The sequence below is a fragment of the Erithacus rubecula genome, assembly GCF_903797595.1.
Source record: "Erithacus rubecula genome assembly, chromosome: 8".
Classification (NCBI taxonomy): Eukaryota; Metazoa; Chordata; class Aves; order Passeriformes; family Muscicapidae; genus Erithacus; species Erithacus rubecula.
The window spans coordinates 28350382-28568977 of NC_136659.1; the positions used below are offsets into that span (position 1 = coordinate 28350382).

General features: G+C 41.7%; 11 protein-coding genes across 17 annotated transcripts; 4 read left to right on the forward strand and 7 right to left on the reverse strand.

Annotated features, from left to right (window-relative positions):
- Positions 1–7536: 7536 nt before the first annotated feature.
- On the forward strand, positions 7537–19666 carry LOC306804159 (glycerol-3-phosphate dehydrogenase [NAD(+)], cytoplasmic-like). The gene is made up of 8 exons (XM_079310422.1): positions 7537–7650; positions 11291–11468; positions 13312–13452; positions 14651–14789; positions 16408–16520; positions 17524–17757; positions 17905–18011; positions 19422–19666. The coding sequence occupies exons 1-8, from the start codon at positions 7610–7612 to the stop codon at positions 19516–19518; spliced, it is 1050 nt and encodes a 349-aa protein (XP_079166548.1). The 5' UTR covers positions 7537–7609; the 3' UTR covers positions 19519–19666.
- A 1951-nt stretch (positions 19667–21617) lies between these two features.
- LMLN (leishmanolysin like peptidase) lies at positions 21618–37052 on the reverse strand. Its single transcript, XM_079310419.1, has 18 exons — positions 36860–37052; positions 36244–36341; positions 36115–36145; positions 35551–35633; positions 34999–35116; positions 33974–34152; positions 33232–33337; positions 32890–32984; positions 32034–32151; positions 31176–31283; positions 30376–30452; positions 29661–29771; positions 28824–28956; positions 28085–28244; positions 27202–27332; positions 26352–26562; positions 23804–25786; positions 21618–23754 (listed from the first exon to the last, which is right to left on the reverse strand). The coding sequence occupies exons 1-17, from the start codon at positions 37013–37015 to the stop codon at positions 25692–25694; spliced, it is 2010 nt and encodes a 669-aa protein (XP_079166545.1). The 5' UTR covers positions 37016–37052; the 3' UTR covers positions 21618–23754; positions 23804–25691.
- A 1465-nt stretch (positions 37053–38517) lies between these two features.
- PARP14 (poly(ADP-ribose) polymerase family member 14) lies at positions 38518–75620 on the reverse strand. Its single transcript, XM_079311272.1, has 37 exons — positions 75302–75620; positions 75094–75200; positions 74979–75012; positions 74016–74090; positions 73142–73339; positions 72697–72981; positions 72012–72248; positions 68911–71150; positions 67803–68036; positions 67298–67519; positions 66258–66339; positions 65196–65345; positions 64490–64552; positions 63284–63451; positions 62224–62442; positions 61538–62125; positions 60941–61086; positions 60232–60406; positions 59723–60008; positions 58501–58657; positions 56773–57055; positions 55122–55261; positions 55003–55036; positions 53714–53950; positions 52929–53165; positions 49601–51858; positions 49076–49306; positions 48620–48841; positions 48086–48149; positions 46928–47077; positions 46202–46264; positions 44402–44569; positions 44075–44281; positions 43380–43988; positions 42706–42851; positions 41206–41380; positions 38518–39721 (listed from the first exon to the last, which is right to left on the reverse strand). The coding sequence occupies exons 1-37, from the start codon at positions 75615–75617 to the stop codon at positions 39435–39437; spliced, it is 11493 nt and encodes a 3830-aa protein (XP_079167398.1). The 5' UTR covers positions 75618–75620; the 3' UTR covers positions 38518–39434.
- A 2429-nt stretch (positions 75621–78049) lies between these two features.
- Positions 78050–85563, reverse strand: DTX3L (deltex E3 ubiquitin ligase 3L; the record flags this gene model as incomplete). Its single annotated transcript, XM_079310831.1, is given in 6 exon segments — positions 78050–78429; positions 79708–79925; positions 80595–82130; positions 83998–84221; positions 85256–85443; positions 85445–85563. Coding segments are annotated over 6 exon segments (2355 nt in total). The 3' UTR covers positions 78050–78359.
- Positions 85250–94839, forward strand: PARP9 (poly(ADP-ribose) polymerase family member 9). Its single transcript, XM_079310826.1, has 10 exons — positions 85250–85576; positions 85923–85962; positions 86675–87507; positions 88788–89012; positions 89093–89305; positions 90071–90131; positions 90554–90928; positions 91781–91926; positions 92692–92857; positions 94046–94839. The coding sequence occupies exons 1-10, from the start codon at positions 85562–85564 to the stop codon at positions 94351–94353; spliced, it is 2382 nt and encodes a 793-aa protein (XP_079166952.1). The 5' UTR covers positions 85250–85561; the 3' UTR covers positions 94354–94839.
- A 501-nt stretch (positions 94840–95340) lies between these two features.
- On the reverse strand, positions 95341–102283 carry FAIM (Fas apoptotic inhibitory molecule). The gene is made up of 5 exons (XM_079310837.1): positions 102237–102283; positions 100003–100138; positions 99412–99640; positions 97999–98048; positions 95341–96609 (listed from the first exon to the last, which is right to left on the reverse strand). The coding sequence occupies exons 2-5, from the start codon at positions 100111–100113 to the stop codon at positions 96460–96462; spliced, it is 540 nt and encodes a 179-aa protein (XP_079166963.1). The 5' UTR covers positions 100114–100138; positions 102237–102283; the 3' UTR covers positions 95341–96459.
- A 133-nt stretch (positions 102284–102416) lies between these two features.
- Positions 102417–113322, forward strand: CEP70 (centrosomal protein 70). 5 transcript variants are annotated; one of them, XM_079310963.1, is made up of 16 exons: positions 102417–102559; positions 102989–103091; positions 103234–103357; positions 103675–103855; positions 104161–104330; positions 105404–105463; positions 106120–106219; positions 106607–106695; positions 106998–107072; positions 108096–108198; positions 108823–108993; positions 109597–109743; positions 110247–110415; positions 111645–111759; positions 112680–112759; positions 113115–113322. In XM_079310963.1, exons 1-16 carry the CDS (start codon positions 102551–102553, stop codon positions 113180–113182), a joined length of 1764 nt encoding a protein of 587 aa, XP_079167089.1. In that variant the 5' UTR covers positions 102417–102550; the 3' UTR covers positions 113183–113322. The 5 variants fall into 5 exon arrangements, with proteins under 5 accessions (XP_079167089.1, XP_079167091.1, XP_079167092.1 ...); XM_079310964.1 differs by having other exon boundaries at positions 102496–102559; positions 102992–103091; XM_079310965.1 differs by lacking the exon at positions 105404–105463.
- Positions 113323–113781: 459 nt separating this feature from the next.
- Positions 113782–144059, reverse strand: ESYT3 (extended synaptotagmin 3). Its single transcript, XM_079310962.1, has 24 exons — positions 144032–144059; positions 143690–143978; positions 137938–137979; positions 136990–137124; positions 136440–136516; positions 132252–132318; positions 131572–131661; positions 130519–130574; positions 128001–128121; positions 126868–127041; positions 126285–126367; positions 125836–125884; positions 125121–125210; positions 124201–124263; positions 124038–124106; positions 122759–122824; positions 121370–121456; positions 120389–120538; positions 119446–119882; positions 118315–118404; positions 117665–117796; positions 116118–116223; positions 115491–115540; positions 113782–114600 (listed from the first exon to the last, which is right to left on the reverse strand). Exons 2-24 carry the CDS (start codon positions 143957–143959, stop codon positions 114564–114566), a joined length of 2541 nt encoding a protein of 846 aa, XP_079167088.1. The 5' UTR covers positions 143960–143978; positions 144032–144059; the 3' UTR covers positions 113782–114563.
- Positions 144060–161507: 17448 nt separating this feature from the next.
- CFAP221 (cilia and flagella associated protein 221) lies at positions 161508–182575 on the reverse strand. The gene is made up of 25 exons (XM_079311667.1): positions 181816–182575; positions 180112–180293; positions 179570–179670; positions 178554–178640; positions 178353–178448; positions 177385–177485; positions 175218–175321; positions 174143–174302; positions 173600–173720; positions 173402–173513; positions 173087–173195; positions 172263–172350; positions 171091–171180; positions 170130–170225; positions 168842–168932; positions 167646–167773; positions 167120–167200; positions 166588–166695; positions 166315–166470; positions 164904–165062; positions 164416–164510; positions 163806–163895; positions 163495–163605; positions 162564–162593; positions 161508–161968 (listed from the first exon to the last, which is right to left on the reverse strand). The coding sequence occupies exons 2-25, from the start codon at positions 180245–180247 to the stop codon at positions 161845–161847; spliced, it is 2574 nt and encodes an 857-aa protein (XP_079167793.1). The 5' UTR covers positions 180248–180293; positions 181816–182575; the 3' UTR covers positions 161508–161844.
- A 3613-nt stretch (positions 182576–186188) lies between these two features.
- SCTR (secretin receptor) lies at positions 186189–206492 on the forward strand. 3 transcript variants are annotated; one of them, XM_079311199.1, is made up of 13 exons: positions 186189–186384; positions 189836–189962; positions 193997–194107; positions 197981–198084; positions 198366–198463; positions 199446–199578; positions 200389–200542; positions 200631–200691; positions 201203–201272; positions 203920–204011; positions 204105–204243; positions 204421–204462; positions 205416–206492. In XM_079311199.1, exons 1-13 carry the CDS (start codon positions 186343–186345, stop codon positions 205590–205592), a joined length of 1350 nt encoding a protein of 449 aa, XP_079167325.1. In that variant the 5' UTR covers positions 186189–186342; the 3' UTR covers positions 205593–206492. The 3 variants fall into 3 exon arrangements, with proteins under 3 accessions (XP_079167325.1, XP_079167323.1, XP_079167324.1); XM_079311197.1 differs by lacking the exon at positions 205416–206492 and having other exon boundaries at positions 186221–186384; positions 204421–204850; XM_079311198.1 differs by lacking the exons at positions 186189–186384; positions 205416–206492 and adding an exon at positions 189368–189486 and having other exon boundaries at positions 204421–204850.
- A 5313-nt stretch (positions 206493–211805) lies between these two features.
- Positions 211806–214327, reverse strand: TMEM37 (transmembrane protein 37). Its single transcript, XM_079311200.1, has 2 exons — positions 214126–214327; positions 211806–213339 (listed from the first exon to the last, which is right to left on the reverse strand). Exons 1-2 carry the CDS (start codon positions 214144–214146, stop codon positions 212767–212769), a joined length of 594 nt encoding a protein of 197 aa, XP_079167326.1. The 5' UTR covers positions 214147–214327; the 3' UTR covers positions 211806–212766.
- Between the last annotated feature and the right edge of the window lie 4269 nt (positions 214328–218596).

Below are 218596 nucleotides of genomic sequence, written 5' to 3' on the forward strand. Positions count from 1 at the left end.
GGAAGGAAATTTGCTTAAAATAAGAAGCCTTTCTTCTTCAACACATTGAGCACATAGCTGTATTCTCATGACTGTAAGTGAAAATGGCTGGTAAGGTCAGGTAAATGTAACACAAACTATTTCACCCACCAGAGTACTTCTCAATGTGAATGTATTTTGACAGAATATCTTAATTTTGGAGCTTTAGGGGCATGACTGAGTCCCCAAGTCTCTGGTTTTGCTATTTAACATGTATGAAGCACTGATTACTGCTTTGAACAATTATTCATCAGACCTTCTCTAGTCTTAAGGAGTCAAAGTCTTTCTTCAATCACTGTCAGTCATCCCTTAATTTCCTTGCTCTTCTCTATCAGTCCCTATGTGTCATATCCTGCTGTAGTTCAGGTCCAGCTGAAAGCAGCACACTCACAGATGACAGCAGCTGACACTGCTTACAAAATCCCATTGCTGTCCACAGCCCACTCACGTTCTTCACACTCCCATTTGGCTCCATTTAGAGCAGCACACAGTGTGACTTTGCACTGAGTCATGCTCTGGGGTCCAGCATTACCTCAACACTACACAATCCTGACGTGGAAATGAAAATGGGGCAGCAGCAAAGGCTCAGTCTGGCTGAAGCTGGGATTATAATCACATAGCTTTCCCTCTGAGAGACATCCTCTAAGGAAAGGGTTGTGCCCTCAAAACTCAGTGAAGAGCAGGACTGAAGGCATCTGCCTCCAGAGAGGCTCCTTGGGAGTCCACCTGTGTAATTTTTCTTTAAAGCTTCTGTATGCAGAGCATCTTGCCATAGCTTGGAGCTGTCATCCTCATCATGCAACCACGGAGCTGCAAAAGTGTCAGAAGCAACTCTGCTCTGCAGCCACACACAAGAGGGAAGCCCACACCACCCCATCCCACTCCACACCAGCAAATTGCAATCAGCACACTCACATTGCCTTTTATCTTTTAGATCCCCACAGCTGCTGGTTCTGCCCACCACCCAGCCCCACCACCTGGAATCCTCAAAGCCTTTACCTTGTCCTGGAGGACTTCCAACTCCCTCCACACACTAAATCTTGTCCTAGAGATGCAGTTCAGCAGCAGCAGCAGGAGACAACTGTGTTATGATCAGAGTGAGACATTTCCACAGCCACACCATTGATGAGCCCCACGTTTCAATCCCTTTTTTTGCCCTTGCATCACTTCCCAGCATGCATGGCTTTAATCTGGCCGTGTGGTGGAGCTGCTGCTGACAGCTGGATGTGTGTCCTGGGTCTTTTCCAAGTGCCAACCCTCTGCTTGCTCAAGCCACACAGGGATTCCTCCCTGCCCTTTTCTCTCCAAATTATGAGCAGGAAGGGAGCTTGGGGTGTTGCCTCAGATGCCACTGTGGCTGAGTGCAGGCTGTTCTAGCACAAAGTGCAGCAGCTGGACCCTGTCACCTCTGCCTGGTCCTTCTGCACCATGGCAGGATTTCCCTTTTGCCTTGCCTCAACAGCCTCTGGGTGACTCCACTCCCTGAGCTCAAGGAGATCTTTTGTGCCATGTCACTCACCCCAACAGAGTAAAGTAGGAGCTTCCTCCAGATATTCCCCTACTCTAGCTCTTTGTGTGGGGAATTCTGGAATCCAAAAATACACATTTGTCTGCTTAGGGCATGGTTTCTTCAAGAAATGTAGCCACGTGTGAGTCCATCACAGAGGAGCCAGCCCTGCAGCACTGTGGGAGCACCCAAGGGGTTCTGTGCAGGGGAGAGTTTGCAGGTTCCAAATGAGCCAGGCTGGGTCACCCTCCATGGACTTGCTGCTGGGAGAGCAGTGCAAGGAATGCATGGGACCTTATCACTCCCCTGGGTCCCAGGGTGCTCAGAGGGCACAGGGGGACACATGCTGGGCTTGGGGTCTTCCCAGCTTTTTCATCCATCTCATGGCCATCTCCAACCTTTTTCTGCCCCACACTATGGCACAACATGGCACCGCTGCCTTCAGTTGTGCTGCAGCCTCACTGTTAGGACTCCATTCCTCTGTGATTCTCTATATGCTGAAAAACAACTGTTTTTATTAATGTGTCATTTAACCTTAAGAGCTGCTGAGTAAGTTCAGCTCTTCAGCCCTTTCTCCCAGATGCTTTTCTGTGCCATGCTTTACTCCTACACACTTTTCCTGCTGGTTTCTATGACAACACGTGTTTCTCTCCTTGCTGTAGATCTCCATTATAATGTTTAGATGCTTGTTATCCCAGTCTCAAGTGCCATTTCCAGGTATGTCATGTTAACAAGTTCAGTTTGGAAACCAAACCAAAGCACTTGGTAATTTTTTGTAGGTAAATTCACATAGTCAATAATTTGACTGCTGTGTTTCCATGTAAGTTCTGTTTGAGGGATACTGATACTGAACTGTTCTCATCACCAGATCTCCTACCTGCACACTCTAGCTGATTCTGATTTACTCCTTAATTTCCAAATTATATCCTTCCTTTTTGTTGCAGCCTGCTGCCCACAGAGTGGGTATATTTGGATTCTGAAAAGTCTTTGTTGGTCTGTTACCTGAGGTTTTGTATCTGTTTTATAGAAAATTAAACTACCAATACTGTTTCTCTTCTGTCAAATGCATTTTTCAGTTCTGCTATGGTCCTATTTCTTGTCCTGAAAGCTTTTTGTGTTGAATTACAGAAAGCCCTGAAGAGTACAGATGGTTTACAATTGGCCTCTCAGTCTGTTCTGCTTGAATTCCTTAAATTGCTTGGAATTATGTAGATTTCTTTACAGCTAAAATCCAGTCTAATTTTCCACTAAGTACCTTGTTGGAGAACTAACTTAAGTGTGAAAAAAAGTTCTTCCTATATAATCTGATCAGAACCTGCAGCAGAAAATTCAACTAAATGAAATGAGTAGAGTCAAAGCTTCACTGTTGATTTGTTTTCTAGTGAGTGAAAATAGGCTGCAAGAAGTCCATGTGGAAACTGTAAAACTGTAAGCAATTTGGGCTGTCAGCTTTTAGGGATGCAAGCTGACGTTGCTTATTTGTACCTAATATCCTTTAAGAGTCTTTTTGGGATATTATATGCTACCTCAGTATAAATGGCTATTATTTGCTACCTATAATTAAAAGTAATTAAGCATAATAATTTAGGTTTTTTATATGCATTTAAAACCATGCAAATCTTCTGTTTAGGATGTAATTCAGGGAGAGCTTATGTGCAAAATCTTTTCTAGAGGAACATGAAGAGGCCCATGATATCTGAGTAATTCCAGAGCCAGTGCAGTCCACCAGGGTGTCCAATGTAGGGTAAAGGTCGGGCACTGCACTTGCATTTTGGGTAGAGCTGAAGCTGTAGATTTTTAATGGCCTGCAGACCTCATCTAGGGGGAGATTTCTCTGGACACTCACAACAGGTGGGCTCCTCTCACATACCAAGGCTGACATTGGGAACTCTCATTCTAACCTCCAGACCTACTCCAAACTTAGCTCTACCTACAGATTCACAGGTAAGAACACTGAATGTGTGAATCCTACTGACATCAGCCCACAAAACTTGGAAAAATACAAAAACATACCTCAATTTTCAGGTCCTCTTTCCCTAATCTCCAAAGCCTGCATTCTTTAAGATGCTGAGGAGCAACACTATCTGATCATCACCCCAGGGAATGCAAAATTCATATTCTGCTTTGCTTTCAAAGCAGAAGAGATCCTTGAATCTTACTTCTCCCCAAAGAGATCAGACAAAATAAGGCTGAATATTACCAGTAGCTCCAGATGCCTGCATAGGAGGGGAACAGTGATGTAAACAGTGCAGGGCATCTCAGGAATATGCAGAAAGTCTAGTGAAAAAAAAGGAGAAGGAAGTGATATGCAGAGAGAATTGTCATTTAAACACCCACAATTAAAGGTACTACTCAAAATCAAAACAAACCAGACCTGCACAGGGAAGGAAAACAAGGACATACAGGATTTACTGCATGATTGCAAATGAAATGAAGCAAAGCACTGACCACAATCGTAGCAGGGAAGCTGCTTTTCTAAGAGCTAGAGGAAGATATTGCTTCAGACTCCATAAGAAAAAAAATGTAACTAACCCCAGAGAGCAGAGGCAGCACACTTAAGAGGCTAAAGGGCATGGCTATGGAAATTATTGTGTAACTCAGCCACAAAGCTTGGGGGCTCCTTACCCTTCACTTCTGAATGCTGAATAATCTCCATCAATGACATCTTCAGGGTTTTTAGAGGAAGTATTAGCCATGAGTGATGAAATACATGAATTGAAGCAGAAAAGGGGTTAAAGTGTAGGTTAGGCACATTATAGGTAGACCAGCTCAAATGTCTTTCTGTGATAAGATAATGGCATACCAGAACAAAGGAAAAGTAATAAATCTTATCAACCTGAACTTTGGTAAAGCATTTGATTTGGTATTACCTAGATAATTATTAGTTAAACTTGAGAAGATCAGGATTAACATAATCATTATAAAATTATGAAGGAATAGAATTGGGAGTGAAAACTCAGTTGATGGGGCTGAGAGCAAAATTATGGGACTGGAGTAGTCAGTAAGTCTGAATTTCATTAGTTAGGTTGATGCAAAAAATTATGAGTGAGCTAATTAAATTTGCTAACAACAAGTTTAGGAGATATTTTCAACAGAGGCAAAATCCTAGAGGAAGAATTATATAATTATAATGCCCTAATAACAGACATGGGAAGAAATGTAATAGCAATGTAATGCCAGGAGAGATTGGTAACACTTCTGCCATAAATTAGAATTTATCTACTATGAACAACAGAAGAGAAAGAATCGTGTGTGGTGTAGTTATTAGAAAGATAAATGGAGTCTTACATGTAACAAGCCCTATATTTTCAGGAACAATAAACAAATAGATACAAAACATTCAGCTGAAATTTTTGGGCATCATTCAGGTTATTGGTGTTCAGCAAGCCTGAATTCATCCTGGAACAGGTACAAAGAAGTGACATCCAGATAATCAGAGGAATAGCTAAGACAGCATGTCTTGCTGAGCTTGGCAAAATGAATGGTGAGATGGGATCTGATTCCTCTCTGTAAATACATTTGAGGTTTTAGTGAGACAGAGAGGGAGAATAAGTGTCAGGGGAAAAGAATCATTCACATTTATAGACAGCACTCATGCTAGAGCAGATGGGCATAAGTTGGATATGAGACAGGAAGAAGAGCTCTCACTGTGAGAGCAGTAATGGTCTCAAATAGCTTCTCAGTAGGAGAAGAGGGGGCAAAACCTCTAACCAGTCTTAAGAGGTTGGTATTTTTCTGGTATTTCTCAGTCACTCTTTTTGGCATGTAAAAGACTGCATATTGTCACCATAGGAAGAGCCACACCAGGCTTAGCAAAATCTCCTGTCTCTGCCCTGGCTTTGCTGCACTGATGGGGAGGTTTTTCTGTTTGCAGGGGAAAATGGTTCACCTGTGTAATCTCTGGGCCATGTGCATGACCCATTAGGTGTGGAAGATCAGGTGAAATTGGGTGGGAGTGGCCTTGAGAGAGTTGTTTTTAGCCTCTCTTTATGGCAACTGAGCTTTTATGTCTGTTATGTCCCGATGACTCACACATCCGAGCGAGCTCTCCTGGGCTTATGTGAAAAACAAACATGGAGCCTGCATGGGAAAGAGCAGATCCTTCCCATTGCCTGATAAAACAACAGTCGTCAGCACCCGCCAGTGTGTGCTCTGGGGCTCTGGAATCAAACAAAGGAGCCATTTTTCAGGGCCTCACACAACACTGCCACTGAGATAACCTTGGCATCAGAACCTGCCATCTCAAACTGCCTGCAGACCACCTGAAACCGGCCTTGGGGAGTGAATGCTTCCCTATCCATCTCCACAGAGCAGTAAGCACACAAATCCAGAGGAGAGCTCAGCAGCAGCACAAGTTATACACTTCCACAGCCAATTAGTGTCACAGATGGATAAGCTAATGTGTGCACTCACGATCCCAGGCTGTGTCCCCTGCTCTTCACAAGTGCTGCTGTATCCATCTGCCTGCCCGTCCCCTGCCAGCTCATTTGCACCCACCAAATGGTCATTGTAATCATGATGTGGAGGCCACATAAACCAGTCCAGAGGCCACCAAACTGTTACAGTTATCCTTTGTAATGAAAAGAATCCACATTAATTTTGGGGAAAAAAAAAACCCACTACGCAGTTTGCAATACTCAGGGATGTATTCTGTGGCATGTATTATTGCAGAAGCCTGTGCTTCAGTGAGGATGTCCCCTCCTTGGGGCCTGGGTACTCAGCAGGACAGAAGAGCTTGCAGCAAGCAGAGGAATAGGGCAAAAAGGATGATGGCTACTCTTCACCCCCACTTTAGATCTTCTTCTCAAGGGGAAGGTGAGTTAAAGGGAGAAGAGAATGAAGGAACACACAGGAAGAAGCAAATCATGGTGAACAAGCAGGATACTGCAAATGTACCTGGAACCACAGAAAGGCTCTTGTGCCTGTGCTCAAACTTTGCTTGCAACTAATGCATCTTCTTGCAGAATCCTCACCAGGCTTCACATGTGCCATAGGTCCCAGCTACACCTTCCTTTTCATCAACCTGTCCTGGTTATTTTCTCAAAATGTTATTTTCCAGGATTTTTCCCTAGTCTTTTTTTAAGTCCACAAACAATCATCACCATCAGGATGCACCAAATAATTGAGCCAATGGAGCTGACAGCAGGCGAGATGAACATATGTGTACCTCCAGAAACACCCACAGGCTCCTCCAGCGCTGGCAGCCAGCCTCCCTCTATGAATCACAGGGTCAGGTGTCCACATCCCACAGAGCCAGGAGCCCACCGAGCCAAACTCTGGGGTGAGGGCAGCAGATGTGATCACTGCCACAGCCCCCTGACAGGGATGAGAGCCTGGACACGGCAAGACGAGGGGAAGCAGAAGGGCAAGAGCAGGAAAGGTGGCAAATGCAGTCCTTTGGCTCAAAAATGAGAGAAGGATGCTTTGAAGAGGAGACAGGGTGTACTAGAGAGATGAGAGTTAAAATGTGGTCATTTGTAGGGTGTTATGCATGATTAAACAATGTAGGATAAAAGGACAAGCACTCCTTTTTGTTCTTCCTTGCAGACAACTTACATTTGATGTCCCATATTAAGATCTATGATATAGTTCAGGATTTATCAGCTGAATTTGGCTCTGCTAATGCACTCATAGCCTTTTCTTGGTGTGTTCATAATGTCACTGAAGGATTTAAACCATTCCTCTTTATGGGGCAGGGCAGGTGGGACATTGAGATGTCTCTCACTGTCCCGAAGTTTGTACCGAACCCTTCAGTGCTGCCGGTGGGCAGGAAGGTCCCACCCCACGACAAGTGCAGGGTTTCCCTCTGTCCCCCCGCTTTCCTTATCCCCGTACATTTGGGAGAAGGCACCATTTTCCCCATTGCCCCTCTCGGGGCACTGAATCGCCCCGCTCGCAGCCGGCGCTCAGGGCAGCCGCGGGCGCAGGGACCGGCCGGGCAGAGCCGCCCGGGGCCGCCGCCCGCTGCCGGCCGTCCCTCCCATGGCCGGGGGCCGGGCCGGCGGCAGGGGCGGCGCTGGGGGCGGGCAGGGACCGAGCCCGCCGAGCCCGGCCGAGCCCCGCGGGCGGCACCGAACCCGCAGCATGTCGCCGCTCCGCGTCTGTATCGTCGGCTCGGGGAACTGGTGAGTGCCGCAGCGCGGCGGGCCTCTCCTTTTGCCCTCTTTCCCTTTTTTTCATTTTCCTCCTCCTTCTCCTGTTCCTTCCTCGGTTTTATCTCCTTCCGCGGCGGGCGGGGGCTTCGCAACAGGTGCGGTGCGGGGAGCGTCTCCATGGTCCTGAAAGCGCGACCCCGGCGCGGTCCTGCCGCGGTTCTGGGCTCCTGGGCGGGGAGCGTCGGCCCCGAGCTGCGCCAGTCAATGAGACCTGCAGAAGCGTGAGGCTCCCGCATCTCCCCAGGTGTGCGGCTTGAGCCTGGCGACAGAATGCAGAGAGGCCCGAGCTGCAGCTATGGCTGTGTGTGCCTGCGGCAGGGCCCCGGCACTTCAGATTGAAGCGTTCGGCGGTGAGAAGGGTGGTGATGCTGCTTGTGTTCCTCTGAAGGAACCGCGGCACTGGGCTTCACTTAAAGCCACAATGTATTGGCACCTTTCATTTCCATCCTCCTCAGCATGTCTTTTTGCATCTTGGTTTGGACACAGCGTGGTGTTCAGGTTTCCCATTTATCCTCATTCTTAAGAATATGCTTGCTACTGCTCAGTCCTTTCCAGCCTGGACAAAAGCACGGGTCTCCTGAGCTCCTTGAGTCTGACAGACCCCAGTAAGATCAGTAAATCCATGTCACAGGACTTATCATCTTACTTTTCTTATGCCTTCGTACACTGAGCACAAACAAACAGACCAACATGCATGTGCATGCATTTGGGATTAGCAAGTCCAGCCTCCAGGTAGTTCTGGTGATTGTTTTTGTACAAGAACAGCTAGCTCCTTAAGATTTTAAAAATATCTGACAGCTAGGTGGAAGTAATGCCAGAAGAGTCAGTAAGTGAGGGAGTGGTTGCTTATGAGCTGATGAGAACACAGCAGAGTTAAAGCACAGCTCTCTGCCTTCCTGCCTTGTAAAAACAGTCCACTGCCCTCAAAGCATTCCCTTTGTGTGTGACATCTCGCAGATACAGCCTTTCCCATGGAACTGCACAGCCAACTCTTCTGGACCTCATTGTCACACTTCTGCCTTTCTCTAGACCCATCACTTGTTTCCTCAACTGCTGCTTTCACATGTTTTTTCAGGGAAACTGTTCCTCTCCCTGCCACTTTCTCTTTCCTCACCTGCCTGTGCAGGCAGCTCATTGTCTCTTCCAAGCCCTCAACAGCCATGACTGCATATTTGGAAGGCAAAATTTTTTACCTTTGGTCAGCCCACAGTCACAAACTTCATCCTTCTCTTGCTGCATTCTCAAGCAGGGACCTGTTTTTCCCAGGCTGTCCCCTTCCCACAAGACATCATTTAAAGTCACTTAGTTGTTTTGAGATCTGTACTCGAGGAAGTTCTCTGTTTTTCCACCTGTACCTACAAACTTGAAAAGAGCTATTCTACAGAGATACTGAGACCTCAGCCCATTGAATACCATCTACTTACCCATACTGCCTGCCTGGGCCCATCTCTTGCTTCCTACCAGAAATATATATATATATATTTATATATATATATATATATTTCTCAACTCTAAAATCCACAGGGAGGACATAAACATTGTCCTCTGATGTAAGAATAACATCTATTCATAGCCTTGGTGGCAGAACAGGTTGTTTTAGTGCTACAGAGAAATACAATGTTTACCTTTGGCAAACATTTTTTTTTTTCTTATGTTCCCCATAAATATTTGGGCAGCAGTTCAGATCCATGCTCTTGAGGCTTTCCTGCAGCTCAGAATTGTGGCTGACACGTGACACAGCAACGTTGCAAAAGCTCATGTCAGCTGCAGAAGTTCAGCAGGTCACGGGGACTTGCTAAGTCAACACTGCCAGGAGGCTCATGAGTGATATGGTTGAGCGAAGCAAGTGCTGCACTGCATTTTGTGGTTACCAGTAGGTGCAGGAGGGTTTGTGTTTATCTACTGAGTCCCATTCAGGATTTCAGGGATTAGAGCTGGAGGCTGCATCTTTCAACAGAAAATTGCTTGTTCTTTCTACTTAGGTAAAAAAGTTATTTTTATGGGTAGGCTTGATGTCTAAGTTCATCATCCATGGACAACCAGGACAATGAATTTATATCATCTCAAACCTTTAACTTGTTAACACACATTTCTTGTGTGGAGCCAAAATTCATCTTCAGCTCAAGCTTTGAACGTGACCTCTGTTGACAGCAGGGCAAGAGAACCAGAATATATGCAATTTTATAAATAATGTGAATGTATGATATAACTGCATTTTCTTTCAAAACAGCAGAAGTCTTACAGTAAATGCTCACACTTAAAGCACTTCCCTAAATATTGTAAAGAACCAAACCAAATCATTCCTTACAAAATAAAACAAACCCCCAAAACAAAAACCACAAACCAACCAAAAAAAGCCTCAAACTAAATACTAAATTAAAAAGGAACTAGAGCAGCTCAGAATATAGCATATAATCAACACTGAGCAAAGTGAAACCTGATTTCTTTATCACTAAAGATTAAGACCTTAAGTACGTATTAAGACCTTATTAGTTATTGAGCAATTTAATGTTATGCAAATCTGTTACAAGAAAAATACAGGTGAACCAAGGAGGGTTAGTTACAATGTGGGTTCCCTTTGAATCATTGACAGCACAGACCTACCTGGACTTTGATATCCCCAAGAACTTTATCAGTCCCAGAACACACACCACAGCTAAATCCTGTCCATGCTACTTGCTACAAGTGGGTCAGAGGACAAGAGTGCTGCAACTGGAGCTTCTCTTTAATTGTGTTAATAATGTGGCCAATACTGGAGGGATTAAAGTAGCATTAAAATGGAGAGAAGGAAGAGAGGAGTAAAAATAATCACCCCTCTTCCCCAGACAATTTCAAGTTCATTAAACAATGCTTCCAATATTTTGTGTGAGGTTTCTCATTCTCCCTTGCCGTGTGAGTGTTTGCAAGGCTGCAGTGATGATGGGGGAATAAAATTATTGTCTGACCTGAAATTTAAAATGCTCAGTATGACTCAAGATGAGTAAACTGGATGGTTAAAATATCCTCAGGCTGCAAGTATTACAGGTCCTGTTACAATCATAATTAGAAAACAGTAAGTAAAGAGAAACCACCAGGTTGAAGGGTTGTTTTGGTTGTTTCTGAACATTTAACTTTTATGTGAAATCCTTCTTGTAACTGTTTGGTTTTGGATAGGAAAGTGGGATGCATCTATTTTACATGAGATGCACAAAGATTGTCACAGCAAGACTGCTCAGTTATTTTGCTTATTGCTTATTTATCACCTGGACTGTTTTACATTTATTGATCTTGACAAAAACCAGAGTTACGTGAGGACCATGAGAGATTTTAATCTCATATAATGTATTTTTAGTGCTGTTGATGTTACATCACACTCTGCTCTATAACCTTTGATACAACTTCAGTTCTATTATTGCAGTTGTATTTTCCCCTTGTTCTATTTTCTCTGTTTTCAGACTTAAGGGGCTCATGATAGAGGGTAGTGAATAAAGCTTTCTGATAAATGTTATAAGAACCTAGACAGCTTTATAGGACAGGCTTTTTATGAGTTTTAATGTTTAAAGTAACTCATGTTTCCAATTCACAATAAAAGTACTTTCCCCCTTCTAGTTACTTTTATTTTATCTTAAAGGGGATCAGCCATAGCAAGAATCATTGGCAAAAATGTCCAGAAGTCCAACAGATTTGATCCCACAGTCAAGATGTGGGTGTTTGAAGAGATGATTAATGGAAGAAAACTCTCAGAAATCATCAACCAGGAACATGAAAATGTTAAATATCTGCCTGGATACAAGATACCCCACAATGTGGTAAGTTGAAAAAAAAATTAAATTACTGAATTTGTTTGGATTTGGGTTTTTTTTGTGGTTTCTTGTTTTTTGTTTTTTTTTTTTTTAATAAGGGAGGCAGCATCTGAAAAAACAATTGGGAAGCAATTCACTGCTTTGTTCTGGTTTGCCACCTAATTCACTCCATCACACTGTGATTTCTGCTTGTCCTGTATGTCACGCACAACTTCAAACACCAACTGTGTCTGTGCTGGTATCACACCATCCTCCTCCCTGGCAGAGATCAGCACAACTCCAGAAATGGCAGGCAGAGATCTGTCTACACAGAGCTATTTCAAACCCAAAGCATCTTCTGGAAAAAAAAGGCAAAGCCACTGTTCTTTCTCCAGAAAAATAAATCAAAAGCAGAGGCTGTGGCTTACAAGGAAATGAATAATGAGCTATCAGCTCATGGGTGATTTCAAGACAGCTGTAATTAATAAAGATCTAAATTCCATCAAAAATTATAAGGTACTTATTTTCATGGACATTTAAAATACCAAGTTACACATCTCAAATTAATCACCTTAGATAATTTACTGCTACCAAAGCAAGTGAGGTGAGGGGGTTGTGAGTAGAGCCACATTTTTGGAACAGTTGCAGTTGTAAAGGGAAGTTAAAATGCTGCAGGTGGCAGGTCTCCTTGCTTGGGAAGTGGTTATATTTAGTATTCAATTTTGTGCTGTGATTGCATATTTGCACTCCTGGTGTTTGAACTTGGCACATAATTCTCCTGGGTTACAACTGACTTGTCACTGTTATTTTTACAACAATCTAGCAGATCAACAGGCTTGTCATCATCCCTTGAGGCCAGCCTCACCCTCTTCAGAGCAAAGCCTGAGACTTTACCAGCAAAAATCAGCTGGCTGTGGTCTGAGGGTCCCTCTACTATCTCCAGCTGAGAAAACAAAAAGAAAATCAAACAAGCTGAGCTTTTCCTTGCAGTGCTCTGCAGCATTTTGGAGAGACAGAAGCACAGCCTTTGCAGCACTGCCAGCCTCTGCCCTGTTCCCACTTCACTGTTTTCCCAGAGAAGCAGCCTGGCTGGAAGCAGCTCTGTTTTTTTTGCTGGGAATCCTACTTGCTTAGGGCTGCATGCTCCAAGGCTGCATCCAACTGTGATGTTTTCTCCTGCTGTAAACTGCTTTTAGCAGGCTCAAATTCACCTGCTGTTGCCTCTGTAGCCTGGCTTGAATTGTTGTTCTGAGAAATGGCAGAATTTGGAGGAAGATACATCTAGGTAGTTTTAAATCATGTTGTACAGGTTTTTGTAACTCTTGGGAAAATTAATGTATATTTAAAACAAAAACACATACCCACCCAAAGATTATGATAATCTCTGCCTTTTGATACAGTTTATTCCTCAGTAACTTAGCTGGTGATCTATTGAAACTAAAGATTTCCAGAAGAGCCTCTGTCCCACCATCCCATTTTCCTCCTGTGCTCCCCAGTGCTACCACCCATTCCAGAAGAATTATATAGGGTTGGTCAGCTATCTTCAGAAACCAGATCAAGAAGCTGAACTAGCAAAGGGGCTTCCCAGCACACCACAAATTTATGAAATATATCATCTTCCCAGATTATCCACACAGGGTTAAATTATTTTAAAAATAATAATAAAAAAATATGCAGCCCCAAAACAGTTCAGCTGCTTTGGATATTACAGAACAGATCTGTAGCTGCTTGTGTGGAGAACTGGCAGCCATGCCACAGGACCAGTTAAAATTAAGGATATTTGCACTGCAAATGGCTTTGGCATGACAGTGTCTTGCAAGGACTGAGGATTTTTACCTGGGGCTGATTTTGTTTGTCCCTCTTGTCCCAGGTGGCTGTACCAGATGTGGCTGAAGCAGCAAATGGGGCAGATATTTTAGTGTTTGTTCTGCCACATCAATTTATTGGACGAATCTGTGAGCAGATTGCAGGACAGATAAAACCTGGGACATTTGGGATTTCCCTGATCAAGGTAAGTTGTTGTATCCACAGTACCCAGTCAATATGGAGCAAATAAACAGCTCCAACTTAAGGGCAGGAGCTGCAGCCCTCAGCTGCATCCTCTGCATAAACACCAGCATTTCTTTCTGCAAGAGTTAAAGCTTGCCCAGCTCTGCCTGCCCTTCTGCTGCTCTTGTGACTGTGGAAAGGGCAGGATGGGGCAACCTATCCAGGCTAAGAGTATCTCTCTTTGCTAGTCATGTTTAGGCTGGATCAGTACTCCCTTGGACCAGCATGGAGGTGAAAATGGGCAGAGAAAGGGATGCATAAAGCTGGCACTGCTGCCAGAAAAATACTCTGAGACTACAGCCTCAGTTAACTCCTAACTGAGAGCTCCAAGTCAAAGTGCCTCTTCCAAGTACATGCTAAAGCTGTTCTTGGCAGCATTAAAATGGCATAATAACACTAATGATTTTGCAAAACTGAAGCAATTTCAATCTGGCATGAATTGAGGAATCTCTTTTTAAGGTTAGAGAGGTACCAGATTAACGTAATCTTAAAAGGAATTAATATTTTAAGAGAATGTCAAATTAAAAGCCAGAGGCAAAGCATAGGAATGTAGTCTTACCATTTCTTCTTTTGATTGCATTGCAGGAAATATCCCACTTAAAAATGTAATTAAAGAAATGGAATTCAAGTTTTTGGAAGTCAATACCAGCACTTCCCCTCTATAGAAATTACCTCATAAGCAGCAGTAAGGAGAAGAGAGGAAGGTGGGAGAGGAAGGTTAAGAAACCCAAGATAGTTCAGTATACTCCTTAACACCCAAAACCCACTCTGATTAATACTTAGATCTTGCAAAAAAAAAAAAAGCCATTTCTTATAGACCTCATTTTAAACATATGATCCTGAACTACAGAAATTTAACTGAAAGGAAAAATACAACATCAAAGAAAGCAAGCCTCAAGATAGCAGCACAGGCAGTGAGGCCTCTTGCAGGATTACTTTGACTGTCACCCCTTCTCCCTATGCTTGCCTTGAACTTGTAGCTACCAAAGTACAAGCCCAGAACATTTGTATTAATGGCCTGCACTAGTGATTGTAAGACCTGCTTTTTTCCCAATTAAAACCAGAGAACTGCAGGCAATAGAACACCTTCTTATTCACCAGTGCTCTAGTGCTGTCCTTTTCCTATTCCAATACCCTGGCTTTAACTGTCTTCTTTTCAGGGGATAGATGAGGGTCCTGATGGCCTGAAGCTCATCTCTGACCTCATTCGAGAGCAACTGAAAATAGAGATCAGTGTGCTGATGGGGGCCAACATAGCCAAAGAAGTGGCTGATGAGAAGTTCTGTGAAACCACCATTGGTAACTATTACAAAGAGCCTATTAGACCTGGGGTTAAAAGTCACCTGTGCCAGGATAACCTCTGGAAGCAGCAGGGGGATGTGACTGGTCCCAAGTGGCTCCTGAGTGGAGCTCCTGAGCTGCTGAGTTCCTTCAGGGAACCAGGATTATTTCCAGAGAGTTCAGTGCTGAAAGAATCAAACTGACAGTGGGTTTTGGTGCTGAGAGCTAATTTAATCCATTGAAGATATCACATCTTAATCCTGTTTCTGTAGGAGTTGGCAAGAGCCACCTTTTGTGTCTATAGAGCTCAGCATGAAGTATCTCAGCAGTGGATACACAATACAGTCTAGATAAAGAAGTGTAATCAGAAGCTGCTATGTGCTCACACTCCCAGAGGTGTATTTCTTCATCTTATAATTTCTTGTTTGGAAAAGATAACCTAGTAACATTCTGTTCCTCTCTCCCACTTGGACTGCTTGCCAAGGCCTCAGATCCTTCCAAGACTGATTTGGAAAGTTCATCCAGTAGTTTTTAAAACTCAGAGATTTTTTTTAAGTCAGTCAAAATTAAAACTACATCTCTCCATAGCTAGGAAAGGCAAAAGAAAAACAAATTGTGTTGCAATAATGTTCCTTTGCCTTGCAAATATTACAGTAATGGTGCAAACTGTACCAGCTGGGCATTTGTTACTGAAAGAGCAACTAGGCACAAATAGGACTAGACATGATTAGGAGAGTTGGGCTATATTAATTCTCCTGGGGGAATTTAACTTCTGCTGGCCTGATTTGAAGCCATGATGTGATGATGACTGTACAAAGAGCTTTGCCCCTCACTTTTGTCCTCATGGTAAGCCATGCAGTCCAGAAACAGCCACCTCAAAGAGAACTGGCATTGTGAAGAACAAGAAGGAAACCTTAAGTTTCTCACGAGATGGTGAGAAACCTCCCAGCTACCAGAGAGTGGTGCCCCAGGCTAGTAAAACTGACAGCTGAGCTCCCCCTGAAGGAAACCAAGCTACCTTGTACAAAACTCTAGTGAAACTATTCAAAGCTCTTTGCCCAGCTGGCCATGGGCTCTCTGGGTCAAGGCAAACCTCAGTTCCTTTAGCACCAAGGGCTCTCCTTGGCTGAGCACTGGAACAACATGATGCATGACCTCTGTAGAATTGATAGGAAAAGGGTTTTAGCAGAGCCAACCTTCAATTTCATCATGTGGATGGATCCCCCTGTAACTGGGCAATAGACATTTGTGTCCCATCATAGTTCTTAGCAGTGAGACAGGTTTACATTTTCAAAGCAGAAATTATACCACTGTCTTGCAGGAAACGGTTTGTAAATAGTTTGTCTTTTGTAAGGTCTGTGGTTGTACAAGCTTTCTCAAGCAGAAAGACCCATTAGGGGTTATCTACTTTTAGGCTCTTTAAAGTGTCATTAAGCAATGTTGATCAATGCCCTGGAGTTGCCTACACTTAACACTGGCATCCAGCAGCAGAAACTGCTGTTGCACAAATCTCTGGTTTAGCAGCACCTTGGAACTGGGATCACAAAAGCTGAAGTAGTCCCTAGAACCTTATTTCATGTTACTGTGAGCACTGTGAAACATTGTAAAAGTATTATTTTATCCTTTCTTCCCACAGGATGCAAAAATGAAACACAAGGCGAAATCTTTAAAGAATTAATGCAGACCCCCAATTTCAGGATTACTGTGGTGCTTGACTCTGATACAGTGGAGCTTTGTGGAGCCTTAAAAGTGAGTGTTTTCAAACCAATATGTTTTATTAGGGTTAAATCCTAACCTCAACTGAGTCATTTATACTTTAATAATTCACCTTTCCATGGTGGATGACTGATGAGGAAAGAATTGGTCGTGTTTAACTTGACATACAAAAATAAAGTTTCTTGACATACAAAACTAAACACTGCAGATTTAGCTTTTGGCCACAGAGCAGAAATGGGGCAGGAACAGATGGAAGAAAGGTTTTTTTCTGTTTTGTGATAAATGATTGCACTTCCTGAAATAATTGGTTTGGTTTTGCTTCTGTTTAAAAAACCTAAAAAATTAAGCATGTGCACTGGGGTACATACATATCTGGAACAAGCATGCCAATGGTAGTACTAGGTGGCATATTACTCATATACACTGAACTAGATTTATTTAGGGACTTATTTAGGAGTTGGGAATCGGAAGGTGGGAAGGGAAGCATGCTGAGCAATGGTAAAGAATTATGAAGATGTTTAGGATCCTGAGAGAATTGTTTAGAGCTGTAGACAAGTTCTACTGATATTTGTAGGTAAGCCCAAAATTTGACCTACTGTAGCATTTTCACAGAATCTATGCCTGCTCAAATCAGACACCCACAAAGAAAACCTAGAAAGGTATGACTCTGTGTGGGATATTTTAAATAGTTGAACAGAAAGGTCAGTGAAATCCAACTCAGAAGTAACAGAAAAACGAAACACTAATTGCATACATGGTATGTGATTGCAATATTAGTATATAAAACATTACTTTGGTTTTTCCTATGGGAGCAACAGTAGGTACTTAATACAAATCTTCTGAAAGTTCAGTGACTTCAGCTCAACATTATCTGACCTGTTTCTCCACAAGACAAACTCATGGCCATTGGAAATTGACCCTTGTTCTGATGAAGACAGGTTCATGGGGTTTCCCTGGAGCTCAGGGGACGCTGATGAGCTGCACACCCTGGCTGATCATTTCCTTCCCTCCCTGTATTTCCATGGCCCATTTTCAGAACATCGTGGCGGTGGGCGCGGGGTTCTGCGATGGGCTGAGTTTCGGGGACAACACCAAGGCAGCAGTGATACGCCTGGGCCTCATGGAGATGGTGGCCTTTGCCAAGATGTTCTGCAAGGGACCAGTGTCAACAGCCACCTTTTTGGAAAGCTGTGGGGTTGCTGATCTCATCACCACCTGCTACGGGGGACGCAACAGAAAAGTAGCGGAAGCCTTTGCGCGCACAGGAAAAGTAAGGATTTTGAAATATTTTACACTAATGCAGGAAGAAGTCCTTCTGTGTTTTACAAAGGCATCATTCATTGTTTACCTTCTTGATAATTGCTGGTATCACAGCAGTATCCCCTCTGACCCAAGTAATCATTCTTCTCTCTTCTAGTCCATTGAGGAGCTGGAAAATGAGATGCTGAATGGACAAAAGCTGCAAGGTCCTCAGACCTCAGCCGAAGTCTACAAAATTCTGAAACAGAAGAATATGCTCCATAAGTAAGTGCTTTGATTTTAAGAAAACAACAAAATCAACAACAAATTATGAGTGGTTCATAATCTCCTTAACTGTACTTGTGTTTAATTACCTAATTAATTTCTGCAACAACAGCTTTCTACATCTTGGGCCACTGCTAGAGCCTGGCTTGACTCCTCATTGTCAGGGTCAATTGCTTGGGATAAGGGCTGAGCAATGTAAGAAAAAACAAGTCACAGACAGAGAGTGAATTTAGGGGATACTGTTAGTGCCCAATAGAAGACAAAGTAATGTGAGATCACAAATTGGAACAGCAGTGAAAACAATCATAGAATATTCTGAGCTGGAAATGACTCACAGAGTCATCACCAACTCTTAAGTGAATGGCAGATACACAGGAAAGAAGCCTCCCAGACATCCCCATCCCTCAAATAAGATTTAAGGCATTACACAGAATCATCTTGCAGACATGACTTATGGGCCAAAGAGTCGCTTGTTCTCAGTATAGAACCATTGAAGCTTGCAGCAGTTCTACTCTCAGTGCAAACCTGAACTTGGTTATCTCAGTAAAAATGCAGGGATCATATTCCTAATCAAAGATTTTCACATGCACTGAACAGGTAATGTGTGCTGATATCAATGCTTTAGTGCCACAAATACTGCTGAGGTAAAAAGTACCTCTAGTTCCTTGGGATGATGTAAGATTATATATAATTTGAAACCTCTACTTCAATTTATGCAACAGAAAAGCTAAGCTCCTCTCCATCCCATTTCTCCTCATACATCAGCAGTACTGAGAAGTCAAACACTGCTAAATGAATTCTTAAAAACTTACTAGAATTGGAACAGTTACAGAAGATTCAAGTGGCATTATCTTTCAAAAATGAGAGAGAAAAGGAAAGTTCATTTTGACAGCAGCTTTAAATCACAGTCTGATCTAATAATTATCCTATAATTGCACTTTGTTACATGCTCAGCTCCAAGTCATTCAGTGGACTCATTTTTTACCACATAATGACAAAGGCAGTTTGTAAAAGCAAAAGAACCCTTTAAGCCATGAAAAGAAAATCATTAGATGTTTTCATTCTTTTTAGTCCTTTGGATACCAGTAATGACTGCAAATGATATATCCATTTTGCACACAGCAGGAAAACAGGATATACAATTCAAAATTGTTTTTAAATAAAAAATACTAGATAGGTATTTTGTCTCCAAAACAGCTTTTCTCTGCTGTCACTCTCATGATTTGCCCCTCTTTAGCTTCTCTTCACCCAGTAGTCTTCCAGTAAAGGCAGCCCCAAGCTAAAATTATATTGTAAATAGACAAAATGTTTCCACTTTCAACAGAACAAAAACATTCTTTCCATTAAAATGGAATAGAAATGTTCATGTGAACTTTAAAAACTACTTTAAATCCTTCATGCTTCTTTCAGGTTTCCATTATTTACCACCATCTACAAGATCTGCTACGAGGGTCGATCTATCCAGGAGTTCATCATGTGCCTGCAGAACCACCCAGAGCACATGTAGAGATCCCTTCTCCTCACCTGGCTGAATTCTCACCTTCCTGGGATTTCTGTCCACTCCATGGCAATTGAAGTAGAGAAACAGGTTGTGTGACACTTGCTGTAAAAGCAGCAAAGAATGTATTTCATTCTCCTTGTCCTGGGGGTAAAAACATCTGCCTTTAATTTCAACGTTATACTTAAGGAATAGGAAACAAATTTAAAACTTAACAGTCTTTCATTTGAATTAGTAACATGGGTATTCCCCTATAATTATTTTCTTGTTGACTGAAAATATTTCCCCTTGCAATTTCTACAACAGAGCTAAATAGCTCACATAAAACTCAACATTTCACCTAGTTACTTACAGAATGGTACAAAACATAGAACAACCAAATAAATCAAACAGATAAATTATAGTTTAAAAAAATTCCAAGAGCTGTTAGATGCAATTGCACAGGCAAATGCTGGATTTCTGCAATTCTCCTCAAACACAACATTTTGTATTTTGGAACATTTAGGCATTCCTTGATTTTGTTTTCCAGTACAAGCATCTTTGAAAAAATAGGTACTGTGCTCAGACACACATGAATGTTCATCATACATTCAAATGTATAAATAAAGCAGTTCAAGGGCTGGGGAAAAGGAGAAGGGGTTTGGGATGGGTGTGTTGTTTGTTTCAAATCTGGGATGCTAGGAATCTTCACTAGTAATCTGACCTTGATTAAATTTATTCTATTCCTTTAAAATACAGGGAAAAAAAATATCTGGAATTACCAAAGACAATTTTGTTAGCATCACATTTACTCAACAAGTCCTCATCATTAATTGGTACCAGCTGAGAGGGGAGAAGGGGAGGCTGACAGGGAGATGTACCCAGGGCTCAGCTTGCAGGTATTTTGAGGGGGCAACAAGTAACAGTGCCAAACCCTCTGTGATACTTGACTTTTTATACTTGTATGGAAACCGCTCTAGACGCACAGAACTCCTGTAAACTGGCATTTCACTCCAGGCTGCATTTGGTCCCCTGGGCTGCCACCAGTGCAGCTCCCAGGCTGCAGAGCTGTGTCCTGATCCTGCTCAAGCAGCACATCTTACACTCCAGCAGAGAGATCTCCATCTGCTTCTGAATTTTAAACACAAACTGGGTTCACAGGCCAGGGTTTTTTTATTGTGCTACCAGTGGCGTAAATTTTAGAAACATTGAAGTTTTTAAATCTTATAGCTGTACTTGGGTAACTTTACATACTTAATGTTTTTCAGAGTTAAAACCATCTACAAAATGAACAGTGGCACATTTTATAAGCTTTAATCCCCTTTTGAAATACTCCTATTTTGAGAGAAGGCAAACAAAAAGGAAGAGTAACCTACTTTTGCTGTGCTTAATCAGATTTTCTGAAATAGCAGAGAGGAAGGCAAGTTTTTTAGATCTATGTACTTGCTGTCATATTGCTTAGAGGAAAAAATGAGTTAATTATAAAATAACTTCAACTAATTTTAGAGAAATTATAGGTCTTTCACATTTACCAGAGTAATATATATAAAATAATGTATTGTAATTACAAATATATTGTAAAAATCTCAGTCTCACAGCTAGCAAAGCTAGCTCAGATACCAAAACCAGTGGCTGCAGCATCCTTGATCCTGCTGAACAGCAGCAAGGGTAGCTCAGCTTCTCCTGCTCAGACTCCAGACACAGCCAACAGCTCAGGGCTCTGCAGAGCAACACCCAACATTCCTGCCACTGAAATGGGAATCATGTGGCCAAATCCTTCACACAAAGCAGGGAAATTATGATCTTCAATCTAAGTGGAAAAATACTTACACATTGAACAGTTTTGAAGTATCAAATACATGAGGATGGGATAGAGAATTCAGGAACCTCCTTCCTTCACCATCAGGCTGAATTTCTGATAAGTCATGTATGAGATAATAATAACATAGAATATTTTACATTCAAAGTGTATCAAATAGCAGTTTAATAAAGTGATCAATATGCAGACTTGATGTAATTTCATTTTTCAACATTCTCACAAAATAAATGACTGTTGTAATAGTGGTCCTGTATTGCACTTATTCTTGCAGTTAATCATAGTAAGTTCTCAAAGAAAAGGACAAGAAGAATTAATATTCTACAGATTTTATTGAAGAACAGTTTTTTCTTCTGTTGCATGTCATACCTTTTTTAAACAGTAAAATAAGGAAAATTTTACTCCATAAATAACACAAATTAGCCCTTTTATTTCAATCCAGCTAAAATCTGTGTAAAATAGTTAGTTCTGTATTTACATTCTGTACCAAAATAGGAAACACATGTTCAAAGTCAGCCAGTTCTCTTAAAACACTTGTTTTATCTCCAAGGTAAGTTTCACATTAAAAAGGCAACATTTGCATTTTGGAAGTCTGGTTGCTTAAGATCACATTACTCAGTGCACAAACAGCCCCAGATCCTGAAGAGCAGTACATACATGCAAGCAGGCATCCACACATCCAGACAAGCTAAAAACAGGGGTTCAGTCTTGCAGGGAAAATACCTTGAGCTGCTCAGCTGGCTGAAAATCACTTCTTGGAAATTCAGGGGAAGGAAGAATGTACACCTCCCTCTCTACTGAATATCATCAAGCAGAAAAATTTGCAGGACAGGAAGATTAAAAAGCAACTGGCTCTCACAAGGGATTATGGATATGTCTGGTCTCTCCAGTTTATTATCTCAGCAGAAAGAATGAGCTGTGTTGGACTGACAGTCAATTAATGGGGGATATAATACTCCTTCAGTAATTAACCTGCATCAAGGGCTGTGACAGTATCCCAAGACCTCAACTCATTTCAGGAGGAATGAATTGCTGCTTTTCAATGTGATTTTATTTGCTGCATTCTCCAGGCAAAAGCTATCCTTCCTCCTTATAATTGCAACACTAGAAAAAATGTGTTCCTAAAATATGACTTGCTTCAACTTCTAATTGAAATTATTTGAACTACTGGGATCAAATAGACTGCAAGAGTAATTTACTTCCTAAAGCAAAAATGGAATATTTTTAAAAAATTATTAAGTTAAAACTGTGGACACTATACACTGAAAATGTTTCTGTTACAGATGAGCAAACTCATGCATCTTAGCACAACTTCCAGGGCTCCTGCTGCCTAGTCTTCTCTGGGCACACAAAGTCTTCTCTAGTGGAAACACAAAGGCTTAAATGGGCTGTATTTCCAAGTTTTCACACTTAAGAGATGCAATAGAAGGGACTGGTCATGTGTGGTCAGGACACCTAACACAGCACACTTTGTATTTACTTAAAAGAATTCTGAATTTTACTGCAGAAACTACACTTAAGGCTACATAACTGATCTGCTTAAGCTACAATTTTAGCTGTGCTCAATACTAAAAAATGGCTTGTGCTTCCTACTGTAGTAATTTTACTCTTAAAAACCTGAGACATGATTTTACTTAATTCCTGTTAAGATCTGGAAGTTCACAGCAGGCTAAAAGCTGAACACAAAGACAAACAGAACTGAGGTAGTCAGCTTTACTCAAATATTGTGTATGACAGCTACCAATTCATTGCCACTTTAAGTTGACACATTCCTTGGCAGTTCCCACAAGGCTACAGCTGCTAACCCACAGGTGGGATAGAAGATGTTGCATTTTTCTGACTGAAGTACCTTCTGTACCCAACCCCCCAAAGTCCAGTTCTGCAGTTCACAAGCAGCTGAAGGGCTGCACAACAAAGGAATTACAACTGAAATCTCAGATTATTAAGGCAGTAGCAGTTTTACTTCACTGGATTCACTGATGCAGCTACTTAGCAGGTACTGGTGAACCTGACCACAACAGGCAGATAGATTTTTCCCTGTCAGTACAATTAATTCTTTAATTAATGCATTAATTCAGGAGTAGGTTAGCATCAACTTTCCAAGCAGTCTTTCAGTTAATTCTCAGGAAGAGAGATTAAAAGAAAAGCCCTCAAGACAAACAACTGTGTAGAAGATAAAAATATTCAATTAAATATGACAAATCTCACACTTAGACAGGAGACCAGCATATCAAATACTGAGCACAATAAATAAACACCAGTTAAAAAGTTTAACAGTTATAAAGTTAACCAGAAAATTCAGACAGTGCAAACATTTCACAGTAAGAAAAAATAACCAGTAATTTCTTTTCAAGTATCAAAAGCATTGTTGTTGAGTGATACCATTTCAACTGTATTATTGCACAAGAGACAAAAAATACAATATCAACCTCTGGGACTTCACCTCAAACCTTTATATTTTTTAAGTACCTAACCTCAAACCTTTATGTATTGTCAAACCTTTATGTTTTCCAGCTACCAGTTTACATTGACTGTTTTGTGGATATATTAAAATAATTCATGTTCACCTATCAATCTGAGTGTTTCATAATTCGGTTTGTACAATTTTAAAGCATTTGAGTCCTGACTTGTATTGCTTCTCCAAGACACTGATTTAAGGCTAACCTTGTGTAATTCACAGCAAGCTTAATCTGCAGTTAAGAAGAACTAGCCCAGTGCAAGGTGCTCTCAACTCTGATGTCTTCACACAGTTTAAGGTTGCACCTTACTTGCCTCAGCAGTGTCATAAGAGTTTCCTTAAATTAAAAAAAAAAAACCAAACGAAATCAAGTCCAGTAGGCACAAAGAATTTCCTACAATCATGATTATGATGGAAGTCCTATTATTACAGTATAATTGTAGCTAAAGTTACTCCATCTCCCTACTTTCCATTTAGCAAAGGGATCCAGTCATTGACAATCATAATATCACAGAACATTTTAAGAAGCATCTTTCTCCCTATATCTGCATTTTTCAGTGCACTGAGCATGTCTGCTCCCTTAAATTTAACACTTTTCCAGGAGTGAAAACTGTCCCAAAAGGCCAGACAGTAGAGAGAACCACAAAGAGTTCTTTACCTCTGAACAGGATTATTTGCTACACATTATAGTCAGAAATAAATAAAAACATCATTACAAAGATCCTATAGAGCAGCTGTCCTTAACAGATTTTACTCATTTCCTTCCTCTTATGTATTTTGTCATCAAGTGATTAATTTTGTAGCAAGGTGTGCCCTCATGTGGCTCAAGCCATCTAATCCTCAACTTACTACAAATACTCAAATAATCCATATTTACATGTCCAAAAAATAGTAGAGGGAAGAAAAAAAAAAGAAGAAAACAGATTAGGCTTTCCTTCACATTCAATGTAGTTTTTGGTCTAGAGACATCAGCATGATCCTGTAAGATTATAGCTGCCATTGCTACCGGTTTGCTCTTGAACAAGAAGTGAGAACATCTGCAGTAACATTCATTCTAGTTTTGAAACAATAATGCCATTATTCGAGAAACAAACCAACAAAATAAAAAACAATCATAAATCCTATCCCAAATTTACAGTCTGAATATCAGTACTGAAATGCATTTTCCTAGCAAACTCCAGAGAATATTCAAATGTGATGTATTTCACAGTAGAACTGGCACATGATAATGGGATTTCTAGACAGTTGTGCTGGTTACCAGACTGAAATTCTGTTTTGTGCATGTAGGAAGATGCAATGAACCCCAGGAATTAGTTGTTTTACCTTTTATGAATTCTGAGGGGGCTCAAAGCTGCAGAATAGTTGTGGAGGCAGCTGCCAACCACTGATCTATCCCAATACATTTTTTCCTCCCCCATAAATTGTAAGAATTAGCAAAACAAACCAATAAATTACCAGCCTCTTTAGGCCTTGGTTATCAGCAGTGATGAAAACTGATTTTTACATGGCTTTTGACTAAACCACTGAGGTATATTTCCAGTCTGAGGATGCTGTGCTACCAATCACACAACAGACAAAAAAAACCACAAGCTCTCAGTTCTATTACAGAAGAGTTCTCATTTCAAATCTTGACTGAGCTGCCAGGTTGTCTAAGACAGTTGGCAAAGTGGATCTTGTTACTGCATCAAAAAAAACACAGGTTGGAATTCAGGAAAATACTGGCACTTTTTGAGACAACAAGGTAAATCTTCTCCTCTCAAAACTCTGCCTGCTTTTGTCAGCATCTCCCTGACTACTGCATGCAGTGATACCTGCCAGGGGAGATGAGGTTCAGCAGGAGAGAGCTGCCTGTAGAGAAAAAAGCCCCTGTGCTCCACAGGTGCAGCAGGATGGGTATTCTCAGAACTTCTTCTTGCCCCAAGCTCAAGACTATGTGCAGAGAAACAATCCTGTTAGCAGGGGAACTAAGTTGGCCACCAACAGCCAAAGGGTTACAACCAGGCTGGATGAGCAGGAGCATAAGTCTAAAATTAAAATAAAATAAAAATAAATTTTACATTTCAAGACAAGATAGGAGAACACTAAAAAGCACTAAAGAGTTAAAACAAACTTCTTGACAAAACATTAACTGGTATTTAATGAATTAAGCTTTTTACCTTCCTCAAAAAGAAAAGTGACTCTGATCTTTCTGCATTACATCATGAACATCATCAATAGGAGGCTATACAAGTGAGAAGTCACTTTCCATCAAGATGATAATTTTTAAAAACATAATAACGATATGGCTTTCAAAACACAGGTCTGATTTCCTGGTTCCCAGGTTAAATAGATTTCTGGGATGATTACCAGAAGCAGACATGAAAGGAAGGCATTATGTTTCAGACACATTTCTCCTGTGTTAGTCACTATTCTGCACGACTGCACAGCAAAAAGCAGGGCACCTTTGCTATTTGCCTTTACCTCCTACACCTGGGATCTTAAAATAGCCACAGCCTTCCTTTTCTGCTCCTGACAGTCAGAACTGACAAATCTTTGACGTTTTCAAATATTTAATACTGAAGTTTCACTTCAGCAAAAAAGGCAACCTACCAATGGGTGCAGCTCTTGTTAAGTTAGAATCTGGAGGATCCCTCTCTGGGGGACAGGAGTCACAGAAGTCTGAACAGGCTGGGCAAATCAGATTGCCCACGTGGATCCAGCCATTCATCTGAATGCTGACAGTCAGCACCTGGCCTGAGCGGCTGCACAAGTACACAGTGTCCTTGACCCACACATGCAGCCCTTGTGGAGAACAAGAAACCTTAAAACAAAATAAGAGAGTCAAGTCTGTATTATGATTTATCAGAAGCACAGATTAACTGCAAGTATTTTTATGCAATGTGAGAAACTGAGATTCAGGAATGCTTTAAAGCACCGACTATACTCTTTTTATGCAATTATGCAGATCACCTGAGAATGAGTAAAACTTGTCTCCTGCAAATGACTACATTTGTAGAGTTGTACAGTTACTGAATGTGACACCCTTAGTGACATAGTTCCAAAGAAAATGAGGATAATGAGAAATAAGTGACATGAGCACTGTGCTTTCCACCTCTGAAAAATCAGTGACTAATTAATATTAAGCTTCAACAACAGAATATTTCATGGCAGTATTCCTTCTTAGCTGAGGATAAAGTGTCATAGGGTAAGACAGATGATATCCCTAGTGAGACTGGAAGTCATCCCAACAGTCACACACTCAACATATCTAAACTACAGGCCTATGGTTGGAAGATTGTTTCAAAGTATGTTATATGATCTGAAGATTACAATGTCCAGTGTACAGGTACAAAGTTCTAACAGTCACAACCTACATTTTAAGCCTGATTTTACCCTTTAGGGTTATTAAAAAAAAAAAACAAACAAAACACACCAAAAACCTTATCACCAAAATACTTACTTGATAACATCCACTACCCCAGTCAGGGTAACTGAGTTTCCTCCTGCATTGTTCCATGACAAATGCAGATTTCTGAATAAGACATACAGAGTTTGGTCCATATTTCTCTGCACCATAGTTTTTGGTAGGATCTAAGGTAGAAGGAATATACTGAATTACAACTTAATCAGTGGAACAGACAGCCCACACCAATTTTAAAATGTCCCCACATGCAATTCAAGGTTTACTTTTGGAATATTTCAGGCCTTGAATTATTATCAATTTGGGAATTATACAGTCTTGAAAATAACGTGGGAAGAAACACAAGATTTAAGAAACAAACAAAATAATCAACTAACTACAAAAAAAAAAACCCCAAATCCCAACGAGCAAGCACTTTCAATCAAAACCATGTGGTTATGTTTGCCCACAGATGTGATTGCTGGCTTGAGTTGTTTTTCAAACAACTGCACAGACAGCTAATTTCCTACAGCACTGAGGAACTCTGCAATACTGAATCCATGCATTACACTAGGAGACAAGCCCATGTTCTGGTAACTTGCAAAGATCCTGGCCTTAAACGAAAAACCTACAAAGGTGAAAAGTTATTATGTTTCAGAGACTCAATAAACAACCCTGCTCCCCCCATCCTCTGTCTTGGATCATTTGGGGTAAGTATCTGCTCATTCTTATGCAATTCCTGCATTGGATATGTTAGTTTGCCTCAGGTGCACAGAATAGTTGTGCTATGATTGTCACCACAGCACAGTGTTCACACAGCTGGTGGTGTGAAACTTCATGAGTGAAAAAAATTCACATGCAATTAATTTGAATATGCAGAAAGTCCATTCCAAATTAACAAATGCAATCTCTGCAATACCACCCTGAAGTCCTGAATACTGACCTGGCTGGTTTTCAATTATTCTACAGTCTGAACTGCGTTGAAATTCACCACTTAAATGCCAGCTGAATTCCTGACTAAAGGGACAATAATCAGCAATTTCTACTGAGCCACCATAGTAAGGCAATTCTTCTGCTGGTACTCCATTAAGATTGTCAAAGTACTGCAAAACAAAATATAGTAGTGAAGCAGTTTGTGCAAAGGCAAGTGTACAGCTGTTTTTTAAATAGACCAAATCATTACAGCTACAAGAACATCAGCTGTTACTACTCAGGAATGCTATTAACAGCACCTTACAATACCCATGAACCAGATAAGCCAGAAATATTTAGGAATATGCAAATAATGCAGAAATTCATATCTGCCAACTTCTGCCCCTGATTCCCCTCTTTGTAATAATTTCATTCTTTGGGATGTAAACAAAGATTTCTTAGTGTGCAGTGACAAAGGGCAAAAAAAAAATTCCTCAAACAAGATATTTTGGGGGATTTCTGTTACACAGCAACATTTCTATCTGGTATTTGGCCAGCTAGCCAAGCAACATAATTTTTTCTTTATTAAGATCACAAGGGGTTTTTATCAGACTTCAGACTCCTTGTAATTATCTAGGTAGCCATTTTTCACAGTATCTACTGTCATTTGACAGTTCAGGGGAAAAAAACCTGAAACAAATATAATGATCAGGCTGCAAAGCTCAGCAATGAAAACACTTCAGTTCTTTGTAAAGCAGGATCCATTATACCTGGTATTCCTGAGGTAATTGCTTTGGAAACTTCTGCAAGTTGCACACTGCTACTGCTCTTTGGTCCTGTCTGCAGGTTAACTGCAAAGGATTACTCCTCAAAGTGTCGCAGTATGGACTGATTAATTGCTTCCTCAAAAACAAAAAGCAAACAAAACCAGAATAAAAATCACATCTGATCAATTAAACTGCTTTACATAAGCAGCCTGTCAAGACTGTTTGTTCCCATTGTCCCCTAGACTTGGTCAATCACACAAAGAAGCACTGACCTCTTCTCTGAAGGATAGTTTTTCTTATTTGTCTAGCTATGACCTGTCTGATTTAAAGAATATCAAGCCAGCAAACAAAGTTACATCATGTTCACCTATTTACTTTTAATGACACTGCTTTGCAAACTTTAAAGAAAAAAGCATACAAGCAAAACAGGCCCACTATGCACTGTGTCCTAGAAATGCATGAGGACTGTAAAGAACAAATAAGGTTGTAAGGAACCAACAAGGCAGGCTGTGTTTTGAAGATGGTTATTACCTCCTTTGGTTGCTTTCGGTATAGAACAGTAATGCAAAATAACACAGGCTGCATTCCCAATTAAAAGGGACAAAATAAGAAAGCAAACACTTTTAGAGTAAATCCTACCTGTCCTCTCTAGAGCACAGCCTTCTCATAGTGTAAATGCATTCTACACTGTTTGCCTCTGTACTCACAGTAATTGGGTGGGATGCATCCCCTTTTCAGCTCTACTGACCTCTACCTCTTTTTATTACATTTGAAGGACAAATGTAAACAGGCATCAGGATTTCCTCTTTATTTTTATTTTTTTTTAAAGACTGTTCTTACTTTTGTCTCTTTTGGTCAATCCAGAATTTGCAGCTCTTCATTACAAAGTCACAGCCTTTATTACGTCCCCAGTCTAATTTCTCTGCCATGCTGTAATTTGCTTTATACCACCTGTAAAGATATTTTGAAATGAGAATACAGTTACTTCAAAAATTACTGTTCTGATTAATAAAACAGCAGTTCAAAGAATTTCATATTATGCCTTAAGGTTTTCAAATTAAGAAAAAGGGAAAGTGCACTCCCTTCTGCCTATAAGAAAATACATTATAATTTTGCTATTTTTCAAGTCACAATGAGCAAGAAGAAAATTCTGTGATCTGCAAAGGAACAGAGCATACAGAAAGATGAAACCTTAGGAAATTTCTGCTTTCTATCTGCAAGAAGAGCTGAAAAGAAAAACGAATATGTATTGCATGCAATTGAAAGAAAAAGTAAAAAAAAATTAAAAGAAAAAGTAAATAGATGCTACAAACAGCACTTTGCATTGCAATGCCTGTCTTTTTAAGGCTAGATTAAGAATGGGTTTTAAAACACATGAAAAAAGTAACATACAAAGTATGACTCCTGGAAAAGAAGTCATGTAAAGCTAATTATGTTGATCATCTACTCTGCTGCAGAGGAATAAGTGCAAGTGCATCAATTTGAAAAAAAAGCAAGTACAATGAAAATCAAACACAAATGAATCAAAATCCACCTTCCCAACCTTAATTCTTACCCTGTGTCTTCCATTAATGCTAAGGTGATCCTGGAAAAGACTCGATTCTGAGTGTGGGATCCAGTCATTGCTTCATTCTGAAAGTTACCAGTTACAATTGGTAAGCCACTCAAATTCATTATTTTAAGAAAATGCTTCTTTTCTTACAATTAAAAAAAAACATTTTATTTCTAGTTTCTTTTTACTATTGACAATCAAATCCCATAATCCTTCACAAAATGACTGCCATGAAGTATTTCCCTTCTTATTTACCTCACTGCATAAAACAATGACTAGACAATGTATCTCTGCCAAAAATACCACACAGGGCTAAGTCACAAATAAAAATTAGCTTAAATGTTAAGAGAGAAAGAAGTGTTTCCTTGATCAAGCCAGGTTCTGGAGGAGGCACAGCAAAAAGCTAAAGCCAGGGCAAGTGAATAAAGATGAAGTCAAGGTAATAAACAGAATCATGAAGTATTTAAGAGGCAGAGGGCAACAAAACTCAGTTGACTCAAAGGAATATCCCCTTTGCCATAAAATGGGAGCAAACCTTCTCAAAAGGGTAAATGGTAGACAGGAGTGAGGAGTTTTAGTAACACTTGATCTCATACTCTGAGACTTAGCAGGAAGGCTAAAAGGCTTCTAGAAATTGGACATTTAAATATTTAAGTATCAAGTACTATTTGTGATGTATTTCAATGAGGTTTGACACTCCTGCATTTTCAAGGCACCAGTAGGTACCACAATAAACCTAAAAATCAAGGCATAGGGAACAGATGTTGCCACATCCCCTTCCATTTCTTAGTATCAGCACAAACCTCCAACAACCTCTTCTCCCAGTGATTGAGCTCAGTACCCATGCCACCTTGATTTTCAAGCTCCATTCCCTCTAGAATTGGACAATTAAAATGTTTTCGGGCTTCTTCCTAAAAAGAAAACATTGCAACACAACTCTCAAAATACTGAGATGGACACCCATATACAGACCTAGTGCTCTAGAATTATCTATTAAAAGTACTTTAGCATTTCTTTTTCTACCATTTGGTTTTCTACTCAGAGGCTGACTAAGCAAGCACCCCAACAGCAAGCCTATCACATTGTCTACTCATCTTGAAATAAATGAGCAAAACCAGAGGTAATTAATCCATGTTTTCTCTATATACTGTCTTAGATTTAAAACAAAAAGATTATTTGTGGCCAAATGTGATTAACACTAAGACTTCTTTCCAAATCCAATTTGTTACACTTCAGCATATGTTCAGTTGGGGGCACAAAGAGAGAATCTGAGGCGTGGGAAGCAAGAGAGATTTCCAAAAAAGCCTTGAGGAATTTCTTTTTAAACATGACAAAATATTAATATTGAAGGGGCAGGAGGTGTTTTAAGTTTTTAGGAAAACATCTAAAGAGTAGGATTAAGGAATTTCTTCAATATAGTTTTGCTTAACCTTATATAATTTACCTTCCAGTCTCATTACCATGTCAATTTATTTATTTCATACTGTTGCCCATTTTCTACTTTACTTTAGCTACACCCTCTAATTACACAATGTTGATAGCACAGACTTTGGGCCATACTTTCAGAAAAGGGCATTCCCTGAAATACCAAGGAATATTTATGACTCAGGAATGTCCTGGCAACCTTGGCACACAGAGCTTGAAAGGCAATGCACACTTACGACCACGCGAGGTGTCACCAGAAGATGAACAGCATGGCGCAGCATTTTGCCACCACGTATGTCCCACAGCCTCACTGCTTTGTGAACAACTTTACTGCTCCACTGATACAAACCTAGGCTGTAAGCAGGAGGTTTGGTTACAAATCCTTCCCACAAAGACAAGTTACTGTGCAAAGATCTATCAGCATGAGAAACAGAATCATGGATAATCTCTACACACCCTCATGCTTTCTAAATTTAAAAATGTTGTCATGCAGCACTTCTCCTTTTTAATGTGTTTATAATAAACACAACTGATTTAACAAGGCAATGTAAGATATTTATCAAGGCAGATTTTCTATAGTTACCAAAAATAAAAGAAATTAAATAAAACCTCTCAGTATTGATATTACAAAAAAAAAAAAAAAAAAGCTGTCTACCTTTCCATCTCCTAGAAGGATAACTACAATACCAGTTAAAAAAAGAAAAAAAACGAATGCAAACTTCTCATTCTACAAATCAGAAAATTCCCACAGCAGATTACAAACATCATAACCATAAATCTTGACTGATTAAATCTTCAAAATGAACTGTACTGACATCAGACAGCATGGATAAGTGTAAAGCTTAACTTCCAGCCTTCTGATAAGTGAAATCCTGTCTTAGTTTATAGTACATGTGGATAATATAAATGCTTAATGGCAATGTAAAGAAAGACTAGAGGGTCATCACACACTGCTGTTTGAGCATTATAAAGGAAAGTCACTCTAATAAGGGAATGAATTTGAAATTTCAACATGCAAGAATATATCCTAAAAAAGCAACATGAAAACATCCTTGAGAGGGAGTACCAAGAGGTCCAAAGAACATGTAATACCTTTCATTAAAAGGAGGAAGGCCATCTGCATATCTTGGTGTCAAAGGCTTTCCATCATCATCACGATAAAATGCAAACAGTCCAGCAGAGAAACCCTTCAAGTCAAAAAACAAGCACATGGAAACTTTTGGTAAGACATTAATAAACAAAGTCAAACACCATGAAAGAGTACCCACTCCCACAAGAGACACACTGCAAGTACAACACTTCAAGGCAATTAACACAAATTGAAGGAGGCAAAGCAAGAGCTTTCCTCCACCAAACATCATTCTCTTGGCAAAAAGCTGGAGGCATGTGAGCAAGCAGGCACCCATTTCAGGGTAACATTTTATCAACCCTTACCAGTGCATGGATTATCTCATGTTTCACTGTAGACAACATGCCAACAAATTCCTGAGCTTGTGTTGAAATCATGTTAGGGCACAAGTTAGCATATCCTGCTATTGGCCTGGAAGACAGTTTTAAAGTTAAATGTCTTTTTGTAAAATACTACGAAATTGAAATCATTATTCACTTGAAGCAGCAGAAGATTTAAAGAAAATAGAGACTAAAGTAAAAATATGTCCTTCCCAATCATTGATAAATATCTTTTACCAACACAGTGAGTAGTTTACAGTTGGGATCAGGAGGGGTGGGATGGTGTCAATCAATCTCTATATTCAGTATTCTGCAGAGGTGCCAGTGACAACAGTGCAAGGGACCTGAATTTTAGGTAAGATCCTAGGGAGATACAAAGTCTGTGACAGTGACTACAACTGAAATGGAAACAAAAGAGATATAAGTAGAAACTTGCATTCTTTAAGTTTGTGAAATCATGACATTCACCTCAACAGAAACAGGACCTTGACATAAAGTTTAAGCATGAACAGTGGAGGATCAGCTCTGAGTCCTGTGCCTTAACTCTGCAAGTTAAGCACTATTTGATGGGTTTGTGGTTTTACATAAATGCAGTGCTTGCCTATCTCAATAATGAGTCCTCCTTTGCTAAACAACAAAGGCAAACAATCAAATTCCACATCTGAACAATCAAAAAACTTGGAAGTTTTTAATTAAAAAGACAGTTTGCAACAGAGGAAATACTTGCCTGTCCATTTCAGCTTCCAGTTGGCAGTAGGCTGCATATGCAATGATATTTTCATGGCCACACCTGTCAGTAGTGAGGGCACTAACGTAGAGCACAAAGTCAGCATCTCGAACCCCGTCCTGCTCAGGTGAGCCCGTGGGCCTGCGGTGCCAGTCACTGTCATTGTACACCCTGCATTGCTTTAAAACGTTCAAAAGGAACTATTAAAATACTTATGACACAATTTTTGCATTACACAATTCAATTAGCTTGAAGCCAAGAATAAATCTTTCTGTAAGACAGCAGAACATAAGAAAACGCCCTGTGAAGAACAGGAAACAAAACCAGAGCCAAGGAATAACTTTCAAATGACTAGCTCTTTTGATTTATTAGATACAAGGAAGGTGGCAGGTTTAAAAAAACAAACAAATAAAAAGCCTGCCAAGCTTCCCAGAATTAGCACCCTGTATTTCCTATAAATTAAAAAAAATATATCTTGGCTCACAAAACTAGTATATATAAGTAGCAACAACATTTTTCATGCAATCACCCTTTTAATGATACAGTTGAAACTTCCAAGTTAATGAAAGAAAACAGAAATCTACTGATCACATACTGTAGTTGAATCAAGAAAACAAGTCTGAAGCTGTTCTTGCACCATGCCCCTGAGTCAGTGGATAACCTCTTCAAACAAGGTATTCAAAAATCAACTATTAACTCTGTGAAATTCCAACTCAGTGAGCAAAGTGAATTAAAAAGTGACTAGTGGCAAATTAGCAAGCTCCAAATGTCATCCTCTCTATACAGGCTGTAAGAACACAGGCTTAGAAGATAGTGACCAGTTCCAGTTTTTTATTTGAGTTTTGATTCAACAACATAAACTACAGAAACTCACACTAATTTTAGTTTTTCTATTCTTTCACTCAGACTTAGTGATCTCCAGCGAACACGTCACTTATGCACAATTACCAATATTCACTTTTTCATTAGTTACCATAAACAGTAATATTTCAAAGATTAGGAAACACCTGGACAGCTGAGCTTACCTGGAGGTGTTGCTCAGGAACTATAACTGGCCCACACCTTGTATGGTCTGCACAGGCTTTTTGGCAATATCTGTGAGGGTCAGCTTTCCTCCTTAAATATTGGTTTGTCACACATTGCCTTCAATGAAAGATGAGACAGTCAATTCTTTTATTATTAAAGGAGAATTACAGAATAAAACTACAGCACTATGTTGATACTTAATATAAATTTCACTGTGAAAATTGTTAACTGCCTTACCAGGGAAGACATAATGCTTCCAGTTGTTAATGGAGTACCCACAGGTTCAAAGAGAGATTAGGATCAAGTTCATAAATGGGGATACACATAGAAAAAAACTGGCAGCTTTGAATACCTCTGCTACAACAAATGCTGGTTTTGCTTGTGGAAGATTGGCAGATTTGTAAACGACCATTTGCCACTGCCACTGGATCAGATGGGTCACTGATCTGATTCAGCAGGGCATTTCTTACATCCTAATCTTCTTTAAAAGCTATGCAGCACAGCATTAAATATCAAATATAGCAATTGCTTTTCAACAGACTTTCACACACCTGCTCAGCAATATAGCACCGGCAGATTTGCGCACTTGAAATGTCTTCTCCAAATAAGATATAGCTTGTGGGAAGAGTTTGTTCTGAAAAGAACAAAAATCAGAGTCACCCAGAGTGCAGACACAACTCACCCTAAAGGCATCAATTACCAAGTTACAGCAAACTTGCTAGATATTGTGGTATAGCAGAATAGGGGAAAGCCTGACTACCTAAGAAGTTCAATTATTATCAACATATTTAGGAAATACTTTGCTTCACCATTCCCATACGTTGTTACTGGAATGAGAAAATGGGAAGGAAACCAGTATTAATTAGAATGTACAGTTTCAAATAAGCTTTTACAAACTATATACACATTATAACAAACACCTGTCAAACAACATGCAGCAGAACTCTGCAATTATTTGCTATGGAGGTATAATCTACACACAAAGCTTTGGTTTCCTGGACTAGAGGAATACTAAATTGCTGGCATTCAAGGTTTTAGTTAAACTGGCCTTAAACTTAATTTCATCCATGTAATAAACTACATACAAACAAAAAGGGGAAGCAAATATAACATACCTTTATAAGGTGTCTTTTCTCAGGCAGCAAACTACATTGAAAAAAACAAGACAAATGAGCTTTAGTTAACAAGGTTTCTTTCCATTCTCAGCCACGGAAAAAAATAATCTGCTGCAGCATTATACTCACTCCTCAACGCTTCTGTCATATACAATCTTAATTCTGAGCTGTTGATCCACGTTTCTCTTCGAGACGTGATTTTCCTTTAGAGGAACTTGATAGAGAACCTGGCAGGGAGAGAGATGCGCTGGATGAGGCAGCTCGGGCGGGCAGACACAGCACCGGCGGCCGCGGGCCCTCGGCAGCTCCGCTCCGTGCCGGCCGCTTCCCTCCAGCCCTTCCCGGCCCTTCGCCCGGCAGCTCCGCTCCGTGCCGGCCGCTTCCCTCCAGCCCTTCCCGGCCCTTCGCCCGGCAGCTCCGCTCCGTGCCGGCCGCTTCCCTCCAGCCCTTCCCGGCCCTTCGCCCGGCAGCTCCGCTCCGTGCCGGCCGCTTCCCTCCAGCCCTTCCCGGCCCTTCGCCCGGCAGCTCCGCTCCGTGCCGGCCGCTTCCCTCCAGCCCTTCCCAACCCTGCCCTCAGCAGGGCTCCGCGCCCGCCCGCCGTCCTTCGCGCCCGCAGCCGCGGCGGCGAGGCCAGACTCGGCACGGCAACGAGAAGGGACGGATCCAACAGCGGGAACGGCCAACACGGGAACCTCTGCCCCACAACAGCCCTCGCAGCCGCCTGAAGACACTCTGGCCACCCCACCTGGTCGCGGCTAGGTAGGCGGTGGTCGCAGGAGGAGGAGGCGGAGGTGGAGGGAGGCAGCGGCAGGAGCAGCAGGAGGCCGGCGGCCAAGGCGGCGAGCGACGGGCGGCAGCAGCTGGTGGGCCGGGCGCGCCCGCCGCCGGGCTCGGTGGCCATCTTGGACTGCCCGTGTGGCGCGTCGCCATGGAGGCAGCGCCGGGGGAGCGGCCCCGGCCAATGGGCGGGCGGAGTAGGCGGGGCGGGAGCGGCGGGCGCTCCCGATTGGGCGCGGCGGCGTGAGGGGCGGGGCCGGGAGCTGAGGGGAGGTGGCGCGAAGGGCGGACCGAGCTCCCTCATGGCCTAGCGGTGCCAGGGCCGCCGCTAAACGCTGGTGTGTGCACGGTTTGTGAACGCTTCCACCGACTCCCTGGGCAGCCCGTTCCAATGCTCGACCACCCCTTCTGTGAAGCGCTTTTCCTAATGTTCAACCCAAACCCTTAAGGCTGTTTCTTCTTATCCTATCACTTGTAACCTGGGAGAAGAATTCGGCCCTCGCCCAGCTACAGCGTCCTGTCAGGGCATTGTAGAGAGTAAGGTGCACCCCGAGCCTACTATTCTCCAGGGTGAGCCTCCCCAGCTTTGTTCCCTTCTCTGGATGCACTCCAGCACCTAAATGCCTTTATAGTCGTGATGGGCTCAAAAATAAGGATAAAAATAAGCACAAGGCTTGAGATGCTTGTCCTGGTTGTATGGCCACACTATCGCTGATATAAGCCAGGACGTCACTGACCATCTGGCCATGGGCTGGTTCATATCCAGCCATCTGTCAAAACAGCACACCCAATTGCTTTTGTGCCTGGGATTTTATTTATCATACACAACACTGCCTTTTCCCAGCTTCTCAGTCCCCAAACACTGCACAACAGAGTATCCCCCAGTTCTGGTATTGAAATGTCTGAAGAAACTTTTACCACCATCACCAGTGATAAAAGTTATCTGGGCTTTTGCAGTGCTTTATCTTGCAGCTCTGGCTGCTTTCCAAGAAAAAAAAAAAGAGTATAAAAAAGGCCACACAAATAGAAAGTGGTGTGAACTGGCTCTCCAAGCAGTGGGAGAAGCCAGTGGATGCCTGGTGCTTCCAGCTAAATCAAGTTGCTCTGGCTGCTGAAGTGTTTCCATGACACAGAAAAGTAACCAAAAAAGCAGAGAAAGAAAAAAAGCATTCTCACCTTTTCACAGGGAGCAAAATCTATTAAAGTGGGAATGGGTAAAATCTGCTTTGTTTTAAATGGGAATTTATCCAGGACATTCATCTGAAGTGCTGCATGAGCACCTGCTGTGAAAAGCAGCAATTTTTTATATTGCAAATTGCAGACACTGGAAACCCTTTTCCTCTTTGCAGGCAGTGAGAACATCATGGTGATATTTTAATACACCATGACAGCTGTTTGCAGCACAGGTATTTCTTCAACTAAGGAAGTATAATTTCACCTGGAATTTGTATGCACAGTCATGTCACTCAGGCAATACAAAAAACCAACATTTTGTCTTCAAAGTCTTTATTGCATCACTGTAACATAAATGTGAAGCAACAATTCTAAGTGAAATGTGTTTCTGTTGCAGCTCAGCAATCCAATGTAGCTGCTTGAAATTGCTTTTATTAAACCCCTGTATATGGCTTTTGGTTGGCAGTTTCACGATTATGATGTGATTAAAAGCACGGCTTGTAAAAGTGTAAAAATACCATTATTTACCTCTTTTAGAGAACTTTAAAAAATTTAAAATTGTTTCATCATGTGAACTGAGTTATGCCTCTGTAGCTGACTCTGAAAATTGGTGATTCTACAGAAGAGTTAATGCTTCAGAATTGCAAACAAAAAATTAAAAGTCAACAGTCTTGAAAGTTACAAAAGCCATGACTTTGTGGAAGTAATGAGGGGGGGACTACAAAATAACCATGAATACAGTAATATATACCTAAGTAATAACCAAAGTATGCCAGGTTAACAGCCATAAGGTAAGGGGGCTGAAACAATAAATGCAAATTGCATGTTCATACTGGAATTCTTTTTCTTCCAGACTTTCAGCACCAACAAGGCTGAGTGGATACCTAAGAATGACTGAAAACTCTGCTGCTGGCTGAGGTTAGAATCATAGCACTGCTTTGATTGTCAAAGAACTTTTCAGATTCCCTCAGCACAGAAGATTTTAAATAAATCCTCACAAGAAGGTGCTTTATGGTGGCTGCTGGAAACAGGAACATGCAGAGATGCTTCACACCTCTTACTGCTGGCCACAGGTAAAGCAGAGCAGCCATCTCTCCTACCACTCCCCTCTGCCTTGCCTAGGAAGAAGTCAGAGCTGTTCTCACAGCTCTTGCCCACATCTCTGCATAACTGAACTTGAAATGTGAGTACTAAAATAGCATGCTCTAAAATATTTGCTTATGTTAGTCCTAGATAATTTGAAGACATTTTTCAACACATGGATAGATCAATAAAGAAGAAACCTAGATGTAAAAAGAGTTTTAAAATTGCCCTATAAATTGTTACATGTAAAAGGCACTAAAATTTTCTAGGCTGTTAAGACCATTCTATTAGTTGAAAGTAATAAGGTATTGTGGATACGCCTGAATGTCATTAAATATGACAAACATGGTTGGATTTGACTCATTATCAACCACACTGTCATACAGGTCAGTAGGATCTGCTGGGCTCCTTGGTGGTGGAGCATTTATTCCTTTTCTCCCAGCACAGTACTTCCCAGTAAGGACACGAGCCAAGTACATGTGTTTTTTGCCATTCCCATCTGGAACAGAGTAAGTGTCCCGAGCAGAGTAACGTGCATTAACAGCAAAGTAGGTTCCATTTCCAATGGCTGCAGCTGTTAGGAAACACAACATTTTCAAATATAGTTAGTGTTCTTATTCTCCTAAGAATCTCTGAAACTCTTTTTTTTTTTTTTTTTTTTTTCTAATTCTGAATAAGCTATAAATGTAGTTAGAGTTCAAACACAAAATTCTCATACTAATCCTTTGTATCAGAATCAAATATGAACCCACATAGATACAAGGTATCAACACCCAGGTTTTTGTCTTCACTTTCCTATGGAGAAAAGTGCTTCTCTTTTTAGCATGGTTTAGCCTGCAATCCATCAAATTGCAATATATAATTGTAATTACAGTTTTCCAGTCACACTTTCCAGCAAGTTAGAGGAATCATATGTTTTTGTTCAAGACATTTCCTTTTTTTTGACATTGGTAAAAAGCAGTTCAAGCCAGACAGGTCCTTCCTAGCTGGCTGCCCTAATCTTTGGATACTTTTGCTTGGTTACCCAGCTGACAGAAGCTAAGTGTGCCTTCCCAATCATTAATCACAGCTGAGATAAAAACATGGATGTCAATACCCACAAGCAGAGACAGAACATGGGGATCTAGAGCTTTTGCTTCCTGAGTAAATCCAACCTCTTGATACTACCAAAGAGCAGGAAAGCAAAACTGCATCTCCTCTGGCCATGTTTTAAAAATAAGTGGTGGCTGCCATTCCTACCTGTGCACAACCTGATGTATTTTATGCATGCTGGGCTTCATTTGTTCAAGAAAATCTCAGAGTAAGTACTTCCAAAGGATCCAGACAGAGAAAGGTCTACTTTTGGATCCACACTGAAGTGCCAACTAGATCTGATTAAGGACTTTTGAAGTGAGGTTACATGGCCACTAAAAACAACTAGTACCTCAATTCAGTGCACATTCCACTTCTTTGGATCCTGTCCTTCATCTTAGAATGCTACCAAATCATACACATGACTGTCCTAAAGGAAGTAGACAAAACAAGCTTTGAACTAATTCAGAATATCTTTATGCTAAATATTTAGGTTGTCTCTAACAACTATTAAAGGCTAGGAGTTAACAAATGGATCTCATAGATTTTGTGAGCATAAAATTGGTTTTGGATGTGTGATCTTATGCTGTCCTAATCTTTGGAGGCAACATAAATATCTGCACTTTTACTTTGCTACCTGTCTTTGTCTGAGAGAGATACCATCAGCTAGTAGCTGTTACCTCAGCTGAGGATGTTCCTTGTTCCTTTCTCTAGGTAAATGATACAAAACAATTCCCAGAAGCTGCCCAGGCTTCATTTCAGAGTAGGTGAACTCTTTTGGATACCCTTTACATGGTGGCATCCAGCAACAAGTGATTAACAGACCAGGATAATTCCTCTGTCCATATAGATTAATCTCAGGAGTTGTTTATTATTATGTTCTCTCATTTCATTCAGGTTTCATGCTGTGCTAACAACACTGTAATGTTGACATCCTGTAGCACTCATGTATGCCTAGGAAATTAAGTGATTTGGATAATGACTCACCATTCTTTCCAGCAAACCCACGATTAAATCCATAGGAATTAATCAACCTCAATGAGGATGCAGCTGTCCCATGAAAGAGCAACTTCTCATTATTTTGATTTTTGTTCTTTTCACAGATAGATTTTTTTTTTAATTGGTATGTCTGCCAGAGGATGCGATTTTGTATTCTTTCAATCTGCAAAATTACAAAATTAACTATATTTATACTAGGCATAAATAGGGTAGGGATGAATATTTATCAGGACAAGAAAGCACTAAAATTAAATCAAAGTGAAACAATTACAGCAATTTTCATTATGTCCTGTTAGCATGAGATTTGGGTAGAGGAACTGAATATGTAGGCCTCCTGAAAAATCACAAACCAAAGCAGCTTATAAAAGACTTTCAAGCTCAGTAATTTTGGGTATACATTTGTCTTACCTAGTATAGCATGTACCCAGCAGTCATGGTAGCTGTGCATTGTTATTTCTAGAAACATGCTGCTGCACCACTGCTAGGGGAAATGATGTAAGATGACTTCTATACATCCTAATCATCTTTACTGATTATTTTCTCACTAAGGGACAGACTGTAGCCATAGCATTATGTTGAGTTTAAGTTTCTCTTCTAGGTCTAAACTTGCAAGTCAAAATTGCTTCCTCTAATGTGTAGCTTAGCAACCCATAAGAAACTACTATATAAAAATCACTTAGTGGGAGGATGGATGTTGCTGGCTTCCTATGCCAAAAAAGTGAATACAGTTTAAGGAGAAGCAGTGTCTCTGCATCAAGTATAACCTTAAAGGTATTTCTGTAACAGCTTTCCATTTTTAACAGAAAAAGACATAATGTCATTACTTGATTTTTTTTTTTGTAGTACACAAATATTTTGTTCTCTTTGTGTGTTTTCATGACCATGCTCATTGAAGCTCATAATAGAAGAAAAAATTTTAAACACATTATTCTCACTCCTAATTTGACTGTATTTTCTACTGTTTATCTCTTCTCTTGATTCTGAACAATTCCATCTTCTCCCTGGCAATTAAATCTCTGTGCATTGTGTTGCAGACTTCTAAATAAGCAGGATCAAATACTGATGCTGGTTAAAAGTGACAGCCAAGCCTGAAAGGCTCTGGGATGACAGGGGAGAAGTTGTAAATTAGTCCAAATTGTGTCAGTCTGCAAGGATTATGTATTTTAATTTGTATTCTGAATGCATTTGCTCATGCCTCCATTTCAATATAGACTTTCCTAATTGGAAATACTGTATTAACTAGAGAGTAGCACATTAATTGAACAAGGAGTCAGCCTGAAGACTGACAGTCACTGGTTTTGTACCATTAGATGGCAGCAATGGCAGAACTGCTCTTAGGAAACTTGCTTTGATTTATATTCACCCTGAACAGTGCTGGGGTGACTGACATATAAAAGACAAATTGGGTTGCTTATAAGCAAATATTTAGGAAGTATATTGTTTCTTACCCAAGCATTGACATTTCCCCCTCCCCACCCCATATATCACCTTCTCTATGGTACAGTCAGCACATGTTTTCTTAAACATCTTCTCAACTGTTTTATACTCAGGATTCGATGGCTTGAGCTCCACCACTTTGACCCGTTCATTGTGTGTATCTGTCCATTCCTTAGGGACCTCTATGGACTGCATATCTGCAAAACACAGATTGCATTATTATGACAGACAACTAGCTCAGCTCCATAGGGACATCTTACAAACCAAACCACCTGCATTGAGAGGACCAAGAGGACTGCACCTTCTGCAATACTTTATTCAACTAGTATTCTTGCTCTTCCAAACATCACTGTCTCTGTAATACAGTGTAAAGGCTTTATATTTTGTCTAATTATCTAGTATTATATTATTGGTAAGATACCAATATCTAACTAAAACAAGCTTTAAAACCCCAGAAGAATTTAATGTATTCTTCATATACTACTTCCTTTGTCAGACTTAAGCATGAAATCTATGTTCACCAGTCACATATATGCAGATAATATTTGCACTTAAAATTGATGTTCTGATTTCACTCATACTTCCCATTGATTATGAAACTCAAAACTGCAGGAAGAAAGCTAAGGAATATCTTACTTCTTTGGGATACCTGAGCTTGCATTTATCTGAATCATCATTCAATAATAACTATCCAAGTTTTTTTATATAACAAAAGTGTAATTTACCTTCATCCTTTCTCACACGTTGAAGGTTTATAGTTTTTCCTTGGTTATCAGTAGCCTCTAGAGTATGCAGATCCACCTTGTAGTTCTTGTTTTCAATTTTGACATTCAGATTTAGTTTTTTAGATATTTTGGCATGCTCCAGCTGCATATTTGTCAGTTTATCAAAAGAAACAAAGCTATCATTGCTTCCTTGATACCTCCATTCTACCAGGTTACAAAGAAGTTCTGCCTTGGATTGCTCTTCTTCACAAGACTTAATTTGTTGGATCATTTCTTGAACTTTTTGAGAAACGGAACAGACATCCCTGCTAATACCAGAAATTGTAATTTGAGGGGGAGAAAGGTTGTTTTTAAACTGCACGGTGACTTGCATTCTTCTCTGGAGATCTTCCAAAATGTCAATTTGTGTCTCATCAAAACTTTCAATTACCTCATCTGAAATAGTGTTTTCAAACTGTTCCTTTAAAATTAAATCCTTTATCCAGGACTCAGTTTCATCCACCTTTTTTCGGCTTTCTCCACAAATTTGAAATGTGACTAAATTAACTTTCTTCTCCAAATTTATGACCTTTTTCTTCTCAGAAGGTTGTTTTCTGCCCCAAAAAAAGGCTGTGGACAAATATGTCAATTATTAATTGTAAATAAAAGAACTTTAGCTTTACTTGCCCGCACACAGAAAAAACACACCAACTTACATTTAAGCATAGAGAACCATGATTCTGTTGTGGATGAATCTGAATCTTCTCTTTTCTTCATGCTTTCATAAAAGTCTCTGAGCATATTTGTCTGGAAGATCACAATCTTAATTGTCTGTAAATGCTGTACTGATTTTTGTCTTGCAAATTCTACTACAGCATCCAGCATTTCATCAGCTACCTTGGCTGAACTCAGTCCTGCTTGACCTAAACAAAAATAAAAGGCACATATCAGTGAACAGTTTTTGTGCAAGTCTAGTATTACCCATATTAAGTCTCTGTTTCTGAATTACCCCCATCACATATTGCTTTCCAAAGAACACAAACCTGTTCCAATAGCTGGGAAGGCAACAGATTTGTACATCCTTTGTTCACACTCATGAAGCACTTTAGAAACCTGACTCTTCACCTGGTTATCAGAAATCAAATGGATGATTTTACTGCACAACAGGTTCCCACCTTGTGTAGTAATAAAGCCACTTTGATACTGTCCAGCTGGAAGAGAGAAGATAAAGAAGGAGACATAATATTTACAAAGTGGCAATCCCTTTTGTTATATTGGTGCTACAAGAGAAGTGGAAAAAGTGGAAAGAAATCCAGAGTGAGCTATTTTATTGTGGATTTACTTGATTCTGGTTTTCTTTGTAAGTAGTCTGCAGAGTTTCTCTGAGAAATTAATTCAAGTAAATGTATGTTTTCTAATTTCCTAAAATCTCTGTTACAAAGTATTTTCCTTTTAAGTACAATATAAGAATTCATGATGAGTTTGAATACATGTCACCTCTATTTAAAAGCACACCAAATTAATTTATATGTGAAAACCTTTCTAATGCCACTTATTCCTTAAAACCCCCAATTCTTACTCTGCAGAAGAGCTGAGTGGTTAAAATAATATCATTAAGATATGACCAACTGATCCAAGAATGGTATGGATTTTTTAAAAAGATGTTTGTGATTTCTCAGAGCACTCATGTTTGCATACAAAATTGAGTCATGTTGTGAGGATGAATGGACTGATGAGCAGAGTTCCAGTCCACCTCACAGATCATGATGACCATGACTGTAACATGCTCTGCAAGCACTGAGATCAGACTTAGTAAATTTACTATGAGAAAAAGGTTTATCTGCCAGGTGATTTTCTTATGACTTCTCAAGATTTTCTGAAGAATATTTTGTACATTAAGTTGAAATATAATTTGAAACATTGTAATGAGCATGTAAGTTCCTGCAAATGTTGTCATTTCTTTGCTTAGTCCATTCCAGCAAAAAAAGTAAAACTGCACTGGCACTAAGAGTTTTATTTTAAGTTGAAGGAAGGAGTATTTCATAGTAGAATATTGATAAGGCCTTGCTCTGTGGAGGAGTTTCCTTGGGAAAGGAGCAGGGTGTAGCTCTGCATGGGAATGCAGATGTGAGCACATTTACCAAACAAGTTGGAGCAAATATTTTGTCTTGTCCCCTACAGAGTAGTTTGAAAATCAGAAAGACATAAAAACAGCTCTTTGAAATGAAAGAAAAAAAAAAAAAAAAAAAAGGAAAATAAATGTAATAGTTCTAAGAACAGAGACATTTGCCTCATTTCAAATTAATGGTATGTGTTTGTTTGTACAAATGTTCTACAGAGACAAAGGCTGGGAAAAAAAATCCAGGAAACTCCATCTTGAAAGTTAGTTTCCAGACTAAGAGCAGGAACATCATTTTGGTTATGCATCTAAAATGTCCCTTTTTATGTTTATAGAGGCTACAGTAAGCTGGAATTTTACTGCTCCACTGGTCTGGGAGAATGCAGACCATGGAGGAACTTATGATCAGGGCTGTCCTGATTTCAGCTGGGATAGAGTTAATTTTCCTCTTAGTAGCCAGTACAGGGCTGTGGTTTGGATCCAGTATGAGAATGAAGTGTGTAACTTATTGATGGTTTAGCTGTTGCTAAACAACTATGAAAAGAAAAATTCTCAAGGTACATGTCAAAAACAGAAAGAGACTTTTACTAGAAGTGAAAGCTGGGTTATTCAGATAATATAATTATGTTATCAGAGTAGAGAATTATAAAGCAACTTTAAGTTTTCAGAGAGAATGACAACAACATAAAAAGAATTATCAAATAAATAATATGCTTTAACATACCATGTTGAGCACATTCGTCTGCTACCTGGGAACCAGCAGCATCCATAATTGCTTTGAAGACCCCTTAAATCACACAACAAAAGCATACACACTCATTAAATCTCCTTAACTATCTCTACTCAAAACTCTACCCAACTTCTGTGCTCTACACATACCTAAAGTCCTGTATGGCAAGACACCACAAAGTTCAAAGCCTTGAGAGTTTCCCTAAGTACTGCCTGTGACACATTGCACTGGCTTCAGAGAGAATTTTCCTTCACTGCTGATTAGAAGCCATTAAAACCAATTCCTATTTCATTGTTTCACTCACCAAACCCATATGCCCTTCACCAATGTTCCAATAACTTTGAAATATATCACCACTACTAAATTACAATTCACTATGTCAAAACCCTCTCCTTCTTACAGGGCAATTTATTTAACCAGGGCTTTGTCTTATTTGAAACATTTTAGGATAAGAGCATTTATTCTTATTATACTTAATCTAAAAATTCTGTTTAAACATTTTTTGTTTTAAGCAAAAAAATTATTGTCAGATGCCTTCTATTTGGAAACTAAATCAAATATTCAGGATGTGTAAAAAACCTGTTTAAGATATATTTATTCACAACTCTTCATCTCTCATCTGAAAAATGAAAGTTTCCCTTGTGGACAAGTCTCTCCTCTACCCCCTTCTAAAAACTAGCCCAGATTTATTGCAAAGGAAGTAGATATTCAGTATAATACCTGTTTTGGCATCAAATGATGTATTTGATATGTTTACAATAACCTCTGTATCTTGCTTGGTAATATCTCCACTAATTACTTGGAGTGTGATGGAACCAATCTTCATTTCATGAACACCCAATAGTTCAGAAGAAACAGGCCTAATGAAACCTGCAAGGGAAAGAAAAATACATTAAACATTAAAACACTTCTCCTTTAGTTTGGCGTGTTATTCTATTCCACTGATTGAAATTTCTACTTATCCTTGTAAGGAATATGCTCTAAATGAGTTCAATAGATGTAGAGTGCCTTTTTCTCTTTATTCTATTTCTGAAAGCTGGGAGGCACAGTATTCTTCCTGTTTAAATGCTGTGAAAGTGAAACCATTTCTATTCCTGTAAATTTATGCAATATTCAGAAAATGGCTTCAGGGCTTACCTGACCTGACCAGCTCTGCAACAGAGTTCCCTGAATTAATTCTTACAAGATGTGGAGCATCCAGCTTAAGTGTTGCCAATAACAGAGATCAGATCATATCCCTTTTGTAAGTTATTTCATATTTACCTTCATGGATATAAAACTGTACCTTTTTTCTAGTCTAAACTTATTTAACTCATATTTTATCTGTGCACTCTAAGCTTCATCTCTCTGATACTCAGCAACTGAGGAGGAAGCCTTACAAATAAGCCTCTGCCCTTGATGCAGTACACTCATGTTTTAGCTATTGTGCCCCACTATTGTCAATTAATAAATGGAAAGGAAATTATCCACTCTGTATATATAAATATACATATATTAATATATATTATTATGAATAAATTAAATATAAGATAAATATTCTATTTATATATAAAAATAAAATATGTAGGAGATTAAAGCTAGAGAAATACATGTCATTTATGGCTTGTTTGGCCATGTGATTGCAAGTTCATATAATTCTTTGAGCAGGACAAACTACTGTGTCTCCTATTGTTTTGATAAGACTGGCCCCACTGAGAGTGGAGCATGCCCTCAACAAAAGAAATTTCTCCCTAAGAATTTTGCAAATGACATTTAAGAATGCAAGTGTATTAGGAAGGAAAAATATATCCTATGCCCTGATGATTTTTCTTCTGTTTCCTGATACGCACAGAATCACTTAATAGTATTTAAATTCTGTCCCAGCCCTACACTACTTACCTGGCTGTGCTGCTGCAGCATTGCAACTTATATCTGCCCTAAGTTTTAGTTCAGTGGTAAAAGCCTAAGAAGAGAAAAAAAGTAGACAAGATAGTATTTCACAGTATGTACACTGAATGTTCTGTAATGAATATTAACAGTCATGTGGCTCTTGCTGAGGCACCTCACACATTTATAATCATATCTAAGTGTTAATAACAGTGCAAGACCCAGTGTGGACAGTATGATAAGAGACAGTTCTGCATTGCTGAAACTCCTCTGTCAAAAGATGAGGGAGCATCTACAGGCATTTACAGTGCCAACAGCAAGGCAAATTTTGTCTGCGGCTTCTGCTTGCTGAGAGTTTGCATTTCAGAGACACTGGAAAGACATCCCATTGTCACAAGACATCCCATTGTCACAAGACATCCCATGGCCCACAGCAGTAAGGAAGTGCCAAATGATTCCCTTAGGAAGGAGTAAAAGTAAAACAGATTATCAAGGGGTAACTAGAGCAGTATGTTACAAAGACAGCTTTGTCCTGAGAAGAACTACCTGAATGTTATCAATATCTTTTGGGCTCAAGAGAAAATGAACTTCCTGGAGGTTCTTCCAAGCTTGGCTACTACTGAACTTGAATACCACATCAAACATTAACTTAGAAACAATGAATTTAGGAAATCCAAATCCTCCAGTCCCAATAGCTGGGAAAGTGATCGATTTCAGTCCAAGTTCTTCAGTTTTCTCCAAGCAGAAATTGATTACATCTCCTAGGACCTGTAAAACACAACAAAGGTACTTTATTTTCCAAAAGACATAATTTATTATTAGTTCCAAAGAAACTGGTATGACAAGCAGCTCTGAGTGCATCAAGGCATCTTTAAGGTCATTCCAGCGGAAGAAAATGGAGTCAAGTCATCTAAATTAACAACGTTTAAACCTGTAATTTCAGAAGAGATCCCAAATAAATTTGTAGCTGGGAGAGATGGGGGCATAATAATAAAACTATACCTTCTCTGTGTGTACTCCACCCCACACGGGTAGTATGGCATGAAACACAAACTTGCAGGCCATAGCACATGCGCTGGTGCAGACCACTATCCCAGGACCTGTAGCCTGACTTTTTACTGCGCTGTCAAACTCATCCTGGAGACCTGGTCCAGCTCTTCCCAGCAAGGCATTGCAAAGAGGCCCCGCACCAAACTTCAGATCTGTGCCAACACTGTTGACAACAACATCCGTCTGCAACGAGATTACAACGAAAATACCAAAATATGCACCAAGATTTAAAGCCCTACTAATGCAACACACAGTGAAAGAAACAAGATGCCAGTGGATACCCAAAACAGCAGGCCAGACAGGTACCTATTTTGCCTAATATCCAACCAAGATAGCTACTTTTACAAAATACTTCAGTATTTCCCCTTTAGGAAAACAAACAAACTCTTTTTGTAAAACCTAACGTCTTTCCTTTTCCATTCAAGTTCAAAGATCTTGCTATCAAATTAGAAAGGAGTCAGAAAAGTAAAGACTTACCACAGCTTCCTGAACATTTTTCTTCTCCACTCGGATGCAAAGTCCTTCATTTGTTGTAACCATCTTCAGATCCCCTTTACTTTTCTCTCTCTGGCTTTTTTTCGCCATCAGCCATCTTGGGGAGAATGATTTAGCTGAAAATACTTTTTTCACTGTCTCACTCAGAACCTGAACAATTTCTTCTGAATTACTCACAAGATGAACCTCCTTCAAGCTGCTGCCCTCCATTAATTCTTCCAAGGTCTCCTTGACGGAGGACACAATTGAATCCGCACACACCTGTGGTGGAAAGCCAAAAACCCCTCCACTTATAGCAGGCAGAGCTATGGAACAATGGTTGTATATATCAGCTAGCTGCAGACATTTTTTCACTGTCAGTTTTAGCAACCACGTGCACTTCTGTGAATCCTTCTCGTTCCACCTGGGCCCAACGGCGTGAATGACGTTCTTGCAGGGCAGGTTCCCGGCGCCCGTGATCACTGCGCAGCCGGGCTGCAGATTCCCGTGCTTCCTCACCAGCTCATCACACTCCTGCTGCAGTGCTGGGCCAGCTGCTCGGGACAGGGCATCAGCAAGGCCACCAATGTGTCTTAGGTCTTCATTAGATGCATTCACCACAACATCAACAGGGTAGTCACACAAGTTGCTTTTATACACTCCTACCACAATTCCACCTGGCAGGTTTTTTTCACAGTAGACCTTTCTTTTCACTTTATCACTAACTTTTCCACCCTTTTCTTTTTGTTGTTGTTGTTGTTTTTCTTCTTCCTTAATCCCAATTAAACAGCTAAATTTCTGTTTTGCTTCTAAAATACATAAATCTTTCCTCTCCATGAAGAACTCCTTTGCCCCTGGTTTATCAACTGGCACATCTTTTGAGTAAAGGGATGAGACAATTTTTTCAAACATGATGAATGCTTCTGGCACTTCTGCTCTTGGTCCCCTCAGAGAAATGCATGGTGTCTTGGTGTCAAAATGTACTGTCACACCTTTCTTCTTCAATTCTTCACAAACACCAGACTTCTCATTTGCTACAAACTGCACATTCACCACTGAAGTAGCTGGGATTACTTTTTCAATGACTGTGTTTCTGTCTACAAAATCATTAAGTCTCTGATAAACCTTTGTTACAGCCTTAGAAAACCCAGCAATGATCATTTTATTTTCTTTTCCAACAGACTGCCAAGTGATAACCATTTCCTGGGAAGAATTATGTGCCTCGAGCAAGGAGAGAAGAAGACTCTTCCACAGATCCTTTTTAATGACTTCACCATCCCCCACATTGATGCACTTGTATTCTAAGCCTGTTTTTATTCGTTTTTCTGCTTCTATAAGATCTTTGGGAGCATCTCCATATAGCAACACAGTATCATCCTGAAGTTCATAAAAAGTGTTAATTTTTTCCCTAATGAATAACAAATCAGATGTTTTTTTATTATCTACACACCGTAGATAGTGGAAGACATTGGGATCAATGGTAACTGATGTACATGGCATACTCATTACCTTTTCCAGTAAGTCAGCTTTGATTTTATATACTTCTGAAGGCAATCCACACAACTGAACAGTCTTTTTTTTGTCATCATAGAAGAGCTTTAGGCATGGATATTCCTTCTGAATATTCTCTTCTAACCCAGCATTGTGCAGCACAGCATACTTCCCTGGGATCACTGGCACAGAAATTTCTATGCTCTGCTTTTCCCTTTCACTTTGCTTCATGCATTCCCTCACTTCTTTCTCTGCACTGTCCACTGCTGCTCTGTTGCCTGCAATCACCACCATCTCCTCAGAAACATCAGTTATGATCAGAGCATCATCTTGCAACAACCTTTTTTTCACATCTTCCCAACCTGATGAATTGACTTCACATTTTATAGCTATGTAACGTGCCATGATACGTGAGAACTCAGTGGAAGCATCTTGATGCCATGTCTTCAGCAACTTAATCATTGGCTTTTTCTGCTTGCAGAGAGATGGTGATGGGCACAACATAACTTCTGGGTTTGCACAGTCTGCCTGGGGCCATTGGAGCTCAGAATGGCAAACTGCCATTTCCTGGTTTATTTCTTGGGTCAGATTGGCCTGCCTTTGTAAAAACTGCCATACATACGGGTCTAGTGGCACCCCAATGGGGTCTGGCATCTTGACAGCTGGTCTTTCTTCTCCATAGAGAGCTGTTCCCAGCGAGTGGTAATATGGATACACAGAAATCAGCGTCTCATCCAGTAAATGTTGCTTTTCCAAGACCATGGTTAGATCTAGAAGTTAGTGCACATATGTACAAACAAACATATATCAGTAATTTGAAATCAGGGAAATGTCTTTGTTCTTAGAACTATTACATTGATTTTCCTTTTTTCTTTCATTTCAAAGAGCTGTTTTTATGTCTTTCTGATTTTCAAACTACTCTGTAGGGGACAAGATAAAATACTTTGCTCCAACTTGTTTGGTAAATGTGCTCACATCTGCATTCCCATGCAGAGCTACACCCTGCTCCTTTCCCAAGGAAACTCCTCCACAGAGCAAGGCCTTATCAATATTCTACTATGAAATACTCCTTACCTTCAACTTAAAATAAAACTCTTAGTGCCAGTGCAGTTTTGCTTTTTTGTTGGAATGGACTAAGCAAAGAAATTATAACATTTGCAGAAACTTATATGTTCATTACAATGTTTCAAATTACATTTCAACTTAATGTACAAAATATTCTTCAGAAAATCTTGAGAAGTCATAAGAAAATCACCTGGCAGATAAACTGTTTTCTCAAAGTGAATTTACTAAGCCAGGAGTCTCCTAATGGATATTCACCAGAAGTTGCACTGGCACAAAAACTGGATAATGATTCAAGCAATGCAGGAAGTAGTAACAAGATTGTTCTTTAGCTCTGTTCTCCCCGATAATGAAGATATTCCACTCATTGAGGATATTTGACTGCATTTAGTTTCTGCAAGTTAACTGTGCAAGCTGAAGTCGTTGACAGATTCTGCTCTCTCCCTCTACTGTAAGTACAATTAATTTTATATTGCACATAAAAATCCTCTGCAAATGGAGAAAAAATAGCAGTGAAAAAAACCCATGCACAAGGCAGGTATTAAAAGAAATATCTGGTAACAAAAACCAAAACAAACAAACAAGTGAATCCCCATTAGACACTGAAGCCCTAGACATGCAGCAGCATTTCTACATCCAGAGCACTTGCTAGGAACAGGACAGTGTACACTGACTTCAGCAACACAAAGCCAGGCTTTTCCTAATGCCTGCATTTGCAGTAATTTTCTTGCAGGCCATCTGCCTGTGAGTACCTTGGTCAGGCAAAGGACAGTGTTACCTTTGTGGTCACAGAAATTAATGATGGCAGAGTTCTCCTCAGGGAAGAGCTGGACATCTGACACGGGCCCCCCTCCGTTCCGGGCATTCTCAAAGTACACTGTGAGGTAGTCTGTGGAAATGCTGTCTGGCAGGTTTTCAGCCTTGATGGCCTGTGTTGATTCAAGAAGCCTGACAGTCAGTTTGAATTCTCTGACTCTCTTGTGTTCTGAACATTTTTTGACAAATTCCTTAGTATCTGTAAACAGAAGAGCAGTATGAAGTGACTGTGTTTTCCTGTATCATTATGAGCCCTGGCCATCCCTTCAAGGCAGAGAAATGAGCAGTTCACTCCCTGTATTTGGAACAAAATTGTGTCTGCTGCCAAATAACTCTGTATTGCAATAAAAAAGGGGGAAAGCACACAACCATGTTACTCTCTGCTATTCATTACCACTATGTCTCTGTTCACATCTCATAAGTATACTGCCTTCTCTAAAGGAAACTTTATATAATTCCCATACTCAGTGCACTTTTAATTCTTCTTCATCTAGTCAAAAATAAGAAAGAAATGACAAAACATTCTTACTCAATTTCAATTAATAAAGATGCCACAATTTTCTTTTTTCATTGTAATATTTGGATCACAGGCACTTTTTTGGAGCTGTATATAAGACATTTCTCTTGAGAGACCCAGTCCAGGTACTTTTTTAAAACAGTCCAGATCTCTAATGAGAGAGGAATCAAGCTCTGAAAGTTATTGCTCATACTAATACAGAAATTTATAATGGTGTCATCCTGTCTTACCAATACTTTTTATAAAGGTAGCTACAGCAACATTTATTTCAGGTATCAGTTCAACAGTAAAGTCAGCATCTCCATCCAGGCCACTGATGCTCTCCAACAGCATTTGTAAGAGTTTTAGACCACATCTCTCTATGTTCTCAAATACCACTGAAGGTGAGGCCTCTGGAGAGTCAACCTCCTCCTGGAGTTCACTGTTTGGAACAAAACTCTCTGCTTTCTTCACGGTTTTTGTATCATCTGCAGCAGAAAGATAAGCCACATAAGATGTTGGTGCACATTTCCCAGAATAAAGAGATTCTTTTTATCCTTTCTCTCCTTTCCTTTTCCAAGAAAAGAGATTGTTAACCAAAAATAATACTGCAGATTACCACTGCACATTTTGAGATCCAAAACAGCCCAGATGCAACATTATGCACTGCTGCAGGCAGTTTGTTTGGTGGCACATAAAAAAACCTGAGTAAACATGCCCAAGGTCACTGGTATGTCTCTGAGTCAGAGATTAACTAAACTCAAATCCATTGAGATAATAGCCACAGTTGCCCAGATGTTGGTAAAGGATGGGAGAGATCCTGCAGCCTCTGCATCTGTTTCTTAGCCCACATGCAGACAAAACAAGCCTGAACATGGCTCAGGACATCCACAGGCACCATAGGCCACAAGTAGCTTTGAGTGACTTCATGTGAAACCACCTGATGACCACTATGCCCTGCCATCAGTGCAGTATGGCAGCACTGGAGGGCCCATGTGCACAAAGGGCTGACAGGGATGCAACATTTTGCAAACAGAAAATATAACAGAGGTGCCCACTGGGTGTTCCAGAAGTCCAGTGTCTGCCAGAGGCAAGCACGTCTCCAGCTTTGCAGATAGATGAGGGCAGAGGTGTGAGAGAACCTCCAAAGTGAGTGACCAACAGGCTGGCTCTGGCTGCTCACCAAGGTACAAAAAACTACAAACCTGTAACATTTCTAGAATACAGCTGCCTTTGAAGGCCTACCCCCATAAACAAGAAGTAAACTAAAGAAATAAGAAGCAACAGCTCTTCAGATGCTAGTTACTAATTTCTAAACTGCTGAAGGAGTCATCTCCTCCACTCTGTTCAATGAAGAAAACACCAAAAAGCCAAAACTGAAAGCCAGGCTGACCCAATGAAGCAATTGAGAGCAGCGTCTGAAGATTTCCAGGCTGCTCTCAGATGACAATTTGGTGAACTGCAACCCATATGTGGAGAAAAGCACCAACATTTTTGTTTTACAGAAAATCTGCACACAGAGTGATGGATAGCATTTTACCTTTTGTTTGAAGGCTGCTCATGTCATCCAAAACCTACAATAAAATGAAAGCCAAATATCAGATTAGACACTCTCATCGCTATTTCAAGGCTCTGGTTAGGATTACAATTTTTACTCACCTTTGTGGGAACTGATTTTTCTTCCAATCTCTCCCCTTTAGTAGCTAGTGCTGTTTCAGGGTCTGTGACAATCAACCTCAAATTTTCTTTTCCTCCCAAATGCAGCTGATGAGACTGTCTCTCAAGAACTCGCTGCTTGACTGAATAAAACAAAAAAAACCCTGTGAAAATCTGAATGGAAACTCAGCTTTACATCGCATGTCACTTTCTCACCATTACGACACTGTCGCGGTGTTAGCAAGAGTATTCTGCAATTTATTGTTCCCACCGAACCACGCCAGAGCTCGCTGCTCGCTCACTTCCCTTTCCCCCTCCTTCCCCTCTCCCCCCGCCGTGGCAGCACGGAAATAATTAAAGGCACAGAAACGTTAAGGGTTACAGAACGAGATGAGAACAATAGACTACAAACAACAATGAAGTCAGAAAAACGAGCAGGGACAACACTGATACTGATCACAGAGTGGACATGATAGGTGAACGATTCATGCGCAGCTGTTCCCCTGACCGAGCACTGGCAAAACCCGGATAAATCCCTCCCTTTCCGTGCCCGCAGCGTATGGCTACGGTGGGACCAAACAGGGAGCTGCCTGTGCCCCTCCCGGCTCCAGGAAAAGTTGGCCTCGCCTTGACCGCAGCAAGGATATACAGATACACTGCCCCGCAAAAGGAAAGAGCTAAACTCATAACACTGACGCAGTATACACAAGGCTTTCTTCCTAAAAAATCCTGGAAAAACAGCAGACGACATTACTCCTGCGAAAAACCGTCAGAGATGCTAAACTCGGCTCTGACACGGGTTTCATGGTCGTAGCCGGAGAGTCCCATTACCTGCCCGCCAAGCTTTGAAATTCCTGTACCAAAAAGTGCCGAAATGGTTTGGGGCTGAATGTCCTGAACTTACCAGCCGGGAGAGCCAGCAACTGGGAAACATGTTAAGGCAAGAAAAGGAAAAATGTATATAGGTATATAGGTATGTGTATAGGAATCTGTGTGTTTCCGCACGTATATTCACGTCTATGTATACATTTAACTCAACTGCAGCTAAATCCTTTCCATCTTGCATTATAAAAATATGTGCATGCTACAGATGTCATATTATATATATATATATATGTAATTAATCTAATTGTTATATTAACATAAGATTTACTTTTCCGAGTACAGATTAGAGAATACTACTGCGCATCAAGATGAGCATGTATGTATACATTTCTCCTTGGATATATTTATTCGCTTACAGTCTTTATGCCAAGCACAATCCCTAAGTTAATACTAAGCACCAAATCTAAGCATATATATAAGTAAATACTATACTCTGAGTTAGAAGGGACCCACAAAGGTCATCGAGTCCGACTCTTGGACCTGCGCAAGACATCCGCAAGAATCACACCATGTTTACACACCGTCAACTCTGTATTGCACAGTAGGGGATGTATCGACATGTTGTATATTACAGATACTGCACATCACGAACCAGACGAGATATATTATTACATCGCGTGCAACAACTAAGTTAGTATGTATCTTTTAACCTGAAGAAAGTTTAGACTTGTGAGTTACGACCCCAACAGCTTCGCAGGGAGCCCCGGCACTAATCCACGTCCCCTCGCCGGGTCCCCCCACCCCGATCCGTCCCGGCGCGGCCGCTCACCCTCGGGGCGGGCGAAGCAGACCATGATGTGCCCGGCCCCGGTTCCGGTCTGCAGCTCGCACTCGCCGCCGCCCGAGCGCTTCTGGCTCTGGAAGTAGCAGAGCAGCTTCTTCCTGAGCGCGGGGGGCGGCTCGGCGGGGCCCCAGTCCCCCCGCACCAGCAGCGGGAAGGCGCACGGCCGCTGCCCCTCCATGGCCGCCGGCTCTGCTCTGCTCTCCCCTTCCCGCCGCTTTCGGTTTCCCTTTTCGCTTACAGGGCGCGGCATTTCCCGGCAAGCATGTGCCTACGGTGCCTCCGCTGTCGCCTCCTCGGCACCCCCAGGCACAACCGCACACCTGCGCTTTACTCTCCTCTCCTCCCAGAACATCCAAAGAGCCCCCCGCTCCACCAGAGCATCCAAAACATCGCCCCAGAACATCCCATGCGCCCCCTCCGAACATCCCAAGCACACCCCTCGCCTTACCAAATGTCCTGCTCGCCCCTCTGCCGGGAGCTGGCAGCCCCTCTCGCTGCTCTCCCAAGAGAAGTTCTTCCACCCGCTGTGCAAAGCGCCAATCCACACAAAGAGCTGAGGCATTTGATACATCCACAGCTCTGCACAGAGAGGGGGGCTGGGTGGCAAATCCACAAAACCAGCATGGCACTACCAAAACTTTTCATTCGTTGTACATTTTCGCAAAAAAAAAAAAAAAAACAAAACAAAACAAAAAAAAAAGGCATTAATGTTCATTGGGCGCAAGTTACTTAGTTCTCTTACTAATAAATTTTCTATCATCTATTGGTTAATGATTCTCTTGCTTATGCTAATTAGTTGCCATGCTCAGTCATTCTCTTCTGTTGGGTCAGTGGGTTTCTTTACTCAGTGGGCTGTGAGTTGGTGGTCACAATCTCCCCTTGCTGGAATTACCTAAACCCAGTAAGAACTGATTCAGCACACTTGTTGGGTTGTCTTTATTATTTTCTTCCTTATCTTGGGCCTTCTGACAAATGTCCTTGTTGCCTGTAAATTCTGCACTCTTTGTGCCCACTACCAGTGATAAATCTTTCTTCCCAAGCTTTTTTAAACTCCTCCTAATTCTCAAATCGCTGAAACGTGCTGAGTCCTAAAACTTTAACAGGGCAATTCTTCTAACAAGTAATTTGTTTTACTAACACCTGCACATCAGTTAGAGCTTACTTGCTAGCTACCTGTTTCTTGGATGAAATCTCCTGTCTTGTTGATTAAACTTGAAAGTGTACAAAGATCAAACACCAAAAAAAAAAAGTTCCTTAAGAAAGTTTTTACATATACCACATTTTGCATCATTGCTGCCACAGAAACAAGATCAGGGTGGAAAAGTTGTGCCAGGGCAGATTTAGGTTGGATGTCAGGAAAAAGCTCTTCACTCAGAGGGCTGGTTGTGCACTGGAACAGGCTCCCCAGGGAAGTGGTCATAGCAGCAAGTCTGACAGCATTCATAAAGCATTTGGACAATGCTCTCAAGCACAGGGTGTGACTCTGGAGGATGTCCTGTGCAGGCCAGGAGCTGCTCGATGATCCAATTCAGGCTATTCAGTGATTATCAGTCACTTTGTACACTCCTGCCTCTGGCCTTTGCCTGTTAGAATAAACCCATTTGGAAAAGCAGCATCTGTCCCTCATGGCCTGCACAAAGCCCAGGGTGACAGGTTTCTGCTCCAGGCTTGATGCCCTAGGCACCTGTAATACAAGCACTGCTGAAAAAACACCTTGGTGTCCTCTGCAGCTTCTTGTGGCACTGGGGAAGCTGGGACCCGGTGCAGTACTGGCTCCTGGAGAGAACAGTCAGCCTGGTACCAGTGACCCATCAGCAGCAATGAAGCACCTGGAACCATCTCCTCTGGTTCCTGGCACACCGATAAACCACTGGCCACAGACATTTGTTATGGGGATTTAATAAGTTTATTCACTGTACAAGCAAAACTTAAGACTTTTGGCCCCCATAACAGTACTTTGCTTTCCAGCTCTAGTTTAAATTGATTTCAACACACTTGATTTCAACAGGCAACAATTTTCAGTGGTTAGAAAACTAGTAAAAAGCATAGTAAAAAGCAAAAAAGCCCAAAGGATCAGGTTCCAGCACTGTCATAGAAGGAGTGATGGGATGGGTGCAAATGCACAGCCTGAGGTTTTTAGCTCTACTGAGACACTTGACTTGCAGATTCATGTTATTTCACATCATCTTCCCTAGAAAAGGCTTCCCTTAGCTGCAGTTACCCTACAGTACTTGCTCATATGGACACACCAACCCATGGTTAAATTTAAACAGTAACCTAACGCTGTAAAGGAAGAATTGGAAGATTTTTTTTTGTTAATCATATAACCAAGTAAATCAAAATCCAATATATTCAGAGGAGACAAGGGCTTTTCAAAGTTGGGGGTGCTGCAAAGCAGCAGGGTTATTGTATTAAAAACAAGTCAATCCATGTCTGTAATATCAAGTTTATTGAAGCTCACTTGTTAAAAACGAATGCTAAATGTTCAAACATTGTGTTCACAAACACAAGTCGTTAAACACAACTGGTTCTTTTATTGAAAACTACATAATTCCATATGAGATCGTCACAGAGTATAAGAAGGCATCAGAAATGCAATACTAAAAGGTCCATGGCTGCATTATCCCTTCCAATTCCCCACCAGCACTTACAAAGGCCCCAAGATTGGGTGGAAAAGCTGATACAGTAAAAAGACTAACTATGTAATCTAAAAGAGGATTGCAGTACAATATTGTGCTTGAGTGTTAATACATTTAGCTGTTCCAAGTGTAAACAAGCTTCAGTGGGATCATAAATTTCCAGAGATTGCTTACATCAAGTCAGAATTTAATTTGACACAATTATTTATTATTTTTGTTACGTGTTTTGTTACAGGTGTTTCTATCATACATAAAGCTGAAACACAAATAATTGTGGCTGCAATCAAAATACTTACCTAGTGAAAGTGATAAGGTATGCTGGGTAAGCTTGAATGTCATTAAAAATTATGAACATGGATGGCTGGTTCACGTTATCAGTTGAACTATCAAACAGATCTACAGAATTGCTAGCATTTTTTTGTGCTGGAGTAATTGATCCTTTTTTCCCCAGAGAATATTCTCCAACAAGGACTTGGGCCATGTACATGTACTTCTTCCCATTCACGTCTGGTTTAGAGTAGATGTCCTGGGCAGAATAGCTGGCGTTAACAGCAAAGTACGTTCCGTTTCCAAAGTTTGCAGCTGTAGTCAGAAAAGCAAAGGTTTGTGAGTGCTTCAGTAGCAGCAATTCCTTATCTGCCACCTTCAGAGCCTGTGAATCTCTGAACAGCTCTGCTCTGTATATGCAATAGGGAGATGCAACAAAATAATTAATTTTGCACACAAGGTAGCTCTATACTTGGCATGGCAAATCAGTCCTAGCCCTATAGAGGAAAAGGAGAGTTATTTTTGAAAGTTACATTACCGTGCATTCCAGCATAACTCCGGTTAAATCCACGGTCATTAATTAAGGCTAATGACTCCTGACTCGTCCCATGAAACAGAAACTTCTCGTTATTTCTTTTACCATTTTTTTTATCCATTTCACATTTTTTTATTTGGTAGTTTTTCCATAAGTATCGGTTCTGTACCCTTTCAATCTGTGAAGTTTGAAAGTAAAACAGCAAGAAAGAAAGTAGTTTGCTGTCATGAGAAAAATCAACATATCAATCATTCAATCTGCATTCAAGATTCCCCTCCTAGCTCCAATGCACATATACCAGATGATGAAATAAGTTAGCCAAATCCTTACAAACTTTGGCATGGCAGATAGCAGAACCAAGCCCAAACCATGAGACAAACACTTCTTGGGAAACAACACAGGAACTTTTCACAGGTTTCCAGGCCAGAGATGCCTGCTGGGCCTGTACAGCAAATGTGGCTTATGTGGGCAAAAGATGTGCTCTGCTACAGAAGAAAACATTCCCTGGAGCTTAAGAAGTGACTGCTTAAGAGCTGTTCCAAATATCTCATCTGCAGCATTAAACTGACTAAACCTGAATAAAGTTAGTGACAGCCAGAAAGACTTGTCCAGCTTTAGAAATCCCAGGGGAATTTCTTTATTTGTGGTTATCAGTATCCTTCATCATTTGCCATCAAGTTAGTTATGCTCAGAAATGATGACTTGCTTTTACCTTTTCAATTTTCAATGACTGACAGGTCTGCAGAAACCTTTCTTGCACATCTTTATACTCTCTTGAGTCTGGTTTTAGTTCCACTATTTTGACTCGCTCATTATCCACAGGGTCCCACGTTGCAGGGAGCACTATTGATTTTTGATCTGCAGAAGAAACACAATCAATCAGATTCACCCAAATCCCCTACTTAAAATTAAACATGATCTGCTTCAAATCCTTCTAGAAATCCATACATCTTGCTTATGGATGACTCAGAAAGAGATATCTCCTTCTATTGCAAAGGTCCAGTAGTAAATGGAAGAGTGTATGGCTCAAAACCAGAAGTGAGCCGAGATCTAGAATGACAATTCCTACAAGAAAATGATAGTAAACCTGTTAAGAACATCAGAATGCATTACTCTCTTTCCAAAATACTTTAAATAGCTGCAAGGTTCTTTTATTTCCCAATTCGGTTCCTTTCTACATTCTCCAGAAAAGCACTTGCACAAAGCTCCTAACATATATTTCAAATATTCTCCTCATTCCCTTCTCCTTTCTCTCACTGGATGTAACCAGGTTTTCACATGGGAACATGTGAAAGATGCTTTTATTTACCTTCAGATTTGTCAATACGTCTAATGGGTATCTGTCCTCCTTGGGCATCCACAGCAGTCTTACGATCCATATCCACTGTGTATATTCTCTCATCAATGGTGACTTCAACAGTTTTCTGCCCTCCCTGGTAAGCATTTTCCAAATCCATATTTGTGAGACTGTTGAAGGGCAAATAAGAATCCTTTTCAAAATATTTCCATTCAATTACATTTTGTAAATGTTTTGCCTCAGTCTCTTTAGCAGTTTTTACCCTGAGGATCATTTTATGAACATCTACAGAAGCCTGGCAGACATCTTTTGTAATCCCTGAAATTTCAATAGAGGTACTCTTCAAATCAAGATTAATTCTAAATTTCTTTCGTAGGTAATCCAGTTCTTCCTCCTCTTCTTCACCAAAATGAGAGATAGACTCATGTACAATTTCTGTTTGAGACTGTTCTTTTAAAATTATACTTCTCAGCCACTTTTCAGCTTCTTCCACATTTTTTTTATCTTCACCACAAATCTGCACAACAGCCAAGTCGATTTTGTTTTCCATAACCCTTTTGTTTTTTTCTTTTGGAGAATGTTTCTCAGAGTTCCAGAGTGCTACATTGAAATACATAAATATTGTCATTAATATTAATCCTTATTAGCTGGTTCTAAACAGATTGGTCTATAACTGTGCTTAAGTGATATCTACTTACATTTACTCATTTCAAGTGCCTTGGAAACGAATGCTTTGAATCCTGTTGCATTAGACTTTTCTCTTTTCCGCATGCTTGCTTGGAACACATCCACCAGATGTGGCTGAAATATGACAACTTTAACAGTTTTCACAGATGTAGCAGGATTTTTTTTTGCAAAGTCAGTTACTGCACCTATCATGTTGTCAGCTACTTCAGCTGGATCGCGGCGTGCCTCTCCTGAAAAAAGTTGCAGATATTTTGCTCTAAAAAATGCTAGTAACTGTTACAGATTATTAAAACATCTTTAAAAGAACAGATATCCACAATCACCGGCATCTCTGGTTGAGAATAAGGTCAGGCTGGCAATTAAGAAACATTTGTATGTATCAGGGAAAGAAAGTTGGGCACCACCTTTCCAGCAAGGGAGAAATGGAAATTTCCTTTTGTTGGTTTGGCAACCAAACAGGTTATGATGCAGATGGTATGGCTTGGGTAACTAACAGGCCACTGCAGCTCAGTGGCCCAGTAGTCCATTCCTTGCCCAAAATGCAAGCCTAGTTTTATTAATGAAAGAGGTTCCCATGCACATGGGGTGCAGTTCTGGATTCTCTGACTCCAGGGATTTCTACCAAACTAACTGAAAATAGCAAGAGAAGAAAAAGAGACAATCTGGGGTTTTTTACAGGTTTGTGTTCCATCTGTATAAACCCTACTTGTGCAGCTGCTGGCTGTTCCATTATCCACTGATTTCAGCAGTGGAGAAGTAGGTCCCTGGCTATTCTCTGATGAGTTGCCCACACACACCAGGCTGTAGCTTCTTCAGCAAGCACAGACATACCTTTGAATCCTTGTTAGTAAGGAAGTGCTGGCTTTAGAAAACTCATGCTCTTTATGTACTAGATCACTGTAAGGAGTGAAGCTTTCTAGCTTTTATAAGCCTCTAATAAGATTTTTAATGACTGCATATTTCCAAATATATTTTCACCAAATAATAACCTCACCAGTTAAATCAAACTAATCACTTGAGATCAGCAGAATCACATGCACTGAACCTTTTTCAGAAAAGGGAGACACAGACCTGTTCCAATTGCTGGGAAGGCAACAGAGGTGTACTGCTGCAGCTCACACTCCTGGAGCACCTGGGAAACCAGGGACTTGATATCCTCTTGGGCAACAACATGAATTATATTTTTGCATGGCAGGTTTCCTGCCTGGGTGATGATGTATTTGTTGTTAGTTTGCTGGGCTGAAACATAAATAGGAGAAAATGATCAACAATTATCCCCATTATAGATGTGCACCAGTCCTCATTAGGAAGTAAGAAATGGTGACAAATATGCCCCAGGATAAGCTTTGTGTCTCCTTCCATAAACTGAGCAATGCCTTCACTCAGTTTTCAATTTTCACTTCCAAGGCACAAGAACTCAGTTTCTTTCTGAAAAATATTCGCCTCCTTTGGCAAATTTAGTGTGTGCCTTTAGTTGTCAGGTTTGCTCAGTAAACTTGGAGAACTTCATGCAGACTGGCACTCTGGTCTTCACACACACAAACAAATGTGCCCTCTACCTGCAGACCACCTAGCCCACATTACCTATTGGCCTGTGCAAGAGAAGCTTGTTTGCCTTGTATCTCTTCCACATAATTATCTTCCTTTGGTTGGTTTTCTAAACTGACCTCCATACCTGCATATTTCCCTTATCTTCTGGTGTTTTAAACCACATGCTCATCCAACTTTTCTCCTCTTTCATTACAGTTCTGTCCAACAGCTGTATCTGGCCTACAAATAAATGCCTCTTCTGAGGCAGGAACCCAGCTTCACACTATTGAAAAGCAGTCACCCAGAGGATGTGGTACAGAGCTACTAGTTAGGCCAACAGCAAACACCTTCTCACTGAGAAATAACAAAAAGAGTTGCAGCTACACAGTTGTTTCCAGTGAGAAATGATTTCTCTATTAACATTTTTGCCAGCATCTCCCCTTGCTCATGGCTCTGTTCAATGTTGATTCTGTTTTTATCATGAAATCTTTACTGGAATAAGAGGAAGCAATAACTAATAGATTTGGATCTACATGTATACTTAGAAGCTGTTTCCACTTGAAGATTTTTCTTTTCCTTCCCTCATTAGATGTTTTACAAATATCACGTTAACTGATTAAAAACAAATTGCTGTAACATAGTGCATAATATAGATGGAACTACAGTAGTCAGTACTGAGAAAGTATTCCAAGAGATTCCCTGCCATACATTAACACTTTTGGAAAGGTCAGAAATGTTGTACCATACCTAGTACACCACATTCATCTTCAACTGCTTTTCCAGCACCATTCAGAATTGCACTGGAGACACCTTAAATGAGAAGAGCAACATGAATCCACAATTACTGCTGTTAAAGTTCTATCTGAGGCAGAACTCTATGCCTCACCACATATAAAACATCTCAATTCTGATAACATTATATATTATAAATGAAAAACACAGTAGCCAAAATTTTAGCCTTATATGCTTTTCAATTCAAATTGACCTTTTCAGTATCTAACAAGTTTCACTAAGGTCAAAACCTCACTGCAGTTTGTCTCCTCCTTTAGTCTGTGAGGTGTTCTGTACAAAGATTATATAAATACATATAAAAAATATTAGTTTCCCTTTCTGCAACAGTCTTAAACATGCGGTCTTGTAACATAGATTAACAAGTGAATAAAGTTTCAGATACTTCCTTGTTGAACTTTTGTACACTAAGAGCAAAACTGAAACTACACTGTCAAAAATTTAAAGGTTTAAAGCATTGAAGAAAAATAGATTAATAAGTAACATAGATTAACAAGTGAATAAAGTTTCAGACACTTCCTTGTTTAACTTTTGTACACTAAGAGCAAAACTGAAACTACACTGTCAAACAGGTTTGAAGCATTGAAGAAAAATACTTGCTGCTCTTCTTTCCCAACCCTTCCAAACACACATACTTTTCCACACATAATATCAATTAAAATACCTCTTTTCAGGTTGAAGGTTAGGTTTGTTACATTTACAATGGCATCTCCCTCCTCCTTGGTAATATCACCTTCTGCCACCCGGAACACGAGGGAGCCAATTGTCACCTCAAGCACATTTTGTGCTGAGGTTGAAGAGACAGCAGAAAAAGCTGCAGGGAAAGAAACACAGACCCTGAGCAGAAGGGAGTGATGATGTAAAAGATAAGGCACTTTTATTTGGGTACAGTGCCTACAGAGACCACAGTTTGGCTACAGCCAGCCTGTGCAAAGGATTGCCTGCCATGCTAAATGAAAATTATTCCTTCTTACAGGAGTCACAACCTGCAATCATTCCCATCATTTCTGTCATGGCAGGATGGCAGGGAAAATGTGACACTTGGTATGCAGACACTACTTAGTTACATTTCACCATTGCAAAACTCCAATGTAAGAGAGCAGCAAACTTTCCAAGTCTCACTCCCTTGCTCCTGTGTTTCACAGAGTTTCCAGGCAGGTTCTCTACTTCTTGAGAAGGTGGAACTTTTTACCCATGTGTTATTTGTAAAATCATAATTAAGTTTTCAACATGTACCTAATTTTTCTACAGGCTGCAGCTCCATTCAGATGGATAATGCCAAAAACATTTCAGTTTGGTTTTGCTATTGACCTGAACACGTAAAAGATTTAAGAGTATTTCAAAGAGACCACTTCAACATACATAAGCAGGATCTCACCTGCCTTCTCAGGACAGAGGAAGACACTGACTCGTTCACAGTTTAATCTACTGCTGTAGCAATAAAAGAAAAAGCACTGCTTATGCCCTTGACATTTTAGAGCTTCTGCTGTTCCAATTTGCAGGGGTGCTATCCAGATAAGGAATCACAGGAACACTTTTTTTCTGCATCCCTATCACTATTTCAGACATAACAAACACTTGGACTGGAAATACTGCCTTTACAGCAGCCACTCAGGGAATGGCATACTTATCAGGCAAATACCTAAATATCCATAATGAATGAATTCCCTGGAACACTTGGGGAAAAAGAATCAGTAGGCACACAGCTTCTGTGAATAAACCTTACCCAGGCTTTGGCTAGCATCATTTGAAGAAGGCTTCTGCCCTTCAACAGCCACAGACCTGTTTTCTAGCTCATCTGAAAATTCCTAGAGAATGAAATTACAATCAATCCCTATAAAATCTTCACACAGTAGAAATAAAGATTTGAAAAGCAAAGCTAAAAAACATTTTAAAAGAGCTAAATGCAAATTACTTCACATCATCTGGCAAGTCCTGACAGATGTTGTTCTCAGAGAGCAAGGCACACAAGAATCACAAACATCTGAGTCAAAGTCCTAGTTAGCATTCCACAGGGATACAGCAGCAGAAGGCATCCTTACAGTGAGTGAGCAGCTCACACTAGCTCAGCTCTTACAGGTAATGCCACCCTTCTCTATGCACAACAGCTTGGGCTTTGACAGAGTCGCCTTCAAGTTTAGCCTTCTAAAATGTAATAGCTCTTGCACAAAGTACAGAAGGCAATAGATGTAGAAACATTTATCTGGACATCAATTCACAGTGTGACTGCTCTTTTGATGTGAAATGAGTAACTTGAGTATGGATATAGAAAATTTATGCTAATGGGACACTGAAGAGAGGCAGATGGAGAACACTTATATGTTCCTACTGCAGAAGTTTACCAGCACAGCAATCCTAGCACAGTAATTCCTCCTAGAAAGACACCAGCACTCCATTAAAAGCACACCTTTTTTCCAAGGGTGCAGGCACTGAAGCAGGAGTTACAGCAAACTTATCTGACCTACAGGCTGAAGAATTAAGTGAGTTCATTAGATAAAGAGTAATTACACTTTTGTATCTATCACTCAGACAGAAAAGGATAGGAAGGGAGCAGGACTGTTCTCAGTATGTGGGTAACCATGGGCAGGGGGGTAGAATCAAAAAAAGAACTTTCAGTACAGATGAGAGAGACTGTCAGCGAACATTTTCTTTAGCATAAGAACAAGTGCCTTGTGGCATCTCTGAGGATCATCAGATAGCCAAGTATCATGAGAGACAGACTCAGATATCCCATAATAATAGAGAGAGAAAATCACAGTAACTCACCTGAATATTATCTGTGTCTTTTGTGTGCAACAGAAAGTGAACTTCTTCAAGAGAATTTACCCTGTTTCCACTACTGAATTCAAATACTTTGTCAAACAATAATTTAGCAACAACAGATCTTGGAAATCCCAAATTCCCTGTCCCAATTGCTGGAAAAGTAATTGATTTCAAAGACAGTTCTTCAGCAATCTCCAGGCATTTTGTAATTATGTCACCCAACACCTGTAAAGCACAATTATTCTTTCAGTTATTGGAGGTAATTTTTTCCCATTATGTCTAATGTAACATTTTCCCTTTCCACTATCTCTTGGCATTAAAATACAATTAATTCCATACACAAGGAATTAATGAGGAATTTATTAGTCAACAAGGGATCAGCCCACAGTTAAAAAAGAACAAGTCAAACTTTCATCTTCTATGACACTGTCCCCCATTTCAAAGGAAAAGTGAACTTTGAACACACTATAAGTCCCAGAAAAATTAAGGCAAATAAAAACCCTTTTACCTTTGCAGGTCTGTTTTCCTGGGACCACCCAGGTACCACAGCATGAAGCACAACATTGCAAGCCAGATTGTAGCCTTTAGTTTTCAATACAGATCCTTCCTCAGCTGTCCTTCCTCCACCTTCTTTTTGCAAGCCTGTCTGAAGCATTGGCCCTGCCTTGCTTAGCAAAGCTTTACCAAGTGGCCCTTTGTCAAGCTGGAGATCTTTGCCAACGCTGACGACAACAATGGATGTCTGAAAAACACACAAGGAAAAACTCTAGCTTGTAAGTATCAAATTTAAATTTTGCATTGGATAATCAAATACAACCTGCCTGATGGTTTACAAAGCAAATTTTTGGGACAGCAACCAGAGCGAGCAAAGTTTTGGAAAAAAGCAGAAATTACGCTCAATTCTAATAAACGAACCTGCCCAAAGAAACACAAAACTGAGTTAACAATGAAATTAATTTCAACCTAATGAGAGAAAAATACCAATTCTGCATTCATTGCTTATTCTTTATACACTGGAAAAACATTTGTGCAAGTTTGTTCTCAAAGAGAGGCTTGGAGATCAAAATCTGAGTTCACTGAGGTAGGCAGAGCCTCCCAAGCATGGCTGGTTTAGGCGGACAAGCAGATGCTGAAGACAAACAAGACTAGGGGTAATCCAAGGAGAAAGAAGTGAAAAAAGCAGTAACTTAAGAATGAGAGAAATATAAAGGACACTGACCATCATGTCAAACCCTATGTTTAGCTCCTCAGGAAGGGCCCCTATACACATTTTAACATATATTCTGCCCTGGCCAGCTGGAGGACTGCATGTACAAGCTGTGGGAGGCATCCACTCCTCAGAGGTTTTGCAGGCCCCTTTCAGGAAGCATCCTGCACCAAATTGCTTCCAGTATTGGTGAAGCCAGTAAAGTGTCTATCAGGCAGCTAACAGAAATTCAGTGCAGAAGGCAACAAGAAATCAATTAATGACACTGGTTCTCCACAGGAAGAGCAACACCAACTGCGTATTTCATGCCAGGGTTCACCAATGACATTGTTTTCGTGTTTATTAGTTTTAAAAAAGACACAAAATAACCCACTTGATATTTCAATGGGAGAAAATTTAGAACACTTACTGTAGCTTCTTGAATGTTTCCTGTTCGCAGCACGATGTCAAGGCCTTCCTGAGTTGTTATGATTGGGAAGTTCTTAACGCGCTTCTTCCGACTAGGATGAGGAACATGATGAGATGGCTTGCAGGAAGGTAAAGAACCTGGAAACACTTTTCTAAATGCCCATCTGAAAGCCCGAATGTTATCCTTTGCAAAACCCACAAGATGAACCTCCTTCAATCTGCTGTTCCCCTTGAATTCTTCCAAGGTCTCCTTGACGGAGGACACAATCGAGTAAGTGCACACTTCCAATGGGAAGCCAAAAACCCCTCCACTTATAGCAGGCAGAGCTATGGAACAATGGTTGTGTGCTTCAGCTAGTTGCAGACATTTTTTCACTGTCTTTTTTAGCAACCACGTGCACTTCTGTGAATCCTTCTCGTTCCACCTGGGCCCAACGGCGTGAATGACGTTCTTGCAGGGCAGGTTCCCGGCGCCCGTGATCACTGCGCAGCCGGGCTGCAGATTCCCGTGCTTCCTCACCAGCTCATCACACTCCTGCTGCAGTGCTGGGCCAGCTGCTCGGGACAGGGCATCAGCAAGGCCACCAATGTGTCTTAGGTCTTCATTAGATGCATTCACCACAACATCAACAGGATGAGTGCACAAGTCGGCTTCATAAAGGGCTACTACAGTTTTACCCACGGTCACCTGCATACAGATCTTGCCTCTGTTACTGCATACTTTCTGTTCTTCCACCTGCTTTTCTGGCTCCTCTTCCAGTAGGACTAAACACTTGAACACTTGTTTTATATGGGAATCCAAAAAGTGTGCTTGTTCTTTTATATATGCCTTGGCTCCTGGCAAGTCAAATACCAAACGCTTAAAATGCAGGACAGACAAAATTTGCTCAACTAAGCTGACTCCCTCCAGAACTTTTGTTTTTGGCCCACTCAATGATATAGCGTCATAGATTTTCTGTGTGCTAAAGTCAACTTTCACACCTTTTTCTTGTAAGGGAGCCCAAACATCAACCTTCTCTTTCTCAAAGAACTTTATGAGTGCCATTGGCTTTCCTTCAATGACCCTTTGCACCTGTGTGTTTTCATCTATAAAGTTGGAAAGTTCCTGAAAGGCTTTTGCTACTGCTTCAGAAAGACCAGCAATCACAATCTGAGTCTCTGCCTGAGAGACAGCTACAGCTCCATTAGAGCAGGTTGCCTTGGCTAGCATCTGCCATTCCTCCTTCTGGAGGACTGACTCATCGTCCAAAGTAATACTTTTGTGGGCCAGTTCTTTCTTCATTTCTTCCTCTGCTTTTAGGAGATCTTCAGGATCACTCGCTTTCAGGATGATGTGTCCTGCACTAAGCTCATAAAAGGCACTGATTTGTTTTGATACAAACAGGCTCTGTGACAGGGTTTCATTATCAATATGCTCTAAAAACTGAAGAATGTAAGGGTGGATATTAATTGTTTTCTTTGCCATTTTGTGTACATGATCAAGTATTTCTCCCTTTACTTTATAAACTTCCTCACGCACTCCAGATAGGTTAATGCACTTCTGCAAGTAATCATAACTTATTTGCAGGTCTGGGAACTCTGTATGAAATTTTTCTTCAAGACCAATAATCTGTAAAATTACATATTCCCCTAGATTCACCATATTGACTTTCTGTTCAGTTCTTTGCTTTTCTCTTTCAATTTCTCTGGTGGCCTTTTGGATCAGAAGCTTCAGTTCTTGTTCAACCTTCTTCACAACTTCTTTTTCACCTACTAGAACATGTAAATCCTCAGAAATATATGGGATCATCAGAACTTCGTCATGGGGAAAGGTGTTCCCAATGGCTTCCCACACCTCTGTGCTTACTTGACATTGAATTGCTTCATATTTTGATATGCTGTGTGAAAATGCTGTGGAAACATTTTCTTTCCATGTCTTGACCAATTGAGATACTGATCTCTTCCGCTCAGAAAAAATAGCTGAAGGATTCAAAGTAACTTTAGGATCTGCACAGAGGGGGTCAGGCCACGTTGGCACACAATTACACTTTTTCATTTCATCATCTATTGCCTCAATTAAGCTACTATTTCCTTGCAAATAATTCCAGATATAGGGATCCAGAGGCAATATAATTGGATCTGGCTTCTTTATCTGTGGCCCTTCCTTTCCATATAGAGCTGTTTTCAGTGAGGTGTAGTAAGGATAGACAAAGATTGGTGTTTTGTTGAGTGAATGCTTCTTTGCCAGGATATTTGTTACATCTAAAACAAACAAACAAACAACCCCCCAAGTTATAAATGTCAGCACTTAAAATTTTCTCTTTTAATTTTTTTTGTCACTGTTTGGGTTTTTTAAACTATATTTTCTATGTAATAATGTTTGCTATTTTTAAGAACATTTTAGATTAATTTGCTCCCCTTCCTATAGAGAAAAAATTCCAAATTTTATAATAATTATTTATTTTAAATGCCAGAAACTAAGTGGAAGAGAGACAGTCAAGCACAACAGCATCCACCTCTGGGAGGAGCATGCATAATCTCTTAGATGCTGTATCTGAAGTGCTCAGCTCCACAGCTGTTTGGGCTATTACTCAGCAGTTCAAACCACAGCTCCTCTGTTTCCCCCCAAAATACCATCTCTTTCCTTCAACTCCCCTTCATCTCTTCCCTTCACTGCAATGTCTCCAGCTTCTCCCTTGTCCTACACTTTTCACAGTCACTCATCTTTCTGCCACTGACTGGACAACCCATAGTACCTGCTCTCCAGCCAAAAAGCTGCCCAATAAATTGTCCTGAGATGAGCCAGACAGGACATGTTGCCATGGGCAGCTGGTGGTCAAGACAGCAGGTGGGGGGAAGTCCCCTGTGCCTGCAGGACTGTGAACTCAAACTGCAACCTGAACTCTGTAAGGACCAAGGCCTGGGTGAATTAAACTGTCTAGAAAATAAAAAATTCTAAGCCTTATGCCCAGCTGGTCCAAAACTGTTAACACAAGACCTGTGGGCAAAGCATCAGATCTTTTACAAAGGCAAAGGAGGCATTTCTCTAGAAAATCCACATTTTCTTTAAATCTTTAAATGAGAGGTTCTCAAAGAAGTGAGGGCTCTGCATTTCTGCATTACCTTTTGGGTTACCAAATGTAATGACAGCTGCATCTTCATCAGGCAGCAGCCGAACATCCACTGTCTGTGCACCCCCGTACTTCTCATTCTCAAAGTAAACAGCTATGTAGTGGCTGGGAGTGTTGGGTGGGATGTTTTCAGCCCTAACACTTCTTGTTTGCTCAAGGCACCGTGCAGTAATGTTTTGTTTCCTTGCTCTGGGGTTTTGATTCAGCTTTTTAGCAAATTCCTTTGCATCTAGAAAGAGAAAGCAGAAGTAAAAAGAAAAGATCAAACTGGGAGCTGGTTTTCCTACCATGTTATCAGCAGAATTATCACTGTGTGCACTGATCAAGGCAGAAAAACCTACATATTCCCTGAAGGACAGCTTTTGGCAAGGACAGCTTTTACTATCAATCTGTTCTCACACCAAGTACATCCTTCATTGCTTGTTTTAAGTTATAGTTTGGTTTTAGTCCTTCCTGATGTGTTTGCTATCTAAACAAGAGCTACTCTCTTTCTCACTTGCACTGGGTCTCTATACCTCACAGATAAAGGTTATGGCATTCTTCATAGAGTAAATCCTCCTCTAAAAGGACATGATATCAGATCAAACCTTAAAAAATATGAAGCTTAATCTTACTCACATACACCCATTCAAACATGCAGCTAATAAGAAAGAACTTCAACCCTGACTCCTTCTTACCAGTATTTCCAGTAAAAGTAACTACACCAGCACATAACTCAGGTATCATTTCCAGACTGAAGTCACCATCATCCTCTGACAAGCCACTGACATTCTCTACCAGCAGAATTAACACGCCATCTTTTATTGTCTCCTTCACATTTTCCAGCACAACTGCAGTGGGAAGCAGGGATCCTTCAGTGTTCTCCACTTGGCACAACTCCTGGGAAGTCTCCACTTGCCACGGTCTCACAACCAGATCAATATTTTTCAAGTGATGCTTTCTTTGCAAAACTTCTTGGGCATCTAGTCCCACAGAAAAACAGAGGTGTCACAGCAGAGTAGCATGTTAAACAATACAAATAATACACCATTTCTGCTTGGAGCAATGCCCATAAAGAGATCCTGCACCAGCAGAGGCCTATTTTTAAAAGGGAGCTTAAGCAGTGCAATTCCCATAACATGCCTTGCTCATCCTGAAAGGTGATGATCACTTGCTCATCCTTTTTGACGTAAGACTCAATGCTTCCTCCGCCAGACCTCCTTTTATTTTCAAAGTACATTTCCAAAATCTCATCTTCTATTTCCTCCCCAAAGGCAGTGGTTACTACTACAGTAGAATTCCTAGAGGTTGCTTTCTCTGCTTCCAATTTCTCACACGATTCTGAAATAAAAGATCATACACTAATGCCTTAGGAAAAAGTTAAGAAAAAAACCCAAGCTTCCCATCTTCCAAGCTTTCCTGCTCACAGATCACAAGGTCAGGGAGAAGAACAGGGTAAGAATCCCAAACAAGTGAAGCATATCACAAGTGGGAGTTGATGTATCAGCACATAGGGAAGAAATGTTTGAGTTCATCACCAGGCAAGGACAGCAGAAGTAAAAGGCAAAAAAGTTTCTCCACCAGCACACAATGGGGGGAACCAGTGCTCCAGACCTGCTGTGGGTCACCTGGGGTCTGTAGCTGCTGGCTGTGCCCGACTGCTCAGGTGTACCTGGGGCACACAGCTCCCAATGCTCTGGCACAGGGCTGCCCCAGCAAGGCTGGCAGCAGCTGGGAAGGTCTGGGTAAGGACAGGCTGAGCCAGAAGGACAGCATCTGCTGCTGTCCCCTAAGGAACTGACCTGTCTGAGGCAGCCAGTGAACTGGGGGCTCTGAAGGGACTCACAGAAAGGAAAAAATACATTTATTTATTTTAGCCTGGGATCACAACTGCTACACTACATTAGACAAACAACACAAGCCATGAGTGTGACCAGGGCACTGCTGCAGCAGAGGGGTCCAAGAAACCAAAGGAACAAGAATACAATGGTCACCACTGGATAAGTGACACACTTACCTGTCTTCTTCTGCTGAGTACATACAGGAGTTTCCTTATTCTGGCAGATGGGAAGAGACACCTGGGATTCATTAACTAGAGATAAATGACAATGGTTTCTCAGTTGCTGGGTACTTCAAGAAGAAAATGGACACATTAATGTACACCCAGGAGGTAACACAGCTTGACTTAAATTTCATTTGACACTATCAGAATCACAGACCTCCACAGATTCCTCTTTTTAAACCACATGCTGAATTGGTTATAGAAACACTCTGAGCTCAAGAAGCCTTGGGTATAATGTTAACACACAGTCACGGTGCATGAACCACCATGAGCAGGCCCTGCCATGCACTGTGGCACTTTGCTCGTGCAGCTTTTTAGCTGCTCTGACCGTGAGAAGTGCTGAGGGCGTCCACCCTTGGCAGGGAAGTGCCTTTGAAAACTGCACCTTTGGAAGAGCCTCTGTCAGGATGCATTTGACTCGGCATGACTCAAACTCAACTTCCTAGTTTGGAATAAGAGGAAGTGCAGCTACATTAGAAAACGGAAGACAACAGTAAGATTGACCAAACTGCTGTTTCAGCCTGCGCCCTCAGCCTCACTGTGCAATTACCCCGCTGGCACAAGGAGGGACTTGGAAAGCAGAGCCCAGCGAGCTGTGTGCATTAACCCATGTATAAGGATTACTTCTGTGTGTACTGATCGTCACATATTGACTAGCTGTGCATTGGCAGCGTGTGTGTCGCTCTGTCCGGTGCCTGGGATGTGGCTCGGGGCTGCACCTTAGAATCACATCGTGTTTGGGATTAGCAAAGTGAAGGGGAGCGCTGGGGTGGAGAACCGAAGCGCTCCAGCGCCGATCGCCCCGCCCGGCCGGCCGAGCAGGCGGCTCCGCCCGCTTCCCCGCCCGCTCCCCGCGGGGCTCCGGGGCCGGTGCCTGGCCAGCCCCGGAGCCCCCCCGCCCTCCTGCCCAGCTCCTACCTGGCGCCTGGGTCCCGGCGGCCGCTCCCGCCTCCTGCACGGGAACGAGAGGAGAGCGGTCACCGCGGTGCCTCCCCAGCCCGACCCGCGCCCGCCTCACCTGCGCCCGCCTCACCTGCGCGGGGTCGCCGTCCGCGGGCACCGCGGCGACCCGCAGCGACAGCCGCTCTCCGGACCCCCACACGAGCTCGTGGACCGGCTGGCGCAGCACCCGCTCCCTCACTGCCAACACAACAGGCACGGTCAGGGCGGTGCGGCCGCCCCCGCCCGCCTGAGCCGCGGGCATCGCCCCCAGCGCCCCTCGCCCCGGCGCGGCCGCTCACCCTCGGGGCGGGCGAAGCAGACCATGATGTGCCCGGCCCCGGTTCCGGTCTGCAGCTCGCACTCGCCGCCGCCCGAGCGCTTCTGGCTCTGGAAGTAGCAGAGCAGCTTCTTCCTGAGCGCGGGGGGCGGCTCGGCGGGGCCCCAGTCCCCCCGCACCAGCAGCGGGAAGGCGCACGGCCGCTGCCCCTCCATGGCTGCCCCGCTCTGCTCTGCTCTCCCCTTCCCGCCGCTTTCGGTTTCGCTTCTCGGCGGCAAAACTAGCGGTGCCTGGGGCTCCGCCCCGTGCCGGGACCTGGCCGCCTCCTCCGGCTCCATCGGGACGGCCGGAGCCCCGGGCCCCGCCGCGCCTCCCCACGGCGGCAGGACGGGCTCACCGCCCCGGAGCGCGCCGGGCTGCGCTGAGCCCTGTGCCTCCAGAGCCGGACAACAACCGAGTGTCTCGGTCTTTTCAGACTCTGAACGTACCATGGTTAACCACTGGTTAACACTCGCTTTCTCTGCCTTACCCTTTCCAATGAAGTCATGATGCAAAGTAAAATTACCATTTTCATCATTCTGTGCCAGAGATGCTTCCACAACTGTGGAAGGTTGCAATGGGAGTTTACTTCAGACCAACTTGTCAGCTAGCTGAGAAGTTTTCAACTGAGTGCTCAGAACTTTCCCTTGCAAAGGTTAGTTTTCAGTTGTGCTGTGTATATTTTACCATTGTGGCCATTAAAATAGCAGGTAAATTAAATTTCCCCCCCTAACTTCACTGAATGTTCATTGAAGAAATGCATAAATAACCAAATGTCATTAAAAATTATAAGCTAAGCCTACATATCATCAGACACTGCTGAGTAATCTATGGGAATGCCTTTGCTTCTTGGTGAGCAACTAATTTATCCGTTATTTCCTAATGCACTGTCTTCCCCACAATCAGCCCAGGTACATGCTCTCCTCCCTTGATGTAACCCTGGAAAAAATCCTGACTGTGACTGTAAATTCAGTAGTTTTAATCCTAACTTGTACAACTATGATTAGAAAATAAAGGTCTGTACAGTTGGTTAAAGGATAAAAGCTTCAAGAGCTTTCCATGACAGCTACCAGGACTCTGCTGCACAATTCAGCCTGCAAACTTTGGCACAGACAAAATAGGAGCTGGTGATTTACCCAAAAGGGGTCTGACAGTGAAGTGGTTTACAGGAAGAGAAAGTGAAAGGAGAGGCCAAAAGTAAACTGAGAAGATTTGATCCTCACATCTGTCTTGGTCTGGGATAGACTTAATTTTCTTCTCAGTAGCTGATACAGGGCTGTGTCATGGATTTGGTATGAGAACAATGTTGACAACACACTGACTGTTTAGCTGTTGCTAAGGAGGGTTTACCCCAAGGACTTTCCAGTTTCCCATGCACTGCCAGCAATCAGATGCACAGGAATCTGGGAAGCAGCATGGCCAGGACAGGTGACCCAAAGTGACCAAAGGGATATTCCACACCACAGAGCATCATGCTCAGAACAGAAACTGGGGGCAGTCAGCTGAGGGGATGATTGCCACCAAGTGGGTGAACAAACATACTGTGTGTCACTTGTTTCTTATGGGTTTTGTTCTCCCATCTCTACTTCTCATTACAACTATCAGTAATAGTATATTTAATTTTGTTTTAATTAATCAGCTGTTCTTATTTGAATGCACAAGGCTTACTTTTCCATTTCTCTGCCTGCCAGGGTTGGGAGGTGAGCGAGTGGCTGTGTGGTGTGCAGCTGCTGGCTGGGGTTGAAGCACAGCTTGTTCCCATATGCAGAAAAGCTCAGGCACTTAGACACAACTGGAGTGTTGGTGTTTTACTGCATGGAAAAGGGAGGGGGGACATGGAATAGTGTAAAATATTAAAACAAATACAGTGACACAAAATCAGGGCTGGAAAGACATCCCAACCCACACAGAAACCAAACAGCACCCACTACTACTAAACCTGGAGGTCAAGGTGGCAAAGTTGCCTATTCACAATGCGACAATCTTAAATTTAAAAAAAATATACATTTTAAAAAAGGGAAGTGGCATGGAGTCCAAAGTGCCCCAAAACATGGTGATGTAGGGAAGCTCCTAAACTTAAAAAATATATACAGCTATATCTATTGCATAAAGGAGGAAAAACCTGTACTGAAGAATGCAGAAACACAAGTGGTATTTTAATATTTGTTTTATTAATTGTACTCAATAGCCTTAGAGAAATTATTCAACTTACTAAAAATGATGTCTGTGTGTGTGACATACGACCACACAGGTAATGAGCAGGTTATTTAGGCACTGCAAAGTAGTTCTATGATACAATTTAAACCTGTACTCGATGCAATTGAAATAATACAGTTTTATAGTTGAAAAACCAATTTAAAAGTCGTATTTAAGTTTAAGCACAATGGCAAGCACAGAACCAGGAGCCCACTAGCAGATATGGCCACAGACACTGTTACCTCCTGTTTGGTCCAACACAGCTCTCTGCTTTCAGCACTTCTGCAGAGCTAAAAACACAGAAGCATACAAGTACCTACTTGTATGTGATCCACGGCTAATTTCACATACAGAACTCAAATCACTAAGGCCATTTCTACCATGTAAAGAAGCAAAACTCCATAGCCTTATCACTGTCATAGCTGCATAAACATTTTCCATTAGATGAGTTGCATGATGCTAGCCATGCTGACAGACATCATAATGCAAAGCTAAGAGAAGTGTTTCATCTAATAAAAGCCAGTAGTGGATCTAAGGGTTTTGGATATCAGATTGGAGAGCTGGTGGAAGCACAGATCAGATTTGCCAGTAAAGCAAAATCTACAAAGTGCAAACAGTACTGATACTATATTCAAAAGAACCAAATTCTGTAAAGACTATGTATGTAGGGAAGTAAATTATTTTGTTTGATCATAAAAGATTACTTTTCTTAGCTAACTATGAAATACAAACAGTTTAAACAAATCATTTAAATCAGTTAAACAAAGTAACTTCCCTAAGAGCTTAAACATTAACTGCTGCATGTTCAGTTATTACACTCAAGAGCTGAGAGTTGATAGACTTCCTTATTCAATTCCTTTTGCTTTCAATTCTGATCGAACACGCTGCAGATAAGTAGCATCCGGGTAACCAAACCTAGGAGAAGAAGAGAAGAATTGTTTGGGCTATTTCAGCAATGAAGCACTTGACAATTCTAGAGAACTATCTCATCAAAACCTTTTTAGAAATCTCTTTACAAATTTTATGCAGTTCTTGCCCTAAAGAGAAAACAGACCCATACTGTGAGTCACAGAAGGGATACAGACAGCTTAAAACTACAAACTTTAGGAGTGACTACCTTTTGCTATCCAAACTGACACTAAGAACTAAGAACTTTATTTTCAAAGCTGCCTAGGGTCTCACTTCAAAATGATAGGGTGTTTGGGTATAAGTCTTTTTAAAAAGAAAATCAGACCTGAAGCATACCCAAGTGAGCATTCAAATTAGAAATATAATGCCACCTCTGGACTTGAGCTAGTGCAACACCAGAACTGTGTATGAAGCAAGTGATAAACAAGAAAGAATTTGCAAAGTGGAGGATAAAGTAAAACTGATACTTTTTGCTCTTTTAATGATCCTAGCCCAGTTAGGAGGATCTGGACACAAGGACACAAGCCTTTAGAGCTTGCAGGACACCACTCACTCCTTAGAGGCTGCAACAAGCTTGGAAGGACTCGTCCAGGATTCCCTCCTCCCTCTCTCCAAGTCTCTGCTGCAGGCAGCTCACACTCAGTACTGGTGATTGCTCCTTTCATTTAAGTGCAGCAAGTCCTCAAGAAATACTGGATAGGGCTGTCATCTACTCAGAAAATCCTCTGACAGCTTGAACAGCCAAAATGGGGCAACCTTTTTTACAGATGGGGCTGGTACTGTATCCTGTGCTCTGACCCACTAAGGGCTGCACAGCTCATGGTTCCTAGCATCTAAGAGGGCATGACCATGTTGGTACTACAATCTCACTTCCTGCTGTTAGCTCTGTTAAGTAGAGTTTCAAGTCATGTTTTACAAAGTCTGAGTGCTATCTTCCCTGGGATCATAATGGACGAGCAGGTACCAGGAGAGGCACAGATCACGAGTCCAACCTTAGGTGTCATCAAGAGCTTGTTGTCCTGTAGGTTTTAATCAAAACAGTTATTAACTAAGTGCCTTACAAACTCTGGTGAATGAGTAGCCTGAGGGACAGCAGAACACTAAGCTCATTCCTGTTCCAACTGTCCAAATAGGGGAGGGTGATTAACGTCTGGATCCATAGGGCATTCCAGAATCACTCTGCCAGTGACAAAATCTGAAAGCTCTAAATGTGGAATATATTCAAGGCAGCCTTCCTGACAAATCTGAGTAACAACAGTATTGCATAAGAAGAAGACTACTTACCGGATAGGTCCTCCCATTATGGCAGTTTTGTGGTGAATATCATTCCATGTGATAACACCTTGTGCACCTGTAGTACGTGACTGCCCCACTGTGAAAATCAATTTTTGTTTAAAGGCCCTTTTGAGGAGCTGCAGAATTTCTCGTCCCTCCTTATTGTCAGGTAAATACGCTGTTCGGTGAACTGGCTCGTAACGCTGCCCTGGGTTTGGATGGCTCTTCTGTTTTGTAGAAAAACAAAACCAAACCACACTGTGTATCATAAATCATTCAGAAGGACACAGCATGACTGATAACTGATGCTGAGTTTTTTTCTCTTTAGATACTTTCTTTCATACAAATTTCATTCACACTTTCTTCCCATCACTCATGCATCCATTGTTATTTTTAAATTTGTTTTTCCCTTATTTCTCCCCCAAATGTACAGTGCTGCACCCATGACTTTTTAATCTACTCCATTCTCAGTCCTAGTCACAAATCCAAGCATATAACATAAGGAGATTTCCCACCTGGAAAGTTCTCACCAAGCCAGCCCACTATTTATTTTTGTCCATTGGTGTCCACAGAAATGCTTGTTATACTTGCAAAATTTTGCTTATATGATATCACTGCATAGATTTCAGTTCAGTTATTCCCAATGTACAAATTAAAGACAGGTACCTGTGCCCTGGTGCATATAAAATGGAGACTGACCATCTGATAATTTCATTCCTACTGTATTTACTTAATTGCACCCAAAAACATTGAAGTAAACATTTGCATGTTTGTACAAAACAAAGAAATATATTGCCTGAACATGCATTAAAACAACTGGAAAATAGCTAATTTTATATTCAGTACTGGTTTTGTTGTGAGAAAAATATCTTTAAGAAATATTTAAGTATACTTACAGTTTGAATACCACCGTTCATATCATAGTCAATTTGAATAGTGCCACAACTGGGATAACCAGGAAGAGAGAAACTGAGTGTTGTAGATGACATTGTCCCCTCTGGTTGGTCTCCTGTCAGGACTCCACAGACACAATTACAAACAGGACAAGCTTGTTTGTAACTCATGGCTTTGTCAATGCAAGCTTTGCAAAATGCATGTTTGCACTTTTCTAGCGTTTCTTTATCTGTAATTCTGTCCATGCAAATTGGACACGTATCTTCTTCCTTCTCTTCTGCCTTTGCCTGAGTTTGTCCTCCAGAAGAAAGATTATTCTTTCGCCTAACACTGGACTTCTTAGATGCTCCTGTAGCTTCCTGAGAGCTGAGATTAGAGAACAGTGGTGCCCTATTTTTAGTTTGTGTTGAGTCTTCAATGTTAAAAAGGCCCTTCATGTACTTTTCAGCAGCACAAAGATTGTCTGGTAAACCACTTATGATTAACTTATCTTCATTCTTCCAAAGTTTTACATTAAGATCTTCCAATTTCTTAGCATTAAGTAGCTTATTTAAATTTTTCTTCTGACGTTCTGAAAGGTTCATGCTGATGATTTTTCTTCTTACCATTGCAGAAGCACTCTGAAATGCATTGATGAAATTTTCAGTAGCATGTGATGACATATCAGAAGTTATGGCTTTAGGCCCAAATATGACAACCATGTGGCCACATGAATCCTCTTTCATTTCTACCACGGTATCAAATTTGCGATTTATGTTGTCAATTTCTTCGTTTAATGTGGTTTTCAACAATTTAAACACAGAAGCATCAACTTCAATTCCATTCCTGTATTTGTACCCTTCAGACGATATTTTCATATTCTTCTCAGCTTGGCTGATCTCACCTTTCTCTGCTAGGAATTTTTGGGCAGCTAAAATCTCACTCCCTGGACCACGGAGTAGCAACTGATTCCCTTCCTCTTTAGCAAAAAGATTTCTAAACCTTTCATTTAATTTCATTATTGTCTCTTTTAATGTCTTACTGTCTCTTATGGGAACTTTTTCCTGTGTCAGATCTTTTGTAGTTTCCTGAAAAGTTTTGATAAAAAACTCACTAGCTGCTTGTAACATTGTAGGACTTTTATCAGAAGATATGTATATTAAAGTGTTATTCTCATCATAACCTTTAATTCTTAGATACGCTCCAAACCTTTCGTGTAGTTCTTTGATTTCTTCTTTGCGGGTATGACTAAAATACTCATAGAGAGCTGTCACAACTGTAAACTCAGGCATTTCTTCAGCATTCAGGCCATTTTCATCTTTCAAACCATTCTTACATTCAGAATGTGAAAAATCATGGTTTGGGTCTTTGCCTGCAAGGATAGCCTCAAAGTAGTGATAAACTTTTTCAATATCTGTAAAATCTCCTGTCAATTTCTCAGAGCCATCCATGCCAGGGTTTTCTTCTCTCTTTAAGTTTGGACACATAATGCTAATTTTCTCCCTTTGGTCTTCAGTGAACATACTGGTATTCAAAGTAGCAGATACTGTAAGAAATATCTAAAGAAAATACAAAAATGCATCAACATTAGTTTTCTCTAAGGTTCTCTGCTTGCTACCTCTGTATTTTCAGCAAGGAAAAGCTCTGTCCATCCCCAGTAGTGCCAGATTATGACAAACAAGTTTACACACAGTATTTCTTTTATGTCATGTACACTAACAGTACAAACAGGCAAGTGACACAATCTGCTTCTAAGTCAGCAGCAAAAATGAAATGTCTTAATGTCACCAGAAGTGCAGGAGGAAAGACAGTAACTCTGCTACTTAAGTTGAGACTGTGATCAGCACTCTCTGCCCCCTAATATGTTATGCTAACCTCTGACAACAGGATTTAGCATAACTAAAGGCAGACAGCCTCTGAGCTCATTGCCCTTTTCCATCATTATCAGGGCCTAAAAGTCCTGCCCACCAAGCAGACAAAGCAAAGAGATTTTTTTATTTCCCTCCCCACCATCCTCAAGGTTTCTAGGCACCAGGCTGACTGGTGCCCTCCTTACTGGCCTTGAGGTCCCAGGTACTCTGCCAACCTGGTGCTGTTGACCCCAGCACAGAGCAGGCAGATTTACTAGCACTGCCTACAAGATCAACCAGTCACAAGTGCTAACTGGGAATTTGGACCACAACTGTGGCTGGCCAGTGAAACCCATGGGACCCCTTGGTGGCCAGGGAGATCCCCACTGCCCTCTGCTTCCTTTGAGGACTGACTGGACAACACAAGGTTTTATGTGTTTTCAGGTCTAGATTGTGATTGTTCTATCAATACAGCAACCCAAGTATTAAGATTTGACATGATTTGCAGAGGGTCCAAGTGACTGGAAACCATAAGCTAAGCTATGCTATCAAACACAGTGCTACACTATTTATAAAACTGTCCTACACTGATTCTGCTTGTAGAAATCCTGTGGTAATCTGATCATTAACTCTATGCTACACTAATGATAAAACCCTTTTAAAAAAGCTTTAATTGTAACTACATCTTAGTGCCATCATTATCCTGCCAAGGATCCCCAGAAGAATCTGCCTCTTAGAGCCAGTTTACACAGATACGTGTTTTAACACATCCTAATTTCATTGTTCTTATTAACATTAGACTTTCTAGTTTACACATATTATCTTTCTTTAAAACTTTCCCAAAAGTAATGTTTTAATAACTCCAAGAGTTAGGGCAGAAAAAAAGATTCTGAAAAATAATAACAAACCTGTTCACTTCCCTACTTTACAGAGACATAAGGATTTGCAATATAGATGCCAGGTAAGCATTACATTAGCACATGCTATACCTCAAAAGCTACACCTATGTTACCACAAGAAACAGGGTAAAACCCTCTGAGCCAGATATCAGTGTCTTGGTAGAGCCACATCCACATCACGCAGCCCTATCCCATGTTCCTAAACACAGCTGATCTTTACTGTGTAATTTCTAGTACCAAGTGTCTGAAATCATGGTTACAGTGCTACATCACATCACAGCAGACTTTTTTTAATGCTAAAGTAAGGGATGGAGATACTTAGGATTGATTCAAGGTGCAAACCATGTTGAAAGTGTCAGAGGTCTGTGTAGGTGGAAGGGATCCAAATCTCATACAATTCTTCTACCTTTGGGGAGCAACCCTTGGTGCATACTACCCCCTGAAACCTGCCAGAGTGCTCCTTTGGGGAACAGTGGTTGGCACGTGCCAGAATCAGGCTGGAAAACACGCTGCCAGTAAACATGTACAGATTGACTTGTAAACATGTACAGATTGACTCTAGTCCGGCACTCAAATGTCACTCCCTGCCCCCATTTTATTGAAATATTGAAGTGCAACATAAAGGACTCATGGAACCACAAGCAGGGCAGGTGGTGACGCTGCTGTTGCAGATGTACCTTGTTGGTAAGGTGCTCCCCGGCCGTGGCCGCAGCGGCCCCGCGGTCCCGCAGCCGCTGCTGGGGCAGGGCGGGGCCGGCAGCGGTGCCGCCGGGGCTGGCAGAGCCCGGCGCTGGCACCTGGCTCCTGCCCGGCCCCCCTGCTCCCGGCACGATCACGATCTCCAGGCATTCTGCACCCAGCTCCAAGGTGTGTTTCGGACGGGATTCCACGCTCTTCCTGTCTGTGGTAATTTCAAAAGGACAGAATTACAGAACTGTTATGGCTGGAAGGAACCTCTGGAGATCATCCCGCCCAATCCCAGTGTGATAATTGATAAAAGATTCGTGTTAATCATAAATGTACCGAGGTTTGTATAAACCAGAATACTTAAGTCTGAAATGAAGCATGACACTAAAAAAAGGAAAATATATTATTAAATAATTTTGCTTTAAATCCCTCTGCTATGAATATTATGTTTTCTAAACAAGTTGCATCTACAGACAGCTTGCAAGACGAGGCTTTCATACAGCCCAACAGATTCTGCACAATTAGGTTTCCTGCCTTTGTGTAATCAATTGCAGCCCATCCCTAAGACCAGACTTCCTGACTTCTGCCATTCCTTATCTACCAAGACCAGATGGTTATCTATGGGACTTGACAAATTGTCTAGATTCACGTCGTCCAGCGATCCCACGGACCACCACTGCTTACCTGGCAAAATTATGACCAAAAAAAACGATTATTGATGACTACAAGGAAACGATGCTATAAAAGGGAGCTACAAACCAAAGTTCGGTGGAGCATGGAGTGGGCAGTGCCCCCATGTATCCCCAGAGCGCTGCTCGCTCTGTCTGCATAAAATAAAGTAATCTAAATGTTGCTGAATATCGAGACTTGTTTCTCATTTATAACACCAGTGCCAAGGCAGGGTCACCTGGAGAGTCTCCAGAGACCGAGACTCCACGACCTTCCCGGGTAGTCTGTTCCACTGCTCTGCCACCCTCGATGTAAAGAAATTTTTCCTCGTGTTAAGGTGAAACTTCTTGTGTTGTAGTTTATGCCCTCTGCTCCTTGTCCTGTCGCTGGCTGCCAAAAAAGTCTGGCACGCCTTTGAGATATTTACACGCACTAATGAGATCCCCTCTGGATTTGGACAAAGGCACATAAAGCTGATGGAGTCACCCGAAAACGCGGTGGCTACCAGCGGCCCGGACCGCCGCTGGCGCCTCGGCCGCCATTTCCCGCCCCGTCACAGCCCCTCCGCCCGTCCCGTACCTTGCTCCTTGGAGAAGTGCACCCAGAAGGTGCCGGGCTCGGGGCCGGCGCGCAGATTGCACTCGCCGCCCCCCGAGCGCCTCGCCGACTGGAAGTACGCGTGGAGTTTGAGGATCGCCTTGTCGCCGGCGGGCGCGGGGCTGACCCGCACCAGCAGCGGCGCGGCCGCCATCATCCCGCGCCGCCGCTTTCGCTTTCGCTCCCGCTCCGCCGCCCGCTTTCGCTTTCGTTTCCCGCTCGGCCCGCGGCTCCCCGGCTCGGACCCCGCTCCAGCTGCGGGCGCTGAGAGCCCGCCCCAGCCGCCTCATGGGGATCGTACAGGTACGGGAGCGGGGGGCAGGGGCGGCGGCAGCTCGGGGGCTCCGGCGGGGTTGAGGGGAGCAAAAGAGAACAAAACAGTGCCGTGCTCGGGCCTGGCGCTCGGGAGGGGCTCTGCCCGGCCTCTCCCTCCTGCGAGCTGGCCGGAGCCAGAGCACGCTGTGGGTAACTTCACCCGCGGCTCCGAGCAGCATTTTAAAAACTAGAAAAGTTCGTGCAGGTGTTTGAAAAGCTGATGCTGCCGGTTTGATTTGCAACAGAATTTCTCTCGTAGGAAGGCAGCCCACGTATTTTGTTGCTTGTAACATTTACTTTCTCGTTTTCCTTTTCTCTCTTTTTATTACGATAGAGTTTATTATCGAGTTTCTTCGGAAGGGAACCCGCTTTAGGTAAGCCTCTCACTTAGCCGTCTGCGAAGTATGGACTCGTAAGCTGAAAACTGCCAGCAAACTGGAAAACAAAAGTAAAAAGAAACCTGGAATTCATAATTAATGTAAAATACACACGGTTATGAATCAACATTATTATTAATTACTTAAACAGAACTTGCTTGCATTTCTCTTTTAAAAGCAAGAGCTCAGAAGTGTTTTGACGAGTCAGCATGCATACTTCATAAGTGCAAAACGTCAGACTTTTTACAAGCAGGTAGCAAGGCCTGGAGGAAAGTTCAGCTAAACTCAGAGGAATTTATTTAAACTAATTAACATAACTGCTGCATTGTAGTACTGCTGACATCTGCCAGGAGAGGGCTGTATAGCCTAGTAATAATGTAAAAACCGTTCCTTAAAAAAAAAGTGGTTAAAAAAGCCTTTCTGAGTTCACACAAAGTTCCATACAAAGAAAGAACTTGCCTGTGGGCTTTAAATGCAGACCGAATGAGAGTCACGGGATTAAAACTCACTATAAGATCTCTGTGGCACAGTTAAATGAACCTTCTTGGGTTTTCTAAACCTCTGAAAAGGGGAAAGAAAAGATTAACATGTGTAAAAAAATATTGTTTACCAATGACAGTAGGATAAAATAGGGAGCTGTAAACCACACTTCTAAACAAAATGTTTTGATAGTAATAACTTCTATTTCACTTTATATTCTGTATCCTAGGGTCAAGCATGGTAATGGATGAGGTCAATTTGATGGTCCCCATCAGTAAAGATGCCTATGAAGCTCTTAAGAAAAGAGACAACTGTCTAAATTATCTTGTTTCCGAAAAGTTTGCTTGTACATTGGCCTTCAGAAAAGCAACAAAAAGCGCTGTTGAAGTATACAGGAAAAAAGTAAGGTTGGACATTGACATTTGTGTTTATAAGGATGATCTCACAAGACACAAGGTCGATGCTGTGGTGAATGCAGCCAATGAGTATCTTGACCATGGGGGAGGTCTTGCTCTTGCCCTTGTAAAAACTGGAGGGCCAGAAATAACACAGCAAAGCAAGATTTTTATTCAAAGGAATGGAAAAGTCGAAGTTGGCAATATAGCAGTGACAGGTGCAGGGAAGCTTCCTTGTAAGGAAATTATTCATGCAGTTGGTCCAAGGTGGAATCTTAGTGAAAAGGAAAGATGTTGTTATCTACTTGAGGAAGCTATTTGGAATGTTCTGCGATATGTTAGTGCTCCAGAAAAAGCTTTACAGTCTGTGGCTATACCAGCAGTGAGTTCAGGTATCTATGCCTTCCCAATTGACTTGTGTTCTCAAGTGATTGTAATGGCTGTAAGGGGATTTGTTGAGCGAAGTCCACCGAGCCATCTCAGGGAAATCCGCCTGGTGAACATTGAGGAGTCTACAGTTGCAGAAATAAAGAAGGCCTGTGAAAAGTTTCTGGGTGATACCAGTTCACTTGATGACAGCAAGTCAGCTTCACCAAGCCAGCTCCCAACTCACTTCATGTATAGGAGCGTTCGCTTGCGCATCGTACAGCACCCTGAAAATCTGATGGTGAGTCTGTCCTGTAATTTGTGGAATGTGGTGTTGCCTCCATTGGAGTTCAGAACACATTTTGTATCAGTCCACTAAATGGTTTTCTTCTCAGTTTGATGAGAATTTACACAAGGTAATTAAATCATAGTAGCAAGGGGTTGGTTTTTGTCTACATAGGTATTGAACTTTAGAATGTTTTAATTTCATTTTTGTATACATGCTGTTATAATAGGAAGCAGCTGAAGACTGAATTATGTAATAATAAATTTCTGTGTTAAGGTTTATCCTCATATTATGTCAGAATTCACACTTTATCCTGCACTCCATAGAAATATTCTCTTATTTTCTGCCTTGCTTTTTTTTCCTATAATTTGTGTTCTCATAACTCCATTACTGGAATTATTCAGCAAACACTGACACAGCAGAAAATAACTTCCACAGATGTGCACCTTACCTTTAAATAGGGCATTACTTAGATTGATTACTTCTTAGCTAGAAAATCTGATGCAAAATATATAGGATTAGTCATAGGAATTCAACAGAGGTCTTAGACTGCAAGGTACATCACAGGAATGGCATTTACTTTTAGCAAATACTGTATCGTAAAATTAAAAAAAAAAAATTATTTTAAAGAAGTATCATAATTGAAAAGGAAGTTTGTTTTTTCGGTATAAGAACAAAGGATTGCAAAGTTGACCTTGCAGGGAATTTTATTCACTAATTGTACAGCACTGAACGATGCACATGTCCTCAAGACTGTGAGGAAAGCGTGTTCTTGTGTCTTTAGATAATATTCAGCTATTAAGGTTAGAACAATTACTGCTGTTATCAGCATCCTGTAAACAAGTTGTGTTCTCCACATTTGAAATACAGGTCACCTATTATAGGAATCTGCATTTTCCACTGTTGGAAACAATCATAGCTTTGCAGTTCTTGTGTGTACTGACACTGCTATTTTGGTCTTTGCTGCCCTAAGGTGGAATGACAGCCACATCCACAGTTCTCTCCTGCTCATAATTGGCATGTGGGTCACTTAGATAGTGAGAGTAATAATTCTGTTCAATACACTCTTGATGACTGGGACAGCTTTGTGCATGTTTTGTTTTCTGAACTGCCACTGCAAGGTGCATCCTTTGATGTATTCCAGTGCTGTAGTAGTAAATAGTAGGGAAATTCAATCAGCTGATCTGTGGCATTCAAGCCTTTGTACAGGAATTGTGCTTAGAAAGAATGCTCTCTATAATAGCAAAGCTTGCAAATAGTCAGTTTGAAGTACACTGAATTTTGCACTCTTGCAGAATACAGCCATTGTTAACCCCCTGAATGCAAAGGGTGAGCCTTCCTCTCAATTTTCAAGACGACTGCTGGAAGAAGAGGGTCCAGCTTTTCAGAAGGAACTTCAGCGTCATCTTAGATATCCAGCACGTTACAAGGACCCCATAGTAATCAAGAGGCGCGAGGTCCCCCCTACGTTTGTGCTGCACGTCGTGTTGAAGTGCCACCATCCGGTGTTACAGTGTGAGGTGATGATCACTTACTGTGGATTTTAATGGATTTTCATGTTGGGTGATGTGAGGACTGAAAAGTTTTGTTTTTCCTGCAGGAACTGAAGGATGCAGTGAAAAGATGTCTGGGTTATTTTCAGGACCCCTCACCCCCCTCAGTTTCTTTTCCAGTAAATTGGTCACCAATGCTGCCTGTTGACATAGCAGTAGAGACCATGATTGAAGCAGTTTTAAGTTTTGCCAGGGAACATCCTACAAAGAAGAGAGAAGTGCAGTTTATCATTTGCCCAGATGACGTTCATGCCCGTGAGGTAACAAATTTGTTGTTAACTACTCATAAGGAAAACACAAAACTGTAAAATATTTCCACAGATGACTAAAAATTAAGATAGTTTCATAAAGGGACCTGCTGCTCACAATTGTTGTTAGTATAGAATAGACTATTACTCTTATTAATAGATACTCAATCTTAGCAAATACTTATTTTCTCTTCACTAAACTAGATGTCTTCAGACTATAGTCTGATAAAATGGGGAGAATACTTAAAAAGTCTCATGCCTGTCAGTGAATGTATAAGAAATAGTGTACTCTTAACTCATAAAGGAACAAATTTTTCTCCTCAGGAAATATTTTCAGTCAGTTTTGTTTTTTTGTATGGAGCTCCTAAGGCAAAACATTATCAACAGATTATATGAGCTAACATAATAGAACAATTTCAAGTAGACAGGCAGAAGAGTAGTCTGGATTTTAAAACTGAGTAAGGATGCATCAGAATTAAACTGCAAGTAATGAACACCTTTATCTTATGTGATTGCATGACATAATGCCACAATCACAAAGAATTGGTAAAGATGCCACTCAGTGTGTAAGATATGTTACCTTAGGAGATGCAGAAGAACAGGAATGTGTTTGATATTTTCAGGAGTAACATTTTGGGAAAAGCTGACTAATGCCGGTATTAACAATTCCAGAATCGGGGATGGGGGTGTAAACTGCTTGTCTAACAGAATTTTAAAAATATTAATTGCATATTTGGTAAGAGATTGCAAACTGCTCCTAAACTTTTATATTTCAAGGTTGTCCTGAGAAAATGTTATTCAGCAATACGGAAATTGGAAAACAGAAGTGATCCTTTGAGTAAGTAATGAACAGAAGAGGCATTTCCAGTAAAGAAGTATTCCCAGTTTGAGAATCTGTAATCACATTCCTTTAAAATAGGGAACTTGGTAATTACGTATGTGTCTTCAGGAGAGGAGGAAGCAAAAACTCGTGAGCACTTTGCATTTTTATATTTATAGGAGTGGAACTGTGCAGTCCCTATTAAGACTTAAACCCCATTGTTATTGCCTAACTTGTTGGAAGTCTGTGAAAGGCAGATAAGTTCTCCATATGTGTGTGTGTATCCTGGGAACCTTACCTCCTGTAGCTAATCTCTTTTTTTGAGCATACCATGTGTTCCTTGCACTGTACAGCTGGGATTATAAGTAGGAATTTGCATCAGTCCTTGAAAGCTCCTCACTCTTCCAATGCACTTGTATTAAAAAAAATGTATCTTTCAGGTACAGAGTCAGGCAGTCAGATTGCAAAAGTGACTGCAAGCAGTGCACCTGTGATTGAACTTAGAGGGCGCACACCCACAGCACTGGAAGCAGCAAAATCGTGGCTCCAAAATATAATACAGATTCAGGAAGGTCATCATGCTGTTATTGAAAACAACTACATTTTTTGCCTTGGTAAAGAGGAGTTTGCAAAACTCTCTCTCAAGCAGCCTTCTAGTGTATGTGTGTCAGAAGAAGTGAGGGATGGACAAGCAAAACTGAAATTTCAGGGGCCTCCTGATGTTTTGATTGATGTGGTGCTCGCAACTGAAGAATTACTGCTTCATATGCAAGAGAAGACTATAGCTGAACAAAAGAAACTGCTCCACTCAATGTGTACGTAAAGTAAATAGTGCCTAAACACTAATTAAGCAAATAAGTCCCTACACAAGGTCAAGTATGAAGTAACACGTATCTCGTATTGCTGAGAGTGGACAGACATACATTCAGTTCACACACACCATACTGAGTATTGCTTTAGTTACTGATTAAACTGTACTTTTATCATGTGAGCCCCTGGAACACCATTTGTTAGCTGTGGTCACTCACTTGGCAGTGTTCCCAGCAGGGCACAGTTTATACAGGGGCTGGCCATGATGTATATTCAGCTGTAGTGAGCTCCCTCCAGGATGCCTTCACTTTAAAGCCTGGCCACTGGAGATTTACAAAATGTGCTCTTAATTAACACTCACCTTTGCTGAGCTCTTGCTGGCTACAGCTGGACCACTGTTGCAGGACTCAGCAGTGGACTTGTTCTGAAGAGTCCTTGGCTGTCCTGAAAAATTGATAAAACCAGTGGCATTACAGAAAGCTACTGAGTGATCAATTTTAATTCATGTTTGGATAGTTATTCAATATAGACACCTTTATATGAAAGCTCAGCTGTGGAGAGTTGCAATGGAGAACATAAATTGCTTTTCTTTGGTTTCTTCTCTCCCTGGTTTCTTTATAATAAATGCAGAAAAATATCATACATTTAAATATATATATATATATATATATATATATATATATATGTATCATATACACACTAGTCCCTCTCAATATTAGCCTCTGTCATTATTTCAGAGACTATGTAACATTCTTTGTTCTTAACTAAACCACTGACTAAAGTAGTAGATCTGCCTCCCTTGCCTTTGCTTCAGACAGGATGATATATGAAAATTTTACTCCCTTTTTCATATCCAGGCCAACCAGAAGCAGATGAGCTTTCAGGAGACTTTGACATGATAAGTATTGCTGACTACATCTGCATTTCACCAGTAGAATGTGACCTCCAGGAGTTTAAATTCAGACAGAAAGAGTTTGAAAAAGCTGGACTTCGTGTTCTCAGGGTAAAGAGGATATTCATGGAAAAATTGAATCTCAGCTCATGTATTTGAACTAGCATATTTAATGTTAAAAAATAACATACGTAATAAATAAGCTTAAAAAATTCAGATGAACTATTTCAATGCATTGCTTTAAAAAATTAAGATCAAATCAACCTCATCCTTAAAACAGATCAAGTCTTTAATCCTAATGAAAAACATTTTAAAAGTAACACAAATAATCACTCAGAAAGTGATTAAATTCTGAGAAGTCTTTTTAATTGTACTGTACGTTCTCCCTCGTACTTCATGCTTCAAATGCCCTTTTAGAGGATATATATGTAGAAATAAAAGATTGCTAGGGTAAATTAAGTACAATATTCCAGGACACTTACTCAGCTTTCTTACTCTGTTTTCTTTTTGTGAGCTTAGCACCAAAAATTACCACCTGAATTTGCCAGAGTTGTGATCTGATTAAGTGTTAAAGCTGGAATCATACTTGGGTATCACTGTTTTACTGAACAGGAGGTGGGCTCAATCTCTTCAGCACAACTCAAGTACTGGAAGACAGGAAATATTCCCAGTGATTTCAATGGGAAGCATGGGATAGCAGTATGGTTCTTTGCTTTGGATCAGTTGCACGTTTCAGATACCCTGTCCACTATGTGGTCAATGCATCAAGGCTAAAGCAAAAGTTCTTGTATTGAAGAACATAGCCTGAATAAAAGCACTTATGGATTTCATAATGGGTCTCCATCTGCTTATGCTACACTGTTATTTATGTTACAGATTGAAAAGATACATAATGAATTTCTATCTGCTGCATTCCAAAAAATGACAAAAGAAGTAGATGGTAGCTCCAAACTAACTCACAGGTTGTACCAGGAAGTTCCTGCCGAGTTCTGTTCCTCAGTTTGCCAAGTTGGATTTCACAGGATGTATTCTCCACCAAAAGGTAATAACTTCCTTTGGCATCTTTAATCAAAATAAATAGTGACTGACTACTAAACTCAGGTTTAAATTAGAAAACATGGCATTCCTAAACAAGAACTCTTTCTTGTATTTAGATATATATGAGCTTACTTTATTATATACAGTGAGGTTTCCCTTCTTGATACTGTAGAGCCAGCAAGGCTCTAGGAAGATGAGCCTGAATTCAAGCCTAGCCCAAACACTGGACAGAATTACTAGTATACACATAATCCCATGTCCAAGTTTTATTTTGTTGCATCACTGTAAAGGAAGTCATTGTCCTTATGTAGCTGCTGTAAACATGCATTCAGCAGCTTGGTAGTCTAAAGCATGTTCAAGGGCATCACAGAACACTGAGGCTGGGAGGGGCTTCTGAGGCCTCTGCTCAGATCAGGTGTGGTTAGAGACAGCAGAAAATCTCATTGCTTGGGCTGTCATTTGGAGTAAAGTACACTTGGAGGGAAGTTGTGAATACATTAAATACTGTAGTAGACAGTGTAGTAGACAGATGCTTTGAGAAAGGGAAAGAATAAGCATTTAGTGCTTCATCCTGCAGTAGATGAAGTGTATGATATTTTGCATGTCAATTGCAGAATGGTATTTCAGACAATAAACTGTTTCAGGGATTTCAAACAATAAACTTCAAAAGGTGAAGATTAGCCTTTCTTTTTCTATGCAATGTACATGGCAGATTTCCACACTTTAAAAGCAATAAGATGATGGTCTAATTTCTTTGCACTTTTCCATTTGATATTGTAACAGCACATCATGTGACCCTTTTCATATAAATCTCAAAGCTTTGTTTTGTAGTTTGCATTATTAAGATTTTGCTGCCTTTGTTGTTTGTCAGAGTCCCTCATACACGATAAGTGAAGTGTGAATCATATATTTATTTTATAAAAATTCTTTAGACCTCGATGATTCAATGTGATTAACAGATAAATCTGAACAGTTAATTGGAATGACCATCAGCTGTCATTGCTCGTGGTTTCAGTGGGATGTCAGTGCAAGCATCAGAGCCACTCCATGAAAATTAACTTCCAGAAGGATGGCATGCACTGAGCAGTCACATCACTTGTAACCCTGAATCAAGCAGCAATCTCTTGGAATTAACACCCTGAAAGAACCAATTGCAAAGTGCTGTCTTCTGAAATTATTTTTTTCTTTCCAGAACAAAAATACGGAGCTGGCATCTACTTTACAAAGAACCTGAGGTACCTGACCAAGGATAAAGCTACATGGGAAACAGATTCTAAAATCTATGTGTTTGAGGCAGAGGTAGTAACTGGCACATGCACTACAGGCAAGCCATATTGTATTATGCCACCAGCAGTGGACAGGAATGCCTTTACATTCTTTGACAGTTTAGTAGATAATGTGTACTATCCTGAGACCTTTGTCATTTTCAATGGTTTTGCAGCCCTTCCACAGTATTTGCTGACTTGTATCCCAGTGACTGAGAGGTATGTAGCTCCTTGAGGAAACAAGCAGGACCCTCAGTGGGAATAAAGCAGAACTGTAGCTATGGTGAAGACCCTCTGAGAACAAAGTCTAGTGCTTAGATTTAAGAGGATGCTTTGCTTAGTAGTATGCTATGTCACAGTGTAACATTTAACATTAACATTTAACATACCTGGTAATTTACTTTATTCCTTAAAGTGGTCCCAATTTGTGACTATATGCTTGATGCTTGTGTAGGCTGTCATTATTCCACTGCATTTACTTAATCTGATGTATTCCAGGTGTCAAGGAAACACAGTGCCTTTAAGAGTCTTTTCTTTTGACTTAAGATAGGAGAATGTAATACGTGAGAGCTGTTTTCTATTTAGGGACATGCTATTATATACAGTTTTGACAGACCCAAGACAGTACTTCATATTTTCATACAGTGGTTGCTCTGCAGTTTTTATTAGTTACTTCAAGCATTGTAGATACACATAATCAAAATAAAAAGTATGAATATCACTATCTGTTAACTTGTGTTTTTCTGTAATCTTAACAATGTGACTCGTACTGTACATGAACTTCAGATTTCTCAGCAACATTCAATTTCTTTGAAAGGCTACAAAATAGTAGAGAACTGGTTCAAGCTACAGCTTGAAATTATTTTTCAATTAGTCTCCCTTTACCAACATCTTTTAAAGATTACAGTGTCAGCCTTGTAGTCAGGTATCCCCACATTGCTTCTGCAGTGACTTGAAGCAAATACACAGAAAAAGCCTGAGGGCTGTTACAGTAATTCCAGTGTAAAAGGGGATTCAGTCCAGCACTTGGGTACATGGAAACTTCCTCTAGTAAAGCCTGCTGATGGGGAGCAGTCTGATCTCTAAAACACAGATGAAATTAGCATTTAATAATTTTTTTTTCAAAATAATTTGTTAATGGATTCCCAGGATGCTTGTACTGCACCTGCAACTCCTGAGCTGTAGTTGTAGTGCTAGGAACCACTCACAAGTCCAAAAGAAATTAAGTTGTAAATGTTTAATTTTGAGGTTACAAGTGGAAAATTTTTTAACCTTTACAAAAGAAAATTTTAGATTAATATATTAATATTTTGAGATTTTAAAAATTATTTTTAAGATTAGCTATGCTTGCTCTTGCAAAGAGTAGTTTTGTAGTGGGTCTCTAACACAAGAGTTTGTTCTCAAGAAATCCAAAGATTGCTCTTAGAAATTATGCTGCAATTCTGAAAACAGAATTAGTCTATTCCTATTTTAACTATTCAATTAAAGTAATCAATTGTTTTCCATTTCTGTCCCCTGTTTCCTCATATTTCTTGATTCACACATTACTGCCATGAAAACACATAGTTGTAGATTTAAGATTTGTTAGCACTGAACAAAGGTAAGTTCTTATATCAGCATGCTTCAAGAGATGTCATTTTTAAAGAGGTTTCATGGCAGGAATTTCTTTTCCTCCTGTTTCTTTTTAGAAAAAACTCAGTAAAGAGTTTCTGAACGACAGTATCAGTTTTCAGAACACCTAAAGGAATGTTATTTTTGGCACAATGTAACATCTTGCTCCTAGTGGGAATAAAGAACAGCTTTCCTGACTCAGTATTAATTTAATACTGTAACACAAATATTGGTAACTATGTATTTCATTATTAACTTTTTTATTAACTGTGTCACTCCCCTTAACTGCATGTGAAAAGGTATCTAGTCAGTTTAATAGAAAAAAACAATTATAGAGAAAGCTTTTAACATCTTACTCCTGTGCCCAGTACAGGCTTTCTCTTCCCTCCACATATACCTACAGCTAAGAATTCAGTGTTACTGAATATTTATCTTTCATTTTATTATAGCATAATTTTTTTCCTGATGTATAATTTCTATTTCACCAGTGTTCTCCACACATAGTGATATGCTATATATTCTAGATATATATATAGCTTTTTTAAAAAACTGGTAATGTAAGAAGTTGTACATAATTATTTTCATCTGGTCCTCAAAAAGAATAATTTCGTATACAGAAACTAGAAAATAACCCAGCACAAACTAGATGTACCAAGTAGTACATATTAAAATAATTACCACAGTAATTGAAAATTCTTGATCTTAGTCCTACTATAAAGTTAACTAGAGGCTATTCCACAGCCTCTGGGATTTCTCTGTTATCCACAATAAGGGTATGAATAATTCCTTCCTTTCGTTTCCCACTGCTGACAGCCTTAATGCAACAGCTGTGATCAGCAACAGTGAAGTGAGTTTCAGTCCCATCTTCCACAAATTCACCCTGGGAGAAAGGAGACAAGAAAAAAAACAGACAGGTGATATTTTAATAAATGAAAAAATAAATGAGTGCATCAATGTCAAGATCACTTGCAGTTCCCACAGTTAAAGCAGCTTTAGGTACCTGTGACAAATACTGCCTGAAAGCTGAACAAAGCTGCTGAATCTCAGGCAGGCTCTGTCAGGGTGCCCAGTTAAAGATTTGTGGGGATCAGATGACTATGAAAATTTCACATAATCAGAAATGGTAAAGTTGGAGTTTGTGAGTCAATATTATTGATTCATGTCAGTAAAGAAAAGCAGAAAAGGCAGCATCCTGCCAAGTTGTGCTGCACAGCCTGTAGGTGCCACACAAACCTATGCTCAAGTGGCAGTGAAAAGTGAAGTATTTAGGAGACTTTCTACAGCAGATCCCTAAATCAAGTACAACAATTGTGTATCTGGGATACACATCTCCTGCTGCAGTTCTGTAATTTCCTGCTACAGATTTTGCCAGCAGGTGTTTGTGACAGCAGAACAATCTCTGCACTGCTCTAATGGAAGCACAGTTTGGCACTAAACCTGCACTCACTGCAAGGACAGCTCTGAGTGCTTTCAGTACATTACAGAAAAAGCTGAGCCATCAGGAGCAGAAGTCCTGATTTACTGAGAGAGGAGGTTTCTTCCACTGATTACTAAGCAAACATTTGGTGAATCTTTTCATCCTACTCTCAGGTATAGCAGAACTATTGATTTTACAATCTGTACTCATCCAGGGGCTTCCTTGTGGCAGCAGTAACAACTTTGACATTCCCCTGGTGAGAAAGCACATCCTTCAAGGATGGGGAAGCCTACCTGGTGTGCATGTTTAGAGCCATCATAAGCAGAAAGACACCAAACAGGTTAAACCACCTAAGTGTCAGCCTGCTCTAAAAATTAATGCAGATGTGATCAAGATAAAAGATTTGACTTGTTTCAATGAAGTTTTTAAGCCCTAAGTATTCAGAACATCTCTAGATGGAAAAAAGCATGAGTCAGACTACATGTGTTCAGCTTTCAGTGACAAGCAGGTTTGGATGCAGTGGCTCTACACTCTGCATCAAACTCAAATCCTTCCCAATCCCCAGAAAGTTTTCTCCCTAAAAATCCTGCACAACTGAATCACATTTCTTTCATTTGTCTAAAAAGGGTAAAGAAAAGCATAATTTATCCTTTAAAAAGCAGATGTTTGGCATCTGAACTGAAATACTGCCCATTATAAAATTCAGTGAAGGTTATTTGGAGTAGACCAGGATCATCCTGGCTGCTTCAGCCTCTTTGTAGAGGGAGATGATGTGCCCCTCTGGGGCTTATTCTGCCAAGCTTTGGTTACATATCCATAGCCTGGGAAGAGCCTTTGGAAAGAATCACATACCGCTGTTTCCATTTTTTCACCATTGCACCACACATCCATAGTGTCCTTTTCTGTGAAGGAAAAGGAAAACAAGGTAGAACAAAGTATTTTTTTCTCCCTACAAACAAGGATCTAGGGATTTTAAAAATCTACTGTTGAATTTTACTTTCAATTCCCAAAAAAAAAAAAGTTCCTAAGTAGCCATAGTATTTGAGCTACAGGGTTTGTTCTGACATGGGAGACAGAGAAGGCTCTGTCATCAACTTTTGCTTTGAAGATACATTTTTACCCCTCCCTAACATTGGCTATTAACAGTGTTCTTCTGAATAGTGCCAGAGATACTCTGACAGTCTTAAACTGAAAAAATTAATTATTTGAGTGCTGTTTTTTCAGTAAAGCTCTAACTCTTTTTCTGGGTCAATTTAATTCAAAAGCAGCATTATTTAACATCCATCAAACTGTTTGTATTCTTTACATCTGGAAAGCACCAAATACCACTTTAAATATCAATCTTAGATTTTTTTTTTTTTGCATTTGAAACAGAATATTCTTTTACTTCTCCCAGCACATCCTCCTTAGATTACTTTGCTCTAGAACTCCCTTTACTGACACTGTGATTCACACATCAGCAGAGAGCTGAATCCTGCTTGCCTTTCCAGTAAGCATAGGGAGATTAAAATTCTATGAAGAGACTTATCTGTTTCTGGCACTAAAACTGTCTTTCTTCATTGCTCCCCTTCATCTTAGGGCAGTTCATGCTGTCCTGAGGTTTAAGAAGAAATCATAGTTTGAGATCTCTTGTCTCCAGCTCTAACCATACAGCAATGCCCAAGAGGAAATTTTCTCAGTAGATGCCATGGACAAATTCCTCAAGGGATCCCTTCCTCCCACCTGCTTGTAATGTAACTGGGAAAGAGGGGGGCAGAAGAGAAGCAATGTATTGCCTTGCTATTAAGAAAGTGAAAGAACATCACTGGAAGGTTTTACTTTAAGTTTGTAGATAAGAAGTGATGCAGAAAAAAAGGATGCTCATCAATCTATCAAAAATGTGGAATAACATTATTGCACTTCAGATGAAAACTTCTTGACCATGGCTGATGATTTTTGAAAGGAAGACCTGGTTACCTGCTGAATGAACTTAGACACACATGAGGTTTGATCACAAAGCAGATAAAACTTCTGTAAGAGGCTTCATCTGGAGAACTGCCTTGCTAGGGCAGCAGTAATGCCTCCCGACTTTCCCCCCCCTTAAATCTAGACCATGCTGCTATAGGCTCACATTAGTAACAAGACCATTATTTTTCAGACTGTTTTTGGCATCTCATTCCAAACTTTCATATCCCCCAGGACTGTGCTTTCTCTTAATTACCAGTTTTTAAATGCACACAAGTTTATTCAAAGGCAGCAACATGTAGTCACTCAATGTTTACTTACCTAGAACAATTCTATAGTCTGTACCTCCCAAGTTCAATATCCAAGTATTGGTTGTTTTTAACCTGTTCTCTATATACTGCTTGAGACTCTTTCCATTGATCTCCAAAGTATATTCATATGCAAAGCCACTGACTGCATCAATGTTAATGGCAGCTTTAGTTTTAGTAGCTCCAACAGTGAATGTTTCTTTACCCACTAACTTAAACATCCATTCTCTTCTTATTTCTTCCTGTCAAATAAAACAAAGACAGTGGGTATTAATTGAAAAATATGAGCACATGTTTTAATATAAAAAAGATTGAACTGGAACTCAGGAGACAGCTCAGAACTGAACTATTCTTTAGGAATGAATGCATACAGAGTGTTTTCTTTGTGTGCAGTGCCTCTGCCTAAGGATAGCAAAGCACTTCATGAATACCCACACCTTAACTGGAACTGAAAAAAAGAATGAAGCAGTTTATTAGATTAGGTAATTAACTGAATATACCTCACTCGCATTTATTAGTCTTTTGTTTGTTGTGATGTGTGTTGCATGGAAGTGCACTCATATAATCTGTATCACAGTGAATTTTGAGCACATAGCAATTTCACCTTTCCATCAACATAGACAACACGCTTTCCTGAAGTGGTCCCATGTTCAAATTCAATCTTATGAACACCATCACTCAAAGCTACTTCCCAAACAGCCACCAAATCTGTCATCTTCTCTAAGTGGCTGTACCGAGACCTAAGGAGAAACCAACAAAGTAAATTAATTGTCATTGAAAGTTCAAGTCCTGATGTCTGTAGTTCAAAGCTTTACTGCTTCTGGGCAAGTCACTTTTTACAAATAAAAAATGAGACTTGAAAGAATAAGCTTACAGAACAGCTTATATTTTCATGTTTTTCTGACATTCAAATATGACAAAACACCACAAAATACAAACAATTAAACAGACTCACTTTGCCAAAAAGTACAGACACAGCATCTACCCATCTAACCTGTAAAACTCCCATTTCAGGTGACAATAGGTAACAAAATTATATTTAGTTTTAACATACTCTTAGACAGTTCTGCTATTTCTTAGTAAGCATTAAAATATATTATTTGATTGGTCTCAAAGACAGTATTTCAGCTTTTTAGACTTGTAAAAACAGTATGACTAGTTTAGCTATTTGCTGTGTTAACAGATTTGTCTGTAATCTCATAAACACTGCCTACATCATTTGGATATGCAACTGCACACACAGACACAGGGGAAGGGATCTGGCAAGATATCCTTTTATTTAAGTAATTTTTAAAGTTTGGATACAGTCATTGAACTGCTGATATCTTTCCAAATCTGTTCATACCACAGTTCTGATTTTTTACCTTACTTCATCGTCACTGACAGTAATCTCCTCATCGGATGCCATAGAAGCCAAAAGAGCTTTTAATCCAATTAGCAGCAAGAAAAAATAGAAAAGCAGAATAGTAGCAGAGAAGCACTGAGGTCTAAACTTCCATCATTTTCTCCAGCTAAGATAAAGGACATTTTTAAAAGCATCATGAACTAACATGCAGTGCTGTTGTATATATGATGAAATAAAAACAGTTCAGATACAACCATTTTTCTCTAGGACAGAAAGGCAAGCGTATTTTTAAAATATTATATTTTACAAAGCCGAGTAAGTGCAGTTTGCCCTAAATTTACTAGCTCCTCATAACTTTGACAGTTACTGGATGGAAAAATGGGCTGTCTGATTTGTGAGACAAAGCTTCGAAATTAACAACTTGACCAAAGCAAGAACCCAATCCAGAGCTGCCCATCTCAGTCCCAGACCGTAATGCATTTGGAATTGGGAAATAGCACAGGCAGTAATTTCATCTCCCCTTTTCTAAACTACTGTAGCAGCTTTCAACAGGCATATTAGTAAATTTGACCTGGCTATTCAGTCACAAAATATATGTGTGCCACAAGGAGCTAAGGTCTTACTTAAGAGGATTTTAGACCTTAAGTGTTTTACAACCACTGGTTTTTAATGTGTGATTTTCACTCACTAATTTCATCATCATCTGCCTTGTCTGTGCCTATCAATAAACAGATAACAAAACGTGCTAATAAATGCCGATGAGATTGTTTTGGCCGTTCCTGGAATTTCTGGCTCCAGGGTGGGGGCCGGGCAGGGAATGTTTCCCCCCTCTGCTCCAAGGAGCAGGCTGGGCACAGCCCCGCGTGTCCCGGGCAGGGACAGCGCAGGGAGCGGCTCGGGCACACAGGAGATGCCAGAGGGGAGTCCCAGAGAGCCCCGAGCAGGCCGCAATCCGCGGCGAGGAGTCTGGGCATCCTTTAGGATCAATGCTGAAAGGGTTAGGAAGCATCCCAGAACACACAGAGATTATTTAATTTTTTTCCCCCTCAGATCATGGTGATGAGGCAACACGCATTTATTTTAGCCCAGAGGCGAAGGCAGATCTAGGCGGGGTGCTCGCTGCAGGCCAGCCGAGCCCCCGCGTCCTGAGGGAAAGCCGAGCGCTGCTCCGAGCCGGGGACTCGCGTCAGCGCTGCGCCCGCCGCCTCCACTCACCCATCAGCCCGGCTGCACAGGCGATGCTCACTCCGTTACTGGAGGGCTCCTTCTGAACACCAGGCTGCGATTACGGCTCCCACACCATCCACCTAATCCCGGCAGCGCTCATCGGGGGCGGCGTACCGGGAAGCGCATGAGCTCCGAGGACGGCAGATCTGCCCCCCACCGTTACCACCAGCAACGAACTTTATTTTTTCCTTTTCCCCGGTTTTTGGTTTTTTTGTTTTGTTTTGTTTTTATTAGCCCCGCAGCTCCCGCCGTGGCCCTGCTCCTACCTCCGCCCGGTCTCCTCCCCTCGCCTCCCGCACCGCAAGATGGCGGCGCCCGCCCCGCCCCGAGCCCCCGCCAGCGCGCTCCCGCCTCTGCGCTCCGCTGCGCTCCCGCCCGCGCGCTCCCGCCGCTCCGCTGCGCTCCCGCCGCTCCGCTGCGCTCCCGCCGCTCCGCTGCGCTCCCGCCCGCGCGCTCCCGCCGCTCCGCTGCGCTCCCGCCCGCGCGCTCCCGCCCGCGCGCTCCCGCCGCTCCGCTGCGCTCCCGCCCGCGCGGCTCCGCGGCCTGAGCAGCGGCCCGCTCCTGCCCCGCGGCCCTCGCCATGACCGAGGTACTCTGCTGGCCCCGGCTGGCGCCGCGGGGTGGTGGGAGCGGGGCAGAGCGCGGTGGGACGGTCCGTGAACCCCCAGAGCCGCCGCCGCCTCCCTGAGGGCTCCGCTCGCGGCGGGGCCGCTGCGCCCCGGGTGCGTTGGAGGGGCCCGAGGGCCGGTGCTTTGGGTTTCCCGAAGAGGCGAATTTAACTGAATGCGCGTGTTTTGCTTTCGAAAGGGATCGCGAAAACTGATCGTGCTGTGTGTTGTTAAGCACGCTTTTCCCAATGCGCGTTGCAGATCCTATTGGGGCTTCTCACAAGCCTTCCTGTAGTGGTCACTGGTAGTCTCTTGGTTTGCTTTAATTTGTGGGCATTTGTTACCTTCTGCTGCACAGCTGATGTGAAGAACTCAGGTTTCTGTCTCTTTTTCCCTTTCTCCCAACGCAGCAGGAGAAGGCGGAGTGGGAAAACCTAAACAAAGTATTAGTGCGTCATGGCTTGAAACCCGTGAGTCTTGCTGCCCCCCAAAGCTGCTGCAGAGATAGATCAGGTAAGGAAATGTAATTTCTGTATTCAGAAAAACTTCATAAGGCATCTCCAAAGCTGTCACTTCCAAGTGGCAGCAGACAGGCAATCTTCTTTGGCTGTTAAAACCCTTTCATTGTGACTTGGCTTATGTTTTGTATCTCCAGATATGTTTGTCCTAGACTGTCAGTCTTCTCTAGGAATAAGACTTGCAATAAAAACACTGGTGGAAGACACTGAGCGACAGCAGAGGGTGATGCAGGGACTTATGGAGGCAAATCGATGTCTTAGGTAAGACACAGTGGGAAGAATTTACCTGCAGGGTAAAAGTATTATCAGTGTGCATCTCCAGTCTGGTGGAGATTTTATCTCACCGTTGGCCTAAGACCTTTTTCCTGAGGTTATTGTTCAATATGCAGCTATGTTGTCCCAGTTCCTTTCAAGTTCTTCTGTTGTTTCATCTGCTGGTTCTTCTCATGTCACTGTATTTCCCTTATCTGCTGCCACAGGATGTTATCAAAGGTCACATAATGTCAGGTGTGTGCTTCCTGCACTGTCTATAGTGAAGTGAGCTTAATTTAAAATCAAGGATTTCTTTCTTTTTTCAGAGATGTGGTACGACTGGAACAAGGTCGGGCATCTCGGCAAGAGGAGCGGGCTAATGATTTGGAAAATGTGGTGAAAAGCATTAAGGCCAAAATTTGTCAGCTGGAAGATGAAACAATAGCTAAAGCATGCCAGCAACAGAACCAAGTCAAGGAGCTTCAAAAAGAGCAACAGGCTTCACAGGTAATTCAGATGGTATTGCCTGAGGATTCAAATTTTTGACTTATAAAAGGTCTCAGAATGTTTACAGTGATTCTAAATAAACATGAGTCTTGGGTCATAGGGTTAGTACACTATTCATAGCTAAGTTTTTTCAAACTATGCAGAATTTTCTCAAAATAATTTAGAAAAATATCTGTATCTCTCTTTCACTATCTCTCAAACACAGCTAAAACCTAAGAGCTCATCTTCTTTGGGACCAAGTATGTACAGTATGGTCAGCTTGTGGGTCAGAACAATTCAATAATGCTCCCGTTGCCTGTTCACAGGTAAAATACCAACAGCAGCAGGAAAAGCTGCAACAGCAGGAAGAGACTATTGCCCGCTTGCAGAAGGAGCTGAGCAGAGCTGGGAGGGAGGAGCAGCAGAGAGTTGCCACTCAAAACAAAATGTTTTGTCAGTTTTGCAAAAGAGTTCCCAAGTCTCTCCTGGATCACCGGTAAGTGATTCTCTTCTGCTGCTGAACCACTTGTAACATTAAATGGAGACACAGATTTTAAAGTAATGCTTCTTGATATTTATATGTGAAAAAATACTAGTCTGCAGATTTTAGGATTACAAAATGAAATATGAATTCTTGAGAAGGTACCTTAGTGCAATGATATTTTTCTTTTGTAAAATTGTAAGAGAGAGAAATCCATGGCAGAAGTTTAAAAATTGCCACCCACTGCCCACACTAGATGTCAGCAAAGGGAAGGGAATGATTCACTCTGCTCTGTAGCTGCAGTGTTGGCTAGGATGATCTCATCCTGGGATTCTAACATTTTAAAATGTATGTTAAAAATAAACAAACACCCCCCGCCCCCCAAACAACAAACACCATCCTTAGCCCCTCAAAAAAGAACCTTTCCAGTTTTGGGAAGTGATGTTTGCAACTGCTGACTGCAGGCTTTCTGTGAACTTGCAAGTCCTTTTAGGTGAGTTCCCAAAGTATCACAAGGCTATGTCTCTTGCTAGTAGGATTTCCACAGCTCTGCTACAACCAGACATTTGCCAATTCCTAGGCCTCAGGTAGCCATTGCTTTATTGTGCTGATATCACCTGGCTTCCTAGGCCTGGGCAGCAATGTTTACCTGGGAAGCTTTTAAGAGGGATTGTGTGTGCTCAGCTTTTTCCTTGAGTCATCACTGTATCAGAGGAAATATCACTGAATTTGGTTCCCTGTCCTCTCTCATCTGTCTCTCCAAACCAGACAATTCAGAGTGCTCAAGACACTTTACTTTGACTGTGTCTCTCTGTTTTCTTGCTGGGTAACCACAAACATAAGATGAGGAGGCTGGTGGGCAGATTTTAACTTTTTTTCTCCTCTTAATATTTTGCTACATCTAAACTAGTACAGATTCAATGTGTCTACTTTTCCTGTTTGTCTAGTATAAGAGTAACTCCACTGTTTGGAGCAGCCACTTCCAAAGTGCAGTGCAGGTGTGTAAGCTGACCTGTTCCTTTGGGTTGGTCACAGTATGAGTTTTGTGAGAAACTGAAATTCAAAATTAACATTTTTCCTTTCTTCAGGTACCTTTGTCTAATTGATTATTATGAATCTCAGATTAGTCAGATTAAAAAGGAGCTGAGGTAGGTCTAATTGAATGCCTTGTGGTTCTACTGTTCAAGATTTTCTTAGCCCTTACTGTTCTTAAATCTTATAGTGGTAAATATTCTGTACTCCAGGTATCACTAGCATGTAAGAAACAGCAAAGGGTTTTAATGGTTTTTCCAGAGAATAAATGGCAATCAGACTAAGCAGCTTCTCAGTCAGGATAGTTGGGAGGTTTGAGGTATTCATTTACTTGAACCATAAGTCTTTCATTCTTTTTTTTTCCTTCCCCCTTCCCTTTCTCTTTTACTGTGGTTCACAGGCAGAATTACTGCATTAGCTGTGCTCAGTTGATTGATCTCCAAAAACTAAAGGTTTTCAGCTCTGTCCCAGTGCCTGCATGGCACAAAGCAACAAACAGACCCCCAAGACATTCCTGTAGCTTGAGATTACTATTGAGAAAACCAAAATGGGATTTGTTTGTACTGGTGTTTCTCTTGTGGATAAGTGCACTTCATTAGCATATGAAACAGCTTTCCCAGAAATTAGAGCATGGATCTTAGGGCAGAATTTCTATTATTTTTACTTTGTAGTTTGTGGAAACATTATCATACATAACTGCTAACTAAACCAACTTAAAATTTTTGAGCTAATTGAACTGCAGTGAGCTGAACCAACTTATTTTTCCCTATAGGAAATATAAAAAAGATGAAGACGAGGTGCAGAGAGAAGTGAAAAACAAGGAAGAGTTCTTAAATCTAGATGCTACTCCTAATTACAAAGCACTGCTCATGGTATGGAACTGCCAAGAATAAGTCAGTGGAGATCTCTCAATGGTAACCCTTCAAGAGCCACACAGAAACATAGACATGTTTGATTTCTGTCCCTTGTTCTTGCCATGTCTTCTGAACTTGTAACCTCTGTGGGCAGAGTTCTCTGTCCTTGTGCAAAGATTCAGCAAAATGTTGTGAGTCTGCTGAGGATTGCATAGATCTCTTCATTCACAGTGCTCCACCTGGAGTCTAATGCACCAGGCTCTTGGTCTCAATCATCTGATTCCTCATCTGTGCTGTTTTGCTGTCCAGGAAATTTGGAACCTTTCTTAAATTGTACATAAATTGTTGAAGCTTGTTCATTATGAAAGGAGTGCAGTAAAAGAAATAACCCAGTCTATGTTGCAGTCTTTCCAGAAGCAGCTTACTGAATCAAAAGCCAAGAACAAACAGCTTTTGCTTGAAAATACAAGTCTCAAGAAAGACTTGGAAATAAGGTGAGAAAGGATAAGTATCATCCTTTGTAAGGCCATTTCAGTAGACTTTGCTTTACAAAGCAGCTGTAAAAGTGAAGTGTAAATCTGTGATCAGAGAAATGAGATATGGCAGCAACAGCTACACTGGTCTCCTGACACTGTTAATAATGGCTGCTAATGGTTAGTTTGCTCTTTATTGCTGTTGTCATGTAGAAATGTAGCAGGATGGCACTGGCAAAGCTTTCTTACTTTTTTGCTTGGATTAATTTTATAGATACCTTCCAATACAAGACATATTACATGGTAGTTTTTCTTTCTAACAGGCCAACTGCACAGGATTTAAAATTTTACAAACACCAAGTGAAGAAACTACAGAAAACTTTAAAGAAAACTACCCAGTAAGCATATTCTTTCAGAGACTTTAATGAATCCTCTGGACTTCTGAAGGCAACCTATAGTGTAGAGTAGCTTATAGAGCATGTGCCTTATCAGCATTCTTTGGAGCCTGGTTATGGGCAGCAAGTGCTGCTGGACCTCTAAAGCCCTCTGTGTTTCTGAAATGATGGCAGGGTCTCCAAATGGAGGCACAGCAGTGTGGGGAATTTTATTTCATTTTGTATTTCTGGATTTGATTTGAGTTCTTTTGCTGGCAATATGTACAGGCCCATCCGTGGTGTTTGCTGCTTCCATAAACTGTAAAGGAAGCTACTGGTTTCATTATGGATTAGGAATCTGAAAGTGTGAGTTGGCAAAATGTGCAGCTATTGAAGTTATGTCCTTATTAATAATAGAAATTAACTGTTTTTTTTCTGAAATATTGCTAAGAAAATACATGGAAGATATAAAAATCCAGTTCTAGCAAAGTGTTTTTTATCTGTAATTTCACTTAGTCATTTGTCCATGCATATACTGAATGCTAAATATTTTATAGCCTGAAAAAAACATCACTTAAACTTTAAAATAAATATACATGTTGTGTATATTTAAATGGTCTATTCTCTGGTGCAGTGGGTATCATTTAGATGAAGAAGCTTTGTATAATAAGCCAGGAAAGATGTTCCAGCAGAAGTGGACAACAACTGACTTTGGAATTTGAACCTTTAGAGTAAAATTCTGTATTTTAAGTCTTCAGCCATAGTAGAACTCTGGCAACAGAAAAGCTGATGGTGTCCCTTCTGAATCAGCAAGCAGTCTGGCATAGCCTCAGCCTGGAGACTTGAGATAAATTAATGAAGTTTTCATTAGGTATGGTGATGTCAGTCTGTGCTACTTGGTCTGATGGAATTCTATTGGCCAGCATCATAACATGGATATTTACTTTGTATGTTTATGTGCTACACTCCTGGTTCTTCCATCAAGTTTAAAGGTAGCATCTCCTGTTAAGGCTGCTTGTGTGACCCACTGTGTGTATTTTTGTGCAGATTTTCAGGGAGCAGGACCAGAGAAGAAGGAAAAGAAAAGAAAGACTCTGGCAGAATTGCAGAGGTGGATGAGCTGCAGGCTGCTTGTCAGCAATACTTGCAGGTACTCAAATTATATCTGTTCTGCATGCTTCTAACAGTGTTACAATGAAATATTATTCTTGTTCTGTTTAGCTGTGTCAACTGGAGCGTGCTGATCTGAGGCTAAGAATGCCTATCAAATCCTCTATGCAAGATGAGTCATGTTCTGGATTTGGCAGTCAGTGTAGGCTGATTCTTGTCTGTCTCAGTGTAAACTACCTGAAAACACAGCAAGGCAGCAGACACTAGGCTGGTAAATATGACTTAGCTGAAGTCTATTCAGGACAGAGTATTTGTTCAAGATATTGGGCAATAGCGGCTTTTATTTTTCTTTTAATTAAAAAGCCTAAATATAATGAAACTTAGCAAAATGTAAACTGTGGAAGATACAATGCCTTGAGTGGATAAATGTTAACTGTCCCTCAAAGGGAGCTATATACTTGCATTACTTCTACATATCTTTTAGCTGGTATATGTTTAAATCTTTGAGTCTATTCCATGTTGAATGCATGTGTAAAATTCATCAATAGTAATATTGGAGCTGTTTATTACTTAATCTTAGGCAATCGTGGCTGTGACAGAGAAGGATTTTATTACAAAACATCACACATATTTGAGCAATAACATTTGTTATTTGTTGTTGAAGGTTTTGTCCCATATTGATTCTATTTTGCGAAGCCCAAGAACTCCTCCGTTAATATTCCAGTCCAGCAAAGGACCAGTGCAAAATTGCATTAAAAAGAATGGACAGAGATGTGGATTTGAGCACCTTCCACTCACTATAGAAATGTGGGCAGATCAGCTCATAGCCCTAAAGGTAACAACACATTGTTGTGCTCTGCTTCTTGGCCTTTCATCTGCTCTCCATCCTCCTTCTCTCCCTCTGTGTAGTTGTGAGGGCTTTTGTGTGTAGCTTTTGTTATTGCCTGACTTGGTGATAAATTTTACATATAATCTGCTGTCCATGTGAAATATGTACCAGAGATACTTCTCTGTGTAAATCTTTCAGGTCATTTTATTAACTGAGTCCCTGAAAAGAAACTTAAGCTTTAGAGTCTGGACTTCACACATTTATGATGATGCATTCTCTTCCTTCTTTTTGTCTGACCAGAACAGAATAGTGACTTTTTGATCCAAATACAAGTGAAATAGTTTTGTTTAAAGCCAAACTCTTTTTGACCAATACTTCCTATTTTACTGAAACTGTAATACATAGCAAATGTAATATTTTTTACTCTGTTCTTTTCAAATCAAAGAATGTCAGCAAGACACTGTCCTTAAATTCATAAAAATTAAAACCTTAACCTCTCAGTGCTGGAATCTTACTGCATATGAGAAACAGAAAGATGCCTGTTTCTAAAATAAAAACGACTTTAAGCAGTTTCTAAAATAAATTGGCTCCCCTCCCTTCTTTTAAAAGGATTTGCATAGGTCCCTGGGAAAACTGTCTCTGGAACTGCTGCCTGGGAACACTAAAGATCCACAGTATAATAGAGAATCCTTTCGAGTTGAAGACCTCCAGCTGATAGTAGATTCAATTTTGGAAGAATTAGAACATAAGAAAAAGGTAATTTTTATCAGAAGTTTATAATCACAAGTTACTGTAGAATTCTTAAATGCATTTTTCACACAGTGATTAGATCAGTGCATCTGAAAGGCTTGCAGCATTTAAGAAATACCTGTTTGAAGACATTCAATAGCCAAAGGTTGTTTTAACATAATGGATAAATTCACCTTGGGGAAGACTGCTTTAATCAAAGGCACTTGACCAGCAGTGAATTTGCATTGGCCTGTAGTCTCAGGAATTATCCTGTTCTGTCTCTCAGGGCTGAGAATACATAAATGCTTCTCTCAGCAACAGATTTTCAAAATAGTATTTTGAGTTTGGTGTATATTTATGCTTGAAAACTACTAAAGCTATGTCTTCAGATTTAAAAATATTTGAAACCCTAAGATTTCATAAGGGAAGATACACCTGTTCTCCAGACTGGTTTTAAGAATGTTTCACAGCTAAAAGCACCCTTGCCTTGTGAAGCAGTACCATTGATGAGTTCTTCCTGCTTGCTCCAGAACAGCCAGACACAGTCCTTGCAAACCCTGTCTGCCATAGTCTCTCACTTCCAGAAGTTGTTTGATGTGAATTCTCTGAGTGGTGTTTATCCACGGATGAATGAGGTTTACACAAAGCTGGGAGAAATGACCAATGCCATGAGGAATCTCCAGGAGCTCCTGGAACTAGGTAAAGACTTACCCACCTGCTGCTTGTTCACACCATTCCAAAGAAAGGAAACAAGTGAAAAGCTGTCTTCCTTCATAGAAAATAATGTTGAGTTACTGAGAAATTAATTAACTAGGTGTTTATTTTACTGGGAAGATAAAAATACATTCCTGTCAATTTACAGTTCAAATAGCAAATTCCCATTATTTGTAAGCCTTTAGCAGTTGCTAAGAAGTTACAGGAAGGCAGAAGAAGGGAGTAACAGGGGGAAATAGAGTTTTTATTTTTTTCCATAAAACATTTTCTTTGGTGAGCTGACTTTGTAATTGTTGTTCATTCTCCACTTGAAAGATAACAAGTTTAAGGAGGAAAATAACTTAGCCTCAGATTTCTACTCAGTAATTCATTCAAGCATAATTGGGTCCACTCCTCAGAAAGTTCTATGTTATGTTGCTAAACTTAAAAACCAGACCAACTTGTTGAATGTCAAATACTGTCAGTACTCAGAGGTATAGTTGGTTATTTCTCTTCTGGGGGGAACTTCTGTAGAACAGCAGCTGCTGCTGCTCCTGGGTGAAAAGGTTGGATTGGGCTGTAGGATGTCCAGCCCCAGAGCAAGGCTCCTGGGCTGCTGAGCCTCATTCAAGGAGGGGAGCAGTGCTCCTGTCTGCAGCCAGCATGGGAGATGAGGAAGCCTCACCTGCCTCTAATGACTGCAGCTCAGAGGATGCCTTGTCCCAGCCTAGTTCTTCTGCAGTTGAAGGAGGAAAGGACAAGGAGGCTGCTACCTTCAGTCACAGCACTACAGACACGTTAAAATTCAACACCAAAACAAGTTCTGGGTGTTAACAAAATGTTTGTTAAGCAGGTTCCTTATTGGCCTAGCACCTACAGTGTGTCTGCTGTGTCACAAAAACCTAATGAATAAGCCCTTCTCTATATTTATAATTTCAGCTGGCTGATTTCCACTGACATTGAAAGGGTGCACTTTAGTACACTTTCTGCTGTGAACACACAGCTCTACCAAAATTTTTTGCACTACTAAAGGATTAGTGAGAGAATCCCCATTCCTAGCTAACATTTGTTTATTTCTGACCACAGGCACTCTGTTTTCTCTGGATGATTGAATGTGTATGTCTAGATCTATGAAAACCAGATAAAATTTGTGCACCTGCAAGAATTCAATTGTGTCTAAAACACTTCCCTGTTATTACTGTTAGAAGAATCATGAGGTGTTTGTTTTTCCACAGACAGTTCAGCTCCACCCACTGTGGTAGTGGATACTGTTGGGAAACTGTGTGACATCATTAATAAGAATGTGACTGAGCAGGTACAGCAGCTTCTGGGCACCCAAGACATCCACAGGTATGTGGGGCTGTTCCACTGCTGACCATTCTTCAAACATCAAGTGTAGTAATTAACAACTGGCAAAAACTGATGCTGAAAGAAACTTTCATCATTTGCTACGAAGTCAGGGAGCTGTGACAGCACAGCTGTTTCTTGAATCCTATCAAAAGGATAAAGCTGACAGAGGGTAAAATTGAGGCCAGAAGGCTCCAAAATACCCTCTGGTTTGCATGGATAATGTGACCAAACAAGCCTTAATGGAATACATGTTTCATCAGGAGACAAATCCTGCACTGGGTGGGGAGGAGAAAGTGATGCAAGTTTCAGATGTAATACTGAAGTGTTCTAGTTGCTAAGGCAGGGTTTGCCTCAAGCTGTCTATGAATACTTTGGAAACTGGACAAATCCAGTTATATGTTCAACAGATGACAGCCACATCTAGGTGGTAGCAGACCCTAAGGGCTTGCATTTGGCATGTGCTTCACAGACTAAAAAGGGAGCAGGCAGCAAGTCTGACACATGCTGAGTTAACAATACTCACTCCCTCAGCCTTTCTGCACTCATTTCTCAGTTTTAACTGGAGAACAGCTGCTTATACAGCATTTCTTGCTCCACCTCCAAGGCAGTTACACCAGCCACCCCCAGGCAGTATATTTAGCATACACAGACAAATGTTCCAGGTGCCAGACTACCTCGTGCCATGGGAGGGGGAAAGGAAGGATGTGTATACAGCATTAGTAGTGAAATCAGAGATTCTCATGGCAGCTCCCTTGATGGCTGCAGGGTTCAGAACTGGAGAACAGAACACTGGTGTCCATGGTTTTATATACTATGTAGCAGTATTTTCACAAAGTCATGGCACTGACCAACAAAATGGCCAAGGGGATGAACTTGCCATGTCCTTGCACATCTTACCTGATAGTCTCTTTCCATTCCAGTATCATCAATAAGCTTGAAGAACACGACTGCTTCTTTCCACCCTTTCAAGCTCTCATTCAAGATTTGCTGTGTCTTCTAGGTAATATTTGCAACAGTAATTATCTTCCTAGAACTTTAAACAGTTAACAAGTGTTTTGTTTACTCCTGCTGTGCTAAAACAGAAGGGGAGTGTGAGGGAAGGTACTGCCTTTTGTCTCACTTTCCTCCTTTCCACCTTTCCTCAAGAAGTAACCAAAACACTTTCTTTTCATTGAACATGGGGTTGCATTTTCTTAAGCATATTACTTATAAGCCCAATTGATTTTTTTTCCAAAAGCATTAATAGGTCTGAGGAGTTTATTTAATTCACCAGCTGTTTAAGTTGGAATTTGGGTTGAACTCAAAGGTATTCTGAGTTCATAAGCCTAATCCTTTTGCATTCCATTCTGTTGCAGAGGTCAGTAAGGTGGATGATATTTTACCAGCAGTGCAAAACCTGAAATGGGAAGCTGGTTATGGGTGACTCTGCTCAAGAATCAAGATTTCTCTTACCTGTGAAAGTACCTGCTGATGCACATTACATTGCAGCTACCTCCAAGCACTGTCATCCTAAGCAACAATTCCAGATTTTTTAACATAAATAAAAGTTGCTACATTTTTTAAGTGGTTTTTTTTTAATTCTTGGTCAATTTAAGAAAAATTTTGATTGCTATCAGCTGGTCTACTCAGTGCCAGAGAGAGAACCAATATACTCTGTGTCAGTCCAGGAAGCTGAACCCAGCACACCACCAGGCAAACTCTAACCACTGATCATTTTTAGTGTTTACCTCCCACAGTAAGTAGGAGGTACAGATGCCCTTACTGCCATAGCCATCACACTTAGACAGATTCTCAGTCTTGGTTTTCTGAAGAGCCTCTTTAAAAATGTTCTTCACATTTCCAGACCAGTTTGGGATGGGAACACATTTTTACTCAGTGAGCATTCTCTCTGATTATGGACTGAGTCACACTGGATTCATGTAATCTAGGCCAAAAATACCTGAAATTTGCTTCAGGTGATTGTTTGAAATCACCATCATTGTATTTCAAAAGTCAGTTTTAGAAAGGAATAGACCAAGTCTCTTATGCAAGACAATTAGAAGTTTATTGTACAGAAACAAGTACACCAAGCTTCCAAAAATATTTTGCCTCAATATTATTAAGGCTTAGTTTACAAAACTTTGCTGTTCCTCAGACAGAATCTGGGTTTACAAGATTTTGAAATGTACTGTAACAAAGGACAAAACCAGTTAAGGTGTCACAAACTAAAACCTTAATGACATCTTAGTGAATTCATCTCCCTGCTTTTGGAAGCTCATTATTTACATACCTGCAGCCACAGTCTGCTAAGGTACTGCTGAACAGTGGACTACCAACTTCTTAGTTTCTCCAAAAAAAAAACAGCTATTAAAGAGTTTCTATTTTAACAGGTTCTGTAGCCCTATAGCTGAAGAATACTGTTTCATAATGTATTATTTTAAAAGTACACCACTTCCATGTTAAAACAACATGAACAAGCTCCTAGGGCCATCAGACTGCCAAGCAAAGTAATGATACTTGGCTGACAGTCTAAAATCTCCCCAGGTACAACCCCCTTCTTTAAGAGAGGTTTCATACTTAGAGGTCTTTTGAGGGGGGATTTGCCAGAAATAGCAAAAATAAAGGACTTATTCTTTAAGGACAAATTATTCCCTGTGTGGGGGAAAATATGTTTAACTTCAGTGAGAACTAATCCCCGAATAGGATCATTAAATTTGCATGTCCTGAGCTGGAGCCTGCTTTAAATTTGCAATGACTGTGCAAAACAAGAGATATGTACATTCATATAAAGTTGAAAATTAGTAACTTATGTACATGAGAAGAAATCAGTTTTTCTTGCGTCTGCCCCTTGTCAGCTCATACCTGCAAGACAGACAATAAGTAATTACAGTAGTTGAAAACCTTATTTAAAGTTTTAACTGGCACAGTAGAGAGAACTTGGGCTGCTTTATTGCTTGTGCTTCACAGGCAGCACAGCAAAGGAGGCTCCAGAGATGGCCTCAAACTTCAGCTCTTCACCAGGAGCTTTGGCTGTGTCCTTTTTTCCTCTTCCCATAATTGCCCTGAGACACACACACACACCAGCTGGCCAGGGAAATGTGATTTTCCTATTGGAATATTGGCTCACTGCCTGTGCAGATGGCAAGCTCCTGGACAACCCACACTACATTCCTTGGGCTCCACTGAAGGAGAAAGAAGGAAGAACTCCTGCCATTAACTAAAGATACAGAAGTGAAAAAGAACACCCAAGCCTGGTTCTCTGTTCTGCCTCAGACCAGGAACATACAAACCTCAGAACCACAATGAACGTACAGGCAAAACTCTTAAGTGGCTTATTATAATAGTTTCTGTAAATGCTTTGTAATTAAAGTTTTATCATACATATATATTGCTGATCAGAGTGTTTAGTTGAGATCTTTATTCAAGTTAAAATTTGTTGCAAGGTTACTTTAATAAACAAAATTATTTTGCTTATGTGCCCCTGTGGCTTTTATGGCAACTGAAAATATGCTGAAGACTATAATTGACACAGGCATCTCATTAAAGCTGTCTCACAGGGCAGGCATTGCACAGCCAATGGATTAACACACAACTTAGATAGAACTACCAGATTAACTCAAGTTAGTCCTGCCTTTGCAGGTCAAATGAACACCCAAACACAGCCCAGTTACCAGCACTCACTCCCACAGCAGTCAGGCAAGCTCCCAGCAAAGCAGTGGGCAGGGTTTGGAAGTATGGAGATGAGTACTTACCATTGTGCAAAACCTTTTATTAAATCCTCCTGGGACAAGTCAATGTGCACCTTTAAAAAGCAAATTTTATTTGTTTGCAGCATATAAATTGATTAGCTAAGCTACCACTCCTCCCAAGTCAGACCCACTTTCCAGCTGTGGAGCTGCAGCTCAGGCTTGAGGAGAAATGGAGCTTCCCACATTCCCAGGATGGTGCAGGCATGAACCAGCTCAGTTTCCTACAGTATTGGAAATTTATCTGTCACTGAAGAAGCAATTGCAGTTTACTTTTCACAGAATCAAAACTGTTCACAGAAAGCTCAAAGCACTGTTGGCAAGTTGTGGGGTTTAGTCCCAGGCCTTCCTCAGCTCTGTGTTTGTGCTCTTGGAGCCATTCCCTATACAGCCAGCACCAGGGCCCAGGAACCAGGGCTTCATTCAGGAGAACCCTTCTGAAATGAGACCACACAGCTTCCACATGGATACAGCCTCATTTCAGATGAAAATCTGGCAGGAAAAAGTTGTTTCCAGATTGCCAGTCCTATTACTGAGAATCAGTTACACATCAGGAGCCACATTTCAGGATTTTAGGAATAGCCCAGAGTGTTCAACCCTGTTATATCTGTAGTGGAGATTATTTAAACTTACTTTCCCCAGCTCCTTCCTCTCCTGTGAAATGAATGGCCTGCTGTTTTTCACTGCAATGTCCAGTGTCCTCTTCTTAACATTTTCCAAAGATTCGAAAAATTCAAACCTTGAAATAAAGTTTAAAAAGAAGAGACTTGAGGCAAAAAGTAAAATCCTGTGAGCACCAGTGGGCAGGATATAGTGACAGAGTACAGCATCAATGGCCAGGACTTTAACAGGGAAGGAACACACAGAAAAGGCAATTCTAGAGTGAGGTTTTATTCACATTGCAGGAAATCTGTTCCAGACCTTATAAAAGATGACAACACTGTGTTCAGACTGTCCACTGTGCCAGGGGAGGGAGGAAAACATGCATCCATGATGAAATGCCATTTAACATCATTTTCCCCCCTCCATGGAAGATCAGCATGTTTTCCATGCAATGTTCATTACTCAAGAGGAAATAATCATGAGCCAACCCCCACAGAGCAGAGCAGCCTTGCACCACACCAAGAACAGACAAAGGCTGAAACCTCTGGCAATTAAATTCTTAATGGCTCTGACTCAAGCCTCTGGCACACATGGCTAATGTCAAGTGAGTTTTGTCCATGCTAAATCACTCCAGTTCTGCCCACCTGAATAGCTTTTCTTCAAGTCAGAGCTGTGAAACAGGTAACATGTTTTGGAACTAAGCATTATCCTTAATTGAGGATGTACAGGATACGTCAGTACTGAGGATGAGGAAAAGGAGATGCTGTTCCCAACTGCTGGGATGGCACTAAATCAGTGCAGTTATTTAAGAATAGACATAAGCAAAATCCTCAGCTTTAGAGTATTAAGAAGGAATATTTAAAAATCTCTTCTTCATTTCTGACTTACATAGAAAAGACACAACACAGGGAAAATATAAGCCACCCAGGATCACCCAATATTCACATATTTTCATGTGTACCTTCCTCTAATTATGGGATTAAAACCACCTCTCAAAAGAGCTCTACTTCTAAGTGTTACTGTGTTTGGGTTTATGCAAAACACATTCCATTTCAATGGCAGAGCTGTGACACTGCCAGCAAAGAGGTGGGAGCATTTTATCCTGCCCTCACCAGGCCTTGATGACAACATCCACCTGTGTGCCCAAAGGATGGTCCAGTCTCAAAAGGCTCTGTACTTCTGCCTTGGACCTTTGGAAAGATGTCAGAATAAGCATCAGGCAAAGCAGCAGAACAGAGCAGTAGCTCTGCAAATGCCTGAATGGGCAGATTGCCTCTGCTGTGACAGGGAGTTAAACACGGTGGGAGAATGTCAGTTTGCAAAGGCAGGGAAGGTGTACCCTTCTTCTGGGGGACTTGCAACACCACAGGCAGAGCAAGGCCAGCCCCAAGTATTTGTAAATCACAGTCAAAGTGCCATTTGTTTCAACATAGCTGCAAGTGGCTTTTTGCAAAAGCAAAAGCTGCAAAAGCTCCTAAGGACTCTCTTGTCCTTAGAACCTAGAGCAGTACATCTTGGGAAGCCCTGTCATTACACAGAGATCATAACTATTCCAACCATAATTTACATTTTCTTACTTCTCATCATATTGGGGGTTCAGAGTTTTTTTCTTAACAGAAGTCTTCTTTCTGCTTGTCCATCTTCTGTCTGGAAGCAGGTATATACGAACATATGGATCGACTCCACGATTGGAAGAGGGTACCAAGTTTCTGTTAAAAGAAATACAGACAAGCAAGGCAGGTTTTCCCTTGTGTGTTTTAATACCTTGGCTCTCTTGGCATTAGACAACCCTTCACAGGCCAAAAACATTCATCTCAGGAGTCGGAACATAAGTAAATAAAACTTAAGGTTGTTTAGTTAAAATTTTTACTCCTGAGGGTGTGGCTGCTCACTGGGGTTCATAAATTAACAATTACATATTCAGTAATAGGGATCAGTCCTTGTCAGGATGCCTATCCCAATACCCCAACACTAACACTGTTAGTGCTGTTCAGAGGAAATTTTGGGTGGATGACAGTTAAAGTATTTACTACAGTGAGCACAACTCGCTGGGTTCTCTCCCTGACCTGCTGCTGGCGCTGACCAGAGCTGGGCACAGAAAGGCTGCACAGTTGGAAGCCAGCCAGTGCTAAGGCATCTCCTGCTGCACGTGGCTCTGCTCCAGCTTTGCTGGATGACTGACACAGCTCAGAGAGCTCTTCCCCCTGTGAGCCACCACAAGCATTACCTGCAGCCGTTGACCAGCACGACGAGGCTCTGCCGAATGGACGCGTAACGCACCGTCAGCTGGATCTCCCCCAGAGGCACCTCAGCCCCGCTGCAAGACATGGCACAGGCAGGGCTTTGAAATATCAACAGCTCACAGGCAGACTAAAACAGCTTTCAGGGCACCATCCTTCTTCCTGGCATCCTAAGGATTGCTGTCCAGGAAGCAGCTGGACCACAGATGTTCCACAGCAGCCCCGTCCCTGCCTTCTCTGCAGGTACCTGATTTCAGTCCCTCAACACAAACTGCCAAAAAAGCCCCTGCATGGCCCACTGTAGATGGAGCAGCAAAGTACAGATTACTGTGTCACACATGGAATGTCTGTATATGCAAAACGGGACCTTTTTCATATTTCATTCTTCATGTTATTACAATGGCTTTAAATCCAAAGTATTGCTTAAAAATAGCTCAGAACAGTTTATAAATTAAGCCCTATTAAGAGCTAGAAAATTCACCAGTCACCAATTCACCAAACTGCAGCTGGAGCTGACTTTGATGTTCAAGTTTGTGACTACTCTGATAGTCTCTTCAGTGAGGTGGATTCTTTGGAACCTCTATTCATAAAGGATTCTATAAGCTCCATTCTTGTGCCCCAGGAGGGACAAATCCTTCATTCCATCCTGCTTGATAGAGCAGCCTCATACTGAGCACTTTGGGAAGGACACACACAAGTACACCTATCCACAAAAACTTTGTTCACAGCATTACCAGCCTTAAAATGTGTTGGATAAATGCATTCAAAGCTTTAAGCAGCCAGAGGTGCCTATCAAGTGTTTAAATTATTACAGAAGTGAGATGTTGGGACTTCCAATATCCTGTTGCTAAATGAGTATTGGGAAGCTCCTTAACAATATAAAGCCAAAACATGCAGCACTCTTAGGAGAGCCATAGAGTCAATGTTTTCCTTTACACCTGCTCTGACAGTGCCCTGTAATTTACTTTGCTATTGACTGGAATACATAGGTCAATTCTTTTTAAGGTGACTTGAGACCCAAGACCCCAAATGACTTAGCAGCCTTGAATTCACCTCTGTGAAACAGTAACACCTAAACTTTCCCAAGAGAAGAACAATTCAGCTGGAAGAAAACCTACTTATGAATGTCCAGGTTGCTGCTACTTAATTCAAAGCAGGAAGAAGGCAGGGACCCCAGTGAAGTGACACTGGGTGCCACCCTCATTTCCTGCAGGACAGGCAGTGTGGGCACGGCCACTGCTCCACTGGGCAATGCTGATGGTGGGCCATGCTCTGGATTTTGCTTGCCCTCTGCTTCATTAAGCCCAGGCACAGTTTCACTTGGTACAGGGGCTTCTGAACTGACTTTAGTGTCCAGGTCTTCTCCACCGTCCTTTTTTGGCAGAGACTCAAGTGCTGCAGTGTCTTTGCTCATGGGAGGTACTTTTGAGACTTGTGGTGGAGAAGCAAACTTCTGCTGGTTTCCAGCCTTTTCTGTGACATGCACAGGACCTGGCTTTGAGGCATTGACACCAGTCTTGACTCTTTGTGGATCAGGTTCTTCAACATTCAGTGCCTAAAAATCACAAGGGAAGAGAGTGAGTGCTGCTCCCATAACACTGGGGTGAATGCCAGCATTACCACCCAGAAGGAAATTTCACCACAAAACTGTAACAGCAGGAATTTGCCATTAGAGATGAAAGGGCCCCCTGGGATCCACTGTGGTGTTCTCTCCTCTTGTCCTACTGTGTTTGTACTCAGCAGTGTATAAACACTGATCCAGAACACGGTGAGGAAACAAGTAAGCCTCAGTGCTGACTTCCCCAGCTTAGATTTCCTCACTCTTTATTGTTGTGAGAAAATTTTCAGCCATAGCACTGTACTAAGTTTTAGGAAGCCTCAGGGATATCTCTCAACTCTACTATACACTCCTAATTTCACTTAAATACCTTGTCACACTTCTACTTTCTACTCAACTGTGAAGCAAAGCTGCCTTTCTCCACACCCACCTTTCATCTCTTTCCTGGTTACAGCTGGATGCTTCTGCAGGGGAAACAGAGTGTATGGGAAAGAACAACTCACCCGCAATACAAGTTTCATCTTAATGAAGCTGTCTGAACTGGAATGGTCCAGCTGGAATCTCTGATCCAGAGTCATGTTTGGGTCCTTAAGTAAGTGGGAGAGACACACCACTGAAGTTCCCAGGGCACTGTCCCGCTCCTTGTCTTTTATCTGGAGGACAGAAGAAAACAAAAGTTTTTATTAGCTGGCAAACTGGGAAGCATGTCAGTGGGAACAGCAAAGCAAGAAGGTATTACAGACAGAAATCAAAATTATTTTATTTGCTTCAGTATGGTTACATCCAAATGGGTGATGCCATTATTACAGGAGTCTAACAAGTTAGTACATTTGGAGAAAAAAATCCCACCTCTAACTATGCAGAAAAATAACTGATTTAGCAGAAAAAACATGCTCTGAGATTTACTTGATTTTCCTTAGTTGCTCTGGGGACAGTGTCCTAAGCAGCTGAGATGGCAAGTGGTCTAAATCTTTACATGTATTTTAAGTAATAGCTTGCTTAGCCTATTTAACCTCAATAGACCTTCCAAGTTCAATTCTGTTCTGTATCCAAATCACCAGACTCAGAACTGGCTGTGGCTGCAATGCTACTAATGAGAGACAGGGTTGCTTAAGGAGCCAGAACACAGAGGTGAAGAGGTAGGGCTCTGGTTGAAAATCATGAAGGCTGCAACTTCTGACAGCAAAATATTTGTGTCTTTACTACACACATGAAACATTCTTTGCACTTTGCAGCCAGAAACATCCCACATTTAGAACTAAGATACTGCACATTACATGCTGCTAGAACCAAGGTAGATACCAAAAAAAGGGAGACAACACCACCTAATACAGAATTGTCTGCAACAGGTGCTTCTTCCACCTTTAGTAGGAGGAACCCAGTATGTGACAATCCCATACAGAAACAACCAGCAGTGAGCTCTATAGAAGAGGTTTCTCCTTACAGATGTGCATTTGATCTCAAAGAAAAGGCTTTTCTCTCACCTCAATGTGGAGTGACTGGGAATGAGCACTGTGGACAAAGAAGGTGAAAGCCTGGCCCCACTTGGGATCTTTACTGAAATTGCAGGTCTGCAACAAGAACATACATTAGCTTAGTCTCTGAGAAGAATCCACTCCAAGACATTGAACACCTGAGAGGGCCATGGTGACCCTCAGTGATGCTACAGCTGTATAGAGAGAGTGGAAATTGCAGGTCAGAAACATATGGAAGCGAAGTCTCTGGCAAAACCAGAACAAGTTCTTTGGGGTGTGGAAATGCCAAAGAACAAGTCTGGTGAGCTGCAGTTGTCCCCACCAGCACTGCCTGGACCAGCAGCCTGCCTCACCTGCAGCAAGGCACCGCTCCCTCCCTCCCACCTTCCCACCCAGGGAGAGCCAGAGCACTGCTTCCAGCCTGCAGCACTCTGAGCCAGCTCCCAAAGCTGCAGTGAGCTGACAGGAAGAGCAGGAAAGCTGGAGGGGCAGTTTCAGGGGTGTAGAACTCATGGGAAGTGTAGGAGGGCACAGCTTCAGCACCATCCACTTCAGAGATGAAAGAGCACAGAAAGCACCCACAGGGACTGTGGCTACTCTGCAAACCAGCTGTCCCTGCCAGGCCATGAGTGCTGGCAGCAAGTGGAAAGGAGCAGGGAAAGCCTGGAAGCCTAACCTAGCTTAGGAGAGGCAGGTGATGTGGTAGGGAAAGGGAACATCACAAAAGGTAAAAATGCAAGCAGAACCCAATTACTGAGTGGAGCAGGTGGAAGAAACAAAGGAAAATTGATGCCAGTTCTGTATGCTCATGTGTAGCCAACAGTATTCAGTCCTATTTGCTGGGAATCCAAAAGAACAAAGGGCACCTCCAGCTGCAGGACAGTGAACATGTCACATACCAGGAGAACAGAGTTCAACTGCTGCTCATATACATGAGGCAAAAGTAATTTTTAAATAATGAAAAATGAACTGAAAGTGAAGTGGGGGAGATGAAGATCTATATTGTCTGGGTTTAAAACAAAACAAAACACAAAACAAAACAGTAGAACTGTGATACACAGGAGCCAGAAAATACTCTGAGGAAGGAATAAAGGCCAGCTTGATGCAAATGACATCCTGCTCTGAGAAACCTTGAGCTGGATTGGAGATTTACAGAACTAGTGTCTGGGCCAACATGGATTCTTGGACACAGGCATGGAATAACACATGTACAGCAGCTGATCAGACACTCTCCACCACCACAAGTCAGTGACACAGTGGTTCCACTCCAGGCTCTGCAGCTATCACTACAATTACAGCTCTTCACACGATGTCCTTCCCTTCCTAGGGGATACTTGGAGACAGTCACCAATAAGATGAAAAGTTTCTAATGAAAACAGAAGAATTAAATAGCCTCACCTTACTCTTCTGAGTCTTGTTCCCAACTGTGAGCAGGACAAAGGAGGAAGGTTCTCGTTCCATCTTCTGTCATTTAATACAAGGAATAAAAAAAAATAAAAAAAAAAAGGCAGAAAAAATATTAAGAAATTTATAGTTTTCAGGAAGGAATAATCAAACCACTACTCTTACTTGAAGTAAGTTGCCGGAAAGCTGACAGGATTTTCTGGATGTGGGACACCTGAGGAGTGTAACACACAGGGAAGCTTCCAGCCATAACATAGCACAGTCTTACCCTCCACCATCAAGAATACACATGTAAGCCAAAGTTTCATATATTTAGGTTTCTTCATGTGAGCAGTTAAAAATTTGTCAGAAGCTGGGAGGAGAGCTGAAGGCTCAGTGGGAAGTCTTGATCTTTCCTAACTGAACCAGGACTCTCAGAATTAGTTTCCAAGGCTTAGGACTTGCTCCAAAGCAGCTGGAAGTGAGTCTTTCTAATCAAATAACAATTCCTGTCTGGAAGGAACAATACTGAACCTCTTGCACCTCTTTGCAGTAAAGCTATAGAAGTTAAGGCTGAGGATCTGGTCTTGGCACAACACTACATACAAAGTGCACACAGTGAGGTCCAGGATTAAGGATTGTTGAATGTGATGTGTATCACAGTGCTGGGAACACATCTAAATTTTAAAGATGGTATTTAGGGGAGGTGCAACTTGGAGAGAATGGGAAGCTTTCTCCAGAGCTCAGAACTGTACTTGTGAGTAGCCTGTTCAAGAAAGGAGAAAGACATTCTTCCCTATACCTGCCATTTATATCACAGTATCAAAATGCAGTATTTGGGGGAAAAAGCAAACAGAAGCCCTGAGAGAGAAGGTATGAATGACAGAAAGGCCTCTGAATCCCTCTAAAGCCAAGGGGGCAGGAATCTGGTGGTCAAATCTCCAGTCAGCACAAATGAGCATATTCCTCCCAGCTCAATGTCAAGCTGGAAAAGTTCAGCAAGGGAAGAAAGAGCAGCAGCAGCAGCAAGGATATTATGACTTAATCTGATGTCTGGCAGCTCTCTTTTGCATAAAGAAGAAAGACAACCACACACACAAACATTTCCATGTTGCATTCCCACTTTGGCCTCCTAGACTTCCACTGGAGTGGGCTTTCAATCACTATTTTGAACCCCTGCTCACTTAGGTTCTGACAGATTATTTCTTTTTAAGCACCACCAGTTTCAGTTCCTATGACAAGACACAATCCAGAACACTGTCTTACAAGCATAGGAGAAGAATATAAATTTTACCTTCAGGTACTTGTTATTTTTGATCTTCTTTGCTCCACATTCACCATTCGAATACTCAAAGTGGTTTTTCTGAATTAGTGAAAGAATATTTAAAGCAATTAATTTGTTGTCTTCAAAAAAAGGAGGTTAGGAGTGAAGGCTGCTGTGTGGAATTTGTACTTACAGGAAGGTTGAAGGCGCTGTCCAAGTAGACAATCAGAATTGCTGTAGACAGACCCTTCTTATCCTGTAAAGGCAGGGAAAGATAAAAGAAACCAAAGCACAAAGTAGTCATGATCACCCACCAAGGACAATGCAACACATGGCAAAATTCCAAGGACAGCTTCTGAAGGCTAAGCAGTTCTCTGCCTTTCTCCTAAAACTTGCAATTTAGAGGAGCCCATGTTAACACAGCATGACAGTTCTGAGCAGACCAGTAAGAAGATGTGTAACTCTTTTCAATGCATTGCCTTTAATGTTTGTCAATCTCTCTGTGCAGAACTGGTTGGGTTCTCCCAGCAAGACACCTAAAAACATGTTCAACCACATACATCAATATGAATCCAGTGTCAGCAGAACAAAGCCTGGGAACAATTTCATTCACTTCAGTGGAACTCAAATGGTTTTGCTTGGCTATGAAGAAACAGCCTCTTTGAGAGATGGGCTTCATCCAAGCAATTCTGCTGGACAAACACATCATTTGGAAACACGGTCCTACCAAGCACCAGTGCTGGGTATTTGCCTATGACTAGTACAGATTATTTCAGAGATCCAGGATTCTACACAAATCCAAGATGAACAGGGAAGAGACCAATTGTGAAAGAAAAGAACTCCTGAGAAACCACTTTGCAGTGAGTCAAACAAAGGTTTGCTAATTCAAGCAAAAAGAACTGCCAGATTTGAGTTACTCCTGAATTACCAAGAGACCTGGGGCAAGCAAATGCCCTTCCTCTGCAGGAGGGGCAGGGAGGGAGACACATCAAAACTTTGCCAGACAAAAATAAACTCTTCTGAGTTTGCCTGGGGTTTCTAATTTTACACACTCCTTTGTTGATGACTGGACTGGGATCAGAGTAGCTGAATCCTTTGAGCAAATACACTCACCTCATGCAGCTTTTCTTGGTCGTTTACCAGTGAAAGCCACTCCAGTTTTAAATGCAAGTGTCCGCTTGTTGTCTTACTTAAGGGAAACCACTACATGGAGATAACAAAGAGCAACTTGAGAACTGAGAGGCAGAGTAGCTTTTATATAAGTGTTGCAGACTCTGAGACTTGCACACAATGAAAACATGAATCTTACTCCAAGCATCTTAGCTTGCATTTTTGACAATTAGATTGTAGCATGTCCATCTACTTAGGTACAAGGCTGAAGAAAATTAAAATAAGATGTCCATACACAAGCAAAGCATATGGATATTTCCAACCAGCAGCAGCACAAGACAGGCACCCTGGCATTGTTTGTAGAGTGCTGGGCTGCAGGATGAACCACAGTAAGGTCAGATCATTTATTCCCTCAGAAAATGGGCTGCTTCACCAAACTTTATCTGCAGCTTTGTACAAAATGTTTGGTACACGTGCGACACATGGTATCAACAAGATACCCCAGTGCTGGCTCAGCAGAACCTCAGGGCTCTCTGGGGTTACCAGCCTGGGCATAAAAATTATTGTAATGGCTACTTTGGTATTATCTTTTTGTGAAAATACCACAGTGCAAGGAAGCTTTAAGTACAAAGAAACTGCAGTATCAGAGGAGCAGTACAAATGAGTGCATGTAGGCATATACCACCAGCCTCATTTAGAAATAAGCTGTGATCTTTACCTCATCAACAGTTCTGTCATTCATTACATCCACTAGGCCTATCAGCAAGCTGAAAGGCAAAAAGCAAATTTCAGTATATATAGAGACAAACAGCATAAATCACCAAGAGAGCCCACTCTCAAGTCTGTTCCAAATAACAACTTCTCCACCTTACCTGTGTACCTGTGTGCAGGAACATGCCTATACGCCTAAAGTCTCCCCCTTGAAATATTTCCAGAACTAAAATAAACTTGAAGTAAATCTCAAGTAACTACCACTTCTAATGGCTTACCAGGATCCCCTGCAGGAGTGTAAGCTTGTTCAACATAGTTGCACTAGGAACTAATTACATGATATCAATATCTGTGCAAAGGGAATCACTTCCAACAGTATTAAATTTCCAGTATGAATAATTGAGGTTTCCCACAGCAGAGGCTATTGGATCCTGATCAAAGGTCTTGCTAATTTACCTGCCCATAAAGTCATCTTTATCTGGATCTTCATCATACAAATCCACCTCCAAGTCCTGACCAGGAACTTCATGAACAACAAACTGGAGGAAAAAGAGGTATTGATTAAAAATAAAAAAGCATTCACATATTCAGGCCCAGGCTGTGGACAAGAATATGACATTTGATAGCTGTCCAACACATAAAGGACATTCCCTGTTATTTCTCATAGTTAAATGCATAACAAATACAATTGATTATAGGTGAAAATATTTCACATTCACTTTGCTTGCTTTTGAGCTACAAGTTAAACCCCTCAAACTGGTATCCCTAATAAGCAGAGAGGAACCAATGCTAGAGCAGCCTGCAGCTGCATCAATTGATATTTAAAGCAGTGCTTTGCACCTCCTCCAAAAACCCACACATGTAAATCAGATCAACCTGAATGACATTTCAAGTTTACAATGTAAATTTGAACTTGGTTAAGGGACAGAAATGCCTCAACCAAGAAACAAGGAAGTCCATTTGCCCCAGTGCAGTCAGTTAAGAGAAGGAGGTAAATGGCTGTGCATCCTAGAGATGGAAAGATCAAAAGGTCCAGTACCTCAAATGTCTGGTTCCAAATGGGATTAAGATCCCGGGAGACTGTCTTGCTCCGGTACTGCGCGGTGCCAACGCGGAGCAGAGCGTACGGATCAGACTTCCCCCTGATGGCACCAAGGAAATTGTCCTTCTGGACAAGGTTTTCAGCTTCTAACAGATGAACTCTTATCACTCCCTGGATAAAATAAGATACAGAATTGGTCATGAAAATGCAAATAATTTGAATAATTATAATATTCTGCCTCCTGAAACTGTTTATTTCAGGCAGCAAGGATAGTCACCATGACAGTTCTGCAAAGACATGCAGTTTGATGCAGTATATTTCCAAAGACAGCTGTAATAAAACACTTTTTCTACCATTTACCTAGAGGGGAAAAAAAGCCCCCTTAAACAGATGCACAACTCAATCTAGATAACTGTGTAGGAAATGTTATTAAATTTATTTTAAAATCAGAAGTATACATATGCACACAGCATTACAGCCACAGTGAAATCAAGTGTAAAGATCAACTCCCACTGACTGAAGGAGGAACTGAGCACTCATTGGCAGGTTCTTATTTTATTGTACAGGAACCATTCCACTTCAATTTAGTGATGCAAGTTTGCAACTGGGACCATGCCTTTATCACTCATATTTATCCTTGTTAGTAAGTGTATTAAGTATTTGATGGATGAAGGATATTGAAGACCTGGATATGCTGAGTATTTAGGAGATCTCTTTTTCTGTAATAAAGCAATGTCATCCTCCAAGTTCCCTATCAACCTCTTCAGAGCATTAGTAAAAGTAATAAATAGCCTGACACTCATTGCTTATGTATTTATCCTCTCATTTGCATGTACCACAGATCTGCAGTTACAGACTTAAGGTTTAATTGGTAAATGAGCTCAGAGTACAAACAGACCCCTTATGACATGTAGAGAGCGTAGGAACTCCCAGTGCCCGTGTCTCCCCCTCCCAAGTTATGAACTATCCAACACTGCTTTTATATTTCTGAAATACTAACCACTGAAAGCCCACAATTCAGGTTGAAAGAGCTGATGCATCATCTAATGACACTAAGCTTGGATGCATCCACATGGTGGCAGCTGCACTCTCAGGTAGATAAACACTATGTCACTGAAAAAACAACTCACCTGGGGGACAGGGAACCTCAAGTGGGCAATGTTCATGTTCTTTTTCAGAGGCACTGTGATCCTGTTTGGTAGAACCAGCCGTGCAGCAATGAAGTCTTGAATTAGTGAGTCTGACATTACACTGCAGGTGGGGGAAAAAAGCAACCTCAATCTCCACAATCAGTCACAACTTGGAATGGAAAAGTGAGGGACAGCAGAAGAAATGGGCATTGCAGAGTGAGTGGTGAGGTCTAGCACTAGAGCAGGGCATCCAGGGAAATGGTTGAGTCACCATCCCTGGAAGTATTTAAAAGACCTGCAAAAGTGCTTAGGCATATAGTTTAGGGATGGGCTTGACAGTGTTAATGGTTGGACTTGGTGATCTATAAAGACCTTTTCCAAAGTTTATGATTCTATGAAAGCTGCAGAGTGGCCATTCAACTTCAATTTTGTGGTGCAGGTTTGCAATATGAAACGTCCCTGTTGCAGGGTGTGAATTTGGCTCATCATTGTAAACTATGAATGGGAGCTTAGGCTGTGTGAAATCTTCAAGCACACACCCAAAGGTGTCAAACTCAAGTGCCTTCTGGCTTTCCTTAGGAATGACACCAGAGATGGACAAGGAGAGAAGGGAATTGGAAAGTTTCAGCATTTCACAGGGAACTACCTTGAGGTAGCTTGTTTTTAAACTTAGAAATGGCCATGGCACACACTGCTGCCTGCTCTTGGCCACCTGTCAAGACCTTTTTGCAAAATTGAAGAAGCCAGACACATTTAAATAAAAAAAAGTCAAGCTCATTTCTCAGAGGAGGTTCTGGATCTTGGCAGATTTTGCACTACGACAGAAAATTTCTCTTGAAGCAACTGGAGATCACACTAGCTGAATTGAGGGCACTATTTTGGAGTTCAAGGAGCTTTCTAGCCTAATTACAACTTCCACATTTCTAGCTTTTCAGCTCAAATCTTTTCTTTACAATTGCTTTTTGCACAGAAGAAGGTACAAGAAGTGTACGGTTATCACAGATGTCCAATTACTCTCCAGGTGATTCATGAGAGGATTTCAACACACCACTACAACCTGGTGTGAACCCAAAAAACAATCTTAAGAGGAAAACCTAAGAGCACCAAGCATCTGAAAGACTCATCCTCTTGATAGATGTAGTGCTTATAAGGGCAAGACTGTGTAACAGAACTGTCCCAATTCACAGAGGAGGGTGGATTCACACATAAAGAGCATAAGGAAAGTCTTCTACTGCCAATAGTAAACCAGGAACCTTGGTCAGGCTCTTGGCTTTCAAGTAAAAAAAACACCACAGGAATGTCACAGAAGTGTCCCCTCTCTCAAGTCTCAGGGTACACCCAAGTAAACACAGCTTGTATGTGAGGACAGATGACTGCAACCAGTTTCTTTGCTATCTTAAGGGAGCCAAATTAATTTGACAGGGAGGGCTCTTGTTCAACCTGTACTTCAGCCCATTCATGGTCAGGTATGTTTTTCTCCCAGCTTTCATTGCACTGATGAGGAACAAGCAAAGGTTTCTGTGTGCAAATCCCTGTGGGAGAACCAGGCAGTAAAAATTTAGGACACCAAATTTGCACTTAATTATATGAGAGGCTGTAGGCTGGAACACCTACATGCCTTCTTCCTGCAAGGATTAGGGAAACCAAGTTAGAAAAGAACAGATTAATTCCTCTGATAAAAACCAGAGCTCTCAGGCTAAACTTCAGGGCAAAGGCCACTCAGGCCTCAAATTAAGAGAAAAAGGAAACTTCCTCTCATTCAACATCAAAAGCCTTCAGAGAATCTTTAATGAATAAACTGGCACCTAAAGTGGCCAGACACTTCCTATGAGTCTGCAAACCATGAGCTGCAGGGGAGCAGAGAGGAATAGAAGTGTCTGCATTTGCAGTGTTTTCCTCTTGTGCAACAGAATTTTCTCATTACAGTAAAGATCAAGGACAAACTGACTCTGGTAGAACAGTTTGAAACAATACTGAAACACACTAAGATTTTCATCCTGTGCAAATTTTATGTATGTAATACTAACCCAAGAAGCACTGGAGAAGAGCTACACCTAAAAGGTGAGCAGATTATATAGAAAAAAGAACTCTCTTTATAAATCTGGTGCAGTTCTCCTTATCATGGATGGTACTTGAGTTTGTCAGTTTGGCAACTCTGTGTTACCTTGCCTTTTTACACTTTACTGTAAATAAAAATAAGCAGATTTCCAGTCTAAACCTAATTCATCTACCTTTGCAAATAACTGGCACATGGGAATTGCCTTGGTTTTTAGTTTATAAGCCATTGCTGTTTGGGGGATTTACTATTTCCATCCTAAATGCAATGAAGCAATTGAAACAGTTTTGACAGAACCAAAAAAGAATCTTCCTCAGGTTTTGCCACAGCCAGATATGATGGGATGAACATCAGCACAACACCTTGCACACAATGCTCTCAACAACAGCTTTGATGGTTACCCAAGAACTACATCCCAAGTTCCAAAGGTTTTTCAGAGAACAAAGTAAAGTAGACACTCACTTAATCCCTGGGACATCCAGAAGGTTGCTCATGCCTGCCCAGTTGATTTCCAAATGCTACAAGATCAGGGAGAAAATGTTATACAGGTCTATTAAAATTTATTTCAAAATAAATGTAGAATTTAAAAGGGAAATGCTTCTAGAACAAAGTTAGATGTTTAAAGAAAGGAAAACCTGCACCACCAATTGCATCTGTGCTTTAGAATCAACAGCTGGTATCAATTCCCTTATCTATTTTATCTGCCATCCTGAATTGAGGGTATCACTGGAACTTAACCTGCAAGCAGAAGGAAAGTCAGCATTCAGTCCATAGCAACTGGCAGATGCCCTGGGGCCATGAAGGAAATTCAGCAACTCTAGTAAGACTTGAAGTTGTTTTCTCATCCTTTCACTTAGGGGGTTGGCCTGTGTCCTGAGGCAGGGGGATTTACAAATACCACCAGTTTCAGGAGTCTGTATTCCTATTAGTACAATAAACAAACAGAGGTTCTTTCATGTGCTAAAATAATGCTGCTACATCTAAACACAGCACCACTTCATTCAAATCAAAAATGCACGACTTTCATGAACTCAAGCAGAACATAAACCACAAGCAAAGCTATGTGCTGTAAGATAGCTGGTTCTTACAAGACTAAAAGGTTTCTCATATTTTATTAAACCACAATTGAGTACAAGGGACATGACTTTAAACAGGCAAGCTTTTAAAAGGCAACCATAACTGAATGGTCCCCAAAATGACTGCATTTAAAATCTACAAATGGGAAGAATCACCAGCCAGAAACCTTGCAGCAACAGCTCCTGTGCTGCCACCACAAGATAGTCCTCCCATCCTTAGAGTGAAGAGAGTAACTGTTTAGGCACTACCACAAAAATATAGAGAGAATTAATTCACACCCTCCCAGAATCCAAGAAGAACACTGAACAATTGGAAATTTGTCATTGAAGCACCTGAACTGTGAGGCATTCACAGCTATGCAGTTTGGGTTATCAGTGATGGACAGACCAAGCACTAAAGAGCAAGAAGGCTGCAGAGAGCAGCTCACTCCTGACTCACCGGTCTCTGCATAAAAAACAAGGTCACTGCTCCAACAAAGGGCGCATCGGTCAGGAGAGGTTCCAGGATCACCCTCAGTGTCCCATACAGCTGCAAACACAACAGGAAAGCTCAGTGGTAGGGCACTCTCACAATGCAGCCTCAAAACTGGGAGCTTTTCACTGATGCAGATAATTTTAGAAATTCTACTTAAAGCAATTTTATTTAGAATTTAATAACAAAAATCTTTTTCCCCCAAGCCATTGCTATTGATACCAGGCAATGCTGTCTGTGTATGTGGAGTCTCTCTGCAACCCTGTCATACAATGGAGCCATTTGTCTACTAGCTTTTAACATTCTAAGAACAGGCTGTTGGTGTAATCTAGACCAGTTTATGAACACCATGGTTCTTCTGAAGTTCTCTACCAGCACTCTGAGCTCCTCTGAATCCCAGTGGCAGATGCTCACCCCCACACACTCAATGCTCCAGCACTGACCCTGTTTAAGAGTCACACTATGAAGCTCAGAAATGGTATTTAAGTGCTTTCCATGGAAGGCCTCATTTCCCCAGCCAAGAACAAGGAGATAAAGCCAATCATTCCAAGCCTGATAGCTGCTGGTTTCCCAGTTAAGTACCATGACCTCCCCACTGGGAGGTGCTACCCCAGCCCCACACAGCCCTGAACAGACACTGCACCCACCTGCACACCTTTCACGCCAAGATTAAATTTCGATATGTCCATGTGAATCTCACAGTCCCCTATGTAACTGAAAGAAAATTCTCACATTATTCCACAGTTTGCAGTAGACCCATGAGAATTTTGGGGCTGTACAGAGTATAAATGAAATCAGTTTAAGGATTGACAACATGATCCCACAGGCAGAGATGGATTTTCAAGTGATTGAAAAAGGGAGGTTGAACAAAGGTCAGATCTTTCACAAGAGAAACCTTACAGTCAGCTGGGATATCAATGTACCTGTAAAACATTGAAACAATATCTGTATTTCCAGGTTACTTTTCCATTCTTAAGACTGGTGGTTGGCTGAAGCAAGCTTGCTCCAAGAAGTGGACCAAGATGCTCATTCAAAATTTGAGGTCACAGCAATCACTCAATTGCCCTCTTGCTCCCTTCTCTGCCCACAATCTCATGACCCAGCTCCCAAGCAGGTACAGACCCATCCTGCCATTACTTAAGGGACTCCCACCTTGCCCACACCCAAAAAACCCACCTGAAGGACAAATTTATCACCAAAAATAACTTGGTTTCCTTGAGGCTGAATTTAAAGACAGCAACTCAGATTAGACTTTGGTCAGTTGCCATGGAGAACATCAGGCTCTAAATAAAGCAAATGCTGAATGTGGTACTTTGGCAATTTGGAAAGCACCTTAGACTTTTATAAAATGCAAACATCACTTTATGCAGACACCAATAGCCACTCCCCAGGGAGCAGAACCTCGCAGATCTGTTGATGCCTCTGGCAGAAAACAATTGAAGGGAGATACCAAGTTCCCTTTCAGCACTCTGAGAAACAGCTCTGGCTGCAGACACACAAACACCCTGCAGGTAAAGCAGGATGTAAAGGTGCTGCAGCAGTGAATGTGCTGTGCTTGCTGCCTGCATGCATAGTTTCATTCCATAATCAAAGGAAAAGGGCAGGAGCTCTGCTCTGACCACACGTGTATGGGCAAATAGTGCTGCAGTTGCCACAAATTCAAACTGTAATTTGCACAGACAGATTCTCTGCCACCCCCAAAAAATGTGCCAAGACTGTGCAACTCTGTGAATTTGCCTCCACCTTTGCAAGCAAGGTTCTTTGTATATCTGTTTACAGACAGTCACCTAACAGAATTTTAGGAGCTCATAACACACAGAATAAAGCCTTTAATGTCAGAGCATTCTCATTTCTTATTTCCAACCTCATAAACCATGCCAAAATCAACATAATATTTCTTAAAAGCTAGTGACATAATTAAACTTATTTTATGTCTATTAACTTCTACAGATTTGACATTATCTTACAGGTCATTACACAGGGTCCTAATAGAGCATTGTTACAATAAAATTCTAAATGAGAAGCCAAAATTACTTCCTTAATTTGCAGTAATTAATCCAAGAGGATTTAATTCAGCTTTTGCAAGTGTCTAACACAACAAGTAAGAGCTGTGGTGTTTCAATTTACAGCCTTTCTACCTTTCCACACAGTCAAAAACTCCTTCCACTCAGTCCTAGATGTCTCTTCTCCAACAAAGATGTCAGAGAAGTCTTATCAGAGCCTGAACCTCTAATTAGCCCTAAGCCTAAGCTCAAAGTATTGCTGCACATTTCTTTTGACTTCTTTTCATCAGACAGAGACTCTTTCCAACTCTCAAAACTTGACAGAATGTCAGAGACTCTCTTCTATAAGTAAATTGCAATCAATGAATTTTTACACATGCCAATTATGAAACTATTCTCCTATGACATCTCATGTGCTGTAAATACCACAGAAGATCATGCAAAAGAAAATTCAGAACATTTCCAATGAAAAATGCTTATGAATACTAAATCATATTAGTGAAATAGGAAGAAACTGGATTGCAAGATGTTTTTTAGGGAGATAATAGTGCCTTCAAATACTTAGAAACTGATGATTATAACCTATGTTTATATGGCCATGCAGCAGCTCAGGCAGCTGCAAAATTTCCTCTGGAAAGGAAAGCAGCTGTAGGAAGTCAAGTGGCTGCACTTGGACAATTCCCATTTTAAAAAATGGAGTATATAGTAATTTTGCATGGGACAGTCAAGGCTATAATAGGACTGTGCTCTACCCATTCCCAATGCTCTGATGCTACACCCATGTCAGCTGCTGCTAACAGATTTAAGTAAAGCACCTTCTGAAGTTCTTTTGGTAACTTCATGCAGTACCAGAACTCCTGCACCCCTGACTGTTGATAACTACAGCCCATATAAATAAGGGATATCTAAGTGCTATTTTTCACACTGCCGAAGCAAAGGATGCAATTTGTGATACCACAAACTTAACACAGAAGAACAGAAGCTTCTCTTCTCATGGCACAGAACTGAACCATTCAGTGCTGCATCATGTTGGTGAGATCAGGAGCACAGGTGAAACAAAGCCCTTCACAGATCACATGTCTATGAGTGGCTAATAAACTGCACAAATGGTACCACACAGGCTACAAAGGAAAGGGTAAGAATAAAAGGTTTTTCCTACTCCTACCCTCTTCCTGTATCTCCTCCACATCAAATCAAAGACTCTGGGCTTCAGCAACTAGTTGCCTTCTTGATAAAACTGAAGAGAAAAAAAAAAGTCTGTCCTCCTGTACTGTTGTGACACTGAAACCAAAAAGCAACTACAGAGCACTGAAACCTAACCCAAGAGTACTGTGGTGCCAGCACTGCACAGCACACCCCACAGGCACCCACAGCACATCACTCTTCCCCAGTGCTGTGATGCCAGCACAAGCCCTGTAAGCAGATCAGTCACTTAAACCTCACCAGCACAGTGACCAAGAGATAAAGTGAAGGGCAGCCTCACACTGGGGCAGCTCAACTCCACCTCCTCTAAGTAGTAAAAAACCTTGTTCTATTTGTAATCCAGAAAAAGGCAGGTAAATAATAGCACTAATCATAGATTTGCCTCTCTCTGTTGCTGAAAGCAACACACAGTCTCCTGCAGACACTGCAGGATGCACAGCACAGCTTAGCTGCAGACACTGATGTTAACTTATCAACACAAGCAAAGCTGAGGCCTTAATGCAGCCCTAGAGAAGAGACCCCCATCAGAGAGTCAAGGCAAACTGCACACTCCTGTGTGAATAGAGAAAATGCTGGGGGTATCAGATGGCATCAGCTTGGGTTAGGTTATCAGCATGAGGAACAGAAGTGCTCAGCCAGTTTGGAGATGTTGATGGATCTATCAGAGGGACAGGAATGTGGAGGTGGGACAATCCCTCTGCAGAGGATTGTCAAAAGACAGTGAAAATAAGCACGTGGGAGAAGCAGTTTAGCAGAGAACAGCAGCAACCTTCTGCAAGGCTTAACAGGCATCAGCTCTCTCAATCTCAACATGGCACAGGTCTGAGGAGCTTTGTGCTGTTGCCAAGACATTCCATAATTTCACAGCTTTTTCCCTGCATAACCATGAAAAGCCATTTATATTAGGCAGCTCAGTCACCCACTAAACTTACAGAGCCACAGTAGCATGCAAGTGGTAATTCCCCCAGCAATTCCATTCTCCAGGGCTAAACCAAGAGAGTTTAGCTCTGCAATGGCTCTGATGTTAACAAAACATACAAACTCATTCAAAACAGCCTGGGAGGTATTAAATGCTTCATCTAATTTTGTTGTTGTTAATAGAGCTTGAGGCAGTATTCTGCTCAAAGAACAGCTGTAATCAAAAAAGCAAATAGGTTGGATGGCACATAGAATAAATTATGACTAAAACAGAGGATTAATCTAGAGGAAGGAATTAAAAAATAAATAGTGCAAGTACTTCTGGAAGAACTGGAGAGGTTGGACTAATGAGAAACCATAGTGTGCAAGACAGATTGAGCACCACCAGACCTGAGAGCTTTTCTGAGAACAGGAAAGACAGTTTGAAAACTTGGGTTCTCACTGCCTTCAATGGCAAAGCCAAGGGACACATGTTTATACCCATGGCAGCTGTGATGGGCCAGAGCAGGCAGCACTTAGAGCTGGGCAGGTTATTTCTGGTCTAGTGGCTGATGCACATTTCACTTCTGTAACTACTGAGGACATCCAGCTGGGAGACAGATTATCTCATATCATTCTAGGCTCATCTTAGTGCACCATGCCCAGTCCAGCATGACACATACACAGGCAGTAAGTTAAGAACCATCAACATAATCAATGATGCAATGTTACCAGATCTGCAAGTCCAGGGTAACTTGTCTTCTATCAATTTCTTTGGTGTATGCTTTTATTCCATTAATTCTAGGGCACTGAAATAGAGACAAAAAAGATACAACATCTATCAAGCTAAGCACAAGTGAAAAGTCCTACTCACTTTGTTGAATTTGAGTACAGAAGCATTAACTAATTACTTTGCAAAAGTGCATGTAAAATATGAGTATACCACACTGTTGGTTTTTTTTTCTTTAAAGACAGAACAGCCTTGGCAGTCCTCAAACACAGCAGCCCTAGGCCATCCTGCAAGCCTTAGAGAGCACTGAAAACTCCTGTTCCAAGTGTACAACAGAAATAAATATGGATTTCTATCTCCACTCCCAGGATACTGACAGCAAGTGGGAAGAGATGAGTGTCTTCCCTGTACAATCCTTCCTTCATGGTGAAGATACTCAAGTCAACATGAGGAGGGAGCAAAGTCATTACAGAGCTCAACTCCTCACACCCCCTACACCTGAACTTTTCAGGAAAGAGCAAACCACAAGTGTTAACAAAAGATTGCCACTACCTTCTCACCAAAGTGGATCTTGGTAAAGGTGCATGTTTTCAGATGTACACTCTTTGCTCTGATTTTCGGTTCAAGAACTTCTTTAAATGTTTTTTCCATGATTGTTCCAAAGTATGGCCAAGCCTGCACAAGGACCTAGAGAACAGTGAAAGTAGGAACACACTGAAGATTCTTTGAGCAAGGCACCTTTTGTTGAGAAACAGACACACCCATTACAGAACCCAGGCCATTAATATCTGTCCTTCTAAAATACCAAGTGAACTTTGTGCACTTAAGTCATCTTTATGAAAGGATCCATCTCTGTTCCTCAGAATTGGAATTTGTTTCCAGAAGTGAAGGGTGAGTTTTCAGCACCATAGAGACTGCTTCTAACCACAGGAGCCAAAAAAAGCCCAGGGTTAAATTTCTAAAGTACAATAGCCCCTAATTACTCTAAAGTGTCACAATGTTCCCTAAAGTTAGGTTTATTTGGAGAGTATTGAGATGAGCTCTTATATGAAAAAGAAAATTTCCTAAAAAACACACCAAAAAAGAGGATGCTAATTTGCAAGTTCAGCTGTTTTGCTCTGAGAGGTTGACCACACCTGCTGATGGGAGCATTTGCCTCAGTGCACTCTGGAAATCTCCTGGTAAGAGGAGATACCACTAGGTTTGCTACAATAATAATAAAAACATAGACATGTATGCATCCATATATACAGACAACATCAGCTTTTTCTTTTTAGTCTCAGAATGAGGTGTTGTTCAGTTTATCAAACTTGTATCAACCAGGCTCACATTGGCTCTCAACCTCAGTGGCAACCCCACACTTAAGTGACTCCATGCTTCAGAACAGACACTGATACAACTGAGCTAGACTGTAGTAATTTGATAACATTCTCAGACTTGGATGGGAAGGATGCAGCTCAGGGCAGGTGGCCTCACCAGCTGGAGTTCAGAGCTGCTCACCTTATTCAGCCACTCCACTCGTTCAACATCAGGGAAGTGAACCTGGATGCAAAGAAAAATAAAGTGAGTGCCACGTGCCATCTGTTTGAGCACACTGCAACACATGCAAAAGATGTCATGGAATGTGGAACAAGGGTTAGAATAAGCTGAGATCCCTCAGCCTTCATACATACATCCTTTATAATTTACTACCTCCTTGAAAATTGTAAAATGCAAATAAGCCAGTAAAGAATAGAAAAGGTAAAGAACCCACGTGTACTGATGTATCAGAATGCCTCTGGGCACATTTACATGATTAAAGCAAGTGTCACATCCTGTTCATGATGTAAAGCAGCATTAGATTTCTCATCCTTCTCTTTGTCATGCCTTGGGAAGCCACGAGAACCTCCTTCCCTTTAGGAGCATGAGCTGTGCAGGACCTGTTTCCTGCACTCACTCCCCTCAACCAGGACACCACACTCTGGAAAACAAGAACCTGCTTGGGAAACTCAGTTTAATGGTTGTGGCAGCATTTCTCTGCTAATATCAACATGGTGCCAATGGCTTCAAGGAAAAGAAGCCCTGTATGAGTTCAATCCTATTAGCATACACTATGATGTGTAACAGTCCAGTGTTTTCACCCCTCAGAACATTTTAAGATGGTAAGGACAAGTTAAAATGAAATAGTCACTTATACATCATGTTTTCAAGTTAGACATACCAAATGCCAACAAGAAGTGTATATATCCATTATAAAACCCCACCAGTTCTCTGAAGTAATGACTTCCTTAATCACCAACAGGACAACTTGGTAGGAGACAACTCTCAAGCACCTGATCTCTCAGAGCCCAGCAAGAAGCTGCTGAGTGAAGTTACAATCACCTTACTACAATCACACATTAAAGCCTTACGGATGTGATATTTACAGCTGGTGTTACAAGCTGGTAGCAGGTTACTGCAAAAGGGAAGGACACTGCAGCAGCTTCTCAGAATAGACATTAGAGCACCTAAATACAAAGGAAGTCTGACTGTCATCTAGCCTGATAACAGTAATTGGGTAGGACAATACCTCCTCCTACAAGAGCTGTGAATTACACTTTTCAGGCAAAGGCTTACTGTTCATCAGCTTTCAGAGGGGTGCTCAGAGATGTTTGGAATGGACAGTAGCCTGCTTTTTAGGACACAGATGATTAAAGAGCCCATTTTCCTTGCTCAAATAATGCTTCAAATGATCTCATTAAAAAACTCCAAAGTAATATTATCAGATTCTTTGTAAGAAATTTCTTTTGATGCTCTAAATAGCAACTTTTCCATTAAATAAGACAATAGAAGTTCACTGAAATGTCAGCCTGCACAGGTCTATCTGCACAACGAAGTGAGAGCTCAGCACCTGAGGGGACAATCAACACAGACAAACTGCTGCTGACATTTTACAGCAAGGCAGATTATGTGAATCAGGGGACCTCCACTCCACCTGCCAGCCTTTCATCTTCCACCTAAAGGTTCTCCATCAGAATAATAATAAATAAATCCTGGGTTCTCAGCTCCAATGTAATTGCCAAGTGCCAACATCCTGCAGCACCTGGGCCATAGCTTGGGATCATATGCAGGAAGGACAGAGCAGGGATGGAAGTAGCATGGTGAGCTTGTTCCTCAAAACACCTTACAGACAGGAGAGGGATGTGACCCAAAAGAAAGGACAGGACAAAGTGAGGCTACCCCTTCCCAGTGAGAAAGTCACAGCCCATATGTGCAGGGGAGAAATGAGGGCCATTATAAACCATTAAAGTTATCTGGGATTATTCACTAGAAACAACGCTCCTAGAGACTTGAAACAGCACAAAGGAGCATCAGAAAAGATGCAAAAACCACAAGAATGAGGCTGTAGGTAGACCCACCTTAAAAAAAAGTAAAATTGAATTTGTTATTTTGCTACAGACACTCAAACCATCAACAACCCACAGCAAATCCCTGAAGCAACTGCAATGAATCACAGTGCACTGTGTCACACCTCAGATGCTGTGATAACAGATATTTGTGGTACATTTCCACCCCACCTGACACCCCCTCATTCAGGTGTCTGCAACCCAGCTCCTACCCAGGCTTTTGGTGGCTCAGTTTCCTCTGACAGATGGAAGGAAAGGCACTGCTGGAGCTCAAGGCTGGGACCAAGGACCACCAGGTGTTCCTGGGCTTACATCACAGAAACTGGCTGATTACATGACTCTGGTGAAAACCAGCTTTCTGCCCTTTATGACAGGCCACCAAATTTCATTGGGTTCTCAGTACCAAAGTTCAGCTCCACTCAGTGGTATGAACTAAATGAGCAGTTCTGTGAGGAAGCAGAGCTTGGTATCCAGGTGCTGCAACTGCATTATCCACTGTGTGGTATGGCATAAGGTCTGAGCAAGTCTTTTCCTACCCACAGGGTATCCCCATTACATGCATGCTAGCTAGCAGGTAATTCTGCCGTGACACCACCAAGCTCTTTCCTTGACTCAACCATTTATTCCAAGAATTTAACTTATCCTAATATGTTTTGAAAATAAAATAATCTGCAGTTCCACTTGTTCCTTCTTGTTTCACACAGAACCACATGCTCTGGACTTCTGGCTCACTTCTGGTTCTTGCTATTGGTGAGAGCCTGGCCAGCAAGGTCTGCCCCGAGTTCATCAGTAAAACACAGGTAGGAGGAGCCCAAAACATTTCCTACTAAGCCCAGAACCAGACACTAAGAGCTGCCAAAGTTAATACTAACACAGAGTAAGATTTAATCCTGTAGCCTTGGCCATGTCCCACTATCAGAAACAGTTTTACCCATCTACAAAAGCAGGCATACTTCTTGCCAAAGTTTAAGGAATGCAGCAAAAATTACTTAGCATTTGAAAAGAGCTTTGAAGATCAAAAGCACCAGGTAAGGGGCAATTACTACAAGTAAAGAAAATGTGTAAGTTCTGCATGACTCCACCTAACCCTGGAGCAAGCCACACCAAAGATCACAGCAACAACAAAACCCATGTCTGACACAACAGCACCATTCTGTTCAAGTATAACACAGCAATCTATCCATCAGGGTTTGGTTTGGGTTTTTGCTTGTTTGTTTGGTTGTTTTGGGTTTTGTTGGTGATTTTGGTGCTTTGTTTGTTTCTTTCTACAAAAAATCAGGATTTCTGGCTACTAATATAGGAGAAAGAAAAGAAATGTAAACAAAGCTTTTGTATGAACAAAAGACAACATGTTAAAAGGACAGTTCTGTTCCTAGAAGTATTTTGCCTGGCAAAAGGAGGTTAACATCAGGAAAAAACCAGCATACTTGGATTCTGCCATATGCAGCCAGATAACCAGTGGCAAAATCAACACAGAGCAGTCACCACAACCCCAAGAGCTGGAATGAAGGTGGAAGCCTGGCTACCTCTGCTCTGAGCACTGCCTGCTTGTGCAGAAGTCATGCAAGGGGCTGCAAAGGCTGAAGTCAAAAGGTCTCAACTCTCCAAGACATGGATCTGACTGCCTGTCATGAGCAGATTTCCAGCCTTTCCTGAGGAAGCACAGCCTGCCCACGTACACTGTCTAGCACAGGAATGTGTCTATTCCAAACTCGCTGGTTTCAGCCAAGAAACTGGTGCTGCAAAACAATCCTGCAAATTCTCCAAAACAGATGGTTGAGTAGATTAGGGAAACCCTCTCAGCATCCCCCCTAAAGGAAAGGCTGCACTCTGTATTATCTCCTAACAACTGATACAGTACTGAGCAGAACCCAAGCCAATTTAAAGAAGCTACTTCCTAGGGAGAACATTTTTTAACCAACAGCACAATCAATGATTGCTCTTAACTCTTCACTGGATGGATCCCCATCATTTTATTACAGACCACATGAAGAGACAAAGATTTATGAATCCCAAGACACTGCCATAATTTCACACCTTCAGAATCTTTCTAAGATTACAACACCATATATCCAAGCCATGCTCCCCTTGAGCTGTATTCCTACTGCCCACCTCTGTGTGACAGGAGAGAAGAACTCAGAGGACAGTTTTAGAGCTTGCAGTGGAAGGTCCATGAACACTGAAAGGCAAAAGCAAAAGATAAAAAAGACAACACCACAGAGAATAAACTGAATAGACATCAGCTGAGAATCAGCCTCCAAGACAGGCACATGGAAGTAGATCAAATAGAGGATGGGATGGAAGGAAAATCAAAACTGAGGAGTTACAAAGCATCAAGGACAAGTGTAATGTGGATGAAAACACCCAACTGATGAACAAAAATTACCAACACACAAAAGGAAAGAAAATGGAAATACAGATAAAACTAAAAGCACACCATGCAGCCTCTTTATCATTAGGTCCTACATCCTGCCTTCCAGGAGTAAGGTCCGAGGATTCCCAAGCCACGAATCAGACCTCTGCAAAGAGTCTGACTCTACCATCTCCATGAGCACATGCTGGGCAGTGGGAGATAGAAATGAGATACCCTTTAAGCCTTCCCTTCTCCTGAAGGAGGCTGAACAGCCCCAGTGCTGTCAGACACAAGGTGCTCCAGCCCCTGACCATCTCAGTGGCCTCTGCTGCAGCCTCCCCATTAGCCCAAACCTCTCCTGAGTTGGGGCACAGAGTGTTCTCCATGCAGCCTTGTGAAGGCCAAGTACAGAGCAATCAATAATGGACCACCTGCTCCCACACTAATGAAGCCTGAAACTTCCAGCCACAAAACCTAATGGGACTTTTTGTATTTGTGAGCACTGGGGGGGCAAGGCTGATTTTTCAACAGTGACTAAGAGGCTCAATTTCTGGTTACAGTGATCCAGGGCACTTGAGGATAAAACACAACACTGCTCTCAGCATCAGGACAAGAGCTGACACCACCACATTCATTAATGCCCTGAATTGTTTTTTTTTACACTCTGTCAATACAAACAAGCAGAAGCCTCATTCAGAGACAGACTTCTGTGCCTGGCAGGAGGGAACATGTGCAGGGAGCTGCATCAGGAGACCCTGGTCTCATTCCTCAGAGCTGCCAGCTGCCTTCATTTCCCACAGAATTAAAGAGAGCCAAGTGCTGTAGGCTACATAAAAGTTTGCCGACTATAAATGCCTCCATGCAATATTCTTTACAAGAAAAGCATTTCCCTACCAGTCCCTGACAGATTTTTAAATGCTAAGTAAGTGATGATAAAAGCAAAAAGATTCAAACACCTCATCATCCTTTCCATTAGCCAATCACAGCTGCTCAATAAATAACCTAAGACACAGAATAAAATGTGCGGGCAGAAATTCTAGTTTATTCACTTTAAAACGTAGGGCGAGTAGAAACAAACGTGAACAACAAACTGGGGTTGGCCTTCTGTATCATCCTGAGATGACTCCCTAAATTAAATATTTGGGTTTTTAGCAGGAAGAGAATATTGTGTTCACATATTTTTGTTTCTTTTCAAATAGCACTGAAGGACAGAAAATCTGCTGGATGAGAAAGTCTAAAATAAGTATCTTCAACAGCAAAACACCTGCAATGCAACAACATGTATTTGAAGGGAGGCGTCTCTGGCGATACATGTCTGCTTTACACACCCACTCACAGCACATCTCCTGGGCTAAAACAACTTCTAGTTTAATCCTCGCTTTCCTGAGCGAGACTTCAAAGTCAAAGACGCTACCGCTCGGCGCAAGGCGCCACCGCCACCCCTCCGTCCGGCCGCTGTCCGTGCCGGTGCCGCAGCATCCCCGGCGCGGCGGGATGCGGGATGCGGGATGCGGGCGCGGCGCTCCCCACTCACCCAGGCGGGCAGGTGCCGGGCGGCCAGGCCCCGGCACACCGCCTCCCGCTCGTCCTCCAGCAGCGACAAGGCGGCGGCCAGGCGGTCGCGCTTCCCCCGCCGGTTGAGTCCCCAGCAGAGCCACAGCGCCAGCGCCAGCAGCACCCAGCTGCCGCTGAGCCCCAGGTACCCCGCCAGGTACACGGGGCCGAGCCAGAGCAGCGCCCGCGCCGCGGACGAGAGCAGCAGGCGCGGCAGCGCGGCGGGGCGCGGGGCGGCCGTGCGGTGCATGGCCACGGCCCGAGCCAGGCTGCCCACGGCCACGGCCCGAGCCAGGCTGCCCACGGCCACAGGCACGGCCACAGGCACAGCCCCAGCCGCGCTCGCCCCTGCCGAGCGCGCTCGCCCCGCGCCGCCGCCCCGGCCCCGCCCCGCAGCGCCGCCCGCCCCTCCCGGCCAGCACCCTGCGACCCATCGGCACGGTACATGGTGAGCAACACACCACCTGTTGGTTCCGGACACTTGCTGCTCTTCTTCTTCGGCACTTTCTTTCGTCCTCTTTTGATTTTGATGGGGATGTTTTTGGGAGTTTAGATTCTGAAATACTGATAATAATGGAATCATTGAATCATAGAATCATTAGGGTTGGAAGAGACCTTTAAGATCAACAAGTCCAACCATCAGTCCAGCACTCTCACCTCTAGACCACAGGGAAAATTTTTTTCTGACATATAATCTGAATCCCAGCTGCCTCAGCTTAAGCCATTGCCCTCCAGGCTTCCCACTGCAGGCACAGCACAAGGAACAGATCCCCACCTCACTGCAACCTCCTGGCAGGTAATTGTAGAGAGTGAATAGGTCCCCCCTAAATCTCCTTTAAACTCAGTAAACCCAGCTCCCTCAGCCATTCCTTGTAAGGCATGTTTTCTAAAAGATAGTTTTTTCTAAAAGATAGTTTTTGAGATGCTTTCTCCCCTAGCAATATTAATTCTTTAGATACATGCCTTAACAGACAGGCTGTAATTGTACAGTTCTACACTGTGTTTTCCACTGCAGCTTTCCCTGCATCAGGCAAATGCCACTCTTTGTTCCGTGGATAAATCTGGAACAGTGAATAATGCCAGCCTTTATCGTGGCCCCTTTTAGATACTGGCTGCACAAGATAACAAATGATGAGCCAGATAAAAAACTCCAAGAAAAAGAATTTGACCATGACTGAGAGAATGAAATTTGGTCTCTGCTTTGCTATGGAGTTAGTATTTAATTATGGGTCAGTCGATAAATCAAACAACACCACAAGTGATCCTCATTTGTTTGTTAATCATTGCACATGACTGCTCTGGGCTAGAAATCAGTTCAGGCATCTGAAAACTCAAATGCCTCACATTAGAGAAACTCATGCATGAGACATCTCTTAACAGGTGCTTTTGGAAACAACCCTCCTAATCTTTCCCTACTGTCAAATGAGGATGACTATGTTCTTCTTCCTGGGGATGTTGCAAAGATAAATCATTATAAAATACACTTAAGGAAGTACTTCAGTACATAATGGGCAGTAAATCTCAAAAACTTGCAAGAGGCTGCGAGGCAGATGGTATCAATGGGTTCAAAAAGGGATTAAGTACATTCTAAAGGAAAGAGCCCATAAATGTATCCCCTAATATTATAGACACATTATAGACACAACAGCTGTGGAAGCTGGGGGGAAAGGACTGCAGGAAACGCCTGGGCTCATGCCCTCCCCCTAAACACAGCACCACTGGGAACAAGTGGACAGTGGGCTGACCCCAAAGGGCATTTCTGTTTGTAAAGCTGTGAAGGAATGTACAGAAACTGACAGAAGCTGAAGTAGTACCTGCTCTCTTGATACTATGTATTAAAAACCACACAGTGGTCAGTTTGCACAATTACATGTTTCAGGAGATAAATCTACATGCACAAAACCACCTGGTTTTGTCCTAACTGTGACCAAAGACTGAGGCTGACTCGTTGCTTATTTTTTCCCCCCTGTCATTTAAAGCTTTGTAAAACATATTCATTAAGTCATTTCAGCCATGTGAAGTTTCACAACAATAGACTCAGCCCCATCTTTCAGAAAAACAGAAGCTTCTAAGAAAAAGTGGGCTCTTTTAGAGATTTGAAGACTTGGAAGTTTGCTTTTGCTACTAGGAGAAACTATAAAAGGTAGATTCAGTGTTTTCCTCCTTCACATTATTACTCTTACTGAGAGCCATGCAGTTTAGAAGCATCAACAAGTGTCAATTTATTGAGCAGGAAAAACAGTAGGGCTGCAGTGAAATACATACTGGCTAATCTCATACATTAAATTTAATACATAAATAAATAAAACCACAGTTTTTGGTTTCTTCTTTTTCACTCAGCTGATCCCAACAACCTAGGCTGAAGTTTAAGGACTTGATAAAAGCACTCACTCTGTACAAATGACCAGCACACTTCCAGTCCTGCAGCACAGTCCACAGCTGCTCTTTAGACAAGGAGATGCTTCCATGAAAACAGAACTCTAAATTCCTTCCTCCACTGTCCCCTAAGACCCTGAGCTTGGAAACAGCCACACTTTCTCAGGCACTGCTTGTTCCTTTACTGCCAGCTCCTTACCCTGAGAAGAGAAAGTATTTTTCTGTAATTAAAGAGGTTTTAGGAACTTTAAACAATTACCTAAGTAATATAAAATGTCACTAAATGTTAGCTCACCCTACTTAAAATTTTAAAATATGAACAAAAGAAAAAGAGTACAGGTGAAAAATTACTTTTATCACACCAGGTTACACAGAGAGGTGTTCTCAAACCAAATACTGTGCTGATGAGACCAAGATAAATCAATAGTCTGTGAGACCACTGTTAACCCTGTTTATCATGAACAGTAGTTACCCCTTAAAAAATAACCTTTAGAATACTAATTGGTTTCTCTGATTTTGTGAGAGGAAAATCAGAGGAAATACTGAATCACCAATCAAGAAGACATTTATCAATTTCCTCCTGGGGAAAGTATGACCTTGACTGCAGCAAGTTGCTTCCAAGCACCAGACATCTGAGCCATTTGAAGCCAATCTTATTTCCAGTTACAGGGGAATTCCACAAGCTGTTTCACCCAATTTTCACAGGACAGTCACTAAGATAATGACCCAAGGATATTGTTTTGGCCTGTGACAATCACCACTGTGCTTATCAACACTATGATAAAAGTATATATTGTAGCTGATTATGGCACAGAGATTTTACAGAAACTGCAGAGATTTGAAAATGTATTAGTACTGAATTTGCTGTCTCTCAAGCTGGCCACGGTAACTAAGGCAACCCATTTTAAAGGTGGGGAGTTATGAAAAGCTGCCAACGCTTTTTAACCACAGAGAACATGCAAAGGAGTTAACCTGAAGAATCAACTGAAGCACATACCAACAAGCTATCAAAGGGTTTGCTCAAGATGACTTTCTAACTTAGCTTTCTTGTGGCTTCAGGGTTTGTGACCACTGTGAAATTCCCTCTTTAATGTTAGCAAATGTTAGAGGTGCAGTATGTCTTTTTTTCTGTGCCTCTACAGCAAAATAAAAAAACACTTATGTAAGGCTAAAACTTTAATTCTCTGTGTTAACAGAATGACTTCTGTATCAAGACATGATTAAAGCTATTGCCCCTTTTGGTACTCCCAGTCACTTGACAAAGCATTTTTGTTTAGCTTCCTCTGGTTTCATACTCTCCATCCATGCACTGTTCACTCTGTCAAGCAAACCCAAATCCAGACCCTGCCTATCATGGGTCAAAAGCCTTGTACTCCTGCTGTCTGTGCTCAGCTAAATCTGGAGTGTATTGCTCCAGGGAAAGCTGGCTGGTTCTGTCCAGAAATTAAATATGACTTGGTCAATTCAAAAGACTTGGGGTTACATTGTTCAGACAGGTGTATTATTCTGGTTGGATATTTGTAACTTGGTCAGGAAAATAATTATGTATATATGTCCTGTTTTGGGAATCATTGGGAATCTAGGCCTAACTGGTATTATCTATAAATATGGTAAAGTTAATGGATCTCTTCTCCTGTGAAAAACAATCAGAAGCAGAAGACTGCAAGCCCTGGGCTTTCATTGGGAATATGTGCAAAGGCAGTCTGGCAGTGCACGACCCTTGCTTTAAGGGCTGTGCTCACTCCCACACTGTGCCTCCTGTCTGATGGCTCCTCACTGCTTTTGTACAGCAGGCAGCAGACACGCACTGAAGAGCTGGGACTTTTGACAAGATAACAAAGCCAGTAACAGCAATTTATTTCACATATCCCCTTGTTCTTTTACAGCAGTCATTAATGCAGGGAGTGTGCAGGAGGATGCAGTGTCCAGCACAGGTAAATGGGTGGTGTGGCACATGGCCCCTTGCCCAGCCTGGCACCTCCAGGCAGCAAATCCCACACTGCCCTGGCACTGGGCAGCAGGGTTAGCAAAACACTGAGAAAAGCTCTGCCTTGTACATGCACAAATTATGTAACTGCAGAGGTGAGGCACAAGAATGTGAAAGAATACAAGCACAAGTTATGATGGCATCAGACAGAAGAAAAAAATAAACTTCCCTTACAGTGTGGAGGGCATTATCCAGTGCTGCCTGTGAGTTGGAGCTGTCACTTCCCTGGCTCTGGGTACCACTCAGATTTTCACACAAGGCACATGAGCACACCTTGGTGTCATCCTGGAGCCAGCACTGGCCATGGGCAGCTGGTGCCACCTGCTGAACATTACAACATTTGTAATCTGGACTGAGGAAAAATAAATTCCCACCAGAAAAGTCAAATCTTGCTGAAATTAGACTATATTTTACACAAAGAAGAATCAGCAGAGAGTTGCAATGAGCCCAAGACATTCAGTTTACTTTTTAAAGTCTGTGTCAACTACAATTTCTATTATTGTACTATATATTTCAGTCTCAGAAGCAAAGTCTGTTAAATCTGTCTGGTTTAAATTTTGCCATTGCTGTAACATGAATTTATTCGATTTTTCTGTTTGAACAATTGTTTCTGCAACAAGATTTATGAGCACAATATACAATATCTTTGGCCTAAAATTAGCACAACACATTTCTTGGAGGATAAAATATTTTCTAGATTTTGCTGTCAGTTAGTGAAAGGCAAGCAAAAAAATCCTAGGAAAAAAACTGTCTTCCCATCCTTTTAAATCCTTCTTGATTCTGCTGAGTGGAAGAGCTTGCTGGTACAGGGTACTGACAGATATTAGGCTATAAAAATTGTCTTTCAAGTGCATGATGAATTTCCAGAACAATCTTATATTAATAATCTACAGTTTAGTCTCTAATCTGTACAATTTAGATCTTGCTGTGTTTCAAGTGCTTAAAGGACTGGACTGAGCTCACAGAAAAAAAGAAATTTGAGTGCTCAGTCTTCATGAAATACATTGAAAGTGGATCTTGTTTAGCTGGCACCTTCCACTTGAAGGGCCACAAAACAAAAGGTGTTTCTCAATAAACTGTACCTTATGGCTCTCCACAACTACTTGAAAGGAGGTTGTAGCAAGGTGGGTATTTGTCTCTTATAATAAGTGGCAAGATGAGAGGAAAGAGCAAGTTGTGCCAGGAGAGCCCTAAATCATATTTTAGGAAAATTACTTCACTGAAAGAGTTCTCAAGCACTGGAACAGGCTGCCCAGGGAACTGGCTGAGTCACTCCTGGAGGAGTTTAAAAGATATGTAGACATGGAACTTTGGAACATTTTTAGTGGTGGGTTCAGCAGCATTGGGTTACTGATTGGACTTGATGATCCTGGAGGTCTTTCCAATCTAAATGATTTTATGATTCTATGCTTTACTTAATAACACCATCCCTCTTCCACTAGCATTTTATACATTCAGGCTTTGAAGATGTAAGGGATACATTTTCTGCTACTTTCTCTCCCCAGATTGAAAGGAGAGAGGTAAAACCTGACACTTTCTGCTCCTGTCTGTTTTCTGCAGGATTCAGATATAACAGCACCTTTAAAATGCATTGAAAGTTTAAATTTGCCATATGACTCTCCATGTCTCTGGTCTGTGCTTGACTCAGCAAGGGACACAGATCACATTCAGACCTACAGAGTAACAACAGGGGCAGTGCATGTGAACTGTGAGGAATGCTGTTTTCAATTTTCCCTGCTCAACATCCCTTCATTGTAATGGATCCTGACACAGGAACATCCTGCCTGCCATCTCCCACTTGGAGTGTGGGCTGCCAAGGACAGCACAGGCACAGTTTGCAATGGCACACCAGGCTGGCACAGAGCTGGGAATCCACTCAAAAGCCTCTTTCCTTGAGCCAACTTATTGCAGAAGAGCAATGACAGCATCTTCCCCTCTGTGAGGCTGCACCTCCCAGCTCCTGCTGAGTTTCTGCTTAGTGAGTTTAGCCTTTTCAGCTGACTGTATCAAACTGCACGGTGTAGTTACAGACTCCTCTACTGCACTGGGCACAAGTAAAAAACTATCTTGGACCTCTTTATATCAAGAGTTTTTCAATCTGGACCTGCTCCAGCTCATTGCTGGCAAGTACCAGCCCACATAGAGAGCAGACCAGCAGCAAAGGCAATATTCATCCAAAGGTTATTTTAAAAATCTTGGAAAGTTTGTAAAACCTCCCAAAGATTCCTTGGTTTTGGGAAAATCCTAATCCACATCCCAGACACTATCTCTTCAGCAGTGATAATGCTGAACTACAAGGACTCCAGGATCTTGTACAGCTCTTCCTATGATCTTTTAGTGGCCTCTGCTGGCCAGGACTGAGATCCTGCCATCTGTTTAAATGTCAGCAGTCCTGAAGCCAGCTAAGATTTAATAGATATTTTATTGGTGACAGTTGCAGAGACAACATCACCAGGACTGTATTAATCATCAGCAGAAAGTTCTCAGTGGAAATCACTGTTCCACTATAGCTGTTTGTTTTAGACTTGAAATATTAATGGCCCAAAAAATCTTGATGGGTGCAAATGAAAATCACTGAAGACAAACTTTGGATGCAAGTGCTGCCTTTGGATTTGAAAATGAGTAATCTGTTAAACCTTCAATTTTATGTACTGTTGAAGGAATAGCCCAAAAGAAGACAGGCTAGGATTGTCCATGGCTGGGAGTGATCTACTTTTCTAAGAACAGCATTTTTATGTTCAAGGTGTGAACAGGAGTGCTCTCAAAGATATGGAAAATATCATTCTGGTTACTCAGCACTTTAGCTAAGAGATTTTGGAAAAAAAAAAAAAATTAAAAATTAAAAAAAGCAAAAGCATAAAGCATATGTCTGCTGTTTACTGGTTTACTGAATACCAGAAAAATAGGGCTGCTTTCCTGGTGTTCTCCCTTAGCAAAAACTCAGTTTTCCAGACTCTATTCTACTGTTCTAGAGAGTATAAATTCTCTGCAGCTAGAAGTACATAAAATTATCATTATAAAATAATGTACATAAAATTAGCATTTTCCTCTTTGTTTTTCTGTTTTTCTTAGTTTTTCCTCTTTGTTTCTCTGTGGGAATTTTGTGGTCTTTCACTGAAGGATTTATCTTTGAGAGGTATCATAGCTCCAGGTTCTTTCACTTAACTTCCAATCAATTTTCATTCTCTTAGAGGCTTGACTCCACAAGTTGCCTATGGAAAAGCCTGTTGATACAGAAAAGAGAAAGGTTAATTGTTTTGTTAAAAATGATGAGAATAAAACCTCCTCCTCTTCTGCTCAAAAGAATTCCTAAAAATTTTGTGTTTCATGTACTATAAATAAAGCACAGTAAACTCATGATTGATTTCAAACTGGAAACACAACAGTAGCACTAATCCTTCTCTTTGTCCAAGTTTTCTTGCATCTTTTCTTCTTCCTGAAAATTAACTTAAAAATTAGTTTAGAATAACCTTTTTTTCCCCAGTTCCTGCATTTGTTTCTAATGTGTTTGTTACTACAAATTTTTTTGTTCAGAGGAGCAGGGCAAAGGCCCATTATTATCTCTTCTAAAACTGTTCATCTTTTCCAGTAGTACTATGTGATTTTGGTTGGCTTCTTTCAATAATGTTTTTTCCTACAGGGAATTCAAGTCTGGCCAAAGTCCAGAAAATACATCCACTGGAGGGCAAGTGGATGGCAAGTGAATCTGGCAGAATGTGCTGAAAAGGCCTAGGAGGAAAGATACCAAAGTTACATTTTTACTGAATGAAAGCTGTCATGAATCAATCAGAACTGGACAGTGAAGAACTAAGAGATGGTCTTTTTTCTGAATGGATTAGTGACTACAAATCTATAGCCTATGAAAAAGGCTCCAGTAAGAGTTCATGTCTAATAAGATGAAGCTTCTGACATTGACTAAAATTAAAATAAACCTAACATGACAAGTTGAAGTCAGCAAATCCCAACAGGACCCATCCACGTGGTGCTGATCAGACACCAGCTGCAATCAGTGGAGCTGAATTCCAGGCCTGAACTTGGCCCGTGGGCTCCCAGTGTTCCCAGGGCAGCACTACCCTCCAGCAGGATTTGTGATCTGAGCCCTCTGGGGTGGAAGGTGCCTCCTGGCAGGTCCTTTCCATGCTGAGCAGGCAATCCAGAGGCATTGGGATGTGCACAGGAGCAGTGCTCCACCTCATGCTCACAGCCAGCCCAGCCCTGGGCACGCTCAGGAAAGAACTGCTCGGGGTGGGCACCTGATGTCCCCTCTCTGCACCTGCAATCTGTGCACTCTTTACTGCCAGGTCCCCTCCTTCCATGGGGGTGGCTCTGCCTCAGAGTTAATTACATGTGACTGGACCAAGTACTTCATGCAGTACTTGTTCCTAGCAAGGACTCAGTTTGGCTCAGAAGTTTGAGATGTTAGACCTTTAACAGTCAAGACATAAATTTTTACTTAGAATGCTATCAAAATCATAACAAAAGGAAGGAGTTTATTTAATGTGGCAGATGAAGATCTCATATTTAATGCTGCCTGACTTTATCAACCCTTGGCTTTCTTTCAGACTAACTGAAAACTCAGATTTCTTTTGCAGTTTTCATGGGGGCACATTAAATGAACTTCCTGCTTTCATCAGTGACTCACTCCTGGAAAGGCTATTTCACAAATAGTATCTCCATTTCAAAGGAAACAAGCTGTTCCCTCTTACATTACTCAAGTAGCTGCAGACAAACTAAAATACATTAAGTTAAAAGATTTCAAAATGCATTAGAAACATAGCTCAGAGACAATCAGCTTCATTTCAAGTAGTTTTCTGATGCAATTGCCGCCCTCTAATGAAATCAATCAAGCCAAATATTAAAATCAACTAGAAATTCTCAGGGCCTGGCTGGAGACACTTTACAACCCATGGAGTCTGTAAGTTCAATAAACGTCTCACAGGATTTAATAGTGGTCACACAAAATATTTAGAGTCGATTTCAATCAGAATCAGGATATAAATCAGAACAACTGAGATTGCTAAAATCCAGTGAGACATCTGTTCAAGACAACAGCTGCAGTTTTTACATATATTAGAATCTGTTTCCTGTAATGTGAATTAATTAGTCTTACCTGGAGATGTTAATAAGGTGGTGATATAGGTGCTTTCATTAGTAATAACTATGGATGTGTTTAAAAGTTGAGTTGCTGCTGCTAATTTCAGCAAAGAAAACACACTAAAGAATTCCTCAAACAAGCAGTTAAATCCCCAAATAAACAGTTGAAAGTATGTTATCTTGAAGGCATGGGTAAGAGAAACAGTCAGGCTTTCCACATAGAAGAAAACCAGAAGTATAATCATTTTTTAACAAAGATAAAAGAGAGAGATTTTATAAAAATACCAAATATCTCCCTGGCAGTATGTAGTATAACACAAGAAAATGCAAACCAGCATGTTACACAAAGAATGAATTTGAAAAACACTCTTCTTTTTCAAACATTTGGAAATATTTGTAAAAGGCAACACTCCTTAAAGCATTCAGAGGTGCAAGTGTTACAAGTGACCAGGAATTCTAGCTGAAGGGCAGTCCAAGAAGCTCTCTGAGAACTGACTACCATGGGTGAAATCAAAGGACTGGCAATTCCAATATTATGTTGAGTTATAAAAAATAAAACATTATCAGGGTCTTCTCTATGAAACTCCAGCATTGTCCTACTGTTGGTAGTGTAAAAATTTACCTCAGGTATATTGCCTGTAAATAGGCCTCCCAAGAGTATTCCATGCCAAGGAACATTTATATTTATGACACTGTTTCTGTTACACATTGCAAGTGCAACAAATATTCCAAGGGAACAAGATAAGAGATAGGCAAATGTTGAAATTATTAAACCAAACAAGAGTCTGGACACATGCAAGACTTTCCAGTGCTAAGCTATGTATAAATGACTTTAGGTTGATCTGAGTTCTGCCTGCAGGTTAAACAAATAAGTGCTCATGTAAATAGTTACTTTTGTCTCTGGGTCATTGTGTCTGGATTTCTTTATTTTCAGAGGCCTGAAATCAGTTTGCAAGCATCAACTCCTCACATTTGCATGTTTTAACTGAGACACATTTGTATATATTCCCCTGTCCTAATGATAAGAGAATGTCACAACCTCTTGCATGGTCAATGTGTTCAGTCTCATCCAGCAACTTTTGCATAAAGCCAAAAAATCCAGTGATCAAACACAGACACCTTTTTCCATCACAGATGTTCCGTTTCAGTTGTCTATACAAACATTTTATCAGACTTGGATTGTTCTGATTTGATGAAGAGACCCTTTGGGAAAATATTTTTTCATGTGGTCCGCTCTTGTGGCCTTCATTTTCTCTTCACTCTTTTGGGAAGCACTTTCTCCCACTGTCTATCCACCCTACCTTGACAGACATTCACTTAAATAATAATCATAAGCACAGCAGTAATTTCTTACTTCTTTCCTCAGAGTACAAGAATAGTTTTGCTTCTTCCATGTGAGATGTCAGCAGTACACAGAGTGGGGATTTTGATGTCTTTCAAGGTACTTACAAAATTCTGTCACCATGTTTTGCTAAAAAGAAGATATTGACTATATTTACAGGTGAGCAGATAGGATAGTTGTGCTTTTTCACTGTCTCCTCCCTGATATTTTTCCACAGCTTTTTTGTTCTTTTTAGAGTGATTAGTATAAATTAGTAATGTTGCTCTGCCTCTTTGAGAGTCTAGAACACTCCAGAGCAATAAGTGCAAACAACCTGTGAGGTCTGAGAGACTGAAAGGAGGACAGTCCACAATCAGCAAGCTGCTGTAATGCCTGAGATTAAACATTCCTTTGTTTGGATTCTGGAACAGCTCTTACACTCAGATCTATGAAGATATTTGGATGCTTCATTGCCAGGGGCATCAGAAGGAGATAGGACTTGAAGTCTTTGCCATCTGCTCCCTCAGTGATTTGAAGCAGCATATGATGCCATCATAAACAGGGGATTTAACAGAGAACATTTAGCAGCATTCAACAGCAGAACAAAGTAAAGGGTTTCAAAGGAAGCAGGCTATTGTCAGGCCCCTTTTGTGTCATTCCAGCCTAGCAGGATGAAGTGATCTCTCAGGAACCAAGTTCCAGTCTATCACCTTAAATATAGGACCGTGTCCATGGCAAATGCTTAATCCAAATTTGAAAGGGCTAATGCTAATGGCATTGATGCCAGTGACACAACGCCTTTTGTTTTCAGCCAAGGCACATTGGAGCCGAAACTCAGAACTTCTGAAGACACTTCAATATGTGGCTTTAGCAAAGCTAACTTTCCTTTTATCTGTCTGTTGGTATAAACAGTCTTCTAAATAATACATCAGGATAAAGTATCAAATAATGACAAGAAATAGCCACAATAATCAAGATGTGACCAGAAACTTGTGACCAACACAGTGTTTGAGTCTCCACAGGAAATGGCAGAAAAGTAGCTTTAATGTTAATGGAGCTCTGTTTACAGTTTATTTCTTACAGAGGTGTTCTGCTGAAGTTTCCTTGAGAGCTGCTACTCCCTTACTGCACTTTCTTTGGACCAGAGAACACTGAGGATGACAGCCAGTATTCTCAGGCAACATTGACAGAAAGAATCTATATATGTAAACATTGTCACTCTTCAGAGGCTCATTCATTCCCATAAAAATGGGATCTGATACTAAACTAGTCCTTGGCTGAAGCTTCATTTTTATTGATACTAGAGGAGAAATACCACTTTTAGGAAATCAACAGCAACAGTAACAGTGTCTAGTGTTGTCATAAATAACTGGTTTGCAGATGATTAAGCAATACATATTTTAATAAAAATTAAATCAAGGTTCTAGCTTTCACAATTTCAGAAAAGCATTTAAAACATACTTGGAGCAGAACCTGAAGTTCAGAAACCAGAAGTAAAAGAGAAAGAAGTACAGATTGGTTAAAAATAATTCCAACATTCTGGATATCTGTCTTGAGCTTTAAATGTCTGTGTTTGGCATTACTGAGCACATTGGCTAAGATCTGGACAGAAGTTTTGCCTTTTGACACTCAGTCCTAGTGCTGAAATCACACGAACCTGTTTTTGCCTCAGTTTCTAAATGTGAACTACACCAACACACTGAAAATCTCTGTGTTCTCCAGAGGGCTGGATCAGTTTGCATCAGCTGAAGCTTCATGGTGATACCCAGGGGTGCTTTTTCAGATCTCCTCTCTTTTTTTCTGCTGGTCAATCATTATGTATCTTATTAGTCACTGTTAACTTTTAATTCTGAAGAACCAGAGTTGCACTCCAAAACGCAGAAGTCTTCAAGAGTGTTTCTTCTAAAGTGGAGGTCTGACTGCAGCACAAAAGAGCCATCCATGCTAGTTTCAACCAAGGTTGATTTAAATGTGAGCACCATGAGCCTTCTTAGATGCTGGACACTGCTGTTTATGACCAGTCTGCACTGAAGTCTGTCTTTGTTACTACCAGGATTGGAGCTGTTCAATTAGCTTGGATCACTCTTCATTTCAGCAAGTGTGTGAGTATCAGGACCATGATTAGAAGCTCAGACCCTCTATATCACCTGCTTTTAGCAAATCAAGAATGTGACTATGCTAATTTGAGTGACAGTAAAATGATGGATGATGCACTGGGAACAGCACTGAAATTGCCCTGGTTCCATAAACCACTATTTCCAGTGGCACAGATTACAAGGGAAGGCTGCAGACAGGAAAACCTTACTGGATTAGGACCTCAGCATTATGGGGCAGGTCTGAAAGACAACTCATCAGTAGGATCTTCAGCATTTTCCAGGAGGAAGTATCCACAGAGGAAGAGTTCCTCCAAGCAGATGGACAGGTGCTTGCAGAAAGGATAAATGAATGACCAAGGTGGATTTTGCTGTCATAGCAGACACAGCTGCTTTGTTCCCTTTCAGCTGATCTACAGAGTTAGTAAACAGCTACTGCAAATTATGCTGTGTTCAGCAGGGGATGGGAATACTCCTCACATTGCCATGGAAGGGTTATTAGCAGGAAGAGACAAACTTCAGAAATCTGGGATTCTCAGGTCTATATCCTACACAAGGAACCAGAAGATTTTCAGTCCCCAGCTCTGGTGGTGGAAATTGTTCATCAACACTTTGCAGCATCCTGAGCTTTCCTGTACCAATATGGAAAACAACTATCCATGACTGCTCACAGTACCTGCACAGGGACATCTGTTCCTGCTGTGTCACCAGAAGTGGGAAGGAGGTTAAAATGTGATGCTGCCTGCAGGGAAAGGTACTTCAGAGGCAGGGAAGCAAAAAGAGAATTGTTTGAAAGCAATTCTCTCTTGATACTTGATGTCCATTTTCAGGATAACATACAGAGAACTAATCATGCAAATCCAAACTCAAGGGAAATAAGCCTTGGTTTCTTCATCTGCTGCTCTGAAATTCAGCCAGTGACACATACAGCCAAAATCCCTGAGGTGACACAGTGCATTGTTTTGTAGGCAATGTATATTGGATTACTGGAGACTCCACACTGTGAAATTATTATAAACCAGTAATTAGTTGGTGATGGCGATAATATGGATCAGAATTCTGAAGCCAGATAAAATGAACTGATTAAAAATAATGCACTGTTAACTTGGTATCTTGTGCAATTAAAAACTCAGAGAAACTGACTGAAGTATTTAGAAACATAAGAAAAAACTGTAACCATTTAAAAATGTGCTCAGCTAACAAAAGGTTTGGGTTCTGAACTAGAAATCTTATTTCTTTAAAGGCAAAAGGACATGTTATTGCTCTTCACCTTGGAGAGCTCTGACTCACTCACAGCTCTCACACAGTTTAACCCTTGGATGGTAAAACATGAATGTGCTGGAACTAAACAGTGCCTGGCACAAGTGAGAAGCTCATCAGAAGATGTTTTCTGATGTACCAGTGCTTTGGAAAAATACTTCCTGCAGGTGTTCTGAAATCACCTGGAGTTTTTCAGGAGCTGCTTGATTTAATTTTCAAGTCCCTGCTGTGGTCATACAGTCATAATCTGGTAGGTCCCTCACGACCAATTACCTTCTGCAGGTGTTAAGTGGTAAAGAGAGCCCTGTCAGATGTGCCTGGCCTCTTTTTTGGCCAAATTAGCTTTCTTGGAGGACACAGAGGAACACAGCCAATGAAAGGATGGCTCAGTACAGCAATATTTATGGGAGATTTCTGACCAGTTCCAGCTTTGGAGAAATGACACGTTATTTGAGAAGTCCATAAAAATGAACACTCAGAAGACAATTTTGACAAGTCCTTCAGTCTGTGGGAGTGCTATGAATGGAACTGCATTTCTGGAATGACAGGAGGTCCTTCTGAGCAACTCAAGAGACCCTGCTACTGACAATATCCCAAACCACAAGGCCCAGAGAAGGATTGTGTGAATGTAGCACTTCTGATGGTTCTCCAGGCCCTACACTACAGCAGCTACCACTGACCACACTTTGGCAGCAGGCAGAGCTGGAGGATGCCAAGGAGGTTGTTCAGGCTGGAAGACTTGATTCCATACCACACCAAACTTTTGTAGCCACTGGTCACTGCTTAGAATTCCTCTCTGAAGGGTTTTTATATTTCAGGAATAAAATTTCCCAAAACAACAAAAATATTTTGAGAAGGCTGTCTTCACAAGCTGCATTTGCTGGAGGGAAAGGACTTATTCCAAGCAACCAGTGCTGGTACCCAGTGCACACACAGACTGACAGCAGAAGAAGCAGAAAACAGAGGAGAAACCCCCCAATTTTTAACCCAATTCTGCCTTAAAATAACTTTTATACAAAACCTAGGTACATCAGTGACAGCTGTGATTTTCAAAGATCATAGAAGCCCTCATATGGGCTGTTTGGTGTCTCTAAAAAAACCACAAGAATTATGCAATCATAGATGGCATAGCAGCACTTTACAATTACATTTGCAAAGAAATTTACCCACACTTGTACACAGAGAAGTCCTTATTCTCTACCTTTATCCAGCCTCCTAAGGAAATTACACCATTTGCATGGCATCCAGTAAATTATAAACCTGCCTGCTGTTTTCAACTAAATGGAGAGAGCAGGAGAGGGCTCAGCAAGAGCTAAAATTCTCCATGGTTAAACAGCTGGAGAGAAGAATTTGAGGTGCTTCCATAAGGCAAAGTATGCAATGTGAGCATAGACAGAAGAAAACTTGTGCAGAAAAAAAGACCAGATGACAAGAGGACCTTGGAGTAACTGAACCATGCATTACAAATTCCAAGTAACAAGGCTTCTCTAGTTTATGAAATATTCTTATGAGCTGAAAATATAATTTCACCTATTTCTCTACATCAGACACACTGCTGTTTTTCTCCTAGCCTTCTTATAAAATATAATTAATTTACATTTTAAAGACCTTGATGGGTTTTCTCATCATGAAAGAGCAAGTGAGATTAATAATCCTGTTACTGAGCACTCAAGCTCATGGATCATTCCCACAGTAATATTTTCTTAATTTTTAAAATGTACCTTTTATTTGATTTAGAGGTTAATACTAATTTATGTGACAAGAGGAAGAAAAGCTGAAGAGTGAGTCAGTGTTTATTAACCTTACTAACAGGACAGGCTTTTTCAGGCAAAATGGATATATCTTAATTAGTAAAACAGTTGCATTGTCATTTAGCTAATTAATCCTTTCCAAACAAAGGAAGCAGTAGCAATTTTACTTGCAGTGAATGGAAATAAACTTGTCTGCACATTCTGCACATCAATTTACACATTTTGACTTTCCCACTTGCATCAATAAAATGCAACCCTTAGATTCCCCAAATAAGACACATTTGCCATTATATCACTCCTTTTTATACCAATTAATTATCTGTAACATCTCAGTCCTTTTCACCAAACACTGAACACAGAGAAGCCAGGAACTGCAGATTTTCATTATTAAGACTTATGTCCCATTTCTGAAAGTGCTCAGTAGTTAGCCAGGGGTTGACTTAAGTGGTTTCATGGAAACTTAAGACTTCAGATTATTTAGCCAAATTTCAAGTTCTTAGACACAGCTGAACTTGCTCTGATGGCTTATAACCTCCATATCCTGGAGGGATATAAAACAGACATCTGCACACTACCATCACAGCCTTTGAATTTTAGGAAGATTTTAGTGCAAGGTATAGTGCAATAGTATTTTCCTACCTTCTCTGCACACTGAAACCTGGGCCCTAAAAATCTTAAAAACAAGAAAGGACCATGACTTCAACAGAAAGGGGGTTCATCTCTTTGAAGGTTGGTGTCTACCACTGGAGAATGGAAAAACATGATTAATTTCCATTGACATGACCAGGAAACTGTTCTGGAGAAGGGAGACAGGGTGATACTGCTGCTGAAAAAAAAAAAAAAAAAAAAAAGAAAAAAGAAAAAAAAAAAGAAAAAAGGAGAGATTAACTTTATTTAATCACTATTGTTTCTGGACACTTATTCCATCTTTACTAAACTAGATATTTGGCTGATAGATAACAGTTCCAAAGAATTAGCTATGCTTGATTTACCTACACAGTGAATTATGAACTGTGAATGCTTTCACTGTAAACTGTGATAATATTTTTGTCACGGTCATGTTAACAAACATACTCAACTCTTAGCTCATCTCTTAAAAGATCAACTTCTTCCCTCAGGACTTGTAGATGAAAAAAAGCAATGTGTACAAGTTCAAGCAGTTGTTTGTAGTCAGAGAAATCTGCAGATAACCAGACCTGCATTCTGAACGATCCCTTGTCAATTAGACAGTTAGCAGAAACGTAACAGCTTTTTATTTCTTTGAAGCGAGCAGAGATACTTTGCAGCTAGTATAATAAAGGTATTCTGCAGCTTTTTCAACCTACTTTCCTATTTTCTACCTCCCTGGGCATTTTACAGCTTGTCTACACTGATCACTCTTTGAACTAAACTTATTTTCTTAGGGGATTTAAGTATGCCTGGAAAGAAGCATGGCTCATAGGAGTGTAGTGTGTGTTGCTGCAATTTCCATGCATTTTAGTACAGAAGATTTGTGCTTTTCAGCACAAACAGCCTGGACCACTCTGTAAAATGAGCAATCAATTCACTATGGATAAAAACAATTTTGTCTGAAGTCCAGCTTGCTGGAAAGTGGAAGACATCTCAGATGCAAGATGATATGCTGATAAATCTCCTTTCATAGGAAATACACCCAGAGCATTATAGGTTTCTCATGAGGCTCTGCAGTTTATTCGTTTGACCCATGCACACTTTTGCCAAGACCTGTGCACTGAATTAAATTCCTGAGCATCTAATGAGACTTGTTTGGATATTGTCTTTGCAGAAAGTAATGGTGTTCAAAGCTTCCTTTTCCTTAAAAATATAAAATTTATGGTTTACTGTCAAGTAAGAGATTTAGCAACTTACCTGTAAAAATTCAAGGACAGATCATAATTAAAAAATACAAAATCAGAAGATTTTGGTCATGAGGTCTTTTCACATTTTATTTGAAAACTGTGGGCTGTAAATTAATTACTAAACTATTTACATGGTAGTACTGAGGTTTTCAGGTCCTTCACACCACAACAAAATAAGCAGGTGCAAGGCTGAGGTTTCTCACTGGAGCAATTATTGTGTTTGGGGTAGGAGGCACAGTGAGAGTCCTTGACAGAGGTGGAATTACTGGTGGTTCCCTTCTCTTTGCATGTGAAATTGCTGACCTCACTGAACAAAAGTAAATGTAGCTGGGACAGGGAAGGCCTCATACATTAACAGGATAAGCAGAGTCAGGCCATGCACTTTGTAAAATTAGTCTTATCCCAGAATAAGGGTTTTATTAAGTGCTTTCAGCTTCAATGTCTCCAGATGTTTTTGAACTTTCTCTCCAATCAGGTTGTTCTGGACTTGAAAACGTCCATCTGGACCATTGGGTGGGTCTCTGCAAGAAATTTAAAGCATCATTTGTATTTATAATAATCAGGGAAACTACTTAGGAATGTCTTCAAAATCCAAAGAGAGAGGCACTTGTGATTTCTTTTTTCATAATGAACACAAAGGGTATTCAGTTACTTATACAGAACTGGAAAAGCAGTGAAACTGGAAAGAACACTTAACTCTTGGCTTGGCCAGTTAGAAAAGTTAACCATCTGACAGGCAAACACAACTGACTGAGTATTACATTTTATCCATGTAAGAGCACATGCTGTGATTGCCAGAACAAGAGCAGCCATATGAAAACCTGATTTGCTTTAAGAACAAAAATGCTGAAACTGTTGTAGAGGAGTAATATGTTCTCTGTCATCTAGTGAAACACCAATCCAGTAACAACAAAGAACCTTCCAGTGACAACATAAAGGATTGGGACTTCATTGTTTGCTAAGAAATTTTTGCTTCCCTTTTTACAAACCCAAAATAATAGGGAATATTTCAACAAGTAAATATCAGTATTCAAAGTTGTCTAACATTGAATTTAATTTTTTTTCTGTAAACATCTAAGATTTAAGGAAGAAACTCAAGGTTATAAAATAACTCACCCAGGAAAAGATCCATCCAGCACTGTATCACTGTGGAGGAAAAAGGTCACTCTTTAGTTACAGAAACTAGAGAGTTTACTATCCCAAATCCCCATGTTCTGACAACCAGTGTCACAAAATGTAAAAATCAGCACTGAGTGCAACACATTTACATTTTTACAGCAAATTCTTTTCAATCAGTGCTGTAGTAATCACTAGACAGCAATCAGTGTTTTGTCAGAGACCTCACAATATGCAGCACTATTTTAAAGTTTAATGGCTGACAGCTGAATGGGATTTCAAATGCCAATCAAATTATTCCCCCCTAAAAGTAAAGGAGACATTCAAATCTCTTGATAGCTCTGAAAGCTTCAGTTTATCTTGCACATCCTGGTATCTAAGCCACATCATGACCACTTTAAAGAGGGGACAACTATTGGACAGAAGTGAATTCACTTGCTCCAAGGTTAGAACTCAGCACCTTCACCTGGGTTGCTCTGCAGTCACTTGTCACCCACACTGCCTGCTGTGATGTGTGTTGGGGGATCATGAAACTCAGGCAGAACAAACATGAAACACTCCTAAGAAAAGCCAGAGAAAAAAGCACCATGCCAGGGGAAAATTCTAAGGGCCCTTTTCTCTGCCAGCATTAATAAAAATGTAACCAAAAGGGTCAATGAAAATCCAAAGAATGGTCCAAGAATGTTGAACATTTCTGAGAAAGCAAGCAAACTGCCTCAAGTGTTAGATCATACTGATATAACCACAGTGAGAGAGATCACAGCTTCTTTCTGGAGTAAAATCCAGCGACTGGATTTGCTCTAAGTACTAGATCTGCATCCCACTTGTGATGGAGCCCTTAGAGCATCTCATTATGACTTTCCATGCAATTCTGAAAGGGATGTTTGACTTGAGATTTCATTCCTCTCTCCTAAATTCAAAAAATACCTACCTTTCTTTTTTTGCTGTTTTTTCTTCATCTTTTTCCCCCTCAATCTGGGGAAATTCAGCTTTCACCATCTCTGGAGTAAGAATCATGTTGAACTCAGCTTCACCTGTCTCTCTAAAAATTAGTAAGAAAATGAACAATTTGCTTTTGTCCTTTTGAAAGAATTTTTTTAGCCCATAAGAACAAAAGTCTGGTTTATGCAAAAGAGACTTTGTGCTTTTGCCTTTGAGGATCTCTTGGGACAGGTTTTGAAACATCCATAGAAGTAGTTAGACATACTCAATAACACCATATACAATAGAGAAGGAACTTACTGATCAATTACATTCTCTTTGTCTCTTTCAGGTAAGTCATTCAGTACTGGTGGCACATCCTTTGGAAGCATATCTAAACTGTAAGGATCCCTGTGATGGAAATTAATGTATTAATACTAATGGCATTTTCATATTTTGAAATTTTACAGCAATTGCAGTTACAATGAAGATTATGTATTTTTAAATATTCGTGGAAAATCTGTCTGCACTAGAAACTGCTGTGATATGAGGGAATGTGAGCCTGAGAGTTGTTGGCTACCACTGGGTGCAAGTGTCCAGAAGTTAAACAGACAGACAGACAGAGTTTGTACCTCCTGGGGTCTTCTAGGACTGAGTCAACAAACTATCAGGAGAGATATGATTGAAAGCCCAGACTGGAATTCTCCTTCCTGGGCTAGTCATTTCTTCTAATATTGTTCTTAATCCACCCATCTAGGAATTCAGTAGGAGTTTTTTTCTATTGGTTTTGGATTTCTGAGCAGCAATTAGTTCCATTGTAGGCCCACTGTCATTTGTGACTGATCAATATAGTTACAGGCAGCAGAAATTAGTGTAGGATAGAGGCATTGTACATTCAGTTCTTTCTTATATTCAACAAATTCTTTCTTACCCAAGTCCTGTATTTGTCCATGTGGGAACATTAGAAAAAGTAGAATACTCCAGTGGTGAGAATTTTCTCCATTCCATTACTCCAGAAATCACTTCCTGAAATGATAAGTAATACACTTATATCATTATCTAATACATAATGCTGTGGGAAGGGAGGCTTGCAGAACAGAGCATCTTGGTTGTGAATTGAATTTGGGGAGCTAAATATTTCAAAGATCCTTCCATCACTGTAAGGACATGAAAATACAACAGTGAACACATGGAAAGAGTAAAGAAACACTTGGGCATAAATAAGAGACATGGATAAAGCCTAACTAGAACTAGTTATTCTGACCCATGCACTGACTATTTAGGTGCATGCATAATTTATATTTGGAAATATCTTCTATCTAGAAAGACTCCACCTGCCATTTTGATTCCTTAGAGGAAGTTCTCAGGAATGAGCATACCCAAGACAGGCACTCATACAATAAACCCAAAAGGCCATACCTTGTGATCCAGAAATTTCTTTTGTGTGACTGGAATACTGGATCCTTTGGGACATTGCTTGGTAAAGGTATATTTTGGATGAGGACAAAGATGATATTCCATATTTGATTCACAATAGGCCAAAGGAAGTAAAAATGGAACTAATCCTGGAATGGGGTTCTAAAAACAATGGAGAGACTATTTTATAAAATTGTTCTGAGCACCATAACAAATCAAATTAATGAAAATTAAGTTCTTAAGTCTCCTCAGATTCACAACTTTATCTCACTGTGACTGTTCTGTTTGGTATGATCCTTTATTTTCTGTATCTTCCCCTACAATCTAGTCTGATTTATTCATGATCCCTACTGTCTAAAATATAGCAATTTAGCTGTTGTCTCCAAGTCTGAAAGAAAAAATTATTGCCTAATCACTCTGAAACCCATTGCTGATTCTCTGAATAGTTCAGAATCCAAGAAGGAAAAATGGACCTGCTATGGTGGAAGCCAGTGAACATTTTGCCATCCATTTCCCTGCACTAGCATCTGTTTCTGGATAAAGCCCAGTGCTGGGAAGTGTGGGACCAAGCTGTGCCTGGCTCTTACACTGATGTGACAGAGGGATGAAAGAGATGCACAGAGGATCTCATCAGCACTGGAGTCCTGGCTGCATGCAAGGAGGACAAGTCTACATCACAGACATTATGCCAAGGTCACCAGACTGGCACAGTGGGCTCTGGCCCCTTGCAGCTAGGGAGGGCTGGGAGCCAGAGCCACCCAAGGCAGGCACAGTGCCATGCTGGCTGGGACATCTGCCTGTGCACAGCCCTGCACTGAGCCCTACAGCTGTCTCTGCCTCACAGGCACCTGGGGACCTCCAGGCTATGCTGCACTGTGCTGTAAGGCAGCAGGATGCAATGTGAGCAGTTTGACTTCACTTTTTTCAGTTTACCCAAGAATTAGGCAGATCTGTAGTCACCTAGCTGAACAGCAGGAAAAGACTGCACCTGTCCTGCCTACTTGGGCAAGAAAGTGAGGTTACAGATGGACTGAGATGCTTTTCCTCTAACATCAAAGTGGGGAAACAAATGGAGAAGAGGGAGTGGTTCCATGGTGTTCCCAGAAATCCCATGATTATTGATCATTTGTGGAGTGTCATACTGGCAGAGTTTCCAGTTCTCTGCTATCACTGCAATTTTGTCTTACCATCTGAACTGATCAAAACTCACCCTAAACTGAAATGGTGCCAGTGGGATGAGGTCTGTGACTCCTGTCTACCAGAGCTTGCACCATGAAGGATTACTCTCACTCTGGATAGTTTCGTAACCAAGCTGAGTAAGAAAACTGCCCACAAATTCCACATCAGATTTCTGATGAAACAAGCACACTTCTGCTCCTTTCTTAGGTTCTTTACAAAGTCAAATCCTACTTACAAATACACGAACTGGGTTGCTCTCTGTCGGATGGACTAAAGCTTGGGGAGGAACCAGGTTTAACAGGCTAATATCCCCTTCTGCTGATCTTTTGTCAAAATCTGTACTCTGAGAGACCTGGTCCTCAGGAAAAGGAACTGCTTGAATCAATTCATCCTTAAGAAACACAGACATCAAAGATTTTCAGAGCATAGTAAATATTTCAGTATAAAATATTGAGGCAAAATTAATCAAATAATTGTGGAAATTTAGGGTTGAGAGTGACTTTGTTACCTTGGCTCCCTGCCTCAGTGGTCGGGAAAGTTTTACAGGTTTGTAACTTGTAGCTGCATAGTGTGTACAAATGGGTTGATACTTCATAATGTTGCAGTGCTGAGGAACCTAAGTGCAAAGAAAAAAGGTGCTCTGCAGGAAATGACAATAACCACTTTCAGTTAACTCATAAATGGACTGGAGCATTTGGCTTTATCATGGACACATCACATTTCCATAGGCAAATGGAAACACTCTCCCAGAACATATATAACCAAAACTTCAAGAAGCCATGCTTCACCAGGACTTTGATCTTTGAGACACAATAATTTCAGCTGGGGTGATTCATGTCTGTCTGGAGAGAGGGGGCTATTGCTGGCTGCAAGTTGGTTACTTAATGGAAATTGGTGAGATTTGGTTTTAATAAAAGCATGCTAATCATACAGCCTTATCAAGGCAACACTTTTACTGGGCTGTGCAGAGACCACTGAATCAGGCTGGAAACATTTAACTGGAGAGGTGAGAGAAACATGAGGGAGCTGCACTGACGCACCTTCAAGTCGTAAAAAGGAAGAATGTGTTCGACTTTCACATCTACAGATTCAATAGGAACTTGGCCAAGAGCATCAGGTGCCTGAAACAGAACAGTATTTAAAACCAGTAATATGGAGGGCATTTTGTTTTGTATTGGCAGCAATCCATGAGCACAGCTAATAGAAAACATATGGAAGTAATTATGCAAATGTTTATTTTATATAGCTTGATATTTCTGCTTGTCTTTCTTGGACTCCAACATTTTAGTTTTTTTTTTTCTTTTCTTCTGAAAAATGGATGTTAACTATCTCTGAACATTAATTAATTGCTCACAGTGTTAGGATACAATTAAGATAATTAAAAAATTTTTTTTACTGTTTTTGGTAGAACCCTTAGTAAATCTGAAGTCCTGAATTAATTTGTCAGAACCCCAGAGCACCACTCACACTGTGGAATTTTAATAAAAGAACTACCAGCTCCAGGGCCAATGTCTTCAACAAAATTCTATCTAGAGGGCTGACTAACATTTGAATTACTGTACTTACCAAATAACTGTCTAGTTTACTGGAACTGAAAAAGGGGAATTCAGAAGGCAATATACGATCTTCAGATATGCTGAAAGAAAAGTCCTTATGTTCTTTAGTCTTCTCTGCTTTGCTGAAACTCCTGCTTTCTGCCATGAGTGGAAACCAAATATCAAGATTTTGTAATATATCTTAATACACTGTTTCAGAAATAGAATCAAGCCACAAAATGTATTTACCTTTTTCCTAAACCAGGATGTCTAGTAATTTTAATATAAAAAGTAAGTTAATACTTCCTAAAGACTTTAAATGTCACATCTACAAGATATGAGCACAATACCTTGAGTAGCAGACAGATTTAATTTCCCTTTTCCCAAACAGACATTGCAGATGTCTTTCCCCCTTCCATCCCCCTGCAGTAAGCTCCTCTCATCCTGTGACTTTCACCTCTTGGGCTCCACCTGATCTGTTGATCTCTCTGTCTCTCACAGCCCTGTCTGCCCTCTCATTGCTCCTCAGGCCTACATGTAGAACCACAGAATGGTTTGGGTTAGAAGGGACCTTTAAAGATCACCTAGTCCAACCCTTCTGCCAGGGCCAGGGACATCTATCACTACATCAGGTTGCCCAAAGCCCCACCCAACCTGGCCTTGAACAGTTCCAATGATGGAATATCCACAGCTTCTGCTCTGTTATTAAGTAGATAAACTGCAAGGTTCCTAAGAATAGTTAAACACATTTCCTAAACATGGTAAATAATGTGTATGGAAAATAGATGCATCTTGGCTACAGCCATTTCCACCTTTTAGCAGGGCCTGTTGCCATAGGACAAGTGGTAATGGTTTTGAACTAGAAGAAGGTAGTTTCACACTAGATGTAAGGAAGAAATTTTTTTGCAACAAGGATGGTAAAACACTGGAACAAGTTGCCCAAAGAGGTGGTGGATTTTCCATCCCTGAAAATATTTCAGGTCAGGCTGTACAGGGCTCTGAGCAACCTGTAGGTTGAAGATGTCCCTGCTCATTGCAGAGTTTGGACTTTAAAGGCCAACCAATCCAAATCACTCCATGCGTCTACCTTGTCACACTTCTATTTTTTTCTGGAAGACTCCTTTTTAAGTACTCTGTCTTTATATGTAATGCACCTGACACACTGCAGCCCAACCTGAATTATCATAGCCCATGGCCAAAATATCAACCTATTCCTCTAATCCTTACCAGACACAGAGCCTTCCTCCAGACCTCTGGCCTCCCTGGTCAGTCCACGGAACAGAAGCAATAAACGATTTAGGCGAATCTGAACCAAAACCTGAGAGAATGATTTGCAAATTTAAGTCAAACACCCTAAGATTTACAGCCATAGAAATAACTGTATATGTTACACCTGTACTTATTCTCCAGAGCTCACTTAGACATCTCTGTTTTAGAATTTTTAATATAGTTTTCTGTACAGTAGAAAATGGGAAGGAAAGATGTAGAATGGATCTCAACTCTATAATGACATGACGGAATAAATACAGTTAATTTTTTAAATCTAATCTTACAGGTAAATCAGACTTTTTTTTTGGTTAGGTCCTAATCCTTCAGCTATGTTTACTGGCATATACGGAATAAATAGAGGGTGAACAGTCATTTAACCTGGGCCATATGAATATTTGTGGCTTTGAGAATGAGGAGTGTAAACAACAATCTCCATTGTGTTTTAGCCCATACCCTACAGGGTAAAAATGAAGAATCCTAGGTGTTAATACCAGATGGGGCACTTGGTCACTTCTTTATATTTATACAATACAGAAAAGAGGATGTAATTTCAAGACCTCAATATTATTAATAGATTGAAGAATATCCAAACTGGACACTGGAAGAGCAGGCCATTTCCATCTTGCTTGCTACATTAAGATTTACTGGGGAAAAAGCAGTGGTGATACAAGATAATATTTAAACCAAATGAAATAAGGGATTTTACTGATTGGTCTTTAGTTTCTGGGTCGATACCTCCCATATCTGAATTTCTACCTGCTGTTTCCCATGTTCCCATTGCAAAGATGCTCCAATATCAGTAACCACAGAGGAGTTGGAAGGTGCTGCTCTCTCCCTCTACTTTCCAGATTAAGTGTCTCCTTACAGAGTAAGTACTCTAAGTCCTGAACATCTTGGTGGCTTTACACTGAACTCACTCCAGCTCATTGAAGTCTTTCTTGTACTGGGGGCACAAAACTAAGTGCAATATTCTATATGCATTTTCAAATCTTCTTTTCTGTACAGCAGTATTTTTTATTTTAAAAAGTCTGAATTTATTGGCATTTGTTCAGTATCAATTTCAAAATGAAAGATGAGTTAAATACAAAACTTAATCCAGATCCTTATTTCCTGGTGAGGCAGAGGCATATTTATCAAACTACCAAATCCCTAGCTAGCTGTGAACACTCCTTATGTGCTGGTTGCATGTTCTTTTATGCTGTTTCCCAGGTGTCATGCCCTCACATTTCATTCTGGTTCACTTTACCTTGTATGCTGCTTGCTGGAATTTCCTGAACATCCTCTTTCTGCTGTCCCAAGGGTTATTATGGAGCAAGTTAAACGTGGGATGGACACTTAGTTGCTGCACAGTATATTTTTAAAAAAAGGAAACAGAAAAGATAAAGGACAACCTTTTTTACAACAAGATAAGGGAGAAATTTTCTCCATCCCAAGCCATTCTTTGGCCTGAATCCCTATGTTATTTCTGAATACTGAAATTAGGTCCAGTGAAAATATTTGCAGCATTGACAGTTAACCAGAAGCCTTCACTGCAGGGCTTAATGGGAGGTAATCACCAAGTATTTGCAGATGTAGCAGAGGGAATGCAGAGATAACGTGGCATGGTCTGCATCCACACAAATGACCAACACAGATTATGACTTCAAAGCCCAGTTGGACAGCAGAGAGAATGGACAGGGGCTCTCTACCAAACACACACTTTATCTTGCACAGACATGAGGCTGAAATAGCTGTAAGGACTCAAACCAGGTGCCCAGCAAGACCAGTATCCTTTCTCCAGTTATTGCACATACCCAAAGAAGAGTGAAAGACACTAAATAGAATGGCAAAAAAAAAAATCTAAGTACGAGAAAGGTTCCTGTCAATCTGACCTGCAGGTAAAGGTTGGAAATCTTGTGATATGCTTAACCTTACAATGAGGTATGAGAAAGTTTCCCCTAAGAGATCTTTCAGAAACAAGCAATATAAATCTCAGGTTAGGCTTGCAAATTTCCACTGGACTCTCAGACCAGAACATTACAAGATGAGTTGTGCATGTAGCATGGTGCTTGGCCTACCTAAAAGTAAAATGGGAAATAAGGCACTGACACAGAAATATGAACCTCAGGAGGAAAAGTATTCAGTGTCAAACATTTATGGCTATTTGTTAGCTTGGGAGGTGATCATTTAGCATGCATATAGCAGGCTATAAAAATATATGAACAAACCTGGTCAACATGGCGGGTAACACGTCTAAAGGAAACTTCTACTTCATCCCTCTGAAACTCCTGTTTTATGATAGGATCTCCTCTTTGGAGCTAATTGAAAGAAAAAATCACATCAGCACAAAGCATGCAGTGAATTCTTTCCTCCACAACAATTAGAGAAACTCACAACGTAACATTCCGAAGGTGTTTAATAAAATACAGAATTCATCCCTTTTAGGGTGTGATTATTGCAACCCTTTAGCAAGTCAAACAAAAAATTTCTTTTCAGGTCTGAGTTTCAATCAAATCTCTGTCCTAATGAAACATGGTTTGCTTTGCATATCAATAAGGAAATAGGTGCTTCTAAACAAAGTTAACCTCCATCTAATTCATTAATACATCAGTCTTACAATTTAGATCCTTTTTTCACTCAATTCCTTCTTTTTAGTATTAAATAAAATGTTTTGTATTGCCCAATTCAGTGCATAAATCAAGCCTTTACCCTATGTATAAATCATTTCACTCCCACAAACAGTTGGAAGTCAATGGGATGCCAGAATCTACCCAGGAGGCAGGGTAAGAGGGACAGGCTCTACCTGTTCCTGAGGGCTGTGCCACACTGGGAAAAATATTTCCTGCCACCAAGTATTGCTTATTACTGTTATCACCTGTGTGGAAGAGGAACTGCAGTCCAAGTGACTGGGAGGAACCAAAGAGAGAGAGGGTGAAAATTCAGATGTGCAACCTCATGTGCATCTCCCATGGCTCTGTGTGGGAGTACTGACTGGATCTAGCTCTTGGAATGTGAGAGATCCAGGACAGCAGTTCCTCAGAGGTACAGTACAAACAGAATGTTGGATGTGGCCTTGGTGCTGACAGGATTATGCTGAAATATGGCACTCTGATGAGATTGGGTGGCTGGGTGCAAATCTGCTCATTTGGGCAAATACTGTCACATTTCTGTTAATACCTTACCCTTCTCTCTGTCTATCATCAAGATAAAAACACCCCTGAAACAATGATGCACAATGTGATGACTGCAGTGATGACTGCAGTAACAACTAGCACAGGTTTGCACTGATTAATAAAGAAAAACTGAACATGTACAAAGCTTGATACAATTCACAATGCACTGCATAATCTGAAAGTGTAAGTTTGATTTGAAATTTACAGAAAAAACATCAAAGACTAACCTTGTATTGCTCTTCTTCCCTTTGCCGGCTTTCAATAATCTCTTTTTTAAACTCCACAGAGATTGGATCACTTCCCTTATGAACTTTCCTGCATTTACATTGGAGACAAGAAAAATGCTTTTCTTAAAGCACAGTTTGTTTGATTCAAAGGCTAGCAGACTTATTCCCCTCTTCCTGTGGTGCCTATGTGTCCATGACATTCAGTATATGAGTTGATCTATGGATTTCAAATCCAACATGGATTTTACAGATCCAACCGTGTTCTGCTTTGCACCCTTTGATGTACAATATGATAATGAAATCATTAAGGTTGGAAAAATCTTTTAAAATCATTGAGCCCAGCCATTAACCTAACACTGCTTAACACCCCACTAAACTATGTCCACATTTATCAGCACTACATCTACATGTTTTTGAATACTTCCAAGTGTAATGCTGCTCCTACTCCATTATTTATTTTAGCCTGGATTTATTGACAGCCATCACAAAATCTTGCTTTGCCCTTAAGGGCACAAGAGGAGATGCCTGAGAACAAGGTTAGGCAAACCAGGTTTTCAGCAGGTTCCTTTTTGAGTGGAACAATCAAAGGCAATCAAAGTCCTCATTGGGTATTATTATGGATTACTACTGAGTCTGCTCTTAGCAGGAGAGGAAAAAAAACCCAAATAAAACAACAGTAATTTAGGCTTAAAACAAACATATCAGAATGTGAAATGACAGCATTCTGCACTAGTGGATATTGCATACATCATTCACAGAGGCCTTGGTTAAGCAAATCCCAGCCTTGTTAACATGGTTAACTAACATGGTTAACTAACACTTACCACTTTAGATGATTTGCTTCCTCTTCCTGAACATTTTGTTTGACTTTTTGTTGAAATGTAGCATCCTTCATCTGTCTGGTTTTTTTCCCTTCTTTGCCTTGGGACAGGAACATCAGAAAGACATATCACACCTCAGTCTAGATTTGATTTTTAATTGTGAAAACCATCCATGAAGATAACTGTACCCATTAATACATAGAGCTAAGGTGAGGGTTCTCACAGAAACAACACTCTCATCAGTGATTCTAAAGCCAAGCTCCTCATCAGAACTAAAAATAATGCTAAAACCAAGTTTATGCTGCTTAATTAATTTACCTTCTTTTATGTCCTTTAACTTCAATTTGCCTGGTTCCTGAATCAAAACAGTAGCTACAGCATACGGATTTGACAAGTCTGTGGGGAATTTGAGGTTCTGGTATTCAATTTCCTATGAGATATAAATTAATAGGAAGAAACAGAAATATAGAAGATTTCCAGCCCAGAAAAGTACTTGCAATTATTATCTTTTCACACCTTTAGTTTTTGAATAGGCTTTGACTGCAGTTGGCTGAACTGGTCTCTTCTCCACAACACGGGTTTTCCAGGCACAGCTTTTTTCTCTGCATGACTTTGTTCTTCATCAAAATAATCTTTTCTAGATGTCAGAAAGACACATATTCCTTTCATAAGTACTCTCTAAATGGCATATAAGTCCAATATTTAAAAAAAAAAAAAAAAATTAAGTACAGCCCAAAAGACTCAAAACCACCTGCATGTTGCAAGGCCTCAACAAAAAGAATAATGAGTAGGAATGATAGAAGCTGAGGATGCTCAACATTTCTTTAAGGATATGCAACTTCTCATATTTATTTTGTTTGTTTCATTTCATATAGATTAAGGGTGTTCTAAACAAACAGTGTAAAAAAGCAGATACATGTATCAACAGCAGAATTACATCAGTGCATTGTAAGTCTCCAAAGAAACTAATGCTTAAAATGATCATAGCAAAATGGTATAAAATCCTATTACATGAATATCTTCTAGAACTGGGCAAAAACACTCGAAGACCACACATACATCAGAGCCAGATGTGGTATTGATGTTCCTGTGAATACACACACATAGGGTTTTGAGTGAAACTCTGAAATCCGTAACTGCATTGCCATTTGTGCTGTTCCATACTCAAATGGGGAATACTTCACAGTTACTTTGACTTTTCCATTGCCTGGAATGATTCCTGTGATTGGAGGAGAAAAACAGTAAGAGTCCATATAACATGAGCCCACTTAAGTGTGCTGGAATTGATTCTGGGCTACTTTTTTTAGAACATCCTAATTGTTTGAGTGGATGGAAGTAGGCATGGAAAATCTTCCAGATCTCAAAGCGTCTTTCAAAAACTGTCTGCTGTCAGATAATAGAAGATATTTTCCAATAGCAGAGAGATTTGACAGTAGGGCTATAATATTTCATTCTGCTGTGAAAATGACTGCCTGTTTATATGTAGAAATTCTGCACTTGCATCTGCTAGTCTTAAGTCTTTGGCACTTGCTGCTTTCATGGGCAAAGCATTTATAAACATATTCCTCTGTGCTTTTCCAAGCTAGGGGACTCATCTGGATTTGATACATTACCTATCTCTGCTTGACCTTATCTCCTTACTGCCTATTCTGCTATTTTCCCAACCCCCTTAACCACCATTCATATCCCTAAACATTCAGGGCCTTTCCCAAACTAAGTGATTCTATGACACTATGACTACTCTGAGCACAATGGCTTTGAGTAGGAGCTGAAACGTTTTTGTGCTTTTCAGATGGCCTTCAACCATAGTTTCAGGCTACCAAAATTCCTGACTTGAGCTTTACTGATATGACCCTTTTTACAGGGATATTCTTCTGTGAAGATAAAGGCTGCATGGACCATTTGGAACATCCTGGCATTTTGTCAGGCCTGGCATTTTGTCACAGCTGGGCATTGCCTAAAGAAATTTACAGCCAAATGGCTACTTGCCATGAGGGTGCAAGTGACTGGCAGTCATTTACCTGCAAAAACTTTGCAAAGGTTTTTTTCTGTACAGCACTGAATATACTGTTTCAAGTAACTACACTTAATAAATATAGATATAACATTTATAATTTTAAAGAAGTCAGTCTACCAAATGTTGGCTGGACAGTGAAGGCTCTGTGAGGCTGAATTATATCAATGTGGAATTCAAAATCTATGGGACAGCTGCACTGCAAAGGGATAACATACTCCTTACTGAAAAGAGATAAAGAAAAATTAAATTAATCACAGTATAGTTCATCAATTACAAGCTGAGAAATTGTATTATACACACCACACATTAAACTACCTGCATTAGAGGAGTGGGCTATCAATGTGAAAATTATAATTTCTCACTGTTCCAAAATAGAAAATTATTTCAGATCTTCCATCCCTCCAGGAAATAAGAGCTAAATCTTGATTTAAATGCTAGATATTACTTTCTCCTACACATACAGAATTTAATTATGGAAAAAAAAATTAAAATTACTTTTTGGAAGTTATTTATGCCCATCCTCAAATTCTTACACTGTAATATCTAGCAAGTACAAACAATGCAAACTGGAGCAGCAATGAGTACAGAACCAGAAATCAGCCTTTTCCCATGAAACGAGAAAAGAAAGTGTTGAAAACTCCAACACATCAGAATGACTGAACTTTAACCACTGTAGAAATAATGATGCTGAGGCCTAATTTTCAGAATAGCCCTTTATGTCTCATGCAGGTTGTGTGAGAAGTATTAGCACACATCTTTTGAACCTATCTTGCCTTTGCATACAAGTGTTTTCACAGACCCAATGAAACACAAAAGCATTGGTGCTCCACCATTCATCACCCTGCAAATCAAGATCCATTTACACAGACTTATTTTTGTTTTTTATCAGTTCTCTGACTGAAATTCTACCCTGCTGATTAGCAAAAAATGCATGTTACACACAGTGTTCCTCTGGAAAGCACATTTTAAAATGCCTAAAGAAATAAGCAATAATAGCCAAGTTCTTTTTTCTCTGCCTGTTGACAAAGAAGATACAATAGCAGACTGGGCAGGCAATTGGCTTTAGGGTACAGTGCAGCTTGAACAGCAACCAAAGTGCCTTAAAAACAAGCCAAATATGCTGTCTGTCACCTGATGGACCTTCTGTACCTGAGAAGAATGATGGGTGGTAGAATATAGATTTTTATCCTGCATTTACAGAACTAAAAGGTAATTTTCCAGTGACTTCAAGGGCTATGGATTGAGCCCAAATTTTCTCAGGTTCTGTAAAGAACTAGCTATCTCAGAAAGCTACCATTTTGAGAAACTTTTTAATAGATTAATGCTGAAAAATACTGGCAAAAATTAAAGTTCAAAACAATAAGTTTTGTCTTCAGGAGTTCTTCCAAATTTCCTCAGGAATATCTTCTACATTCCTGATGTGTTCAAAGAAAAAATCTCATTATTTAAAATTATATTTTGTGCTCTTTCTAATATCTTCTCTGTGTACTAATAATATGAAAAATCTCCAGCACTGTATACTCCAGCACTAAAATGGAGCAAATAACAGAATCACATCATGCCTAGAGGTCCCAGAATATCAGGAGTTATTTTCACTCCTCTGAAAAGCTCACAATGTTATGATACAGTGAAGTAACAGACTAAAGGGAATAAGAAAAACAAAGAAAAAGACCCAAATATTATTCTGCAATGCTGGGCTCATTTTTACTGCAGAATTTTGCATGTTTCTTGTATGTGACTTCCTTACTCATATTTCTGTGCTTCAGTAAAATTCGTAAGTTGCTTTCAACTCATAGGGTAAGACAAAACCACCTGCTAAGACTTTCACTTTCTAGAATTTACTCAAGCCTTTACACTAACACAAATCCCCATAATAACAACTAATATAGCAAATATACTGCACAACTAGGCCCTAATAAACAGAATCTGCCTCTTCCCCTTTCCAGTTCCTATTAACAACTATTACTGATTACTTCATGAGAACAGTCAGTGCTACATGCAATAGACAAAGTAAGATGAAGTCTAGCTCATTAAATGCTTTTAAATACATGAAGCAAAAAACCACAGCCCCATCTTTATATATCTGTTTGGCATGCACAACATTTACTTTACAGTGAATATGCATCTGAAACAGTTCATATACAGAATTATTTTGCAGTCCAGATGGTAGCAAAGTTTCTTAAGGCTTTCAAGACATTATGTAGTATGAATAGAGGAAAATGGGATTTTTGAGGGTTTGGGCATGTCTTGCAAAACGTGTGACAGATGTGTGTCCTTAACTCACCTCTGACCAATCGGTACATCAGACAGATTTATAAATGATGGAAATTCTACAACATTTGTAGTAGGGTAAGCATGCATGGGAACAACTAAGGTATCATCTACCTGCAAACAAACAAACAAACAAAGTGCAAATATTTATATCTTACAATTAGTAAAATATAGAATCACAGAATGTGAATGGTTGGAAGGAGCCCTTAAGATCATCCAGTCCCAAACCCACACAGACACCTCCCAAAGACTGGGCTGACCAAGGCCTTATCCAACCTGGCCTGGAACACTGCCAGGCTTGGGGCATCCACAACTCCCCTGGGCAACTGTTCAGTGTCTCACCACCCTCACAGGAAAGAACTTCTTCTAATAGCTAACCTACATTTCCTGTCTTTCAATTTGTACCCATTACTCCTTGTTCTATCACTACAATTCCTGAATAAGAATCCCTATCCAGCTTCCTTGGAGTCTCTTTCAGATACTGGAAGGCTGCTTTGAGGCCTCCATGCAACCTTCTCTTCTCCAGGCTGAACAGCTCCAACTCTCTCAGACTACTGTGGAAGTAAAAAGTTTCTCTAGTAGTTGGCCAGTAAGTGGCCATAAAACATCTTCAAGATTATCACTGTATTATACCTCAGAACATTAATATTTTACCTGCTTTCAGTATGCTTCTGTCTTTTGATACTTTATGCAACTCTAGAGCTCCTCTGAGCTGCTCAGCTAAGACATTAATTACATTTATTTGTCACAAAGACTGATCTACTGGCAAAGAATAGCAGAATAAGTTATATAATCTTGCCTACTGCTCTGGGATGTTTACAGAGAAAATTTTTTAATGCTTCAAGTTAAATACTCCAATCAAGACTCACTGAGAATAAATGTGTCTCTAGAAGATGAACTATACCTTTATCATTATCATCATGCTCTAATATATATTTCATTCCATTGCAACTCTAACTATGCTTTGCAATGAATCCTCACCTCACAGTGAATTCGGATGCAGTCATAGTAATATCTCCATTCATCAGGGCAAAAATCAACAGTAACCACAAGGGACAAACCAGGGACAAGCCGGTGCTAGAAAATGACCCAAAACAAGACAGAAGCCATGTAAAAACTCCCTATATGGCACAAAATATGTGCTGCATGCAAAGAGCAGTGTGAAGACTTTCCAACACTTACTGTTTTGTTGTATTTGATCTGAAAATACATTGTCTGGGGTGGTATTATGTGAAGGTTTACTGCATTGGTAGAAATATTTATCAGCTTCTGTAGAACAAAAGGATACAAAAAACCAAAAAACACTTTACAATATAAGAGGTCAGTTAAGAATGCCAGCTGTACATTTAGTAAAACCTTCCATAGCAAAAAACTAATAATTTTTACTTTAGCAGAAATAATTCCAAATATGCTCTGAATTTAAAAGAAAATTATGCAAAACTTATACCCTGTGTTTTTATTCTTTGGAAAAAAGTCACAATTTTAAACCAAGGAAACCAAAAGGAATAAATATTTTATTTGGAATGAACAATTTATTGATCACTTTTAGGGACATCTGAAACAGCAGGAATTATATAATACTTCATGGTTGTGTTTTGGTGTACAACTTTTGGATAGTGACAGTTCAGCCTGCAAAGCCTCCTGCATTTGTTTACTTTCATTATATTCAGAGAACCTAGTCCAACATAGCTACCAACCTCTGTCTCAACACACTTAAAACATGAATAACAAAGGCAGACAAAGGGAAAGCAGAGAGTAGAAAAGGAAATAGCCAAACTATTCACAAGGAAAGGCAATCAAACCTATGCATAGAATTTCCTTTCTCAGAATAAATTGTTCTTGGCAAAAGACCAGAGGTGCTTTCAAAACTTTCCCACCAGTGAACGTGTTTACAGACACAGTGACAGTCCAAGGACATTTTGAAAACAAGTCTCTTGTGGAGTTAAAGCCCAAATCCTTAATTCATGATGTGCAAGTCACATATCACAAACAGTGATGCAGACATGGGAAACAGGGAGTATAAAGGAGGTTGATGCTCACAGCCTGGTGCACGTCTCTTTTGTTACCGCAGGACCGTTGAATTTAAGTGCTGCTTTTTAGAGCACTCTGCAGGGCAAAGGCCTCATGACCACAAGAAGTCAACTCAGATTCTGCTGTCCTTTTATGAGTCCCAAGGGGATCCCTGGTCCAAAACTTACCAGCATCTGTTGATGATGTTTTCCAACTTCATATCCTCCATAGTGTAACACAGCAGGCTCAGCCTGTACAACCCTGCTCCTCTGACGTTCTGAATAAATCTCTGTAGATCACAAAACAGGGAGAAAAAGAGACCAGAAACACACATGATGAGTGGAACTTACATTGATGCAGTCTAGTTATGCTGTGTGATTTATTATCGAGGGGAAAAAAACAAAAGAAGAAATTATTTTTTCTTTTAAGCAGGCATGAATTTATAAATGGAAAGTTGTGGCACCATCCACAACCCCAACAGATCCATGATCCTGCCACCAGCTCATCTCTTGGCATCATGGCTTCAACAAGCCATCCCAAAACTTTAGGGTCAGCCAGGAACAGCACAGCCACTATTTCTTTCCTGGCTACACCTCCCAGGATCTGGGCTCTCAGAAAGCTGCAATTTAAGCAACAGGATGGGAGCTAAAAAAAAAAAAAAAACAACAAACAGCCAAGTGTGTCCTAGAATTGTCACAAGGTTGGGAACAGCCAGAGAGCAGGAACTTACTTGATTCCAGCAGGTGATGAGGGACAGCATGTCTTTTTTTAGGTTCCTCCACGAGGCTGCTCAGGACACTGGGTACTTTCTTGAAGGAGCCCTGAGTGACTGTGATGTTTGGGGAGGCTGACTGAACCTGATCCATGTCAGGACAGAAATAGGCTCTCTGTGGCACTACAATTCCTCAGTGCCTGTGGTCAAATGAAAACAACATAATCATCAAAATATCTTCTCTCACACTGTTACTATCTGTTGCCTAAAACTGCCTAAAAACATGTAGGAGAGGGAGCTACCTTTTTTTCCCTGCTGAAATAGATCACTCTGTGTGTGCTAAACACAAGGAAAGGACAATTCCAGTAAACCTCAATCCCACTGTGAGGCCCAGCATTTTGGACATCTGTTCTAAGGCTTGCTGGGGACATTTGCCTTTCAGGTCTGTGTAAGAGATCTGTCTCTTCCTTCATGTCCCCCAGCAGAGAGGAGGAAAGCAGGCTCTGTTAATTCCACCATCTGAACTGACTTCTGCAGATACGTTCTTTCAATCTCTCCTGGGTGTTCGAGTTGTTAACTTGAAGATTAATTTTAAATTTTAAAATATTAATATGAGAGATAAGAAAACTGGCATTTGAATCTTTCATTTGGATAGCATCATCTGGGTTATTTGTTCAGTGAAGATAACTGTAAACACAGCAAGCTATGGGCATTGCAGATCCTGTGTTAAGAATGCAGAGTTATCAGAACATAAACTTCTCTAATGATAAGTGCAAATTTTACATAATAAAGACACCAGACATGATCCATCCACCAGCAATTATCTTTGTAAATACAGCATGCAGAGCCCTTGGCTCTTGTATGAACTGGAGAACAGTGAGGAGAAAAAGACACAGTACTTTTGGAATAAGTACTGAATTCAAAAGCCATGTTGGGATTTTCAACCCTCAAGCAGGCAGCACTCAACAGTTTCAAAGCTGAATCATTACTTCACCACCCCCATTACATTTTATGGTCTCATCTCTGGTATTTGTTTGATTTTCCAGTCTGCTTTAGATCTTTCAGGCATAACTTGAGAGGTGCTTCAAGCTCATAAAGTGCTGTTTTGATTTATGGTTTTGTGGAATATTAAATGAGTAAGAAGCTTAAAATAATGTGCTACCAGGACCCTGGCCTTCATAATATTTTCCACTCAATAACTCCAAGCACAAATTTTCCACTCACAACAGAGAACCTGTAAGAGGAGCCGCATTATTGTAAAGCACAATAGTAAATTTCTTCTGAGGTAGCAAGACCAAACTCAGACAAAAACACTGCAAAACAATTTCTAAACATAAGGATAAGGCTTACATTGTTTCCACTTGTGCTCTTCAACTTTAATTTATACCAATGCCAGCCTCCTTCTCCTGGTCAGCATTCCGCATCGGGAACACAAGGTTGGAAAAGGTGTAGGGAGACATAAGACTCCTCAAAGGATTCCTGGTGTAACCTTTTCAATAATTTACAGTGATGATGCCACCATGGCTCACCAGCTTCAACAACACGTGTGTTGCTCAAAGGGCAAATACAGGACAAATTTTTAAGGTCCTGGAATGTCTGAATACCTGACGTTCTTAAATTTTCCAGGACAGCTGTGTTTAATGAGACTTTTTTTTTTTTTTTTCTGTGTGCGTGAAGCCACCAGCAGAGCTGTGAAACCCTGAGAGCCCACGGCAAACTCACCCCAAGGCCCTCAGACCAGGCTATCGCCCTTGTCCGTGGCAGCGCTCGGCCTTTCTGATCCCTTCTGCTGCCTCGGGGCTCCTCGCGCTCCTCACCGCACCCGAGGACGCGGCGCAAAGACATTAGAGCTGCGGGAGGCTGGAAAGGGCATCGCTGGGCACACAGCCCGTACCTGCGCTCCCACAGCCCGAGGGAGCCCCGAAACTGACCGGTTGTTCCAGTCAGCTCTCCCGGAGCCCCGAAACTGACCGGTTGTCCCTCTCAGCTCTCCCGGAGCCCCGAAACTGACCGGTTGTCCCTCTCAGCTCTCCCGGAGCCCCGAAACTGACCGGTTGTTCCTCTCAGCCCTCCCGGAGCCCCGAAACTGACCGGCTGTTCCAGTCAGCTCTCCCGGAGCCCCGAAACTGACCGGTTGTTCCTCTCAGCCCTCCCGGAGCCCCGAAACTGACCGGCTGTTCCAGTCAGCTCTCCCGGAGCCCCGAAACTGACCGGCTGTTCCAGTCAGCTCTCCCGGAGCCCCGAAACTGACCGGTTGTTCCAGTCAGCTCTCCCGGAGCCCCGGCACAGCCCGGTTCCCCCTCAGCTCTCCCGGAGCCCCGGCACAGCCCGGTTCCCCCTGTCAGCCCTCCCGGAGCCCCGGCACAGCCCGGTTCCCCCTGTCAGCTCTCCCGGAGCCCCGGCACAGCCCGGTTCCCCCTCAGCTCTCCCGGAGCCCCGGCACAGCCCGGTTGTCCCTCTCAGCTCTCCCGGAGCCCCGGCCCGGCCCTCACGGCGGCCCCGCGGCGGTCGCTCGGTAACGGGGCAGCCGCGCTGGGCCGCGGACTGGCGGCTGGGCTGGGCGGGATCCCCACAGCGGCACTCCCGCTCCTCTGATGGCGAAAGCACTAAAAAAGAGTAAAAAACTTTTTACCTCTTTTTTTTTTTTTTTTTTTTTTTTTTTTTTTTTTTTTTTTTTCCCACTCCCCATTAAGTGTTGTTTTCAGGGTTCCCAGTGAAGCCGCAGACAGAGCAGAGGCACTTCTTTCCCTTTACAAACTCTCATCTGTTAACGCCTAAATTGTTCTTACTTGGCTTAAAATAGATTTTGAAAGGTTTATTATAATATTGTGTTTAAAAAATCTCTCTTTTTCTCCCCCCCCCCCACCCCTCCACACTTATATGTTCTTGCTTTCAGCATTAAAGAACCATCCCTTGGAAAGCAATCCTGGAAACTTTTCTTCAGGGTATTTTTCATACCACCAATAAATGATGAGCGTTTTTTACCTAAGTGGGTACAGGGGAGAAGGGAAAGCAAAGAAAGCAAAGTTTTCTTCTCCTTTTTTTTTTTTTTTCTCCTTCAGGCAGGTGATCTGGACCATGTATACAATAATTCACTTTCAGTTTTTCTAATACAGAGGTAAAATGTGTCCAAAAGTAGTGCAACATTCATTTCGGGTAAAAATATAAGCAAGAAAAGCTTCAGATCATAAAATTCAGATCCCAGAGCACAGTTCCCATACTTAGTAGGATGTAATTGTTTATGGTTAGAAAAAACTCTTCCTATACCCTTGACATGATGCCTTAAATATAGGCATAATATAGAAAGCCAGAATTGTTTCCATGAGTTATTTCTATATATTCCAAGAATAAATTTGTTCATGTTCAGTTTTTCTAACATAGACATAAAATAGAATATTTCTCCTGACAATTCACATGGACATCAGTCTGTTTGGACAGTGACAGCTGAGTGCAAACCAAAAACCATGTCAGCTTCTACATCAGAGGCTCCAAACATGATGCACCTCTAGAGAAGCACTCTGTAAAGTTTCCTGGGAAGCAGCAAATGAGTGGAAAAGGTAGGTGAAAAAAGGGGATTTCAGCCAAAAAACCTTGGGAAGGCTGATATAAATAATGTTAACCAGGGTTTAAATGGGTGATTCTTGCCAAAGTTTCATCTCTGTATTCCAAATGTCAGGTGAAAACTGATTGTCAAGTTGCAGTAAAGACATTGCAAACAATTTAATTATTTAGCAAACGGAGGAGAAAAATTAGTTATTTCAAGCACTAATGGAATTTTTAAATATTAATAAATAAATATTTACCATCAAAGTTTGTTAATGTTTGATAAGTGAACAATCCTACAATCAGAGCAGCACAAAAAAAAAAGTAATTTCTTTTACTTACTCCTCAAGTTAAAATGAAAAGTCTTTCAAAATCTTGTGAACAAATTGGGCTGTTTCTTTCCTAGTTTAAATACCAGACTTGAAAGAAATTCCAACTGTGACAAATTGGCAAGGGGTACACTGAGTAGGTATAAAAGCAAATGCACATAGCTATTGTTTAATTAATCAAACATCTCATTTGGGATTCTATGAATTCTCGGTAACAATTCTTTGTAGTCTGCTGCTGCTGTTAGGTTTCCCAGCTCTCCCTATCTGTCCCACTGGGCTGGCATCTGCTGTGAGCCAAGCAATGGTTTGCACAGGTGAGAATTTCCCAGGTTTTATTTTGCATAATGTCTTTCAAATACTCAGCCTGTGCATAAATAAATGGGAGGATCACAAATTATTAATCCACATGTTGGTGTTTAAATCCAACATTGAATATCCAGACTGCTGGGCCTATTTTGGACAAAAACCCCACACTTCAAAGTATGTTCAGAAGCAAAGCTCTCTCAATTACATAAATGCAAGAAAGAGTGCTGGCTTTCAGGGGAAGATGCTGCAATATGAATGGAATAATAAAATATTCCTTCAGCCAAAGGAAGAGAGAGAAAGACTCGGCTCCCCACTGAGATGATGCAACACTGTCAGTGTGGTTTCTTCAGACTACTAGAGTGACATTGTCTGGCTGCCTCTCAGATCCCCTTTCAACAGTTTTTTTAACCCTTTGATATTTTCAACCAAACTCTGTGGGAAAGCGGATGTCTTCAAGAAATAAAAATCCCTATAAGTTTAGTGTTGACTGGGGCAGGGAAGACTGAAGCTTTTTCCATTTTGAGGGGAAAGATGCTGTGTGAGTGTGGTGGATGAGCAGAACAAAGCTGGTGTGGGGTTAAGCAAACACTGCCACTTGCCTGACTGCTGTTCTGGGACTGTGGGGAGATATGAGGGTGGTATGTAGGGAAAGAGGGAGCATTGCAACCCAGTAATCTTCATGATTCACATATAGAGATGACCTGGAGTCAGGATGGGCATGGAAAGGGCAGTATGTGCTGGGAAACCCAAATTTCTTCATTGTGCTGCTCAGCAGATGACTTGTTTCATCCAATGGCAGGATTTTTAGTGCAGAGGCAATTAGCCATATAATTTTCCTAGCTATTGACTTTAATGATAAACCTGGAGAACATCTATGTTCTGGGCCAGCCCCTCATTAAATTTGACTTGTCTGGTGATGGTAAATTAGAATAGGTGGTAAAAGATGTTTTGAGACAAGTTGAGGACTGTCATGCTCTGAGAAAGAGCCCTGGTACACAGTGGAAACTTTGGCTCTTTTTTGAAGACGTTATCAGTATTTTGCTAGAAGTCAATGTGACAAGCAAGGGTTTGGAGCACCTGCCTTGGCAGCTGGGAGCTCATACTCAGCTAAACACACAGCCCCTTTACAAGAGTTTTGCCACAGAAGCAAAAAAGGAGGAGGAACAATAAAGAGTGCTCTGCTGACAGGTGAGAGAACTGCCAAGGAACAACCTTTGGGAAACCCAGGATGTCTGGAATCTACATCCCAGCAACAAGGTACCAGTGGTATCCAAATGCAATGACACCTTGCAGCCTACAGCATTGGGATGAAATGCAGACTGGCTGTTTCTTCAGATGCTGGATGAGAGGATGAAATCTAGAGAATATTTGGAGTCCTCTTTGGAAGGGAAGAGCAGATTCCCTGTTTATCCCAGACTAGAAGTTGTCTTCAGCTCTGCAGCTGTGCTCAGCTGGGCTTGGTGGGACATGGATGCAGATCTGTCATCTTCCTGATTTCTGGCTCTCAGGGATGTGTGCTCCCTGTGGGAAGCATGTGCAGAGCTGTGGAGAGCAGAGGCAGTGCAGGCAGCCTGAGTCACATTCCTCCAACTCGGCTTCTCAGCAGAGCACTTATTCCAGGGCTGTGCTTCCCCTTGATTGATTGTCCCTGCCATTGTGGGGCTGACATCTTACAGGGGAGTCCTGCCTGGTCCCTTATCGTGGGAGCATGAGGAATGATCATTCCCTAGCGACACCCGTCGATAGCAGTGAATACCAGCCAGGAAGGGAGGCAGACAGCAGGAGGAACATGCTCAAGAGAGGTGCTGCAATTCTTGGGACAGGGAGCTTCTGCAGAGGAGGAGGAGAGCTTGCAGGGTGGACGGGAGGGGGGGTCCTGTCACTGTTGATGCTCTCTAGAGCTCAGCAGCTGGAGAGAAACATTGGCTAAGGATGGTCAAAGCTGGGAAGGGAAAAAAGCAAGGAGGGAAAAGGATGAAGTGAAAAGAGCTAGGAACCACGCTGGAGAGCATACAAAGAGCCTGCTGACCTCTGATGCATGAGGGATGAAGAAAACTGACTGTGATTGACTATGTGGACCATCTGGGTGATCTTCTGGATTTCAACTGCCCCGGTAGGTGCTCAGATCTATTTATTCCCTTTTGCATGGAATCACATGTTATCTGAGTAATTCTGAGCACCACTGTTCCATGAAGTTGTGGTGTCTCTGTTTTAAAAGATCTGTGTAGATCCTGGGATTTTAAAATTTTATTCTTGCTTCTGCTGCTTCCTGCACTAATTTGCAGTGGCCAGATGACTAGATGCTGGATGCCTCATTTTCCCCACCTTTATAAAGTGTTGCTAACCCACTTCGACAAATACAGCAGGTGCTGTGATGAAGGAGAAAAGATTTGACCCCATTCAGGGAAGCTTTACTGATTTACACCAGCAATCAATCCCTTAAGGGGCCACATCTAGCAATACCCATGTCTAGCATTCAGACTGGACTCAGATTGAAGGAATGTGAAGCAATGTTTATACCACAAAGTTTGGTTTCTTCCTTTTTAGCTTTATCACTTCACAGAGATTTATGTGGCAGATTGTCACGGCTGAGCTCCAGGCACTTGGATCAGACAGAAAGGAGAGTGGAACCTGGGCTATGATCTCCAGATTATTCAGATTTTGAATGCATATAGTACAAGGGGTGAAATATGTCTAGCTTGGGTATGAGAAGTTAGGAAAGGATCAAATCACTGTTTCATTGCAACAAATGGAAAAATCAATTTATTTCTCACAGCAGGAGATTTGGTTCCAACTGTGAGAAAATCTGAGCTCTGCCTAGACATTTTAATTCAGAGTGAATGCAATCTTCAAACCTTTTTCCTTTTGATAATCTTCTGCAATAAAAATTGTGACTGTGATGGTTTTCTTGTAATTTTGGTTTCTTATTCTTAGTGTTATCTAAAGGACTCTGTAAATAAATGTCACTGCTAAGGATGTCTCCAAGAGCATCTCCTTCTATTGGTTCTTCCAATCTTTCAAAATGCCTATTTTGATGTTGCCAGGCATCTTTTGTTCCTTAAATCCTCTCATTACACTAAATCCACTTATTTTAAAATGTAATGGCTGTGAATTCTGAATAGTGTTTAGATCCATTTATTTCACACTTTAAAAACTGTGTTGGCAGTTGCTATCAATACTGCAGCTTTTAGCCCATTCTGGAGATCCATTTATCACAGTTGTATCTGGAATGGATTTGGTATCTCATCTTTAAACAAAATATGAGGATGCCTCTGTCCTGATTTCAGTTGGGATAGAGTTAAATATCCTTTTAGCAGCTGGTGAAGTGTCAAGGAGAACAAAACTGTTTCAGGGAACTGTTTGGGAAGAGACATAGAAACCGCACGTAGAGGAGCCCCTTTTCCTGCTGGTTCTCAAGCAGCAGGGGCAGCTGTTTGCTCCCACTTGTGGATGGTAAACAGCAGTGAGACCGAGCCCAGCTGGTGGCAGAGTGGGATTATCCGGCCCCAGCATGGGAAGCAGATTTCTCATCGCTCTGCAAACATCCCAGAGCTCACACCCAGCCTGCCCCTCGGATGCCAGTGTTGGCAAAGGCTGCCTCAGTGTTGGTGGAAAACAAAGTCTTTAAACCCACAGCTGGAAGCTCTCTGCTTTCCCTGGGCTTAAAATCCTGTCAGTTGCACATCTGTTACCAGGAAGTGGTATTCAGCTAATTAGAATAGGGTGGACATCACTCTGTGGGGTAAGAGTAATTGTAAGGCACTACCTATGCTGTGAACAACACATTTAGGGTAAGAAAGTAATGCTGTACAAGATCATCAAGATGATCTTCACAACTGGGTGTGCTAAAAATGTGTGGCCTCAGTCTAGCCATAAAGAAATAACACAGAATTTAAATCTTTCTAAAACAGAAACTTTTTTAGGACCAACATTTCTTAAAGGAAAATGGTGCCCACACAATGTAGAGGGTTTTTAAGATGGAGTATTCCCCTGTTCCTGAGATCATTGTTACCATGATTCCTAGCATTTATTTTTACATATGTTTAATATCATCTTAACAACCCTCACGCAAACCAGAATGGTTATGTTGGTCACTTCAAATGCTCAGCATTCAAATCCTGGCATCACAAGAGAGTTTCTTTCATATAAAATATTTGCATGTGTGATCCCAGAAAATTCATTACATTGTGCAAAACCAGGTGGTTTCTAGTTCATTTATTCCATGATACACAAAGACAAGGGAGAAAGATACTGAAGTTAAACACACCAAACCAATTAGATGAGGTATGATACACTGTTGAAAAGATCAAACTCTGTTCAGAAATACAAAACTCAAAAAATTTCCAGCCAAAATAATGGGAATATGGTTTCTAATGATTCATATACTAAAATTTAATTGTAGAAAAGTAATAGTTCTCATTACAAGGTTTGTAGGGATTGTTCTTTCTCCCAAATCTAATCTGAAAGTGATCAACAATACTACAAGATTTATTAGGTTGAGCAGTAATGTGATGTTGCTGGGTTAACTTTCTTGAACAAAGAGCATAAACAAACTCTATCTGATACTTTTCAACTAATGGAGCCTGATGACTTGCTCTTAATCTCTTCATTATGTGTGTACATATATATGCATTTATATATATGTACATAAAGGTTCCATAGTGAGAATTTATAGAGATTTTAGGTTTATCCATTAGAGAGAAATCATCTAATTCATTATAATGGGCATACACTTCTATTCAGGTTTATTGTGTCAAAAATAATAGACACTGGTTAAATAACAGAAAGGGTAGAAGTACTTTTTTTTCTGAATGACATAACAGTTAAGACCTTGTCCTGCAAATAATTTTGCAATGATTTTCAATACTTGTCATTTTTAATGGTCTGTATCTGTTTGGTTTTTTTCACTCATTTTGGTCCAGCTGCATAAAACATAAACACACATTTAATTGCTACATAAGGATTGAGTGAACACTAATATTTCCACATGGTTTTATGAGAAAGGCAGATGGGAAGATGAGAAAATGACCTTAGGACAAGCTACCATCTAGGTTCTCACAAAAATCTGGGTGAGATTCTGCTTTCAGGAGGGCTCCTGCAGCTACCAGATGGTAGCAGTGAAACAGGCTTGGGTGGTCTGCAACCAGTGGTCTTATTTGGATCACTTGTGCCCAGGAAAATGACCTGCCAGGTGTATGGTTTAACACTGCCATGGGTGAGTGATTAATTCTCTGTTACTCTAGGAGACTCCAGCAGTGTCCTGGATGTTTCTGCAGTCTTTTGGAAGAGCATCCTGTTCATGTACTTAATTTAGCAGAATAACACATTTTTCTCAATGTCAGTAATGTCAGCAAAAGGCAAAAGACATAAACTCAGTCTGTGCTTGCCTGCTGCTGCTATAAAACTGCAGAATTAACTGGGAAAATTATCTATATTTCAAGGAAATATCCTCCACAATCAAGTAATAGATTTGCATGGGAATATAAGCATAAAAAGGGTAGATTCTATTGAGATTTTATAAGTTTTAAGAGGAAAAGTGATTCCACTGCTTTTAAAATTTGTAGATCAAAGCTATTCCACCTGTCTGTGACCTTCTTAGCGTCCTGAAAAGGGAGGAAGAAAAGTGTGTGGAGACTCTTTCCCTGGAGGAAAGGAACCAAACGACTGAAAATGATCTGCTCCTGAGCTCAGGTAAAGGCTGAACAAATGCACATGATAAAAGCTGCTCTCACTTGATGCCTCAAACTCAGAGACCCCAGCATCCCTTCCCATAGGAGGCATGCACTTAGTATACATCTCTCCTTTGGGAGCAGAAAAACAGGTAAGATCTGTTACAAGGCTTTGAGAGCAGGGTTTTGACTGTGACAGGAAGAGTTGTGGAAACCTTCTAACCCAGTTGCTTGACTGTAATCTTCACAACTAGGGAAGACACCAGCAACAAAATCCTGCAAATTGCAATAATCTCTTCTTGGACAAGGATAATTTAAAAAGTCACCCCAGCAAGTACAAATTTACTTAACTATATTTACCTTAAAAATCAATGAAGACCAGAAGCCAACATTTAAATCACATGTTTTGATGGTCCTCGTTGCTTCCTCCTTGTTGCAAGTTACTGTCACCTAACAGAGACCTTGAATTTCAGCAAGCATTTATCATCATATAAAGGCGTTTTTTGGCCTGGGAAAGTTGTGGTACTGAGTCCCCATCATGTGGACAGCTTTGCTTTCACAGCTGAGCTACTGGGGTCATGTGCAAGAGTATTAAACTTTGCCTGTGAACTGTGTGTCAGTTCCCCCAGGCAGCTGCTGGCTCAGCATCTCGGAGAGAACATTGGGTGTGGGCAACACATGTGACTATTTTTGTGTGTGATCAGCCATTGCCACTAAGGATGGGTTGTGTCACTCACAGCATCTCACAGACTGAGCTGATTCTGGGTGACCTTTATGGACAGTAACATGGGCAGGATACTCAGCAGCATGAGAAACAGCTCCCCTGAGATGTTCTGTGTGCAGGCTATCCTGGCCACAGTTAGGCTACCACAGGGAACTAGAGTTAAGGTGTTTGCTTAGCTTCAAAGCCTTCCCCTCTAACAGAGAATGTTGGAGACACAAAACAGTTTCACTATGACCTGGCCCAAGGGCAGAACTCTGAGGGAAGCTCCATTGCCTGTTTTTTAGGATGTCTTACATTTCTGTCTGTCACTGTTTTATCCCTGTCCCTTGCAGACTGAAGGGTGTGAGCACAGCTTCAGGGTATTACAGCCATGTAGCAGTGACAGGATACCTTATGACAGGCTTCCAGTACTCCACAAGGCAGATCTGTCTCATTGCATGTAAGAAGTTTGATGATATGAATAAATCAGTATTGTTTGTTTCCTTCAGTGAAGAGGAGGGTAGTTTGTCAGCCTATTTATTTTTCTACTTTGATCCTGTGATATGGCTCTAATGTTCAGCTCTGTGTTTCCTTGGCACCAAAGCTCCACACCAGATGCAAACAAGTAAAACTCCACAGGACTGTGCAGGTGTGGACCCACACCAGCATTAGCAGGCAGTGCCATTTTACAGTCTTGTTTTATCTCAGTCAAATAGTAGCTTCTCAGCAGAGACTTAATCCAATTTTAAACTGGATCCACATGTTAAAATTCACCCAAGGCTTTTTTTATTGGAATTTTTAAACGGGGTAATTCTACCTAAAATTCTACCAAATTCTAAGAGAGGCTCGTTACCTTGGTAAATTGGGGAGTAATACTTCTGTTCTGGGAAATAACACATCTGAAAATACCTCCAGCCTTTAAGGTGTCTGCATCCCCGAAGTCTGTGTGGAGAAAATCTCATACAAGGATTTCAGTTTGAAGAAGAGAGAAACAAAGTTGAGGAATTCAGTGCATACCCTTGGTGGGTCATGCAGGGAGGAATAAAGGTGGCACCTTCCACATCTCATCCTTTCTGCACCTGCCCCAGATGCTTTGACTGATATAGGCAGGAAAAAAGACAAAGCAGGGGACAAGCTCCCACCATGCCATCTCTGCTGCAGTGCTCACATCTCTGTGAAGATGGCACAAACAAAGGAATTCATTGCTGGGGAATCAGACACAAAATACCTGAGCAGTGAGTGTCTCTTCTCCTGCAGTAAAGGAGAAAAGGGATTCTGCTCTTATGATAACATTAGCTTGGGAAAGGGAGCAGTGTAATATTAACATAACCCAAGTCACAGTTACACTGTTTTTTGTGCATGAGTGAAGACAAGAAAATTCTCTTGGGAACAAGGAGCAGGGCAAGGAAGCCACTGGAGACCTGGAACCCCTGATCAAGGTGACAGCGTGTGTTGCTGCTGGGAGAATGCTCTGAATGCTGCTTTGATCCCAAAGAGAGCAGGGCTGTGTGAGGGAGATGCTGCTGTGCTTTGTCTCCACCCCGAGGCTCTTTACTCAGCTGGGTGTGGGAGACACGGGCTTTCATCCATGAGGAGTGGCAAGAAGCACACCGGGAGCAGGAATAGCTCGGCTGCTTTTTGTTTTCTCTTCCTGGATGGAAACCACCCAGCATCATAATTTTGCCAGGTGTTTCTGTGCATTGGGTCTGATTTGGGGGTTTTATGCCTGTGATGTTGGCATGAAGGCTCAATAAACCAAACAATGCAGCATGTTAAGTCATAAATATCACCCAAGGTGAAGTTTTGCTTGCCTTTACACTTTTGCTTTCCTTTAAACTTTTGCTTTGAAGTAAATCCTTTCCAAAACTTATAAACATTGGCAAAGGGAGGACACCAGGGCTGAGGTGCCTCCCTGGCTGTGAACAGCTCTGTATTTTCAGGCACTAGGACTGTTGCACAGGAGGAAATCAATACATTTCTAGAAATGTAAATATTTTTGTCAGGCTAATGGAGGTTGTCCTTATAAAGCATTAAGTGTTTGTGAGACTGCTTGGTCAGCACTTCCTCCCCACATGTCTGGATACAGCAGGCACAGGGTAGTCCTGACATGCTCCAGTGGCCTTTTTTCCCCTGTTACGTTGCAGAGAGCTCAGAGAAGGCTGTGCTAAAACCATTGACAGGGAGTGGAGGCAAAGGGGAATGAGTCTGAATGACTTCAACCTCTATCTGGAGAAAAGGAAAATAAGAAATGGTATTTCTCCTTGGTAAAAAGAGCATCAAATGTAGGTCTTCCCCACTAACACTCTGCACCTCAGGCCAAAATTAATCCATGCCAGCATCCAGCACCTAAGCAAGATGTCTAAGTAGAGACACTGCTCCATTGGCCACCAGATGAGCTCCCTGATGCATCTCTACCAGCCCTGCCAGAAGGGAATACAGTCAAGCTGAGTGTGCAGCTGGAAAGAACTCCCTTCCTCCCTGCCTGTGAGAGGGGACCATGACAAGCCCATTCTTGAAATAAGCAGCCCTTGCACCTAACTGAGTGAAATGGGGTGAGTCTGGGCAGCCAAACTCAGTGAGTAGCCTGTTGGCATTGTCCACCACAGCCTGAGCAGAAAGAGAGGAGTATTGATGTTGATAAAAGGAAGACATTGATGCTGTTCCTCTCTATCCTTTCCCCAGCATGATAAGATTAGCTCAGCTGGTTAGGGCATAGTGCTAATAATGTCTGAAGCTGTTTAAACTCCTGCTCACAGAATCACAGAATGGGTGAGGCTGGAAGGGGCCAATGGATCATCTGGTCCAACCTCCCTGCTCAGGCAGGGTCATCCAGTTGCATTTTTTCTTATTTATGAAAATATTATGTGAGGAAAATATTAGGGAGACTCAAAGTGAAAGCTTTAGAAAGACTAAAAATAACTTTAAAAATTCCCATGTGATTTCCTTCATCTGTCAAGGACCATTCAGCAGCTGCCAGAAAAAAGTCAGGTAGCAAAAGGCCTGATGCAAAGTTCAGAATTACTGTAATTGCTATTTGTGTGTCTAGTAGAGAGCAGTGGGATCAATGACAAGAATGGGACAGGTCTGGGAGCTTGCTGGGGCTGGTTTGAAGCAACCAGGACCTGCTCTGTCCTATCCAGGTCTCAGCAGGATTTGCTCTGTCTCATCCATCTTGCATTTCAGAGCAGTGAGCATCTTTGTTCCTGTAGCTGCCTTGGTCCATGGAGGATGTTGCATTGTGTGGTGCTGCTTGGAGATGTCTCCCAGTGTTTCATTGTTGGAAGAAGCTTCATGGTGCTCTGTCACTGAGATTCTTGTATAATACAAGATGTATTTCCTTGTTGCCCCCTCAGGCAGATGTGCTGGAATGTGGGATAACATGAGCTGCTGGCCTTCAGCCACTGTGGGACAGACTGTCAATGCTCACTGCCCTGAATTCTTCCAGATGCTGACTGGGCAAAAAGGTAATGTTAAAATGATGCTTTTCTTGCCCAGGTTTTTTTAATTAAACACTTATTTTTTAAACACTTTATTTTTTATTTATTTATAAAGGCACCACAAACAGGTCTGAATTTGAAATGAAATTTTTGCTCTTTTAAAGAACGATAGTTACTTATCAGTTCTGTTTCCAACACTAAGCTAAGCATGAAAAAGCCTGGAATTAAAGTACTAAGATCTTTTAAGTGTTTGTTTTTTCCAGCCAGATGGAAAAAAGTGCAGAAATTAAATGCTGTCCTGAAAAGCAGGTTTTTAACATGATTTCTTAAAGAAAAGGGTCTTCTTCACTCAGGTTCTGTGTTTATTTCTGTCTTTACTTTTTAATACCTCCTAGAACCTGTGGCTGTCCCCAGAGGAGCTTGATGGGGACAAAACCTCACACAGCATTAGGTTCACATGAGTTTTGGCAAAACATCCAGCTAGGCAGGCAGAAAATATCCCCTCTTTTGCCTTCCTTAAGAGGAAATTTGCACTGGGAATTTCTCTTTTGCTTGTGACAGGATCCACATAAATGGCACATGGAAATTCAGATTTCATGGCTCACCAAACAATTCAGTCAAACAGAGGTGGCTCAAACAACACCTTTTGTCCTTTATCTGGAATATTTAATCTAGAAATGAAGTGAAATTTACTCCCAGTAGGCTACAGTAATCATGAGGTATTAATACCACTTTCTGTTCATTTCTGCTTTTCAGTAATGCCTAAGAAATGCATTTACATTTCTTTTTAAAGAGTTGATGATTCAAATGAGAAGAAGATTTTGCATTCTTCAGTTATAGGGCACAGATTAATGAGTCCAGTACTTACAGAAAAGCAGACAGATCCATTTTATGACGGGAGGAACAGGAGACAAAGTATTAGATTGTCTAATAAAGATTACATAACTCAGAGGAGAAGCACTTAGTGCTCTTTAAATGAAATCAGACATGAGCCACTCAGATTAAAATAGAAACCTTGCTACTTTCTGTACACAGGAACATTATCTGCCCTTTGAGCCCTTTAAGCTGGTTTAAAGCCAAAGGATAAACTACACAAAGGCACAGATCGCTGAAGAAACCATCCATCTGGCATCCATATCTTTAAGTAATGATCCCAGCCCTTAAACACAGTAACTGAAATTCCTGCTGGTACAGCCACTAGAGGGAACTGCTCCCTGCCTCAGGCCTTCTCACGGGGAAGGAAGCAGGAATTTGTACCTCCAAAGGTCATAATTGCATCTCAGATGTTCACTGCCTTATCTTGGAGGTTGTCAGCTTAAACTTCAGTTGCCCTCCTTATCAAGAAACTGATAAAAAATAGTGACAGTATTCAAAACAGAACCCCAAGACCTGGTCCATCACCACTAGCATCTTATTTCAGTCTCTGTATCTAGCATTTTGGGTCAGAGTCAGCAATAGTTTAACATCAATCTCATGGCCACCTTCTTTGATTTTATACTGTGGTTGGCTTGGGAATTCTCTGTTTATTTACTGCTACAGTCATTGGCCTGCTTGAAACAATTTTGAAAAAGAAAAACAAAGATCTGCTTGCTTTAAAAGAAAAGCAAAGATTTTCTCTCCTCAGCACTTACAAAGCAAATGGGCATCCACAAATGCCAAAGGCCCATATGTTAAGGCATGTGGGTGTCTCTGAGCTCTGCCCAAACCCTGTCTCTGTGCTCTGTGTCACATCTAGACTTGCATTTGCAGCCCTGACTCTCTGGTCCTTTTCTACATAGCAGACCAAAGAAACAAAATGATCTGGGACCAAGTAACAGAACTGACAATGGTGTCTCAGGCAAGGAATGAAGGAAGGTGTGAAAATCATGAGGATTCAGAGGCAAAAATCACATCAGATGGTCCCAGTTCCACAGCCATCCCTTTAGCCAAAGTTCCTTCTTGCCTAGGCAATTCCTAAGTACCAGTAAAAACCAAATCAAATCCTTAGACAGACTGCAGACCCCCAGTCTGCCCTGGGTGGGCTATGCTGCAGTTTCCCCAGAGTGTGTGTCAGCCATAATGAAGGAGCATTGCTAAAATTTCCTCATGCTAAAATGCTAAAATTCCATCCATACGATGTGCCTGCATAATCTCCTGTGCTCTGCATGTAATGCAATAGCATGTGCACACCAACAGAGAACTTCACCTCTTCTTGTCTGATCTGCTTTGACAGCCTTGAGCACAAAACAGTCACAGGCAGGTTTGCAAGCAAAGTGCTTTACTCCAAGTTAAGTAAGTGTGTCTTTATAGTTGATGCTGAAATAGAGAATCTGCCACCACACCACCTCCTTGCTGGGTGCCAAGACAGGCTGGGGAGAACCTTTTGGGAAAGCTGTTTTTTTCTTGTTGTTGCTGCACTGCAGCAAAACATAGAAAACCTGGCTTATGAAGCAAGCCTGGCCCTTTCAAAGATGCTAAGATGGAACAAGTTGTTCAAAAAGGCATCAGAATAATAGTGTGATAAGGACACACCCAGAGCTCTTCCCAGTCAGGTTTCTAAGCATGTTGCTGTGCCTTGCAGGTTTATAGAGGTGAGTTCAAATCAAGTGCAGACATGCTGTCAGGTCACCAGCCTTAGCCCAGAGATAGCAGGAGCCCTGACTCTGGCCTGACAATTCCAGCAGGGTGCCAGTAGGGCAAACCATTGCCAAACATGGCTGCATTTGCATCTCCCTCAGCACAAAGTTCCCTCAGCACTGCAGATATGTTTTGCAAGAGCCAGACACCCCAAAGTCCTCACGGCTAAATGTGTGGGAGAAAAACAGATTTTTATGGTGCCCTCTGGCAAGGCTTGTACTAGGAAGCACTGCTGGTTTCATGTCCCCTTTAAATACCTGCTAGCATTGCCATTACTACAACAAAGCCAGGATTTCACTCCATGTTTCCAAAGTATGATTCGTGACAGAGATCAGTGTGATTAGGACAGTGGGCAGTGGTTTTACTTCTTCAAAAAAGTTTCTCTTCAGCACATAACATGCACATCTGTAGGGCCATTTTCTTCCAGTGACATTGTAAGTGGTGCTGGGCAGGACTTCCCACTTCCACTTTGGAACCAAACATTAATATGGACAAGTTCAAAACTATCCTATTCAGCCATGGGCAGCTTGCTGGGCATTCATGTCCCTCAGCATTAGGAGTCTAAAAGTCAGACATCCCAGCAGAAGAGGGTTGGACAAACTGCCCTCTGTGGATACTTGTCCAAAAAATGAGTTGAATTCTGCAAATGCCCATTTTTCTCCAAAGACAGCCACAAGGGACACAGTTGGACTGAAGTACTCAGCTTTCCAGAAGTAGAGCTTAAGTGAGGGGAATTTCTTCCCAACCTTTAATTTGCAAGTAAGCAAGGAAAACAGCAGTGTAAAATACTGCCCAGTGTGGGGAAAAGACTTTTAGTATTCATTTAAATCTTACTGAAAATCCCTGACCATCTCCAGTTTTGTGTTCTATTTGGAGCATGACAAACCACAGTAAGGAGGTGGGAACATTCAGCAGAGTATCAGATTTGCATGGAGTTTGAATCTGTGATTGAACAAGTCATGTGTTTGCTGATCTTGGAATAGTGGCCAAGAAACACCAGATGTACTGAGCAGTATTATTTATGTTGCAATTAATAAAAACACATCCATCACAGTCAGCCCCGAGTGGGTAAACAATATTGTGACCCACACAAGTACACTGGGCAAGTATCAACAAAATCAGCTCAGCTGCATTTCACCTCCAGCTATGCAGAGTGCAGTGCCTGGGGTAACACACTCTCCTGGCTCCTGGAGCAATCCTGCATGGTGACTGAGCCCTGAGGCCAGCAGATGCAGCTGGAAATGGTCACATCCCATTCTGCCTTTTTTTATTGTCACCACACAGGTTTTGTGTACCGAAACTGTACAAGTGAGGGCTGGTCAGAGCCGTACCCGAGACCTGACATTGCTTGTGGCTACAATGTCAACGACACAACCAACGAGGCCAGAGTGAGTCTGAGTGCCCATGACCACAGATCTGCTGCTCTGGGACCCTGGGGAGAAACACTTTTAGGAGAGACTGGTTGATGTTGTGCTTTAACCCAGGTGGGGCTATTGCTATTGGTGGTTTTCAGCATGAATACTTCCTGCAAATGATTGGAAGTAGTTGCTCAGGGTGAAACTTCAGTAGCAGATTTATTCATTAGATAGAAGGGGGGATTTTTCTTTTGGTGTGGGTTGATCTCTACCAGGCAGGTAAGGTAAAGGTGTGATTATATGTTCCCCTGCAGCGTTCCTATTTCATGACCCTGAAGACCATGTACACCGTCGGATACTGCACCTCCCTTGTGACACTGATGCTAGCCTTAGTGGTCCTGGCCTCCTTTAGGTGAGGAAAACATCTCTGGTTTGTGTTTGGCCAGGACTTCTGGTCATCTCAGCTGACATAAATCCTTCTATTGACTTCTGGGCAAACTAGAAATTGAAGTATATCTGAAAATCTTCGCAGAAATCAGTGACAAAATTTATCTCTGAATCTTGTCTCCTAGAAAATGTCAGAGCTGCTCATTATATTGTGCTCTCTTTTTATTTTCAAATTATAGTTGGATGCATGTTGCAAATGGCATTTGCATCAACTCCCTGCTGAGGTCTTCCCATGATTTCAGTGTCCCTTGGTCAGAGTGTCTTTCCCCCTGCTGCTCTTTTCCCCACTAGAGACTGTAGCTAAAATTTTGTTCCAAGTGCCATTGCACTAACTTCTGGCAAGGTGCTTCAGGTTTCTATTAGCAAGCTGACATTCAGCTTATCTTCACTCATCCCTGTAACTTGGAATTTGTACTGTGCTGCTTATTCAGTGAAATTCATTTCCCTTACAGTAAATGTCAGGGCGGCACCTCTGGGCAAAAGGAAACCTAACTACTTTGCAAATTTATATTCAGGCTGCACATCTTCTGGACACAGACTATGTGGAGATTTAATACAGAAAACACTGCAGGCACAAGTGCAATGTGCTGGTAGAATAAATAAATTCATCCAGGTGTGAATAAACACCTTGGGTTCATGTTATTACAGAAAGGAGGGAGGGAGGGATGCTAGAACAAGCATATTGGCACAAAATCACAACTTTCCTGGCAACATCCAGCTTGTTTTAGTACCTGAGAGGAGCAGATATGACTAGATTTTAAGGTCTTCTCTAGGATATCCCTCTTGGGAGATGCATTAGTCTTGCTCTCACAGACAGAGCAACACTGTCCTTCATTTGTCTGTTTATCATTACTAAGGATTGAAACCTGCTGTTTACAGCCACAGGCTCCTTACATTGGTCAGGAATGTCACTTCACTGGATCTCTCTCTCTCTTTTACTTTTGCAGAAGACTTCGTTGCACAAGGAACTACATCCACATGCATCTCTTCACATCCTTCATTCTGCGAGCCTCATCCAACTTCATCAAGGATGCTGTCTTGTTTTCCTCTGAAGACATAAATTACTGTGGGGCATACACGGTAACCAGCTTGCTCCACCCCTCAATTTCCCAGCTAGATCCTAGCAGGATTTAGTGTACAGTGCAGGAAATCTCCATCCCAGCTTTACACTCGTCATGAGGAGTTATGGGAGAAGAGAGATATGCTCTGCCCCTTCTCTGAGAACACATTAAATATTGCTGACTTACACTGCAGGGTGAGACCTGATAGTAAGATAAGGGCTTGCACTCAGAGAGTCTGGGACATCCCAGATTTTGAAATATTTTTGCCTTTTTCTTTTTATTGGCAGCAAACTATTTTGAAAATTTGGTGTGAGGAGGGGTGAGCAACACTGGAGATGATGGTCAATGCTCTAAACTAAATTATAAGAATTAGGGAGAAGAACAAAAATAGACTTGTTTTGTTTTGATTTATCCCACTGGTTTTGCTGGATTTTGCTGCAGAAAAATAACATATTGAGAATATTTTAGTTTGTCTTTATTAACTGCTTTTCTTGAGGAAAAAAGGATTGACAATATATTCATAAGTTTCACTAAGGTGATATTGGTGTTACTGGTACTAAGAAGGTGGTAAGAATGAAATTCCCCTGAGACAGTAACCTGAATCCAAGTGTCCATGACACATTCAGTTTTTCTAGTGAGGCAGTTGATTAATGCATTTAGGAGTGCCAGCTCTGCTTTCTTGTCATGTGATGCCCTGTCTCGAGGACACTCATTTAGTCCCCTAATTGCTATAAAATCTCTATTTGCCAAGATTAATTTACAGCTCACTCTCTCTGTTGGAAGGTAGGCACAAACCCAGGCAGGAGCTAATTACCCTCTCTTTCCCCAGGCTGGCTGTAAGCTCACCATGGTCTTCTTTCAGTACTGCATCATGTCTAACTACAGCTGGCTCCTCGTGGAAGGACTGTACCTCCACACTCTCCTGGTGATTTCTTTCTTCTCGGAAAGGAAGTTCCTCTTGTGGTTCATCGCCCTCGGATGGGGTACTGGCTCTCCCTTCAGTGAGAATAACTGGGGTTTTCTGCCTTTGGGATGGACTTGTGAAGCACTAACTGGTTTTTCTGACTGCAGGTGCCCCAGCGGTGTTTGTGGCTGCATGGGCGACTGCCAGGCAACTCTATGAAAATATTGGGTGAGTGGTATGGAGGAGGGGAAGCTGGCATGCCAGGGTGAATGTGCAGCCCCTGTGCTGGCTGTTCCATGGGGTCCTGCTCGTTTCTAATTGCTGGGAGCAAGTAAATCAGTCAGCATCCTGCAGTGGTGGGAGCCTGGATCCTGGAGTGGGTGTGAGTAGAGGTAGAGCTGAGCAACACGAGAAAAAGTTTCCAACTCCATTTGAGAGTTTTCAAGGGTAGGTGGTAGCCTTCAGGTATGAATTCAGACCACGATGTTTTCAGTATCTATATTTAACTTTCTGAACTGTGAAACTTTGTTTCTTTCTCTTCTCCCTTTCACAATTTTAACAGTGTTTGTACTTTAAAGGAAGGACCTATTTCTGTCAGGCACGTTGTACCACTCAGTGAGGACAGAAAATTAGTTTTGCTGAAAAGAGAGTAAGGGCCTATCTAAGGTGCAAAACAGACTAAACTTGTTTGAAAAGATACCAATGTTTTGATAACTGACTGCACCTTCTATTTTTACAGGTGTTGGGACATTAACACTGATGCCAATACCTGGTGGATCATTAGAGGCCCCATAGTTTTGTCTATTTTTGTAAGTCTTTTCTGGAAGAGGAGATTCAAACTACATTTTCAAATGCTGTGAAGTCAGAGCTCATTTACTCAACATGCTTTAGAAGTGGGTTAATGAACTGATCTTAGGCATGTGTCTGAACTGGTGTGACCCACGAGTTACTGCTTAAGCAACTTCTGCTCAGCAGGACTTAGTCAGTAACTAATGCCCCAAAGCTAAGTTCACAAGGAAAGCCAGAGTGTTCTCCCAAGAAGCGAGAGCCTGAAGAAGATCAGGTTTCCACATCCTGTTGATTTCACATGGACTTGGCTGTTCTGTGGAAGCTTGTTTTGGACTGTTTCAAGGAAAGCTCTGGAGGAGAAATGAGTGGCTGTACATTTCAGCACAATTACTTTTGTGTTTGCTGGTCAATGCCTCTCTCAGCAAGGCCAAAACCAACTTGCCTTACACGACCACTGGCTTTTGTTTTCAGGAATGAAAACAGCTCACAGGCTGCATGCACCACATATTAGTGACAGTACTGAGGCACTGTTCAGTGAATTAAGGCACAGGGGTTCAAACTCAGTGTGAGCCTGCCCAGTGCAAGGCAGTAGTGATGACAGGAGCAGATTGGTGTGTATAATGTTCAGCACCTGTGTTTTGAGCATTTGTTGGTACTCTCCTTCAGAGCCTTAGGTACCAGGGGGCTGGAGCTGCTGCTTGGGATTGTTGTTCTGTCCGATGCTCTGGGTCAGACCATGCTGCAATTATGTCTGAAACCCTAGCCCAGAAATGTGAACTGCTGGTTACTCTCAAGTAACCTGCTGACACTCCAAGTGAGACCCCAAAGGCTGGTTGAGGTTTTTACGTTTCCAGTAAGAACCATTTTGTTTGCAAAACACAAACTGCAACACTTGCACACTTCTTGGAAACCCAGGCAGCAGAGGTGGTGGGTTAAAGTTCTGCTCCTATTGGCCAGTGAGAAATCCTGCATCCCCACAAGACAAGCGGCAGACCGCACAAGTGATTTGGGATCAACTTAATGAGGCCATGACATCTATTTTTCTATATGAAACAACTCTCATGGTAGGATCCAATCAGCAATACATAAAAGACAAAACGGCACAGGCGTTCTGCAAGACAAATAGTACAATCTTAATTTATCTTTTGGTGGCCCCCACCCGCTATTGCCTTCCAAGTGTCCTCAGGATGCTGATCCCTCTTTGTTTAGCTACTGAAGGCAGAAGCCGCCAGCAGACTCTGCAGGTTTTCCCCAAAAGAGGCTTTACTCAAGCCCATAACCAAACAAACAGCCAGATCTCAAGAAGCCAGATCTAATCTCTGTATTCCTCACAGCCTTCAGCAGTTCAAAGGGCAGAAAACCAGCACCGATAAACACCTTTGCGCTCCCAGGCTCATTCCTGCGCTGCCTGCGGGCAATTCCTTCAGGCAGAAATCCCGACGCTCTCCCTCCCCCTGTGGTTCTTATCAGTAAAAGTCCTGCTCAGCCTACACTGCTCTTCCCTGGCCTAATGGTTAAAAATCACAGAATACGCAGATCTGAACCTCCTCTGCTGCCCACCACCCCTGAAGTATTTCTTTCCTTCACGTTCTCCACCTCTAGCTCCTCGCAGTTCTCCTTTCCTCTTCCCTCCCCAGCTTCCCCAAACTTCCAGCGCTCTCCGACTCCCTCAGCAGCCACAGCTGTTCCCTTTCCACCCAGTAACTTTAAAGAACTTCAGGGGCTTGCTGTGTCTGCCCCATCTCCAGGGCACTCGGCTCTTTTAGGGAGACCCACCCCGGCAGAGCCGTGCTCCGATGCCCGCCATGGGCATTGCAGGGGATGCAGCTCAGCAATGGTGTTTCCCGGCTCAGGGAAGGATGCAGGGTGCTGCAGAAGGGGCACAGGTCTGCAGGCTGTGAGCCAAGGGCAGCTCAGCCCCAGGTCGCTCCCCACGGGGTGGGAGGCACTGCCCCGGACAGGGACAGACAGACAGACAGACACGCTCAGGCGGCTCTGCCTCCCCTGCAACTCCCACTCTGTGCCTGAGGGTCAAACGAGCAGAAACAGCTATTGCCTCATCTGCACCCAAACTGAGCAGATCAGCATTTTTATCTGATATCCACCCTTTGAGAGGGGGAAAATGCAAAAGCAAGAACTCCAGTGTCAGCTCTCTCCTCTCCTCTCCTCACTTTTAACAACTTTGCCTCGTAATCGCAAACCACAGGGAATGTTTTTGGCAGGGAGCAAAGAGCAGTAGTCCCAGTTAGCAAGTGATAGCTCCAGTGCTGTCCCTTTGCTGGCATCCAAAGTGGGGCCAGGCTGTGCTGAGGCTGTCAGAGCCCCACAGCCAGCAGGACCAAACCGATGCTCCTGGTTTCCCTGCTCTTTGGTGATTTGCCTGGATAACAAGCCCTGACCATCTCCAGAACTAAAGCTGCAGCAAACCAGCAAAGAAAGCAGTCAGCACTCAAGCCCAGAGTGGCCAAACAGGCTGGAGAGGCAAGAACAGAGACTAGGATGGGAACATGGACATAGGCAGGCCAGCCCCTACCCCTCTATTCTTTCTGTTTGGCCCAAACTCCCCAAAATGGCTCTGCTGATACCTGCCACTTACATTAAGTGGATACTGGGTTTGTTGTTCGGTGGGTTGCATTTGCATCCTTACTTTGGTCTTTTATTTTTCAGATTAATTTCATTCTCTTTGTCAACATTTTAAGAATCCTGATGAGGAAGCTCAGCTCCCCTGAAAAACGGAGCAGTGATTTCAACCAATACAAGTATGTTCCTTACATCCCTTATAGGACATTCAAGGCCACCTGAGCATTTCTTATTCCTTCTACACCACCTTTTCTCTCTGTTTTCATTCTCAGGAGACTTGCAAAGTCAACACTCCTCCTCATCCCTCTCTTTGGGGTCCACTATATCATCTTTGCTTTTTTCCCTGAGGATGCAAGCAGCGGCACAATGGAAATTCAGCTGTTTTTTGAATTGGCTCTTGGATCATTCCAGGTAAAATTTGACAAGCTATTATTTCTTTAAAATAAGTAAAAGAGGTAGAACATATAACTCTGCAACAGACTTGAGTTTCCAATGGCAATTGGAATTGTCTGATTTCCCTTGAGATGCTTCATCCCCATTCAAAAGCTGAAACTGCAGTCCTGTGACCACAGTTCTTTTATCTTTTAGGGCTTTGTTGTGGCTGTACTTTATTGTTTTCTTAATGGTGAGGTGAGTTTTGTGAGTATAACATTCTTCTTTATTGCTGAAGCATGCCTCATTAATCAGTGGGATACATCCCCCAGTAAATTACACCTTTTGTCTGAGGGTTTTCTTCCCAGCTACATAACATCACTCGTGAAATTCCTCCTAGACCTGGCAAGCCTAGGTAATTGTATGCCAGATGCAAACTTCACCTCTCAGCTACTGCAACCCTTTCATAAATCAGATAACATTATAACTGTCTGGGAACTGAGGGTGGGAGCACCATCCCTCACACAGTCACACTGACAGCTGACTGGTTCTGACATATGATACCATTATCTGCCATCCCATCCATGGCTGTTTTATTTACTCAGTCCTTAGGAGGGAATTTATCAAAAGCTATACCCAGTCCAAGTTGATTTGGATTCTTATAAGGTAAAGCATTTTGGTAGAGGAACTGTTTCCCTTGTAGTTGCATGTCTCCCAGCTTCTGGGCTAGAATTTGCACTCTGAAATGCTGCTGCTGCTAGAGGTGGGGGAAACATACAAACCTGGAAGATCTAGAGCTAACTGGAAGGGGAAGAGAGGGAAAAAAAAAAAAAAAGGAAAAAAAAGCAATCCAGTACCTAAGAAAAAGTCATTTTGAAATGAAGGAGGGTTTTGAAATACTCTGACTGATCTTTCAGTAGGGTTCAGAAAAAATTATGGAAAAATCTAAACCAAACACTTCCTAAGTCCAGCTAGTTTCTGTGAACAGTTTCACCTGCAATTAAATAGGGAGTTGTGTGGCTGCAACAACAGTATCACCAGAAATGTCAAGAAACAGGCCCTATCTTAACCTCTTGAACTGGGGTTTAAATAAATAAGCCCAAACCTTGGCAAAAGTAACCCGCTCTCATTTTCCTGTTACACTGCTCTCTGCAGTGCAGGGCTCCAACATAAACTAGCTGAACTAAGTATTTTGTGACCTTTCTACCTAGGTTCAGCTGGAAGTTCAGAGAAAATGGAGGCAGTGGCATTTGAGCAAACACTGGCGACAGCATCTCAGCACCTCAGCGAGTAACGGAGGAAGCGGCTTGACTCAAGAGATGCAGATGGTGAGGTCCAGCCCAGCAGAGCACAGGAGAGGAACCCTCCAAGGGTCAAGTGTGCTTTAACCCTGTGCACCTGAGGGTACCTCCTCCTTGCTCAGATACACACGGCTGAGTCCCATGGACTGAGCTGGGAGCCTTGTGTCCACATCCAAAGCGGGACTTGGCTGTAGATCAGCAGCTCTTGGAGCACATCTGCTCGTGTATATCCTGTGCAGCACCACTGTTATTTTGCAAAGCAGAATGGGCCAAAATATTATGCTCTTCCTTGAGCCACAGTAATTTGTGTTTCTTTCCACACCTGCTGCTAGTTCTACCTTAAATGTGACCTTTCATTTTCCATGTGGCTCTCCAACATGTTCCAGGCTAAGTCAGGCTGGTGGTTTTTTGAAGTTCTCTATTTCTCCTGCTGCAGAAGTTGGGAGGACATTGAATTTTATATGAAGAAGGTTACATGCCATCCTCCATGGGTTTGAAATGCAAAATAATTAATCCCTAGAATTTATCAAGGTTCAAAGCATTTCTATTGTGGTGATGGATACTGAGAACATAAGGCACAGCTGAGCTCCAGTTTCTTCTCTGACTGCATATCTATTGCTCCAGGGACAGTGGCAGGTTTTTTTCTGACAGGTTTTTGCCTTTGCCTCTTTTAACAATGGAGACCTTGTAAACACCAGTGGTCCAATTTGGGTATTTGTATCATTTTGAAATGGTAAAAAAAGCTATTACAACATATTCCAATGTGAGGGATCACCAAGGGTGACCAAAAAACTTCAGTAAGACAGCTTCAACTGAGCTTTAGCTGTCTCAAGGACTTTCATTTCTTCCCTTCAAATACAAGCTGGTCAAGTCTCAGAGGTATAGACACAATAGGGATGAGCTATCTGGTGAAAAACAATACCATAGTGGCTACCAAAAATCTCTTTAGGGTCAACAGTCCCTCAGTGTACTGAAATCTGCATGGCTGTGCACTGTAATATGCTGTCTGAAAGTATCTGAGCTATCACAGCTGTATGCTCTTAAGGACATAATTAAGCAAATTTTCCTGCTTTGAAAGAGAAAGGGATAAAATAATTCGTCTGACAAAAGAAATCAAATCTCCTACGTGAATTTGTATCCAGATTTTCCTAGTTGGGAAATTTTTGGCTGGGTTTCCTCAAGGGCAAAGATGACTGAACCGAAAGCAAATGGTGTTTATCACTTCTTCCTCCTCCCAATCACCTACAAGACATTGGCAAAACATGCATGGCATGTCAAATACTGCCTGAGCAGCATTCCCCAACCCCCTCTGCCAAAACTGCTCCAACAACCTTTTAAATCACACCAAATGCCTACCTGGTAGGCCTCTGCCATTTTATCAGAAGACAAACATGCAGAGAAGTTCAAAAGATACATTCAAGCTTAAATTACCAAAGCAAGTTTTGGAGTGCTGTTAGCTCTGATTGAGACTCTAAGACTTAGGAAAAAGAGTCTTTTTTTCACTGTCAGTGCTGGCAGTTCTCCCCCACCCTCCCTGGTGCAGCAGGTGAGGCACAAGGAGGGCAGCCAGGAGAAGAAGGGCACTCAGCAGCAGGGAGAGCTCCCTGGTGGCTCCAGCCTGCCTGGCTTTCTTGGCTCATGCAGGTCACCCAGCAGAAGTGTTGAAAGTCTTTATGATCAGGAAAAAATTAACGAGATGTAAATCTGTAAACGGCAAGTGTTTCAAGGAAACTTCTTTTATTGGAAATGGCAAGTTTTCATGTTGGCTTTGTCCTTTAAAAACCAGCCAAAACAAATGGAAGGAAGAACAGAAGCAGGATCAGTCCCATGACCAAAGGAGAAGTGAAAGCCCCTCCATGAAGGTTGGAATGAAAGATTTCACTTGTTGCTGACTCACCCAGGCCAAGCAGAGCCTCTGAACTTCTCTGGGGGTTCACTCTGTCCCAGTGCATTTAGCAAGACAGATACTTCCAAAAAAATGTAACCTTTATTTTCTTTCTGACCTTTGAATGAGACCAAGAAGGGTAAAACAACTTGTACGTGTCTTCTCTGAGAATTAAACATTCATCCTTCTAGCCAAAGCAGCTGTTTGTTCTAGATATGTATGCCTCCTTCCAACAGGAATGAAGAAATACAGATTCAGAGATACAATAACATGCAATTAATTAGATCTGATGCAATTATTGGCTCTCACATGAGCCAGTGTAAGAGCTCAGCCCTGCAGTGAATAGTGCTCCAGACCAGTGCTCCACAAGACTGGGAAGAGCCCCAGGCTGAGCATGAAACTTATTGATGCAGGGGCATACCATATGCCCCAGAAAAAAAACGCTGCTCATTTTTATATTTTAAAACCCCCAGCTCAAGAATAGGTGGCCGTTTTAGTTTTGTCTTGCCTGAAACAACCGAGAAAAAGGAAGTACTCCCAGATTCCCTATAACATATTTGCTTCAGGCATCAAGCGCAAGCCTTGCTTGTAGGAAGAGCTGAGGCTCCATAAAAACTCCTGGATGTCAGCTGGAATTTGGAGTCCTCAGCTCTTGGGGAAGAGCACATCCACTCGGGAAGATACCAGGAGCAGGCAGCCCCTGGAGTTATGATGCTGTGACCTTGCCCTGCTTTCTGCTGGGTGTAGGAAGCTGCTGCCAACACCACCACAGGGGAATGGGTTCTTACCTCCCCCATCTCCTGGGCAGGCTCTGCAAAGGCTCCCTGCTCTGCTGGGGATCTTGCCTGTTAGCTGTGCTGGAGGATACTAGAGAAAAGAGCTACTTAGCTCAGGGGTTATTGACATGTTTATAAGCAGATGAAGAGGAACAGGAAAGCATTTCTCAGCGAGAAATGCGAAAGCAGGAGGACAGAGGGTGAGCACAAACTTCATATTCGTAGAGCCCACCCACTTCCGTTTCAGTGCACTTGCTCCTGAGTATTCATTGTAAAGCACGGGCTTTACCGTAAATAGGACCTGAGTACCACCTTTCACACAAGTAGTTATCATTATTCAGGGACACTGGTGACAGCCTCTGGCTATTCAGCCCAGCTGCCCTGAGGAGCCAGTTGTTCTGCAAGCCAGTAGGGCAGGCAGCAGCTCCAGCAGCCTGAGCATCAGCAGCCTAAGAGCTAATGAATTTAAGAGGAAATTGTTAATGGATTTTCTCTCCAACACGGCAACAAGGAAGTTCCTAGCAAAACTGTCAGAAGCAAAACCCAATAGTTGTGCCGTGAATTGTGCATTGTGCAACGCCTGGGTGCAGGGGAGCTGAGATGGGCAGTTTCAGAAGGGCTGGTACCGATTCAGTGGGGTTTGGTCCAGTGAAGGTAAGAGGCCGCAGGAATTCAGGCAACACCCCTTCCAGGACACTGCCTGGGGCACACCTTGTTTTCATCCAGAAATGGGGCCTTTCTTGCATGTGCCAGCTGACTTAGAAGGTTGACAAGAAGGGCCATTATCAGCTTACAATAGGTCCTAGCAGAGGGAAAGAGAAAGCAGGGGAGGACAGACATGTAATACATTTTGTACTCACCTTCCTGTGGCTTGCAAAAGCAAGCAAGGCTCAACCCCATTCCTGGTGTCCCTACAAGCACAGCTGATGAACGTATTGGAGATTTAAAATCAAAATCACATGCTCTAGGGGACCCTGCTGGAACGTGGAGGCTGGACTAGATGACCTCCAGTGCACCCTTCCAAATTTAACAATTCTGTGATTCTGGAAAAGTACAGCCCAGGCAGGATACTTCCCTAGCTAGCATGCCCTGTGTCAACATTTCCTTATTCTTATCCACAGGAGATGGCTTGTGTACAAGTGCCCAATTAAAGTTAGTAACTAAGTCTAAACGGCTCATTAACAAGAAGTGATGTTCATTACCCTGCTTTTAAGAGATGTTAAACTGGGACAGACCAACGACCTCTCCTGTTGGAGAGAGAACTCCAGGTGCTAATTAACTTGGGATTGCATAAACTAATTCAGTGGTGTAGCTGGGAAGCTATTTTCCTGATATTTAACTAAACCTGCTAATACAGTGAGTACTGACAAAACCACAAATACATTTGTACTCAGATACCTCTTCTTGCAGGCCAAACAATCAGAGCTGAGGAAGAGCAAAGATGCTTCAGACACAGGAGGGTGCAGTGTGGGAACAGGAAGGTGAAGGACACAGGAAAGAGCTTTTTAGCTGCTAAACAGAGCACATGAAAGCAGGAAATCATTAAAGCCCTACAAGGTTATCGCAAATTCCCATGAAGAAACACAGCTGACTGGCCCTCTTGTTTTTGCAAGAAAGCAGTGCTGGCTTCTTGGGCTGCTGCAGACACAGGGGAGGGAAAAGGAGAGGGGAGCCTGTGGTGGCCTCAGTTCCCTTGGTCAGAGCTTGGCAGAGCACCAAGGAGTCATTTCTTCATCATTTTAGCTGGGTAAACACACAGAATGGTGCCTGGGAGATTATGCAAAACTCTGCTTGTCCCCTTAAATCTGCACCCCAACATCAAAAGATGAAAAGAGTGAATTACAGTCCTTATTTCAAATAAATTTATTTAACAAACTTCAGGAGTATTGCTTGACACTTCCATACGCTTCAGAAAATGAACAGTGACCCACTGCTGCACAGCTTGCTCTATAGAAGAGGATGCCTCCAAGACAATCAACTGTTTTGTAATATATAGCTGTCAAAAATGCATTTTTTTCCCAGCATAACTGAGCAGTACTAGACAAAAAAAAAACAGTTGAAAAAAAAGTTACTCTATTTTCCCCAGAGGATTCCCTACCCCCAACAAAAGGCCTCTTCTTTAGCTAGCAGAGGGCATCCTGAAAATCATTCCCAGTTGCACTATGTCTAGGGTGAACTCAATGGCCAATTGTCCAGTCTCCCTCTAACCCAAGCAGGAGGCACCAGCCTGGAACCTGGTCTGACCATGGCTGCCTTCCAGGGAAAGGGATGGAGGCACAGCCTCTCACTAGCATGAGGGGATGTACACACAAGTGATTTCCAAGTCTGAATGTCACCAAAATGTCACTGAAGTTACATTCATGTTTCTAGACAGGCCATAGACAGACAGCCTTACTTGTAGGGGAACTGTCCTGCCTGGCACCACCACTTTATCATTGGTTTGTTAAGATGTTCCTGGTACACCTGGTAACACCAAAGTGCAGCAGTTTGGGACCAGACCTTGCAGGGTCTCTTTGGCCTAAATGGCTCTGCTAAAGCCAACAGCAGCAGCTCACACAAGCATCTGCAAGTTCAGCCCAGCAGCACGTTTTCAACAGTGCCAAATTCAGCAAATCAAAAGCACCTTCACAAACAGACACAGTCACACTACAGTTTTCCAGAGACAAGTTATGGGCTCAAGTCCTTATCCTTGAGAATGGACCAAGAAACCCCATGAAAGTCTCAAACATCACAAGAGCTTCATGAGCTGTCTGGGTAGCACAGCTCTTCATCATCTTGAGAGAAAGATGAGCAGATTCATTTGTGAAAGTACAACTGGCACCATCCAGAACATGCCAAGTCTGATCCTGCATTGCCAAACGGGCTTAGGAGTGTTGTCTTAAGTTACAGAAGTCCAACAAGGAATGGGGACTGTCCTCCTGAAAGCAAGCGAATCCACAGGAGCACATTCATCAAAGTGTGGCAGTCAGCTCAGGCACAGATTAAGATTCTTACCTTTCAAAGACAAAGCTATTTACTCATGGCTCACCTACACGGGCTTTTTGGCCTTTGTGCTGTGATGCACTTGTTTCAAGTGAAAAACTGTGTCAAACTTGTTGCGCAGGAAACTAAAACCTTGCTCAACAAAGTACAGGGATGAAACATGCAGAAACATTTGTTCTAAAACAAGGACGTAAGCAGCTTTACCAGTGGATACAATGCAAACAGTAAACCAGAAAACCTGAAATAGTCTGAAAACATTTTTAACTGTGAGCAACCGAGTGCTGTGTTGGACAGGGAGAACACATGTAGGGTAACACACTCTACAAATGAGGTCTTCTCTCCTTTTACATAAGACACCATGTAAAGCTGTAGCAATTTTACAGATCTTGACTCAGACATTGGCAGACGGAACACCAGCCTTAGTATAATAATTTTGGCCAGGTCTCTCAACATTTCTACCAGCGGTGACAGATTAGAGCTGCACCCATCAGCCCCTCCTTAGGCAATCACGGGCTGCTTCTCCTCCCAGGCTCACTGTTAGAGGAAGAAAAGGACCTGATCTGATCAGGAGGATCTAGGGCTTTCTCCTCTCCAAAAGAGATTTTGCAGGAGACTCAGTGAAAGGATAAGCAGATTTCCCACTGCCCCAGTGGAAACCATAATAACCAAAATGCATCCCAGAAGCTGTGGTGGTTTGCATGATCTGCCCAGCCACAACACCCCATGAAGCCTCCACAGAGCTTGTCCCTCTTGCCCCAAAGAGACAAAGAAAACAAACCAGCAATGCCCTGTTACCATAAATGTTGCAAGGGTTATGAGAGGCAGTTTGGTTGACCAGTTGGCACATGTCCTTCAGGGATGACAGGAGAGTGGTGACACCGGGGAGAGGCCACAAACACAGGGATATGCACAGCTTCCTGAGGAAAGTATCACATCCCTTCTCTGTATGCCTGCATCACCCAACACCTACCCTGGCCCCAGATCAGCCCCTCTGTCTGAAGTGTCCCCAAAACACTGACCAAGAAAAGAACAGATAAAGGGAATGTGCCAGAAAGAAACAAAAACTGTGACCAGATCAAGTTCTGTGTGCCTTCTCTTTTGAAAGTGAAATGAAGGAGTAAGATCCAGTGAAGATTTTCAATACTCCACACCAGTGAACATGGCCAGGCAGAAATCATCTGTCCCTGAGCCAGAACAAACCCATTGAGACACACCAAAGTTGTATCACACTCTTCACAGGCTCCAGAAAATGGGGAAAAGCACAGCAACACTAAACCCACAGCAGTGCAGGTGTTGTGTAAGCCTCAGATCAACATGTGGGACTGCAGTCTTCCAAATCTCTGCATGTTTAACAGGATACTGTCTGCTTTAATCCACTCCTCCAGAAAGCCACATTGCAGTAGCAGCCAGTCCCAGTCTCTGCTTGGCTGGTGTTGCACAGCCCTCCATGCTGACCAGTGGGAGGGTTCGTCTTCTACGGGCATCAAGACTGACTCATGCTTCCCCTCCTTGCACACAAATTAACACAGGGCATCCCTTTCAAACTTCATTAGACTCTTTTTTTTCCAGTCTAATTGGCAAAGCTGATTACACAAAGGCAGAGGTAAGTCCTTTGTGCCTAGATTTTGCCTACCCCGTTCCTGAGGTGTGTGAGGCTGTTGATGTGAAGTCCACTGATTCCATTAAGGAAGAAGAGAAAGGCAGCAATGAACTCACACCAGTATGTCAGTGTGAAGCCTGTGAAGGTGAGGTGATCCTTCACCAGGATGGAGAAGCTCAGAACACCAGTGGCTGACAGCAAAAAAGAGACGAGGATGAGAACGGAACCCATTGCCCACTTCCGCCTGGCATGAGCGTCATCACAGACTTGGGACACCATCAGCAGCTCCAGCCCAAATATGGCAACCACAACAGCAAAGGACACCATGCTCCTGATGGGAATGACCCCCACGCTCAGCCCCTCCACCTGGGCCAGGCTCAGGTCTGTGACACACTTCAGGTCGCTGTCGTTGCTGATGGTGCAGAAGTGCCACAGTCCCAGGAGCTGCCCCCTCGCAAAGAGCCAGCGGCCATCGCAGATGGAGATGGACGACAGGACCACGGCGATGGCCACGCACAGGATGATCAGGCTCCTGATGAGCGTCTCAAAGAAGGATTTCTGTGGTGGCCGGTGTGCCAGCAGGCGCTGTGCCTGAAAGGAGAGAGTGAGGAAAAAACAGTTAACAGTGCTTCTTCAGGGTGAAACGGAGCCAGAGGGACAAAGCTGCGTGATTCGCTATTTGAAAATATTTACTTGTGCACATCAAACCCCTTTCTCGCAGGGGAAGGCTGTACACAGGAGAAAGGAAGGGTGGGTGAAGCTCTACCGGTTCCCTGACTGCACAAACAATGCTCCCACGTCAAGGCTGGACCGGGATCACAAAAGCAAAAACTGTCGGCTGTAGCATGTCCCTGCCCCACGGGCTTGCGGCAGAGCCTCCTGCTGTGGCAGGGCTGGAAGAAGTCACCGGCCCCTGGGGGGATGGAGGCCGGTGGCTGGGACGGGGGAGGCGGCAGCAGGGACTCCTAGCTCTCAGCACTGCCCTCCTGCGCTGCAGCCAGCCGGTCCGTCCTCCTCCGGCTGGCAGCGGCCCGGACCTCGCTCCTCACCCCGGGGTCACACAGCTCAGTTACCCCGGAGCCTGGGGAGGGGGGAAATCTTCGGCTGCAGCCCCCGAGGACCCGCGTAGGCAACGCACATCCCTTCCCCCCAGAACCCTCCAAGTGACACGAGATGTGATGGAAAGTCGAGCCAAGAGCCCCCAGCCCCTGGAGAGAGCCACGTGCGGCAGGGAGGGGGGAGCCGCGACCCCGGGGAGCCGCCGCCGGCCGGAGAAGGCGGGGAAGGGAATGCGGGAAAGGGAATGCGGGCGGCTGCTCCGGGAAGGGTCGGAGCGGCAGCAGCCCCGCGGCGGGAGGGAGGGAGCGGCGCACGTACCTGCGCCCCGATGGCCGTCATGCTGCCGGCGGCGCCGAGAGGCACAGGCCGGCTGCGGCCGCCGCTCTTTATCTCCCCGAGGGCGGAGGGCAGAACCCCCGCCCGCCACGCCCGCGGGGCCGGGGCGCCCTCCGGGCCCCCCCGCGGCTGAGTCAGCAGCGCGGCCCCGACGGGCGGAGCCGGGCCGAACCGAACCGAACCGAACGGAACCGAGCGGAGCGGGGCTGTTCCCCGCGGCCCGGCACCGAACCGAACGGAACCGAGCGGAGCGGGGCTGTGCTGTTCCCCGCAGCCCGACACCGAACCGAGCGGAGCGGGGCTGTGCTGTTCCCCGCAGCCCGGCACCGAACCGAGCGGAGCGGGGCTGTTCCCAGCGCTGCTCTGGCCCGGGGCACGGACTCGCCCGAGGCCGCTGCAGAGCTCGGCTGCCGGGCAGGAGGTGTGCCGGGCGGTGGCGATGCCTCTGGCCGCGCTGTCCCCTCCGTGTCCCCTCCGTGTCCCCGGCTGCCGGAGCGCTCGAGGTGTGCTCCTGCCGCCAGAACAGTTCGTGGTGCAGCGCCGCCGCCAAGCCTTGGTGGACGGGGAGGCTGCCCCAGCCCTGCCCGCTCGCCCGGGGCACCGCAGGAGCCCCCGGGAGTGTCTGCGGTGACAGCCAGCCCCGAGGAGCCTGTGGGTGCAGAACACCCCGCGCTGCCCCGCCGCCCGCTCCCCGCCGTGTCTGTGCCCGTGTTTGCCCCGCTGGCCTCGCACCTTGGGCTGTGTGCGCGCTCTTATCTCTCACCAGCCTGCTCTACCTCACCTATCTCCACCTGTACCGTCAGCAAAAACCTCTCTGCTTATAAAGCTTTACACCTTAGCTCTTTTTCTCACTCATGTTTTGCCATCCTCTAATGAATTACTGACTGCTTTACATTTTTTTTTTTCCCCCTGAAACAGCTTTTAAAAAGCCTAAGAAAGCTGGGTGTTGCTGTGTCATCAGAAACTCTTGTTTTATTGCCAATTCTGATTTTGACTCCAGCAGAGAGTCTGAGGTCCAGTGAACAGCCCCACGGGTTGTTGTTCTGGGCCTCCCTCATATTCACAGGGCTCAGAATTTGGCCGTTCCCTTTCTAGCCAAAAGGAGTTGGAAGGATCTGTCTCCAATACAAGGTGGTAGAAGTTATTGTTACTTTACTCTTCTTGCAGCTTCCACTTCTCAACTAATCATCTGTCTATACAGACTACCTCATTATTTTAATCTCTATATGCGATTTCATAAGGGTTTACTGTGCTTCCTTTAAAGCACCATTTATATCTGTGATCTGTCTGGGGGTGTTTTCTGTAACCCTGTTTCTACCAAGACCGAGTGTTCTAAACAACATTTACTTTCGTTTTCATACATCTAATGATAAATACTAACATTTTTAATTCTCTCCTCCTGCAAAATATTTTGTTTAAATGTTTCTCTACAAAGTTGTATACAGTGTGAGATTATATTTCTATCAGACACAGAATTGAGATTTTCTCCTATTGCAACCCATGGAAATCTTGGCAAGGTCGGTTGTTAAAACTTATTTTGTGGGTTTGTGTTGAGCAACATATTTTGTTTTCTGAATGTGCTATGCAAGCTAGAAAACTTGATGCTTGGCACACCCCTTTCATCTTAGGTTCACCAGATGATAGAATATCTTTATGAACATCCTGGGATCTTTAATACACAGGTTAAACAGCATTTCTGCATTGCATCGTGCAGACTGATGACATGCATTTGCTGTTATACCCTTCCACTTCAAAGTTCCAAATTCAACAATATATATGTATCTTTGGCTCAAAAAGCACCAACAGGTCTTGTCTTATTTGTTGCAAATGCAAACTTGGACCAGATGGAATATACCAACACTTATCTGGCTCAATCTTGCAAAGCATTAGGCAATTTGGCCCACAATTAGCAAAATCATTAAGCATAGGTCTGCATTTAAAACATCTGAGTCATCCTAACGACTTCAGCAGTTAAAAATCTTAACTTTTAACGGGGCATTGTGCTGGGCAAGATAATTTTTTTTTCCTGTAAGGCTTACATGAATAAACACATGCATAAATACCTTTGATGAATGAGGAAATTAAAGTGGTTATTTTGAAATCAAAACTGCTTCCCTGTCATACTTGGATTCTTTAGTAAATATATATTTATGTGTCAAGCCTGGTTTTTGTGGAAAAAGGGTGGTTGGGGATGGTACTTTTTCAGCAAATGAGAAATTACTTTAATGTTTTGTATTTAATTTACTTTCTCCAAATAGAAATGAGAATGAATCTAGACCTGGAATTATAATCAGCATTGAATAGGTACTTCCAGGGTCACTTTCCAGAAGTCACCCCGAGATGTTGATTGTAGCAGTGAGTGTTTCATTTCTGCACTTGCCTGGCTGGAGATACCTTCTGGTAAAACTGCCTGGATTTAGAAAGCCTGTGGGAACTCGGCACCTTTTTCAAATACAGTGAATTTAGCTTCACTTCCCATTACAAAACAAGCCAAACATATTATGTGACTTTAAAAGAAAAAAAAAAAAAAAGTGGGAAAATGCCTCTATACTATTTTTGAAAATCATACGTGAAAATATTTTAAATTTCTTTTCATTTTACAATAAAAAGAGCTCAGTGCCATAAAAGAAAAACCATTTTTTTTATCTGAAAAATAGATCACCTATGTAATAACAAGAGAGTAAAGGATCTTTAAAGCACTCCAGAAGTACTTTTGGTTGTGTTAATGTGGAGTTCTTGGTATATTGCCAGTTTCATTATTTTGTTTAGAAAGTCCCTTTTCTCTATTGTTTAAGTAGGCATTTCACATCCTATCCCTGGAGAGAAAGTTTTCGGGGAAATGTGTTCATAAATAATGGAAATTACCAGAGACTGTACAAAACAGAAATAGGTTAATCTGGTTCATTTAAAATCATGGGAAGTTTAACACTGAAGAATCTATTCCAGTTTTTCTTCTGCAGAAGCTTGGAGAAGGTTCAGGACTGAAATCTGAGCATCACCAGGGGCTTAGGGAACAGTTGCCCAATGAAGTGAAATCACTTAGAGGTGAAGCAGAACACAAGAGACTGAGGCACCACCAGTCCAGCTTCATCTGGTCTTGAAGCTGGTTACTTCTGTAAATATATTTTTCTGTTTAATAAAATTCTTTCTGATCACATTTTTAATTCTTGGCATAGCAACGCACCTGATGAGGCATTAAAACCCCCATTTTTATCAGATCCCTAGTTACAGGTATCTCTGCAGAGAGAAATGGACCTGATCTTTGAGAAAAATAGATCCTGAGTATTTTGCACACTGAGATTTTGGAAGGTGTTCAAGGTCTGCATGGGGGGAAGAATGTTACTATTTTTTTTGTATCTTCCCAAAGCAGTGAGCATGTAGAAAGTGTTATGAGAAAGAAGGAAGAGGTTAACTGTCTCCTGCCACTGTTCTCTTGCCTTCTCTTTTTCCTGGCAGTAGACTGAAAATCTAGGTTGCAGAAGCTGCACTGAGCTCAGGCTGGGCTCAGCCTAGCTGGGCCAAAACAGAGCTTTTGGAATGGGGCAGAAAGTCAGCAAGCTGCTGGAGCCCAGCACTTCTGGGAGCACAGGCATTCATCCTAGGTGAATCGTGCCCCAGGCAGCAGCACATTTAACAAAAGGGGGTTTGGTTGTGCCAAGGCCCACAGAGCTCAGACCAGCCCCTTATCACAACTACTTTAGCTCAGGATTTTCCTCCCACTGCTGCAAGTTATCACAGCCAAGTGGACAAACTCATCCTGGCATGTAAGAGCACGTAAAGAGGAGAAAGCTCCTGGGCCAGATGGTTTCACTTTGCCTCCTGCCTGGACAACTCTTCTGGGCCACAGGAAGGCAGACTGGCCACCAGCCAGGGGCTAGCACATGTCCCTGCAGCCCCAGGCTCTCCCACTCACTGCTGGCTGTGCACAAGAGGCTGGGCTGCTGTACGTGGTAAAAATATCCAGCAATACCCACCACCAAGGTCTAGGTGCTGCTGCCCACCCACATCAAACTGTACTTGCTGAGGGACTCAGAGCTGGGTTAGAAACATCTGATAACATGGGATCCATCGCAGTGATTTTATCCCCCACCTCAGTTAAGTCTAAGAAGAGAGATTTTAAGTAGAACAGGCTTAAAGGAATAGATATTGTACCCCAGAAAGACTTGTGTTTTCACTGCTGATCAGTTTTTGGACCTATCTCAGCATCACATTGCAGAGATCCAACACTGGGTGCTCACTCATTCTATTTCAGATTCAGGCTTTTTCAGAGACTTCTGGCAATAGTTACACTGGCTTAGGATATAGCTCAAAATATTTGAATCTGACCATTCTGAGAATTCTGCTTTGAAATATACATTCAATTAAAAAAACCCAAAACACACAACCCCCCCACCTTCAAAACCAAACAAAACAAAACAAAACCCCACAACTCAGAACTAAAAAACCCACCCCA

What these genes read in the sequence shown, in the direction of transcription:
- LOC306804159 (XM_079310422.1), top strand. Translation starts at nt 7,610, where the DNA reads ATGTCGCCGCTCCGCGTCTGTATCGTCGGCTCGGGGAACTG. An exon ending in TTGGGATTTCCCTGATCAAG is followed by an intron (nt 13,453 to 14,650) that starts GTAAGTTGTTGT and finishes TCTTCTTTTCAG; the next exon opens with GGGATAGATGAGGGTCCTGA. An exon ending in CAGAAGAATATGCTCCATAA is followed by an intron (nt 18,012 to 19,421) that starts GTAAGTGCTTTG and finishes TGCTTCTTTCAG; the next exon opens with GTTTCCATTATTTACCACCA.
- LMLN (XM_079310419.1), bottom strand. Translation starts at nt 37,015, where the DNA reads ATGGCCACCGAGCCCGGCGGCGGGCGCGCCCGGCCCACCAGCTGCTGC. An exon ending in GCCTACCTAGCCGCGACCAG is followed by an intron (nt 36,342 to 36,859) that starts GTGGGGTGGCCA and finishes TCTCCCTGCCAG; the next exon opens with GTTCTCTATCAAGTTCCTCT. An exon ending in GGGAGAAGAGGTTGTTGGAG is followed by an intron (nt 30,453 to 31,175) that starts GTTTGTGCTGAT and finishes GGTAACTTTCAG; the next exon opens with AATGAAGCAATGACTGGATC.
- PARP14 (XM_079311272.1), bottom strand. Translation starts at nt 75,617, where the DNA reads ATGGAGCCGGAGGAGGCGGCCAGGTCCCGGCACGGGGCGGAGCCCCAG. An exon ending in CACCTTTCAGGATGAGCAAG is followed by an intron (nt 72,982 to 73,141) that starts GCATGTTATGGG and finishes CTGTGGGACTAG; the next exon opens with ATGCCCAAGAAGTTTTGCAA. An exon ending in AGACGAATGTGCTCAACATG is followed by an intron (nt 44,570 to 46,201) that starts GTATGTTAAAGC and finishes TCTCTCTTCCAG; the next exon opens with CTGGACAGTATCAAAGTGGC.
- PARP9 (XM_079310826.1), top strand. An exon ending in ATGACGTTCATGCCCGTGAG is followed by an intron (nt 89,306 to 90,070) that starts GTAACAAATTTG and finishes TTATATTTCAAG; the next exon opens with GTTGTCCTGAGAAAATGTTA. An exon ending in CTGGACTTCGTGTTCTCAGG is followed by an intron (nt 91,927 to 92,691) that starts GTAAAGAGGATA and finishes TTTATGTTACAG; the next exon opens with ATTGAAAAGATACATAATGA.
- FAIM (XM_079310837.1), bottom strand. Translation starts at nt 100,113, where the DNA reads ATGACAGATTTGGTGGCTGTTTGGGAAGTAGCTTTGAGTGATGGTGTT. An exon ending in AGACTATAGAATTGTTCTAG is followed by an intron (nt 98,049 to 99,411) that starts GTAAGTAAACAT and finishes TTTCCTTCACAG; the next exon opens with AAAAGGACACTATGGATGTG. An exon ending in GTGAAAAAATGGAAACAGCG is followed by an intron (nt 96,610 to 97,998) that starts GTATGTGATTCT and finishes CCTTTCTCCCAG; the next exon opens with GGTGAATTTGTGGAAGATGG.
- CEP70 (XM_079310963.1), top strand. An exon ending in GAGGCAAATCGATGTCTTAG is followed by an intron (nt 103,358 to 103,674) that starts GTAAGACACAGT and finishes TTCTTTTTTCAG; the next exon opens with AGATGTGGTACGACTGGAAC. An exon ending in CAGATTAAAAAGGAGCTGAG is followed by an intron (nt 105,464 to 106,119) that starts GTAGGTCTAATT and finishes TTTTCCCTATAG; the next exon opens with GAAATATAAAAAAGATGAAG.
- ESYT3 (XM_079310962.1), bottom strand. Translation starts at nt 143,959, where the DNA reads ATGCACCGCACGGCCGCCCCGCGCCCCGCCGCGCTGCCGCGCCTGCTG. An exon ending in AAAGATGACTTTATGGGCAG is followed by an intron (nt 125,885 to 126,284) that starts GTAAATTAGCAA and finishes TTTGCCTTTCAG; the next exon opens with CTTGCTGATAGGCCTAGTGG. An exon ending in ACCAAGAAAAGCTGCATGAG is followed by an intron (nt 124,264 to 125,120) that starts GTGAGTGTATTT and finishes CTGCCTTTACAG; the next exon opens with GATAAGAAGGGTCTGTCTAC.
- CFAP221 (XM_079311667.1), bottom strand. Translation starts at nt 180,247, where the DNA reads ATGGATCAGGTTCAGTCAGCCTCCCCAAACATCACAGTCACTCAGGGC. An exon ending in GAAGCAAATCATCTAAAGTG is followed by an intron (nt 172,351 to 173,086) that starts GTAAGTGTTAGT and finishes ATGTAAATGCAG; the next exon opens with GAAAGTTCATAAGGGAAGTG. An exon ending in AAAACAGCAAAAAAAGAAAG is followed by an intron (nt 162,594 to 163,494) that starts GTAGGTATTTTT and finishes TTTCCTCCACAG; the next exon opens with TGATACAGTGCTGGATGGAT.
- SCTR (XM_079311197.1), top strand. Translation starts at nt 186,343, where the DNA reads ATGTGGACCATCTGGGTGATCTTCTGGATTTCAACTGCCCCG. An exon ending in TGATCTGCTCCTGAGCTCAG is followed by an intron (nt 189,963 to 193,996) that starts GTAAAGGCTGAA and finishes TTGCCCCCTCAG; the next exon opens with GCAGATGTGCTGGAATGTGG. An exon ending in AGTGATTTCAACCAATACAA is followed by an intron (nt 204,012 to 204,104) that starts GTATGTTCCTTA and finishes TTTCATTCTCAG; the next exon opens with GAGACTTGCAAAGTCAACAC.
- TMEM37 (XM_079311200.1), bottom strand. Translation starts at nt 214,146, where the DNA reads ATGACGGCCATCGGGGCGCAG. An exon ending in TGACGGCCATCGGGGCGCAG is followed by an intron (nt 213,340 to 214,125) that starts GTACGTGCGCCG and finishes CTCTCCTTTCAG; the next exon opens with GCACAGCGCCTGCTGGCACA.